The sequence below is a fragment of the Ochotona princeps genome, chromosome 4, assembly GCF_030435755.1.
Source record: "Ochotona princeps isolate mOchPri1 chromosome 4, mOchPri1.hap1, whole genome shotgun sequence".
Taxonomy (NCBI): Eukaryota; Metazoa; Chordata; class Mammalia; order Lagomorpha; family Ochotonidae; genus Ochotona; species Ochotona princeps.
The window spans coordinates 92,967,962-93,256,319 of record NC_080835.1 but is presented as its reverse complement, the minus strand read 5'-3'; the positions used below and the strand labels follow the sequence as shown (position 1 = coordinate 93,256,319).

Sequence of the window (288,358 nt, the reverse complement as noted above, 5' to 3'; positions counted from 1 at the left end):
AAAAACAAAAACCAGGCTCTATATTTGTTCATGCATTCACTCATTCAACTTTTGTCTCAAAGGAAAATTGAGGCCATATGGACATATCTCTGGGATAAAGAGATCTAAACTGCTGTGATAGAAATAAAGCCCGGTGTGTTCAGCTCTCCAAGTGGAAATCTGCGATGCCTGAGAATGCTTGGGCTACAGGTGTTAGCTCAGATCATCTTGTTAATCCTTCACCTGTCACTAAAGAGCATGTTATTCCATCTTTCCATCCAAGACACATAACTCACACAAGACACAGTTGCTTTCTAGAAACAACACTGACATAATTTCTCTCCTTAGTCTTCAAAAGTGAAGCTGAGCTCTGGCCCAGATTGTAAAGCAATTTTCAGATGAAGAAAGTCAGTACAAAGCTTCTAATACTAGCCACACCAATCCTAGCAACAGACACACCAACCCACTCCCAAACAATAGATAAACTCCACTGGAAGAAAAAGAAGATTTTTCATGCTCTTAACCTTAAGAACTTGAAGCTATTATATAAGAGGGAAAAGGAAGTATAATGTTTTTCCTGCCCAGAATAACAGGGGATGTCAAGCTCAAAGAATTGGCTAAGCCATATAAATGGATGTAGTACATGATCATTTGAGGTTTTAGAAGCAGAGATTAAAAATTCTTTGTTAAAAAGAATTAAAAATTTGTTAAAAGAATTAAAAATTCTATTTCTGTCTGCCCTGACCATTGGTCTTTGAGACAACTATTCACTTCTGTTATGAGGTGGAGGCCATGATGGAGAACCCACGCTTCCAGAAAGAATTTAGGCCATTACTACCAAATTGGGTTAAGTCAAACAGATACCTTCAGGTCAATCACCCAGTATCTCTTATGTCTTTTTTATTTTCAGTTTTCTTAAAACTCCTTCCTTTCACTAAAAAAAAAAACTTTCATGGTTTATAGTTTGTATATATTATAGAAAAATCATGAAGTAACAGGAAAACAAATGAAGAGAAATTAAACACCCATCACGCATTCCCTTAACAAATATTTATTCAGAACACTCGATATATAAGGCTAATATCAAAATTATTCACTGTTGTGTAATGACCAGCAGTGAATGAACTGTTGCTTGAAAGGACATAAGTAAATCATTTATTTGGTGTTATACGGGTGGGTGGCATTTCCAACATGGCATCATCATGTCTTCACTAACACATCCAGAACGCATCCCTTAGCCATTTTTCCTCTCCCTCTGTTCTCCCTCCATCTCTCCAGCTGCCCCTCCTTCCTCCACATGCAGTCTCATTGTCAAGGCTTTTCCGCTCCTCTTGGATTCCTCATAGCATGACTGTCTTGATGACTACCTCCCTTACATGATGACTACCTTCACCACGGCAAGTGTCCCAAGAAATCAGGTGGAAGTTTTCAAAGTCCTTGAGCATCAGTTCTGCAGTGATCTATTGATCAATGTGCATCAACTAAGGCCAACTCAGATTCAAAGTAATAGTAGGAGTGGATTCCATCTCTGCATAGGGTATGGTACACTAATTCTGGGGGTCAGGGGAAACTTGATGGTGTCCATCTTAGAAAGAAATGCATACACACATAGTACTGTAAGAATCTCAGTCTGTTCTCACAGAAAGAACAGATGATACAAACCAGAAGACAGGCACTTACAGCTGTGTAAGAGGTATGCTATTGACAGATGTGCACTGAGGATAGTCCAACTCAGATTTGGGAGAGAGAATTTCTAAAGTAGAAAATATTCTATGTGTTATTTATGCTTCTCAAAACATTCTCAATCAATGAGAAAAATTAATTTGCTTCTATTTTTACCAATTTGATAAGTTTGTTTTCATTTCTGTAATTACTGAGGAAACTCAAGTTTTTATATGCCATTAACTATTTTTCTCTATTTGCTTCTAAAGATAATGCATTTCTCAAAAATAGATTAGGATGGCTAGTTTTGAAACTACAGAATGCTATCAAATGTAATATAAGGTGAAACATAATCTATTAGCAGCTGTAAACTGCAGTTTGGTAATACCTCCAGCTACTTTGGTTTACTATTAAATACTTGAGTTTAAACTGTTCTAAAATTGTCACAGTGTCTTGGTATAGAAAGGGAAGGAAGCCAAAGGGTTGTGACACCATCAGAGATCAGGCTGAGTTCAATTCCAGTTAAATAGGTGAAGTGGGGTGAGTGGGAGCCCTTATTTCATTCATGATAGCTCGTAGGCTCCTTCCTCTAATGCATTTAATGATCCTAGAGGCTTAATGACTATAGCAATTAAAGTCACCCTCCTTAAGCATTGTGAATTACATTATGCTTGTTAGTGGCTGCCTTTGATAAAACATAATAGCAAGTCTTCTCTTTTACATCATAACTCATTTTAAATATTGCTTTTCCATATCTGTCCTTAACCCATTGACTTATTACCCAGTACTCCTAAGAAGGGTAATAAAAAATAAGTTAGGACTTGAGTAATACTTCCCCTGCCTGGATAAACACACAGCCCGAGGAGAGATGGCCTTAGATTTGGTCAGCCTAAAAACCGAGATGTCAAGGAGGGTGGCGCTTCTGCTTTGATCAGGAATGAAGTTAAGCCAGATCCAAAATAGGAAGATGATAGTGTTTTGTGGTCTCCCTACAGTTCCTCTGTTTGGCTGGATAAGGCACACAGGCCAGGCCTCCACCAACACAGCTTGAGAATTTTTTTCCTTATCCAGAAGAACAAGGACAATAGATCTGAGGGCCAGAAATGGCAACATGCCTACGTGTGTCTAATTATATGAAGAAAAATTTCAATGTACAGATTGTAAATCCCCCTAAACAATTAGGTTCCACTTCCCACTCCAATTTCCTGCTAATGCATACCCTATAAGGCATGCAAGTGATGAGTCCAATACTCAAGGTCCTTGACACCTGTAAAATAAATCTGGATTAAGCTCCTTCTGACTTTGGTCTAACTCAATTGTCAGCATTTACAGTGAGACCCAACGGATGGCAGATTCATTCTCTCTCTCTTTCTCTTTCTCTCTCAAATTTATTTTAAAAAATGCACAAACTAAACAATCTGGTGATATTGGCCAAAGGTGATTACTTGAATCTTAAAAAAAAAAAAAAATTTCATGTTCCTGTTTCAGTGAGTAACTTCCATCCCCAGGTCATCAAGAATCACTGCTTTCCTTCTCCACTTTGTCCAGCACAGGAAGTCCAGTCTTTGGATCATTCTGTCACTTTCCCAGAGGGAAGCCCACCTGTGCTGAAGTTACTTTAGTATAACTCCATACCTATTTCATCCAAACCCTTTGTGTTTGTTCAGCACATTCATAGAGGTGCTGTTGAGTTATGGATGTATTCACTGGAGTGGATGGAAAAGGCTCAATGATTCACAACAATTTCACTCTGAGAAGTTTCAAAGGACAACACAAGCAATTACGGGTGGGAAATGTCTAGCAGGGGTAGGGGGACTATTAAGTTCTTGGGGGCCAGTGAAGAACTCCACTCCATGCATTGCTCTGGTGCTTCTTTAGTCAACTGCAACGGGTTCTCCTAGGTTGTCACCAAACATAATACAGTATTCTCTATTTCACACACATCACAGCAAAAAGTCTTGAACTGACAGCTGTAAAGAACAATTCACAAGTCCTTGTGTGATACCACCTTCTAATGAAATTACTTTTCCAGAGGCAGAGTGACTTAGTAGCAAATGCACTGCACCTGAACAAGAACATTGCCTGTCTTTTGAGATTCCTTTCTGACACCACACTATCATACTTTAAATAAATTATTTTAGCTAAAAGGATCTGTTTTCTCGTGTATAAAAAGAAAGGGGAGGTTGAAACATCTCACAATCCCTTCAGTTTCTTAATGACAATGATTCTACGTTGCTGCTCTGAAGTTTGAGATAGAGATTCAGTATCTTCCCTTTCAAGGTCTCCACATGGCAAAGCAGGCGAGGCTTCCGCGCTTCTGGCTTCTGCCTGGCCCAGTCCTGACTGCTGTGGGCGTTTGGGGAGTGAATCAGTGGAGTATATTAAAGTATCACTCTGCCTTTGAAGTGGATGAAAACATAAAACAAATAACGATTTCTGCCAAACTAGGACTTTTTATTGTTGTTTCTTACTTATTAAACTTTTTATTTGGTGGAGCAGTAAGCCCTTGACTGTGATGTAAACTAAAAACGCATTATCTCAAAAAGTGAAAAAAGAAATAAATGGGAGAAGGAATGAAAGTCAAGAGAGAGAAAGGGAGGGAGGAAGGAAGGAATTATCTTTATATTTTTATAATTGTATCTATGGGCTATATTGAACATATGAAAAACTAAAACTAAAAACAAAAACTGAACATTAAAGAAGACAATAACATTTCACACTGATTACCATCTTACAGGCTACATTATTTAAAGTTATGCCATAGTCATTGAGGTTATAACATTGGCATTACATCAATGCAGAAGACAGCATCTAAGGCCTCTAAAGCTAAATTATGAACTTTACATGAAGATCATGTGTTAAAATGAAATGGATCAAAGAACACTCTCTTTAATAAACCAAGTGAGCAAAGCAGTTTGCCTTATGAAATACCTCACTGAGTACAATGACAAGGTATTCTAATGTCCAGTATTGAAAGTACATGGAATAAGGGCCATCTTCCTGGAAATAAATTTGGGAAAATGTAACAAGAGGCTCCCTAAGTGATTTCTCTTCTATTAGAATATCCTAAGGAAAAATATGAAACAGATTTTTAAATAAGATTTTGATGTATGAATCATTTATGAAAAGAAAAAAAAATGGATCCAGTTTAAAATTTTTTCTAAGTGACCAGTATAAAGTAACAATTTAGCAAATTATGAGCTTTTCTTACAAAAGAACAGTAAGCAGTCACTAAAAATATGTTTCATCAGAATTTTTAATGACATGGAAAATGCCTTTGATACTCCTCTAAGTGAAAAATGTCATTAAAACATGTGAAAATTTAATCTCAAAATTACATATTCAATGCAAACAGAACAAAGTACCTTCACACAATGTTATTATTTTCTTCTTTAAACCTTTCATAATCTCTGAATTTTCCAAATTAGACAACTGCTACTTTTTAGTTAGAGGAGGAAGAAGTACCCATTTGGGACTTGGTGTTGTGGCTTATTATGTTAAACCTCCTACTGTGGCACCAGCATCCAATATGATGGCCGATTCAAGTGCTGGCTGCTCCATTACCAATCTAGTTCCTTAATACACCCAGAACACAGTGAAAGATGGCCCTGATGCTTCAGCCCCTGCATCTAAATGGGCAACCTGGAAGAAGTTCTAGGCACCTGGCTTTGGACCAGTCTAGCTTTAGCCATCACAGCCTTTTGGGGAGTGAAACAACAGATGGAAAAATCTCTCTATCTGGTTCCTCCTTTCTCTCTCGCTTTCTTTCTCTGTGAGAGTTTAAGAGAGAGAGAATCTCATCTTTCAAATAAATAAACAAACTTTTAAAGTACTCATATAAATAAAAATTTGAAAGATTATTAGTGCTGTGAGAATTCCAATCATCAGCATAGTCGGAGAAAGGAAAATGTTCGTGGACTTAATGTTGTGACAAGCAGGATTAATTCAGAATCCCCTTTTTTCCCTTTTTAAAAATAATTCATTTACTTTTTGTTTGTTTTTTGATACAATTTAGTTGGACTGGGTTCTCCCCTCCACCTCCCGCAAGTTCCCTCCTCTCCCCTCCATACTTCCCTCCAGGTTCACAATGTGTGTCCTTAGTGAATTGTCCCACTTCCATCATGTTTCCACTGGAGTGTCTCCCAATCACGTAGCAGACTGTCACTTTGTTGTGGGTTCATTTTTGTATCCTGGGGCTCTAACGTAGGTACAATGAGGCAGAATCCCGTTTTGAATTTTTGTTGGAAACCAAGCAATCAGCACCAATTCCTTTTGGGGACCTATCACACATACTTCAGCCAGTGTTCTGCCAGGGTGTTATCACCCAGCCCAGAGCAACTGAAGATCAAACAAGACAAGACCCTGTCCCTAGTCCTGCCAAGACTTACAACTCTAACAGAACAGACCTTCACAATTCATTCTGAAACACAAATGTAAAGGGAAATAAAGTTCTACAGAAGAGGATATTTTATGCAGAGACCTCAACTGCCTTCACAGAAGACAAGAAAAAAAAGACTCAATAGTACACAAGGAATCACAACAGAATCCAAAAGAACCTTCTTTCCTCTCCCTTCACTGCAGCCAAGCTAAGCACAAGATAGGTGAGAGCCGAGAAGCAAGATGGAATGGTCAGTATGTTTGGGGTGAAGAAAACTCTTCCTAGCAACAGTGAGGGGTTGGTCTCTCAGGAGACGGGGAGAAAGTTTTCCCAGGGGAACTCGTTCTAACTGTAAATAGCATTCACAACTGAATCTTTGCTCAATTAAAGACACGCTGTACCTCCTTCATCCCCTGGTACAAGCAAAACCACACTACTCTTCCATGAATGATTGTGTCAGAGGCAGGAGGTGCCTCTCTAAATAATAATGTAATCCCTCACCTTTAAACAGCACTTTTCAATTTACAAAGCTTTCCCCTGTGGTTTATCTCATTTGCTCTTCACAGCCACCCCAGGACAAGAGCATTATTATCACCGTTTTACCGATAAGGACACTCACTCGAAGAGATCTAATAAGTTATCTGGCTACACCACCAGTCAGTGACAGTTGGACTTCAAGCCTTCTAACTTTGCTGCATTGTTTTTCCTTCACCACAGCTGCCTTTGACCCAGGGATACACCCTAGAAGTTCAATTCTATTTTCCTTCATCCCCAATTTCATTGTTATCACTGTCATCTTCTCTCTTCTTAGATTACAAAGTACAGAAGATTCTGTTTAGATTGGGGTTGGATTCATCAAAGCAATCCTGTACTTTCAAAGTGCTTCCACACCTCATTTATCCTTATAACTTTTCAGGTAATTCAGACAAATGGAAAACTTTTACTTTAGTCTAAATACACTGAGGTCAGAATAGAAGCCAAAAGGGTAGGAGAAGGCAGTGAGGGGAAGCAGAGGCGGGAAGCGGCAGCCGGCACTCTCAGCCTATATGTTCACAGACTTGAGCAGAAAAGCACTCCGTTTGTACTGAGGATCTGTGTTTTTGTCCAAACTCCTAGAAATGTAAAAAGTATAAAATCCATCTTTATGAATTCCACTTTTTGTTGCACCACTTTGACTCCCAAAGTCTTTTTCAACATTTGGTTCCATAAGGAAAATAGTTCTGTCATATGGTTTCAAGTAATCCTCACACTTGCAAAATCAAATATGGCTGCCAACTAATATTGCAAGAACTAAATAGGTGACATCTGGAAAGAAGAATGTTGAAACCCACAGTTTCATTGCCCCCACCTGTGTCTTTATAAACAGCAGGAAGGGAAAGGTGAACCAGCACAAGGGATCCTCTAAAACAGACTTTGGAGGAAAATAAGGGGGGAAGTGGCTGTGAAAAATCTGATTTATCATCTGGGTTGGCTTGGTTCAACAAATGTACTTCAAACAGGAGAGAGCAGAAGGTCCATGAGTTCAGGATGCCTTTAAAACAATCATCCCCCAAAACACACACCCTATTGCTCAAATCATCAAAGTGACTGTGGGCTTGAGCTGGGGTTTACTGAACTATCAGATATATCAGTGATTCTTATTATGCACCTCTGGTATCCTGAGGTCTATGGAAAGCATGGTAACCTGTAAACTTTAGGGGAATTGCTTCACATTTCTTACTCCAGACTTTACTATCTGAACCATAGGGATGCTAATAATACTAACTCTTTCAAACTGACAGAATTATTGTAAATCTCAAATGAGGCAATATACCTGGAAAGATTCATAAGCTCCAAATGCCAGAGACAGGCAGCACATCATTGTTGCACACAGAAGAAAAGGGCCTATTCCCAGTTCATAAGGAATTTGCCGTTGTTAAGCTGTTTAACATCTATTTGGAGGAACAAGGAATAAACATGCCAGATGCAGGTAACAGTAAAAAGCTGAATTATAGAAAATTTAGTAGTAAGTGACTTGCCAGCATAGTAGTTATTTGCAAGGGAAAGGAAGAAACAGGATTTGTGACTTTAAAATGTGAAGTAATCTCAACTAGCTGGAGTGATGAGACCACCAGATTCTGCTAATCTGGACTCAGCTGATGTCTTAGGCCACTATCTGCTGCTGTAACAGAATTCCACAAGCTGAGTAATCAACAAAGAATTGAGATCTATTTAACTCCTGGTTCTGCAAGCTGGCATGTCCCAGAGCTTGGCAAAGCATCTGGGGAGGGCATTCTGGCTGTGTGGCAACACAGCAGGAGGCATCACACAGCAAAGCAGAACAGCTGCTCTGCACAGGTCTCTTCCTCTTTTCACAAAGTTACCAATGCTATCATGAAAGTCTCACCTTCAGGATCTTATCCAATCCTAACTATCCTATTAACATACGACTATGGGAATTAGGCTTATGACACATAAACTTCTTGGGAACACATTCAATTCATAATAAATGGTGAGTATAATAAGCAGGACAACGTAGCAAATCACGTTCCTAGCCACATCCAAGGGAAGGCATGAAAAGATAGGATTTACAAACCATCCTCTGAGCTGGTCTACTGTTTGAGAGACCAATGAAGCAAGACTTGGTGATCATCAAGACACTTTAGAAACATCCCTAAACACTCTATCACAGTGATTCAAATTGGAATCATTTGGCCATACCATAATCTTTCTCATGCCATGCAGACTCTCTTTGCCACACACTTTTCATACACATGCTCCACCAGTTATATCAGGTGTGTCTCACAGTTGTCCAGCATGGTGTTCCCAACTACAGGCATTCATAGTGTGTTACAGTGTTGTTGGCAAACTCAGTTCCAAATGGAAAACGTGTTAAGCAGAGCCAAAGAGAGAGAAAATGTAGCACATTCCAAAAACATTGACTCAGCTGTGGCTCTCTAAGTCAAGTCTTCTTAGGTATGAAGATGTACAGACAAAACAGGAGAGACTGTGTGTCTATTTGAGTTGGTTTGAGCAAGGTGTTAATGCAACCAAGTTCAAAGCTTCAGTCTTCTGCCATTCATTCACAGACCTAAACAACAGTTATCTCCCACAGTTTACTGTAGAATCTCATCCAGTCATCCCTGTGGTTCGGAGAAGAGGTCAGGAAGTAGTTCTGAATGAGGTACAAATGGCATAGTCCAAACAGAGTTATTCCTAGATGCTTGAGAAATGAGCCAAGGCTTTTGGAACTAGCTAATCTCTTCCCCACCTCCCAGATGCTCTTCAGCAATGGCCCAGTCAAGGTCATCGCACTGCATCTGAGGAATTTCCTAGTCAAGCTCTCCTTCTTGCCCTTTTGACCTTCCCTTCCTCTCACGCAAGGCACTGTTTTAAACCTTTTCCTTTTTGGGGGGAGGTGGGGAACTTAAATGTTGATCACTGACTCCTTTGCGATGTCATTCCTAATGTCTCAATCCATGGGTGTTGCATTGTCTGACCTCCTGGCAAGCTCATGATGGTTTTCATTCTGGCCCTGAGATTACTCCCTTGAACGTGCACAGTAGTTTGTGCACAGTGAAGGAAGTATACTTAAGAAATTAAATCCAATTACATGGGATGTTGATAAGGGGGTAGCTAGAAAGAGGGAGCTAAAACTTTGCATTTGTTGTTTGGGATGTAAATGTCTTCTTTTTCCAAATGGTACATCTGTGACATCATCACAAATATTGATGGGACAAGCACAGCAGCTGGAGGGAAAGTAATAGTAGCCTCTGTTTCTTAATGGCATAAGATAGAAATAATAAGCCATATGCCTCCACCAGTACAGAGAAGAATTATCCATAGAACTGAAACCATTGTCTAAATAATCAAAGAAAACAAAATGGACAGGGAAACCTAGATTTGGGGAGCATTAAGACAGGAGAGGCTTCATCTGCTGAGCCCATGTCCTTTATTCTCCAGAATCTAGTTAGTCGCAGCTCTCATCACGTCTCTGAAATGTCTCCCACTCCATACCCATTGCTAGATCACCCTCCAGCCGGACTGTCCCCATGACTTCTGACCTTTTCCCTGGCTCATAGATCTTATCATGGCCTGTCCTATGGTATAGCATGCTAAGCCTCCTCTTGTGACACCAGCATCCCTATAGGTGCACCTTAGAGTCCTGGCTGCTCCTTCAGATCCAGCTTCCTGATAGTGGCCTAGAAAGGTGGAGAAGAATGGTGCAATTCCTTGGGTCCCTGCACCCACATGGCTGACCCAGAAGAGGCTCCTTACTCCTGGCTTTGGACCCACACATCTCTGGTCATTACAGTCTTTTGCAGAGTGAACTAATAGATGAGACGCCTGTTTCTCTCTGTGTTGCTCCTCTCTCTCTCTCTCTCCGAAAATCTACCTTTCAAATAAAAACAAACAAAACAAACCATTTTTTAAATACATCTTGTCAAGGCTGAACATGACTTCATCAAATTCTTATTACCCCTACACTTAACCCTACACCCTTCTCTTAATAAAGTCTGTCCTCTTTAGCAGGACTTTCTGATTTGGCCCCAAACCACTTTTGCACATTCATTTCTCCCCCATGATTTCATATTTCCTGCCCTAGATGTAGCAAACCCATCACCAAGTGTCTCTTCCGTTCACCTGGAGTGCTCTCTCTGCTTTTCCTGCTCCTTCTCTTACTCATTCCTTAAACAACAGAATTCAAATACCTCCTCTAGGAAATGTCTCCAACCATGACTGCCACCCTTTACCCTGCCTCTTCTCTCAGCTTTCAAGCAGAGGACAATCAGTCATTCACTTCTACTCTCCACCATCCCTTTACACCAAGTTCCTGCACACGTGGGGATTGTGTCTTACTTATCTCTACCTCCTTACTGCCTGGTACAGAAGGTGCTCACCAAGCGTTTGTTGTCTATTTAATGGGACACTCCTCGTGCATCACCCTCAGTACTAAGTTGTGCCTATGTCTGTGTTCTATTCCTTTCTTCTATATCATTCTGATGTCCACATAGAACACAGGAAGTCAATGAAAATGAAATAATGAGGATGAACAGAGATAACCAACTCACTGACAACGAAGCAATCTCTACAGCACTTCTAGTGCCCTGATCCACTGTCCTCTGTCCTCTTTCCCCAAGTCTACTCAATCATGCCACCTTGAAGATATCTCCCCCAATCTCATTTTTCCCATGATTCTTGAGTCCACTTAACTGAGGCACACTGGGAGAGTTCTCTTCCTGAAGCATCTGAAATATTTCTGATTCAGAGCCTCACTTTGTTCTAGAAACAGGAACCAGAGACATGCTTTTTCCTCCTATTTCTCTTGACCATCACCCTAGTCCTTCAAGGCAATATAATAGAGAGGGACATTTGATCATGAATTCACACAGGGTTCTTAGTACTACCTATGTAACCAATTAATGGAATGACTTGGGTCAGAAATTTACCTCTCTGATTCTTGCTTTCTTTTTCTATTATCAACTTGGCAGGGGGATACAAACCCTCCCAAAAGAAGCAAAGTTTCTCTGGTCTTCCACCAGAAGAAATCGTTCAAGGAGTTTCCTAGCTTTTAACCGTGGGTTCTGACACCTACATTTCTCACTTGCTTATCTGCCTGTTTTTCTTATCTCCTGTACCCCGATCCAACCCAAACATGAACAAAGCCCCGACATTTTATGAAAGTTTACCTCACTATTGCCATTGTGTAAAGACCTCCTACCAAAAATAGGAAGGATGAATACGTAAGATCTATTCCCTTTCCATTGTGTTTCTCCCTTCTCTTTCCACTGAAAATGGTCTATTTGGAGAAGCAAAAAATGCCTTTGTATTGAATTCACCAAACAGACACAAGGTTTTAATTTACGTCTCCAGGCCCCTTCATATGAGTTCTATAAATGAGACGTGTTGCTACAATCAGTCCCATTGGGAGAGGTTGGACTGAGACTGAGAACAGCTGTAGAACTGTAATCTAACAAAGTCAGCTTCTGAATCAGATGTGAATTATTGGTTCAGTCACAAAGCTACGGATATGCCTTCCCCCACAGCCACTCACATATGGCCTTCAGCAGAAGTGAAAATATCTTTACCCCCTTTGCTGGGCTGGATTAATAACCAACCTTCATTCTTCATTCTTTATTGTAGGTGAACTTCCTTTCTCTTTGTTCTCATTCCTATTTTTTCCTCAAGGCTGCAGAACAGCCACCTGTATAGGGTGAGCCTAATGTCTCTTGTGAACAATTTAAAACTAATAGAAGCCAATGCACCCAAGAGCATATTCTCTCTCTTGGATGAATCCTGGGAACACATGAGGATCTTGCAAAAATCCCAGAATCCACATTGTTCCCCAGTCCAATTAAATTAGAAACTCTGGGAATGAGACCAAAGCATCAGCATGTTTTAAGCACTGAGGTGATTCCAATATACAATCAACATTGAAAACACTGATTTCTAGTCAATTATGTCAAAAACCTGAACAGCCTTTTCTTCTATTGCCAAACAATTGTGCAGGAAATATGAGTACAAAATGTTTCCGTCTTGAAAATGAAACTTATGAAAACTTTGGGTCCAGAAACCAAACTTGTTCTCCAACCCAAAATCTCAAAAACTTTATCATGATTTTGTTCTGGTCCTTTAATGCTGGAGGCTAACAAGGAACAGTGGCGTATGCATAAGGACTGAATTCCAATAGGACAACCCTGGGACAATCTGTTTTTTCTATTCTTGCCAAGGAGAATGAATCCATTCTAATTGCAAGGATTCACTTCTTCATCTGCAAAACAGTGTGGAGGTCAGTGGTTTACAGCCTTTCAAATGAAGTCTAGCAGGCTATTTCAATGTATGTTCATAAAATGCCACCCCCAATTCAGCACTGCCCATTTAAGTGAAAAAAAAAAAAAGAAACAGCATAATAAAACTCATCAGTAAGTATACCCTGCCCTGTCCAGAAATGCCAAATGTTTGGAGAGAACACTGGAAGAGGTTTGGGGTGAATTACCCAGATACAGCATCTTCATCTGGAAACTGGGCAATCCAACGATAAAGCAACAATTCTGTCACTTGAGCCATTATAAGGCCTGGTAGGACTTCCCTCCTGTCGTTCTTCTGTTGGGAAGGACCAAGCTCATCGATATGTTTACTGAAGATCTCTGGTTTCTATATGACCATCTTGAACCCCTGTGGCTGTATTGGTAGTTCTGAATCTTTCTGATCAGCTTAATCAGGTAGCACTTAAACAGCTAGTTTTCATCTTTTCTGTATAACAAACATGTGGTGTTACTTTGGGAGTACCATACTCTTTTGCCTGATTCATTGGAACACTTCTTGTTAGATTTTTCTCTCTACTTCGAGCTCTGTTACTGTTTTCCATAATTCTAATCTTTAATAGTCTCTTAAACCACTTGGACTCACTCTCCATCTCCAGCTCCATTGCCACTTCCCTGGTTCAGGTCCTGCATTCTTCGGGAAAGTTCAGTTTCGGGAGAGATGTCTACAGACAGGCAGGACAGCTATTTGGTCAGGCAGTGGATCAATGCTGAAGCAGCAGACTTGTGGCACAGGTGAAACCACATCTCTTTATGTCAGAGTCCAAACCCTCATCATTTCTTCTCAGGACAATTGCAGCAGGCTCCCCATGGGTCTGTGGGTCACTGTCACCACCAGTCCTTCTAGAACAAGTCATGTGTATGGAGCCCATGTTCAGTAAATCACCCTGGTTCTGTCCTAAAGCATTTCCCAATCTGACAGATGAGATAGATGTGAGGAACTGTTGCAAGTTTTTGATCTCATTATTTAAAAAGGAGGGTGTGGTTTCCAGATAGAAAACTCAGAGAAGGTTTCAGAGCAGAAGTGGTATTGAAGCTGAGGGAGATTTCCAAAAGGACCTGGCTAATGTAAAGGTCTACAGGCAGGGAAGCTCTTGGTTCATAATGAATTACAGGTAACTCAATAGAGAGACATGTCAAAAAAGAAAAAGCCAAACAAACAAACAATAATACAACAACCCTTTCAGGACCCGGCAATTAGAAAGGGTTTTGCAGATCCACAATTATTGAGAATGTTGAGTTGTGCCTACTAGTTTATGGGATGCCAGGGGAGGGTTTTAGGCCAGAAGTTGTATGATCCTCTCTAGCTGGAGAACGCTGTCTTTGACAGTAGGCTGGAGCAGGCTCCATAGGGACAAAGTGTGGGGATAGGGGCCGCTCAAAGAGAATGTTGCGAAAGTGCAGATGAGAAAAGATGCGGTCTAAAGGAATGTGGGGACAATGGGACTGGAGAGAAAGCAAATTGTATGAATAATTGCTCTAAGCTTGTACTGAGTAAGCCTGCATGTCTACCTATATCATTTCAGCTTCAAATACCCCTAAAAAATAGACAATAGCATGTGCTTTACCAATCAGAAAACCAGCTCAGAGAGGTTAAGTCACTTGCCCAAAGCTACACAGCTAAATGCAGCAGCTGATCCAGTGCCAGATTTTCTGGCCCGAGCAAGCGTCCTATCCACATCATCTCCATGATGGCCTTAGAGTCATCCCCATTTTCTTTCTTTCCTGTGCCTCGTTGAAGCACATACCAGATGTACCCTTGGTCTGATCACCACACTGGTGGTCAGTAGAGCTATGATAAAAACCTAGAGCCAGGGTTCAAACACCCTGAATAGGAGTCTTGTCTCCTGACCTGGCACAAGATGGCATGCATACCAGTGAGCTTGCTGCAAGTGTTAGATGAGATCAAAGCATCCAGTCTAATGGCTAATAAGAGAGCTGCTCCCAAGGGCAGGCAGCTAAGCCGGCTGTGGTCCCCATCAAATTGCCTACCTTTGGGCCCGGCACAGTGGCCTAGCAAAGCCCCAGGATCTCATATGAGCACCAGTTCTGATCCCGGCAGCTGCACTTCCCATCCAGCTCCCTGCTTGTGGCCTGGGAAAGCAGTTGAGGACAGCCCAATGCATTGGGACACTGCACCCGCGTGGGAGACCTGGAAGAGGTTCCAGGTTCCCGGTGAATCATCGGACGGCAGATCTTCCTCTCTGTTTCTCCTCCTCTGTGTATATCTGGCTGTAATAAAATGAATAAATCTTTAAAAAAAAATTGCCTACCTTTGACTCCCATCTCCAGCTCAGTCCTCTTGCTTTTGCAAACCTTAGGAGGCAGCAGTGATAACTCAAGCAGTGGGGTTTCTGCCCCCCATGTGGGGAACCTGGAATGACTTCCAGCTTCTGGCTTTGTTCTCTTCCTTCCCTCTCCTCTTTTTTTCCCCTCTCTTTTCCCTCTTTAAATACAATTTAAAAAAACAGATCTCCTAGTTTAAATAAATATAAAAATAACAGTAAAAAATAATGTGTAAGAAAAAAGAAGAAGAAATGGTGACAATTTTTTTTTCTCAGCTTATTCAGCTGAAGAGTGAATCCCTACCCAGAAGAAGTGTGCTGTACTAAACTCAGGAATATTCCCACAGAAGCGCAAAATAGACACAGAGCCTGAACTGAGGACAAAATATTGCATGGCTTTCCTATCCTCCCTGGATTATTCTCCCCTGTTTCATTTGTGTCACTGAGGTCACTAGAGAAAACAGACAGACAGGAATGCACTCCCTAGGCAAGCATCTGACCAAGCTCAGTAGAATCTGGTGCTCAATTATTTTAAGGGAGAAGGGCTCTGTTTTTCTTTTTTCTCCCTCTCTCCTTTCACGCTAGAATTAAGAAACCTATAACTTGCTGCTTATCTCATTATCTCCTGCCTTGCATTTTAATGCCTTGCCTCTAAAAAGACCTCATTGATATTCCAGTTATGTGTGTGTTTGTTTGTGTCTCTCGGGAAATTTTGCTCCTGATCTTCCAACTTGAGCACCAGCAGCCTCCTGGCTTCAAGTTGGAGTTCTCTTTTGTGAAAGAAAGGAAAAATAGAGATGGTTGGAATGTTTTGCATCTACAAGATGCTGTAAATAGCACAGCTCAAGAACCCCAATCTGAATCTGTGCATAAAAAGGCAGGTAAAAGAAAAAAAAAATTGGGAATCTTCCCAGGATTCTGGGTTATGCCGATGAATAATTCAAGCCTAAATGCTTTGAAAAGGACACAGTTACCTGGTTTTCCAGATAATTAGAGATCCCGACACAAAGGTTTAACCTAATTTAACCAGATAATTAACTAGATCATCCAGAAAAGAGCAAGCTTTTTATCCTGCCTAAATTATATAGAGTTTCATCATGATTAGGTAACTGACAACCTTCTCCATTAGTGGGAAGTGGAGTCTACACTGAGGCGGGGACTGAATCAAGCCCCATTAACAGGTGACATGAAGAGAGAATAAGGAATTATCTCACACGATCTCGTTGCTCTTTTCAAGTATCACAGGCCATGGCTATCTCCAGGCAAAACACATGGGGAACCTGTGGGAATCATCTGTAGCAAAATAAACAAATCATACCATTTGAAAAGCTAGCTCTGAATTAATATCTGATTTTACCAAGATTTTGCACAGGTTGAAATAATGGTTCGTTCCAAATGACTTTGTGTATTGACTTTAGGAGCCAGAGGCAGTATCTGACATTCTGACTATTACTGCAGCAAAACTTCTCATTTTATTGATCAGCTTCCACTTCTCCAAAACAATGCTTTAAGATCTTTGAGGAGCTGGCCATTGCTGATAGCCACAAAACATGCCACTTACTTAGGCATAAAATATAGACCAGATCTTTAGCAGATAACTCCTTATTAAATATGAAAAAGGCCCATCAAGGTGGATTTGCACAGGACAGTTTTGTGGAATAGTTGGTAAAACTGCCAGCATCCCTGTTGGCCACCACTTCTGATCCAGGTCCTTGCTGGAAAAGCAGTGAAAGATGGCCCCAATGGTTGAGTTCCTGTATCCACACGGGAGACCCAGTGGAAAAGCCTGGATTCTGGCTTCAGTGTGACCCAGCCCTGGCCAGTGCAGACATTTTGGGAGTGAACCAGCAAACAGAAACACACACACTCTCCCTCAATTCTGCATTTCAAATAAACAAAATAAATCTTTAAAAAGCGGGTTTGTATTATTCCCATTTACTGAGGAGGACACAGATTCTGAGCATGAATGGAGCGAACAGGGACAATGGCGAACTCCAAACCAAGGCTGGATTGATTCCATAGAGGAGACTTCCTGCTGCCCTTGGTCATCACATAGGGAGTACTGATGCATGAATAAGAATCCTGGCTCATTTTCAGCATTGGCTGCTTCACACTTCCAAAGCACCCATTGGGACACTGAGAATCATCATAAAAGGGGGAAGAAAAATTCCCATAGCTAGAAACTCCTCAGAGGCAAATACAGGCAGGAGAGCAGACTAATTAAAACTGTTTCTTGAAGACAGCCTACATTGAATTTTGGATGTACTACTTATTGACTGGGGGATCTTGAGATAATCATTCTCTCTAATCCCAGTGTTCTCCTCGGGAAAGTTGAGGGCCATTGAGCTGTGGCACGTACAGTATCTGGCTTGCGGTAAATGCTTAATTATTGTCGTTATTAAGCATAGCTTATCACTATCATTCCTAAGAATGCAATAAATGACACACCCTGCTCGTCAATACCCAAAGGTCTGGATAATTTAGCAGGACAGTTCACATTTGTATAGGTGGACACTCTTTCTAGTGCTTTGCACATATTCATTTAAGATCAGATACTCCTTAACTTACAATGAAATTGTGTCGTAATGAACACCTTGTAAACCCAAAATACTGTAAGCTGAAAAAGCCTGAAATCTATGTAAGCCATCCACCATCCACCATCCTAACTCAGTGCACCCTAGAGTATGGGTTGTTCTAGTCGTGCCACAAAACTGACTTGGGCACTGCACTCACTGCCACTGCCTGGCATCACAGGTGTGGGACTGCAAAGTGTTAACTTGGTAAAAGTTCTGAATTAAAAATTCCCACTTAGTTTCTACTGAATGCGTACCACTTTCATGCCATCACACAAAGTCAAAATAAAATCCTAAATCAGGGACCCAAAGTCCTTGACAAAACCCTGTGGCGTGAATAATTATGACTGTGACATTTTACAGGTGAGAAAGTTCTGTAAACTGAAAAGTGGAAACATAAAGCATGGCTCCACTCTCATGGAGCTATGAAGTAGCAGAGCAGTGACTTGAACCAGGGGAGTCTGGCTCCAGGATCCCTAATCTTAGTAACCCTCCCCTAATTGCAGGAGAGCAGGACTCTTACTACAATCACAAGTCACTTCATTTCCCTTGCTATTGCCCTCTCTCTGAGTCCTTGGCCATAGCTTCCCTCGTCTTCCCACTACTTAAGTTCCTGCCCCTCTCAGGAAAATGATGTCAATGGAAATTCTGTCACTTCGTAGGTTTGACCCTGTTATTCTTGCTCCCTGTTACTAGCGGAATGGATCACAGGAGACAAAAAGCACCACTGTGTCGCCCAAGCTTCTAGCCATATGTGTGGTTGCTAGCAGATCTTAACAAGGGAACGTACTTTACCTTGACAAGAAGAAGTGGAAGGCAGCCAGAGGTCCCATTAAGTCTTTTCTAACCTAAATGAGTTTGGGACTGTGTGTGCTTATGTGAGTAAGGATAAAACATACTGTGCGCACTTCTCCCTGTGTATAAGATGTTCCCAGAGAACTGGGCTCTTCGGGAGGCTAATTGCACTGGAGGCAGCCTGCACCAGTACACGCGTGCACAAATACACACACACACACACACACACACACGGCAAAGGGGCAGGGGGAAAACCACTGCCTAGTTAACTAGGTAGGCCAGTTTCGTCCTGTAGATCAAAATAAAATAGTTTTTTCTTGCGCAAAAGCTACTTTATGTTTCCAGGAGCCAGACTTTGAAGTGCTCAGGCAAGTCTCAGTTTCCCTGTCCTGTAGAATCGTCCTTCCAGTTCTCTGAGCACCCTGCTCCCTGCCCATGGAGCCCAGGAGGTCATAACTGTGGTGCGCAGTTGGGCATGGTCTTTCGGGGCCTTCGTGAGCCGGCCTCTGTCGTTTTTCCATTTACTAGCACTTGAAAAAAAATAATAATAATAATAAGAGTGCCAAGAACTACGTGTAAGGTCAATCCCATATTTTGTATAAAGATGTTATTTTTTTCCAGTGGTCATTTATTACAGTTGGCCTTTTTCGGATTAATTATGGTGGTGTGTTTGTAAGTGGCAGAAGCAATCTGTCACCCAGAATTACCTATCAGGCCACCCAAGCTCCCTACTTCCTGTTATCCTGCCATAAATCAGCACAACTTGCTGGAAAGTGTGCCACAACAGGCCAGGACCGACCATCCCTCGTCCCCTTGAATGCAATGCTCTCCACTCCCCTCGCTCAGCCCCCAAAGGCTCCTGACAGGGGATTTGTCCAGGAGCACCAGAGCTCCACAGTGTGCTGACTTCATACAGAGCCGAGGTGCACTAACACTTTGCTTTTTAATACCCCGTGGTGTTGAGCTGCGACTACAGTCCGCTTCTATTTTCAGAGGCCTCCTTGGTAAGAGAATGTTTTTTATCTGGAGATACAATGACTGCACCCCGTACCCTGCAGTTCCCATGAAGCCCTTGCCAAAGTTCATGAATGCTTGCTTTATGAATCGCCCTTGCAGGTGTTCAGGGGGGTATGTAATCACTAATGAATAGTCGAAAAACACAGAGACGGCCACAGCCTCTGGCACCAAGAGCTGCTGGGCTTTATAATTCTGTGAGAAAACACACATGCAGCAAAAGCTTTCCCTGGGCTTCAGCAATGCCTGAGGCCAAATATTTGTCACAGTCCATCCCCATGCTGGTGGTATGTTCCAGAAAGGAAGAAGGCTGTAGTGGCTTGGGTGAACTGGCAACTTTGCAGCTGCGATGCAGTTTCCCAGTCCTGAATTGGTACAAATATATACTTTTTTTAAAAGATTTATTTCATTTTTTATCGCAAAGTCAGATATACAGAGAGGAGGAGAGACAGAGAGCAACATCTTGTGTCTGATGATTCATTCCCCAAGTGACCACAATGGCCGGAGCTGTGCTGATCCAAAGCCAGAAACCTAGAGCTTCATCTGGGTCTCCCATGCAGGTGCAGGGTCCCAAGGCTTTGGGTTGTCCTGCACTGCTTTCCCAGGCCACAACAGGGGGCTGGTTGGGAAGCGGGGCTGCCAGGATTAGAACCAGTGCCCATATGGGATCTTGAGTCATTCAAGGCGAGGGCTTTAACTGCTAGGCCACTGCGCTGGGCCCCAAATACTTAATTTTTAAAAACAAAAAATTTATTTGAAAGGCAGAGTTGCAAAGAGAGAAGGAAAAACAGAGGGTGTGAGAGAAAGAGATCTTTCATTCACTGGTTCACTCCCCAAATGGCCACAACAGTCAGAGCTGGGCCTATCCAAGCCAAGAGCCAGGAACTTCCTCTGGGTCTCTCACATGAGCGCAGGGGCCACAAGACTCAGGCTGTCCTTTGCTCCTTTCCTTTGTGCATTATCAGGGAGTTGAATCAGAAACAGAGCAACTGGGACATGATATCGGATGCGGGCACGGCCCCAGTTCATGGTATTTGACCAATGGAAACACATTTATGTCTGGTTGTGCAGGAAATCCTGCAGGCTAGAGTATTGCCTGCTTTCAGGAAGCACTTAGAGACCCAGTCCCAGAGATGCTAGCTGCCCTGGGAAAGAAGGCATTGAGAGACCAGGACAAACAAACTTCATCTGCACAAATCTCCAGCCAGAGAGCCGCAAAAGTTATGCAGTTCAGAGTAAAGTATTTTTCTCCAGGAGGCTGGATTGGGGGAAGGAAGCTAGAGGGAAAAGAAAGAATCCTGATATTGGGGGTACACAAAGGCTTTCAAGCTAAAGAAAATCTACTTCGGAATTGACATTGTGGCAAAGAAAGTAAAGCCACCTTCTGGTGAAACCAGAATTCCACATGGGTACTGGTTCATGTTCCAGATGCTCCACTTCCCATCCAGCTCCCTGTTAATGACCAGGGAAAGCAACAGAGAATGGCACACGTGTTTAGGCCCCTGCGGCTATGTGGGAGCCCTGGAAAAACTCCTGGCTCCTGGCTTTGAACTAGTTCGAGTTCTGACCACTGGAGGCACTTGGGGAGTGAACGAGCAGATGAAAGACTCTCTTTCTCTTTTTCTCTCTCTAAACCTTTCAAGTAAATAAACAAAACTCAAAAAAGAAAAATCTCTTCTGTTCTTTTCAAGAGCAGCAGCCTGGGAATTGGTGATGGTGGGAAGAGGGTCCTTATGAGCTCATCGGTTGGTTCCCTTCTAGCTCCTGCCACAGGGGTAATGTGAAAAGAAAGGCTTGGCACTTCTCTCACTCTCCCTTCATGCCCTTCCCCTGCACCCTCTAAGCAGATAACTGGAAAAATCACCATGGTGACCAGATCAGCTCCCAAACCCTCCCAAAGGCTTCAAAAGACATGCGAACCTTACTGAGTGATTCCCAACCTCCCTGGCACTGAAGATGGGTGGCAACATCTCTTAACCAGCACAGACTCCATTTCCTTGGTGAAAGAGAGGGACCCAGTGTGTGATACAATAAGAATACCCTGTGCAGTTGCTGATAGCATCCTCCCGCAGCCTCCACAGCTAGCAACAACCCCAATCTCAGACACCAAGAGCCTCCACGTCCTGATGAAAAACAATGGCGTCCTAGGATCTTGACCTTCACAAAGAAATTTCATACTAACACTCCCTGGGACACAGATGGCACTCTCTCCTGGCCAGAGTCAGCAGGACTGCTCGCAGAATCAGCATTGAAGTTCAGAAGCTGAATGGTCAGGGCTACTTGTGCACACTAAAACTGCCAGCTTCTGGGTTGCACCATGGCATCACAGGCTAAGCCTCCATCTGCAACACAGGCCTCCTGAATGGGCACTGCTTCCAGTCTCAGCTGCCCTCCTTCTAATCCAGCTCCCTGATAACACACCCAGGAGAGCAACAAAGGATGGCTCAAGTGCTTGGGCCTTTACACCTTCATAGGAGACCCAGAGAAGTTTCTGACTCTTGGCTCCCAACTCCTGGCTCCTAGCTCTTGGCTGCCGGCTCCTGGCTTTGTTTCAGTCCAACTCCAGCCATTGCGGCCATTGTGAACCAGAGAATGGAAGAGCCTTCTCTCTGTAACTCCATCTTTCGAATAAAAACAAAATAACTCCTTTTTTAAAACTTCCAACTTTTGCAGTTTAGTGGCAAAAAGATTTTTTGAAATGTGGGAACTTTTCTTTCCTCATTAGCTACTTGGATTTTTCACACCTCTTGTGATGCAGTTTACACTAACATTTCCTGTAACTTACACAGAGCCCTGAGATGTCAAAATCATCTCAGGGGCCAGCCTACCAGTAATAGGAGGTAGTTGCAGTTAGCGAAAGTTAAAGTCAATGTGGTAGGACAAGAGAGGACATTTCATTTCCAAAATGTGCTTCCCAAGTTGGATTTCTGATGCTAGAAATTCCACAGTTAGAGATGACTTGCTTTGGCTTAAGCCATCTCAATTAATTCAGCAAATAGCTTTTGAGTACTTTGTGGCCTGTGCTGTGCGGCAATCAGCAACATGGGGGAAATGACAGAGAAGGTCTCTGCTCTCACGACTCATTTTAAACTGTGTCCGTTATTTGAGAGTAATTGGACATGACACAATGTACCCATGTTTCAAGGCATCAGATAGCATACTTGAAACAGGTATAATTTCTATAAGTCTGTTAATTGTTTTCTAACAAAAAAGAATCAAATTATATCCAATAAGCACATTTCAGTAGAAGAAAAATGTAGTGAGAACATCCTTGAACAAAACAGCCAAGGACAAGAATGGCGAGTCAAAGGTCACTGGCTAAATTTCATCTATGTCATTCGTTCATTCATTTATCTATTCAGCAACTGCATTTTAAGTATTCAGAACCAGATACTGCAGGTACATCACTGACCAAATAGACAAAATTCTGTCCTCAGGAAACTTATGTCTAGTGTGGAAGATGAACTTGTAGCTAGGTAATCAGAGTTAAATATAAGTGGTGCTTAGTAGAGTGGACACAGGCCCCAGGGATATTCAGCAAGGACATGTAAGTCAGACTGCAGAAAGGCATGGATCGGAGAGAGCTTCAAGAAGAGAGTGAATTTGCAGGAAACAGGGATGGGGGTGCAGGATTCCAAAGAATGAGAAGAGTGCAGCAAGATTATGACAGGTCTGCCTTCTTCAGGATTTCTGTTATCTTAAAGATTAAAAAGGAAATGCCAGAAGCCAACAACTCATACATTTGAAACTGTACACCGTTCCAAGTAGCAAGATGAAGTCTCAGACTATCCTGCTCCATCCCACCTACAATACGAATCAGCTCTTCAACCAGTGTGTCTTTGCTGCAGACACTACCCAGCTGCGGGCCACAAAGTAGCCCTCGCTGTCAGAGCTACCATCCCAGTGCTGCTGTCATTGGGTTTGGGGGCTCAGGACAACAGTAGGACTACATTTCACGATTCCACCTGGCATCTGGAACTTTAGAGGAGTTTACTGCAGTATTGTTCCCCAGTTCCATGGTTGGAAGGTAGAACACCAAAGTACAGTGGAAATAACAAATGCCATCACTGCTGGGCTAAGCCAGGGGTTGGCTGGCTTCTCCTACAAGGACCAGGTAGTGAATGTCGCTTCTGGGATTTGCTGCATTACTCAGTTCTCCCATTGTGGCTGGAAAGCAGCCATAGGCAACTGGTGGCAAATGAGCATTACTGTGATTCAATAAAACTTCATTTACAAGAAAAGGAGGGAGGCTGGGTCATGCCCATGAAAGATAGCTTTTCCGCCCCTGGTTGGACCAAGATTTGGAGTCAGACAGACGAGGCTGAGAAACTTCACCTATCGAGGTGGGCACCCCTATCAAAGAGTAATTTTTATTATAAAAGACATGAAGTATGGAGCCATGAAATATGAATTGTGTTTTGATAAAGCCACAAACGCTAGAATGCTGTCCATGAAGATATTTTCTCCCTTATAAAAAGAAAGATGGAATGCAAAGGCGTCTAGGACCTCTTTTCTGCAGGACTGCCACAGGCACCCAATTCAGACTTACAGGGAAACATGGACACTCCAAGGGAACTGATGATACTGAGTAGCCTATGAACTTTGAACACTGTCACAATATTTGTATTACTATCCCACAGAAATACAGTACTTACTTCAATTACTGCCTGATACAATAAACCAAAATATAATTAGTGGCGCCTTAAGTTTGTCACCAACAGAAATCACAGATATCTTCCTGTTACACATGGTGCATATTGAAATGCCAGTTACACTCATCACCCTTTCAAATTTATGGTGGCTATTAGGCCTGAAATTACATGTTGTTATTTAATATCTTTTTTTTTAAAATATTCATTTATTCATTAATTACATTGCATTACATGACACAATTTCATAGGTACTGGGATTCCCCCCCCCTTCACCCCAAACCCTTCCCCCATCATGAATTCCTTCACCTTGATGCATAACCACAGCTCAAGTTCCGTTTAGATTCCCTAATTAAAAGTTTACACCATACAGAGTCCAGCATCCCACTTGTCCAGTTCAAGTTCAACCGCCTCTTAGGGAGGCCCTTTCAGGTTTGTAGGCAGAGCCAGCAGAGCGTCACCTCGATCAATTAGAAGCACCAACATATCATCAGCAACAGTCCAGGTATGATGAGGCTGGTGCAGAGTCCACTGATTGACATAGTCCGTCTTAGGGTTCCCCTTGTCCAGTTTTCCGCTGCAAGCATAAAGCTGAGGTGGTTGATTCATCTACTCCATTTTCCATCTTTTTTTGATTAATGCTTTGATTCTTCCATTTTGTTCAGGGGAATCCCCCTAAAAAAAACTTTGAGGCATTCCCAGTCCAGGCTCCTACATGTACTACTAGTAAGCACAGTGCCCGCCACCGTCCATCACTCCGATCAGCTGATGGTTTTAACCCCTGGGTTGGTTCTCTTCTGAGCCCCGACCTCTATTGGAACCAATGAGTATCGCATCTCTCCCCGGCTCTGCCCATCACACTCTTGTCCCTCACCTAAACCAGTGGGAGGAGTGCTGGTCGGGTGTTGCATTCCCTGCTAGCACAGGCCATTTCACCTTGGCATTTTGTGTTTTGTACTGTTTTTTTTTTTTTTTTTTTTTTTTTTTTTTTATCGCAACCAAACACGGCCAGGCCCCCACACAGTTTCAGCACTTGGGCTTGCCAGTGGATGACGTGAACCGACTCAGCCTGGTCTGCCCCAACCCGAGCCAAGTGTATTCCAGTGGGTCACATTCCAAAGCCTCTTCTGGGTTATTTGCCTCCATGCTTCTTGCGTTTATTTGTAGAGTCAGTGTCCTGTCAGAGGATCTGTTCAGGTTCCTCCCTCCGACTCCTTCATGGTGTCGGGCTTCACGCATTCCAGCAGGTCCTTCGGCCAGCACCGCTCTTCAATCCATTCTGGTTCCTGCTGTTGAGAGTTTCAGCCCAGCCACGGCTCGTCCATACCCACGCATATCTCATATATGGCTCAGATGGGGTTGAGGCCTAGCCGAGCCCGTCCAACGTCTATCCTGGTCCTCCAGAGCACCAAACTGTGCTGTGGTCTAATCCGGTATGGTGCGTCAAAGCCAAATTGATATTTGTGCCAAGGGATTACAACTGTGACCCGACCAGAACTCAGCCTCCCTCCAGTTCCTGTGCCCCTTAGTGGTTGGCTCCACGAACATATATTTCTAAATCACGAATTGAAGTTTTAAAAAAAATCGGTGAGTTATTTCAATATAATTCTTGGATAATGAAAGAGCAGTGAAAGGTGGTCCAAGTGTTTGGACCCCCGGCACCTTCATGGGTGACTTGGATGAACTCCTGACTCCTGGCTTTGGTCTGTCCCACGCCCCGCTGTTATGGCCATGTGGAGAATGAACTAGCAGATGGAAACTCTCTCTGTAACTCTGGAAATCAGATTAATTTTAAAAATTAAGTTCTGTGGCAATATGTGTTAAATATTTAAGGTGTATATATACTCTGTAACCTCACTCCTGAATGATTAGCTTATATAAATAAAAATGTGATACTTTATAAAAGAGTATATAGGCAAATAATGGTCATAATGTCACAAAACAAACAAGCAAAAAAAAAAAAAGCTCACCTGGAAATCAAGTGAATGCTTATTACTTTATTACTGTGGGGGAAATGCTACATCCTGGAGTGGAACAACATGGAATTTAAGAAGAATGAGAGAACAGTAGGCCTTTAGTCTAATAGCTAAGACATCAGTTAAAATGCCCCCTTCTTCACTGGACTGTGTTTGATATCCAACTCCAGTATCAGACTTAAGGTTCTTGCTAACACAGACCGTGAGAAGCAACAGCAATGACGGCTCAAGCAATTAGTTCTTTCCTCTTAACTGAGAGGCCAGAATTGAGGGCCCAGAAATAGATTTGGTACAGTCTAGCCTAGGCCGCTGCATGCGTCTGAGGCTCTCCACAGATACAAACCCCACCACCCCACCTCTCAGATAATTTTTAAAGATTGAGTCAGAGATACAGTAGTTGTTCTGATGGAATTTCACTGATACATCATTGAACAGTGAGCGTGTGAAACTAATACAGTTTTATTCCACTCAACTCAAATGTGCCCTGACCAGAAGTGTACTATTGGATTGTGCTCCAGAACAAACATTGGGATATTGGAATTTAAAAATGAATTGGCTTGGCTTAAAAATCTATGAAATCTATGCATTGTTTTTTTTTAACACCCATGTGCAATTGATTTTTGAAGACCACTTGTATGATGACGTGTGTTGTATGTGGTTATTTAAGTATGGAGGAAAGTGACACAAGAGGGCCCAGTACGATAGCCTAGTGGCTAAAGTCCATGCCTTGAATGCATCCAGGATCCCATTCATATCCCAGCTGCTCCTCCTCCCATCCAGCTCCCTACTCGTAGCCTGGGAAAGTAGTAGAGAATGGCCCAAAGCCTTGGGACCCTTCACTCATATGGGAGACCTGGAAGAAGTTCCTGGTTCCTGGATCCCGGATCCTGGCTTCAGATTGGCTCATCTCTGGCCATTGTGGCCACTTGGGGAGTGAAACAGCAGATGGAAGATCTTTGTCTCTGTTTCTCGTCTTTAAATCTGCCTTTCCAATAAAATAAATAATTTTTTTTAAAAAGAGGGTATGTAGAGTCGGGCAGTATTTTTGTTGATGTGAAATAGTTTGAGGGAGCAATAATCCCATCCAGACCTCAGGAAAATCTAGGCTACAGATGAGTGAATGGTGAGTCACATTCCTGGAGAGCTGACCTGGTGAGCTAAATGTTCACCCTTCAGGAACCTGCTGAATCCCTGTCTTCCTTGTGAACTGGTAAACCACAACACCGAAATGGTTCCACCTTTCAAAGGAATATGTCTGCTTGTCTGCTTTTGATACAAGCCATTCGTTTGTTCCCAGAGACCTATAGTGTCAGAGATTCTGAATTTTACCGAGAGAACAACCCAAAAACACAGGAAAGAATACTTTCCATTCTCCTCTGTTTATACTTTGCTTCATTCTTGTTGTTCCTCATGCACATCCAGCACTTTTTGTTCCGCTCATTTCCTCTGCCTAGTCCTTTGCTGATTCACTCAGTCTTCCCAGGAGATAGCAGGGCCAGCACCTCCTCCCTCTTCAACAAAGGCTCGCAGAGAGATGAATGCAGATGCTCTTGTCACACAGGTCAGAAGGAACAGTGGCTCCCGCCGGGCCCCATCCTGCCCGATGACCTAGAAGCTCAGGAATCTGACCAGGCCACTCTGCACGAGCCATCTACGCCACCAACTGCCCATCGGTTTCCATTCCGATGGCCAAGAATGAGAACAGAGGAACTGACATGCCAGCAGCTTACGTCATCCAATGCCGTGGCCTCCTTGTTTTCACTCATTCAGAGCTCCGCTGGGACCTGGGAACCAAAGGATTGGCTGGACTTCTGAAACTGCTGCTCTTACATCTTAGAGAGGGAAAGGTTTTCGTCATTTTCTTCTTGCTCCAAGTAGACACTGAAGAAGCACTCTGGACATATAGGATTCTCCATGAACAATGGCAGTGGCTACTGACTAATAATAATTACCATTCTCTATAGCCAATGTCACACATTTACCAACATTCCCTTCAAGCCAAAGAATTTTGTGGGAGACAGGTAACACAGGCAGCATTCTATTCACATAAGGTTAGGAATCTGAAGTCAAGCACAGTCCAGCAATGGCCGGAAAGGGCAAGCTAAGCAGTCATGTGGGAACTAGGAGTGGAGCCCAAGTCTTTCAAACAGTCATGCAAGTATGGGAGCAATCAGCATTCAAGGGGGGAAAAAAACAACAAGAACTGATGTGGCCCAGCACTGTCTAACAGAATTATAATGCAAGCCACACGTGTGAGTTAAAATTTTCCAGTAGTCATTTTAACAAAGTAAAATGAAACAGGTGAAATTCATTTCAGTGTTTTCTATGTAACCTCAGCCTCTTAAAGAATAATGCCGCTTCAACATGCAGACAATACAAAAAAGTTGGTTAGCTCTTTTCACCTCCTCTTTGTATCAGTCTGAAAAATCTAACTGCGCATTTTGTATTTAGAGGACAGCTGATCTTGGAAAAGCCCTGCTTCCCTGTGTAACAGCTGCATATGGCTGCCATCCACTGCATCGAGCAATGTGTAGGCATGGGCAAGGGAAGATGAAAACAATAGGCTGCATTTTCAATCCAAATAAAATGCCCTGCAAAAGAGGAAAGTGGGCTATAGAGTGTTTCACTAGAAAGGAGTCAGAGAAAAGCCAGCAATGACCCTTCTTTGGCCCCAAAACATGGTACTTAGGGTCCCAATGTCACACTGCATCATGGTTCATGAGAAAACAACATCTAAGCCTTGATAAAGGGCCCAGAAAGGTGATGGAGACGCCATTCTCTCCAAGATGGGAAGTGAAAGCAGACATACAGGGGATTTACAAAGCCTCTGTCAATAAGAAACCAGGCTCCACAATAATTTTAAACCACACTGAGCCTTGACAGGAAACTGACCTAGTAAACCAGACAAATTACTGCTGCAGCCAGGCCTGCCTGCCTCCCACTCCAGCCCGCAGTGAAACTTGAGCTATATGGAGGTCCTTTTCAGCTTTCTGGAGGGTGAAAAAAAAAGAAGGCTTGCAGAGAGACCGGGAGAGTCAGGTTCAGCCCGGACCTCAAGCCCTAGAGTTCTAGGTCACAGTCATGTCTGTACGGGGGAGTCAGTGGGGGCAGCATGTCCTGATTTGCTAGGTGTCTTGAGTTGTTTTGTTTCTCTCTCTGTCCTTGGAGTTGTACAATGAGATCATGGCTGTAATAGCCCTGCTCCTCTGGGACCACACGGGTTTAGGTGTGCATGTTTCAGGCTTTATCCAAGCTGCATCTGGATAAAGTGGCCTATGAACTCACTCGGGAGTCCTTGGATACTCACTCCTGGAGGGACACAGCAGAAACCACTGCAGGGACACAAAAGCTACACTGTAAAAGTCTGAAACTCAGGAAAGGGATCTCAGAAACTACATTTGAGAGGCACTGGCAAGGCCCAAGTGGGTCAGAAAGAGGCTTTTTGACTAAAGTTTACCTCCATTCTCTGTGGAGATGAGAAGCCTGGGCCTCTGCTTGGTGACTGCAAGCAGCAGGCTATAAACTTGGACAAAGGTGGTGTCAAATCAAAGTCTGTTGACATGGGCCACCTGGGATTCTTCACCAAGCATGCGGCTGGGTAGTTGAGACTTCAAGCAAATCACAGCGGCACTCTGAGCCCCGTTGTGCATCCGCAACACAACTAAGACGTCTTCCACTTCTGCTGGTGCTTCGTTCTGCTTCCAGCTGCATCTGGACCGCCAGCTTCCTCACTGGGATCCTTCCAGTCCATTTCCGTCCCCTCAATGTGTGATATTTCTCAAATGCTTCAGATTTTCTGACTGGTTTAACAACCTTACAGAGGGGTTAAAATCTCAAATTTAAACTGTCAAATCTGTTTAAGGTCTAACAAAGCCTCACTGATACAGCTAAACCAGGTTCTTTCCAAGGATGCAACTGAACACCATTTGGTTTTTTACAAATTCCTCCTTTTCTATTGATGTTAAAAAACTTTGACATAATCCTAGGAGGCAACTAAACATGCAGTGAGAGGAAAGGAAAAGCAATTTGTTAGTAATGCCTCGCACTCTAATTCATATCTTTCATGGAGGCTCAAAATTCATTCCTGGAGGGAGCTACACTAATTCAATCGGCAGGTGCCATCCTGGGAGGGGCTGCCACAGCATCTGCCTTCCTCTGGGGCCTTCACCTTGATTTCTGAAGCAAAATTGGTCAATATTCCTGAATCTCTGAGCCTCAGATTCACAACATGCAGAAAGGAACAATCAGCATATTTTCTACCTAGCGGGCTTAGCAATATAATACGTCAATAACATTGTAACATGAATAGAAGGAAAAGAGCATCAAAAGAGGGCAGACTTGTAGGTGATAGACTTGTTGGTGGATTTTTTTTCTTTTCTTTATTTCTTAAAGGCTTGAAATGTGATAACAGTCGTGTAAAGAAAAAGTTAATGTGTTTTAAACTTCAACATCAAACGACCTGAAATTGATGAACGTGATGGGAGAGTAAGTCTTGGTCAAGTCTCAATTATCTGCGCACCACCAGATTCACAAAGTGTTTAGTCTACAGTCAACTTTTGATCCAATCGGAATTCCCCTGGGCTCTAATAATGCCTCAGATGATCAATGAAAAAAATAGGAATGCATGTATTTATTTTGAATTGTGATTTCATCACTCTGCCATGATCCTCACCTGAAGTTGTCACAAGGCAAAAAATACAAAGGATAAAGCAGTGGCTATCACCAAGCTCAAACTACGGGGTTGAAATTGTGGAGATGGATACTCATGATAATGACAGAAGAAGTCATGGGAAATTGAGATTAAATGAAACCTCAGAAGAAACACACATCCACCTGTGAGAACCAATGAAGAAGGAAGGAAAGTATATCTTGCCTTCAGTGGAATCAACTACATCACCAAGCATTATGACAAGTGACTTCACACATAGAGTCTTATTGGCTCCTCACAACCACCCTCTGAGGCAGCCATTTTCAGAAGCCCCAGTATTCAGATGAGAGAACAGCCTCAACTACAGTGCTGTGTCCGTAAGGCAATGGGCTGATCCCAGGAGGCAGGTGTGCCTGCGGACACAATGGACCAGAATTAACAGGGGCAGAGAAGCCCAGTGGGATAGACACGAACCAAGGTGCCTACTAAGTAGAACATGCCCAGTGCCACGAAAGCACTGAAACATTGTGAAATATTTTTCTGTTAAACACAATTTTATTGTTTTGCTAGAGCTATGTTTTGCTTGACAATTTAGCTTCCAAGTTGAGATACAACTTTTAAAATACACACTAGGTTTTAAGAACTCGGCTTAAAAATCAGCTAAAATATCTGAAAATTTTCACTATTAATTAAATATTAAGCTTTCATTTTTGATCTTTTGCATGAAATCAAAATGTAGTAAGAAAATCATTTCACTTTTTTAAGCAGATTTTATGTATCTGCTAGAAAGTTTTTGTTTGCAGAGCTAGGCATTTGGCACTGTGGTTAAAACATTGCTGGAAGACTAGCCTCTCAATCCGTGTGTCTGGTTTGAATCCTGGCTCCTCTATTTGTGATCCCGCTTCCTGTTACTGTGCATTCTGGGGGAAATAATAGCTCAAGCTCTTGAGTCCCTGTCACCCACATGGGAGATGTGTGGACTAGGTTTCAAGTTCTTTGGTTCATCATGGTCCAACTGCAGACTAATGCAGACAATGAACAAGCAAATAGAAGGTCTTTCTCGTGCACTTGTATGCTCACTTTGCTTTGCCTTTCAACTGAAATGAACATGAATAGCTTTTACAAAAGAAAATCTCCACTTACAAATGCAGCTCTGTATTTCTATTGAACAGTACACACAGAGGACATAGCATGTCAAATGGTGGTAAGCACACAGGCAGAATGAAGCAGGGTAAGGCTAAGAATAAAATTTAAGGGAATTGAAGTTTATTTTTGCACCAAGGGTCTTGAAAGCCAGGAGTAGTTTTTCTAGAACATGAAATTTCCATTAACAGTCTTAAGACTTTCATATATGCTCCATGCTAGCAGGTACATGGCAGATACATATCCTCACACCTGTAGCAGTGTACAGAATGAAGTGGATGCTCAATAAATTTTGATTCTGAATTCCTGTGATTGGTACCAGCATTATTTTGATCACAAAGCTTAAAGGCTTGGTGTTCTTTTGCTGTCCCCCACCTGCTATCTCCTGTCAATGCCAGGACTTGCCATTTCTTACTCTGGGCTGCTTCAGAATCGACTCTTTGCTTTCCATGTTCTCCATCCTCTTAGGTCCTAGTTCCTGACTTGCTTTAATTGCTGCACAACCAACTTCTCTGCATTTGCCTCATCACTGCCACATTGCTTTTCCACAGTCCCCAATTTAAAACTTGTTGACATTTGTTAAGAGGAAATAATAGATCTTATTTATCTTGGAATAGCATGGATGTAGCATGGATGGCACTCAGTAGGTGCTTAATTATAAGAAATGTTCTGTAATGTGCCCTCTTACTGTAGTCCACAGTCAGAAGGCTAGTCTTGTCAGTTTTTTTTTTTCCTCATGGCCTTTAAGGATTTCTGTGTAAACGGCTGGACTGAATTCAGGCTCAGCCTGACGATGGTGGTTGCTTTGATGCTGTGATGTTACCCTTTGGTAGTTCCTTCTCTACTCCCCTGCCTCCTGCTGCTTGCTGCCACTTGTATTGTTCTTCACTCCACTGGAATACCTTGCCTTTTCAGTTACCCAACCTGCACCCACTTGCAAAGTCTGGGTCAAGTCCCACTTCCTCTTCAAAGACTCTGAAGTCATAGACTGCAAAAATTGACATCTCCAGCTCTGTTTTCCAGTAAGTCTTACTGTGATCAACCATCATTTGGCATTTGGCACACCCTGACATTCACTCATCTTTCATCCATTCAATGGATTCTTAACAAGTCTATCATGGACCACCAGTTATCTCTCCATACTGTACCTTAACCAGTTACATCATGAGCAGTTTGGAGGAGAAAATGAAGATGTCAAAATTACATAAATGTTCTGTGCACACACAATGTATATGTTAAATTGATGACCAAGGAGAATATGACCTGTCTTCTGTTTCTGTGTTATTATATATATATATATATTATCCCATTTACCTAGAGTGACCTATCTCTACCTTACATTATTCCCATCTGTCAGGAAAATTTCTGCTCATTTCTAAGTTGATAATCCTATCAGATGTCTCCCTCTTTTGGGTGTCCGCCACCCCCTAACACATTGTACTTGTCTAGCTCTTGTCTTCATTGTTTTCTTCACTGTCTTATTTAGTGAATGAATTTTCCTCCTGAAGTCACTAACAATAATTGTCTATGGTATGTTTGAGTACTTTGTATTCTTCACATAAAAATATAAATAAAATGTAAATATAAAAACGCATGTGCTGTATACTATAGTTTTAAACTATTGTATCAGCTATATCTATAAAATTTAAGTGTACGATTCTCATTGCTAGTGCCTCATATATATAAAAATGTATTTCCTCTTTTTCTGCGCCCACAACATCTATATGAATTTTTTTCTGAATAATCTCATATTGCATTTAAACTAATGAGACCCATAATTTCATGCTACTGTTGCTGTTTTTCATATTGCTCTATTTGCCTGAAATGCCCTAAGAAATAAGAATACCCTAAAAGAGACTTAGTGAATCAGTCAGTAAGACACTCGATACACACTGAAGGACCCATATTATTGCTCATATTTGCTGTTCCTTTGATATTTAGAGAAAAAAATGAGAAATTAGATGTTTATTATGGTGCCCATTCTAAGGAAGCATGAAGATCAATAAAGATGATGCGAAGGATAACACAATAGTGGAACTGGAATTTTCTGATCAAACTCCTTATTCAAATCCCACCCCTATCTCTGGTTTCATAACCTTGGGGAATGTTATTTGACATCACCATCTTTCAGTGTCTTGATCTGTACAGTGAGTAAAGTAGAACTACCTGTATTACTTCCAGACCTTAAAAATTCTTATTACTGTGATGACTCAAAAATGGAAGGCATACAAAATGCTTACCATACTTTCAGGTACATATTAAGCATTCCAATAAGTGTCATCAACAAATACTGTGGCAAAAGAACAGAAAAAGATGAATGTTGGGCCCTGCGCAATAACATAATGGTTGAGATCCTCGCCTTGAACACGCCCAGGATCCCATGTGGGAGCCAGTTCTAATCCCTGCAGCCCTGCTTCTCATCCAGCTCCCTGCTTGTGGCCTTGGAAAGCAATCCAGGATGGCCCAAAGCTTTGGGACCCTGCACCTATGTGGGAGACCCGGAAGAAGCTCCTGGCTCCTGACTTCAGATCAGTTCATCTACAGCCATTGCAGCTGCTTGGGGAGTGATTCATCAGGTGGAAGATCTTCCTCTCTGTCTCTCCTCCTCTCTGTATATCTGACTTTCCAATAAAATAAATAAATAAATAAATAAAATCTAAAAATACCTCTCACAGGATAAACTATAGTATAAAAAAAGATGGATGTTTTCATCTTTTTTTAAAAATAAAATTCTGAAAATTGCTTAAGGGTGAGCATTGCATTCTTCAGTAGAATCCTGCAAAACATTGTTAAGGGCTAGAATGAGTTCATTACCAGTATGTCAAATCTGACTTTCTGTTAGTAAAAATTATTAGATGAGCAAATTCATGTGGCCATATGAAAGTCGGGCACTGCATGTTCACCTTCTTGTTAAATTTTATACTCCCTCTGGTGATTTCTTTAAATGATTTTAGGAAAAGTAAGAGTTCAGTTATATATGCTAGTTAAAAATCTATCAGTGACCATGATGAAGTGATACCAGGTTTGACACTCCATAATCAGTAGAATCCTGTACAGCAGAAATTAAATTCCTCAGATATTATAAAAGAGCCATGTTAGGTTGTGAACCTTGAGAGAGAGAGATGTAAATTAGATGAGGTTTCTGATCGGCAGGGCGTTCTGTTTGGAAGCATTTTCAAGGACACAGCAGAAGCAGCCCAAGTGAAGCTCAGCAAAGTGAATAAATTAAGGAGGCAGAAGTCAGAGTCTGAAATCTGGGCTTTGTTTAGTAAGATATCACAGAGAGCGAATCTACAAATGGAAAATCCATAGAAATGTCGCAGTGTCCAATTGAGTCTTTCACAGTTTATGAGGCTGCACATGTTCAAGGAGAAACTCTTTGAGGCCAGGCAATGAAGACTGTGAGTTAACTCATTTCCAGAGCTCACATGGGACTGGGAGACACTCAAGTTCCAACCCGAAAGTTCTCTGAGCCTGAGAGCATTTAGCAGATACCTTTTTCCTGAGGGCAACGGCTACTCTAGACTTAATTTTTTAAACAAATATCAGAAAAATTAAGCCATTGTACAAGAAACTTAATGGCCTGCTAAAGCAAAATTTGTCAGTATTCAAAGGAGAAAATTACTAATCCACAGACTCAACAATGTAATATCCACAATGTCTACCGCCCAATGGATACCCAACAGCAGAAACTGTTAGATAAAGAAATCATAAGCAGGTGATTTATTTTTATTAAATCAGGCAATAAAATCAATGATAGCACATTTATAAATAATATAGGTATCAGTGAAAGTTGTAAAAACAACTACTATAAATATATTTGAGGGGATTCTTTTAGCAATACATAAGAATACTGAGATAAGCTGAAGATATGGAAAAGAATCAAATTAGAAGTTCCATAGAGGAAAGACAAAGAATCTAGGGAGAAAAATTTACAAAATGTACTTACTAAAGCAGATTAAAAATAAGCAGTAAAGAGCTGGTATTGTGGCACTTACAACACTCACATCCCATATGGGTGCTGATTCAAGTCACAGCTGCTCCACTTTCAATCCAGCTCCCTGCTAATGTGCCTGGGAAAGCAGTGGAAGATGGATTAAGTGCTTGAATTTCTGCATCCATGAGGAAAATGTAGAAGAAGCCCCTAGTTCTTGGCTTCATCATGGCCTGACACCTTCCATTGCTATCATTTGGTGAGTGAACCATCAGACAGAAGATCTCTGTCTCTTCTTCTCTTTCTCTGCAGCTCAGCCATTCAAAGAAATACATACATATCTAAAAGAAAATAACTAGTGAATTTTTAGATAAAGCAATAGAAATTTTCAAAATTGAAGCAAAAATAATGAGGTCTTTAAAAATGAGTTTGCTATCAATGACTTTCAAGACAATTGAAAACAACCAAATATATTTGTAACAGAAGTCCCAGAAGGGTAAGAATAAAAGAGTATTTAAATAAATGGACAAAAAATGTACAAATTGGATAAAAATTACAGACACAGAGATCCTAGACATTCAAAAAGGAACATGTAGAAAGGAAAAAGTATTGCATATTACAGCAAAATCACTCTAAATTAAAAAGGAAATAAGCTTATATACAAAGTAATGACCATATATTTCCATTAGAAGAGAAACAGCATAAAATTATACAGGTGTTGAGAACAAACTTCAAAATTGGAGGCAAATTAAATATGTTAGGAACAAACTCTGTAAGATATATATTTTTTTATCAGCACACCTACACATTATAAAACAGTTAAAGAATTTCAGACTGCAGACAAATTATGGCAAAAAGAAATATATCAACACAAATAAATTAAAGGTACCAGAGTGGTAAATGTTTGAATACATGAAATAAATGTAAGTAAGTTGAATTTATAATAAAGCTTATCCAAAAAGTAAACTGCAGCTTCATTTGATTTCATTGGTGGATTCTATCAAGCTATGATAAAGAAACAATACTTTGGTGCCTGTGTGATGGCTCAATAATCTAATCCTCTGCCTTCTAACCCCGTATCCCACATGGTTCTGGTTCGTGTCCCAGGTGCTCCTCTCTCTTTCTTTCTTTCTTTCTTTCTTTCTTTCTTTCTTTCTTTCTTTCTTTCTTTCTTTCTTTCCTTTATTTTATTTATTTGATGGTGATTACAGGGTTGACCAAGGCGGGCAAGATCGAGGATCAGGGAAAAGTGGGTGAAATCATTGTTTCCTAATTTTTCATTTCTTCTTGTCTCTGGGGAAAGGGGAGAGATAAAGGCAGAAGCCACACCCAGCCTCCCAAATGTCTCAGCACCCAGGGATGGGGAACCGCTACCCAATATCAACAGAGGGTCCTACTATGGTACATGTTCTGAGGAGTCCAACAAGTGGTTTGGATAGTTCTGAAATGCTGCTGGTTTCGTCGATCCCAGGGTGAGGCAACCCTCCCAATGTCCATTGGCTGCCATAGTCGTCCTCAAGTCTCCATTCATCCAGATTTTTGCTGTCATCGTTCGGTGGGGTAATTGTCCAATTTGTTCTGTTTTCCTCCCTCTTTTCATCCAGCTCTTACTAATATCCAGAGGATAACCCAAAACTTTGGACCCTCCACCCATGTGGGAGACCCAGAAGAAGCTCTTGCTCCTGCATTAAAATCAGCTCAGCTTCAGTTGCTGTAGCCATTTGAGGAGTGAATCAGCAGGTGGTTCATTTTTCTTCTCTCTGTAAATCTGCTTTTCCTATAACTTTTTTAAAGAAAGAAATAGTACTTGGAATGTATAATGGTGGAGTAATGGAGACTAACATATCCAGCAGTGAAGACACAATGAAGCATGCATCTCTGCCTCCAAACAAAATACGGACTCGCAGAGAAAGTGTTGGGTATACCTAGACAATGGATGATGGGCTGTCTGACAGTGTCTGTACCAGCAATGTCAAGGCACACTTAAACAGCAGACTGTTAGAACCGTAACTCCTTATTAAGACTTGTGACATTATGGGAAAAATCAATCGGGGGGTGGAAAATGAGGGGAGGGGAATCCTAGGCTATGCAGAACTGTATGATAAATTTCAAAAATAAAAATTAAAAAATAAGATAAAAGAGGAAGAAATAGTACCTTGATCAACAAAGCTTTCCAGAAAGCTAAAAGAGTGGATATTTGCCAACTCATCTTATAGAACTAAAATAATAAAGTTGGAATAAAATAAAACATTTCAAATCAATCTCTTTCATAAACATTAAAAGTGTTTCTTAAAAAACATTAGTAAGTTAAACAACACATTGATTAAAAATGACAATCATGATCAAATAAGGTTTATATCATGAATGAAATGTAAGTACATCATTTGGAAACAATCCACTGAAATTTTCTGTAATAGCAAAATAAAGGAAAAGACAGTGAGACTAAGTATTTGCAGAAGCAGTATTTGTTAAAATTTAAAACTCCTTCATAATTTTTAAAAAATACTCAGCAGGGCACACATTTTCAACTTCATAAAGGGCAAATATGAAACCTCAGCCAACACCATCCTCAATGTGGCATATTATAACATTTCCCCCAAGATTGGTAACAAGACAAATATACCCGTTCTCATCACCTTTAGTAAACTTTGTACTAAAGAACATACTTTAAAACTGTAGCTAGGGGGCCCGGCAGCGTGGCCTAGCGGCTAAAGTCCTCACCTTCAATGCCCGGGATCCCATATGGGCGCCAGTTCTAATCCCACTTCCCATCCAGCTCCCTGCTTGTGGCCGGCCAAAGCAGTCGAGGACAGCCCAAGGATTTGGGACCCTGCACCCGCGTGGGAGACCCGGAAGAGGTTCCAGGTTCCCGGCTTCGGATCGGCGCGCACCGGCCGTTGCGCTCACTTGGAGAGTGAATCATCAGACGGAAGATCTTCCTCTCTGTCTTTCCTCTCTGTATATCTGACTTTGTAATAAAAATAAATAAAATCTTTTAAAAAAACTGTAGCTATTAGTAATGAAATAAAATTATTTTTATGTACAGACATTATGAAGTTTCTTCAAAAAGTTCCTGGAAACTACATATTATGAACATGTATAGATTTAAAAATCTTCACACCCAAACAAACCTACGTTTCAACTAAACATCCCATGAACTTTTTGAAGCACCTTCATATTGCCATGTACATAGAAAATCTGAAGGAAATGTATGAAATCAATGGCCCAAAGTGAACATGACATGTCACAGGATGCTGGGTCAATATAGAAGCATTAAAAAATTCAGTGATATTTCCACACACAAGCAAGGAAACGAATGGAAAGCAAATTTGAAACAATTTCTGATAGCATCTAAAACCATAAAATTTAATTGAAGATAGTACAAAGAAATTGAAAGACCTTTACCCTGACAACTTTAGATCAAAAGCATTGCTAAGAAAATTTAGAGATGATTTGAATTCCAAGATATGCCATGTGCATGAATTAGAAGACTAAAAGTTGTCAAGAAATCAATTCTCTCCTAAATTTATCCCTATACTCAAAATAGTTCAAGCTTTTGAAAGTTATTTTTTCACAGAATTTTGACAAGCTAATTTTAATATTTATTTGGAAATGCAAAGAATCATAATATATATAATATAATTTTGCATAAAGAAGACCAAACTTGAAGAATTCTATCTGATACTGTTAAGTAAAAATCTACACAAAGCAGTATTGATACGAAGATATGTACACATATTAATGAAAAACGTGGATCCAGAAATACATCCCTACAGATTTGGTTCATTGATTTGTTCAAGATCATGGTCAGTTAACTCAAACAGTAGACTTGCCAAAGTAATTCAATGGAGAAAAAGACAGTCTTTAAAAAAGGCATTGGGGCCAGTGTCTAATAGGTCAGGCATCCATCTGAAGTACTGGCAACCTATATGAATGATGGCTCAAGTCCCTGCTACTGCATTTTTGATCCAGCTCCCTGCTAGTATCCTGGGGAAGCAGCAAAAGTGGTCCAAGTCCTGGGGTCTCTACCCACATGAGAAGAAACTCCAGGCTCCTGACTTCAGATAGGGCCACCTCTGGCTGTTGCAATCATTTGGGCAGTACATCAGTCTCTCTCTCCCCATCTGTAAATCTGCCTTCCAAATAAAAATAAAATCTTTTAAAAAGACAGTGTGATACTAACAGCATGTTTATGGGGAAAATCATAAATCTTCACTTTTGCTTCACTTCAGATGCAAATGGGCTCACTAAAGTCAACTAAAAATTTATAACCACAATATTATAGAAGGAAGTATAGGGAGAAATCCTTTCATTGTAATTTTCTTTTTGCTTGAAAGAGAAACAGTTCACACCCCAAATACCTGCACTTTCCAGGGCAAGGCTGAAACCAGGAGGCCAAAACATCCTTCCTGGGTGACAGTCATCCAAATACTTAACTAATTACATGCTGTTTACCAGGGTGCATATTAGCAGGAAGCCGGAATTGAAAGTGGAGCAGAAATTCAAACCCACACACTCTGATATGGGATCCCAAAGGAAGTTTTTTTGTTTGTTTCTTTTTTTTTTTCTCAGTTCTTCTGTTGGAAATGTGCAGACCAATGGAATGCTATATCTGACACTGTCTGTACCAGCAATGTCAGGCACACTTATATAAGAGACTGATGGAATTATGACTCCTTATGAAGGACTACACTATTGTAGCAATGTGGGGACAACTTGTCAGGGGGTGGAGTTTGGGGGGAATCCCAAATAAAATAAAATTTAAAAACAAAAATTTTGGGGCCCAGCGGCGTGGCCTAGCAGCTAAAGTCCTCGCCTTTAACCCACCGGGGATCCCATATGGGCGCCAGTTCTAATCCCAGCAGCTCCACTTCCCATCCAGCTCCCTGCTTGTGGCCTGGGAAAGCAGTAGAGGATGGCTCAAAGCCTTGGGACTCTGCACCCTCGTGGGAGACCTGGAAGAAGTTCCTGTCTCCTGGCTACGGATGGGTGCAGCACCAGCCGTTACACTCACTTGGGGAGTGAATCATCGGATGGAAGATCTTCCCTCCTGTCTCTTCTCCTCCCTATATATCTGCCTTTCCAATAAAAAGAAAAAAAAAATTTCTTTTTTATTTTAAAGATTTATTTATTTTATTACAAAGTCAGATATACACAGAGGAGGAGAGACAGAGAGGAAGATCTTCCATCTGATGATTCACTCCCCAAGAGGCCGCAACAGCCTGTGCTGAGCCGATCTGAAGCCAGGAGCCAGGAGCTTCCTCTGGGTCTCTTACACAGGTGCAGAAACCCAACGCTTTGGGCCATCCTCGACTGCTTTATCCAGGCCACAAGTAGAGAGCTAGAGGCAGCACCTCCGGGATTAGAACTGGCACCCATATGGGATCCTGGTGCATGCATGGTGAGGACTTTAGCCGCTAGGCTACTGCACCAGGCCCCCAAAGTCTTAACAGCAATATCAAATTCCTGCCCTTAGGCACAAAATCTTATTAATCTTAAAGTAGACAATGATTTCTTAGAGCAAATAAGCATTCATAACGAAGGAAAAAATGACAAACGTAATTCTGTCACAATCAAAATATTCTATTTTGCTCTTTGAAAGACATTGCTAAGAAAATTGAGAAACCTGAAAACCAGGATGGGGAGAAATATATTTATTCAATTACCTGTAAAGAACCTTTACAAATTGACAATATGTGCATAAGCAATGCAAGTAAAGCTCTAAGAACATCCATCAGGCATATGACAAGAAGTTCAACTTCAGTAGTAATCATGGAAATAAAAATTAATTGCACAAAAGATACTACCACATGCATAACAAGTGTTGGCAAGTCAGACAATGATGGAACCTTCCTTCCTTGCCAAAAGAAGGGAAAAATGTGACAATGACTTTGGAAAATTATTGGACAATTTCTTAAAACGCTAAGTATACACTCACCTGTGACCTAAACACTCCGCCCTTGGGACTTGCCCCAAAGAAATGAAACATGTCTGCACAAAGGCTTATGCAGACATGTTCAAGGTTGACTTAAATCTCACAGTCTGAACTGGAGACAATGTAAGTGCCCACTGCCAGGTGGGTAAAAAACACGTTGTGAAAAAGACATGCAGTGGAATACTCTTTAGCAATCATAATAATTTTTTTAAAAAAATCTAGTAGCAGATGCTACTTCATGAATCTAAACAACAATGCTATGTAAAATAAAAATAGGCCGATGCAAGGAATACATATGGAATGATTCCATTTGTTCGAAATTCTAGAACAGTCAATACTGTATTAATCAATAATGACAGGGAGGGTAGAAGATGGCCCAAAAGGAGGGGGGGTGGGTGACGGAAATGTGTCATGTGGTTCTTGCAGAAGTAAACACATTTGTCAGAAGTCATCAAAGTTTACACTTTACATGGGTCTATTTTAATATATGCAATTTATATGTAAATTATATCTCAGTAAGGTTGGCTTTAAATAATCAAAAAAGATTGGATAAATTGGATTAAAATACAGGGCTTTGTTCTCGACCTTGCCTTGGTTCACATTTTTATATAGCAAAAATCCTTTTTATCAAATTTATTGGCAGTGTGTAGCTTAGAGGGGCTTTTATTTGCTTAGTCAATAGATGTTCTTTTATTTGCTTAGCCAATGAATGTTCTTTCAGCACCTACCAAGGCTAGTCATTTAAAAGTACAGTGATGAAGAAAAAAATAAGGTCTTTAGTCTTGCAATATTGCAGACTTAGAAGGGAGGCAAAATCTCATCAAATAAGTTAACTGCATTGTGTCTTTGTGAGAAACTGACCATCCAGGTGAGAGCTTAACACTGAGCATGTATCTCATGATCATGTGCATGTATCTTACGTATCAGAATCAAGCTCTCTGACAGGGCGCACCTTGCATGGCGCAGTGCGCGCCTCTCCTGTGTGGAAGAGGGAAGTATGCTCAAGAAGCTGAAGGAGCGAAAGCAAAATGAGTATGGCTGGAGTTCTAAGAACCACAAAGAAAGAGGGACAAGAAGCCATGGTCAGGCTTGGTCTGAGATCAGTGAGTGAGCAGAAGTAGGGCTAAGAGCAGAGGTGACCTGGGCCCCAAACAGAGCTTGGCCAAGGAAGCGGTTTCCATAAACAACAGTGAGAAGGAGTATGCAGGGAACTGGTGAGAAACAGCTGTGTGTGCCACAAAGCCAAGGACGGGAACGAAGGTGCAGGTGAGGATGGCAGCCCTTCTGCTTCAAGGTTGCAGGCCCTTGCCTAAGGCCAGCTTTAGGGTAGTGATCATAGCCTCTGATGTGACCAAGTACTTACACGCTAGATGCTGCTGTAAGCATTGTAGGAGTCACCCATTTCTTTTCAACCACTGGAGCATTGGGTAAAAAAAAAGGAATCACATTCCTGCCAGAGTCACAATCGATATAAAATCCCTGACTCCTTTTCCAGTGCTCCTTCCTGCACCTTCTCACTGGCCTACCCACCTGGCTGTCTGTTTCCCTAAAAATTCCACTTAGACATGGCGACACAAATGTGCCACACCATAGGTCACGACAGTCACCAGATACCCTGAAGCCAGCTGACTCTGGCTGGGAAGAGATAGTATCTGTCCTCTTGCCAGCACCAGGGGAACAGCCCCCTAGCACCTGCAGCTCATGGTTGGTGGCTGCACAGGTGGACTTGACCACCTGTGCAGAACGGAGGACTAGGTACAGCCTCAGCTCCCACGCGAGTGGAAAGGGTACACCCTGCTCCTTCATCATCCCAGCCTTTAGGTTGGCATCTTTCTTTTTCCTTCGTGACCTTATATAGTCATGAGATTTCACAAGTACCCAGGCTGACTCTGTGCCAGCCCCTCTGAACACTCTGCTGCCAAGGCCATGACTACAAGGAGTAGCACTAGCGCCACAGAGATTTATTTTCTGTTTCTCCCGCAAAGCATCTGAGACAGCCTCAGAGATCCCCTTTCCAACTAATGCCCCCGGCCTACCATGCATGCTTGCAAGGACATGAGAATGCCAAAGCATGCGGGCTTGGCGCCTACAACCAGGCGGAAAGAGAGGGACCTGGCTCTGGGCAGCCACGGTGCTCGCGGCCACCCTGCAGGTGCTCACCGCCACCCCCGCCTTCCCTGTCGGTGCCTGCGCCGCCGGGCTGCAGTTCTTTGTGTCTGAGTCTCCGCTCTCTGTCTGCACCAGACTGGGTGGGGTGGGGGAAGCCGGAAGCAGCAAATCAGCGTCTGGATTTTGAAAAATGCCTACAAGGGCGGACATTTTCATTATAAATCCTTGGCCATTTGGAGAGAATAAGCCTGTACAAGCAGCGCCCACCCCTTCCTGGCCCGCTCCCTCCCCCAGCTCACTCCCTATCACCTAGCCTCCCCTTCCCGCCTCCTAGACCACCCCCTTCCCTCTCCGGTCATCTGGATCTTGTTGTCCCCGCATTTCGCCGGCTGGCCGCACGTGCAGGGACACACACGGGCTGCCGCACCCCCATCCTGTGGCCAGCAACCTGACAACCCCACAGCTTTGGCAAATTCACAAGGCAATACCTTTCCTGGCTGCAGGACCTCCTTAAGACAGAATGGGTCCTTTATTCCAAAAAAACGATGCAAAGGGCCTTGGGGACTGCTAGGGCAGAAACAGGAGCCACAGGAGGAGCTGATGCACTTTTGTAGGAGAGGAGGGTGGGGGGCTTTTGTGGTTTGGAATATTTTCACCCTTTCCCAAAGAACACCCTGCATGGATGAGCCATTTCTCCACCCTGGGGATTCCTCGAACAGACACTGCTGAAAACAATACACAGGGAGTACCATTAACAAAGCGTTAACCCTCCCCACCATCACCTACAGGCCTTTTGCCACCTTCAGTTACTGTTTAGTTTGTATTTTGTAAGTTATCTGAAGTGCCGGAAAAGATTAACAAAAATCTAGGACGTTGCCACTTTAAGAATCTAGACTAAAACACCTTAAATGAACTCTGCAGCAGACAGACGAAAAAGAGAGAGAGACAGAGAGAGAGCCCTTCTCTGGCCCTTGCTGCTTTTGCCATTATTCGTGACGTAATTTTTCAGGTGTTAGTTTGGCAGAGAAAGATTGGAACAAGGCTTGTTGCTAGGACATGAATGAAGAAAAGCAATCTCATTGGTTCTCCTGGACTTGGCAGGAGCCAATAGGCATGAAGGAGTTGCAGGGGAGAAAAAACCACCAAAAAAAAAAAAAAAAGGAAAGAAAAAGAAAAAGAAGAAAGACGTAAGGAAGGAAAAGGACTGGCTGTACTATTACTGCATGTGCCATGTTAAAATTAAGTGTGGGATTGTGAAGTTATGGGGGGGCAATAATTTTTATGTTGAGGAGGTAGGTAGGTAGTGATACCTTGTGTACTAAAATCGGAGAATAAACAATTAAAAGGCAGCTTCGTTCAAACTGTCCTGGCTTTCACGAATAACTCACCAGCAGTCTTCAGTAGTATGCAAATGAGGCTGGGCACCTTCCACACCCTTACCCTGCTACCACATGTGGTTTGTGTATGATAATTATGCTAGATCTGCCAGCAGGGCTGCCAGCGGAGGAGCACTGTTTTGTTTTGTTTTTCCTGTAGTCCTGAGAAAATGAAGAGAATCCAAAACAACCTTTTGCAATGTAAGTGAGAGTGCTCTGTGTGCATCACCAGGGGTTCACCATGTTCCCCGTCCATGCTTGGGCGCTACCTCCCACCACACAGTGCCCTGGGGCATCTCCAGGGGTCAGTAAGATCGGGCTCCAGTTCTGATACCAGCCACATGGTCACCCAGTGCAGCAGGGAGTATCACCGAGGCTGCCAGACCAGGTCTATAAAACATTCACCATTTTATGCCTTTGGAACCTCAGCTAACAGAGTAAGCAGTTGTACATGCCAGCCAGGCTTTACTGCTTGATTCTAGGCAGTTCCTTAAAAAAACAAACAAAAACAAACAAACAAAAAAAAACAGGGCAGGAAGAGGAATATTGGCCCCGGTAGGGCCCTTCTTTCCCTCCATTGACCTGCAGATCTGACCATCCTTGCAGAGCTTACCCTTGCTTTTTCCAATGTCTGGGCTCTGGCTGTAACCCACACCTTTTTTCTTTTTTAATAAACAGGCTGGGTTGGGGCTGAGTGACTTGAAACACTCACACAATAAATTGACTTCTATTGGGTTATAGACCTGGCTGGCTTATTTACACCCTGGAGGGGGCTCAACTTCTGCCAGATTCCTAACTTCAGAGATTTTGTGGCAGGAGTCCAGCAACATAAAAGGATTTCTCTCTGTAATCAGAGCACTTCCCAAGACCGCAGTCCATTTCAACCAATTAGCATCTCTGATTGCGACATAAAAATTTCTGGAGACTCAGAAGGACCAGGAAGATTTTTAAGCATAAACTTTTTTTTTTCTGGATCCATGGCAGGAATTGATATGATTATTGATTTCCTTTGTGTTTGATTTCAATGGCTTCCCAGGATGTTGAAGATTCGGGGCGGAGAAGGTGGGGTATGCACAAAAAATGGGAAGAGATTAAACAAAGTGGGGTTTTAAAACAGACCTTTCTTTCTGCCGGCTCTGCTCATGTCCACCTCACAGCATTGATAGAAAACACAGCTCCAAGTGCAAAGCCTAATTGCACCCTTCAGGTGACAGGTAGCATATGTGCCTCGGTTCAAAGCCAAAGTCCAGGTTGAATAGATCTGATTTCCGACAGTTGGTATTTCAAAATAAAAGCATTCAACTTGTGACCCAGAAGAGAGCTGTAGAAGCCACACTACAGTCGCAGTCTCCACACAAGCCTCACTTTATCCTCAGTGCTCCTAAAGCTTGGAGTGCTTGCAGGGCTGCCCCACCCCAGCCAAGGGCAGGCTCCAAGGACTGGTGCCAGGGAGTGTCAAATGCATAGGAGTGATGCTGCAGCCGGAACAAGTTGCTGAGCAGCCGCTTAGAGGGACAAAGGGTCCCAGTAAAGAAAGAGGCTGACGCAGTGTGTTTCTTGCTAAATCCCAATATATCATCTAACTGCAAGTCCCTTGGGAGCCCTTTTGTATTTACTGAGGGAGATGGGTGAAAAATTATAAGATCTGAGCTCTTCCTTTCATTCAAAAAAGGGAAGAAAGAATGTGTAAGATGTTGAACAATGAATATAGGAAACCCGTGAATTAAGCAACATAGGTTATATTCAAAGCCAGCTCCAACATCAAGCCTCCAACTAGCCAACTTTGTGTCATTCCTTGGTGCAAGAATTAACATAGGCTCCACAAGTTGAGGAATCTTCTCCATGATACCCAGTCAGCCTGGGTCAGGAGCCAGGAAGGGGCATGCCCTTCTCAGATCAGGGGAGGCACCTCCAGCAACAAGCAGGCTTTAGAAATAAGCACATTGCCATTGCCTCTGTGTGAACTATAAACTAATCATGTTTCCTTGAAAGGGAAGCAGATTATATTGATTGTACAATAAAAGCCATTGCCATCCCCAGTATACTCATCACGACTCAGAAAGATGTAAAAATATTGACTTGCTCTAAATATCATTTCACTTTCGTCTCCACACCTCAGATCTTAAGGTACAGCACGGTCAGAGATGATTTGGGAGTTCTATCACAGAGAGGGAATGTGACTAAAGAGACATGACTGGCCCACTATGCCAGAACCCTCTATGGCAAACGATACATATTTCAGACCCCACAAAAGAGTTAACCTGGGTTATTATGTATACTTTTTAAAATTCCTCAAGAGTCCCAACAATACCTACAGCCACAAGAATATAACGAAGCCCATTGACATCTCTGAAAAGAAGGTGATTAATTAAAGTAATTAGGCTGCACTGAATTATTAAAATACAAAATCTTCTGTAGGGACAGCCAAAAAAAAAAGGCAGAACATTTTTGCAGTTCAAAAATTAAAACCATATCGTGGTTCATTAGCCGAGATGGGGACTCACACGTTTTAGCCTACAATCGTATTCACAGATGCGTGAGTGTCTAATATTTCACACCTTTGTAATGGCTCTTGTAAAAAAAATATTTAAAAAAAATCCAACAACCTGATTTTAATTATTTTATTGCTGATGGAGAAAGGGAGATCTTTTGAAGAATGGCAGTGAGCCCTTTTGATTTGCTTTGAAAATGCCCGCAGGCTTTGAAATGCCAGGTGTGTTGGGCTCCGGCCCAGAGTCACATTGAGCACAGTGAAAGGCTACCAGGCACCACTTAGCACATTCCTCAGCTGTGTCTTCAGCGCATTCCTCTTACTACCAAAGCACCTGAACTCCTTGGCCTCACTGTAGAATCCCTCACCAATTGCTCGGCCCCATCCCTCTTCACCCCCAGAAATCTACACCCTCTCAAGGCAGACAAATCTCTTTGCCTTGCCCCAAACCATTGCTATTCCTACTTCTACATCCTCAGTTTGCCTTGACCCTGCCTGAAACACCCTTCTCTGGTTCCACCACATCACTTAGAACCCATCTCCCTATCCTTTCCTGCCCTCTTCTCCCAGGTCTTCATAACAAGGCCTGGACTGCTTTATGATTTAATTATGATGCTAATCACATCTCTTCCTACTGCCGCAAAACCTTAAATGGATCCCTCTGCTACACAAGCAAATGCACAGGTGCCTTAGTCTTGAATTCATTGCCCTCACTCACTCACGTCTCTAGTGGGTCATATGGGCATGCACTCCACAGCCAGCCAGCCTGCCTGAACAACCTCCGTACCTCTGTCTTATACAAGTGTGGCCTTGGACAAATTACTTCACTTCTCTGAGCCTCTGTTTCAACCAAGGACTGTGGAGACAATTAAATGAGCTAATAAACATGAAGTTCTTAGAACTAGGCTTGGCAAACACTTGGCACTCAGTGAGTGTTCCTCATTATCATTATCGTTTGTCTTCTCCTCATCACAAATCCTGCCCTCCAGCAAACTACTAGCTGCTCATCCTTGCTTTCCAACTAACATGTCTTTGTTCAAAGAGTCTATGGAAACCTCAGGCCTCACTGCCCTGCCATGCTCTCTCTATCTGGTCCAGATTAAGCCCTTACAATCTGTACAGCCCTTCAACTGGCTCAGCACTTCATCATATGTCCCTTAGTACCGTCTGCTGTATATTGTGGTTTTGAACAGGAATTGACAGCCAGTCTACTTGATCCATCTTTTCCTTTTCTTGTCCAAAACCTTGAAAGCCCTATGTCCCAGAAAGTGCAACTGCAAGCTTCCATCATCAGTGAGCTTTCACTAGGGGGTATCCCTGAGTGACTGCTTGGAGCTGACAACCCCTGAAAGTTATTGTTGAATGTGCTTTCTGAGCAAGAAATAAATCCTTATTGGGGCCAGTGCTGTGATGTAGTGGGTAAAGCTACCACCTGCAACCCTGGCATCCCATATGGGCACTGGTTCTAGTCCTGGAGACCCCACTTACAACCCAGCTCGCTGCTAATACACCTGGGAAAGCAGCAAAAGATGGCCCAAGGGCTTAGGACATTGTGCCCACATGAGAGACCTGGAAGAAGCTCCTGGCTGTTGAGGCCAGTTAGGGAATGAATCTGCAAATGGAAGACTTTCTCTCTCTCTCTCTCTCTCTCTCTCTCTCTCTCTCTCTCCCTCCCTCTCTCTCTCTCTCTGAAACTCCACAAATTAAAACTCTGAAAAAACAAACAAAAAAACAGCTCAGTAAAGCTCAGCAATTTGCTGACTGGAAATGCTTGGTTTGCCCAGCAGCTCAGATACTAGCTGCAGACACCTGCATCTCGCATCAGAGTGCTCGGGCTTGTTACTTAGCTCTGGCACGTGACTTAGTGTTTCTGCTAATGCAGAATATGTAGGGATTCCATGATGCACCCTGGTGGGAGACCTGGGTTGCACCCCTACCTCCTGGTCTCTTCCTTATGGAGCACAGTACTGGCCATTTGGGGAACTGAAGCAGCTACCCAGCAGATGGCAATCCTCTCTTTCTCTGAAATTGAAATAATAATAATAAATAATTAGGAAACTATTGTTATTATTAACAGTTAGCAGATAACACCTAACACCTCGTACTGATTTTTACATCATTCTCAATACATGATATAATTTATCTCATAAGAAGTACTTAATATTCAAATATTGAGTGGATCATTGCTCCATTCAGTGAAAAAAACACTTTGATGAGCATGCCTGATAGTTTACAATGCCCAGCTCAACTCACATGTTGACTGTACCTGGAGCTTACGCCCTTTGTTGGTTTTTCTTTGAATGCTTCATACTGGATGTGAATTGTCGATGGGAAGTCAGCCTCCGCTCACCACAAGTCCCCTCCACCTGAGGCTGCAGTCTGCTGGGTCGGGTTGCAGGGCCGGCTGATTTCTCAGGAGTTGATTCTGACTCGACACTGCTGTCTAGGACAACAGTGGCTGCCTAAGATCTGGATGCCACAGCTCTGTGGCAGAGACAGAGGGCAAAAGAGACAAAGGTATTTTTCAATGTTGTGTTCCCTATCCCACTATTTAATACTTTGTCACACTTCTACTAGGCAGTTTATATTACAAACATTCATCTTCCAAAGATGAAAATGCAGCTAATAATACATTTCTGAAATTTCTGAAAAAGAATTGGATTTTTTACCCCTTTGCACACTCTAAATATCCTTCACATACTCTTAGTTTCATTTTCTTGCATCTTTATCCCAAACGGAAAAACCAAGGTGAGGCAAGCTCCCCTCCATCACAGAACCATCTCCAGTCCCATGCAGTTGGGAACCTGAAGACACAGGTTCAAGTCCCAGACCTATCTCTTACCATTTATGAGAGGGACAAGGGAGAGCTGGAGTTAGTCCTCTCTCCCTTCTTCTCACATAGGATTATTATAGAAAAAATAAATGAGATACAATGAAAAAAATGCTTTGAAACAAAACAACATTGAACAAATATTTTCCTCTGGATTCTTAACACTTCAGGATTATTGTGAAAAAATAGATATGTCTGTTTTGGTGCAAAGCAATTTTCAAATCTATGCATGTGAGAGGCTTGAAACCTTTTGTGAAAATGCATATTTTGACAAAACTATGCATAGAGTTCAAAAGTTTTTGTAGCAAAACGAAGTTTTCTTTAAATTTCATTTTCCCATGAACTTAGTAAGTTCTTCCAGAAGCCTCTGAACTCTAGACCACTAATACAGATCTACTTTTGGGGCTCCCACATAGAATTGGAGCAAGTGGCCTAGCTCCTGATAAGAATATAATACTCAGAGAGCCAGACATTACATTGCCTTTTCCAATCAAGGTCACAGCTGGCACACAGAGAAAAACTAACATACCCATAGAATTAAGACAACTCAAGGGCTGGCGTGGTAGCATAGTGAACAAGCTAATCATCTGCCCTTGAGCTGGCATCCATATACGTGCCAGTTTGTGTTCACTACCAATCCAGCTTCCTGCCAATGGCCTGGGGAGGCAGCAAAAGATGGCTCATGTGCTCGGGATCCCTGTACCCACATGGGAGACATGGAAGATGCTCTTAGCTCCTGATTCCTGTATCCTGGCTCCCAGCTTATGATCAACTCAGTTCTGTCTGTTTGAGCCATTTGGGGAGTGAACAGTGGGTGGAAGACCTTCTCCTTCTATTTCTCCTCTTTTTATAAAATCTGCCTTTCAAACAAAAACAAATGAATATTTTTAAAAGGAATTGAGACAGTTCAGTTCAGAGGAAGAAAATAAACTTTGAAGTTTTTCTTAGTGAAAAGCTAAGAGGGGTTAAGAAGGGAAAAATTCAGGGCCAATGCTGTGGCAGAGTGGAAAAAAAAGCTACCACTGCAGAGCCACATCCCATATGGGTGCCAGGTCCAAGTCCCAGATGTTCAGCTTTTGAGCTAGCTCCCTGCTAATTGGCCAGGGAAAGCACCAGAGGATGGGTCAAGTTCTTGGGCTCCTGCACCCATGTGGGAGACCTGGAAAATCTTCTGACTCCTGGCTTCAAACTGGTCCACTCTGGCTGTTGCAGGCATTTGGGTGAGTGAACCAGTGGATGAAAGATCTATTTCTCTCTTTCTTTTCTCTTTCTTCTCCCCTACTCCCACTTCTCTTCCTTTCTCTCTGACTCTGCCTTTCAATAAATAAAGAAATCTTTTTTAATTAATTCATTCATTTTATTATTCCATGATACAGTTTCATAAGCTCTGGGATTTCCCCTCCCCAATTCCTCCCACCCACTAATTTCTCACATATCATTACAATAGCATAGTCCTTCACAATCAGTCATTAAGTCCACCATTCCGCAAAATACATAAGGGCACAGATAATTCAACTGGAGAAAGTATTTCATTCTAGGCTTATACTCTAAGCCAAGATCTCATCAACCCAAGGTGACCTACTCTCAAAAATTAAAAAAAAATAGTAATAAAATTAAATTAAAAAGCCAAATTTCCTTAAAGAGTTAATAGCTTAAGAACAGACATTTCTGGCGTGAGATGAACCAACTGTCCTGGACTCCTTTCCAGAAGGTCAGAACCTCGCACAGCATATCCGGGAATTCAGGAAATCACCCTCATCCTGACTTGGAACACCCCCCAAGGAAGACAAAGCTACAGGACTCAAGCATCTCTCGGCTGCTCTCTTGATTGGTTTTATCCTGTTCTGGCTACTCTCAGGGGCTTTAGCTGCCAGCTTTTCCTTGTGGGACATTGCTCATGAGAAGACAGAACAGTTGGGAGCTATCAGGACCACCAGGACATTGGGCTACATGGAGCCACTAAATGGGTAAGGTCAGCAACTCCAGGTGGGACTGAGGTCAACTAACAGAAATCTCAGCCAGGAGAGATGGGCATCACCCGGTCACTGCTTAAAATGCAACAGGGAAGCCAAGCTGGTCTCTTGAGCCAGGTGGGAGCCAAGGCCAGTAATTAAGAGGTAAGTGACACTGGAGCCAGTGGGCTGGGAATTCACTAAGCAGATGGTGGAGGTGGAAGTACAGTTGTTCCCCAGCCAAGGGCCCTTGTGCACAAATGACATTGTTGGGTACATGTCTTACCAAGGGCTCCAGCCTTAGACACAGCAATGCAGCAGTCCTGCCTCCTGCTGTGTGAAGACATGCCGCGCCACACCCACTCTGACATCTCCACAGAGCATGCTAGAAGCAGTGCCTATCTTAGCCCAGAGGCTGTGGCTTTGAGGATGTTTTATTCTTCCTACTAATCTTTGAGATTTTTTTTGAAGGAGCTTGAGTAGTGGTGCAAATTAGACAATGAGAACATTCTAATTGTGTGCCCAGCTTTGTGCTATGCCCTGGAGATGCTGAGATAAATAAGAAATGATGTTTGAACTCCAGGTCAGTCTCATTAACAAGACAGACTAGCAAATAAACACACTGAGGTAATCCAGTTCCTAGGAAGGAAACTTCACGTGGCTGATCACTGTTTCCTGTTTAGCACTGACTCCCTGGGCATGAGACAGGCACCACACTGCTAATTCCTCATTCAATAACTCTTCCATCTCAGCCTCCTTGGCTTGTTCCTCCTGCTCTATATCTCCACCTTTCAGAAAGTCCTGCGGCTCATTGCCTGGTCGGCTGCTTCCCTGGATGTTGTTCCACCCAATGGGTCCAAGTACTATCTATGCACTCCCCAAATGTATATCACCAACTTACTTATCCCTTGATCTGGATTTCACACATCCAGCTGCTCTCTGATCTGCACTTGGATGCCAGATAGATAGGTCCAGCTCACTGACTGTTTTCCTGTTGCTTTTCCTCTCCCCCAAGTCCATTTCCACTTCCACCAAATGGCTACCCCCTTAGCACATGCCAGGATATCCACTCAATTGCTCCAACAGAAAATTCAAGAATTAGATTTGCTTCTTTCCCTACTCTCATGGCCCCATCCAACTCATCAGCAAATCTAGCATAAAACTCAGCATCAGTGCTTCTCAGCATTCCCTCTGCTGTACCTCACAGTGAGTCTGTGTCCTAACTCCAGAAAGTCACATATGCAATGCTTTCCATATAATTTCAGAGGTTGTGTACATTTCAGTATTGAGGGAGGAGCTGTCAATAGATTCCAGGCTAAGAACCCAGGTCATTGGCAGTTATATAAATGAGTGTTTATATCTGTTTAACAGTTTTAGATGTTAAGCTACTTAGGGACAGGGATCCTTTGTGTAATTATCTCAGTAGGGCACCTGGCACAGTGCCTCCTATAGCTAATCCCCTAATTAAGTCTTTTTGAATATCATATGGAGAAGAAAATTAACCATTCACCCAATAAATATTTATTGAACACATAGCATGTACTGTGTCCTGCACTTCTTGTTACGGAGAAACGCAAAGACTTAGATAACATGCAAAGAAAGTTCATCAACAACAAAATGAATGATGGGACAAGAGGAGATGCAGGACTTTCACTTCAAGTTCCAGCATTAGCCAAGATGCAGACAGAGAGAGAGCAGCAGATGATGAGTTCATTAAAAAGGAAGGCAAGACAGCCTAGCCAGAAGCAACGGCTTTAAAGGGGCTCCGTGGAGCTAGAATCAAGAGGTGAAGCAGTGAAAATAGTAGGCTGTCCATTTTTATGACCGAATAACCAAAATGGGTGATTTGACACCATTCAAAACTTTTAAGGCATTGAAGGGCACTAAGCAATCTCCTGTTTTCCTGATGAAAGATGAAAAGCAGAAAATGGATTGGCTCAAGGCCTCAGAGGAGTACAGCATTGTGTCACAGAGGTTTAAACCACTGCTTGCAGCATGGCATCTCATATTAAAATGCTAATTGAAGCCCTGACTGCTCTGCTTAAGATCCAGCTTCCTGCTATTATGTCTGAAAAGGCAACGGAAGAAGGATCCAGTAGTTGGGTGTTTGAGAGACCCACATGGAGTTTCTAGTTCTGGTTTTGATCTGGTCCAGCCCTGACTACGACAGCCATTTGATAAGTAAAACAGAGAATGACATTTCTTTTAATCTCTCTCTCTCTGTAAATTTCACAGGCATGTGTTTCAGGAACATATGTCATTGCTTCTTAGCTTGACCTTAAGCTTTCCTGTCTGTTATTATAAATCATGAATGGCTACTATTAGTGCAGCAATTAAGAGCTTATAACACACTTAAACACATATTATATTACTTAATCTTTTAAACCCCCACAATGAAGAAGATATTATGAAAGAGCTACTTTTTGCAAAGAATGGATTTAGATTTGGAGATGAATGGGAGAGGTGACTCCAATATTGTGTACCAACTAAGGGCCCGAGTATGTAAAACATTTGTCTCTTGGTCTTTATCAAAACGTCACAAAAAAGTATGTATATTCCTGGCATTTAGGTACAGAGATTGAGGTTCAGATGCATTAAATAAGAAGAGCCTCCAAAAAAGCTCACAAAAATGTTTGTAATAAAGCAACTGGGTTCCACAATACATCTTTTTTAAAGATTTATTTCTTTGAAAGCAGAGTTACAGAGAGACAGGGAGAGATCTTCCATCAGCTGACTCACTCCCAAACACCGCAACAGCCAGGAAGAGTCAGGCAGAAGCCAAGAACCAGGATCTTCTTGTAGGTCTTTGGGTACATAACCCCAAGCCCTTGGACCATCTTTTACTGCCTTCCCAGGCACATTAGCGTGGAGCTGAATGGGAACAGCCAGGACTCGAACCAGCTATCATAAGAGATACCAGCTTGTAGGCACCAAATTAACTCACCACACCACAATGATGTCCCCTAAATATATCTCTTAATTCCATTTTCCATAAACATTTTGAAACCCTCTCATAATTTGCTGATTAACAAGGAAGTAGTAAGATTCACCTTGGGGACAGGGTGGTTTTCCAGATCACTAGCAACAGGCACAGTGCTAATAACCTAGAATACGTGTAGTGACTGCAACCTGAGTCAATGGCATGAGGAGTTGCAATACTGGTGTGGGGGCCCTTCTCCAACACAGCCCCCAGGACTATCCTGAGTCATACGGAGTCCAGAAAAGGCTCCTGCAAGAAAGAACTTTGGGGAACTCTAGCAAAAAAGAATTGCAAACTTCTTGCTTTGTTTTATTTAGGGATGCCCAACACCCCAGAGATGGAGCATACTAATATTTTTCTTTTAGTTCTTTTAAATAAACTGAAAATCTTGCTGGCCAATGTCTGTTACTGATTTAATGGGTCCACACTTCCAGCTCTCTGGATGACTGTGGACCCTTGACTACAAAACCAAGGGAAGACGAGGGTCTCAAAACAATGAAAGTGAACCATCAATAGCATTCTCAGCTCCAGGCTTGTGACAAGCAGACAGAACGGAGGGTGCTTCTCCCAGAAAAACTGGAAATTTTTGCTATAATCTATCTGAGGTAACAGGTCTGAGAAAACTGAGTCCAGAAACAGGCTTTTTTTTTTTTTTTTTTTGCATAAGCAATTTCCATTGAAGACTCTCAGCTGCATATAACCTCTCTTATTCTTTAGAGTTCCTGTTTTCTCAGGTTTCCCTCTTCTACACACGAGTTAAGGAATCTGAGGATGAAAAAAGCTTTATGGCTCTACAAGAAGTTGGGGGTGGAAATGTATAGTCTTAGGCAGCCTTGAGGCTACCTTGTAAGTCCACAGACCCAACGTACTAGCACAGAACCTTAGCCACAAGATGTGCTCAACAAAGAATCACTAAATTTCCTCGAGTTGAATTGAACCCAAATGATGCTTGGCGGGAAGTGTGGCTGTGATACGCTGGCCACAAGCGTCACCATTTGTAGGAAGAGGGTAAACCTATGACAAGTCTTCTCTATTGCAGGATTCTAGGCCATTCTAGGACATGAATCAGTCACCAAAACCATTTCCAGTTGTGCCGCATCTACCCAGTAAGAAATGTTTATTTTTGTACAGAAATCCTTCAAACACGACTAGCTTGGTCCTAAAAGAAACTAGAAACTTTTTTTTTTCCTACCCTTTAGAGATAGCAGGCTGGAGATCAGGGAGCAGGGACAGAGAGAATATTTTGAAAACAGTCATCAAGGAAACTCAGCCAGGTCTAAAGACACAAGCCAACCCAATTACCCACCATCTGTTCCATGGACGAGGGGTGGTTATTTAGTGATCAGAACAGACCCCATGGTTCTTGGCCTGGACTCTTCATGGAAAGTCCTTTGTGCTCTGTAGCTGATACCTTTGTCTCCCAACACACAATTTGCTTGGTGTGTCAAACAGGGGTGAAATGGCCATGCCCCTGCGGATGGGATGACACCGCACTTTCCATGCAGATCAGGCAGGAATGTGACTCTAATGTGACTCTAACAGTCTTTGGCTTTAATTAGCATTTGTTACATATTTGGTGAGTCTGCTGCTGCAAGGGGCCACAGTGAGGAGCAAAACCTTACTATTATGGGTAACGGCTCAACTTTTTTCCCAAGCTCTGGGTTGATAGGCTTTGAAAGCTCCTTGTAATTTCGAGGGCAAGGTTGTTCTCTATGAATTGAGAAAACAACTTCGCAGAGGAAACACTAGAGGCTCTTGCTGCCTGGGGGAGCCCTACATAGATGTTACTATCACAAATAAACATAGAGCGAGCTTCAAGAAAGTTCTCCATCTCTGGCTGCTGTTTTCCACAGTCGGTTCTCAGTTATGTGCCCAAATGAGAAAGGGATAAAGACTGATGTGGGTGTCGGTAAAAAGATGCTTGGATATTCTCTTTTGGATCACCCATCTGTTCACTTTTGAGTGGCTCCTAGGTCCCAGGCTAAGTGGTCTAAATCCTGAAGATTCAAAGCTGCTGAAGGGAGAGGACTTGCCCTTGGAGAGGTCAGAGTCGAGCAGAAGTAGGCAATGAAAATAACCATGGCTCTCCTCTTATCGCCCAGGATATTAAAGGCAAATGGTCAGGGAAAAAAGGTCACAGGGATTCCGCTGTCATAAAGAGTCAGAAGACCAAGGAGTGTGTTTTTGAGGAAAAGGCCTAAGAATTTTGGCATGGGACAGGACATTCAACCCAAAGGGGACGTCATAGTCCGTCTACATCCAATGCCTTCCCCCATTAGCCAGTTCTCACCTAGGCCCTGCATGTCCAGACAGCCCGTTGCTAAAGCTGCCTCACAGGTGCAAACCAGAGACGGAACAAGAAAAACAGCAGCAGCTGGTTGCCCAAGTGACAAGAAAGCTTCTCTGGCAAATGGGATGTCCCCAGTCAAAAGGCTGGCTGTCTTCTGGGAGAATAAGAAAGCTCAGCTGGTGGTGACTACACATGTTACCGATGCCCTTGAGTTGGCTGTCTTCTTCTTTTCCCTGTATAGTAAGATGGAGTTTCCCTACTGCATCATCAAGGAGAGACCTGAGCTATGGTCACCTTCACACAGGTGAATTTGGAAAATAAAGGAGCTCTCACTAAGCTGGTAAAAGCTATCAGGACCAACTACAATATGATCCCCCATCACTGGGCAGGCACCCATCAGGGTTCCAAATTTGTGATTTCCTTTGCCAAGCTGGGAAAGACCAGGGCAAAATAACGTGCTGCAAATTTGGGATAAATGTGTATTGTTTAAAGATTCTCCTCCAAAAAAGAAAATAGTTACAGTACATGATGTTAAGTACTGAAGGAATAAGCACATGACATTCCTCTGGGAATACAAAAAAAGGAAATGCTATTACTTCTGAAGCCTCTTCTGACAACATTCTCGTTGATATAGGTTCCTGGTATAACCTGGGTAGTAGCCAGGCCCATTTCCTGCAGCCCTGGACCCATGGCATTAGCAAATCAAGCTAACATGAAGAAACTAAAGAATTCAGCAGTCAGTAGGTGATGGTCCTGGCAAGCAGAGCCTGAGGCAGATGTGGAAAAGGAGCTGGGGAGACAAAGAACTGGAAATCCCAGAAGGGTAAGAATAAGGAGCAATGGGTTGTTTCTAGGGGAAGTAGTCCAAACCAGCTGTTGTCAAGTTTGGCCTCACATGCTCCCCGTGATATTGGCCACAAGTGTGAGTTCCAGGAAGAATAGCAGCAGAAAAATCCCAAGTGGCCAACACTGTCTGCAGAGGCCAGGAAAAATCATGCATCCTGGATTGTAAGAATGGGTAAGGGTACACCACAGAAGATGCATTAATTAGACGATGGAACGCTGACCCTCGCAAAGCAGCCAGCTGTTGGCGCAGGCTGAAGTCCATGTTTGTTTTATCTCTTCTGGAAAAGGTCAGAGTTTGAACTGCTTGTACGGCATGCAAGGCCACCCATCATCAGACACCGGCCAATATTTATACCCCAGCAATTTCTCCCCATGCTCTTCTTGCTTGTAGTTACATAGACGTATCTGTGTTCCTTAATCAACTTCAGCTTCTAGGACTTTGCTCCCATCATCCTTACAGCCTGAAATCCCCTGGTTAGCCTTTTCCTATTGAAATTGTTCACACCTTTCTGTATCTGCCTCTAATACTGCCGCATCCTAGAAACTTTCCATCAGCACTGACAATGACCCGGAAAAAGAAGACCTATTCTCTTTGGAGTCTCCCGACTCTGCTATGCTACTCACACCTCCTCTGGCCACCGACTCCAACAGCTGATTTACCTGTATGCTTACCCTAGACCCAAGTAAACAGCCAACAGTAATCTCTTTGTGGAGAGGAGGCTCCCTTCTTGTCTGGCTTTTGTTTTGCACATTTCATCTGCAGAAAAGTTGAGTAGGTAGTGAGCAAACATTTGACACACACCATCTGGTAAGTTCGTGTGTGTGTGTGTGCTTCCTTAATCACTCAAAGGTAATTTATATGCATCATGACACTCATCCCTAATCATGTCACTATCTCTCCTAGCAATAAAGGCTTTCTCCTATAAAATTGGCTTATTATCCAATACTTAAAAACTATCAACAATCCCTTTACGAGATGTACATTCAAATTTCCACAATTATCATTCCCTATTCCCATTTTCCCCTTCTGGCCTTAGCTGTAGGAGCTAAAGAGGGGTCAGGCATTGTGTTTGGTGACAGTTCCTTTCTGGTTTCCTTGAATCTGGAAGTCATTCCTAAGAAGCAGCTTTTCTTACTCCCAGCCCTTTCTTTACTGGCAGACATCAAACAACTGGAAAGTACGGGTGGACGGACCCATACATCCCAAGTGGTACAAGACCCTTGGAGAGTTCTTCCAAGGAGGGATAAACATCTAGAGGAGGGAGTTTTGTGTCCTTCATGAAATCATCCGAGTAAGATGGATAAGAGACCAAGTCATTCCTTTTCTATGGCTGCTCATCTCCAGACCTGAAGTTTATTCTAGTTTTTGTATTCTGAGAGGCAAAGAGGCAAGGAGGATGCCAAGTGGGCAGCACTCCTATACGGTGGTTCACTTCCCAAATGCCAAGTCACAACCAAAGCTTAGAACTACCTGGTGACCAGAACTCAACTGCTTGAACCATTACCCTGCCTCCCCAGAGGGGAATCAGAAGTCAACGGCCAATCCAGAATGACAGACAGGTGTCCTAACTGCCACACTAAATGCCAGCACTCAGAAAGCTGCACTTTGAAAACTCCATTGCTACTCATCTGGCCACAGGGGAACTGTCTGTCTCAAGAGTTACCTTTTCAAAGTCACAGAACACCCTTCCCCCAACTCGCTGTCCAGCTCCCCTTCTACTTTCCATTCACCATGACGACACCTAGTTTCTTTGTCTCTAGCTGACGATGGGTGATGGCAATTTCCAAGCACCAACAACTGCCAAGTTCTCAAGGCAAACCGATTGCCAGCCAACTACGCATGTGATGGCAGGGGATTCCTGGGTATGCAGGATGCTTATTTCTGAAAATACTTGTTGCCTTCCTAAGGGGAAAGACAAAAGAAGCAAACAGCACCCTACGCAGCCCTGGGGGCGGGGAAGGATGGTGAGACAAAAGCCAGCCATCTCACCACACTAGAAAGCAAGACCTCTCCTTCTTCACTCCGGCCGCCCACCTTAGCCGAGAGTGTCACTGAGCTTGTCTGGAGCCCACGGGCCTCACTGTACAAACAGGTCACTGCCAAGCATTCACTAGCAGGTCAGCCATTTGCAGGTGTGGTTACCTCTTGGAAACAGAGACAATGGGATGGGGAGGGCGGGGTGAGGGGCGATGCTCACATCTGAATGTAAGCATTTAATTAAAGCAGCCATGCTGAAAACTCCCAAGTTCTCCCCGAATTCTCCCTAGGTACCTGTAGCGCAAGTTTGTTCTGGTTGGAGCTTCACCAAACAGGGACTAGAAGTGACTGGTTCAGCCATTCCTAGGGCTGAAGCCTGAATAAAAATCTCCATCACCACCAAGAAGCCAGAGGTTGTATAGGAAAATACTAAGTTTGGATTTGAACTTGCGTGACCTTGTCTGGCCACTTTACTCTTGAGAAACTAGTCTGTCAAATAAGAGAAAATGGGTTAGAATTACAGAGGGGCTTTGTTTTTGTTTTTTGCCTTCTAACTGTATAAACTAATCATTCTTGGGTGACTGGCAAGTGCTAAAAAAAAAAATCGTGACACCTCCCGCTCCCTGTTCATTGTGATTCAAGTCAGAACAAGTGATTTTTATATAGCCAAGACTGAGAACCTCTGGATTCCAGAATGCCCAAACACTGATTATCAGAAGGGAATAACATGAGCGTGACGGTGGAAAGGAATACTGGTCATCCTCAACTGGCATTGAGCACGGCGTTCTCTTGCCTGTCTGATTCGATCACCCCGTCCCTCTCTGTGCCAAGCATCACTTGGGGGTCTCAGGGGTGGACGTCCATCAAGGCCATCACCACATTCCCAGCCGTATGTGTGTGGGCTCACAGGGACTTCACAGACTGAACAGCGGATAGCAGGAAGCCTGGGTCCCTAAGCTTTCTGCAGGAGTGTGCAGGTGCCAACATATTTGCTATGCAGAGAACACACAGTGGGACGGCCCCTGGAGCAGGGACTGACTGCATGGAGGAAGATGGCCGCTCTGTGTGTCTGCCTGCTCCGCTGACACCAGCGCCAGTCACTGGCTCTTGACAGGCAGGACTTGAAGCATCTGCCAGACGGGTGCCCGCTTTTGATCAGAACCATGTCAAGCCAGAGACCTACAGGGAAACATCCAGGCTCCCCTGGGGCTGGCAAGCAGGAAGCTTTCTTGCAGCCTTGGGGGAGGGGCTCGTAGAATTTGAGCAGAAACCGGAAAGTGGGGTGCAGGCGACTGGGGGTGGGGGAGGACAGGGAGGACTGAATGGCTGAAACCGTGTCTTGCTGCACGGCCGGGTCAGTTCAGCCCGGCCACGAGAAACAAGACACCATTTCTTGTCAGGTAGCTGGAGCAGGATTTCTGGGCCAGCTTTACACATTTATACTCGCTTGGCCTCGGGGCTTGGAGAACTTCTTAGCCTCACCTGATGCATCTAAAGGACCCTGAGCTGCCTTGAAAGAGCCTCCAGTGTGTTCCGAGCAGAGCGGGGGGGGGGGGGAGGCAGGGGGGTGTGGGCGGGACACAGCAGGGCTGTTTACAAGACACTTGAGGACTGCAGCCAGCCCTGTCACCGCCAGAAGGCCTGCCGGACTGCTCTGCCATCTCCACGGGTCCCCCGGGGCCTGGGCTGGTGTCCTCAGGAAACCCAGCGTGAGTCCTTAGCGCACAGAACTGCAGGGGCCACCGAAGCCCGTGCTACGCCGCTGCCTCCTCCCGGCTCCCGTCCCCGACAGAGCAGCCCAGGCCAAGTGCAAAGCCGAGGTCTGTCTTGACAATAGCAGCAGCCGCCGGGACCCTTAGCAAACCAAGTGCCCACCAGTTTTGCTTATTTGCTCTAACCTTCAAAGAGCTCAGAGGTCCCTTCCTAGTTCAACAAATAAATCCAGTCCCGCTCTGGCAGGCTTCAGTCCACACACTTCTATTGTTCGGCCTCTGTGCTCGCCCTCCTCTAGGACACCCCAGTCTCATGCCTGTTCACCCTTCTTTCGTTGGAGGGGGATAAATCAACCTCCGTTTGGGTTTTGTTTTAATTCTTTCAAAGGGTAAGGAATGTTGACTCCCTTCCCCCCACCCCACCCCCCAAGCCTCTGATGTCTGGGTAGACTTCAGATGGCTGTATTTGAACGTGCGCTGACGCAATCGGGCAGATTGGGTTAAACCAAATATTACAATTGCAAGAACTCATCTGGAACTAATAATTTTGAGGCCACCGAAAGTAAAAGGGCCCCGCTTTGGGGCTGGCCAGAGGCAGAGGCCAGCTTGGGCCAATGCTGCCACCTGCCGCGGGCGCTGGGTACAGGGCGAGCCGCTGGGGCCTTCCTGTTTTGTTCACGACCCCTCCGAGCTCCCACGCAGTCAGCCAGACCCCGGCTATTTTAAAAGGCTAGCGTCTCGCCCCAGCCACGAGTATATAAAGATAGCTTACTCTGGCCGCCCTGAGTCTTCTCTGAAACAAACGCCAACCTCCCAATTATAGATCCTGGGCTGGCGACCAGGAGCGTTGCAGTGGGAGCTGCGCGAAGCGCGCGCGCTCTTGGGTTCCACAGGGCCCACGGCCGTGGCACACCTGGGAGGAAAGGCTCTGTAAAGCGAGAATTTTTGTTTTTGCGGGGTTATGAAGAGAACGCACAACTCTGGCTTATGTCGGCCCACTGCTGAACTGCAAGTCACACGCCAGATCCAGAAATGATGAAAACATCTGTTTTTGCTTTAGGCCTGGCGAGGCTGTGGCGGTGGGGAGGGGTCGGGGAAGGAAGGGGACGGCTCTGCTCCGGCGCTCCCTCTGCTGAGCCTACTGTGGAAGCGCGGCCGTGGCCCGCACAATGCGGGTTTGCGGGGGAGGAGGGGAGAGCCACAGGTTATGGGGTAGGACTGGGGAGTGGACGGCTCTGCCCCGGCCCTCCCTCGCTCCTCTAGGAGGACATCCCTGATTGCGCCCTGGGGACTGTACAATTCCGTCTCCTCTCTCAGTGTTCACAACAAAGAGTTTTGTCCCTGGGGACTGCTCTGGGGCAGAGGAGGCGGGAGGAGAGAGAAGCAGCAAGTGGATTCCCAGGTTGGGCTGGAAGAGGTAGAGGGGGAGGGGAGTACAGCTCCTGGCTGGTTTGCAGACAGTACAATTCGCTGTTCCTTCTGGCTGAAATCTGGCAGAACAAAGGACCCACGTCTCCAGGAACGCTTCCGCTGCACTTCCCACCCCCTCGCCCCCCACCAACCGTCTCTCTTCCCCGCATTGTTGCAATGGTGGCTTTTACCCAGCCTAAGTGAGACCTTGAAGGATCGATGGAGGCCATTCAGGCCAGGCAGGACTCCACAGGCACTTGGACCTGACATCCAGCCGTCCTCCTGTACCCTAGCGAGGGCCGGGCGTGGGCTCTAAATAACAAAAGAACGGCTCTGAAGAAGAAAGAGCTGCAAATATTTACCCCCTGTCTGTCTGTGAGGTGCCCGGCACCCGCTCAACACAGCTATTTGTCATATGATTTTTAAAAAATAATACAAATATGTCAGAAGAAAAATGTATGTTTATTGTCAAGGGAGTGTTGGAAACAATGACAGCTCTGAGTTCAGCTGCAGAGAAAGCATTGTAGACACGCATTTACCTTTTCCCCCGGGTTGAAGGGCAGTGCCCGGAGGCCTGCTTCCTGCAGGCACTGGCAGGTACAAAGGACATGCCTGGGTGACCAGTTCCGACCAATCTGCTTCAGCCCCTGCCTCCAATCCCCTAGCCTTCAGGCTGAACGCGCATCCTGACGATTCCTACAGCCACAGGGGCCCCAGAGAGCCATGCAAACTTAAAGTCAGAATTAGATGGGGACCTGGGACCACGTTTCACAAGTCTCTAGGCCTGCAGCAAACCGGCACGGACACGGATCCAGTAACATGGGCGGTGAAGGGTTCATGAAAAGGAGAAGGCCCTTGAGGGCCAGAGAAAAGAGCCAGGCCCGTTGTCCCCTCTGTGCTCTGCTGCCAACTCCTCAGCTCTCTGCTGGCCACGGGCAAGGACCCCAAAGAGTTTGTCTTCTGCTCTTGGTTGCCCACATGACCTACACACTCCCAAGTTCACAAAGGATGCTGAGGCTGACTGCTGAAGCCCAATCCGTCCTCCACTTTCATTTCGCCTCCCTCAGTAAGTGCGGAGAGCGTTTCTCCTTTCCGTGGGTCTGGGAGCCCACCTCTGAAGGGCTGAGGATGAATAATAGGAAAACCAGCTGAGTCCTCACAGTGCTTGCCACTTCCTCTAGCGCCCGTGGCCGCATCTGCTTCCGAGGGCCACGTTCTTGTCCGCGAGAGCCCAAACTAATCCTCCAAGCCGCCTGTCACCTGCAGCTGCTCCGCTGTGGTGCTGTGAGCAGGCCAGGGGAACATGCAAATCACCCTGCTCAGCTCCCACTTTTTTCTTTCAGGCCTTAAAAGATTAGAAGGAAGGGAAGACTTCTTTGTAGCCTGGCCTGTCGTGTTGGCCTGCCGTGTTGGCCTGCCGTGTTGGCCAGCCGAGGCGAGTTCTGATGAGTTTTCTTTGTTTTATAAACTGAGCAAACCTGGGCACTGGTTCGTATTTCTAACAACTTTTTCTCATTCTACCTGGTTTTGCAACAGGTCTGTGTTCCAGTGAGGATTGGATACAAGAAATTTTAATGCTGTCCTGGCACTTCTAAGCTCAGAATTTAACATGTTTTAGCAACAGCCAAATAAAATCTCCAAAATGGGCTCCAATGATCAGCTAAGAAAAAGGCAGGCAGACAGATGAGATAGAGAGAGAGAGAGACATAGAGAGAGATAGAGATGTGTAGATATAGATTCTCACACACATATATTTTTGTGTGGCAGGAAAGCAAACATTCGCGATACTGTGCTTTACTAAGTGTAGGATGCCAGCTCTACCAAACTCCTCTACCCATCCTAGTTGAGACTGTCTTTTTTTCTCATTATAAAGATAATTTCTATGGCCCACTTCACTCTTGGTGTGATTCTCTTTTGCACAGAGAAATAACCTTTGTTCAAAGCTCTGCTCTCCTAAGCTGTGTTGAATTCTGCAAGATCACTCCCCACATACAAGATTAGCACCTCCCTTCTAGCTCCAAATAGACTATAATCCAAAAGCTGCTCTTTTAAATAGAGGTTTCTTTTATGCTTAAATTCCTAAATAAAAGAAACATCAATGCGACCGGTAGTCTGCCCAGTTAAATCCGATTTGCAAGAAATGCTGCATGCTCAAAAATCTGGGTGGGAGCCGAAGGCTGGGCTGAGGGAACACATCGGGGACTCTCCAGTCATTCTCTATCTGGAGGGCCCTCCAGTGGCGGAAATAATACCTGATATAAACAAAGACCACCAAAGCGAGCCTTACAACAAAGAGGATGGACGCTAGCCTGCCTTGCAAATGCTGTGTGTGAGCCCAAACGTTCTGCTTCGCAGAGGTGTGTCTCCCAGGAAGAAAGCCCAGACAGGATCTGGGCTTCCAGAATGGAGTCACGATTTGCATGACAAAAGGACCCTTCATTGGATGAAAGGAGCAGGTTTGAACTCCATTAAATGACAACTCCCCCTAATTTCTTTAAGATCTTATTGAATTGGGGGGGGGGAATTAAAAATCCGAAACACAACCGACTGACAAATTTCTAGACTGCACCTGTAGCATAAAACGTGCTGCATTTGTGCTCACTCTGCCCTGCTCCATCCACGCACACACAGTACTACTTCTGAAAACCTCACAACCACCGGACACAGGCCGTAGCGGAGACAGAGCCCAGGGAGGTTAAGATTGGAACACGTGCATAAGTTCAAATTCTTGTGCCCAGAGCTGCCTTTCTTAAGGACTGATAGGAAAGCAAATCATTAGTTCAAGGATGTTGCTTTTTTTTTTCCAGAAGGTTCTGGCTCTGTCACAGGTCATGCTAGACAGACAGGTTTCTGGCTTGTTCAGGTGTAAATCAAAGGGACAAATGACACAAGGCAGATGAAAAGTCCCAGCACTTGGGTTTTGTGAGCCATTGTGCTGATCTTTTCTCCCTGGAAGTACTGGGCAAGGATGGTGGAAGAAGTGAGAAGGAAGACTTTCTTCACAGAATCGCTGTGTAGCTTCTGACTCACTCTGGCAGCCCAGAGAGCCCCCCACACTCCTCCCCACCCGTGCCCTTCAGTAGCCACACCAACATTTGATGCTCTGTCTCAATATCTCTCACCCTACTCCACAGATGGTAAACTCCTGCTTACTCCTCCAGACCCAGGTCTAAGGCCAGTTCTGCCCTAAACATCAGGCTGCTTTCCTCCTTGCTTTTCATTTCTATAGCTTTGTGTACCTGCATCCATCCCAACCCCCGGCAATGCTGGCTCCTTCTAGCCTGAGACCAATGCAGCTTCTTTGTCCCAATCTAGCAGGGGTCACTGAGAACCTGAGAACAAATTGAATGTTCAATGAAGCTCCCTCCATTCTCCTGCAAAGAGAGATGCTCACTGGTCCGAGCCTAGCAGACTCTCCCCCAGACCTGTCCTGACTCAGGGTCACTGCATAGGATAGTGGGAGATATGGCACGGGGTCCCTCCACTCTGCACATCGTGGTGGCAATGCAGGGAACATTCTGTCTCCCCTTCTCTTAGTCATGCATCCATCCTTGATCAGTTCCTGTGTGTGCTGCAGTGATCTGTTAGAAATTGAACATGTGCCCATCCCAGAATTTGCAGCCCAATCCTGATGAATGCGGTGGCATTTAAGGATAGGCCCTTTCGGAGGTGGTTGGGCCATGAGAGTGGAACCTTTGTCAATGGAGTTATTGCGCTTCTTGGGGAAGCCCTTGAAAGCTGCCTACCCTCTTCATCATGGAAGGCTGCAGTGAGAGGACTATAAGCCAAGAAGAGGACCTCTGCATGAGACCCCGAATGGGCCAGGGCCTTACTCTCAGACCTCCGGCTTGCAGAGCTTGGAGGGAGAAATTTCTGTGTTTTCCAGCGTGCTCAGTCTAAGTGTTGTGTGACCTCAGCCTGAAAGGACTAAGACAATGCAAGTTCCCCATTGCACCTGCAGCCACAGTAGAGTACATCTAAAAAAGATTACGAAACAGTGGAGCCCAGGAGGGAGGAAGCAGGGGGCTATTAGGGAGGGGGGTGCAGATTTGGGTTGCAGGGCAGTAAATGTCCATGTGGCAATGATGACCAAGCCTCTGGGGTTAGTGGCAGGGCAGGCCTTCCGCTCCTGGACTTCTCTGCCCACTAAGCATGCTGAGAAATCCTGCCACCAGCCCATTTCCACATTGAAGCTACTGTCCTCCCGTATTTCTTTCAGACATTTGGAAAGACAAGCCTAAAACTACTGCCTCACCTTATCTTTCATCCTCAGTTCATTCTATACTAATCTAATGTTTGTACATACCATGTCCAGAAGAGACACTCAGCAGGACACCAATGAAGGCGGTCACTACCAGGTAACGTTCATAGTCCCAGCTTGTGATATGCATTAGCAACTTGATCAAATGACCTAATTTTATTCTCCTGAGGGCCTTATGAGTTAGGTGTTAAACTATTATTATTTATAGGTGAGAAAGCTGCACAAAAGGCTGACACTCTCAGTCACATGGCTCCTGGGTCAGTATTCAAACACCAAGGTTTGACCCCAGAGCCTAGACCCTTAGCCACACATCATTTTGCCTGAAAAATGTGCAGAAGGATCTGGCATGGAGGAAACGTATACAGTCATCATCCCTTAGGCTCCCTTATGGGAGGTAGTTGACAGGACAGGATGCTGCCTCCTCTGAGCTTTGTGCACCTGTGCTCACCTTAGCTTTTACCTGCCCAGGCTCCTTGAACTTGGAAGAGCCCTGAACTGTGGGTATGGTTCGAGATCTTTGCACCCCTCACATCACTCTCCGCTGTTTTCTCTTCAGCTGTTCCCTTGCCACCATCCTACACAGAAATTTCCAGCAAACACTTGATTCCAAGATCTGCCTCTGAGCTCCTATACCCATCTAAATCACCCTCCCTAGCCCTGCCACATGCCTCTTCCTCCTTCCCTATTCTTTTCCCCACATAGCCTTCCCATCTTCTATAGACTATGTCAGGTAGTCCTCTTTTCTGCTTATTGCTTTTAGTCTTCACCTGGAGGTCCTTGAAGACAGGGTCTTTTTTTCTATTGTATCTACACAACTAGAATGTACCTGATACATGGTCACCCGTGATGTTTTGCTAAATGGAGAAAGCCACCTGTCAACTGGCTGCCTATTAAAGGCTGTGCCACCAGCCGTTCAAATTCATGATCAAAAAAGAGTCTGCCACCTTTGCCTAGCCTCTGCCTTCCTTCTGTCTTTCCCATTCAGGTCAATTGCACTGGCGAAACCTTCGGTCTTACGGGTTAGAGCCATCAGACTCATCCTTTCCACGCTGTAGCCTGTGAGATCCTGTATGCACTTCTCATTTCTAAGGGAACTGCTAAGTTGCATTAAGTTCTCTGCAGATGGTATCTCCCCTGGGGTTTTGCCAAACAATGATCTCAGTGCTCAAGGAGACCCTTTTACAACCTGGAAATGAAGCATTTCTGAATAAACAATTCAGGACCGTTGGAAGATTGGAAAAAGAAATGTGTGGCATAAATAATGGTGGTTGCAGTGCAGTAAGGTCAGTCCCAAGAGAAATAAGCCTGAGCTAAAGTGGTTGCTGTGGTTGGAATGAATTCCCCAAAGCTCTCATGTTGGGATCTTCATCCCTGGTGCCGCAAGGTTGAGTGCTGCAGCCTTTAGGATGGGGGCCTCCTGAAGAAAGCAGCTAGCTTCCTTCTCTTGCCTTCTTGCCTGAGTGATTGCTTCTGCCATGTCAGGATGCAGCCAAGAGCCCCTTAGCAGAGAAAGCTTCTCACGCTTAGGTTTCCCAGACTCCAAACCATAAGCCAAACAAATGTGTATTCATTATGACACTAAGACAGTGGTCAGAGATCCATTTCCTCCATCAAAACACCTTCAACACAGCACTTCTCAGTTTAAAAACAGATAGTCCTACATCCCTTTGTGGTCACCTTTAGAATTATCCTATTCTACGGACAACAGTAGTAAAACACCACAGAGATTTGGCAACTTGTTATACAGTTGGCAAGCACAGCGGCAGACGGACGGATGTCTCTGCCATGCCCTCTCCCATGTGTCTCTCCGAGTTGGACCTGTCCAACTTGGCCATCCGTATAAGCTGACTTGTTTTCTACATTTCTTTTATTTGTTTTTTTTTTTTTTTATCTACTAAAAATTAGGTATGGCAAGAGGACTAGTTGGCTAGCTCATATCTATTCTTGCCTTCCTCTTTATGGCACTGGAAATTTTAAAAGAATCAGGCTAAATATGTTTCCCAGATTCTTGGCAGAAGGAGGTAAAACAGAATCACAAACTGCTGGGTGAAGATCCTGGGAAACTCTTCGCAAAAGCAGCTGACACAGCTGTGAAGGCCCTTTGGCCCTCATTTCATTGTCCTCCTGATGCTTGCACCTTGGATGTTACATCTGGAATGGCTACAGACCCTCGGGACGAAAAAGTAGAACACCACTCTGAAGACGTTGGGACTCAATCCGGGTATCCCGCTGCATGGCAGCGACTCCCATGGCTGTGCTACCACCTGCTGACGCCCAGGATGTGTGTTAGGGAAAGCTGGAATGAAGAGCAGAGTGAAGGGGATGTGGACATTCTTAGTGGAACCTTAACCACTGCACCAAACACCTGCCCGCAGCTGGAACCTTTAATCACTGAAGCTTCAATACCATTCCAGGACTCTTCTTATTTTACAAGAGAACAAGGAAACACAAAGTTTAAGTTATATGCTGCTAAATTCTCAAACTGATCAATTATTCAGGAACAGGCTAATTCAAGCCTTCATGTCTAGTATTATTATAAGATTTATGGCTATGCAACAAATGAGATATTCAATTGAAAAGACTATGTTGGGGCCAGCATTATGGAACAGTGGGTTAGATCACTGTCTACAATGCCAACATTCCATATGGGGCCATCAACTCAAGTTCCAGCTGCTGTGCTTGTTATCCTGCTTCCTGTTAATGCCCCTGAGAAAGCAGCAGATGACTACAGCATTTGAGCTCCTCCCACCCCTTGTGAGAGACTTGGATAGAATTCTGGGTTCCAGGCCTGATATAGCAGCTATTTGGGGGAGTGAACTAGTGGGTGGAAGGTCTCTCTCCCTCTCTCAAGCTGTATTTCAGATAAATAAAATCAATCTGCTATTCTCTTTAAAAATTTTTTTTTATTGGAAAGTCAGAATTACAGAGAGAAAGATCATCTGGTTGCTGGTTTACTCCCTAAGTAGCTGCAATGGCCGAAGTTGAACTGATCCGAAACCAGAAGCCTGGAGCTTTATCCAGGTCTCCCATATACTTATAGGCTTTGGGCCGTCCTCTACTTCTTTCCCAGGCCACAAGCAGGGAGCTGGATGGGAAGTGGAGCACCTGGGACACAAACTGGCACCCAGGTGGGCTCCCAGCACATGGAAGGTGAGGACTTTAACCACTAGGCTATTGCATCACGATGGGCCAAATATCCTTCTTTTTATCCTACCTAACTCCAAACTTGACTTGAGGCACAAGACTAGGCACCTTAATGGGTCCAGTGACCTGTACTCCTCACATCGCCAATACTGGTGAAGAAGCACCTCACACGAACTCAGACTTCCTCCACTGCCTCAGCCTGGCCCAAAACTCAGACAGAGCAAAAAGGCAGCTGTTTCCCTCTGTGTTTTCAAGGCTGCTAACAGACACAGCAGGGAGAAAGAATCTCTTCCATGGGGTTGAGAGGAAGAAAGAAAAAGGCAATTTGTTAATTACTATTTTACAGGCTTATTTTTGGTCTTAATTGCATTGTATAATTCAAGATGAAATGGCTGAGATGGGCATATCTTCTGTGCTCCATTAGCAAGCGGAGCCGATAGGGTAAGCATTTGGTCTAGTAATGAATACGCCAGTTAAGATACCTACATCACATGTAAGAATGCCTGGGTTCAAAGTTCAGCTCTGGTAGCATTTTATATCAGCTAACCCTAGCATAACCATGTCTGACATTCATCCATGTGCTGCAATTGAACACTTGAGGAAGCAGATTTGTTACTGAACACATTCTCTGCTCAGTTGAAATCCCAAGTTATCAAAACCAGAAGAAATTTCTGGGAGAACCAGAAGAAATTTCTGGCTTCAGACCGGCCCAGCTCTTGCCACTGAGGCCATTGAAGAGAGAACCAGCAAATGGAAAATGTCTCTTCCTTTTTTCTGTAACTCTTTCAAATAAATTATATATATATAATATCAAATAAATATATATATTTTAAGAGAGAACTTCTTCTCCATCTTCTGAGAAGCTCAACACTGACCAGGGAAAATTTGGCGAGCCAGAGAAAATGAGGTGACTTGAAGAATCCCCTGATGAGTGCCACTTGTGGGACCTGACTCAATGCCCCTGACTGTCAGGACAGGAGAATAAGAAGTGCAGCAGCAGACATGGGACAATCCATTGGTTTTCTAGGTCAGTCAGTGTGGATGTAACTTAGAGGGACTAACAGGAAGAGACCAATCCGTGTCTGATATCTGAACCAAGTCTTGCCGTTGTAGTGAGAAGCAGGATCTAAAAGAAATGGCAATGGCTTGGAACACACCCAGTGCAAACATACATCATCATCTCAACAACTGAACTACAAACGCAGTTGCTGCAATAGAATACAGTGAAGAAAGGACAGACTGCTGAGAACAGTGATTCTCTTTAGGATTATCAGGAAATCTTGTTGCTTTCTTGGTGCTTTTAGTTCTCCAAACTTTCCAGAATAGGGAAGAATCCATTCTATAATTCCCACCCCACACCCCCAAAGAATATTACTTTAAAAGATCGAAGGGATGGGAAAAGCAAGTTCCTAATGCATACAAGCAGATCTGTGCTATCCAAAGGGTCACCCACAGGGTTGTGCAGTGAGTCAAGTGCCTATGGAGCCAGGTTCCCTTGGCTCAAAGTTCAGTTCTTCCTCTTAACAGTTGATGTGACTTTGGAAAAATTTCTTAGATTTTCTGCAATTTGCTTCTTTTTCTATGACATGAGACTTGTGATACCATTGTTATAGGGCTATTGTAAGCATTACATGAACTCATATACGAAAAGTTCTTAAAAGTGATTGGAAGGCAGTAATTGCATATTAGCTCTCGATACTTATTCTAGCAGCATTGTCATTGCACAAAACACTAATGGACCACTTTTGGGAGCAGCATCGTCATCCAAGTCTGCTGTGATTTGGACACAGCTTGTCCCAGGGTTCATCTGCTGGAAACTGGACCGCTGGTGTGATGGTACTGAGGTACTGGACTTTTGGGGAGGTGGTGGTTAGTTTTTTTTTTTTAAGGTTTATTTATTTATTTTTACTGGAAAGTTAAATCCACAGAGAGACAGAGAGAAAGATCTTCTATCTACTGGTTCACTCCTCAAATGGTCTCAACAGCCAGAGTTGTCAATCCGAAGCCTGGAGCCAGGAGCTTCTTCTGGGTCTTCCACTTGGGTGCAGGGTCCCAAGGCTTTGGGGTGTCCTACTGCTTTCCCAGGTTATAAGCAGAGAGCTCGAAAGGAAGTGGAGCAGCTGGAACACGAACTAGTGTATGTAAGGCAAAGACGTTAGTTGTTAGGCTACTATGCCAGGCCCAGTGGCTAGGTCTTTAAGAGGGATTACAAGGGGTTGTCCCATCTCACTGAAGTGTATGCTTCATTTCCCAAGGACAGAAACAGTTATTGAATAGGTGGCTGCAATCGATTTTGGTTTCCTCTGTTTGCTCTCTCTGCTTCTTCTCTCCTTCCCTGTCCCACTCCCTCGGTCTCTGATTCTCAGTCCCCACTCCCATATGTACCAGGCTGTGCATGTTCCACTTACTGGTGCATGTTTCCATCTTGTGACACCCCTTGACATGAGGCCTTCATCAGAAGGTAATGCCAGGGGGAAAATAAGATATATAGTCTCGGGTCTCACAACAACATAAAATTAACCAGAATAGATTTTTAAACCAATTCCTCTGAATCATATCAATATAAATAAAATTTCCTCATTTGAAGATGTGCTAATTCTAAGGGGTACTCAAAGTGGTTTGGATCCAAAGTAAGTAAGGCATACTTAAAAAGCTGAGTCCTTCATATTCATGCCTCATTTATCTACTGCTCATGAAGGAATTTCATACAACACACAGGTACACACAGTTTAGCATCATCTAAGACTTAATCAATCCCTGGGTAACTAACTAGGCTCTGTGTCTGCTAGCAAGAGATTGAGAAAGAAGTCCCAATTATGAAGACTCTTCATTTGGTGAATCTTGAAGGCTTCCTGGATTGGCACACAACCAAAGGACAAACCTCATCAAAGGCTGATTTACATTTAAATCCAAGTCTCTCTTCTTCCGCAAAGTTTGCTGATGCCAAATGTTAGATATGAAATGTCATTGTTTTCATACAAATATTCTTTAATATTACAAGTTGTCATTTTGGCATTAAATAGGGTTGCGACATTACAATTATAACATTAGCATACTTAAAAGCATAACTTCATTGTGCTTCTGCAAATTGTTTCAACCTCAAATTACCCTACACATAATAATCTTTAAAAAAAATTAATGGGGCCCTGGCATCAGAGCCAATTGGGGTTGGTTGAAAAGAACAGCACCTTCTTTCCCTGGGCCCCTCCTGGTCTTGTGATTCCCCAATTGTTGCCTGAATAAAAAACACAAGAGTAAGCTGCACTGTGTACAAAAATAACAGTGGGTAAAACTTATCCTGAGCATTCTTTCCCCAAGATACAAAGTATTTTGATAAAAACCTAAGTAGGTTGTTGAAAAGCCAAAGAATTCGCCATGTTCCTAATTACTGAGCTCTTTGCAAAAAACAGTTTACAATTTAAAAAATGGGCATCAGTGTCCTATTATCAGTAAGGGATATTGTATACCACATAAATGACTCTGCACAGGAGTCTGAACCACTTCTTTATGTCTCTAAAACCTGTTTTAATCTTTCTGGTATGAATCCTGCAAAAACCCATTATATGTGCCCTCCCCTTAACCGAGAGCATCACTGTAACAGACCTGTATTGGACCAACAGGGCAAAATTGCATGGCAGTTAACTGCATGAACCCAAGAATGGAATAAATCTAAGTTCTCTTGACTGCCACTTTAATACATGTGGCATCTTAAGAGAAGCTACTCATGTAAAAACGAATTCCCTTCTATTAAAACAAAGATTAATACATAAACCACAGAATTTTTCTCAAAAGGTTTTCTATAAACAGGTTTAACATAGGGGCTGAATGTCATGATGCAGTGTTAAGCTTCTGCCTGGGATGCCACCAACTTACTGAAATGAGCACCGGTTCCAGTCCTTGTTGTGCCACTGTTGATCCAGCTTGTTAACACACCTAAGAAAGCAGTGGAAGATGGCTTAACTACTTGGGCCCCTGTCATTCACATGGGGACACCTGAATGGAATTTTGGATTTCCCACTTCTTTTTAAAAATAGTTATTTATTTGAAAAGTTACATAGACAAGGCGAGAAACAAATCTTCCCCCTGCTGGTTCACTCCCTGAATGTCTGCAATGGTTAGGTCTGGACCAGGCTGAAGACAAATGTCTGGAACTCCATATGGGTCTCCCATATGAGCACAGGGGCTCAAGGACTTGGGACACACTCCACAAAGTACATTAGCAGAGGATTGGGTCTGAAATGGGGACTACATTGAGGTCTCAAAAAGTGTCCTCCTAGAACTAAAGTTTAAACCAAACCACAACAGAATAACTGGGCAGAACTAACAGCTGTGCAGCCAGTTGGACTGACTGCAACCTAGTTGGAATGCATTTTCAACAGTGACAGAATGCCCTCCTGATGAGTCTGCTGGACAATAAAACACAGAGAGAGGATTCAGTACCCAACCCTTTCTAGTAACGAATGAACTTTCAAGCAGGGAACTCCATTGACTAAACCTTCTTCCAGTGAAATGGATACAGGGAGTTGTAAATCGAAGGCTTTCGGTTCTTATATTATATGGAGACAGCATGTCGTGTATTCATTCAATAATTGGACAAGAACTATTCCAGCTGGAATCCTCCCACTTCTTCTACTCTTCATCCACATTCACCAAACCACCTGCTGGTTGTGAATGGCTTCTAAAGTGACTCTCCCTCCTGGAGAGGATGCCCAGGTCATGTTGACATCCTAAGAACAGACCTATTTCTTACAAGGAACTAATAAATAGATATGATTTCAATGCATTTCAGTCTCATGAGCTTGGTTAAGGCATGATTGGCTTTGAGAGATGAATTCACACTTATGTGGTAACAAAACAGGTTTCCTAGAACTGAAAACCTGAAAGAAGGCAATGACCACGTAAATTCACCCAGGTGATGGCGCTCTACATGAGATTTCTCTTGATGCAATATTTGGAATGATTTCTTTCTGACACTGATTGGTGACATGGGGGAGTGTGATAGGGTGATGCGAAGCAGGATGTGGGGTGAGGAATAACTTGAATGGAGGCTCATTTCCCCCCAAAAATTAACCCCTCTGAGCCATTTTCTTCACCTACAACAACGAGTAATGCGTAAGAGTTCTGACTCAGTGTTTAAACACCAACATAAGAGCAAAAATGATGATGATGGTGGTCTGGTGACAAGCATGGTGGTGCAGCAAGTTAAGCTACTATTTACAATGCAGGCATCAAGTATGAGTTCCAGCTGCTCCAGTTGCCATCCAGTTCCCTGCTGATGCACCTGTGAAAAAAGCAGAACATGGCCTGGCCCAACTGTTTGGGTCTTTGCCACCCATGTAGGGGAGGGAGATAAAGTTCCAAACTCCTGATTTTGGTCTGGTCCAGCACACCGTGCCATCTGGGTAGTGGACCAGCAGACGGATGATCTCTTGTCTTTCCCTCTGTCACTCTTACCTTTCAAGTAAAATACAAACAAAACTTTCTAGTCCTCTATCCAATGTTTACATCCTCCAATACTGATTTACAGATCCATCCACTCTTAACAGTTCAGGGCAACATCCCTCACAAGGTTGGGTCTATCTGCTCAAAGTGATCAGGCACACAGCTCTCTCATGCTGCCGTGTTCCCATCTCTCCAATTTGAGAATTACCTTCTTAGCAAACTCTTATCAGGGCAGTTACGGCTTTAAGGGAACCACTTCAGTCATCACCCCTACGGAATAATTCGATTTACTTCAAAAGAGTCGCCACGGCAGCCCCCGCCCACTCCGCAGCCAACACAAAGACATTGTGTTCCTCAAGGACTTGCCACCAAAGACCAGTTTGTTAATAACAAAATTATACCAGGTCTTAGTGATCTCTCATCTATAAAATAAACAACCTTTTGAAGCAGATGAATTGAATGGTACTCGGAGACTGCATTAGCCATCTTTATTGCACTCAAAAGAACAACGCGAGACATGTATAGAGAGTAGATTTTCAAACAGGTATCTTCCTGACCTAAATTTTTATTCAGTGAAAAAAGTTGACATTGAGACAAAGATTATCTTAAAATTGTGCAACAATATAGTAAAACCTTCAGCAGAAGTCAGTGACTTGGAAACTTATCAAGGCAACTGAAATTATAAATACCTAATTTCACTTTGGAATATACAGTGGGTATACAGTGTTTTACTTGAAATGAGAGCAGAATCTGCCTTTATTTTGCTGCAAATACTTTAGATTTTGCCTACAAGTTTCTAATGGTTTTTAGCAAGAGTTTTTAAATAAGTGACATGGAATATCGGAGGATAATGTTCCACTTCCTCATTCATGCTCATTCCGTTTGAACGATTACACATGAAGCTAATACCATTCTTGGGTTATTACTTGGCTCTGATGATTAATTCATAATATGGCTGCTCAGAATCAGTGGGCAGAAACTTATATACAATTAACCCTCCCTCAATCTGTGTTCACCGTGGCATGCCTGAAAACATCTGTGCACCCAATCTTATGTATCTCTTGCTATCCCATATCTCAGGCTTGCATAGAAAGTAGTCTATATAAACGTAATGCACTGGCTTTTATTACACAAAAATTGTACCTGAAAAGCAGCACACACTCCAGTTAGGAAACACAACAGAACAGGAATGTCAAGATACAATGCCAACAGAAAGAAAGGTTCTGCAGAGTCTGAAGGTCAACTTCTAAAGTCAGTGTGGGGCTGCTACTCACTCTGGTCCCATCTAATCTCTGAGGCACACCCATGCCCTCGCCTTCTGAGAAAGGAAGAGAATTCTCAGGAATTCACCAGGAGCCCTCTAGTGGGAAAAGCTCAACCAACCTAATGGGATGTGGATTCTGCCTGAAGGAAGTTCTGGAAATGCAGTCGTGCCTCGTGAAGGGACCACAGAGCAGGTATTTGAGCAGTGGATGATTAACCATAAAAGGCTTAACATAGCACTGCTCTCCCATCCCCTTAATAGGGAAGGACTGCATTCCCCAAACTGTTGAGTATGGCTTGATCTCATGGGCCACCCGGGATGTGCAGGAGAGAACATGTGCTGTTCCCACCCAGACTTCCCATGTACCCCAATGCCATGACCAGCGATGGAAACCCAATTACAACCGCTTTCCCGGAAGTCTGAAGTCTCAGTTAGCTACTCAGTAGCAAGTCCTGCAGTTTGCCAGGGAAGCCAGGAAACACGGGAGGACCCTCTATGTCCAGGCATGCACAGACGGGGCCTCTGCCTGGAGTGCATGGAGTGTTCTGTAGAACTCAACTCTGGCATTTTACCCACATGCATTCATGACTCACAGAGCTTAAGGAACATTCAGTGCTGAACCCAGCAACAGCAACTTCATATCCAGACAACTCATCCCAAGCCCCGGCCAGCCATTTTCGTGTGGCTCACTGTGGTCCATGGGAAGGATGTTTTCTGGCAGACAAAATATACTTTCCCCTGTATGGTATGAACTGGCAAGGTGGCATGGCCAACCTGGTTAAAAAACTCCTGCGTCACAAGCCACCAGGGGCTCCCAGTGGTCCCAGGGAAAACAGTCGTCAGGTCACCTTCCCACGCTGCACACAGTACTAGTTCTCCTTTTCCACCGTCGCTCTGATTTCCGGGCTCTCGCAGACAGCAAATACACATCAAAACCCCACAAAGCTACAAAGAGGGAAATAGGAGTGTGTGCTTTAAGTGTTCATAAAAATATACAATTTACACATAGCTGCATCTATCTAGCTTAGTCTGCAGGAACTTAGCTCTTCTGTTTATATAAAATACTCTAGCCCTAAAAGGCTGCTTGTTTTCAAACAGCACAGTGACATTTTCCAGGGAGAGGGGCTGGGGCCAGTCCATACAGTACTGTGCAGGAAGCATCGGGAGGCACTGGTAACTGAGAAGATGCTCAAAACATCTTCAGTTGCCAAATGGAGACATATGTTTTGCAAAAAGAAAAAAAAAAAGGCTTGCCTATGGAACAATTGAAAATAACATCTTGGAGCCTTTCACAAATGCCACCCAAAAGTTGGCAGAAAACAGAAAAGAAGAAAATACATTTTTTAGTAGTTTCATTAAATGCTTTTTTGCCTCCCACCAGACTGCTAATCTTTCAGCTGCCTTAGAGCTTATTAAAGCGGAGGTGGTAGGGCTTGGTGCTTGGAACAAAACTCCAAGGCAAGACAAGAGAAAGCCAAAGAGATTCCAGTATTCCAAAAATTAAAGAGGAGCGTGCTGGGGGCGAAGGGAAAAATATGCAGGAGAGAGGCCCATGATTAACCATCACTTGCTAAAACAAATCCGAGAGCCTTACCTACCTGGCATACTGAATATCTACAGTTGAAAACACTCCTCATCTAATACATATACCTAAATAAAAGTTCTAAAAGCTAAAAAAATTTAACTGGCTCCTTCTGGGTTTCTTAAACAATCACTTAGGCAGAATGAAACTACATTATCACCCAAGAATGATAATTTTGGTTAAGAGAGACCAAACACTGGTGAGAACGGATGTGCTGCCCCTAAGTAGGAATGGGGTTGACAAAGCTTGCATATCAAGGACACACGCTCACGGGTATGACTCTGGAGGAAACCCAGAGCTCACTGCTGCACAGTGGGTGGGTGGGTAGGTGGGGGATTCCACAGTGAGGTTCATACAGTGTAAGTCACAGCAATGGCAGACCCTGATGCCTACGACACCAAGTCCGCAGGTAGGCATCAGTCCAGCGAGTTCTATATAACTCTCAAGTGGCCATGATTTGATGCAGGGGTGGCACAGTCACAGCAGAAGGTGGGGGGTGTGGGAAGCACAGCTTGGTTGACAAAGAAAGTAACTGAACACAATGCAGAGGTGCTGCGAGCGTTCACTGGTCGGAGCAGGTAGATGCCGAGGTCTTCCTGGTCTGTGAGGGTGTCGCAAACACTTGCTCTTCAGACAGGGTAGGCCACAGGAGACAGAGGTGGAAGGGGGAAGACAGACACAGAGCGAGAGAGACAGCTGATCCCATTCAAAATGGCTGAGCGCATTGGTACAGATCTGTAAGGACAATTAGATGGCTACCTAAACTCAAGCAAAATTTTGTATTGGCGATTCTTCAGAGTGGTAGGTTAAAAAAAAAAAGTCTGAAAATGGAAAAACTAGGTACCACATTTGCCAGTAGATCTAAAGCACAGCCCTGATCTAGAACTCTCTCCCGCATTCAGAGTTAAGTTTTCGCAATGACCATGAGACCAGTGTACAATAAAGCAGTGTTAGCATTTTGCAGCTTTCAAAGCTACATCTTGTACAGAGGCATATGCGGTCCGAGTCCATCAGTGGATAGAAGAGTCTTTCGGCTCGCAGGATTCCTGGGCTGCAGCTCTGTTTAACTGAAATCCAGCTATGACCCAGTGTGCTGGCCCACCAAAGACCCTCAGATGAAATGCAAGTGAATGACGGTGCAGCTGCTTCCACGAGGCCAGCCCAGACACTGCTCTTCCCTACCCCGGACCTCAGGACAAGGGGCTCCCACATGATGTGTTGACCCCACCTGAATACAGAGTCTCAATAAATTAACAAAGTAACACAAACAAATTCTCCCCATTTGTACACCCAACACCTTCACAGAAACTAAATCCAAACAAAATGTCAAAGTTGAGCATACTTCAAGGAGAAGGGATCCCACCCCTCACTCTTTTGCAGTTTTTATTAAATACATTTCTGTGTCTTAGAAAAATAAAAAGAATGGTCAATTTATTGAAACAAAACTATCTCACAGACTTAAAAGCATGCCCAGCAAGCACAGCCCTGTAAGACTACATTAATGTCAAAATCAAAGCAATTTGGCTACTAAAAATCAACCTGGCTTGAAGTTCACAGTTGATGACTACAAAATTTATTCATTCCTTTTGTTTTTTTTTTGTTTTTTGTTTTTGTTTTTGGCCCATATAAAAATAACATATTGCAACTCAAAGTGCATCTTTTAAAATAAACCATCAACTATCTTTATCAAATAAAATATTGACACCATTTGGTTTCTAGTGAGGAAAGCTCTTTCAGGCTATCACCATGGGGACGTCATCTGAAAATCCAGTGATCATAGGAGCATCTTCATCATCTTCCCCTGAAGACAAAAAGAGCCAGGCTTGGTGAGTGCCAACACACTTCTGCTCAGCCCACATCCCATTTCCCTGCTCGCGGCCTAATCCTATCACAACTCCCAGTTAGGGAAGTCAGCATCGCAGCCAGGTAGGCACAGCAGGCAGAGTTCTAAACCCAGGCCAGCCACCCTCTGTCCTCTTGGGTCATCAATGGGTGACCTACCTTAGTGTAAGGGTAACTTGCACTCAGTTAAACAAAGAAAGTAAAGCATTTAAGAAGAAAAATCCCAACACCTACCTACCCAAAGGCTAAATAGATGGTTTGGCTTATCCAACTAGAGTCATTTTCACCCTACCACCGCCCAGTGAATTGCACTGTTTGCATTCTCTTCTGAACCCAAACCACTCTACGGGAAAGATTCCACAGGAAGGAAAAAGTTCTCAGGGCCTAAAGGATTGTAAGAACCAGTTCCCAGACTGTAGTCTCCTCTTGGCAGTGCCCAATGCAACCCAGTACTGATCTGCACTGAGTGTTCACTGCATGACACTCTCTGTCCCTGATAGCAGAAGCATGGAAGCCATTTCATCCATGCAAAGCACTTGCTGATTAAGAAAGAAAAGGAAACTGAGAAGCTATGGGAACAGCTAGTAGCAATTTGGGAATAAACAGGGATGCATCAATACGATTTTTAATAAAAACTAATGACTACAGAAAACATAAATATGCAAACTCACATTTTTCAGCATTGAGTGTGGCAGCTATTTTATCATGCACACTTTTATTAAGTGGTCAGCAAAGCTGTATTAGTGTTAAGAAATTGCAGGGTGTAAAGATTTCTGAAGGGGATAAAAGGGTTTCTTTTTTTTTTCTGTGACATTACTATTTTATTTTATTTATTCTATTGTTTCTTTGCTACAGCTTAGTTGGCGCTGGGGATAAAAGGATTTCCTTCCTTTTCCCATGCTACATGTTTCTGACACAGCAGTTAAAAATGACTGGTGAGGAAGGCGGTGCTAGCAATCAAAAGGAGAAACACGTAGGATGGAAAGGGCATCTTTGGATAGAAGTCAACCTGGAAAACATTATTTATTTGTTTAATTTTTTAAAGCATAGCCCAATTTAAAGGGCAGAATTACAAACACAGAGAGAAGGAAGGACAGCTTGTTCTGCTGGCTGACTCCCTCTAGGCTCTAGCCAGGAGGCTGGAATGCCATCTGGATCTTGGGGAGGCAGGGACACAAATACTTGGGTCATCCTCTGCTGTGTTCCCAGGTGCATCAGAGAGGAGATCGGAACTAGGCTGGAAGCAGAGCAGCCAGAGCTCGGACTAGCCCTCCCACGGGATGCTGGCACTGCAGGCACTGTGCCACAACACCAGCACCAGGGAAGCATCTTGACTACGTTTACCCAGAGATGTCAGAGTTCAGGAGTGCCACAGGTGAAAGAGGGGTTGTCAGTGCTAGGGAACTTTGATACTATGGACCCTCCAAAGCCTAAGGGCCTCTCTAGCCTTCCTATGTCAGCCAAGCTCCTGACAATTCTTCTGAAACTTACTCCACTGTTGCAGGCCAGACTACTACTGACTATTACTGAATATCAACGAACAGTACATGGTATTTTCACCTAGGAACATCTCAAAAAGCTAAGGGCTCCAACCATGTTAGCTCAAAACTGTGAAATCAGTGTATCTGAGTGACCCCTCAGGCCTGCGAAGGAGGTCCTTCTGAATGAGGTTACTGGCTTCGTGAGGATCTGCCCAGGCAGAAGGAATTGACTTACCCAGGTCATCGCCAGAGGAGAAGATTGCTGAGCCCAGTCTGGAGCTGTAGTGGCTATTGGCGAAAGCGGTGAAGCTACTCTGCAGCCTCCGATGCTTTGTGTACAGGATGGCAAACCCGACCCCCAGGCTAAGCAGTATCAGGAACAGGATGGGCACCACCACGGCAGCCACATCGGTAGACTTGGCAGTCTGCATTGCCGATGCATCTCCACCTGTGGATACAAAATTCCCATCCATGAGCCTCCTACCTGAGGGCAGGAGAGTGCACCAAGTACTTTCTTAAGGCCCCACCCACTCACCCCAAAAGCTAATTCACATGAGCTACCCAAACCTCTCTGCTCTGGCAAGTTCCTGCACATGTGCGATGCCTCAATGTTTCCCAATTGCTTCCTATGTGCTGAAAGACCATGGGCCTTGTGCATGCAAATACGATAATTACGTTAGAGTCCTAATCACTGCCTTGTTGGTTATTTAGATCATCTCTTGGAAGGCAGACCTTTGTTGCCATATCAACATTGATTTCATTAGCATTATTACTTAAGACCACTTGCGTGCCTTACATAAGAGGATGTGAAATCAGACCACTAATTAACAAGATTGCAATTATTTCCCCCTACTTGGCACCAAAGTCATTCTGAACTGCAATTACCTGAAGCTCCATTAAGTGATACAAATGAGATTCCTTTACTACAATACTGACTTAACGCATGAAGTTTTATGAGGTTTTTCACTTAGTAAAAACAAGGAGAGAAAACTTTTGTATACATTTAACACTTTTAAAAGCTCTTCGCAAAGCCATTTAGATGTCTCTAACCCCCTAACCCATCTTTACAAACCAATGTTGGCTTTGCGTTGACACATTGGGACCATGAGCACTTTCAGGTAAAGTCAACCCCATTTCCCACCCTGGTGGGACCGTGTCTGCAGAGGGACAGACATTTATGTGAAAACTCCTAGGGAAAAGATGAAAGTGGAGCCAGTTTTTATCAAAGGAAGTGGTCAGGGTGGGAAAGCAGTGTAGGCACACAGCTTCTGCTCACGCAGGCTTGCGGCTAGCTTGGGCTTCACCCTGCCAGAAGAAGGACCAGAGAGTGGCCACTTCTTGCAAGCCTAATCTAGCAATTCCACATTTATGTCAGTATTAAAATTTCTTCTATTATTTCCTTGCCAGAAAAAAAACCCTCTAGCAGGATCTTACTTGTGTGTCCCAGCCTACCCCGGCTATGCAATGGTAAATGAACGTATTATTCACATCTGGAACATGAGATGATAACAAGGAATGAGTGAGCTCCCAACAACCATGGGTTCATCAGGGCAGCTGGTAAGGCTCCTCACAACACTGCTTCTCGTATTTCTTAGAAGTTGCTAACCAACTATGCTTACAAAATGCTCTATTTAGGAAACACAGGAATAACAGGAGTTTGGTTTTTTTGTAGAACCTTGTCAGAATGAACGTCTGCTCTATCCTGATGTTCCAAAGGGAGGTAGAAGGCAATGTTTTTCTCAGCAGGGGTGCCAAGCTTAAGTACTGCGCACTAGCACATCCTGCCAAGCAGTGTGCGATGGAACACTTCACAACACAAGATTCTGCCCCCGTTAGATTTGGCTGGGAGTAAATGGAAATAAAATGACCGGTATGAAAACAGTTGTTGGAATCCTGGTCAACCAACTGTGATAAAAGCAGACCTTCTGTGTAAATGGGTCACCTTCTCCTGCTTTTCTGTGGCCCACCACTGACCGCTGTGAGTGTCCACAAGACACAGCTCTCAAGGTCAAGGTCTGACCAGGAGGCTGACAGTTAAGAGGAAGGGGAGGATAGTAAGTGTAGTCACCCGGTAATTTGGAGAAGGTCTGCTAATGGGGAAAATCACAGGGTGTAGAGGCATGGGAGAGGCTCTGAGAAGTCTTACCCAAATCAACTGAAATCTCTCATTAGCCTCATGTTTCCCAAAGGGCCACAATCTTTCTTACACTTTATGTGTGGAATATGGCCATGACATAATGCCAGCTCCCCATACCATGTCCTGGGTTACAGAATATTCTTTCAGTTGTTTATGAGTGCCTGATTACATTGAATGCCTCTGATCACCTACTGAGCTGGAAAAATTTACAATATTCCTTAGTAAGACCCATGTGCACAGAAGCACATGGCACTTGTGCTCTTCCTTGGACCCGAAGACAAAGACCAGCAGCAAGGGCGACTCACCAGAGCCCAGCTCGTCGTAGAGCAGGATAGCAGGCTCCCCGCAGATCTGGCTGCCAAAAAGGCACCTCGCCTGCACAGTGAACGTGTAATTATGACCCAGCTTCAGATTGGAAATTTTAAAGAAATTGTCAGTAGTATTCCCGAGGTATGCGGTGACATTCATAGCACTGTCCAACATGTGTATCTCGTAGCCCTGCAAACAAACACACACAAGATTACTCAAAATGTTGAACGAGAGGAACAAGACAACTTCCATTACTGTTCCAACTTAAGTGAGCTCCTTATGGCAGGCTTCCACTGATGCTAAAGCATGCTGGACCTTCTTTTCACCACGGAGATTCTAGACTCAGGAAATAGGGATGTTCCCATTCTCACATCTCAAAGCCCAACCAGGCCCTGTGCAAGCTGCAGAGTGTAAGCATGAAGCACAGTCCTACAGGGAGCCACCTTAATACATGTCAAAGGGCTGTTCTGTGTCCGCTGACCTCACACAGTATGAAACGCCATGAAGCATCACAACTACTCAGGGACAGTTTGTGAGATGGGTTTGACTAATACCAAATCCTGGCTGCAGTGGACTCCAGCAATGGGTAAGAAAACAGGACTTAGAATTGTAAAGGAGGGGATATTTCTCCTAGGAACAGTATGTAGGAGCACACTGTCAGCTCACTTCCTATCTCCTGGCTTTCCAGCTCTTTCCAAAACTGATCTTAGCCCCCAACCAATCTAGCCTTGAAATAAAAACCATGCCATTAGGCTCAGGCTCAAGCATGCCAGAAGGCTCAGGCTCCTATTTACTGGAACAAAGGATGAGATAATCTTCCCAGACTATCTCAGACAGAGTCCTATTTCTTGGGCTGGCCAAGCCACACTTGGGCATGTCAACCTGCCCCAGGATGCTGGCTGGGATTATGATCAGCTTCTTTGCTCATCTCCAGGTTTTCCAGAGTCAGAGCTAGCAACCCCCACTCCTGTTCCTCCCATCTCCAGAAGACTTTACTCTTATCTTTCTCCACATCCTGGGCTTCACCGCAGAATCACAGTCTCTTGACCGCTCTTCCATTGGGCTGTCCATTCTCTGAACTCCAAGTTGTGCAGCAGGGAAGAGGGTCACACTCCACCCACACCAGAGCCTTCCACCACCACTGACTGGCAATCCCAACCTGAAAGCTGGGCTTCTGCACCCAGGAAGAGGATTTCCCAATGCCTGTCAGGAATCCCAGTCTAGCGCTCTTTTATAAGCTAGCAGTAGTAATTTTCTACCCAGGATATATTTGGTAAACGATGTTTATAAACTATACCAACATGTAAAGAAAACAATGTGAATGATAGAGGCATGTGTTAGCCGTTTAGGCTATTTGCTCTCTAGCATCCAGCATGTATTTTGCCGAGGGTAAAACCTGAGAACTGCTGGGTCGAAGAGTGGTCAATGCTTTTGTACATAGCACCACACAGCCTCACAGAAGGCTGAACCAACTTATTTTTCCGGAGTGCATTTTCCCCTAACCCTTGTGTCTATTCTTAAGACTCAAGTCTTGGCAGATTCCGTGTGCAAGGGGCCTTTCTTTATTATTGAGACTACTTAAGGTCAAACTTTCTTCCTTTTGCTTACTGCTTTGCTATTGGTTGCTTTGTCATCCATAGCTTTCCCAACAGCAGAGTCTTGCTCTTCTGGATTAATTTGAAAGCTTTTTTAAAAAGTGAGGATATTAACCACTTATATGTCATGGTGAGGAGAGTTACAAGAATTCTCACAGGGAGCAAGTATTTTCTGATTTTCATTGAAGGGGCTTCTCCACACCATGTCTGTCTGGAATCCTCGGGCCTTCCCTACAGGTCTTACTCCTCCAGGAAGTCACAGGGGGGCTCATGACATTCATGTTGAGCCAACTTTTGCTGCCAATAAAACCAAGATACTCCCTCTCAAAATTCTCTTCACCCTAGGGTGGCAAAATCTAATCTCGAGTCTTTTCCTCCCCCTATCTCCTGCGGTGACAGAGTATCACGGTGCCTCAAACAAACGCAAGGGAATCTAAGCCCACAGACTATTCCCCGACCCCCACACTTCTAATCTCCTACAAATAAAATGGTGAGTTTGGTGTTGGAGTGAGCTACTTGTAGCTCGGCTGCCCAATACAAAAACTACGGCCAGGCCCTTGAAGGGCTTGTGGGAGGTGTGGCTCTCGGGTACCAACACTGAGCCCTTCTCAGTTTTTGGACACACAGCTAGGGCAGCAGTCTACCTCAACTTGGCAGTGGAAGACACGTTCGGGATTGGAAAGTGTCTAGTGCAGCGACTCTCTTCTTTAATGGGCAGGATAAACATATCGCTAATTAGCAATCCCACAGAAAATGGTCCTTTAATTCTCAAGTTCACTTCCTTGCCCCTATTTGTTCTTTCTTCTTTTTTTTTACACTATCTATGCCACTATGCTGTTAACAAGCTCATCTCTTAAATAGCATTTCAATTAGATTTCCAAAGTCACGGAGCATGAGGGGGAGACTCACCCTGCTTTCATTAAAATGCTTTTCCTTTAAAGCTAGGCTTTTCCAAAACAGAAGAACGTGGTCATTTTCTGTTATGATTTTTAAGGCATCAGGTGCTGATAATGATACTGAAAATTAAAGATGAGATTGGATGCAGTTAGTGGATGTGCAACTGAATGTCCGTGTTATTGTCTATCAAAGAGCAGTACGTGACACTCGCCCCAGAGGACAGGAAGAACCCACACCTGCTCAGCCTGGCATCTGCACATGCAGCTACTCTAAGTTGTTCTTCGAATACCTTTAGCCAAGAAATCTTGTGGACAGTCTCAAATTTGAACCCCTGGTCCCAAGATTGGCCAGAAACAAATAGTGTGCAGAGGAGGTGGTGACAGAGGGACAAAATGGGATCAGGAATGCTGCTTGAAGGTGGCACTGAAATGACAACAGCGGACTGTCCACTTCCACTGCCCACACTACCAGTCTGCTGAGGCTGGGTCTCCTCTACTCATCTCCCAACACTGCCCACTGCTGTCCCAGTGAGCTTACTGCCTGTTTTCTGTGCGTGAGTCTGGCTGCCCTTCAGCCTGCTGCCCAGCTGCTGGGCTCCCTCCACGTCCACATGCCAGATGGCCACGCTGAAACTCTGTGACTTCTGTCCAGGTCTTCGCAATGCTTAGCCTTACTAAAAAATACTACTTATTTCCTAATTCCTGCTCTTCTTCCTTACTAATGTTAAATCCAGCTTGGGCAGGAGCAAGGCAGTGTTTGGCCTGGCAGGTATGACACTAGGTTAGCCTCCTGTGGAGGAGCTGGAGAGTAACCAAGACTGAGAGAATATGGGAAATGAGAGTCACGCATCAGCCCAGTGTCCCATAGCTACCATACTGCAGAGCAGAGACAGACAGCCCAGCACTGCTCTGCCCTGGCTTGGCCCTCAAGGAAGCATTCTCATATCCTACAGCTCCCAGTTGAAAGCTCTCGGGGAGAATTCTAGTAGCATCTTGGGGGAGCCCAGCCATGGGAGAAGGCCTCCAGGTCTCCCTCCTGCTTACCGGTGGTGATTTTGATACTGGTGTCTTTACTCATGTTCCCCAGCTGCACAATGATGTTATACTTTCCTCCAGGCTCCAACTTGCTCAGAGTATACTCCACAGTGCTATTGTGGGACTTGACTTTGTAGCTCCTGTCCACCTTCCGAATGAGATCTTTGATGGTGATGGCATAGAGCTAGGACAAGGAAGTGGACACTATCATCACAAATTTGGCACTTTGTACTCTTCTTAGTCCAACAGGAAATAAAGTAATCATAAGTCCTCCCTTAGGACCCATGGGGGATGGGCGCTAGGACCATCAACCCCAGAACACCCCACCCTGTGGATGTCCTTTATGTAAAAGGACACAGTATTCACCCATTATCTCTGCACAGCCTCAAGAACACTTTAAATGCCCCCTAGGTCACTTATAATTCCCGATATCATGTAAATCCTACTTAAGGAGTTGTTTATCTGTATTCCTCAGACAATAACGACAAAAGAAAAGTTCATACGTGTTTACTCTAGGTAGAATTTTGTTTCAAATATTTTCTATCAGGTTGGTTGATTCTGCAGGTGTCATCTGTGAGCACTTGTGACTGCTGGCCTGTCAGGTGCTATGAACCGCAACAGCAAAGCTCAGAGCCCTTCAGTATGACTCTGTTCTCGCAAAAGCTTTGGGGCTTTTATTAAACAAAAACAACCCTTGGCATGGTACAATTGATCAACTGGCTAATTCTTTTCTAACAGCCACCGGCATCCCGTACGGGCACTGGCTCGTGTCCCGGCTGCTCCACTTCCCATCCAGTTCCCTGCTTACGGTCTGAGAGCAGTGGAGGATGGCCTAAAGCCTTGGGACCCTGAACCTGTGTGGGAGACCCAAAAGAAGCTCCTGGCTCCTGGCTTTGGATCAGCTCAGCTGTAACCACTGCAGCCACTTGGGGAATGAACCAGCAGATGGAAGACTTTTCTGTCTTTCCTTCTCTGCCTTTCCAATAAAAATAAACTTTTTTTTTTTTTTTAAAATAAGCCTCTAGGGAAGCTATATTCACTGAGACATGGGGAAGTAGTGTGGAGCAAGCGCAGAGATCAAAACTCAGAATTGACCTCCTCCAACTTCACCTACCACCCTCTGTGGGCACAGGCAGTGGGGAGACAAGGAACTCGCTCTCTCGGGCTGATCCTCACAGGTAAACAATAAGAGACATGTGATAAGTCCAGTGTGCATCAACATTGGGAAGAAGTCAAGAGAGTTACCAGCAAGCCAGCCACCATGCCATGGAGGGGAATGGAGTGGGAACAGAGATGAGAGCTGCCCTGTACAAGGACAAGCACGAGATGTTTCCTCAGATCAGTGCCCCTTTTTTCAGGGTAGGGCTGAGAAAGGATCCAGATGTCACATGTTTGAGGTTCTGAGGGTCAGGGAGTTTCAACCACACCTGCTCAGCTCTACTGTTTGTAGCACAACAGTCATGCTTACATGTGCACTAACGGGTATGCCAATAATTTCTGGGGAGGCATTTGGTCTGGTGGTTAAGTAGGCCGTCTTGCACATTAAAGTCTCTGGGTTCAAGTCCTGCCTGCAGCTGACTGCCAATGCAGACCCTGGGAGGCAGCAGGGATGGCTTGAGCTCCTGCTATCTGTATGGGCTGAATTCCTTCCTCAGCTTTTGCTTTAGCCCAGTCCCATCCACTGCAGACTTTTTTTTTTAATATCTCATTGCTTGCTTTAATTAAAAATGCTTAATAATTTTTTATATCTGTTTCTAAAAGCAATAATTTCTTACTAGAACCACTGCAGACTTTTAAGGAGTGAACCAATAGATGGGAATACTCTCTGGCTTCCAAATAAATGAATAGTCTTAAAAAAAAAACAGGTAATGGGCTGGATCTGGGCTATAAGTCTTTGTCTTCTGACCTCAGTTTACAGAGTAAAAGAATATGAAGGAAAAACTCACAGCCCCTAACAGGTGGGAAAACAAAGTACCAGAGGATCCCATCTCTGCCCACATTAGGGGAGACACCTTCTACTGAGCTCCAGCAACTGGGTCCCTGCTTCCTGGCCCATGAGAAGACCCCTGCCATCCCAACCCACTCGAATCCCTTTCCCCTGCGTGTGATGAAATCCGCCAACCGTGCTGAAAACGATCAAGGTGGCCTGCGCACAGCTGCTTACCAGGTCCTGGTCAGGAGAGTCATAGGGCGACTCCCACTTGATGACAGCCGAGGTTTTGTCTGTGTGAACTGCGTGCAGGTGCCGAGGAGGAAGCCTGCTGTCTGGGATCATCTTCACAACAATGTAGTCTGAGGATGGCCCTTGGTAGGGCCTTACCACCCGGACCTAAGGCCCACACACAGGAAAACAGTGGCACATGGCTCAGGGAGCTAGTACTAACCAATGCCTTTGACAACACAGTGACACACATACACAATGAAAATCCAGTTTGTACAAATGATATGAAACATAAAAGAATTCCTCACTCACCCTAGATCATTTTCCAAGGTGTGTATGGGTGAGCGTGTGTGTGTAAATTCACACATACACACAAATGCATGTTTAGGGTGAATATGGACAACCTATTTTTTGGAAACATTTTTACATATGTGAGAAACAGTACAACTCTTACCATGCTCTTGGTTTCTTTCTCTCAACACAACTTCGTGTTGTGTATCAGTGCACTGTGAGCCTTTCTCCTCTCGGGGGTTGCCACTGCATGCATGCATTAATCATAGGGAGATTCCCTTGGGAAACATGCAGGGTGCTTCACATCTTTTGTATCGCAATAACATTCCCAGAATCTTTCCCTATACATACTAGTGCACATGTAAAAGGATGTGGCATAGCTCCGGGGAGAGGAATCACACCAAAGTTTTGGAGCTGTCTGGACTTGTAACCCATCTGACAAGTCATCAGATCTCCATACCAAGGCTATAAGTGGCTGTTCTTGAGTATTTCATCCAAGACCCTAATGCTAACATACAGAAAATTTTATCTTGCCACACATCCACTCTGAAGCCCTATGCTTGGCTCTGCAGGGTGGTGCTAGGAATTGAGAGAGGCCCTGTACAAACAGAAGCTCCTCTGGACTCATCGGTGTGAGAAACTTACCAGGAACAAATACTGCTCATCCTTACCGACGATCACGGTTGCGTTGTGCATTGGAGTGGTCAAGCTGGTTGGGTTGCGGTAGAGGTCCAGGAAGGACGTGGCATAGAAAATACCATACACCTGATGAAAGTAGATGAGGGGTGAAGACATCAGCTCATGAACTGCAGATCTCATTTTCTTGAAATCCCCAACAGAAGACCCTGGCCATGCTTCACTTCACAAGAACTCCAAGTCTGTCATCACTGTATCTTACACAGACATCATGCACAGAGAAGGCACCTAGGGCCAGATGCGGCATGTGCACCTGCAAGCATAAATGTGATGCAGCCAAAGTCCTCAAAGGGTTCATTCTTAAGGGCAGATGAGCACAGAAGAAACACACACACAATCATGAATTAACAAGTCGGAAACAAAGAGCTTTGCATGCTAACGTAAGGACTGCACGGTGAGTCAGAGAAAAGAAGAAGCTAAGCAGAGTAGGGGTGGTTTTCTCCCACTTTGGGCAGGGAGCTGAGTGGACGTTCTGAGCAATGCAGAGGGTGTGGACCGGGAAGATCTCTAAATCATGTCAGGGAAGCCTAGGAGGGCAGACACTGTGAGCTGACCATCAGATGCTCGTTTTCTTTCTCTCTTTCTGAACCCTGGCTATTAGTAGGAATTTCTACCTGGAAAATAAGAGGATTGGAGATGCCATGTGACAAGGTTCTAGCTAAGGATAGGAAAGCAGAAGTTACATGTTGGGACACCTCGAAAGGCAGTGGAGGACCGGACAAGTCCTTTTGCTCCTCCTCCTGCCTGTGGCTATGTAACTCCAGGAGGACTCTTCGATCACAAGATGACCTTGAAGATGGATGTCAGAGGCTGAAAATGGCAGAGCCAAGCTCCCAGATCCCATCATGCAGCTGTGGCACAAACCCTGGACTGATGGACTCCATACATTTTTAGCGGAGAGGGAAATAGACTGTTCCAAGGCACTTCAGAAAGCCGTTCTTCACCAAACAAGAGGGTACACATGGGGAAGCCAAGGAGCAGGGGATGAAGAGCAAAGGATGATGGGAGGGTAGGTGCAGAGGTGGCTTCTTTATAAGGCAGAATCACAGAGTTTGTCCTAAGAGAGCAGCTGAGCAAGTACCACAGGGTTTAAGAACTGCCTGAGTCCGGAAGTGCCCGGGGCACTGACAAGAGGTTGATCAAGAATATACAAAGGGGTGCCCAGGTCCCTTCCCAGTGCCAGTGTGACTTTCTAATATGCTGCTCAGCAGCTAGGAGGGGCACTGAGGGCAGAGCACTGAACAAAGAACAGAGCAGGGCTGCAGGGGCTGATGACCTGGGAGGTGTGGGGGAAGACAGCAGTTAAGGGACTCACCAGGGTCAGAAAGCAACTGTACCTTGAGCAGGAATTGGGCAGCAGGGGAGGCACAAGGCATGAGATAACAGCACATTATAATAGCTGCCTAATCCTCTGCCTGCATTGCTGGCATCCCATAAGGGCACCAGTTCATATCCTGGCTGGTAAAATGGGAATATTTATCTTACAGCACTGACTAAAGGATTCATGGGGAGAAAGAGCTCAAAAAAATTTTAACACTGTTCCTGACATACAGGGAATACTCAGTCAATCTTTCCTCTTCACTGCTGATCTTGCAAACCACTACTTGAAAACCTTGACTAGTACTCTATGAATCAGTCCACCCACATGCACACTGGAAATATGCACAGAAGACAAGACAGGTTAGTTCTTCCACTTAAGAATCACTTAAGATTTGCTAACTTCTGGTTTGGGGTTAGTTCTATACACTATTCTACTTGGGTAACCCAGAAAACAATCATTCCCTTCATTGAACCAGTTAGAGGGGTAAGATCAAGAACAGAAAATCTCAAATGGCATATAGCTGGTACATAAGGAAACATGATGCCCTATGTCACCAACTACAAACATTTGGGGAGTTCATGAGGGAAAGAGCAGGATGAAGGGACCAGGATTTGCTGGCATAGCAGACAGAGGGCAGGACTCCTGGGTGGACAAAGAGTATACACAGGAGCAGCGGCAGAGGGAGGGTGGACAAGCCAAGCTCTTGGTAAAACCAATCTAAAGGCAAGAAACCAAACTCCCAACTATATATGAAACCAAAACCCAAACTCAAACTCTCTCTCTCTCTCTCTCTGTCACACACACACACACACACACACACACACACACACACACGAGACAGACCTATGGACAAGTGCAGCAGAGATACTAGAATGAATTAAGGGGCACACTTGGAAAGAACAATCTGAGAAGGTATCCTGTGTTTGGGACAAACAACAGAAAGGGCCTGGAGTGACTGGGGATGAGACTCAGATAGGGAACTCACTGTTGGCGCTGTTAGCCCCTCAGCAAGGCCACAAGCCAAGGTGAGTCACTGCACAGAGGAATGAGCCACCATCGCATGCACAAACAATGACAAACAGCAGGAGGTTCTACTGCTGAGCGAGCAGGCCACGTGTGGAAGGGGACACTGAGGCTGACTGCGAACTGACCAGGCTGGCAGCTTCTATTTGTAATGAGAGGACAAAAGGCAGCCATAAAGAAAGCTTCTACACTGTTCAGCTGCCCCGTCTTGGGAGAGACTACACTGTTTACGATGGTCTTTCTGGCTGACTCACCACATTCCTGGGGCCAGTCCAGGTGCATTCCACCGCAGTCTGATTGACGGCCTTGGCCTTGAGGCTAGGAGCAGGTGGGCGAACCCCTCTGGTTGTGACATGCTCAAATGACAGAGGACTATCGCCCAAGTCAGTCTTAGCCCAGGCGGAAATCTCATAGGATGTCTGTGCTGTCAGATTGCCAACTGTGAAAACAGGATGAGGAGAGGCCGGGGTAAGCTAGGGGTGTCAGGCAAGAACACGTGTCTCAGTATGCTCATGGCATTTTTTTAAATGGTATAATCTCCCAGTTTAAATGGAGCCCACATGTTGCAAAAGTTTGATTAGTTGGCCATGTAGGGTGTAATACTGCCAGAGACGCTGGCATAACAAGAACCTTAAGAATCATGCTCTTCTATGCACTTATTTCCTGAAATCAGAGAACAGACCAAAAACATAGGTACTGAAGATACTCCTCACTGTGTGTGGTATAGTGGAAATGAAATGTCCCCCATGTGGGAATCTAGCATCAGGGCACTCAATCATGAACTTGTGTTCCATGAACTACTATGTGGTCACTAAAGAAGTTACCAAGAACATTTAATGATTCTGGAACACTCTCATGATTATATGTTAAGTGAAAAGGGGCATCTTATAAACCTACGTATATTAGTACTATTCTGATTTTGCAAAATTGAAAAAAAAATGTAAAGAGAGCAATGAACAGAAACCTACGGACATCTGAAATACAGTAGTGAAATGGCAGGAAATTTTAATTTTCATGTACACATTTTTGTTTCCTATACTTTTCTAAGTGAAGGAAATGTCACTAAAATTAAGAGATGCATAGTGGAGGGGGATGCTAAGAGTCAGGAGGACCGGGGGCTGAAGGTCTGACTGCTTGGTGGCTGGATAGCCTCTGCTAAAGCATCTAGCTTCTCGATTACGTTGTTTGCAAGATGGAGAAACATACAGCACTTACAGCAGCTGGCTGTTGCAGGGATTAAAAAAGAAATTGCTTCTCAAGTGCCTGGCATGCTTCCTAGCATTGCGCCAGCCCTGAACAGATTTCAGTCAACCTCTGTTCTTGACTCCACCACTTGCCCAGGTCTGACAATAAGGCAATGACATCCCAGGCTTTGGGATCCAGAAGATGTGGGTCCCAATCTGGGTCCCGCTGCACTGAGGAAATTATTTACTCCATGAATTTCAGTTTACAATCCTGCAAATGGTGTGCACATCACTGAACCCGGATGGGTGAATTATAGTCGTACAAACTGCCTGGCACGCACAGCTGCTTTAATCTCACGTGACCTCTTTGGGTAAATCATTTCACCTACCAGTCCTGTGATTTCAAAAACAAAACAAAGAGATAACAAAGGAATACTTGACGTTTCTATTTCGTGAGGCTCAACAGGATGGAATGAAACAGGACCAGAAGTACTTTGCAATCAGGCTGGAAATGGAGATAGAAGCAGCTCCTGCAGCATTCGCAGCATTCAGCACCCTTTGCCATTAAAACTGCATGTTTGAGCAACAAAATCTAACTTTGAGCTGATCTTCAGATCTCAGATTTATAATTAAGGCTCTTTGCCATGATGTCAAATGGATTGGACCACTTTCTGCCTTAGTTTGCCTTCAACATTTAGTGGGTGCCTATTATGCATGTGGTCATGGGTTACCTCTTATGAGCAAAGGAGTATACCAGGCTAGAAATGAGAACTGGGGAACTAAATCCAGGACCTCTGTAGGAATCTCAAGAACCATACGTTCAGCACTGCTCAGACCTCATTCCAGCTTTTCTTCTCTTAAGGCCTTTGAGACTTCCACTAAGGGGCACCACATGATGGGGAGGGCGGGGTGCAGCCTTGAGGAGCCACCCGGCAATTCCCTGTAACGCAGGTCAGGGGCACATGTCTAACATCCTCAGTGGACAAGAACCCGCGTGTGCACAATGGCCCCCAAAGAAGACTTCTTGTCTTCCCAGGAACTACTCACAACAGATCAACTGCCATTAAAGTGTCATTCTGGCCTTACACCTCCCCAACTCACACAAGCCAGCTCCAAGTTGTTACCTTTATGGGACAGTATGCTCCCTTGGAAATTCATGGTTTTCTTCTCTTGTTTGTGCGCATCAAAAGCCCAGAAAAGGTTCACCACATAGCCATTCACCTGCCAAGAGCCAAGAAACATGTCACGTGAAGAACTGACCATCTTGGAAATGCCAAATGCAACAGGTAGAATGGAGAATGCATCTGTTTCCTGTTGCTCCCTCAAGCATTTCATTTCTTAGGATGGCTGAGTTGCTTATTTTGGTTTGTGAACAAGTTCTGTTTGTGCTGTTGTTAATAACTATACTCCACGTATCTTATTTTTCTATTTATTTGAAAGACCGATATTTTCCATCTACTAGTTCATTCCCCAAATGCCAGCAACAGCCAGGTCTGGGTCATGCTGAAAACAGGAACCTGGGACAGTGTCTTGACTAGAGTACCAAATATCTCCCTCCTATATAATTTAAAACAAATGTGAGAGGCTGGTGTTGTGGCACTGTAGGTAAAGCTGCCACCTGACATGCTGGCATCCCATATGAGCACTGGTTCGTGTCCTGGCTGCTCCACTTTCAAACCAGCTACCTGCTAACAGCCTGGGAAAAGCAGTGGGAAATTCCTCTAGGGCTTGGGCCCTACACCCATGTGAGAGACCCAGATGAAGCTCCTGGCGTTGGCTATGGTAGCCATCTGAGGTATGAACCAGTGGATGCAAGATCTCTCTCTTTCTCCCTCTCTCTGTGTAACTCTGACTTCCAAAATAAACAAATAGATCTTTAAAAAAAAAACAAGGAAAAACAAATGTGAAGCCATTTTGGAATATACATACTCAGCAAAACAAAAATATCAATGTAAAGTAAAGGGTAGAAATTAATTAATAAAGGTAAGAGGAAAAATGAAGATGATTAAGGATTTATCTTTTTCAAATAGTCCCCACAGTCAAGTGCAAGAAGTCAACACAAAGTAGGGGCAGTGAGACTACATGGTCTAACATTGGTAAATGCATTCACACATCCAGAAGCACTACCTTTCCCAAGCCCTGAGCTCATAGAAGCTGGGGCCTAGAGATCATTAATTATTTAAAAAAAATCAAAATCAAAGTATTGTCAAGACCAAAGACAATGGACAAGAACCATGTCAAGGCCACTTGTCGGGGTATATACTCTCTCTGAAGTTGGGGGGGGGGTGACACTAAATTATAGTTAAGTAAATGACACAAGAACTTTGAGTGCAATTTGACCTAGTACAAATTCAGAGGAAGGATGGAATGGGTCAAAAAAGAACATGATGGGAAGTGGATCACCACTCATCCCATGGACAAAAATCTTCCATACAGAGGGGCCAAGCAAGGGACGGATGGGGCTGCAAGAGGATCCTGGGGTGGAAATAAGATGGATATGTTTCCAAGATGCCTGACTCTCCCACAAGAAGGTTACTCTTCCACTGTGAGAACCTCTGCATTAGCGCTCAGCACCAGGAAATCCAATAAAGCTGAAAATTACAGGGCAGACATACTCTGTTAACACCAACTCTTTATTTGCACTGTAGCTGTGAACCATTTAATTATATGGTTAAAGAAAAAAAAAAAAGGCACCAGGCTAGGCAGAATAATTACATGTGGAGACTCAAGTTGTTCTTCGTCGGGGAAGAAATCCAACGAGTTCTGGTATTTTAGCTTCGCTAGAATCAGCTTGCTGGTTCTGGACTATGCTGTATCAGTCCCCTCACAAAATCAAGTCCCTCCACAATGGTTAGCTCACACATTCCACATTACCTTGATGTTCCCATCCACAGTCAGGGTAAAACTCAGGGAATTTTCATCATAGCTGTCAATGTGGATATTTGGCGGTGGGATCACTGAAAACAAACAGGAATTCAAAAAGAGAAATGACGGGATGAAAAGTAAGGCAGGCAGGACTTCACAGCGCTCAACTCAATAGACAAAGTGATCATTCAGTTGGGGAAGAAAGGGCATTTCTTTGGCAGTTTTTCCCCTTTCTATCTCTTTTACCCTGTTTTCCTGAGGCTGAGGTTGGGCCCACAGCTGTTTGGTGCATACAAAACTATCTTGGCTCAGTCAGCTACACTGGCAATTAGGTCGAGCAGAAAAGTTCCATTTCGTAAATGTCCCCAAACACCCTGCCTTAGCTGGTTCTTAAAGGTGCAAAGATCATTTAAAGTGCCACTTTTACTGGCTCTAAGTCCCAGTACTCTCAAGCCTTTTTCTGGAGGTGGACTATACATCCTAAATGCTCATGGGGCAAAATGGAAAGCAGGTGACCCCTTAATGGAATTCAAATTCCTCTTCTCCAGGACCTAAGAGCTCTGTAGCCTGGTGCAGGTTATTTATGTTCCCTGAGCCAAGAGGCATCATCCGCACTTTACAGAGCTGGGACAGTTTGTGAAAATAAAGTTCCTGCCTTTCCCAGCATTCAATTCACATTCTCCTCATCTCCCTTTCCGTATTGGGCAGACTAAAGACTTAACTGGTGTCTCTTGAAAACTGGAGCTCAAGCTAAGAGTGGAGGGGCAAAGAGAGAATGATCTAGAACAAAGACTCCTCTCTGTAAAAGCAATGAAAAAGGCAGGGGTTAAGAGGTGAGGTTTCTGTTAGTCATCTTAAAGCTCTGCTCCCAAGAAAGTCCATGTAGCTTGGGAGAGCATAAACAGTCGGACTCAACAGGGTAAGTATTAACCGAAGAGAAGAATCCAACCACTTGTTTATCAGACCCTCAGTACATGTATCCCCTACACAGACAGGTGGCAGAGGCTCAATGGTCTGGTTAAAATTTGGTGATAGGGCCCAGCACGATAGCGTAACGGCTAAAGTCCCTGCTTTGAACGTGCTGGGATCCCATATGGGCTCCGGTTCTAACCCCAGTAGCTCCACTTCCCATCTAGCTCCCTGCTTGTAGCCTGGGAAAGACAGTGGAGGACGGCCCAAAGCTTTGGGACCCTGCACACGCGTGGGAGACCCAGAAAAGGCTCCTGGCTTCAGATTGGCTAAGCTCCCGCCATTGCAGCCACTTGGTGAGTGAACCATCGGATGGAAAATCTTCCTCTCTGTATATCTGCTTTTCCAATAAAAATAAATAAAATCTTTAAAAAAAATTGGTGATAAGATAACTGTGTCAAGATCTGGAGGGGCCCCTCTGGTAGGTGATCAACTTTGTAATAAAGCCAGGATTGAGGAAAGTTCGGCTGGAAGAAGAAAGCTACTCTAAGGCTCCAAACAGCCAACGAGCACAATGGAATGCAATGTTCTGTAGTCCAGGGAAGGCCTACCTGAGTTCTGCTCCTGGCAATCTGGGGCAGGTCACAGTGATCTCCAACTCCCAGGATTTGACACAAAGGATGATAATACTTACAGGAGTTATAGGACTAAACAGAGATCAACTTGTGTAGAACAAGTGCAGGGCTCAGGTGTGCGGAAAGTGCTCGGTGGATGATGGCTTCTCTCACTTCCCCTATGAATTTACTACATTCACTGCTTAGCCTTGTACCTCTGGCCGATGCCACTGCTATGCTTATCCTCTGCCGCTTTCTGTTATTACCAAGCCAGGTTAGGAACATTTCATACCAGGTATGTTCTGACACAGGACAGCTTTCTTTCGCTCTTTCCCCACTTACAGAGATGTGAGGAGCTGACGGTCATCAAAATCCCCAAAGAAGCAGCAACCGCCCAGAGTTTTTTCAAGCACAGATGTGTCCTGACTTGTGCTTATGGGATTTGAGGTACATATGGCTTAGTTGACTTTCCAAACTTACTTCTTTTTGGCATGGGTGGATGGTCTTTTTCCCCAGATTTTGAAGGAAGATGTGCCAAAACAATGAAAAACTCCAGGAGAATGGGAATCGAGTAGACCTTCTCTGACACCTGAAAGTATTCTAACCCCACGGACAGAGGAGCAGCACTGGGTTTGGCTGACTCTTGCCTTGATCTTAAAGATTCCAGGTTATAGAGGTCACTGGAGGTGACCATTCATGACCCACAGCTTATTCCTCACTTCAAGTGCAATCCATCAGCCAGGATCAATGCCACACAGTGCTCCCCTGTTTATAATATATCTGTAAGTCCAGAAACACAGAAACCAAAGTCCCCAGTGCCAAGGCTGAGATCAGGACACGCGCTCAGAAACATGAGTGGCCAGTAGTCCTTCACCCAAAGGGAGACAGAACTCTTGCATGTAATGGCCTCCGTGCACTTGTTCATCAGCTCTTCCTTTAGCTCCCACTAGAAACCAGTGATAGAGCAAAGAAAAACAGATCAGACTTCTGCCCTGGCAAAGCACACATGCAAGAGGATTAAGTCAGCTTCCCTGGCAAGCAGAGTGGCCCAGAGGACCACATGGTTCTCAGCCCAGTGGGAAGCATGTAGCACAATGGTTAAGAGCATAGGCTGTGGAGCTGAGCAGATTGGGTTCCAGTCCCAGATCTGTTGTTGAGTGATGGTATGCCTTAGGGCAAATGACATCACTTCTTTCCAGTTCCTTAATTGTCTCTGTGGTTGTTCTAAGGATTCAGCGAGAGCAGCTGCTGCAGGTAAAGCAGTGAGCACTGTGGAGGGCCTAGGTATTAGCTCTAGTGCTAGCAACTGCTACCTACATGTGGCGGGCTGGTACCCCTCAGAGAGGAAACCAGTGCCAGCAAGATGCTAATAAGGACACTACAAAGGAGCATCACCACAGCGCCTCCATCTTCTGTGAGAAGGAAGGACTCCTTGTATTTGAGAAAATGTACATGCACACAGAGGCAGGTGTGTGATAGCCTCCTGAATGAATTCCTTTGCATGTTTGCACTGGAAGACATAGACTCAGTGGTCACCCAGAAAGACTTCATATCTAAAGCCCTGCTGGTGGGCACTCGGAAATGTGCATGTGTGCGGCAGAAGGGAGTTCTGTGACTTTTCAAACCAGGGCTTCTCTATTTTGTAGTCACTCAAACTTGCCTCACAGGGTTTTTATCTCCTCTAAGTTTGCAAAGGTTGGAATCATTTACCTTTTCCTTTTATGGTGGTAATGGATTTGGAATCGCTCCAGTTTCCTATCCCACGACTAGTCACCGCAGCCACCTTTTCAAATCAGAATGTAAATTAGTGTGAAATAAAAGAAAACAGACCATACTGCAAGAATTCTGAGTGAGTTCAAGGAATGAGATCTTGGCAATAAAGATGGAAAAAAATTATAAGAAGTGACCCAGAATATGCAGAGGCCCCAGCAACTAACATAAAAAGGGAAAAAGACGCAGTGAAGGCGCTTGGTGCAGGGATGGTAGCAGTACTAACAGGACAAAATTGCTCTTGACGGACAGATGTCAACATTCTTCAAAAGGGACGGTATGTGTGAATGTGTCATATATACATACACATATAAAATGAGTATTGAGGAAATGATCAGTGTATGTGACTTTCTGGGTCAAGTGCACTTAATGGTCTCAATGACCATTTGCACAACACTTTGCACAAAACCTATTTTGTTTCTGTTAGCAAAATTAACAATTCATTTCACAGGAATGTCACTGAATCAGTTTACAAATGCCACTTATTATAGCTCTGCATCATCCTGTATTTCAAGATAAGCAGAAAAGAAATGGGTACAGAGGTGCAGGTGCTGGCAAGCAGACAGGCTACTGGGGTTACTAGCAGGCACAGCGGCATTATCAATTCTCAGGTATCCACATGCCACCTCCTCCCAGGATGAGAAGTTGGGCATTTGGCAGATGCTAATATGTGTCCTACACAGACAGGCACAGGGTTCTCAGAAAGTGGGAACCACCTTGCTAAGGTCTGAGACTGTGCAGGCAGTCAGAACAGCTGTGATACTCACTCTGATGGTGTACAGTGCATTGACCTCCAAGTTCTTTATTTCTGTTGAATTACTAGCAGCTCTTTGGGAAGTCCACATCTTGGAACCGCTCCTGCTACACTCTACCTAAAGTGAGAGGGGAAAAAAATACCAGTAACAGATCATCTCAAGTTGTGGCGGGGACACAGCTAATACCTTACAAAAAGACAGGAGAAGAAAGGGTAAAGTAGGGGCAGAAAGTTCTAATGGATGATGGGTCCTTCACCATAAAATCGTGCAAAACCAACTCCTAGCCATACAGAACAACCAGGAAGCACCCAGCACCACAGCTCACGCACTAGCTCTTGCCAGACACTCACAATGTATTCACGAATGAGGCCGTGAGTGTGGAGAGGAGGGGTCCAGTGAGCCATGATCACACCTTCTTCTTCACTGTGCAGTGACAGCTGGAGATTCTGAGGGGCATCTGGCACTAGAAGAGAGCCCATTCAAAGTCAGATCACCCTGTTGAAAGATGACGCCATCTCACACACAGAAAACCTTCTAAAGACATCACCAAAAAATTGTTAAGATCAATTAATTCAATAAGGTTTCAGAATGTGAGCTCGCACACAAAAATTGGGAGCATTTCTATATACCAATAATGAACTAGCTGAAAAAAAAAAATGAAGAAAGCCAACTCCACTAATAGTTGCACAAACAATGAAAAACTTCAACAGAGTTGAAAGAACCCTGTCATGAAAATTATAAAAGTACTGATGAAACAAATTAAAGAGGGCACACACAAAAAATGAAGACAGTCGATATTCATGAATTGTAAAGAATAATAGTTAAAATATTCACACTACCCAAAATGATCTATACAATCAATGTAATCTCTATGAAAACACAAGACATTGCTCACAAAAATGAAAAACACTAAAATTTGTATGGAATGCTAAAATAGCCCCTATAAGCCAAAGCAATTCTGCAACGGGGAAGAAAGGAACTGGAAGCATGCCTACAACGCCATGACAGAATTTAATAGCACGATGTTGGACTTGTGACTTGTTGCTGAGGACTATACTATTATAATAATAAAGGAGAAAACAATGTGTGTGGGGGGTGGTTGGCAAAGGAGGGTAGGGCGTGGACTCCCTATGCCTATGGAAGAGTATCATGAAAAATAAAAAATAAACTAAAATAAAAAGAATTGGAAGCATTATACTACCTGATTTCAAAATTTACTGAAAGGCTATAGCAAATGAGGCCAACATTTGGATTCAGTGGACTATTGCCTCTGCTTGCCAATCAGCACTCCCTACAAGAGCCCTGATTCAAGTCCCAGCTGCTCCGCTTCCGATTCAGCACCCTGCTAACACGCTTCAGATAGCAATGGGAGATGACTCAGGTACTTTGGTCTCTGTTTCCCACATGGAGGATGAAGATGGAGCTGCTGGTTCCTGGCTTTGGCCTGAACGTTATGGCCATAACCAAGCAGATGGAAGATCTTTCTCTCTATCCTGCACTCGCTCTCTCTCTCATTTTGCCTTTCAAATAATATAAGGACCAGTGTTGTGGTGTAGCTAGTTAAGCTTCCATCTGTGACATCAGAATCCCATATGCAAGCCAGTTTGAGTTCCAGTTGTTCTATCTGTCATCCAGTTTCCACTAATATAACTAGGAAAAGTAAAAGAGCGTATCTACATTTGAGACCTGGAAGGAAGGGTAAGCTCCTGGCTTTAGCATGGCCTTGCTATGGTCATTGTAGAACTGAGGATTGAACCTGTGGATGGCGAACTCTCTCTCCTCACCCTGCAGTGTGTGTGTGTGTGTGTGTGTGTGTGTGTGTGTGTATGTATTCTTCCCTTTATAACTCTGCCTTTCATAGAATTTTTAAAAATATTTGTTTACTTTTTATTGGAAACGCAGAATTACACAGAGAAGGAGAGACAGAAAGAAGGATCTTCTATCAGCTGGTTTACTCCCCAAGTGGCCATAATGGCTGGAGCAGAGCTGAGACAGAGCCATTTCTTCCAGGTCTTGCACGTAGGTGCAGGATCCCAAAGCTTTGGGCCATCCTCTACTGCCTTCCCAGGCAGCCGGGACATGAACATGCACCCACACTGAGATCCTAGCAGTTCCAAGTCTAGGATTTGGCCACTAGGCTACTGCACAAAGATAATCTCTCTCTCTCTCTCTCTCTCTTTCTCTCTCTCTCTCTCTCTTTCACACACACACACACACACACACGGGAGAAAGTGCAATCTTTCCAACAAATGTGCTGAGAAAACTGGGTTTCCACAGGCAGAAGAGTGACACTAGACCCTTTCTCACTGCATATGCAAATAACAACTCAAGATGGAACAAAAATGTGCTAAGACCCCAACAATAAAGCTTTTAGAAGAAGACAGGAGAAATGTTTCAGAAAATTAACCCGGGCAAAAATTTCTTGGCTATGATCCAAAAGCACAGGAGCAGAAGCAAAATTTGACACACATGACTTCATAAACTTCAAACCTCTGCCCAGCAAAGGAAACATCACCCTACAAATGGCAGAGAATATTTGTAACCTATCCATGTATAAGGGATTTATGCTCAGAACAACTATCAATCATACATACATAAATCTCATCCCAACTAGAATGGCTTTTACAGAAAAGCAAATAATAAGAAACTGCAGTGAAGATTCAGGGAAAAGCGGAGCTCCCCACACCACTGGTAGACAAGTCAATTATGGAAAACACAAAACTAGGATGAGATTGAGCATATGACCCAGTGATTTCACTACTGGGCAAACATTCAACGGAAATAAGCCAGTAACCTAAAAAGATCCGCACCTCCATGTTTACTTTAGCACCATTCACCGCAGCCAAGCTACGCAATCAACCTAGGTGTCTACCCAAGCCTGAACAGATTAATAAAATGTACTATAAATGCACAATAGATTGTTTAGCCATAAAAAGAATAAAATTCTGTCATTTATAGCAACATGGAGGATATTATCTGAGATGAAATAAGTCAGGCATGGAAAGGCAAATCTGGCATGCTCACACTTGTATGTGCAAGCTAACAAAGCTGGTCTCACAGTGCTAGAGAGTAGAATAATGGTTACTAGAGGCTGAGAAGAGTGGGAGGGGGAAGAAAAGCAGAAAGGATAGTCAGAGTGCACCATGGTGCAACTGGACAGGAACACTAACTACCAAAGGCATACAGCACGATCAATTGCATATGATTGACAATAATTAATGATTCCAAATAGATGGTAGAAAGCATTTTGAAAAAAAGAATGATAAATGCTTGAGATCATGAAGATGCCAGTTACTCTGATCTATCATCACAGACCAAACATAGATATGTATAGATTAAACTATCCCATGGTACCTATTATGTATAATCATTACATATTAAAATGTCATATCTAGTAACATGTCATTTAACTTCATGGCATTGTAAATTTCTATTTTTCTTTCTATTGTTGATCTTGTATCATGACTTTTCATTTAAGGGGATGTACAGTAGCTGTGAAATGGAGATTAACATCCAGATGTGAGGATGCAGTGTGGTATGCATTTCTGTTTCCAGACAAAGATGGACTTTTAATTAAACTGTTTACTATATCGTAACAATAGGATTCTGGACTCTCTGCCATTGTCCATGCCCGCAATGATGGACATATGACTGTGTATGAAGAACTATATGTTAGTAATGATATAGAGGAACTAGGTGGGGGGGGAGGAAATTGGGGAGGAGATAAGGGAATATACAGCTGTATCACAAAATGATAGCAATAACAATAAACTGTATATTAAAAAAAATGTCTTTCAGTATGTGTATTTCATTTATACGTTGGCCAAAGGGATAATATTCTTGAGTCAAGAATCTCGAGCCTGATTGGGATCTATCTATTAGCAAAGCTGGTGGTTGGGTCTTCACTGTCAAGGCACCCTTCCTCTTCTTCCAGGAGGCACGATGAGCTCTTCACCCCTCAGAGTCTCATGTAAATCTATGACTCACCAGGGTGCAGGAGGCACTCCCTTCGACAGGTTGAGTCACAGCTGCCCCTGGGACTTTGACACTGAGATGTTAATTATCAATGACAGCATCTGCTGCCTCAGTCTCTTTTAGAATAAAACAGAGGACCATGGAGATGCTTACTGAGGAGTAAGACTAATTTTCTCAATCACAAAAATCCTATATCCAAATGAATATGATCACTTTCAAGGCAGATTCCTTAATGAATTTAATGCTAGCATTTTCAAAATACTTTGAGAAATGGGGAAAAAATGTCTGGGATAAGTTTAAAGTCACCCATGTCAACAGCTTTGAAAAAAAAAGAAGGCAGGAAACTTTCTTAAACACATGAATTTAGTAAAGTTCATAAAAACCTAACCACAGAACTACACCTGATCTTAGCCAAAAAGCCGAAAAGCAATTAACCACAGAACTAAACTAGTGAAATACTTAGTTTACAGAAAACGCATATCATGGATTTTAAAAACTTCTGTGCTGCAATTAACTCATCTTTTAATTCCCTTTTCCATGAACTTTCTAAAGTATTCATATTTTAATGATAATGGGTTCAAAAGCACCGAGTGCTCCAAAATATTTAGAGAAGGAAGTTAGAGACAGAAACTACACAAGAAATGCAAAGGAAGGCAATGAAGGAGAGATTCTGAAATTAATTTGTTTTGATGGAGGGGTAGTTATGGAACCCAGATCTTTTCATATGGACCACCAGCATCGTCTTTTCTTTAATGCTTATTTATATTCATCTACCTGAAAGGCAGAGAGAGAAAGACAATGAAAGAAAGGCCACAGACAGACAGAAATCTCCCATACACTGATTCACTTCTTAAATGTCTGCAGAGTGAGGACTGGACCAGGCTGAAGCCAGGATCCCAGAACTCCACCCAGGTCTCCCACATGGACAGCACGGATATCACCCATGCTGTCCAGGATACATGAGCAGCAAGCTGAGCAGGGTGCAGAATATCCAGGACTCAGTCGGGCACTCTGATCATGAGGTGTGCCTCAATCTGCTGGATCACAATAATCATTCCTGAAATTAACTTCTTAAGATAAAAGAACATTCTCTTCCATCACAAGGAGAATTACATGCTCAGCAACTCTGGCAAGACCACAAAATACAGCCACAATACTTCTGTGTGTGTAAGTCACACATAATTATGCTTCTACGTTCCCAGGCAGCATCATGAAAGCTCTCTAGAAATTCTGCATAAGGTCTTGCATATGCCATAAGAATAAATCAGGGGGCTGGCACTGTGGCACAGGTTAAGCTGCCATCTGCAATGCCAGTATCCCATATAGGTGCTAGGTCAAGTTCCAGCTCTTCCACTTCCAATCCAGCTTCCTGCTCATGTACCTGGGAAAGCACTGGAAGACAGTCAAGTCCTTGGGTTCCTGCATCCATGTGGGAGATCTAGATGAAGTTCCAGGCTACTAGCATGGCCCAGTCCTATCCACTGCTGCCATTTGTGGAATAAACCAGTGGATGGAAGATCTCTCTTTATCCCCCTCTTTCTCCTTCTCTCTGCAACTCTGCCTTTCAAATACCCAAATAAATCTTTCACAACTTTAAAAAATCGTGATACTTACATCCCTCTGGAGTCCTCAACGTCACAAAGTCATTGGTGTTATGCACCTTGCTTAGACACTGAACCTGCACTTTAACCTGGTAGGTGGTATCTGGTTTCAACACTTTCAATACAGTGTTTGTCTTATTGCTGTGGGTCTCCAGAGTCTTCCACATGCTCTCTCCAACCACTCTGACCAAAAGAATAAGAATATTGTCACATTGAAACAGGAGTGGTTAGATGCGTGACTACAGTCAAGAGCCACACTGTGCACATCTCAAGAGAATTCATGGCACGTACAAGGGCAATAAAGACATCACTAGCCCCACCTATAGTAGACATTGTATACGCAAGCAGCAGAGGGCATTTTTTTGGGCCGCATCCAGGTCAAAGTTACATTCCCCGAGAAGTCAGCTGTCCACTGAAGGTTCTGCACTTTGTACACAGTTAACTCATCTAGAAAGACAAAGGGAAAAACAAAGCAAGCCATCTCTAGCAAATCCTTGACTTTCAACGGACCCAAGCAATGCCTTGCTTTTAAATCAAACCAAAGAGTGAGCAGTCCGCAATCACGGGAAAACATATCCCCTAAAGTGTGTCGTAGAAATGCTTGTGTCTGATCCTTCCTGGGGCATTCTGGGTATTTTTCCTTGTTCTTTATCCCCATCCTATCGAGTGTGATTTAAGGCTGATTCCCAATAGAGAATGACGATAAGTGCAAGGACAATGTCACTACAGGATCTGCTACTAAATGTCACCCAAGGAACTGTGGAGTCAACCCCACAAGCAACCTGGGGGCTGTGACTACACGAGAGTGTAGTATGAGGTGAGACACCGGTCAAAAATAACTCTGAGACTAGCATTCCACTGACAAGCAGGAGGGAGCAGCCAGTTATACAGGTTCGCCGATCGTCACTCACGGGACGGTCTAAATCGATTTCATTTCATTTCATTTCAGACTGTAGAGATGTGCACAGCGTCCTTGGCCAGACGTGACCTCCCTGTCCTGGGGGACTCAGCCGGACAGGCGGGGCCAGCACTCACCACTGCAGTTCTTCTCATCGCTCTCATCTGAGCAGTCCAGGAAGCTGTCGCAGCGCTCCGAGAGCACGATGCAGGCCTCGCCATCCTCACACTTGAACTCCCAGCTCATGCAGGTCAAGGTGCTGTGTGTGGCTGAAACACAAAGAACCTTCCTAAATCCTCAGGGAGACGGGCCGCGTTTTAGCAAAGACTGGATCTAGGTTTATTCATATTTAAGAAAAGCAGATTGGGGCATGCCATGGGCACAGCAGTTCAGATTATCACAAAGCATATCAGAGTGCCTGCGTTCAAGCCCCACCTCCATATCCAATTCTGGTTTCCTGCTAACACACACCCTGGGAGACAGCAAGTTCTTGGACCCCAACCACCCGTATGAGAAACCCAGATGGAGCACTCAGTGCTTGGCCACACCCTGGCCCATTCCTGGACACTTCAGGCATTTGGAGAGAGAACCAGAAGATGGGAGGTCACTGTCTGCCAATCATGTGTGTGGTACATGTGTGTATGTGCGTGTACTTGTATATGTCTGCCTTGAAAATAAGTAAAAAGTTTTTGAAAGGGAAAAAGAAAAGCAGTTTAAATGCTATGAAATAACTGCTTTCTGCTTAAAAACAAGTCCATGCCCCTGGCTTTGGGAACTCCCTTCTTCCTGATCCCCACATCCTAGGAACCATTGTCAGCATACCAAGATTTGTCATACTTCCTCTTTCTCTTTCGTTATTCCCAACACATTCATCTCTAACTGGCACCTGGCCTCCAACATCAGCCACCACTGCTTCTGGTTCACCCCCACTCCAACTATGATTTAGTCCAAATGATGGAAAACACAAACACTCCTCCCCTAAAATCTTCCCTGATTAGAGAGATCAAATCCAAGCATGGCCATCTTGCCCAAGTCCTCTGCACTCAGAAATCCAAGCATCTGGGACACACTGCCTGCTGTGTCCAGGATGCCAGGCACCTGCAACTTTACCCTCTAGGCATCATCAACTGTGACGTTTTTCCTAGCTTGAACCTGTCTTTCCGTAAAGATAGTCAAGCCCATCTTTGAACTCGTCAATCACCTAGATAACTGTTAATTACTGCTTCTGCTGCATTGCATTACAGTTGCTTACTTGATGTTCCTTCCGCTGGAATCTGCAACCGCAGACACCTACGAGATGCAGGCCATATCATGTGCAATCAGCAAGCATTTGGTCCTTCCATTCCAAAGGACATGAGAGCTAACTGCACGCCCTCCAGGTCGCCTGCTTTCACCTCCTAGCAGTTGCTCGGCAGGGCACTCCAGTGGGGGCCAGTGCCCCCCTACATCTCCTACTCCAAAGACAGTAGACCTGGGCACACGGGGAGAGTGGGCACTGGGACCTAGTACTTTTAAAAAATGGCCAATTCTAAATGTATACAGTGCACACACCATCTTGCACTGGGTTCAGGATGCCACCAACAAGAAGCACCCAGGCTGAGAGTGAATTTTCCTAATGGGGTGCTGGAGGTGACACCTCCAAAAAGATGGTCTCGAAGTCTTACAAATATTCACTAAATATTTCTAAAAGAACAAATGATACATACACAGAAGGTGATGATCTTATCCTTAGATATAAAGAGTCAATGAAACATGTTTTGCTCATTCACAAAGCAGCTTTACCGCACACGTTCCTGCTATGTCACAGCCAGCCAGCATACTAAACAGAAGGGGATCTTAACGACACAGATCCATGTGGCCACACGGTAGTGTAGACTACAGTAATAAACATGCAGGTCACACCATGGGTGTGTGCTCATGCAGAAATGTAGTACTGTGGTAGGGTACCATGCCCGCTGGCACTGTGCCCCGTGGTGAAGTGCCCTCCCACTACTCACGGCAATTGGCCTCATCCTGGCCGTCCTGGCAGTCCCGGTGGCCATCACAGCGCCTCCAGTTAGGGATACACTTCTTTGGCTGCTGGCACTCAAACTCAAATCGGTCACAACGTCCAAGTTGGGAGGGGGCAGAAGTAGCAGTGGCATTGGCTAGAAGAGAAGAGTTTGAAGATTCACTTAGCATGGAGGATAGTGAGCGGCTACAGTCACCAACTTACGTATCAGGAGAAGACGAGGCTGTGGGAACTGCATCAGGGACCCAAAGACAGAAATCTGCATAAAGAGAGCAGACTGAACACAGACAGCCCTGCTCCCTCTCAGGCAGGACCCCCTGACGCCAGAGTCAAGAGACTGCTTTGAAAATGCCAGAGCATGAATTACGGGAAAGAGCACAAGAGCTGGGGATCTGAAAGCAACAAGACAGAGCCCAACGATGGAAGAGTGCAGAGACGCAGCCAGACCAACACCATGCAGCCTGCAAGACACTCAGCAACTGCTCCCTCTTGTCCACGAGGGAAGGGCAGAAAGATGTTGAAGCAGCAGCTGTTTCCTACTAGCGACAGCAAACAAGCACCTTGCCTTCCTCCCAACGGCAGATGGAACATGGTTACCCACACAGGGTAAGAGCTGAGAGTGAGCTCATCATTGTTCAGGCATCTTCTCTGGAAAACCAAGCCTTCTCAGACACAGACTGCAAATGTCCGCCATTTGCTCAGAACGGCTGAGCCGTGTGAGCCCCCAGCCTTAAACACCATGGGGAGCACAAAATACAGCCCCTCTGCCTCAGAAAAAACAGTTGGTTGGAGGGAATAGACTTTGCAAAAGGAAAACTTCATAAACAAGCATTCTCAATATACTCAAAAAGAAAGAAGGCTCATGAATTTGTGAAGAGTGGAATACTACAAACCTGGAAAAGCTCCTCAACAGAGAGCTGTGATAACCCAGATGAAAGATCTCAAGGGACAGTTAGAAGATCACGTTAGGCAAATATCTCCCAAAGTGGGAAACAAAGATACACTAAAAAAAAATTAGAAAATATGTTCTTTTGAAAAAATGTAGCAGGAAGAACCAGATCAGAGAGTCATTACATGAATGCTGAGTTACAAAAAGAGAGGAAAAATGGGTTGGAAGAGGAGAGAATGAATATGCTCAGTGAAATACTTCAAGAAAAACTCCTCCAAGTAAAATACAGAAATTTCCAGGATTAAAAAAAAGGCCCTGGGTGACCATCACCCTGGACAGCAAACACTGCAAACTCTTTGGTCAAGAAGTCCCAGAGAGCCAAAAGCAGGTTATACAGCTTAAGACAGCTTCGGGTTTCCCAAAGCCTACTCAATGGCAAAGGCAGAGACTTCAAAATGGTAGAGAAAAATTACTCACAACCAGCACTCAAGCCCAGATACCAAGGGACTCCGAAGACACGAGTAAAGTCTCAGCTACACTTTTCCCATGAACTCCTTTCAGGAACTTTCTTGAAAATGGGCTATTCCAAATTATGAGATTGAATTTAAAAAAAAAAAAGGAGAGAAGGAGGGAAGGAGAGTGGGCAGGAAGGACAGATGGGGAGGGGAAAATGAAGTGGGATACAGCACGCACAGCTCCAACACAAGAGGCCCTCTCAGAAGACACCTGTGTCCCCCACAGGAGGAACTGGTACCCATCACAGCCACCAAGGTCAAGAGACAAAAGTGCTGAGGGAGGCTGTCACAGCGTCCTCTGACAGAGCTCTCAGAGGGTGTGCTCCACCCAAGCAAGGGCGGAACCCGAGAAGAGCAGAGAGCATTCATGGGACACCAACTCTTCGCCTATTATCACAGCAGCCTGAATTGAGGATTCAAAGTACTACCTAGCATGGTAACAGGAAATCCACACCACTACCGTGAAAAAAAAAAATCTATGAAATCATCAGGAAGTAATAACGGGCCAATCATTCTGAGGACAATAGAGAAGGTCAATGAAGACAGGAAAAGAGACAGGCATCATTCAGAGTCCACGACAGCTCCGCAGAGGCAAGACGAGAGAGGGAGAATCAAAACCTGCTGGTTCAAAGCAGAAGTCTCCACCTTCGGGAAACAAAGAATTAGAAGTTGTCATTTTTACAAACACCCTGGCTGTTCCCACTCTGTGCTGCCTTCACATCACAATTGGATCAGGGTGTCTTTTGCTCAGAAATCCACACGTGTCTGCGCCCTGACGGTGCGTGAGTTTCACACACAGCGAGAGGAGGCCAAGGCTTTCCTAAGAAGGACAAAATCCTCACCGCAGGCCTGCAGGTGGGACAAAAGCAAGTCCGGCGGCTGTGCTGGAGCAAAAGTCAGGGGAGCCCAGGAGAACTCAGCTCACACTGGGCTGGGGAACTAAGAATGCATCCACAGTGAGCTTCCAGGGAAGAGGACCTGTGATGGCCAACAGAGAGGCAAAAGGGACAAACAGAAACAAAAGAGGAAACTCAGATTGGGGGCCAAGAAGCTTCCTGGTATATCCTCCCACAACAAGTGGGTTTGAAACAGACTTCTGTTTCAGAGAACGCACAGCCTCCCCACCTCTGCTCCGTCTGCACCTGAGCCAGGGTGTAGGGTTCCTTTCTTCTCTTTTTTAATTGTTCAAGTATATTTATTAGCTACCCTGATATAATTTTGTAGGCTTGGGGGTCCTTTCTTCCCCCTTCCCTACCTCCTGCCTCATTCCCCCTCAACTTTGTGTCCTGAATTATCACAGTTGGATAGTTGCTTAGTAGCAGTAATAAGGTTAACTTTCTGCTATTTAAATGTATCATGACAGGATCTGGTGTGGTAGCCTAGTAGCCACAGTCACTGCCTTGCATGCAGCAAGATCCCATATGGGCGCCAGTTTGTATCCCGGCAGCCCCGCTTCCCATCCAGCTCCCTGCTTGTAGCCTGAGAAAGCAGTTAAGGATGGCCCAAAGTCTTGGGACCCTGCACCCGTGTGAGAGACCTAAAAGAAGCTCATGGCTCCTGGCTTCAGACTGGTTCAGCTCTGGCCATTGTAACCACTTGGGGAGTAAATCAGCAGATGGAAGATCTTCCTCTCTGTCTCTCCTCCTCTCTGTATATCTGACTTTCTAATAAAAATAAATAAATCTTAAAAAGCAAAATAAATGTATCATGACGTGGTAAGTATAGACAAAAGTAGAAAAAAAATCCAGTATCATACTATACAGGTACATTTACATGTTTCATTGAGAATCCTATTTTTATTTGGAAGTAGAGACAGGTACTACAATGTAACCACTTCCTAGTGCACTAGTTTCTTTTAGTTTATCTGTGAGAATAAATGAATATACTTGATTATATCTATTTATTTTGTGTTTTGCATAAATACCACCTTATATCAGAGAGAATGTATGATATTTGTCCTTTTAGCATTGGCATATTTCACTAATAATAACGATCTCCAGTTGGGACCATTTTATTGCAAGTGGTGGAATTTCAAGGCCTACCTCAGCATCCCACAGTGTGCTTATTACGCTGCCCTTCAAGCTACCTCTTGGATCAGCCACTAGATGGCAGTGCCCACCCTCCTTTCACCAGGACAGGCCCGACACCTAGCAAGCAGGAAAAGCTGCCCCACCTCCCCATCATTCCAACTGTAATTTCCCACCAAGAGGGAGAGAAAGGTGGCCGGATTGCGGCAGGGTGTGGGGCTGGGAATCTCCCCACCCTGGAGGTGCACAGTTGGTAAACGAGGAGGTTGGCCACAGAGTATCATGCCAGCTAGACCAGTGCAGCTGCTTGTAGGGGTCACACTGCCCCTCATCCCCAAGAGGTCCTTCCTGCAACAGCAGATGCTAAGGGACAGGATGGAGTTGGGACTCACCGAATGAGGGGCAGGCTTCCTCGTCAGATCCATCTGCACAATCTCGGTACCCGTCACAAACCCAGGTGTCTATCACGCAGGCCCCACCACTGCAGCGGTAATAATTGGGCAGACACGTGGAAGGGGCAGGTGTCGGAGATGGGAGGACATGAGAATCTGAGAAAAAATACCAAGCAAGGAAACCCCAAGCATTAGAAGACACTGATCTCAGACCAAAACGCAGCCCACATGGTGTGGGTATGTCAGTGCCCCAGCAGGAGGCCAGTGCCAGGTCCCGCTCTGCAAATGTGCAGTAGAACACATTGCATTCTTCCTTTTGGGGGGAGCTGATCTACCACACGTGCTGCAGTGAACACCGGCTAATATTTTATTTTCTTAATTTCCATTTTAATTTCCAGAGTCAGCGATTGACAGTAAGCTCGCATCAGCCAGCTTACTGCCCTCACTGCCTGCAAGAGGGCTGGGTGAGGACGGGTCGGGGTGAACACAGCCTCTCCCAAGGCAGTGGCAGAAATACCAATGACTTGAGCCAACACTGCTGCTCTCCATGGTCTGCCTTCGCAGCGGGCTAAAACCAGGAGCTGGAGGTAGGCATCCAACCCAGACACGTTCACACGGGACATCCATGCTGTGAGCACCTGGCCAAATGCCAACTCCAGCCTAGCAGGAAAACTGCTTGACTTTTGTAAGAATCTGCTGGAAGGCACACGGTGGCTAAAAGAAGTCCTACTGAGGTCAAACACCATTCTGGTGAAATGAATCACAAACTCGGTTTGGAGACGAGAATGCTAAAAAGGAAAAGGGCAAAGTAGCTCAATGCCTCTGACATGTATCAGGGCATACCAGACCCTGGGCACCTTGCTACAGTGGGTGCAGGTGGGGTCTGAAACTCCGCATTTGCAATAGGAGATGCAGACACTACCACACTGCAAGTTTCTACACTTTTCATTGTGCCTGCAACGGTACGAGCAAACTTAGAAATGGCAGAACCCACACCTTAAAACAGCAGAGATAGACAGAAAACGAAACAAAAAACCCTGGAATCACACCCCACCAATTCCAAGACTGTATGAAATGAGTCAGGCACTGCAGAGACAAGGTAAGACCTCGGAAGGAGAACAGGAAGGACTGCCCTGGCCTCCGCTCTCAGCAGCTTCTCACCTGGCTGGCCCAGCACACGGGACCCTCTTACCTCCACAGTCCCTCTCATCAGACCAGTCTCCACAGTCATTCTCCCTGTCACATTTCCACCTGTTGGGGATGCAGTGGCCATTGTCACAGTGGAACTGGAAGTAGCGGGAGCAGTTGGGGGCTTCCGTGGGGTTTTCTAGGAAGATAATCACACAATCAGTCACTTCCCTGGCACATTGCTCTGTGCATTCTGCTCAAAACCTTAGTCCCAGGACAACCTGCACTGCCTTCATGGCCCACATGTGCACAAAAATACAGCCACAAACTTGGCTCATTTGTTCTGGTTTCCACTTCCAAATCCTGAGACTGATCATCTAACTCTGAATTGTGACATTTTACAAAGGGATGGCCTCAACGCTGATGACGACTTGACGGTGACAACATTTTTGCTATAATGTGGTCTGTGACTTTGAGGGATCGGGGAGCACTCTCTATCACATTTTCCATAATTCTATTCCCAGTAATTTCTATGCATAATGTGGCCTTGCCCATTGAGAAAAGAAGGGGACATGAAAACAAAACAAAACAAAAAAACCCAGTTCCTGAGCATCAGCATCTCCTAGGCAGCAGTTCCAGGACTCAGGTCTTCCTGGGGGAATTCAGGAATTGGTAGCAACTGAGACTAAGGAAGGAGAGGCAAGCCTTCCCAGGGTAGTGCTGACTGGTGGCTCCACTGTGGGAGCCGCGGTCGTCGAAGGCGGTCTGAGCTCCGCTTACCACAGCTGGCTTCGTCCGAGTAATCGCCACAGTCGTCCATGCCGTCACACTTCCAGATCAAGCTGATGCACACACCATTCTGACACTGGAACCCAAACTCATCACAGACCTTGTGGAACTCGGGATCATGGGCTGCATGGGGAACAGCCGCCCGTCAGGCCAGACCACCTACAGCCCCCTGGCAGACAGGGCTGGAGGCAGCGAGGGGAAAAGGCCAACGCCCCCCTACTCAAGGGTAGTCTGGCTGGAAGACTCCTTGTAGCAAAACCCAAGCCTTCTCTTCTCTGTACACATCCACCAACAACCAAAAAGCGAGGTCCTTCTCAGAGGAGGAAAGCTTAGCTGCTCAACCACGATCTGGAACCTGATGGGAGTTCAGCCAGGGGTGGCCAAACCTACGTGCCCATGGGTGACCTCCCTCTTCAACCCATCCCACTCACAGCATCCCGCGAAGGCTGGGTCCTCATCAGAGCCGTCGCGGCACTGGATGATCCCGTCACACACCATGGAGTGGAAGAGGCACTGCTGACGGTTCTTGCACACAAAGTCCATGAAGCGCGTGCAGAGGGGCTCTGAAAGGGAGCAGGGCACCGTGGAGGGCCATGAAGACTCGGGCAGTAGCTAGAGCCGCCACTCGCTGGGCACACGCCCTGTACCAAGCCCACAGCCGAAAGATCCTGGATGCAAAGTGTACTGTCAGACTCTCACAACATTGTGAGAGCTCTCAGAGCCCTGGATTTCACAACGAGAAAATGGGAAATGACAGCCCTCGGCCGTCTTCCAAGAGCTCGCAGCCGAGGGAGCGAGCTGCCCCATCTCAAAGCCATGACCTCGACCACTAGTGATCTGACACCGATTCTGACAGCACCTCTCTGTAAGGCACCAGTGTTGTAGACAGAACTGTGTCTCTCCACAATGCAAAGCTGAAGCCCTAGCTCCAAATGTGATTGGGGGCAGGAACTTCCAAGGAGGTATGAGGGTTGCATGAGGTCATGGGACAGGGCCCTAATCCAACTGGAAGACTTGAGAGGCAAATGCAGACAAAAGGCCTGCTGAAGAAGCAGCAGGAAGATGGCTTTGGGGCTTCACCTGCAAGCCATGCTTGAATTTTAGTTTTACCCCTGGGTCTCTGGCATGCTGACTCACTGTGCCATTTGGACTTGCCAATTCCCTAATCACATACGCCATGCCAACCAGTCTGTGAATGTCTGTCTGCCTTTCTCTCTCTCTCACGTGCACACACACAATCGATTTTTTTTCTCTGCAGAACCTCGACTAGTGTAATGAGAGCAAAGCCATTAGGCTCTGTGGGCCAGCCAGCCTCTGAACTACTTTGCCACAAGAGTGTGAGAGCCACCGGGTATGGCCTACAGACAGCCAGCCATTTCTGCTATCAGAAACCAGGTCACCGAATCTCAAAACTGACTCTGGGCCACATTTCACTCACAGGCCAACTTGCCACCCCTGCACCAATAAACTCACTACCATCCTGAAATGCTGCAGAAACTCCCAACACCCAAGGGCACTCCAGTTAATGCACTCAGGATCCTTAGCACCAGCTCTCTCAGTTCGCCTAGGTCTATTTGAATGTAGGACAGCCTGTGATCCAAGAAACTCTTTCTGGGTCCAAAGGAAACCAGGGATCTAGAGGTTCACCTGACCCCAACAATGTTTTCCTGAGCAGCACTGGGTGGCATCAGCTAAACACAGCAAATGCCTCCAAATTAAAGCAGCTGATCCACTCATAGGACATAACACACACTGGCACAGGAATATTCACTGGCACAACAAGTGGTCCATGATTCCCACCCCACCCAGCCCTGCAACTCTCCTTGTCATCATCAGCCCTAGGCACTCTGATCAGGACATGGAATCCAAAAGACTGAGTCTAACAGACACAGCCAGCACGGGCCTCCATGCACTCTGGAGCAGAGAGCAGACTCACCACAGTGCTGCTCGTCTGAGCCATCGGAGCAGTCGTGCAGACCGTCACAGTGCTTGGTGGTTGGGATGCAGGTGCCGTTCGGGCAGCGAAACCCATTGCACTTCTTCTCTGAAAAGTGAGTCAGCAAAAGAGAAGAATGACGAATAGGAATCAGGCACGCGCACATTGAGGGTGAGGTAAATATTCGAGGACAACCCCAGGGCCACTTGACCATAGCTAGGAACATTACAAATGTACGGTTACTGTATGATTCCGCTTGCAGAAGGACTGTCTGCGTACAGGACTGAAAATTAAATAATGTCGATACAAGGCTACAACCTGTACTCAATACAAGCACACATGTTACCTAAAACCGTGACAGAGGGAAAACCACCGCCACGCCCATCTATCAGGGACTGCTTAATCAGTATCGCCTGTAAGCTGGGACACCAGACAGGTGGGAGAGCTGTTCTATATGAAAACTTACATCCTAGAGATCAAGTCAGGGGGAACATGACAAACACAAGATACAAAGCAACATTCATGCTATATGATGTGAGTATAATATGACAAGAATACAGGTACAAATTTTGAACGTAGATAAACAAAAATATTCAGGAAACATTTTCAATCACAGTTTATGAGGAGGACAGAGAGGAAACTGGGCAGGGGAAAGAAAAAAATTCTACTGAACATGTTTTTACATTTTTGTTTTCCATTTTCAACCACACTAACTACCTGTTCAAAGCAGAAGGATTTAATAATTCTTACAAAGCAAAGCTTTAAGGGCCAGCCCTGCTGTATAGTTGATAAAACCACCATCTACGGCACTGTGTCCCACGTAGGTGCCGATTCAAATTCCAGCTGATTCACTTTGAATCCAGTTTCATGTGAATGACCTAGGAAAGCAGCAGAGGATGGCCCAAGTACTTGGGACCCTGCATATAGGTGGAAGACAAAGAAAAATCCTCTGGCTCCTGGCTTCCGAGCAGCCCAGCTCCAGCCACTGCAGCATTTGGGGAGTGAGTCAGTAGATGGCAGATCTCTCTCTCAATCTCTTTCCCTCTCTCCTTGAAGATCTCTACCTATCTTTCTGTAACCCTTTTAAGTAAATAAAATGTAAAATAAAAGTAAATAAATGAATCTTAGAAGGAAAGGAAAAAGCTCTAGTGCACAGAAAAAAGCAGGACATGAATCGTGATTATGAAGTCCAGCTTGTTAAAGCTTCTTAAATGACTCGCCACTTTTAAGTTCTCAAGAAGTGCAAAGCAGAACTCCCTAGGAGAAAGCTTGCCTACACGTGCTAAGAGCCTGAGACCTCAGAGCCAGCTCTGTGTGCACAGGGTGAGGACGGACATGTCCTGATGCTCCACTGCAACGCCCCAGCGTGCTCACCCTTCTCCAGGGCAGAGGCTCTGCCAGACGCCAGACACTTGGTACTTTTCTACTTACTAGTTGTTGAATTCTTTATCAGGTGGAAGGGGAAGCCTGTAACTATGAATAAACTAGAAGCATTTCATTGTACAAAGTACATTAAAAAATAAGAAAGGAAGGTGGGCGCTCAAGCTGGAGGAAGGCTAGGATGGGAAGTGTGACTGTGCTCCTAAATCTGCATATATGAAACACAAAATCTGTTCCCTTTATTTAAACAAAATAAGTTTTAAAAACTCAGTGCCAAGCCCGGTGAGATAGCCTAGTGGCTACATCCTCACCTTGCATCCCCCAGGAGCCCATATGGGTGCTGGTTCTAAGCCCGGCAGCTCCACTTCCCATCCAGCTCCCTGCTTGTGGCCTGGGAAAGCAGTTGAGGACGGCCCAAAGCCTTGGGACCCTGCACCTGTGCGGGAGACCCTGAAGAAGCTCCTGGCTCCTGGCTTCAGATCCGTTCAGCTCCAGCTATTGCAGCCACTTGGGGAGTATATCATCAAACAGAAGATCTTTCTCTCTGTATCTCCTTCTCTCTGTGTATCTGCCTTTCCAATAAAATGAATAAATAAATCACAGATCTTTAAAAAAAAAAGTCAGTGCCAACAGGACAGTCTTAGCCCTCACAAGCCCCACTCCTGGTAGACTGGGTACAAAGACAAAGAAAAACGGATTTTAATGCTGTGGAAAGTCATTATTCATCAGAAATGTGTGGAGGACATCAAACAGAAATAGCAAATTAGTACCATGACTCAACAGATATGATTAATGTGATCCAGTAAAAGTAAGTTGCTTTTAAAAAGATATAAATCAAAGGGCTGGTGTTATGGTGGGTTAAGCTGCTGCCTGTGGTGCTGGCAGCCCCTATCTGAGCGCTGGCTGGAGTCCCAGTTGCTCTACTTCTGGTCCAGTTCTCTGCTCCTGTGCCTGGGAAGGCCGTGGAAGATGGTCCAAGGACTTAGGCCGTTGCCACCAGTGTTGTGGGAAACCTGGAGGGCTTCCCAGCTTCTGACTTCCGCCTGGCCCAGCCCTGGCTGTTGTGGTCATTTGCACAGTGAACCAGTGGATGCAAGATCTCCCTCCATCCCACTCGCTCTTTCAAATAAAAAAAAATTATAAAAAGGTATCGGCTAAAATGGCATGAGACAAACACACTCATTTAATTAAAAAATAACCCCCCCCAAAAAAGCCTGTATCTAGGGAGAGGTGGGGAGCAGGTAGCATGTCTCTGGTGGAGACATACTAGGGATTTTCAAGCCGATCTGGAAACATTCAGAGAGCATCATGAAAAGCAATCAGAACTTCTCTCCCCACAACATCTCATCTGGAAGAGTGGATCCTACAAAATGTCTGCCAGGAAACACAAGGCTGCATGTCCAAGGACATGAACAGTTGGCAATGCTGTGACTGTGTAACACGAAAAGCATCATATGGACGACCAGGCAGCATGAATATGCATTTCCATGAATATGCTAACTACAGAAAAAACAAATACATGGAAACACTGCTTTATTTTATTACAAATAAAATAAAATTTTATTTGCAAAGCACATTTACACACAGTGAAAATTCTATCCTCTGGTTCATCACACCAATGGCCACAACAGCCAGAGCTGCCTCAGTCCAAAGCCAGGGGGGCGGGAGCTTCCTCTGAGTCACCCACATGGGTGCAGGGGTCCAAGGACTGGAGCAATGTTCTGCTGTCTTCCCAGGCCACAAGACGGGTGCTGGATTGGAAGTGGAGCAGCTGGAACATAAACCAGTGCCCTCTGAGACGCAGGCACTGCAGGTGGAGGCTTAGCCTACTACACCATGGTGCCAGCCCTTGAAAATCGTTTTAGTACTACATCAGGAAAGAAGCAGAATGTATGAAACAACAGAATCCCACGAAAATCTAGACTGCTCGGCCAAAGGATATGAACAGACAGAACACCTCAAAAATCATTTGGTTCTGAAAGGGTATTTTCTGTGTTCCAGCTACAAGGCACACCATTTGCTTGCCTGAGAAATGAGAGCACAAGGCCGGCCCCAGCACATCATATGGCAACACAGCATGGAGAGTGGGTAGGCTTGCTGAGTTGTCAGGGAGGAAACACGGGCAGAGCGGAACAGGTTTTCACATCCTGGCCCATCTGCTGCCTCTTTTCCTGAACAGAAAACCCCGGGGGAAGCTCCAAGCAGCAGCTATAGCAAGTCTCTTTACCGCAGTTGGCTGGATCCTCATCGGAGCCATCCTGGCAGTCGGCGTCACCGTCGCACGCCCACCGCTGCGGGATGCAATGCCCATTGCGGCACTGGAAGTTGGAGGCCTCGCAGGTGTGAGAGATGGCTGCCAGGGAGAGAGAAGGCAGACGAGTCACACCTCTGTCATCTGCAACCCCAGAGGCATGCTGCGAAGCAGCCTGGCGTTGCAGGGTGGTGCTGGGGGAAACGGGGGAGGTACCCGCTGCTGGCACCTCCCTGCTTCTCCTCAGCCATGGCAGCTCCTCCAGTGGGCAGCGACTCGGGTCTGTGGGTAACACAGCATGACACAAGCCACGTACAGGTACAGTGCACCTGTTGAGAAACCACTCATTCTTCACAGTCAATGAGGTAATATTACTTACCGCTCACCATTGAGAAACAGGCTTACAGAGATTAAGAAAGTTACAATGAACAGCACCAGGCTGCCTGAGTCCAGAGCCTGAATTTCCCCCCTACAATACCACACTAATTCCTCTTCTTAAATAAAAATTTTTACCCATGGTATGAATTAAGAAGAACTTGATGTTTGCTTAGCCTACTGAGTTCTAAACCCATTCCAGACAATGTTATACAAGGAGCCTTCAACACTCTGCAATGCCATGGCTCTACCAAGGGTTAAAAATATTACAAAAAACTCAGACACGCAAACCTACAAGATACATTCCAACCTACCACGAAATCAGGTTCCGTGAAATAGAACTGTCTTTCTATGCAGAGAGGAGCAACACTCCCTGCTAACAGTGTCCCTCACGGTCACCACAGGGGACGCACACGCTAATGAACAGTCACTGAGCAGCCTCACTGGCATCATTTCTGACACTGATGCCACGTGGACATCATTGAGAAACATCTCAAAATGGCAAGTCAAGGACAAATCGGGATGCAGCGTACCTGCCTCAGGCCCAACCAGCGCTCCTAGCTGCCTCAGCAACTGGAAAGCAGCTGGCCTCAGCACACAGCTGAGAGGCAGCAGGCTCGACCCTGTTGATTGATGGTGAAGGGCTCCTCCCTTAACTGCAGGGGAAGCTTGCAACTGTGAAACAGCAATGGGCCCTGTGTATGAGCACATTTTCTTTCTTAATAAACATTCAACTATACGTACCTATAATGAATGTAAACCACAGGCACAATGAGAGATTAATAATAAAACAGAAATGCTAGAGCAATAGAGTGTAGTAGGAGCATTTTTAAGTCTATCAGTTTTTTATTTCTGGAATTTTTTTTTTTTAGTTTTACTTCTTTTTATTATTATCATAGGCCCTGGGATTTTCCTTATCCCCTTCCCAATACCCTCCCCCCTCACTGAGGTCTCCTATATCATTACTATAATAGAGTTCTTCATACACAGTCATCATGTCCATCATTGCAGACATGGGCAATAAAAGATAGTCCAGCATCCCATTGTCCACATATAGTAAACAGTTTCAGTGGGAGTCCATCTTTGTCTGGAAGTAGAGATGCATACTGCATTGTATCCTCACATCTGAATAAATAGTCTCCATTACACTGCTACTGTACATCCCCTTAAATGAAAAGCCACACTATAAAGTCAACAACAGAAAGAAAAATAGAAATTTACAATGCCATGAAGTTAAACAGCATGTTACTAGATTATGATAGTCGTCCATTACAGAGTTACTAGACATTCCCTCAAATGAAAAGTCACAAAACATAATCAACAACAGGGAGAAAAAAAATTAACAACACCATGAAGTTAAATAACATGCTACTGAATGACTGATGTGCCGCTGAAGAAATGAAAAAGAAAAAAATCAAGAACCTTCTTGAAGAAAATGATGCTACTGTATGATGTATGAATCACTGAAGAATTTAATCAGAAGAAAGTGTTTTGAAGAGATGAAACTAACAAAAAACATCAAAAACCATGAGATACAGTTTCTGCTGATCTTTGTTGGTGAAATGTGTCTCCTGAGGGCAACAAATAGATGGGTTTTGTTTTTTAATACAATCTGCTAATCTATGATGTTTGATTGATGAGTTTAAGCCATTTACATTCAGGGTGAATACAAACAGGTGGTAATTTGGTCCTGTCATTTTAGGAATGGGTTGTTCATTGATTTAGTCTTCTGTTATTTTACTGGGATGTTCTTCACCTTGGCCTTTGGTTTTGGTGGGTGCTATTCCTTTTCTCTGTCAAGAGAACATCTTGAAGTATCATTTGTAGGGCAGGTTTGGAAGGGACATATTCTTTTAACTTTACTGTGGAAAAACTTCATTTCATTTTCATATTTCATTTTTCATTTGATTTCATTTTCAAAGGAAAGCTTTGCTAGGTAAGTTATCCTGGACTGACAACTTTTTGCTTTTAGAATCTGGAATATGTCGCTCCATTCTCTTCTGGCCTGTAGTTTCCTGTGAGCGAGCTCCTGTGAGTTTAATTGGCATTCCTTTATATGTCAGTTGTTTTTTCTTCATGTGCACACATGATCTTTTCCTTATGGAAAGGATCTTTTCCTTATGTTTGATTGAAGAGAGCTTGATTATCATGTGTCATGGTGAAGATTGCTTTTGGTCAACCCTGTTGGGAGTTCTGTGCCCCTCCTGGATGTTGTTTCCCAATTCTTTCTCTAGATTAGGGAAATTTTCTTTTAATATTTCATTAAATACATTTGTAAACCTAGCAGCTCTTTCTGCACCTTCTGGGACTCCCATAACTCTTAGATTTGGACTTCTAATAGTGTCTTTCAATGCTTGAATACTTTTTTTGGCCTGATTCAGCTCTGCTTCCAGCTTTTTGTCTGTTTCCCCCTGGTGACAGGAAACATCTTCTAATTCTGAGATTCTTTCTTCTGCCTCCTTCATGCTCTTTTGGAGACTCTCCACTGTACTTTCAATTTGCTCTACTGTGTTCTTCATTTCTGATAGATCATCTTTCATTTGATTCATCTCCTATGTGATATATTCCTTAAATTCCTTGAGTGCCTGCTTTACGTGCTTCTCATTGCTGATAAGAAGTTTTATAACAAGTGTTTTAAATTCTGTAGCCCACATTGTCTCGATGTCTTCCTCAGTGAACTCTGAGACTGGCAAAGGGTTTTGCTCCTTTGCAGGGGAGTCTTCAGTAATATTCATTGTGCCTTTGTCTCTTCTTTTGCTCTTGGGTCATTGTACTTTTGGTTATCAGATTCTTCTCCTTGGAGCAGGTTTCTAAGCTCTGTCATCCATAGGTCTACAGTTCAATTTTACTTATTATAGTTGGTACATGGCTCTTTGTTTACTGTCACTTTTGCCACTCCCTCCAGCAAGTTCCAGGTCTGAGTTCTAATGTTAGATTTCCACCATGGTCTCCGTAGCCCCAGCTCTTGGCTCACCACTCTCCACCTCCTGTAATACCGTACTGAGGCTGCATTATTGTCTGTGCAACCTTTCTCCCACTTCTGGTTGGAGTAGGTCCCAGGATTAGGAAGACACTTCTGGTTGGAGTAGGTCCCAGGATTATAGCTAGGTTGTTGTTGGTGGTGATCTTGCTGCAGCCTGTTGGCTATTAGGTCTTAGGGCCACATGGACCTATTTTGACCTGTACAATGCCATAGTCAGTATTATTTTCCTGTGGGACCAGCGCAATGCACGGAACTCAGCAAGTTCTCACCGAGGTCAGCGCATACACAGCTCAGTGCTGTCCTCAGTCTGAAAGCCCTTGCCACACTATACAAAATGGCACCTGTAGCAACACTACTAGTTCTTAATCTCCTGGCTGTCAGGTCTGATGGCTACCACCTGTCTTGAGTGGAACCTGTAGGATGCCACATTGTTGCAGTTCACTGAGCCAGAAATGAGTTCACTTCCAGCTCAATGCATGCATAGTCCTGCCACATAGCCCTTGCCTCCTTAAACAAAATGGTGACTGATATGGCTCTAGGAGCCAGACTGGGCTGTGAAATCCACCTGGTTCCGGCATTGCCCATCTGGGATCTGCTGCTCTGTCTCTGCTCCTGGTCAAATCAAACAAACCAGCAGGACGAGCAGTTCTTTGTCTGGATTTACCTCCTGAGCTCCTGATAAGTGTCCCTTCCCACCTTGTTGCTGGTGTAGTTCTGGCTGCAGGTGGAGTTCTGATAGCCACTTGCTGAATGCTGCTGGGGTATCAGTTACTGCAATGCCACACAGTTGTGTCCACTGCTTCCTGCATCTGTGAGTCTCCGGGTACCCCTCTGCTGTTGTTTTGGCCTCTCCTCTTCCCTGGAATGTGCCCTCTCCACCTCACATTGGCTAATATTTCTCCATCTGTTTAAACCTGTCCTTACCCTATTCCACCATCTTGATTCCCCCTACCCTGTTTCTGGAATTGCCCACTCCCTATGTTTGATCTCTGGTAGACCAGGTAAAGAGTAACTATGTATAAGTGGGAGGGGCCACTGTGACAGAGAGAGGCTCTCTGTTAGTTTAACTCCAAGGACAAGATGTCCTCATTGTAGAAGACGATAAAGCAAATGAATCAGGCTGTTGAGAGCAAATTATATATTTTCTTATTCAAATGTGACAGTTACCAGTGAATTGCTGAAGGATTGAGAAAATTGGCTTCCAATGCCTTCTAGAATTTCTACTGCATTGGAGGCTATTGTTACATAGTCAGAAATATGAAGTACCTGACTCTTCAGCCTACTTTAAAATGAGCATTTGTCCATCCTTGGTGTCTTCTCATCTCTCTCAAGACCAAGGCTATATTTAATAGGATGTAAGTCTACAGAAAGTTCCCACAGGTCCAGCCTTTGGTACTCAGAATTCATTAAAAATCTTTTTACAATATGCTGGCCTCTGGCAAAGAGGAGTGAATGGATTGTGCATGTTCCATGAGCTTCTGCTCCAGTAACAGCCATCACCTGGAATACTTTTGATCTATTGGTGTCACAAGTCAGACAGCCTTTTTTTTTTTTTTTTTTTGGAAAGTTCTCATCAAAGTCTTGTTTATACAAAATAGAAAGTTACCTAAAATGATAATCATGGCTATCTACTCATTCAGCTTACACTGAATTTAATGGAATACAATGCTTAATTAAAAACCATTTCCAAGTGCTAGTGGAGCCTCCAAAGGGCAATGCCTGGAGGAGGTAATGTCTGAAACCTCCAGACTCCATCACAGATGGGCTCATTTCAAAGACTTTCAATCCAGAGGTCACAAAGGAATGAAATGCAAACAAGTGTAATTTTCCTGGATTTCCCATCTCAATACTTTATTAGCTCTCTGGTTCTGACTTGCTGGCATATAATGCTCAATAAATGTGTGTTTAATTGCAAAGATGAAACAGTTTGACTTTAAGGCAGACTAAAAATTTAAGGGAAGGGAAAATAGCAACCGCTGTACAACAGGATTCATTGAAACTGTTAAGAATGTTGGGGTCCTGTGATAAACAATTATGCAGAATATCAGTTTCCAACACGTGTTATCCTCCTATGATTTGTTCTCTGGCTTAGACAGATTTTCCCCATTCATCAAGACCTTCTGGAAATCCTGATCAAAAGCATTACTCAAACATGAATGGGGCAAAAAATGAGAAAAGTGTTGCTTCCTGTTTGCTCACAAAACAAGGACTACTATGAGATGCCTGAGGGAAAAGAAATGTAACCAAACACACAATTTGAATGATTAATAATGTAAAATAAAAAGAATCCAAAGTATAAAGAAACAGCACTAAAAAATAAAAGGCAGGTCTGAGAAAGTACCAAAGAAAAAATTTAGTTATCAAAATATAATAATGGAAATAAAAATACATGAATGCATACATGAGAAACAGTAGATTAGATTCAGTTGAACAGAAAATTATTGAAGTGGAAGGTAAGTCTGAAGAAGTAACTCCATTTCTAACAGAGTCATAAAGATGCATCAAATATAAAAACAGGAGGCATAACCAAGAGCAGAATGAATGGTTAATTGCTGATGACAAGACCACAGAAAGCAGCAAAGATACGAAGTGAAATTATGATAGCTGTAATTCCCCAGACCTGATGAAAAAATACAAACAGGTTTTTAGAAGAAAACTGAGGACAACATTATAGCACAGGGGGTTAAGCCACCAATTCCTATGCTAAATTCTCTTACAAAAGTATTCATTTAACTCCCAGTTGCTCTGCTTCCGATCCAGCCTCCTGTGGATGCTTCTACAATGTGGCAGATTACAGCTGAGTACCTGGGCCCCTGTCACCCCTGTGGGAGATCAGGATGGTATTTCTGGCTCCTGACTCCTGGCTCATCTGGCTATTGTAGCCATCTGGGGAGTGAAGTAGTGGTTGGGAGATCTCTCTCTCTCTCTCTCTTTCTCTCTCTCTCTCTCTCTCTCTCCTCTCTGTTGTATATTTCTCAAAAAGAAGCGTTTCAAGCACAGGTGAAATCACAGAACAACAAAACTGAAGACAACTAGGGTGAAAGAACACCTGTTGCTATTTGAACAGATATTTTGAGAGAATTCCACTCAGCACAAAAGAAACCAGAAGCAAATGTAATAATTCCATCAAAATTCTAATGGAAAATCAGTATAAGTCCAGAAACTCAGACCCATCAGAACTCCAGACTGAGGGTTAAGTTATACTAACAAAACCTGGAAAGATGCTGAAACATCCAGACATCCCTGGAAAGATACACATGCGCTGGAGGCATCAAATGCAAGAAGCAAAAGTGGTGGCTAAGAGATGAGCATTTGTCCAATCAATCGAAACTCTGCTTGTGATGCCTGATTTGGAGTGCCTGGGCAGGAGTTCCAGCTTCTGATCCAGCTTCCTGCTAACGCATGTCCTGAAGGCAGCAGGAGTAACTCCAGTGGTGGATCTCTGTTATTCACAAGGGAGACTTGAACCAAGATCTGGGATCCCCATCTTAGCCTGGCCCAGCCCCAGGTGTTGTAGGCATTCAAGAAGTAAAACAGGGGCTGGTGCAATGGTTAAACTGGCTAATCCTCTGTCTGCAAATGCCAGCATTACATATGGGCACTGGTTCATGTCCCGGCTGTTCCACTGTCATCCAGCTCCCTGTTTATGGCCTGGGAAAGCAGCAAAGGAAAATCAAATTCCTTGGGACCCTGCACCCGCATGAGAGACCCAGAAGTGGCTCCCAGCATCGGATCACATCAGTTCCGATGTGGTCATTTGGGGAGTGAACCAGTGGATGGACAATCTTTCTCTCTGTTTCTCCTTCTCTCTCTGTAAATATGCTTTTCTAATAAAAATTAATAAATTATTTTTAAAGAAATAAAACAGTAGACAGAAGAGCTTGCTGTGCCTGTCTCTCCTTTTCCAATAAACAAAAATTTTAAAAAGCATAAAGTAGCCATAAAGAGTTACATACCTTTGAATAAGTTTAGCAACTAGAAAATGACTCGTTTTAGAATTTTTCGAAGCGTAAAACTAAAATAATTAAGATTTAGTGTTTTAAAATACTAAGTATTTATCTAGGTATTTTATATTGGAACTGTGGGGCAGACTGGAAGCAAAAGAAGGTACCTATATATCAAAGAGGGGAGAAAGACATTAGGACTGCACATAAAAGACCTATAGATAATAGCTGAACCAACTCCGAAGCACAGGCTCAAAACCAATGGAGTGTGGGATAGGTTGGAGGGAATCAAAGAAAAAGCTCCTCAAAACGTAAAGCCAGAGGAGATCAAGGCTTACACAGAGTGTGCATGGCGGGACAACGGGAGGTCAGCTGTCTCCAACCTATTTTCTTTGGCTATATAGCGAGTTTAATAGACCAGGAAACAGAGTGTCAGGCCCACATCAAAATGAGCTCACATCCGATCTCTGACTATTGTGAGAGGACACAGAGGAAGAATCATCCTAGCAAGGTCTGCACGTGTAGCCATCAGAGCAAGAACCTGCAGTTCTCCCCAGTTCGCCCTGCCAGAAGAAAACCAGAAGCAAAACCCAGAGTTCCTGGTATGCCTGTTCACAGAAATGAAGTTAAGAACTCAGGCCAGGAGACCAGTACATGCTGCTGCTACACAGCCAGAGTTTCAGTCATTCTGTAATGGACAAGCAGCAATGCCCATTGCATCCTTCAAACTCATTACCCATTTAGCCACCCAAACCACAAGTTCTCAAACAGCATTCTCACGTCCCCTGGGATGAGGGTGATTTCTCTGCCAACCTTGGCTCTTTCTGGTTCTGAAGGCCCTTCCTTTGCAACACCAACATTTTCTTCTGGCCTTTCCAGAGGCACAGGTATAAACAGTGGAAAAGGTACAGGAATGATATGGGCAAACTGTACAGGGAACAAAACATGGGAACACCGCAGAATACCCTGTGCAATACATGGACTTCTAGGAGATCCCTCTAATGGAGAACAGACAGAACGAAGTAGCTGTGACACTTCCTGAGCCACCATTCAACTCTTCATGAAACTATACCATGGTCCTGAGTAACTTCAACAGATAGACTTGGTGCTTCTAAACTTATTATTTTTTTAAAGAAATCTCACCCAAAATGGGCACAAATTTACAGTTTCATTGACCTGGGAACCCCCAGATGTTCCATTTGAGAGACATGAACCATTTCAGTGCTGCTCAAAGTAGCTCCCATACTAGGGAGCTGAACTCTGAACTTCTGGCTACTGGTCCTGCAGACAGGGGAAACTTGGGCCCCAATCTGAATGTGCCACATCGCTCAGAACAACACTGTTCAGCTCAGTGGATTTTTTTTCTTAGAAAGACTGTCTCCAGGAAGCTGAAACACATCCTGCCACAAGTTTCGCATCTCATCCTAGACCATCTTTCCAGGCAGTACTCATCTGGTTGACTTCTCCGGCCCAGGCTAGTCTTCAGGGTCTGCCCTCTGGGGGTATGGAGGCTCCCCAGTGCGTGGACAGGTGTGTGCTGCTGATCGCAGCCAGGGTGCACTGACCTGTGCAGTTGGTTTCATCAGACCAGTCCCTGCAGTCGTTGTCTCCGTCGCACACCCAGGAGGAGCGGATGCACATGCCGGAGCTGCAGTTGTATTCATCACTCCGACACTGGTGCATTTCTGCAGGGGCAGGAACAACAGAGATGTGAAGATGAATGCCTGCTCAGGATCCTGGTCCTGGTGCCAAAGCTAGTAAGTTAGCAATAGACCCACAACACTGATTAGCTGCTAACAGTGTGGACAAGGAGACGTTAAGCAGAGCAGTGAGGTCATTCAGGACAGTTGCCACTGTGGGTACTCATGTGCCAGCACCCCCAGACTCTGAGCAGCTGCCTGCCTCATGGCAAGAACAGTCCTGTCCATGTACCCCAACAGCCCTGTAAGACGAGAGGAATGTAAAGAAGCATTCATTCATGGCAGTAGCCCTTTCTAAACACAGAAGACTCCTGGATACACAGCTGGATACGAGTACAGATCATCATGCGATGATCTCAAGCCAGGGAAAGCAGGCTGGGTGCAGCTGCTACAATGCAGGAAACAGCTGGGGACTTTCTGTGGGCACAGCTCCCACGCTGCTGAGGAACGCAGGTCTCTGGAAGGTCAATAGTTCCAAGGCAAAGGAAAGCAGCTTCACCAAGATATGAAAGCAGGCTGCCCTGGCAGCACCTCTCCTGGGCGAGGGCCTAAGCGGTACCCCAAATATCTGATGCTCAAATCGAGCCCCCATGGTGAGAGTACCAAGATGTGGGGACTGAGGAGGGCATTCGGCATGGGACAAGTGACCTTAGGGGGGTGTGAAAAAGCCACTCTCTCCTGACATGGAGGGTGCATGGAAGGCCGTGTCTGCAAGGAAAGGGCCCTCATCAGACCCGAATCCATTGGCATCCTTGGACTTCCCACCTCCAGGATCACAAGCAACACGTTCCTACCATGTTGAATTCTCCAGTCTGAAGCATTCTGTTGCAACAGCCTGAACAGACCCAGAGGCACAATTTTCAAGTGGAAATTTCTAGAGCTGCACAAGACAGACTTAGCCATACCTGGGCCTGGGATGTCTGTGCTGACTGCTACACTGAGGACACACGCTGGTAGTAAAGTTGGGGACTCAGACACTCAAGAGGAGAAAGCTTGGAGAATCAGGAAGAGGACCTACTCAGAGAAGGGACCAGCTAAGGCTTTGGAACGGGCTCTGGATAAGTTAGCACAAGTTGGTCATGAATGCACGATTGAGGGAGACTGAAACTGTCAAATGCGAATCCAGTAAGTTAGAAATACGAATTCATGTGGGGCTTCCTCACTACTAAGATGAAGCCAGCTGCACACGCCAGCCTTCAGAGAGGTGGAAGCCAAGCGGGAAAAAGTCATGAATTCCAAAGACAAATTATGGAATTAAAAAAAACTGCTCCATGTGTGCCAGGGCAGGTGTACGTTCCATGTGCAGGTGGCCATGTACTTGTTCCTTGAGTTTATTTGTGTGAAAATGATTTGTGAACAGTCTCTGCTCCCCTCATTTCAATGCCTGTGAATCAAGCCACCTGCTCATAAAGAAGCTAGCCCTGTCCATGTGCACATGCACACACAGCCTGGCTGGTGCTGAACCTGCCCTTGTGGACAAGGAGGGAGGGCTCAGCAGGGCCACCCCACTCATCACCATGTCTGGGTCAGTGTCTGGCCGCCGTTCTCATTTCCCTTTCACAACTGTGGTTTCTGTAACACAGTGCATGATGTGTATTGAAGGATGTCTTCTTGGTTGATCTATAATCTTAAGTTTGGGGTCAGAGCTCCGATTGGGAACAGGTTAAGGCCAATTTACAATCCTGTTTACAAAAAGACCCAGATAATTTCCCCATTGTTAACTTTTCTTTGTGGCGCTTAGTCCGTGATTCATTATTTACTGATAAAGTGAAAGTTGAGAGACAGTTAAGAGAAGTACAGACTACTTTTGAAGAAATCCAGGGGTGGGAAGTTCTACGGTCCTTGGAAGCCTGGAATGAGGCAGCCTCGAGTGAGACCACCCCGAGTGAGACCTCTTGTTTAGAGGAGAGTGAGGTCTCTTCTTTAGAGGAGACCGAAGCCTCTTCTTCAGATGAGAACGAGGCCTCTTCCTCAGAAGAGAGTAAGGACAAACGAGATGAGGAGGTTTTCTTAAAGCAGAAAATTAAGGATAAAGAGAAGGTTTTCTTAAAGCGGGAAATTAGGGACATTAAAAGAAAGTTAAAAAAAGCAGGAATAGGTGCACGTTCCTCTGGCAAATTGTCCAGTTCCAGACCACCACCATACGCCCCTAATTTTGTGACCCCTACCGCTCCTCCTGAGGAGGAAGCCGTGGGCCATTCACCCAATAATTACCCCACGCGGCCATGTAGTGACGGCCTCACTGATCAGCCGGTGGGTGGGGTTCGATGCTTCCCTGTAATAGAGGTCCCAGTTCGAGGAGGTCCCCCTCGCCGGGAGCATCAGCCCCTTCAATTTAAAGACCTCAAAAATGTAAAGCAGGCTGTTAAAGATTATGGTGCCCAGGCACCCTTTACTCTTGCACTCATAGAATCCTTTTCGAGTTTGAATCTTACTCCTAGTGATTGGATGCGATTGTGCCACTCTGCTCTCGATGGTGGCGACTTTCTCTTATGGAGAGGGGATTTTCAAGATAGGTGCAGATTTTTTGCTGAGCAGAACGCGGCTGGGGGACATGCAGATCGAAGCCTTGAAATGCTTACTGGCACTGGACCTTTTGAGGGCATCCAACAACAAGTTAATTATGACCTAGGAGTTTATGCTCAGATAGCAAATGCAGCCCTTGGAGCCTGGAAGGCCTTACCTAACGCTAATACAGGAGAACAGCTTTCCAAGGTCTTGCAAGGCCCTACAGAACCTTTTCAAGAATTTGTGGACCGTATTATGCAGGTTGCTACTAAGATCTTTGGTAAAGTGGAACCAGCAATGCCAGTAATTAAGCATATAGCCTTTGAGAATGCTAATAAATATTGCCAGGATGCTCTCAGGTCCCACAGAGATAAGTCCCTGCATGATTATCTTAAAATTTGCAGACATATTGACTCCACCCATGCCCTTGGGCAAGTGATAGCAGCCACTGTTCAACACCCTCAGCCCCACCCTAGGGCGCCTCCCAAAACCTGTTTCAGATGTAGACAGCCTGGACATTTTAAAAAACAGTGCCCCAAAATTCCGCGACAAGGAAGATCATCCCCGCAATCCTTGCAGGCCCCAGATCTTTGTCCAAGATGCCGTACAGGCTATCATTGGAGCAGTGATTGTAGGTCCAGATATGATGCCCAAGGCAATCCCCTATCGGGAAACGGGGCCAGGGGCCCGCTCCGGGCCCCCCAACCTCAGGTGTACGGAGCCCAGCAGACACCTGTAACTTCTGGAACAGCGCAGACTCCTTCCAGAGTCCCTCTCCCACGGCGAGGAACACCGACATTTCAGCCCTCCTCAGAGCAACACCAGGTAGCGCAGGACTGGACCTCTGTGCCACCTCTGGAGAGGTATTGACCCCACTCCTGGGGCCCCGACGGATAAAAACAGGAGTCAGGGGCCCCTTGCCTAAGAATACCTTGGGCCTGATCCTAGGAAGAAGTAGTGCTACTATGCATGGAATCAGAGTACTCCCAGGAGTGATAGATGAGGATACCCCCGCAGAAACAGAAGTCATGGCAGAATCAGCCAAAGGCACTATAATCATTCCACCAGGAGCTAGATTTGCCCAGCTGATCTTGATCCCCAAGGTTCCAACTGACAACCCCATTCTTAAGAGAGATAGACAAGGAGGATTTGGAGATTCTGGCCCCTTGGCATGTTGGGTCTCCGACATGCAAACCCGACCCACTTTACAGTTAGAGATAGAAGGGAGAAAATTCACAGGTTTACTTGACACCGGGGCTGATAGTACAGTTATATCCCAGGCACAGTGGCCAAGTTCCTGGCCATTAGAGGCCACCCCAACCGTTCTCCAAGGGATAGGAACTTCTCAGCCACAGAAAAGCGCCAGGTTGTTAAGGTGGAAGGATCAAGAAGGGCATTCAGGAGTTTTCCAGCCGTATGTCTTACCACATATTCCTATCAACCTGTGGGGACGAGATTTGTTGAGTGCCATGAATGTTGTATTGACCTCTCAGCCTGTGCCAAATATGCTTAATAGACAGGGATACTTTCCTGGAAAAGGTTTGGGCAGACATCTTCAAGGTGACCCCCAACCAGTCTGTGACAGGGTTAAAAATTAGAGGCTGCAATTGAATTGGTAAAGGAACAGCTTGAGAGAAATTAAAAGAAGCCCATTGTTTACAGGCCTTTGCCTATATTTTAATATAACTCACAAAACAGGCATCCCTTATAATCCTCAGGGACAAGCCATTGTTGAACGTGCCAACCGCACCCTTAAAGTTTATCTAGAAAAAATAAAGAAGGGGGATGTGGCTGAGCATTGCAGCTCACCCCATTCCTTACTGGCATCTGCCATCTATGTGTTAAATTTTTTAACTGTCACTAATGATGTAGCTCCTGCAGAGCGCCATTGGCTTCGCCCTGCTAATGAGAATAAAGGCCAAGTAAAATGGAAAGATCTGGCCACAAATAAATGGCGGGGACCAGATCCAGTACTAACGTGGGGGCGAGGCTCCGTTTGTGTTTTTACCCAGGATGAAGAAACACCTAGATGGGTTCCCGAGAGACTCACACGGCAAATCTCCCTGGCTCCAACTCAGCATGATCCCACTCCTAATGATGTTCTTGCAGGATAGGAGATCCTGACAGCAGTGGCGCAACTTCCTGGTATCCTGCCCATGGGAAACGCAGATCTCCATCTGCTCCCCGATTTACCATCATATATGTTACCCCTGTGAAATGGCATTTAACTGGCAGCATGGATGTTTTAGGAACAAAGCGGAATCTTGGCCATGGGGCTGATGGTCATAGCCATGATTGCAGTACTGTTTACTCTTCTTTGCCGCTTATGCAGGCAACAAGCCTGGGAGCAGGTCATTATTTGACAAACCATGATGGCTTTAGCTGTGGAAAACCCTAGTGCTGAACATGGTGTGATGGGCAGCCAGAGACGGGCAAGATCTAGCAGCGCTGATGACCAACCTAAGACAGGGATTCCCCAGGTGGGGATCCCCATGACGGGTAAGGCGTCAACTGACTGCTGGACAACCTAAGACAGGCGTCCATTAAAAAAAACAAAAAAAGGGGGACATGCAGGCCCCGGTCTCCCAAGGATTAACTCCACAGCTTAGCTTGTTTCTCAGAGCATAACAGGATTGGTAATTTTGGCCTGATACATCTAGCCACTGGCTTAACCGCAAGTTCCTGCTTCCTATTTGTCAAGTTATCTGCCAAGGGATTGGATAAAACTCAAGGGATTTAGGGTGGCCACTAGAGGATTGGATAAACACTAGGAGGAACTCAAGGGATTTAGGGCGGCCACTACTGGGAGGAACTCGAGGGATTTAGGGTGGCCACTACTGGGAGGAACTAGAGGATTTAGGGTGGTCACTTGAGGACTGGATAAACACTGGGAGGAGCTAAGCAGAGTATAAAAGAAAGCCTGGAGTTGCAATAAAGATCAATCTATCAATCTATCATCGATCGGCATTCTGTGTACTGCGTGTTGTGTTGCCTTGTGTTGTCTCTCTGCGTTGTCTTTGTTGTAACCCTAGTCCCTCCGCTCGGCTCGGGGTACGTGGCGACGTGGGCGTTGCCAACAAGAGCTGATGGACTAAGGGAAGTCTTCGTGAAGCTGACAGGATGGTACTACACACGGGAAACGGAGAGGAATTAGAAGACAGGTGGCATGGGTTTCAGTTTCCCATTCTGACACAAACTAATCATGCCACCTTAAATAAGTTCCCTGACCTGTAGGGAACTAAGCCACTAAATACAGACACTAAAAGGCCTGGCCTGAGAAGCCCTACCAGCCTTGCAATCATAACATGCTACTTTTCTTGATGCAAAGTGTCATTCAAAAAATAAATGCTAATCAGCGCCTGTACCACCTGCTAAGTTATAACAGCTTATCAAATTAGAATGGTTAAAATAAAAACAGCTTGTAACGGCATAGGTCTATTTCTTCAGGCTGTTAAACTTGCACCTGCTCTAAGATGTGGGCCGAGTCTGAACAGTTAGGAATTTGTTCAGAAATCTAACTTTCTTAGTCGTTTTTCATGCTGACAAGCAGTAGCTTTGCAAGGTAAAGCAGGATGCATCTTCCCATTCTGCAGATTAGAAAACAAAAGCAAACACAAGGAGGTCAAACCAGTAATACGGCAGGGGAGCAGAGGGTAGACTGACTCCATGTTTTCCAACCATGAATTCAGTGTCCCATTAGCTCTAGATCAAAGGTTTCCAATGGAACTGAATCCTTATGAAAAACAGCAAACAAGGTCTCTTAGAACAAAATGGACAACATAAGTAACTCAACCCTCCTTCGTGGGCAGAGGTGGCTATTCAACTGGAATAACTGAGGTCCCCAAACAGCCGGCAAAAGTCCCCATTTCCAGAAGCCCTTTCCACTCACACAGCCCAGTGAGGTATGGTGATCTCTACCTCCGCAATGGAGCTCCCAGAAATGGTATGCCCTTACCACAGTGACTTTCATCACTGTTGTCCCCGCAGTCATCCTCAAGGTCACATTTGTAGGAGAGTGGGATGCAGGTCCCTGACTCCTGGCAACGGAACTGGGTGTCCAGATCACAGATGGTGGTAGCTAAAATGGAGAAGAAAAACGACAATTAATATCCCCACTCCAAGACACACATATCCCACTGGAAAGTCAAGTGGCAGACAGAAGGGAGCCGAGGGTAGTGTATAAATGAAATTTAGACTTAAGGAAGAGATGAACTGCATGAGTAGCTGAAATGGACAACCAAGAAGGATGGGCCATCTCTTGCTGGCAGTGGATGTGGGTGACCTCCAGATCAGCACAAGCCTGGGAAACGAAAAGCATTGTCCGTGAGGAAGAGAGGGAACAGAGGGCCAGACCTACTCCTAGAACTCTTCAAATGTGAAGGCTTGCAGGTAAGTGGTAGAAATACCTTTATCTACAAAACTGTCATTAGGGAGACCCATGCCCATGCAAGATGCTGGCACTCCACTGAGTGAGAAAGACAGTGTCCATAGCAGGAACGCAGCCTGGGTTTCAGAGACCGGTTCTACTTCTTCCTCAGGCAATTCATTTTAGCCTCTCTGAGCCTCAGTTTCCTCAACAACAACTTCAGGGTAAGGGGATGCAAGTTTGCAACTACAGTCAAAAACACTAGCTTGGGGTTGCGGGAGACTGGCTTGTGGCACAGTGGGCTAAGCTGCCACCTTGGACACGAGCATTCCATATCAGAGTGCTGGGTCAAGTCCCCACTGCCCTGCTAACAGTCTAGTCCACTGCAGAGCAGCAGAAGAAGATCCAGGTACTTGGGCCCTTGCTGTCCATCTGAATGACCCAGAAGGAGTGTGTGACTCCTGGTTTCAGTCTGGACTAACCCTGGCTATTGTGGCCATTTGAGAATTGACTCAACCAATAGAAGATCTCTTAGCTCTACTTTCCAAGTAAATAAACACGTTGTTTTTACAAGACTGTATTTAGATCTTGCTTCTATTAACTTCAATCTATCTACCCCTACACATTCTGTGCTCCCATTCCGTCTACTGTAAAATAGAGGGAAGTCATACTCAGCAGCATGTTTATGAAATGATAATAAAAAAAATAAGCTCAGGGCCAGAACCCATAAAATATGACAAAAATAGAATGGGCTCCAAACAAATGTCACTTCCCCTCCTCATCCTTGCTCGTGCTGCTGTGGAGTCAGAATGAGCACAGAATTAGATTTTCTCCATCCTCTATAGACAGAAATTTCCTGGGCTTACCCACAGTCCCTCAAGAAAGAGCATCAGGGGAGCTGTGCAGAAGGTACGCAGCTTCCCAGAGTGGCTGGGGGGAGGGCGGGTGCTGGCAGGAGGTGGGGTGTGGCAGCCCCCAATCCTGGCAAGGAATGAATGCCAATGGGCAGCATGGCTGGCAGGCAGCATGGCTGGCAGGCAGCTGGCATCCCTTATTGGGAGGCTCCATCTCTTCTCTGGAGTTGAGCTAGTGGTATAGGCTAGGGATGAATGCACAATGACAAAACCACAGGGGATTCGTAGAGAAACCCCAGGGCCCGACAGCCACCCAGCTATGGGAGTGGGTCTCAGAAACGCACTGACAACAGCCCTGTCCTGGCGCCTTCGTCAGCTCCTCCTTTCTCCCTGGTGACAGTGCATCTGGCTGAATTCCCACAGCAGCAATAACCACAGCCTGGCCCTGTCCCACAGCCCTGCCTGTTGGCACCTTTATAAGCATCTCCCCTTACATCCCCTCCTTGATCAGGGATTCACATGTGAGGGCACAGGAAGGCAGTCTCTTCTCGGTTCAGGGTCTGTGCTGCTCTCCTCACTTCTGCCACATCCCGGGAAGGTCAAACTGAAAGCAGAAAGTGAGCCTCAGGGTCTTCAGAGAGCCCACTTAGCTACATTCACACCAACCTAGGAGGAGGGCCAAGCTGGTGCCATACTTCCCCCAGAGCAGGATCTTAGACTCTGCATGGAAGACCAGCCTTCCTCTAGAGGGGAAGCTGGCCACTGAGACAGCAGGCTCCTCCAGAAAGATGAAATTTTGCTCACAACACAGAGCCAACATGAGGTCTAGCTCGCTCATGTATTAGAAGCAAAGCCCAGGGGTGAAGGGAGGTGGGGCACTGCTGCTGGTATCCTTAGCTATTGGGCATGAGGTCATTTCATTTGTATTTCTCTGTTATCATCAAGCCTAATTACCTCTGGGCAATCTCCTCTCCTTACCTCCCCAGGATGTAATACACTCCTTTCCACTGTCTGAGTCAATGCTGCTACCAACATTGGCTAGTGTTTTTTTTATAGAACTTTGACTATCATTTCTTACCGAGACTCTGGTAGAAAGAAAAGGTTTTATCAGCTTCCTCTCTTGAGAAAACACAAGGAAAGTCAGAAGAGTTCCAAACCTGCCATTCATGAGACATAAAAAAGGCACCCCCACGGAAGCCAGGGAACAAATGATCATGCAAGGGCTCCCTAACTACATACTCCCGGTCCCTAAAGGCAGCGCAGAATATTGCCAGACCTAGACAAATATAATGGGCAGGCATTTTTAAAGTTGGAGTGTCATGGGAACCTGGCACAGGATAAGAGACTGGCTAAATACCTCTGCCAGGAATGAGGTGAGTATCCAGAACTCCCCATTTACCCGTCCTTACATCACAATCTAGAAACAAGGTTCCCAGTTGCCAAAGGTAACAGCTGAACGAGGGGCCTCCCGATGTGGTGCCTGGCTTCCCTCCTTCTGCTCTTTATCCCTTCCAATTTGTTCTGTCCTTAATTCTGCAGTGTTTTTCCAATAACTTCAGTGTTTTCCGACGGCTCTCTCTCTCTCTTTTAAAAAAAGAAGCTTATTGATATGAAAAGCAGAGTTACAAAGAGAGATGGAGAAGCTGAGATCTTCCATTGGCTGCACTTGCTGGTTCACTCCTTAAACAGCCAAAAACACAGGGCTGCACCAGGACACAGTCAGGAACTAGGAACAGCATCCATGTCTCTCACATGTGAGTACAAGAGCCTGAATACTTGGGTCATCTTCCACTACTTTCCCACACACATCAGCAGAAAGCTGGACTGGAAGTGGAGCAGGCAGGACTCAAGCCAGTGCTCGTATGGGATGCTGGCACTGCAGGCAGTGCATTAACGTGCTGCACCCAGTCATCTTCTGATCAAGCTACCACAGTCCCCGCTGACTAGGGCCCTACTCGCCCATCTAACCTTCCCATGCCCCACTGTGTCTGCATTCTCTAGGAGTCACACAAGTCCTAACTCTACCATATACACTCTGTCTTCCCTGTCTGCTTAGCGCACCCCCTACACAGCCCCTTCAGTGATCTCGAGATTGAGGTGGGCGTACTACCTAGTCACACAGCACCCCCACCCCCAGCACTCATCCCTGTACTGAAACTACTCTGTCACCTTCTTCCCCTACAGACTGTAAACCATCAATATAGACCCAGGCCCAGCACAGAGCCTCAAAAGAAGCTACCCAATCCACACCTGTTGAGTGGATGTGTGACTGGTAGAAATATAGAGTGTCTCCTTACAGGGTGAGGTCAGAGTTGCAGACATTAAATGAAGACAGGGGTGAGCATTTGGCTTAGTACTTAAGAAGCAGCTTGGGGTGTCCATATCCCAAATCAGAGTGCTGTGTTGGAGTCCCAGCTCCATTACTCACTCTAGGTTCCTGTTAACGTGCACTCTAGGAGACAAAAGTGATGGTTTGATTACTAGAGTGCCTCTCACAAATGAGAAAGACTCAGATGGAGTTCTAACTCCTGGCTCTGGCCTGGTCCAGCCGCAGCTATTGTGGGCACTTCAGACGCAAACCAGCAGATGAAAGATATCTCTTCTTCCCTCCCTGCCTCCACTTCTGCCTTTCAAGGAAAGGGAAATAAATAAGTAATTCTTAAAACAAAAAACATGAAGATAGCTAAAATCTGCAGCTAATAAATTATCCATTATGAATATAAATATTTTAAATCTTGCGCAAGTCATATACTTTTAAATTCAGATGTTCTAGGTGGTCCTTGGAACCTATACAGTCCATAGCTACAATCAGCCCCACATTCCAGGGCAAATAACACATTATTCACCAAATAAATTCCTCTTTTGAGTCTTCCTGGCAGATGACAACAACTAACTAGTATAGCATACAAAGTAACACCTGTTTCCTAGCTCTGAATTTACAAACCAGAGAATGTCACCCGGCCATTCTTCTGAAGTCATCCACTCTACCACAGTGAGAAAGCCATGATTAGAGCCTTACTGGCAAATTAGCTTAGCTTCAGATTTAGAAACCTCTTGAAATGAGTAACCAGCTAGTCGATGTGGTTTGTATAGAATCAATAACAAAGAGATGTGTTTTCTCTGTCCTCCAGGCCCCAACAACTCAGACAGCAGGTGGTTAAACCCAGGCTGGAGGACTACTGCCGGCAGCAGCTGCACAGCCTCCTGGGTCAGCAGGAAGAGCAAGGTACGGCACGGGGCCAAGCCAGTGGACTCACGGCAGTTTCTCTCGTCACTCATGTCTCCACAGTCGTTGTCAAAATCACACCACCAGATGCTGTTGATACAGTTCCCGTTGCTGCAGCGGTACTGGTTGCGCAGACAGGTGTCTTCTGCCCATAGGGATGGTAGGGGAAGAAATAAAACCAGTATTACTCTTATGGCTGGACCACAGTAACTTTCTCTTCCTTTCCTCAAACAAGCCGTCTCAGCCAGTAAAGAGGTGGGGCTGCCAAGCATATGTGCTTACAAGAAAAGAGTGGGTCAGTGTGGCTGCCCCCTTCCTCTATAAACAAGACCAGTCGGACAGAGGCTTAAGAGGTGGTTACGATGATGAGAGTAATGTGGCATATGCAGGGTAGCAAAAGGAGCATACCCACATTGTAAAAGGCTACTAACACTAACACAGAGGACTCCTGAGCCAACAGCATCCACACAGTACTGAGCATAGATGCGCAGTGTATCTACAGCTATATCATACACACAGTTCTCTGAATCTGTGGGTTTCATATCCTTAGACTCAAATAACCACAAATCAAACTGCACTTCTGCTACACATGCATAGTCTTTTTTGTTCTGGTCATTATTCCTTAAACAGTGTGACAGCTAGCTGCACTGGAACAGCTTTGATAAGTAACCTAGGGCTGATTGAAAACACACAGGAGGATGGGGATGGGTTACACACCAATACTATGCTGTGTAATGTAAGGGTCTTCAGCAGCCATGGAGTTTTATCTCCATTGGTGGGGAAGGGTGTTTGAGACAACTCTCCCATATTCCAGAGACACTAACAGAAAACTATATACGGTTTTACACAGCCATGTATATTCAGTCAAATGAGTTACTAAAATTTATTAAGGGAGAGGGGAAGCACTGTGGTATAGCATGATGTTACTGCCTGCAATGCAAGCTTCCCATATGAGCAGTGATTGGAGTCCAAACTGCTCCACTTTTGATCCAAATCTGTGCGAATGTAAACTGACAAAGCAGCAAACAATGGTCCAAGTACCTGGGACCCTGCCACCCACATGGGAGACCCAGATGGAATATTAGGTTCCTGGCATCAGCCTGGCCCAGCCTAGCCATTGTGACCATCTGGGGAGTGAACCAGCAGATAGAAGAATATTCTCTCTGTCTTTCCCTCTGTCTCTTTAACTCTGCCTTTTAAATATATAAAATTAACCTTTGATTTTATTAAGAGATTTTTCTGCTCTTGACTTCTTCAAAGCAGTGTTTACCCAGAAACAAAAATGTACTGTTTAGTAAACTGGGTCAAAAACCTATGACTGATGGGTTTCTGCTTTGGATATCAAAGGATTTTGACAGAAAACACGAAGCCTTCTCTTTACTGTTGGAATTTAGTGTTGACTCCATTGCTTTCCAAACAACTTTAAGATGATACCCAGGACCTGAAGCAAAGCATTCTGTTTGTCAGAAAGGAAGTTTCATCACTTTTCCACTTGTGTTTCTTAAGAAAGCTGGACTATAAGGCTCCTATTGTGTGTTTCCCTGCCCTGGACTCAGAGGCTGCTGAGAGAAACAAGCTTAGGATTACAAGGCAAATATGACCTTGGGGGAGAAAAAAAAAGCAGGGATTCTGGCACTGGGTGCAGGCACTTCCTGGCAAGGCCTCCTTTCACAGGGTTATCTCACTGGCAAAAATAGGAGGCCGGGACTGGGAAGGGGCAAGGGGAAAAGCTGGAGGGGAAGGACAGACTAAACAGGCTCTCAGAGAAAAATATCTAAGATCTACATACTCCAATTTCAATAGGGGGAGGGAAGAAGATGAGATTGCCATAGTCACTTGCTCACAGCTTGGAAGTCATGGCTTGAAACCTCCTGCAAACATTGGTCTGAAAGTTAGAAACATTTGGGGCTACAGAGCAGTGAACGGATTCTAAGTCAAGTCTGAAGGAGTCAGGCAAGTTTCTGACATCAGGTAGGTCCAATGAGGACATAGTGAATCTGGTTGGGAGGGGCTGACTAGGAGGAGAAGAGACAGGTAAAGCCAACGAAAGCCTGAACATTAAACCAAAAGCCACAGCTATCGCTTTAAATGCATAACTCAGGCCTGTTCTAATGGACAACCATAGCCCTAAGCGCCCATACCACAGGATATCTGTAAGCATCCAGTGGATTTGATTTTTATCTTGGACTCTGCCCAACTAACTCAAACAGGTTAGGAAACATGGAGCAGAGCCAAGGGCAGAAAAGAAAAAGGGACGCACCTTCTTTGACACAAGTGTTGTTCTTCAGCTCATAGCCCCGAGGGCAGTCACACATCAGGACCCCAGAAGGAAGGACAGTGCTGGCCACACCATCTGGACACCTGCAGCTTTTGCTGTTGTTGGCCTTGGGCAGGCAGAGCAGGCTGCATGGCCTGGGAACACAGGCATTACTTCCTACAGAGAAGACATGTGGGTTAATTTCACAGCATCTGGGTTAGTATGATGCATAGGAGGAGACCTCAGGAACCTTGTGTCTTTCCGAGAAGCTCAGAATGATGATGTGCCAGTAGCTGACCCCCACCCAGTCTGACCTGCCTCACAGGCTTACCTCCTTGGCATTGCCCTGGGGAAAAGCCAGGCAACAGAGGTGCTTGCTGGAATGTGAAACTTGGCTACTGGAAATGAAGAAAGTGTGTATTACGGAGTGTGTGTCAAAGGTGGCACGCGGCGAGCCAAAACTTCGTGCAAGTCAAAGCCACAGGGAAACCAATTTGAGACTAGAGACAAGGTCAGCTCACTGAGAGAAGACAGCACCAAGACAACCATGGGATGAGAAGGAAGGCTTTGCCATCCGAGCTCCAGCGCCGCAAGCCTCACCCAGATGCCCATCCCGACTTTGGACTCCTTACTACTTTCCTTGTTGTTCTAATTATCTCTCTTCACTTGAGCCAGCTAGAGACAGCTCTTGTTCCTTAGGACTCAAAAGCCCTTAATTAGCATATGCGCTTGGGCTGGGACAAAAATCCAGGTGCCCCCTTCTGTATGCCTTTGTGCCAGAGCACAGCTAAAGAGCTAAATGAGGAACCAACCAGATTGTTCATCAGTTATAAACATGTAGTTAAACCCACATAAGGGCTGGAACATGTTCATCAGTGCCGTTCATACTTCCTTTTTCTCCGCTAATGGCCAACAGCCAAAAAACTCACCTCCGTACTTGGAGGAGCCTGACAGGGATAGATGACAAAGATGGCCTTCCAGCTCCTATACCCTCGAGAACGGGACAGTGAGGATGCCTGCACTATTTCTTAACAGCCAAAAAGAAAGAGCACTACTCTAGAGCAACACACGATCCAGAAAAAAAAATGGTGAAATGCATGTTACCTTCTTTTGCTTGTGGCTACTCACCACGAAGATGGAAAAGAAACCAAAAACTTTGACAATACTCAGCTGCTGACTCCGTAGTTGTGCCACCTCCTAGGCAAGATCCGCCCACCCCCACTTAGTTATGGAAGTTAAGTGACTTCCACGAAGCAAAGCTCACCTAAGCCGTGTCTACCCTAGGTTGCTGGTTGGAATATAGGGTCCATGAATGACCCTAGAATTGAGCCAGGGATAGAGGGCTGTAAGGTAAAACATGTACACTGTAATTGTGTGTCAGCGCCTCCTCTGTTTTTAAGTGTTATTACAACTAAACGTAAAAAGGACAATGCTACAGCAACATTAGCTTTGAAACTAAAGTTAATCAGAACTACTGCCAAACAGATGAAATATGCATGCTCAAAGAGACGCACTCACAAGACGAACATGGAAAAAGCTCCAGCAAACAACACAATTAGCCACCACAGCTTCATTACAACAGCAGAACAACCTCATCCTGAGCAGAAATTCCAGGCACCCTCACCAATCTGCTGCGCATAAACTGTTCTTTCAGCTTGGTTACACGAGGGACCGGCTACAAAGAGGGGAGGCAGAGCCAACAAGGAGGCACCATGAATGACAGCACTTCCACAAGGGTGTGGAACATGCTCTTTGTTTTTCAATGACAACATGTCACTGGGTGTTCCAAGAGACTGAGCAACAGAAACAGGGGTTATTTAAATATGCTTAATCACAGGATGAAATCTTTCACAGAGATTATGTCTAAAACACCATGAACGGCATTATCACACGAAGAACAAGTGTTCCTATCCAAACAAGCAAGTTCCAAGCATACAGGATCTAAAAGAGGGTGTCCTGTTTCAGGAGGGTGACCCAAGTAAAGAGGTACGAAAAGTGAGAGATAAGGTATCCAGGAGCAAAGTCTAGACTGGGCCAGCTTAGTCACTGAGAGCAAAGGGAAGAGAAAGGGCAAGAGAGAGCAGGAGTATGTTGGCTAATATGAAGTCAGAAAACAGAAAATGGGAGGGTTGCATCCAGAAGAACCTGGCGCAGGATGCAAGGAAACTTCAGCAGAGTTAGACATGCCACTGTCTTGCCAGGAAATGTGTGCCATACAAAACCTGCCATCCCCGCTGTGAAGAACAAATGGGAGACGTCCCTTGGAAGACCGAATACCCTGCCCCAGGATGTATTCCTTCTCTGGAAAGAGTCTGAATATTTTCAGATATCCCCTCTGGAAAATTCCTCCAGAATCACATTGGGAGCCCAAAATGTTATATCACTGAAGGATCTATACATCCCAAGTGAGGTGCACCCACCCTGCACTGTTCATAAGGCACACACTCACTGCAAGCTCCCTAGGAGAACCACAGGGGCTCACAACACCACTAACTGAAAACGTCCGTCACTGAACAAAGCAACCTCTGGAAAGAAAGAACACATTTCCTGAAAAATAAACCCCAGCAACACTACTTGAAAGTCAGCCACATACAACGTGTATTCATGGGGTGGGCACTGTGGCACCTCTTCACATGACTGTACTCCGTCCTAGAGTGTTGATTCAAGTCGACAGCCCAAGCACTCAGGCGCCTGCCACCCATCTTTCGACCTTCTGGCTTCAACTTGATCCAGCCCTGACTGGGAGTGAAACAATGGCTGGAAGATTTTTCCCTTTCTTACTACTGCTCTTGTTCTACCTTTCAAGTTAATTGAATTAAAAAGAAGCTTTCACTTACAAATAAATATCCCAAACCAGTAAATGCTCCATAAAAAGAAAAAAAAAACTTTTCATTACAAAGCAGCATCAATCAAAATCTGGTATTCTAAATTGCTGCCATACGATCAAGGCATAAGAGATGACTGAAAGCCTAATGGTTTTACTGAGTGAGGTTCAAGCTTTGAAGTCAACTCACCTATGGTTCAAATTCCTACCACTCAGTATTGAACCTTTCATGTTCTCACCCATAGAAATAAGAATATTAATAGTATACATGGACCTGGGCAGATTAAGGGAGGTCGCAAAACCCCACAAAATACAACTGTAAGATGCTAATCAACGGAACAACCCTTTCATACATGTAGCTATTAGCTTCATCATTCTTTTATATTTGGAAACTATAAAGTCCTATATGCAACATTAGGAGCAGAGATTAACTGGCACCAGGGGTAACCAACATGCATTGTGAATTTGCAACACCCTCTCAGTGTCCTAAAAAGGAATTCAGTTTAAGAAAAGCAAAGTCAAGGCCAAGAGGCTTACAGTGCACAGAGACATGAGGTTAAACTGATCTGTCTCACACACTTCTCTCCAGCTCCTATCTGGCAGGAGCTCCCCTGTAGGTATTCTGCTCACAACCAAGACAGGATAAAAAGCTCCCAAAGGCAGATGGACAAAGGAACAAAGGAGGGCAACCACCGAATCAAAGCAGTGGCCCAACTGATCCTGCACAGCCCACATCTGGGAGCACTGGCCCTCCCCCCTGGACGCAGCAATTCATTTGGAAGCTCACGCTTCCTTACAGGTATCACAGTCAACTAGACCCATTCTTCTAGATGGGGAAATAACTGAGCAAACTGCTGGAAATCCATTCTGCATGCTAACAAGGTAGCTCAGTAGGGATGGGTAACATCCTGCCCACAGACCAAGAGATTCCAGGTTTGAAGCTATAACTTAAATAAAGATTCTCTCATCTCCCCGGTTGTAAAAAAGGCACCTCCTCTAACAGACAACTTTTCCCACTTGGTAGCAATACTGGAACAACAACCCAGCTCTTATACCAGGGACAGCACTTTGGAAAAGCTATTTAATCCCCTAGATTTCCTTCCCTAATCTGTAAACCACGGATCATCACATTAGCTGATCTATCTCACAGTAGGCTGGTGAAATCAACAAGAGCAGCCTTAACATTTGAAGGGTATATTTGAGTCTTCTGAGAGTGTTTTCATGATCCCATCACGGCTCCCAAAGGGACAACAATGCTATCCGTTACCATGTTATTTCCCCCTGTCAATTGTCTCTTAGCACAGGTTTGGCCAAGAACCAAGAGACAGAATCACCATTCTAGTTCAGCTCAGAAGCCTAGTGACTTGTCCATCAAGGCAAGGATGCCTAGTGATCCTGCTGAGATAAAGAGGACAATTCTTCAAGAGAAGAGTCTTGGAAACACCCTCATCTTTGCAAAAAAAAAAAAAAAAAATCATTTGCATGGTTGGGAAAGAAGCAGAAGGCAGTCCAGGAGCGTGGCTTTCCACTGAACAGTTCCAGCCACCTGCGCCAGCAGCTCAAAGTCCTGACCTGCAGATCTTGAAGCCCCACTCCACAGAACTTACAACAGCAACTGTCCACACCCACAGCAAGTCACCCTCTTCCTTGCCATCTCCTCTTTCTACAAGCAGGAACTGAATAGTTACAAAGTGCTAGACACTGTTAAAATGGAGGAGACATTAAAGACAACCTTCTCCTTCATGGGGGTTAATTAAAACAACACATAAAGACACCCAGCATTGCAACAGAGGAGGTAAAATAAAAGTGATGGGTCATCTGGGTAACCAGGGAACGAGGCAGAAGCCCTGCAAGGCAGCAACCACAGAGCACCCCGCATGACGCCGTGCCTTGTCAGGGTGCCAAATGGGCATTAGGCACATGCTGGGACTCTCCCAGCTGCAAGAGTGGCCCCAACACCAATCAGTAAAGGGCCAAGGGCAGGAGGAGGGTGTAATTACCCACCAAGCACTAGCACTTGAGGCAGGCAAAACATGCTGTCTTCCAGCTGTTTGTGTATCATTAGAAAAGAAATTAAGATGTCATTAGGAAGAAATTAAATAATGTGCATGTTGTCGTGACAACAAAGGCGCAGGCTGCCAGAGGCTGCTGGAAGCAGAGATTGCCCACACGCAGCCCATTCCTTGAGATCAACTCGGCAGACACCGAGCAAGAGGCTCCGCCTTACCGGTATTCTTCCCCTTGTAGAAAATCTTCATGTCCATCAGCCCTGTGAGCTGGCTGGCCAGAATCTCCATCTGGGAGCCGGTGTACTTAGAAGCTCGGAATATGCTGAGCTGTGACCAGTCATCCCAGTAAATCTCATTCTGAAAAGAAAACCGTTGTTAGTGTAGTTCTTTCGTCCTTTACTGACACTGTCCATTAGAACAAGAGTTCCTCCATGCAGGAGAGCTGAATGGCTGGCCTGGTCAGGACTCCACTTCGATGCAAGAGTTGGTGACTTAATCCAAATCTTGCCAGTTAGCCACCGGGAAGGAGCTGTCTGGAACCAACCAGTTCAGAAGCACTGGAGTCATCCTGACCACAAGCCTCGCCCCCTGGTTTGCAAACTGCTTGCCAATACAGGAACGGTGATTTTCATCATGTGGGTCTGTGTTGTCCAGACAGAGCAGAAGGTGGTGCTGAGTTCAGCCTCAATCACCATGATACAATGAAGTGGTGAATCTCATCCGCACAGGAGATGAAGACAGTGCCTTGAAACGAGGCCGCCAACACTGAACGGAGAACCTTTGTAATCACAAACAGAGGTGGAAGCCTGTGCCCCTAGTGCCTCTGTGTGGCACTCCTCTGCACGGGCAGAGGGAAGGATCTCAAATCTAGAATTTAGCTAATTTTCTACTAGCTGAACAGCACCTCTATGAAACACAAGAGTAACAGGCTCTGGACCCCAGCGTGCTCTTCACCTGCTTGGCAGGCTGCCAGGTAAGGTTGCAGATAGACTCTCACCTTAAACACAGCAATGGCGTAGGGATGTGGGAGCTTGTCCAGGATGACGGAGCGCTGCTGGCCGCTGAAGGTGATGCGCTCAATGCAGTCCAGATAGGCATCCGTCCAGTAGATCCACTGATCGTCCACCGAAATGCCATTGGGCCACTTCACATCCTCTGATACGAGGCGATAGGCAGCAGAACCATCCATGTTGCTCCGATAAATCCCAGGTTTCAGGTCTCCCCAGTCAGTCCAGAACATAATCCTGGTCAAGACAGGGATTGCCACTCGTACCATCAAAGCTAGAGACACTGGACTCAAAGACCACCCCACGGGGAAGAGAGACCTCTAGAACAATGAGACCATCACAACCTTTAACTGCAATGCTTGAAACAACCTAATCCCCTGACCTAGGGATTCCTCAACTGGCATGTATCTACAGATGGACAAAATCAAATTATGCAATGAGAATGTGCAAGAAAATGTACATGTGTATATTAACCCTCACATTCCTGAATAGAGGAAGTGATCATTTCTTGCAAATGCCTTGTGCTAAAATGAGATAAACATTGATACGTCTTTCTCTTTTTGAAAAAGTACAGATTAGAAAACACACTCTGATTCTAACAATCACATACATTTGTGTTTTATGGATAATGCTTATACTGGGGTCTTCAAAAAGTTCATGGAGAAATTTTACAAAATTTTATGAAAGTTATGAAAATCCTATGCATGGATTTCAGAATTATTTGCACAAACACAAACACCTTTCCTTCCATTGTCCACGAACTTTTTGATGTCCTCTCAAAATGGGCCAAAACAATTCTGAATGAGACACAAGAAACTATTGACCATGATTTCCACTAGGAAGCATTTGGCATGAAAGCTGAAGAATGTAAACACACACAAAAAAACATTTTTATTAACTTCTGTTCTTTTTTCAATAGTTCCACCAGGTATATGTAGTACTTCTAGAATTTTCTTTTCAAAAACAGTGCTAATTCTCAGCCTTAAATGCTACGAGGGGCAAGGCTAGAAAGGCTAATGCAGCTTCCCTCTTCATTATGTTTCTCTCAGTTAATGAACTAATAGAAATCACCACGTGCATGCCTGAGCACCGTCTCGGGGATGCCCTTGTAGCAGTGACACTCTTTTAAGCAGTGCCTTTTCTTAGCAAACACCCCACAGGTGCAAGACACATGGATGCCTCAAGAGCTTCTGAAGCTTTCTGATGAAGAGTGAAGGGAGTTACCTGACCGTGGTGGCTGCACTAGGACTTCCAAAGTCTCAGTTACTAGATGATCTCTACTACATACCAGATTGCATCTTGTGAGAATTCTTTGTAGTATTGGACTGGGGTTTCCTTATGTGAGAGACGCACACTTACCCCTCTTGGGGCACAAGGACCAAGGCCCGAGGCCGGTCAAGCATGGTAGAATTGACAACTGTGAGTCGGAAGTCACCATCTGGATTAGCTACCTGGTAAAGAGACAGGCAAAAGGACAGGATGGAGGGAGAAACTCCCTGAAGGTTGTCATGGCCAAGGTCTCCTGCACAACCCTAGCCACAGACAAGCTCCCTCTTACACCTGCTTAATCCCTTGCCAAACCCGGCCAGGAAACTGTTCCCTCCTCTGGCTTAAGTGACAACTGTCCTAATGCATGGCAGAGCACACAAAAACATGAGTCCCAAGTCCTAAGTGCAATCAGACCTGCAAAAAGGCCAGTTAAATATTCAATAATCCACATTAGCTTATTTAACTAGCCTTGCCACTCCATGATCATAGCCACCAAAGACTCCACATTATTCACAAATCAAAGTCTCCATATACCAGCCTTGAACTGCTAAGTCTACACAATGACCCCACCCCTCCCCTGCTTCAAGTGGGCAAGCCATCTCCTAGTTCTCCCTGATGCTCCTGCCATATCCCGTGACAGCCCTGCCTTCCCAACTGTGCTTTTGGTCCTGGAGACCATGATTTTGCTGAGGTAGACCCATTTATCTCCATTTCGTTATCTTTGGTATACACAGTAATAGTCAGTTACTGAGAAGCAAAGTTGCAGACAGGTGAAGTGAGGGATAATGCTAATGGTAATCATGTCATCACCACCATCACTCTGATGACAGAACTCCTAGACTAACGGTGTTACAGCATTATTCCAATGCTGTGGCATTATCAATATTATTATTCTATGCTTCAGCCATGTATCCTGATGAAATCTCCGACAGACCCAGGAACCCTATTCTCACATATGCTCCTCCGTAGCAGCTCATCATATTGACACCATCCCCCTTTTCATCCCTCTTCCAAAGGCTCACTGATCCCAATCTCTGGAAATGTCCTAAATCATCTGACCCTCTGGCTCCTACCTCTGTGTCTACCTAGCTCAAAACCCAGGTGCTCCACCTGCTCACTTAATCAAGAGCAACAGGAAAATTCACATACCTCAATCTTCTTCAAGCCTGCATCTACCCAGTAAAGTAACTGGCTGAGGGGTTCAAAAGCCAAAGCTTCTACGGTCTCCAGGTCAGAACTGATGATCACCTCTTGTCCTGTACTCCCGTTCAAACAAAGGCGCTAAGGAGAGGACAAGAGCAATACATGGTGTGAAATATTCAAACAACCTTCTTCCCAGTCAGTGCAGGGGCAGGAACCAACTTTATCCAACTGGTTGGACTGGAAGTGGGACAGGGCATTGTTTAACAGTTAGGCCTCCCAACACACAAAGCTTCATTTTAATGAAAGCATTTCCCAAATCTATTATGGCTTCCTGATTTAAATAGAACTGATACGCCTTCACAGTATCATTAGAAATACCACTAAACTACGTCCTGCATCACAGTGAGGTTACAGACACTCATGAGTCTGCCTTTAAAATTAACTCAACTGACTGCTGCTGCTGTTAAGCACTTGTGTCTGCTTTCACTGTCCTCCTCCTGTTGAGAGACTCTCAGTTGTCAGGTGCTACTGTTCAGACAACTACTCCACGCCTGGCCTAAATGCCTAGGCATTGTAAAATGTCTACTGGGCTGAGAATCTAGACAAAGCAGGTGGGTTTGCTTATCTGAAGGATGAGATTAGACAAGGAATGAAGATTGTGGTCCTTCTTTAAAATGCATGGGTTTCAGCACACATCTATCCACTTGGCCTGCTCAAGGAGCTAAAATGCTGACTTTGTCATTCTGGTCTGTGTTCAGAACAGCTCAAGTAGATAATGGTGTGAGCTATGGTTCAAGCAAGCACTACTGGACCACGATTTGACAAGAGAGATGCTAAATAGGCAGTCGGCACGATAGGAAATGACTTAAACTCCTACATGAATAATCTCTAAATCCTAAATGAGGAAAAGGAGACCTCATTTACAAGCTAAGCAACAGCACACAGCTTCCTTTATCCTTCCTGTATAGATAAAGTTAACAGGAAAAGAAAGTGCGCTTCATCTGCCAGCCCCGAGATGAGTTACCACTCACAAACTCTAATCCATTTCCTTAAACCTTTCTGCTTAAAGTTCATTAGCACAGGGCACTGGTAAGGCACAGCCCCAAGGACAGACCAAAAGCTGACTCACCTGGATGATGTCCAAAGCCAGGTCAGACCAGTACAGGCAGTTGTGCTCATAGTCAAAGTCCAAGGCCACTGCTGCCCGCAACCCAGTGAGTGGCAACTGCTCCATGGTTCCTGAGGCCAGGTCGTAGCGGTGGATGGACTTCCTCATGGCATACAAGATGAATTCGTTCTCTTCTGTCAGACACACAACACACCCAACAGATCAGACCCAGGAGATGCAGTTGAGGTCACAACACATCTGGCCTACTCTTTTCTCATGGGAAAACTCTTTAGACCCATGGGGGGAAGGGTGCCTGAGAGGTGGAGTAAATCATGTCAAAAAGCAAGGAATCAAGACTCAGAAGGTGTGCAGTGGGGTCACATTGCAGCCTTCAGCACATGTCTTAACTCCAGCGCATTTATCTTTTCACCTGTAAGTACTCTACCTGCTGTGTTTTTTAAATCTCCAGAATGCACGCTTCAGGAGCCACACTGCTGAGCTCAGCTGAAAGGTGTCAAGTCACACTTCCCCAGCACAATGACACCAGTCACCTGATTCTCCCTCATTATGATGGCATCATCCAACACAGACCATCAGTGGCTGGAAGACTTGTAACTAAGTTTTCTCCTTGATTGGCTCACTCACTCATGTTCTTCACAATGGCAGATGGCAATCATTCCAACCTACTAAGATTCTCTAACTGGTAATACTACATTTCATCCAAATCATTTACAAAATGTTTCACAACATCATTATCCCAATGACTCCCTGCACCTAGCAGATTCTTGTACAATGACTTAGTGTGAGGAAAGGCCTTGCTCAACCCTCTTAACAGCTGTGCGATGGAAGAATTATATTAACTATAATAACTTCCACTTGACAAATGCAAACACTAACACCAAGGAGGTTAAGTAACTCACTCCAGGTCATGTGGCCAGGGAGTGGTAGAACTGCGCTCTGAACCTCAAGGCTATGCTGCAGTTACTGCGCCATTCTGCCTCTCAGGATTAGACACCAATGTTATCATCTTTCAAGATTTAGAAACCCTGGCCCAGAGCACCTAACATCAGACAATCAGTACACTGCAGGAAGCCCAGTGCTCTCCCTTGTTGAATGAGGACACAGCTCCATCCACAGACAGATCCGTTCACAGTGGAGGAGATGAGCAATGCTTTGGCACCTTTATCTTGTGCATCCACTCTAGCGTGGAGAGCTGCCTGGGGGTGGCTGCCTATCAGGGCATGGCCATTCCACACTGCCCCATGTCCTGTGCATGTCATCATCAGAAGCCACATCTATCCCTACCTGCATAACATCTTGTACAACAAGTGGGTGAACAAGCACCAACCCAGAGAAGCTTGGAGAGAACAGACAACATAGGTAAAACTCAGAGAAACTGCTGCCACATCAAGGAGGAGAAGGCTTTAGAGAAAGAAGCATTAGAAGAAGCTGGACCCAAGCATGTCACAGGGCACAACTCTGACTTTACCCAACCGCTACTTGTTGAGTCTGTGATCTTAACCAAATATTTGTTATTGCATCATCTCCTTTGAGGGGTTCACAGAAAAGTTGTTTTTTTAAAAAAATGCTTACAGAAGAGCATCTATTTTTGACAGGATGTGGCATATGAGACCAAGATGCAAATATGTATGCCTGGTTAGATGCCCGGGCTGCCTTATCACTCATTCCTTGAGAACATGCACTTAGGTACCTTCTGTATGAAAGTTTCTATATAAATAATGCATCAAATGGTAAATGGAAGGGTAGGCATTTAGACATCATGTCTTGTATCAGAGTAAGCAGACTGCACAGCTAGCTTTGCCCATAACTGGAGACAGTGGTAATAACTGAAGCACTTAGATTCCCAGACCATTCACACAGCAGATCTGGCCTGACTCCTGGTTCCCAGAGTTAGCATGGCTCAACCCCAGCCATTGTAGGCATCTGGCAGATGAGCCAGCAGGTGGGAGCTCTCTGTCTATCTCACTCTGTTTCTCTGACTCTCTCCCTAATCCATATCTCTATAGAAGTAAATACCTAAACGTTTTAAAACAGCAAAAAAAAAAAATGTTAATGTGGCAAACAATTTAATACAGTAAAAGTTTGCCTTCTTTTTCCTCTAGTCTCATTGAACTTCAAAAATATCCACATGATAACCAATTTTTTCTTTCCGTTTTCTAGAAAATGTTCCCATCGCGATTCTCAGGGAGGGAGGAGGGAGTCAAGTGACAAAGGCTACGTTGCCAGAAGCAAGCCCTAGGCCCACATCTTTTTCCAGCACCTCGCAGGCTCACCCCAGCACTCACTTGTTTCTTCAAAGAAATGAGTGCCCTGCCACAGAGCCTACGCCAAGAAATACTTGGTTTAGGGGTAGGCACAGAGGAGCAAGTGTCTCAGGACTTACCTGAAAAAAGGACAGAACTCTTGGCTAACCCTGGCCAGACTCCTCACAGTCTGGACATGTGTGTTTTTACAGTAATTGTAAAGGAAGAAAAATGACTGCATTTGTAAAGTCCTTCCAGATGCCGAGATGACCTCATCGCTACACAGATGTTATGGTTCCCATTAGCCCTGGGGAACCATCTCTTCCTTTCTCTGTAAATCCCACCTGCTATACCATGCCCTTTTTCCTTCTTTCACTTGCAGGAGGTGGCCTATACTGAAATGAGATTTCTCCACTTCATTGTCTGCTCAGTCTTCTCCTGTCAGTTTCCCATTCCTGCCAGTATAGAAGGCTTTCAAACACAACCTGTTTTGTCCCTTGCTCATTACTTTACAAATATTAACTGCCAAAGTAGGCACTCCAGCCCTTTCAGGGCTATCACTCCAACCCCCAAACCAAACCCTTGTCAGTAAAAGCTCTTGTGAGAAGGAAATTTGGATATTATCTGCTCATTTGATGGAATCTGCGGGATTGGTGTTTTCTCTGCGAGACTCCACAGTGAGGTATGTTAATTACTGTGGTAATGATGGAAGATTAAATTAAGGGACTAACAAGCTTAGCGTGAGAAATGCCAAGGCAAGCAGGCAAGCCGCGAGCCCTGTCTGCAGAAGACAGCACACTTCCCTCAAGCCTCGCAGAGTGCTGGGGCCGGTCCAGGCCATGGCAGCAGCAGCAGCACTGCTGTGGCAGGCAGCATCAAGTTCTTGCCTCCACGGAGAGGCATGGGATCTGTGAGCAGGAGGAAGAGCTCAGAGCAAATAAAGAAGGGCCCCCAGTGAATAAACAGAACAGTCAGAGCGGAGGCTAATACAAGCCCTACGGTAGGTAGTGGAACCTCATGGCAACATTATAAATACCAGAACGCTTCATAGCATGACTAAATCAACTTAAAACATGCCTGGAACATGCTACATCTTTACAGCATGTGTCATCACTCCAAAGACATTTTTCTTCATGAATAGGCATCCTGCTAACCTAAAATAATGAGAATGACTCTTTCATGTGAAGTCCAGTGACAAGCATGGGGCTCAGAGCCTAAATGTTAACTTTGTCACTTACTGGATGGGTGACTCCTTAAGTAAATCCTTTAATTCTGCCCTGGAAAGCAATAGAAGACCCAGCTGAAGCCCTTGGCTCCTGACTTCAGCTTGATGCAGCCCCAGCTACTGCAGCCATTTGGGGAGTGAGCAGCAGATAGATCTCTGTCTCTCCTCTCTTTGTAACTCTGCCTTTCAAATAAGCAAATAAATCATTAGAAAGTTGGAACCAATACTATCTGATTTATTGGGCTGATGAAAGGACTGCACTGGCAACCTGCAAAAAAGTACATTAAAATCTGTACAATTCCATTAAAGCTTAATTGTGACAAAACTGAAACAGACCACTTAGCTCCTTGCTGCCTCATACGTGTTTTGATACTCAACTTTGATGAACAGATCAAGGAACACACACAGGCCTGCAAACATCCCGCAGTGCCCCAGAGCTAACAGCAACATATTTTCTGGGGAAATAATTCTCAATGAACAAAGGGAATGCCCTTAAAATAAAAAAAAAAAAAAAAAAAAAAAAACCCTGAACCAACGCAAAATATTTTCCATTCCTATAAACAGAAAAGGCTATGCAAAAATCCAGTGTGGATACTGAGGCTAGGGAAAAGGGACCTCTGCAATGTCTCTGTGAGTTTTCTCTGCTGGGTTGGAAGAGCCAGGAGCCTGCAGCTGGGCTTCAACGTGAGCCAGAAGTCAAAGGGGAGAACCGCCTCGCTTACCTGCCAGGGGACAGGGCACCAGTTCTCCTTCCAGTCGCGCCTCAACATCTCCTCCACTACAGGTGTCCCCAGAAATCTTTCGGTAGCTGTCACCCACCAAAGCAAGAGAGCAGAAACATCAGAGAATAATCATGAAGGCACCCCAACTTGGGATCTATTTCCTGTACCCAGAAAACAGATTCAGTCTATTTATCTCCCAAGAGATCTAGAAGTGGGCCTGTTAGTCTTCCTGAGCCATTGTCGCTATCATTCAGATCAAAGCAAGCCATCCAGTGCACAATCCTAGGCAAGATTTTTAAATACATTTCTTCCATAAATGCCTCTGCAGATGTTTCCTTCTGGAATTTATGACTGCAGAGAAGGTCACAGACTTAACACTTTCTTGATCACTGAATGTAGAAAAGTTTAAACGTTGCCCAGACTATGTGCAACCTGCTAACATGTAATTATAGAACATGGTTTAGCAAGGCTTCCCAATAGTTCTCTGCTCTATCTAGAAGCATATTCCTGTGAGCCTGACATAGCAGCACTCCTGACACTCACCCTCTGGTTCGCCTGTAAGTAGAACCCACAGGACACGGCACGGGAGGGGAGAACGACTGCCCAGAAAATCCTGGATCTGGAACACACACCTCTAACGACAAGTCTTCACTCATTCGGAAGCCAAAGTCACTGAAAAGATAATTGGGCATTGTTAAGGTCATTTGGTTCACACATTCCAGGCAGTTCCACAGTAACTCTTGACTTTTACCATTCTTTCTATCTCCTGTATTGTGTTTGCTTAACGCAGCACTATAAAAGAACACTCACTTTTTTGCACTAAAATACGTCTTCAGTAGCAGCTTTCCATCAGCATTGCAACTGGAAAACTCCTGATATTCCATACATATGCAAAATGCTACAAATTATCATGTAAAAACCAAATAGTATTTTTAAAGATTTATTTCTTTACTGAGTAGGCAGAATTACAGAGAAAGAGGATCAAACAGAGAGATCTCCTATCTGCTGATTCACTCCTCCAGTGGTAAGGACTGGTCAGGCCAAAGCCAGGAGCCGGGCCTTTCATCTGAATCCCCACACAGTGCAGAGCTCAAGCACTTGGGCCATCTTCCTCTGGTTTTCCCAGGCCATTACCAGGGAGTTGGATTGGAAGTGGAGTAGACAGGAGTCAGACTGGCGGTCATGGAAGATGCTGATAACACAGGCAATGGCTTTCCCTGCTATGCCACAACACTGTCCCCTCCTTCAAAAAATACTATTAAATATTAGTTATGTCCAATTCTCCATTCTAAGGCATTGAGCCTGCCTTCTCTTTGCTAAAAGAGATTCATAAATAGTAAAAGATTACAAGCACCCAGTGACACTCCTTGCTATTTCACAACAATTAAAGGAGAAATTTAAAAATGTATTATTGTTTAAAACAAAGTATTTTGAATAAGGATTCAAGATTTTGAAGACTGTTGATATATCATCTAAGTCAGCTTGAGTGTCCCATCCTACAGTAATGTTCACTCGAGACTGCCTGTGACCTGGGAGTCACATCTGCCAAATCTCCCCGCTCAATGGGCAGCTCAGAGTGGGCAGAAGGAGGCCTCTGTGGAATCTTCTCAGCTCTGCTCTCAACTACGTGATTTCTCTGAGCTCACCTGGCAGCTAGGACCGACACTTGGTGCAGTGGTACAACACCACAGGGGATGCCTGCACTCCATGTCCGAGTGCCTGGGTTGCAGTTCCAGCTCCATTGCCCATCCCAGCTTCATGCTCAGGCACACCCGGAAAAGCCACAGATGATGACAATGCCACCCACAAGGGAACACCAAATCAATGCTCTGCCTGGCTTCATCCTGGGAAATCCCTGACTACATTACACGTATCTGGGGAGTACACCAGTGGATGGGAGGACACACTCTCTCCCCTTCAAATGAAAGAAATAAACACTTTCAAAACAATAAAATGCAGCTGTGTTATACTTCTCCAGACCCTATTCAAGCTTCAAATTCTATAATCCAAGGGGATTTTCCTATGCTCAAGTGCTTTACCAGAGAAGCTTAATTTACTCTAGTTAATTCGACAAAACACATATTAAATATTTCCTAAATAAAGTAATGCAGACACAGGACACAGTAGTCTGTGTGTTTCACATCATAATCTACATTTTGCAATTTATAGAGCACTGTTCAAAATACACTAATTTTATTGCTGCATCAAACTGGTCCCATTCACAAAATCAGATCATATTTGCCAAATGGCTGCTTTCATCTTTTTAGGGACTGGGCTAATTCCTCCTACACCTGAAACTACAAGGTACCCTTCTCAGACAGCTTTCTGCAGAGAGAGGTCATGGCCTGGAAGACTGAGAAACACCAAGACCAGCTTCCTTCCCTCCCCAAAAGACATGGAGATTGCACAATGTATCCCACATGTCAAAGGAAATGCTGGCCCATAAAACCTTCAATTATACATCTCAGCACACACATTGTGTGTATACTCCCATGGGGTAGAATATAAAATACCCTGCTTATTAGGAGGCACAGTCAAGATTTTGAAAGTCCCATGCCTTAGCAACACTGGGAAGCACAAAGATATAAAAATAAAAATGTTCCTGTGACCTGGGACTGCATGGGCCAGCAACTAGTCTGAAAGGCTATTGAAATCACCTAGTCTTAAAGTCAGCCATCGATTAGTAGAAGTTGAACCGACAGGCAGACACTACAAATTCAGTCTCATCTTCGTTTGAACTCCTGTCATCCATGCTGGAGCCATTTCCCTGCTCACTGTCATTGTCCAAGACCAGAGGACATTTTCAAGAGCCACAGCCTGACTTTATTCAGTAGCCACAGCTTGTGTAGAGATAGCCTGAAGTCCACATTCCTGGAACAATCATCCTACCATCTTATATAGCCTGCAGTATAACTTTTTTTTTCCTAATCTGCTCTATCCCTGGTTGGTTGCATTTAAGAAGGCAAAACCTGCGGGTGGAGGTCACCTATACAGATTGCATCAGACAATGGGAGAGAAAGGGAACAAAGCCTTTTTAGTGACTGATACTCTAATCAGTCCAGGGAGGACCACACAAGGCCAAGACTCCCCAGATGACCATGACAGCTTAGGAGAGCACAGCAAGGCAAAGAGCACTGGGCTAACCCCACCACTCAGACACTTGTGCTGTGATCTTGGAACAGGAGACTGTCCTCTCTTGTCTAAGCTTTGGTATTCACAGCGCAGGCTGCAGAGCAATAGCACCCACATGAAGCTTAGAAGAACACCAGAACCCCCAAGGCAGAAGTCCCAGGGACTGGTGCTGTGATGCACCTGCAATGCTGCCACCTGCTTCCTCTACTTCCAGGGAAGCCGGCCTGGGCACAGCAGAGTAGTTACAAGAGAGCACACAAGCCATATAGGCTATGAGGCCTAAGACGCTGTGAATACCTGTAGCACCTTCTCATCTAGAACACATGAGAAGTTTCTGATTTAACCCAGGTAAGCATGGCTGCTGGAAGCAAACTGTAGATCTTTTGTGTCTCAGCACCGGCTCAAGTTGAGCTCTGCCCCAGACCAACCTATAACTACTGTCTGCTGGGTGAACAACTGTAAGAACTGTCAGAAGCCCTGGTATGCAGTAACCGCCTTCCCCCAGTAGAGCTCTCTCCTGACCATCAGCCCTTCTCAAAAGCTCTCCAAGGCCGCTCTTCTATACAGAATAGGTTGCACACCTTCTTGGGTTCCAACTCCCAGTGTGCCCTCTCCTTTCAGCCTCCTTTCCACTCGGTACCCTATCTCACATACCCAGCAAAGCATCTAAGCTAACCCAGCAACACTTTTCGGCCTCCATGTTGGCACACTGTTGGCACAGGGTCACAGGGCACTCCCTCCGCACACTCACAGGCTGCCTTAAAGCAAATCTCAAACACTGCTTCTTCCAGAAACTTCCTGATTCCCAAACAGTAAACCACAACCCCCCTCTTCCTTTCATTAATCAGAGTGCCCCTTCCAGGCACCTGCTGCTTTTCATCTCCTGTCACAATTATTTCCTCCCACGTCACTTTCTCCACCTTCAGCATTCTCAGCAGGACCCTGGCTGCTTTGCTCAGGGAATAATGAATGATGCCAAAAATACACATACTATCAAGCCCTTGTTACAGACAAAGGTATAAATCCCCTTAGAAAAGGGGTCCAAAAGAAAAGGAGTTACCCAGAACAGAAAATTCTGAAACTTCCATTCCTGGGTTGCTCTCCTAGACAGAAATGCTAGGGCTATTTATTGCTGAACAAACGACTGGTCACACCTCTACCACATTGCACGGCTGTACCAAGCAGGATAACCAGGGGGAAAAGTGCCTAGCATTTCTGGCACATAAAAGATACTTAGTCAGTCATTGTTCCTTTCTGTTCTTCTCCTTAGCAGAAGGGTCCACGCCTTTGTCTTTTCCCCCTAAACTGCTAAATGAATAAAACACTTGGTGATGGCTCAACTACCGTAGAGGAACTTACCATTCATAGTCCTCCCGGGTGCAGGAGCAGTTGGACACGACTACTGGTCTGTCGAAGTCCTCTCCATTGAAGCACATGGCATGCGGGGTCCTCCTTTTGAAAACGGTCTTGTGTCCAAGCAAACATTCATTCCCCCGCTCATCAGATGGAGACCACAGCTTGTAGTCATTCTCTGTGCAGGGAACGCCTGGGGACAAGAAACCCAGTGCAGAGCATGAGAGGTGGGCCCAGACAGTATTTCCTGTCTCACCATTTCCAGTCTATCTTGCTGACCTCACAAGCTGTTCCAAGCCCTCAGCTGGCCAGTTCTGAAGCTGGGCCGCATGCATGCAAATAATTACCACCTGAAACCCAGATATCCATCCGAGAAAGCTGGGAAAGGGCGAGTCATCATTCAGCACCACGCAAGTTTCTGAATTTAGTTTAGGACAGTCGATAGTTCCCTTTAGAAACAGGCACCTAGAGGTGTTTCTTTCTGCAGGCATTAGGAAAAGGTCGAGTCCTCTGACAGAGGTATCAGTCCCTGCCTGTTTCCTCAGGTGGTGTGGACAATGGGCAGTATGGCTCCCAAAGCAGTAGACAATCCACCTGCCCCACTTGAAGTTACAGGATTTTCATGAAAAGAAGGTGAGAGATGGCAAGACAACATGCATCGTCAGTCAACTTAGAAATATAAGCAGTGTGCTAGCTACATTCAGTGCAAAGTATGTCTGTTTATGTAGATCTTCTCTATTGGAAGGCTACCAGGCTATCTAGTGGGTAGCATAAAAATATGCATAGGTTCATGTTTTTAAGGGGATGCACAGAGAGTACAGATATTATCATTCAAATTTATCATTAAAGGTGTGACAGGCATGCTTATTTCTGGGTACACAGAGGAGGGGGGGTATTAGTGCAAACATGCTGCATCCCGAAACCTGAGCGGGATTTCAACCAGTGGAGAATCACAGGGGGAGAACAGCAAGCACAGGAGTGTTCCAGACAGATGGGATGATGCAGCCAAGGCAGAGTTGGGAATGGGCAGGTTAATGTGGGGAGGTAGGGAGAAGATGCCAGAAGTTTTCAGTCTCCCTGCCTCCTTGCATGTCCTGTGTCTAGCAGGTCGTGGAGAGATTGTAGATGGGACTGAGAGAATCCAGTGTCATGATGTACCCTGTCTTACAAACAGCAAGGCACATTCATTGACCCCTGGAACTTCTGATTTAGGAAAGTGTTGTTCATTCATTCAAACACCCACATTCTCAGCGGAGATATAAATTAAAACTACTACGTGCAGAGACTGCACAAGAAAATGAAGACCTATGGAATAAATACTGTCCTATTCCGAGAAGGCAGTCCATCTTATTTCACTACCGTGGGTTTCTCACCAACTTGTAGGTGACCATCTCCTTTAATGGATCATGAACTCATCCAAGTACCCAATATCTAAGCTGGGGCTCTGCCCACAAGAAATCAATAAGTATCCATGTGAAAGGGGCCAGGAGACAGCAGCTCACCCAAGGCGTCGGTGGCATTGACCTGGAGGATCAGCCAGCTGTGGACATTCTCTTTGTTGGAGCCGAAGATGGTGAAGACGGTGCTCTTCTCCCCAGGTTCCGTGAGGAGCCCGTACACAAACACTGGCTTCTCGGAGAAGGTGAATGCTTTCCAGGTCTCTCCTTCGTTGGTGCTGTACCTGCCCCAAGGCAAGCAAGGCATCCTTGTAATGAGAGGCTCCCAGACAAGGCTTTGAGAGCACAGTCACAGTAACAGCAACCAGGACCGCCTAGAAACACGGCTGATATGAGATTGCCAGAAAGGAAGGACATTCCAAAGACAAATACAGTCATTTCAGAATGACACCGGAACCAGCCTGGTGGGACTCCAGCTGTCCATACTTAGAAAAATTTTATCACAAAAGAGAAAAACAATGGTAACAAACGTACCACTGATGGAAACAGGGCATGGGTTTCTGATAAGAGAACTGAAAAAGGGAAGTTTTTTTTCCCTTACATTAATACAGAATACCACCTAACAAAGATTGAAAACAATAAAGAAATGATAAAATTTGCCATTCTGTAATCCTCCAAAGTAATGACCATATCAGGTGAGGAGTCACCAGATACAGATACAAAAGCTACTTGAGAGACCAAAAAGTCCACAGAGTCTAAAGGCACTGTCCCATTCTCTACACAGGGGGTAAATGTAATTTTTTAGTGGAAAACCTGACAGTTTTGTAACCTTAACCAAACTTGGCAACACCAGTCTCAGAGCAACCAGACATTATGTGTCTCCTTAATAAAGCAGAGAACAGTGTACCATTTAGGGACTACTCCACAAGGCAAGGTATTTCCTATGATCACTGTCCTTGATTCTTCAAAGGCACCAAGGGCATGAAAATCAAAGAAACACTACCGACAGGAGGTTTTTAATCGAGGAAGGTAAAGTACAAACACATTTGCAATATGTGAATTCTACCCAGGACTCTTCAGGATTGACAGAATCCTGAAATAAGAAAAGAAAGGGGCCAGATGCTAATATAGCAAAAGTGATAAAACAATCCATCAATAATCCTGAGTTCATGTGGATTTTCTGACATTATAATTATGACTTACTTATTAGAGATAGATGTTTAAATAGTAAGTTGTGAAGGGGCATGACATACGCAACTTTACTTTCCAAATACTAAAACAGTAGATGGAGGGACAGAAACATAAGACATATGATACAATCAAGGCAAGATAGAAAAATCCTAACAATTGATGACTCTAGATGAAGATTACACATATATGCTTCTACCTTTAGTGATCTTAAAATTTAAAAAGCAAAAAGCTAGAACAAAAGTGTTCTGAGAAACTTGTGAAAGCAAGGAAGCAAGTGCTTGCAAAAATAATCAGCACTTAAGCAACTGAACTAATTTTAAATTGCCTCTTGTATGGCAGACAAGCAAGAGGAAGAAGAAGAATAAATGGGGAAGGGCGCAAAGCAAAAAAAGAAAATCTGTGTGATACCTGGCTTCCTCACCCAGCTGGCAAGAGGCTCAACATGGCCAATTACTTAGAACTTTCTTTAGAATCACAGAACCCTTGGGCCTCTCGCTCATTGTGTACAAAACCATTTTCCCCATCTTTCTTAAGTTTACACAATTTTGTTTCTATTCTCTCTGGATTCTAATATTCAAAGGAAGCTTTTTGTAACATCATTCAATTTGAATACTTGTTCGCTTATGGAGACTACTAAAACGGACACCTCTGCAAGAAAGCTAGGAATTACAGCAAGCTGTGGAACTGTGCAGCAGCGAAGCAAATACCGCTGGGAGACTCTTCCACTCCTTCTGCTAGAAGTTCCCATCTGGCTAATAAGCTGTTGACTTACACCAAGTTTGAAGCAGATATTTGGATAAGTGAAGTCATTCATTCTCCTCCTTGTACCAATGTGATGAGGCAAAAACTTAGGAACATTTTTAATGCAAACTGAATTTGTAGCGTTGGCTTACTAACCAGACATGATGGCAGGAATCTGCCTGCTCTGTGATAAAGCCAGAAGTCCATTTATTTGTACATTGCCAAGTTAATTCCATTTAAGAGTTCCGCAAACCCAAGATAACCTCAGGAAATGAATCACCTAAATTCTCAAGAGGTTCCTGGAGGATTCTGAAAATAACTTATTAATGAGGCTAACCAGCAGCTGCACTTCTACACACAGCCTTGTGTCTGAATTAGAAAACAGAATTTTCAGAATTTTTAGGCAAAGGATGGGCACATTACTAACTGCAGCAGCTAAGAGAACATCTTTTTTCAATTGAATTCTGAAACCTAAAGAAGAAACTGTGATGGTGAAGTGAAAGTGACAAAAACATTTCAAGAAAACAAATCATTTCTTCCTTTTGTTCATAAACCTTGGAAGAGAATGAAGGACTTCAGCTTTGAAGAACAGAGAATTCAAGTCATTTACATAAAATTATAGACATAATCTCATGGCCAAAAATTCTCCAGAGAATGCAAGGCCACATAATAATACTCATAGCATCATAACATAACCAGAGATGCTGTAAGATGGGGCAACAGTGGGGATACCCAACTCATGGCACTAAGAGGAGGCTGCACAGAAAGATTCTTGCACACTCAGAATTTTAAAGAATACATTCAAGATGAAAGTCATATGACCAAGAGCTAAAGGCATTACAAAGCAGCAGTCATCTGTCATTCTTAACTCTAGTTGTAATTCATCTAGGTGGGCACAGTAGCCAGATGACACAGTTCAAAATGAATCAAAAACTGTGTTTCAAGTTATCCAAACAACTGGTAAATTTATGGGAGAATGGGTTGGATTCCTAGCAAGAATTTAGAAAAAAAAGATGGGATCACTATTCTGAGAGCCAACAAAACCAATAACAACATATATTATCAATGGAAAAACAAACACACAAGAAAGTTAAAGGGAAACCATCACAAAATAAATTGAAGGGAAGCAGAAGACTTAAAGACAAAATGATTGCAAAGTCCTTTGAATGAGCTCTAGAAAAATTACAGAAAAGTTATCTTAAAGAACAGATGAAAAGCCAACATTGTGCAACAGTATGCTAAGCCACCACTTGAGACACCTGCACCCAGATCAGAGTGCTGGCTACTCTGCACTTCTGTTTCAGCTTCCTGCTAATGTGCCAGATGATGGTCCAAAGACTTGGGCTCCTACCACTCTTCTAAGAGATCTAGCCAGAGATGTGGGTTCCTGGTTCCAGCCTGGCCTAGGACAGGCTACTGTGGGAATTTGGGAAACAGATGGAAGAGTCTCTCTCTCTCTCTCTCTTTCTCTCTGTCACTCGGTCTTTCAAACGCATAACTCTGTTCTACAAAAAAAAAAAAAAAAAAAAAAAAAAATAGAAAAGGAAAAATATTTCTTTCTCCCTAAAGAAGAAAAGGTGATTCTCCAGCACAGATGACAAAACAAGGAGCATCTTGGCTAAAAAAAAAAAAAAAGAGGCAACCAGGGATAGGGTGCCTGTTGGAAGGGTCCAATAGACCGATTCTATTCCCTTTACTCCTAGAAATTCTTAAAGAACAGAATGATGACATAGAACATTATTTCTTCATGAAGATCTCAGATCACACGGCCAGATAAAATTCACTGCTCACACAACAAACCCCTAGCCTACTGATGGATGGTCTGACTTCAGCCCACAGCAAGCCTCTGTCCCACAGTGCTCAGCGTGTCTGTCAGTGATCTGGGTAACAATCTGGAAGGTGAGTACACCAAGTCTGTATAGGGCATCAGGCAAGTCAGACAGATAACGGGGGTCAAAAACAGGATTCAGAACACTTTCCTACAACAAAAGAACCTGCAAACAGAAAACTGAAAACCAAGATCCACAGGAAGTTAATAAAAATCCTACCTGCTCAGGTTTTAAGATGGACCACAGAGGATCTTAATTAAGATCCATCAGAGAAATGGATCTCTTAATTTTTTTTAAGTTGAACTCAGCCTACTAATACACAATGCAAGATGGATAAATTTCAAAATATTTTATGTTGAGCAAAAGGAGTCAATTACAAAACAAACATAAACACACAGAATGCTGGCAGAGGCAGAATTAGACGATAGTGATAAAAACGAAAGCACACCAGCAGCTGCCTCTGACTGTGCATAGGAGTAGGGAGCATTGCCAGCGGAGGCACAGGTAGGTAGTTTCTGGTATAAAGCAAAGCATCTACCCATCTTACACACATTCTTTAGAGCTGCCTATATAATGTGTATAAGATGTAAGCCTGATATCAATGATCCCTCACTTAGAATAAACCTTCATAGCAGGGAACCAGCACTGTGGCATAATAGATTTGAGTCCTGACTGCTCCGCTTCTGATACAGCTCCCTGCTGATGAACCTAGAAAAGCAGCAGAAAATGGCTTAGATACTCAGACCCCCTGCACCCACGTGGGAAGCCCAGAGGAAGTTCCTGGCTCCTGGCTTCAGACAATTCTAGTTCCATGCAGCTGTTTCATGAGTGAACCAGTGAATGGATGTGTGCTTTCTCACACACACTCTCTCTCTCTCCCTTCCTCCCTCGCCCCTCTCTTTTCTTTCTCTGTAACTCTGCCTTTCAAATAAACAAATGGATAAATATTTTTTGTTTATTTTTATTTTTATTAGAAAGGCAGGTATACAGAGAGGAGAAGAGACAGAGAGGAAGATCTTCTGTCCAACTATTCACTCCCGAAGCAGCTGCAATGGCAGGAGCTAAGCCAATATGAAGCCGGGAACCTCTTCCGGGTCTCCCCCATGGGTGCAGGATCCCAAGGCTTTGGGCCATCCTCGACTGCTTTCCCAGGCCACAAGCAGGGAGCTGGATGGGAAGTGGAGCTGCCGGGATTAGAACTGGCTCCCATATGGGATCCTGGGCGTTCAAGGCGAGGACTTTAGCCACTAGGCCACGGCGCCAGGTCCTAAATATTTTTTAAAGAAGAAAAAAACTTCATGGGAACGTTCCCTGTGCAATGGTAGGCAAAAATGATCAGGGCAGACTTGGGCTTTTAATTGCATGTCCAGATCCTGCAGGTGCTCATTCCCATGCCCTCTGCCTGTCTCAAGCTATCAGGAGCAGATCCAGACCCACACATTAAGGTAGCCATGGTGGTGCAGGGATGTAACTGCAACCCAGAAGATAGGGTTCATGGATGTTATGGAGCATGAGAAAAGGAACTGGGGAAGTTTTTGCAGAACAGCAGAGGTTAAGAGAACAAGGACAGGCACCTCAAACACTTGAAAACCTTTCTGTGGTGCGTATGTGAACAGGGACCAGAACCATCTCCACCACACAGAAGTCAGAGTACAGAGAATTTGGCCCCATTTTACCAAAGAATGGGCATTCATAAATGAGTGAACCAATGAACAACATCTCGCTTCAAAGTGAAACACAAGCACCTCTTCGGCCTGGCAAATCTCCCATGAAACAGAGCAGAGACTAGATGATTCTCTACAACAAAGGGCATATAGACGTTTCTTGCACAGACCCATGGAAGGTTGAACTGGAGGACACAACGCATCTAGATGACTGTCGGATGTGCAGCAGTTCAACTTGCTCAAGTCTGCGCTCATGACAGGGGTCTGCAAGCCTAATCCTCTCCCTCTGCTTTCCTAGCACTGCCAGGCTCACACCACCAAGCTAGTCAGAGGGCATGACCTGTAGAACATTCCATTAATGGTAGAGATTCCACACAGACTCATGCTGCCACATTCTAACCCTGGAGTGGCATTCCGACCTTGATTTAAGTCTCAGGCCCAGTTTCACTGCATCCCGGAAGCCTTCCCATGGCCCAGGCTGGCCTTTACTCTGACTCCCACTACACCCCAGGCTCACCTCTGCCTCACATCCTACTATATTGCTATGACCCAATTTTGTGTTTTCTATTAGCCAGCCGTTCGTAATGGACAAAACCTCTTAACCACTTGTGTGTCCCTGGCATCTTTCCTGGCTTGCAAAAGCTGCATTAATTAGTGCTTGTACGAGGCCATGAAATAAGCAGTATGGGATTTTCCACTTTTTTGTGTGTGTTAACTCTGCCTCTCAGTTTCTCAACAGTGAAAGGGTGGTAAGAACACCTGTTCCTCTACATCTTTAGGGACAGACGACACCACACAGAGGCCGCACTGTCTGTGCAGATGCACCACGGAGTGTTAGCCACCAGCACGGACACCAGGAGCTAGCTACCACAAACCTTAGTACTGCCATCAGGTGAAGAGGTTAACTGCCATCTGCAACTGTGTGGCTTCTTCCAGAATGCATGTCCAGAGGAGACAGCTGCTCCAATGCAGGCACTCTTTGTAAGACGCAGAGAAAACCTTAGTGAAATTGAAAATGAAAAAAATCTCCTAACAAGTTAGATGCCTTGGGACAAGCCCAAAATGTCATCAGGAGCCACCGGAAGTACCACCCTGCTGACAAACCAAGTGGTGAGAAGAACAAGCATGGATCAAGCCAGTGAACAAAACACAACAGCCCTTTCTCGGAAGAACCCTGATGACAGCCTCACCCCGGGAGCAGGCAGGCTTCGCAGCAGGGGCTGGACGCGTGTTTCTGTGAAACCCCAATAAGGCCCTGATTTACTCATTTCAGACGTGTTGCCACAACAGCCAAACAAAGCGTTCCAGCCCTTGCTCTCAGTTTCAATTAACAGTAACAAAGGTACCAGTCTCAGAAGAGAATCAAGGCAGAAGCTGAAACAAATAACAGTCAGTTCTTAGTTATCTGTGCTAATCAGTGACAGAAGAGACATGAATAATTAAAAAAAAAAAAACACCACCATGGAAAACAAAAGGCTTAGCTCCCTAACGAATGTAGCAACTTTTGTCTCCAACACTTCTCACTGTAGAGTGGGAAGACTCCCCTCAGTTGGGCTCTCCTTTATAGAGACCAGGAAGAATCAAATCCAAACAAACTCCTCCTCTCAGACTCCCCTGGCTCATTAATATCACAGAACTCGCATGAGGGCCCAGCAGCTGTGAAAGGCCTCTCACTGCCCTCTGCCTCCTTGGTAACTAGCACATCTGGTTCACTGAAAACATATAACACATGTTTGTGTAATTGACCTGAAATGATTCCCAACAAATCACATCATTTCCTGTGTGAAAGCTAAGATGGATTGGGTCACCTCAAGTGCTAGCCACCAGACTTCACGCCTCCAGGGAGTGCCCACTCCCATTTGTGTCCCATTTACATCAAGTACAACATTTGTGCCCACTCCTGTTTGTGTCATTTACATCAAGTACAACAGCAGTGGTCCCTCAGGAGGCTGTGCAACTGTCCTACAACCCAGACCCTCCCAATTTCATAAATCAGTCCAAAAACAAAAAACTACAAGCAACCTCAGAAGTGTGAATGATCTAATTATTGATCAATCGAATATTTGCTAAATGCCTGCTAACCTGTAGAGAAAGAAATGCTTGCCTACAAAGACTTCACTAATAAGTGGATGAATTCAAGCATGTAATAATAAAAAAAGGCAACCAAGAAAGAAATGTGATCAATGCTAGTTCATCAGAAAGCCACCAAGTGTGGTAAGACTCAATGGCGAGAGATGTGATTGTGCCTAGGGAGACCAACAGTGCCTAGAGAAGAAACATAAATCTCGCGCTGTCAAAGGAGCCTCCACCTGCCCAGGGGCATCACCACAAATTGCCACTGTGGCCTGAGGATGGGAGTATTACCTCCTGTTTCTCAGAGGCAAACAGCTCCGTGGGCAATACAGGCAGGAAATGCCAGGTGGCTACTCAGATCTAGGCCAGGCTCAGGCTGGCTGATATTTGGGACACAGGCACCTATCAGCAGGAAGCCTGTATCTATCCTCATATTTGCAGGTGCTTCATCCAGACATCCCTCAAGGACCTATACAAACAGAAGAATGCTAGAATGGCCAGCATCCCCAAAGTCTACTCTCCTCCCCCAAATCTTTTTCTTTTAAATGCCTGGGGAGGATTATTAGGTATTTCTGGCAGCAGGTTTATTTTCATGACTGTGTTTTGCTCCAGCTAGTGCAGAGTGACGCTGTGTTCCCTGAGCACACGAGCACCGACAGATGGTGTAAGAGGACTAGAATCACACTAACTCCTTCAGAGGAGCCAGCCTGGAATGCTAATATAATCTGCAGAGAAGTTAAACAAGGAAAATTAAGAACCCACTTGAATACCTGAAAGTCACACAAAGAAGAAAATGCATTCTTACAAAGGCAAACTATGCCCCCTGCCTGTTTTTCACACACAGCTGAGTGCCACAGACTACAACTATTTGCTCACCTATCTTACACCTAGAGGATGGAGTCCTTAAGAACAGAGCACAGCATGCAATTCCCTTGAACACACAGTACCTGGCAGTTAGTTCCTGCTAACTGTGTGAGAGGGAACTTGAATGCAGGCTGTACATATTCTGATACAAGCACAGGAAGCGCCGTGCCTTGTGACTATCCTTGGCTGAGTGAATGTCAGTTCAAGTATGGACTGGACACTGTGTCCTAACTCTCCTAACCATTGCTGACAGAGCAGGGAACAGCCACACACCAGTAATGGGCTTCTCTCTGCTTCTTAGAGGCCAGACAGCTCTCCACATTGCAAATTAACCCACTAGAAGAAAGCCAGCTGCTAAGATCTGTTTCTTCCAAATGCCCATCTCTCTCTTTGCTGCGGGTCCTCATTCCAAAGGAAGCCCAGGAAACAAAGGTTTCCTCTTTTCTAAGAAAGATTACAGAAGTTCTCGCCACTTGTTCCAGCATCCATTAAATGGATTCAGCTCGACGATGGCCGGTTGCTCTAACCTTTCATTAACCATTAGGTAATGCTGTCAAAACTAATCAGAAATTTGAAGTTGAAAGCGTAGACGTCTACTTACCCTTGGCACTTTTGCTTTGCAGAACAATATTTTTGCAAAGAGGACAGGACATACTCTGAAGACCCAAGAGCCACCACCAAAACAAGGAGACGTTGAGCATGCTACCTTACCTCATTGTGCTTCAGTCCTCTCTTCTGTAAAATGAAGCACTTAATCCTAAATGCTAAACACTTCCAGCCCAGGGAGCCCCAAAACGAAACAGCAGAAGTCACTTGATCACGTTTTAAGTATACTGTAATTGATATCACTCATACATCATCAATTTTTTATCATGACTTATTATTACTCATACCAAAAGTAGAACTGCGGGGGTATGCCAACTTATATAATAAGCAAACAAAAGCAAGCTGAAGAGTCTCTAACTTCTTAGTCGTGAGGAATTCTTTCTATAGAAGACACCTTCCCAAATCAATAACATGATGTCACTTGTTCCTTATGATGCTTCCTGGAGACAGACAGGCAGGTTGTTGTTCCCATCTTACAGATCAGCTTAGCTCATCTCCAGAAGCTGCTTACTGTGCTGCCAACAACTCAGTGCTCTGAGAGATAATCCACTTATAACAATGCACAGAAATGTCTGGGAAAACTGTGTACTGCTCAAACAAAAAGCTGAATCAGAAAAATTAGAGAAACACTTACTTCAGTTCGTTGGTTTCCATGCCCTGGGCAATGGCCATGATGATGCCACCATGGTCTCCCCATGTGTAGTAGTGAGGTCCAGGGAGTGCCTGGAGAGAAAGAGCTGATGGTGACGCCACTGCCTTGGAGGGCACTATCAACACAGACAGACAGACAGACAGACAGACACACACACACACACACACACACACACACCCTTGCTACCTGGGTATGATTTTTTTTCAGTTTAGCACACATTCACTTTCATTATCTCATCTGTCCATACAATCCGCTTCTTAGATTCCAATTTCTTTTTTCCAAATGAAGAAACAAAGGGTTCATATTAACATGGTACAATTATAAAAGCAGAGGTAAGAATCACACCCAAAACTCTGGAGTCACAACCAACCAAATTTGGGGGAAGACATCGAGCTTGGTGATTAAGATACATCCCACACGGAGGCACTCGGCCCTAGCTCCTAACTCCAGCTTCCTGTTGATGTGGACTCTGGGAAGCAGTGGTGATGACTCCAGCAATTGGGCTCCTGTCATTCATGTGGGAGACCTATATTTTAACTGCAACTCCAAGCTATCAGCTCAGGGCAAGCATTAGGAGGATCTGGGGAATGATGCAACAAAAGACAACAGACATATTCTCTCTCTCATAAACAAATAAGCAAACAATGAATAGAAATTAACCTAGGAGTTCTCATTCTACTGTAGCAGTGAAAAGTCCCTAATTACAACTAAAAACTGGACAGAATACAGGAAACCAATTCTGGAGGATGCTGAAAAGTAAACAGCAGCAGGCAACAGGTGGAGGAGACAGAAAACCTAGAACAGCTCCCCACACAGCTCTATGTCCTGGACCCGCCTGGCCCCAAAGCAAAGTCCCACGGCATGGAGTCTCCGTGCCAGCCAGAGAGCTCTAACTTCAACAGAAACCACTCCTCCCAAAGTAAGCAGAAGGAGGCACTGCATGCTCGGAGAGTGTGGATGCAATCCCAGGAGAGAGAGTGTCAGATAAATAAATCCCCTAATTCTGTGCAGGAACTGCATAGAGCTCAGCTTAATTCCTCAGCTGGCCGTAGATGAATCAGGCCCAAATGGCACAGAGGAGCATCAGCAGACAAACTTGACATTTGTGTTACCACCCAAGAGGAATAAGACAGGGCATTCTGGTCAGATCTAAAACCAGCTGATTATCCTAAGGCACCAATACCAACATCCTCCAGGAGAGTTAATCCCATTGATGTCCCTGGTGTGTCCAGGATACAAACCAAGTACTCAACATCCAAACTGCAAATGTACCTATAAACCAAGGTCACTGCAAGACAAGGACAACTGACTGGAAAGACCCTTAGACAACACAGCTATCAGAACTCTAAAACATCTGGCCTAACCGTGGTCCATGAAATATGGGGAAACACATTTGGAATGAACCAAAGAAAAAAGCTATCCCCTGAAGAGGTAGAAACATTACAAAAGAAAGAAAGAAAAGAAACAAAGAAACTCAATAGAAATATTTCTGTAAAAAACCATAATATCTGAAATAAGAAACTTAGTGACAGGTTCAACATTAGAATGGAAGTAACAAAGAAATGAGTGAGCTAGAAAATAAATATGAATCAGTAAAAATGACCTACTCTAGGGTATGACATTGTAGCATAGCATATAAATCTGCTGTCTGTGGTGCCGGCATCCCATATGGGCATCAATTTGAGACCAGGCTACTCCACTTCCAACCCATCTCCCTGCTAATGCACATGGAAAAGTAGCGCAAGATGGAACAAGTACTTGGTACCTCCATCCTTGTGGGATATCTAGAAGAAGCTCCTGGCTCATGGCTTTAAACAGGCCCAGCTCAATCCAGCCACTGAAGCCAGTAGGGAGTGAACCACTAGATGGAAGACCCTTCTGTCTCTCCTCTCTCTCTTTCAAACAATAAAAAAGAGAAACTGTCTACTCTAAAGAAAAAAAAGATATTTTTGAAAGTGACCAAAGAATTACAGAGAAGAAAAAAATGTGACAAAATAATGTTGCAACTTTTGCAGATTTGGAAAACCTAAATTTTACATTCAAGATCAACATCCCTTCTCTCTTTGAATTTGGGATAGTTTGAGAAGACTTGGTGCTTGTCCTTCTTCTTAAATAAAAGTGAAAGAAACTGAAGAAGACACAAAAACATTCATGGATTGGAAGAATCAACATTAAAATGGCCTACAACCCAAAGCAATTTACAGATTTAATGCAACATCCAGCAAAACACCAAGAACGGGGGTGGGGGGGTGGGGGAAAGGTGGGCAATCAGGGTAGGAGGGTGTAGCCCTGAGTAGAGAGACAGCAGTGGGAGAAACGCAGGTGCTATGCAGAGCTGGAGAAGCAAAATTGCTGTCATTAGATGAGCAGAGCCACTGGGAGGCCTGTGGAGGGAAGGTGATGCTGCGTGGATAAGGCAAACCTGCTAACAACACCCAAGGTTGCAACCCCCAGCCGTACTGGAGGGTGAGCAAAAGCAGGCTACAAGAAAACACCCTAACCCGCAGACACCAGTCTAATGGATCTGCAGCTGACACAAAAGCAGCCAGAGCAGGTGGACTCCGGCGGGAGTCGCCCAAAGGAGCAGCACATGACAAAAAGCCACAGGACAAAGCACTGACCCCCAAACCTGTGAAGGGAGGCAAAACTGAGGGGGATTCCACAGGCTGCTGATTGCCCCAGGTCAGTGCAGCCTCCTCTTTGGGGAGCTTAGGGAACAAGCCACTGGGGACAGAACCAGCTAAGGGAGGGACCCAGGAAATTAAAGTGTAGTCCACTCCACACCCAGAGGGTCTACACCCTAAACTCCCTGAGAGATATCTGGACCACCCAAGAGCGGGATGTTGGAACCTTAGGGGGCGCAGAGACTGGATTGTGATCAGCTACACGGATACTGGAGCGTAAGAGAGAATTAAAGGCAAAATGCATTCATGCAGGCAGTCATCAGGACCCTGCTGTGCAGATTCCAACACTCAAAGTACTAGCAAGCAGATGAGGGGAGTGAAGGTTGCCTTAGTAAAGACAAGCAAGGCAAGCAAGTAGCAGCCCTCACACAAGCAGCGGGAACAGGTCAGCATGCACCTGAGCAGTCCCAGCTTGCAGGAGAGTCAGAGCAGTGAACACAACAAGCAGGTCAATAAGAGCTTAGGTGCAGCCCTGGGAGAGGTGGGAAAGAGCAAAGCTGCTGACCTACAAGAAGCTTTGCAGCACCACAGGCCACAAGTGGATGAGACACAGTGCAGCACACATGATCAGAACAACTCTGGCACGTGCCTCAATGCCTATTCAAACATCCTCAGCACCAAGAGAACAGCAACCTACAGTGTGCTCAGAGGCACCTTCCTGGAAGTCCCAGACACACAGCAGGGGACTCTGCCACTAGGTAGCAACAAACAAAAAGTCTGCTTTAAAGTCCAGGGAATCTCTCCACCCCACCTCCCCAAAAAAGATGGAGGATGGACACTCCCTTGCCTCTATTTTCGAGAAGTCTCTCTACTTATCAGAAGAAGACTTGAGGTAAATCAGGCAAGACGCATTTGTCTCCAAGAGCAACAGTTACCCAAACAACTAGGGCAGAGAAAAAAAAAGATTGAAGAGCAACAACGCAATTTAAAGTCATGGTAGTAACCTCTCTGGTCCCAGGCACCACCAAAATCACTAGTAAGAGAAACGAGGCAGACAAAAGCCTGGGAGCGCCCAGGGCTGAGAGAGGCAGCTGGGGCAGCACTGACTGTAAAGGCAGAAGCGGAACCAAAGCATGGGTGCCCAAGGCTGAAGGCAGAGAGACCAGCACAAGTGCCCAGGCATCATCCCAGATCAAGAACAAACAGAAAACCAGGTAAAGACCCACAAATCTGTGAGCAACACAACATAGATTCTACCTGAAGAGAAAACCTTCAGGGCTGAGAGACAATGCACAAAGGTGGCAGAAGAAACACAAATGAGCAAACCCAGGATTCCCTAAAAAATGAGCAGAAAACCATCTCAATGACACAGTTATAGGATGAAGACGCTGAGGATTTCCCAGACAAGGAATAAAAAAAAATCATGATAAAACTCTTCAGAGACAGCAAGAAACAAAGGGACAAATGTAATGAATATATCCCAAAGGAGACACAAGCTTTAAAACAGAACCAAAATGAAACACTTGAACTGAAGAACATAATAGAGCAAATAAAAAATAGGAAGCCTCACTAATAGAAAAAAAGAAGAAGAAAGAATTTCAGAGCCAGAAAACACCTCATTCAAGAACACACAATCAGAGCAAGCATAAGGGTGACAGAGTTCCTAAAGGTGTGGCAAGAGAAGCAGGATATATATATTCAACGAAATTCTAGAGACCTTCACACACATTGAGAACACAGGGGAAACCCAAATACAGAAAGGTCAGAGAACCCCAAGCAGATTCAAACAGAAATGAAACGTGACCTCAACACATCGTACTCAAGCCCCCTTCAGCTGAACACACACACACACACACACACAGAGAGAGAGAGAGAGAGAGAGAGAGAGAGAGAGAGAGAGACTGAGAATGAATCTGGCACTGAAGAAGAATCAGATAACATACAGGAGAACACGAATCAGACTCACTGCTGCCTCCTCAGAGAAGACACTTCAGGCCAGGAGAGAATGGAGTGATATATTGCAGATCATAAAACAAAAACTGTCAATCCAGAATAACATGCTCAGCAAAGCTTTCATTTGTATTTGAAAAGGAAATATAATAAATGTGAAGCAAACATAAGCTCAAAGACGTCACCCTACCAGACCAGCCACACAAACATTATTGAAAAACATGCTGAAGACTGAAAAAAAAAAGCTAACCATACCCAATGATGGGAAAATAGTATAACTATCCCCCTCAAAAAAAAAAAAAAAATCACAAGAGAAACCTAAATCAAATAACAGGAAGCACAATGCAAAAATGGCAGGACCAAACACTTGCTGACAGTATAAACCCTGAGCACAAATGGCTTAAATTCACCAATCAAAATACATAGATTAGCGGTCTCAACAACAACAACAACAACAAAAAACAATAAAAACGGAGGCCATCCTTCCAAACTCCTTTGTGGTGCCAACATCACCTTACACCAAGAGAGACACAACAGAAATAAAACTATAGATGATATGCTTGATGAACACAGATGCAAAAATCCTCAACAAAGTACTAGGCAACAGAATTCAACAATATTTCAGATGTATCTTTCAACTGGACCAGGTGGGCTTTACCCCAAACATGCAGGGATGGTATAACATACACAAATCAATAAACACGACAGATAAATAAATCAATCACATCAACAAAATGAAGAATAAAAACTGTATGATCATCTCAATAAATAAAGCGAAGCACTTGATAAAATGCAATGCCATTTCATGCTAAAAATCCTGAGCAAGATAGGCATCGAAGGAACATTCTACAACACAATCAAAGCAATATATGAAACCTAATGCTAGCATCATGCTGAACAGGGAAAGACTGGAAGCCTTTCCATGAAGATCTGAATGGGACAAGGATGTTTATTTTCACCACTGCTATTCCTCATAGTGCTGTAAATTCTCACTAGAGCTATTAGGCAAGAAAATACTTAAAGGAATTGAAATTGGAAAAGAGGAAGTCAAATTACCTCTTTGTAGATTGCATGATTCTATACATAAGAGAGCCATAAGACTCAATAAACAGGCTATTAGAACCTATAAGAGAATTTGGCAAAGTGGCAGGGTACAAAATCAATGAACATAAATCAATGATCCTAAGTATACAAAAACAACTCCAAGGCTGAACAGAATTAATCAGAACAGTCCCTTTTAAAATAACAAAGAACCCTAAATGTCTTGGAATAAAAGTAAACAAGACCAATGAAAGACTATGAGGATAGCTACAACACAGTAAAATAAATAAATAAATAACAGAAGATTTTCTTTAAAAAAGGAGAAATTTACCATTTCCTATCACCGAATCAATATCATAAAAAGTTCATATTACCAAAAATTATATACAGATGCAACACGATCTCAATCAAAATCCTAACAACATTTTCCACAGAGCTGTAAAAAACAATACAAAAATTCATCTGGAAACACAAGAGACAAGAGTAGCCAAAACTATCTTGAAGAATAAAAATCAAGTTGAAGAAATTACAGTTCCAGATCTTTTTTTTTTTAAAGATTTATTTATTTCCCTTACAAAGTCATATATACAGAGAGGAGGAGAGACAGAGAGGAAGATCTTCCATCCGATGATTCACTCCCCAAGTGACTGCATCGGCCGGTGCTGCACCGATCCAAAGCCGGGAACCAGGAACATCTTCTGGGTCTCCCACGCGGGTGCAGGGTCCCAATGCTTTGGGCCGTCCAGGCCACAAGCAGGGAGCTGGATGGGAAGTGGAGCTGCCGGGATTAGAGCCGACACCCATATGGGATCTCGGGGCGTTCAAGGTGAGGACTTTAGCCACTAGGCCACGCTGCCAGGCCCGCAGTTCCAGATCTTAAGACAGGGGTAATCAAAACAGCCTGATACTGCTACAGAAACAGAGAGGAAGATCAATGGGACAGAATAGAAATGCTAAAAGAAAGCTTACACGCATATAGCCAATCAATCTAAGAAAACAGAAAATAACCTAGAGAAAAAGCGTGGGCTGTTCAACAAATGTTCTTGGAACAATTGCACAACCGGATATAAAAGTAAGAAACAAGACCCCTGTGTTTCACTGTACAAAGATCAAATGCTTTAATACCCATTGACGGGTACCAGAGCCAAATGGGATGGGGGACAGACGGGTCTTCTGCTACGCATACTGGCAAACCAGGGTGGGGGGCGGGCTTGGTGGGGGTTATTGTGGGTCGCCCCAACTAGGCTGCAGCTCCCACTGGTTGATGTAAGGGCCGAACCAGACTGGACTGCAACACCCATTGGTTCCAGTGCAACTCGGGACTGAAAACAGAACCAACCCAGCAGTTGCAACCACCAGCTGATCGGGGTGATGGACTGTGCCGGGCCCTGTGCTTGCTAGAACATACGAAAAACTAATCTGGGAATACCTCAAAGTATCTTTGGAGATCTCCCCAATCGAACTGCTGGACTCAGAACTCTAATCAAGAAAAGACAGAAGACAGAACGGGACAGTCATTCATCTCAGCTATATGTTGGCAGCAAATTATGGGGCAAACGGAGACTTTATGATGGACCATATCAATCAGTGGACGACCTCATCGAGCGAAACGGGCAGCAATTCATAACTAGAGAACTATTAACACCACTTGGGCACATATCTCGGAGCATGCCCCACATCCGGGACTTGGGGTGGGCGGGAAACCGGGTGGGGCTTCTCCCTCAATGTCCCCCTTTACCTCAGATGCAGGATGGAAACAATATGGACATAATGGCATTGCCCACTTTCCTATTCCCCTGAACCTTTTTTTTCCTTTTTTCTTTTTTTCTTTTTCTTTTTCCTTTAACTGTAATTAACTATGTAAAGATTGTCAACAACAATACAATAAAAATATATATATATAAAAAAAATAAATAAAAATAAAAATAAAAATAAAAAAAAAAAACAAAGATCAAATGTAAAAGACAAAGGACCTAAATCTACACCCAATAACCATCAAACTATTACAAGAAAATACAGGAAACACTCTACCAAATATAGATGTAGACAGACTTCCTAGAAAACTCACCCAAAGTAGAGGCAGTCAAAGCAAAAATAAACAAGCGGGATCACATCAAAATAAGAAGCTATGGTACAGCAAAGGAAACTGTCAACAGAGCAAAGAGGCAACCAACAGAACAAGGTAAAATCTCTGCACACTACAAAACTGATAGGGGACGAATATCCAGGAATTACAAAGAGATCAAGAAACAGAACAGCAAAACAAACAAACCAGTTAAAAAATGGGTGAAGGACATGAACAAACATTTTTCAAAAGAACAAATTGAAATGGCTTACCGACATATGGAAAAAGTGCTCAGGCTCCCTAGCAGTAAAGGAAATGCAAAGAAAGACCACACCGAGGTTCTATTTAACTCCAGTGAAAATGGTCCATATACAGAAATATTCTAGGAACACCTGCTGGACGGATGTGGGGAAAATGGTACCCTATTCCATTGCTGGTTTAACTATATACTTGTGTTGGCACATAGAAGTCAGTATGGAGAGTGCTCAGACAACTGAAAATTCATCTACCATATGACTCAGCAATCCCACTCTTGGCAGCATATCCAAAAGAAGTGAAATCTATATATGAGAAAGCAACCTGTATCCTTATAATCATAGCAGTACGGTCTATAATAACAAAGACACAGAAACAACCTAGATGCCCATCAAAAGAGGATTGGATACACTGTGGTATATTTACTCTATGGAATACCACTTAGCCATGAAAAACATTGAAATTCTGCCATTTGTAAGTGGTCCCAACTGGAGACTATTATACTCAGTAAAATAAACCAACCTTAAAAGGACAAATGTCATGTTCTTTCTGATGTAAGACAACCTTCATGTGAAGTAGAAAACAAAAGATATTTAGGCAAACAAGTATACATTTATATTCTCATAAATAAGTGGCGAAATGGAGACTAGAGTACTGGGAAACAAAGAAGAAATGCAGTGGCATTCCTACTTTCTAATAAAAAAAAGATGCCCCAGTAACAAAACTGTTATATACACTTTGATAACAAGAGACTAGATTCTCTACCATCGCCTAAACCTATAACGTCATGACACACATAAAGAACAGAATGTTTGAATTGTGAAAGCAGCTGAAGGACTGCATTATTGTAAAATACAGGGGACAATGGGAAGGGGAGGAGGGGAAGAGAGAAAAAGGGAAGGAAAGGGGAGAAGTCCTATTCCTACAAAACTGTACAATGAAAAATAAAAAACCAAACCAACAACACAAAAACTATCAACAGCATTCTTCATGGAACTTAAAACAAACAAACAGACAAAAATTCACAAAAAGATCCCAAATAGCCAAAGTAATCCTGAATAGCCAAAATAAAGCTGGAACCATTATAGGGCAAAATTTCAAGACAGGTTACAAGACTATTACAACCAAAACAGCAAGGCACTGGCATGAAAACAAACACATAGACCACTGGAACAGCACAGAAACCCCAGACATAAATCCATGTATCTAAAACCTGTGTGTCCTGGAAAAGGTGCTAAAAACATTTCCTTGAGAAAGGGAAATCTCCTTAACAAATGGTGTTGGAAAACTGGATTTCATAGAAGTTTAAGATTCCTATCTTAGACTGCATAGGAAAATCCACTCACATATCAATCAAAGATCTAAATGTAACACATGAAACCACTAGAAGAAAACAAAGGAGGAAAATCCCCAAGACACTGGCATAGCAAATGAATTTTTAGGATAAGATCTCAAAAGCACAGGTAATAAAAGTTAAAATATGCAAATGGGAACATAACAAACTAGGAAACAGCAAAGAAAATAAACAGCAGAATGAAGAGACAACTGACAAAATGGAAGGAAATATTTTCAATCAAGGCATCCGATAAAGGATTAATAACTAGAAAATACATTTGGAACCCAACAAACTCAACAATAAAGCAAACAATTTGCTTACGAAATGAATATAGGGTATGAATAGACATTTTTCAAAAGAAGAAAAGAAATGACCAATAAACACATTTTAAAAAGTTCGGTATCACTAGTCATCATAGAAATGCAAATAAAAATCACAATAAGGTATCTCACTCCAGTTACAATGGCTATTATCAGAAAGACAAACAATAAATCCTGGCACGAACACCAAGGAAAGGGTGCCCTGACACGCTGCTGGCAAGAATGCAAATTAATACACTCCTTACAAAAAACAGCATGAAGCTTACTCAGAAATTCAAAAAACGAACTATCATATGATCCAGAAATTTCATTTCTGAGAATATCAGTACAGAAGGTACTCAAGTTTACCACAGTCCTCTTCACAAAAGCAAAGAGAATCACCAATAGATGGCTAATAAACATGACATAAAAAGTAGAATAAAATCCTGACATTGATAACAAAAATGGATGAAACTGGGGATCATTTTGTTAAGTAAAATAAGCCAGACACAAAAAGACAAACACCATATTTTCTCTCCTGTGATGAAATACACACACACAGAGTTAAAAGTGGATGTCATTTCCTTCACTATGTATTTTCTGCTGCCATCTTTGAATTATAGTTATGGAATTTTTAATATGCTCTTCTCTATTCATTTGATCATCTTGGCTATGAACCCCATTTTATATGATATTAACATATTCACCGCAACTTTCAAGAAAATATTGTCTACATTTTACATATTTACATATGAAGTCAATATGTCAGATGTTAAAAATTGTAAAATCTATTTATGCACTCAGGGAACTCTCCCTATACTTTTCCAATTATTTGAAATATGTTAAAATAAAAATTAAGAAGGCAAAAGATATCAACACCTCCAAACAGGATAAATTCAAAGAAAACCCATGATAAACATAAAATTGCAGGCTCCATCTACTGATAACATAGAGACAGAGGCAGCCGGGGACCAGGATGAAGAGACAGAGGCATGCCTACTTGGGAGAGCAAGTGATGAAACTGCTAGGTTAACTCTGATGATGAGAATCAGTTCTGATCAAACTGAACACATCAGATATGTCCAGTTTGCTTTATTCCTACACTTGTTAGAGATGGAAAACAGAAGATGGGAATTCTGAGATCGGAGGACTTGCACTGCTCACTGGGAGAAACAGAATGCCACTCACCAGCACTCGAGGCAGCATCTTTCCCCACGCATCATACCACGGTCCTGCACAACACCTTTAACACACTCCAGACTGTGCCTCTTAAGGCAGGCTTTCCAGAGACACAGACACACACTCGCTCACACGGGACAGTCTCTGCCTGTTTACTGGCTGGTTAGCCCTCTGCTGTCTCCCCAGATCAGGTCCCCTGCGCACTGACTGGATCTTGGCAGGCATTAACATGCACAGAGGGAGGCAAAACAGCTGCTCCAGCAATAGACAGATCACACCACATCACTGGAGGAAGACGAGACACAGAAGCAAATCACTGCAGATGTTCAAATCACACATTACACCAAGGCAAACGGTACAAACATGGCATGGCCTGGACACAGAGCACCCAGTTCGCAAAGGCATGGCCAGCTCCACAGAAAGCGCAGCTGCAGAATCTTTCCTAAGGAAGCAGCATGAGGATGACTCGAAAATTACAAACTATGGCCTCTTTTTGATGATTCTGGCCTAACTGATCTCCTGCATCTGGGTCTCTGCTGCACTCCGTGCTACAGTTCCAATCAGCCCTTAATCTCTCTCTCACACACAGCGTCTAAGTCCCATATTCAGTTGCAGGAATGAGAAGTCCAGCTACAAAAGAGCTACGGTCACATGACAGGTCCCTGTCCACTGCCAAGAGCCACACAACCGCTGATGTTTGATTGTTTCACACATGACAAATGGACATACGAATCTGTCCACACTGCAGGCCCTCGGGAGGCACAACGGGGAGAGGAGGTGCCTTGTCCCTGACATGGGTCCAGTCTGTGATGTTCTCCATACACTCTTCATCAGTGATCTCTTGGGTTTACCCCAGAGGCATACACAGAGTCACCGCTGATCACAGGCCCTGCAAATGAGACCATGGGCACTGTGCTGGGCCTTTGTGTGCCTGGTGAAAAAATCCTGCTTTACAAGTTAGGGGATTCTATCACATCCAAGGCTGAAGGTTCAGTTAGTACTTCAGGACTGTAAAAGCAGCCCCACCAATGGAATTGGTACAAGCACGGCCCAAGGATCACATCCTTTGGCGCAAAAGCAGTTCATACATCCCACAGCACGGAAGGACAGGAACGGACAGCGCAGCCCCATGAGAGGAGGCTGGACTTGAACTTCTATAAAATGCAAGACAAAGTCAGAAACACAGGGGCAGATGTGGCTCAGCAAGCTAAGCCACTGCTCGAGATGCCCTCATCGCTTATCAGAGTGCTCTGGACCGAGTACTGCCTCTGCTTCTGAACCAACTTCCTGTTCATGTGTATACCAAGAGGAAGATGTACTTGGATCACTGCTGCACGTGGGGGAGACGCAGACAGAGTCCCTGGTCTTGGCTTCAGTCCGGCTTATATGGGTATTTGGGAAGCAAATCAGCAGATGGGTGATTTTCTCTCTCCCTCTCTGATTCAGTTACATAAAAAAATACATTTCAAAACTGTTTTTAGAAAAAAGTTAAAATAACTAATTTTACACCTGATTCACACCCCAAGCACAATGGAACTTGCTAAAACTTTCAACAAATATTTACTGAGCAGCTGATTCCAGGTTAGACACTGCTAGGTCCTGAGCAAAGTAGATACTATCTTTGCCCACAAAGGATTTACAATCTAGGCAAATTAAAATTAAAGCTTTTCAAAGTTTTTTTTTTTTTTAATTTAAAATATTTGTTTTTGGGTAAACTGCTGAGTCCACATCACAAGGTCTAACTAATCAGGAACTTCAAAAACTTCATGGAAAAGAGAATCAAAAGACCACACAAAGTTTCCATGAAAGCTTTGAAGCTCCTGTGCCCAAATCAGTGACGTTTTTTGGTGTTACTTTGGATACCTCTCTTTAGAGTCAAACCTAGCAGACAGCCTCCAGATGTGACCAGTGACCAGATGTGTTGATGAATTGGCACACAGCCTACACTCTCACACTCACAAAAGCCAATGGCCAGGGGGAGCAGGAGGACTCACTTCTCGCCACCTGGCTCCAGCGCTGCTTGAGACATACACGTTTGTCTTGCTAGCCAAGTTCTTCCCCACTGAGCCTAAAATACAAAAGGAATGATTATTTCTCCCAAGAACAGGTCATAGTAGACGTTTAACCTAACAGCTAGCTACCTTCCCTCCTTCTAGTGTCCAGGTCTGAATGCCAGTTCTGGCTCCTAATCCCAGCTTCCTGCAAATGCAGACCTTGGGAGGCAGAAGCTATAACTCAAGTAACAAGGTTCTTCATTCCCTTATGGTAAACTTAGAATGAGTTACTGGTTCCTGTCTTCAATCCAGTCCAGTCCAAGCCACTGCAGTCTTTTAGGGTTTGAACTAGTAAATGGTAGCTCGCTCTCTCCCTCTCTCTTTCTCTTTCTGATTTGATCATCTCTCTGCCTAGTTTATTAATTAAAACAAAAAAGAATATATTCAACAACCACCACACCCAACACCGTATCAAAAGTCGAGCGGTTACAGCTGGAGACATGGAGTCAGGGGTAGCCTCTGCGGCTGCACACTCACCAGTGGCAATGATGAGGCCGGGCGCTGACTCCTTAGACAAGATGGGCATCCTCCGGAGCTGGAGGTTCAGCAGCTGGCTGAGGCGCTGGGCCAGGTGGAGCGAACAGCCCTCAGAAAGCTACAGAACAAGAGTTGCACAAGGTGTCAGCAGGTGCTACCATGCCTAGATCTCCTTCAACCTAGAGGGTGGTATGGGGATCCAGCAGTCGGTCCCAAAGACAGCAGTCTCACAGCTGGCCATCAGCACAATGCCCAGGTAGGAAATGTTGCATAGAACTACCCAAATGTGTCTCATTGAAGAAAAGGGAAAATAATTTAAAAATTTCTTCTGTGACTTTAAGCGAATAACTACTAGAAAGCAGCATTAACATGTAGAGACAAAAAGGCACCGTCTGGTTGTGTCAACCAGAGATCTTGCCAAGTGATTCAATGATAAAAAGAATCAGAATGAGGCTGTGATCACTGTTTTCTGTATCAGCAGAGATGTGTGTCAAACAGGAGTCCAGCAATTCTGTTGGCAGAAAAACCATGAAGGAGGCATCACAAGGCCTCACTGAGAAGTGCCCAGATGTGCAATATACAAGAAATGAACACCCCAGGATTCACCTGAGTTGTTTTAAACGGGTTCTCCATTTGTACAAAGATGTACAGATTTGTACGTATACAAGGCAAAGCCACAAGTCACTCCAACTGACCTTGGTGGCACATGTTCAGGCTTAACAGCTCTGCAAATAACCAGAGCTAGGTCTTTGCTGTACAGCCACACCTGACACTGCTGGGGTATTTGTGACTGCTCAAGGACATTCAGATGATCCAATGTTCTGCACAGAGGGACTCAGTGTGCTTATGAGACCGTGTCTGCCGAACCCACCCCAGCAGTTCTAACAACTATCCATCTTGGTAGTTGCCCCAGAAACCAGAGCAAATTAGGCTGAAACTCAAGTACATATTTATTTAGCTACTCCCCTTCACACGCACATAAGTCTATTCATGGATGCATGCCCTCAGACAGTAAGACGTGAACTATTCCTATATGATCTTTTTGACCTCTAAACTCAGACGCTGAAATTAAAAGCTGATTAATTGTCCTACGGTATATAGGTAAATTGTTTGAACAGGGATGTAAAAAGCTGACTTTTAATATTATTAATTCTGTTTACCCAAGGATCTGATCCATATTGCATACTCAAAAATCATGACCTAACCCCTGCTAGGTCAAGCAGAGGCTGAGGGGTCTCAAACACAACTAGCAAGGAAGAGCATGAAGACATTTGTATGTATCTACTAAGAGCATACAAATAAGTAAACAGAATATATTGCTGGAGGGGGGTGTGAAGAAGCATAATGAATAACCCAGGGCAAGAATCTCCAAATGAATGTACCCACAGGTTGCAGACACAGCATATGAAAAAGTCAACATCATTTACCATTATGCAAACAAAATTCAAAAACCCAGGAGACAAGACTGTCTAATTAAAATATTACAGGTTTTCCAAAGCTGAGTATTACTTGCTTTTTTTTTTCCTGAGTTTTCTAACTACCTACTGAAACATCTCTGAATTCCTTAGGTTAAGCAGGATCAGAAATGCGGGTGTCATGCAAAGGCAGGGACCACAATCTAGATCATTCCTCTGAAGGACTAGGAAGGAGCTACTAGGTTCAGAAGCATCCTTAATGAGTCCAAATAATGCATTAATACACTTAGCTTTTCCAATGGACCTATAGATAAGAGTAACTTTATAATCCTGAGAGGTAATTCAGAGAGGTAATAACTTTTGCCAGAGGTTCTCAAACAGTCTTGATTGAAATGTAACTGGTGTTTCAGCAAATTTCTTTTATAGAAGCCTTAGGCCAAAAGAAATACCAATTGTGTTTTCTACCTAGTTAAGCACAACTTAATGAATACATATGTGCTAATAATTTAGTAGCAGTCTGAAATGGTAGTACACAAATTGAAAAAAAAACACATTTTAATTTTACTTGCAAAAGAATTACAATTACTGACAGGTGGAATGTGTGCACCTGTTACAGAATGGCACATAGTCTCAAAATTTGGAATACCACCAGTACCACCACTCTGAAGCTCTAATTGAAATGATTGTCTTCACTGGTCTTGTCAGCATATCTAGTCCCAGTTTCTCAAAGATGTAATATCTTCAAAACAAGTACACCATGACCTCATGGTGAAACTGTGAACTCAAGCTAGAGATGCTCAGGCAACTGACAGAGTCTAACAGAGGTTGAGTATCATGATCTCTCCCTCAAAAACTTAAAATAGCCCAAGACATTCCCAGCGAATTCACAATCTTGACTCAGGGTATCTTTCTTGGCACAAATCGGGGGGGGGGGGGGGCTGAAAGGATAGAAACACAAATAAAAGTTTATCCATATGATGTCAGTGGAGCATTTTATGATTGTGCCTTCTTCCAGTAAATGTTAGATATAAGACATGTCTACCGGTCAGGGATCTTTTCCTAACACTGAAGAGCCAAACAATATGGAAGCCTCTGTACCTCACAATCGATTTTCTCTCCATACCCCGTGAAGGCTGGAGCCTGCAGAAATTCCCAGGTGCCCCCTTTGTCAAAGGTGATAACAGATCTCATATTCTCCTCGTTCATAGAGCCATTAATCAGAGTGGCAATGTAGACTCCTTGTAACCCTTCCACACGATGAAAGTCAGCAAATGGCTCGTTTGCAAAGTACCTACGAGAAAACAAATGAATTGAACCCCAACTGGAATATTTTTATTATAAAGAATGTAAAACTTTACCACTTTAAAATATACTCTTCTAGAGCACCGAGTACATCCACAGCACTCTACAACCATCATTGCTATCTAATTCTGGGATCTGTGCATCTCCTAAAAAGGATACCCTGTACCCCCACAGACAGTCCCTTTCCAGTTCTCTCCTGGCTACAGAACAAGCAATCTATTCTCTGAGATCAACTACCAATTTACTGATTCTGGACATTTCAAGTGGGACTGAGTGCTATATAGTACTTTGTATCCAGTTACTTTCACTTAAAACACTGCTCCTAAGATTTATAGTACAATCATACTTTATTTCTGTTTATGGCCAAACAATCTGCTTTTTTTTTTTTTTTTTAAGAAAACTGATCATGTTATCTTGACTTTGAAAGCTAGGATGTTTATGTGATTAACAACTCTTAATAGGGTTTGGGATGATGAGTAGAATAACTGCAAGTCACATCTATTTCTTTACTCTTGATGTTCAGCCCAATTGCTCCAGAAAGCATTGAGGGACTAGTGCTCAACTTGTAACAATGGTGAGGCTTACAGCATAACTCCATTTGCAAGAATACAGCTAATGGTTCCATGGCCCCTTGCCCAGGCCATCACAACCTAATTGTCCAACAGCCCATTCCCAGAGAAGCCCACAGGCTTTTCTAACAAGAAGCCAAGCAGCATCTGTCAATCCCATCCCCAGAGAAGCAGCCCAGAGGGGAAGCACAGCTCTAGAAAGCTTCTGGTTATACACATGAGCAGGGAAGCCCCGAAGGCTCCCCAAGGTTCAAATGCTGTGAGAGGATGTTGTGGTTTACCAGGAAACAACCGCACTAAGGCAGCACATGCATTGCAAACGCACCAGATCAATGAGAAACAGGAACTGCAGTTCACACAGCTAAGACTGGAAGCATGCCCCTTATTTGAGGGTTTCTGAGACACTAGGCTCTATCACACAGACCTGCATGAACCACTTCAGAAATACCTAGAGCTTCCTAAACCAGGGATGCACTTGGCCCTGGAGGCACACAAAGGGACGTAAGCAGCTCCAACAAAGCCACTGTGGATGTAGAGATTGAGGAAATCCTAAACGGACTAGGGACCAAATCTCTGGCGTGTAGCATCCTTGAAGCTACAGCGCTTCCTTGGTTCCTCAGGGACGGGTTGAACGTCGATCGCCCTCCTGTCGCTCTTCACCTCACCTCTGGTTCTACCACCATGAAAGCTGTCAGACCCAGGATGACTAGTTTCTTCCACACGTTCAAGAGGCCTGAGTTTCTCCCTGCTAGATGATCCTTATCTTCCTAACATGAAGCATCTTCAAAAAGTTCATGGAAAACTAGAGATGTGCCTCGGTTTCCTCACTGCTGTTTCACCGCTGCCCCCTCCCCAGCACACCACCCTCTGAGAGTAGTAACATACTTGAGTCAACTGTGATGGAGTGCCTTGTCGACACAAAGAGGGACAGCAGGGGTATGTCCTGTGGCCTGGAGGGTCACAGCCCCAAAGCAGACCTCACCCCAGGACAGGCTGTCAGTTTCACACAGTACTCTATCCAAGAGCACGGTGTTCCTAATCAAGTCTGGTCTGTTAGTCAACAGATGAGAAGAGAAGGGTTTATGGCACTGACAGGATCTTAAGAACCTACCCATGCATCCCAAACCCCGATTCCTCCTTGTAGTGCCTTCAGAGAAACCCCTGTCCTAGTCCTGCCAAACAGCTCCAAGCTCAGTATTTATAGATAAAGGATCAATGATGCCCTTGGGCCACTCTGGCTTGCTCTACCTAACCAGATGATATTTTCCAAGAACTGAAGACCACAAAATCAGATAACTCAAGGAAGCGAGGGCACAACACGGTAGCTGTGATTCTCCATGCTAATCCGAGCAGGAAGAATCACTCAGGGAGCTTTTCAACTTCCTCGCAGGGGCATGTACCTGGTCAATTACAATGTCTGCATCTCACACAGGAGAATGTGAGTCCAATTCCAGCTTCCTGCTAATGCACAACCTGGGCGTCAGCATGATGAGTCCAGCAGGTGGATTCATCTTACCCACATAGAGGACCTAGACTGAATTCCAAGCTTCTAGCTTTAGTCCCTGCTTAGCTTCTGTGGGCACACCAGGGCCACATCCCAAACCAATTCAACTGTCACCTGTGGAACTGTGGGTTGAAGGATGCAAGGATGACCAGGAAGGTAGGGGTGGGCCTCTGAGATGACCCAGGAAGGCTAGGGCGGGCCTCACTTTCTCCTTACCTCACCAAGGTGTCACTGCCAGCCCCTCCTGGGCTGTAATAGAGCACATTTTCCAAGGACAGGGAGAACTTCAGGCCCTCTGCCTCCGAGATGTACAGATTGGTGCGGTTGTTGCTGTGACTGACACACACGAACACCTGGTCTTCTGAGGCATCTGCGATGTAATATTCCTTTGGAATCACAAGAAATACAGAAGTCAACAACAGGACATGCCCTGGAGGTGTTTTCAACACTCACAAAAACAATGACTACCAAATGTCCCAATCCAGTCAATGAAGCCTAAAGTCCTTGGTCTTGGCAAGGAAGCCCTGTTAACCCTCCCTTTGGAGAGCCATGCCCCTTGTTGGCATTTGAGGCACAAGGTAAGACTGGGCCACTGAAGGCCAATAATGACCCAGAAATCTCTCTCTAGTTAATAATGTCTCCCTCAGTTTTTCCCAGGAAACATTAGTAAAGTACAATGTAGACTGTTTTCTGTGAGATGACTAAGGAACCCCTAGAAATAGCCAAGAATTGACAAGACTATTCTCCCTTGCCTACCCTCTGAACTACTCACTTCCACCAAAGCAACAGCTTAACGCCATGGCCTTCCAATACCACTTCCTTCTTGTAATGATCCCCACCCCCCCGCCCCGCCCATAGTACCTGGTTTCCTCCTCTCAGTTGTTGGTCTCATTAACCTGTCTCCTCTTACAAAAGAAGGCTCAAATCTCATAGCCTTACAGATGCAAATTGCTGGTGAGCAATACAGTAAGTACCTCATGAATAACCGCTGAAGTGGACAAAGTGCCCATTGCTTTGGTAGTGGCACACGAGGTCACTGACTGGCTCCAACCTTTCTGCCAATTCTGCTCCACTTAAGGCAAATTCAGTACCCTGTTCAGCTCCATTTCAAACAGTGAAATGGGAAATAACAGCACAAGATAATGGTTGGAGAGAGACTCATCTCTCTGGAAAGGGACTTCCAGAGGCATACAACAACTATTTATCCCAGTAGCACGTGCCCACCAACACCCTCCACCTGACTTTTACATGGAGATAACTTGTCTTCACACCCTTAAGCAGACATCACTTACGTTAATAGGATGTCTTGTAATGAATTGGGCGGCTCGCATGGGCTTCCGGCCAAAGGAGACCCAGAGCTGGACAGAAGATTGCTGTGGACTGTCCAAGAGATGCTGCCAAGGAAGAGGGGGAAAGAAGGTTAACTATGCCAGGTAATAGCTCCTCAGAACATGTCAGAAAACGAAACGAAAGCCATACCCATCCAATGCTACTCAAAAAACAAAATGAAGAGCATGACCATAAATTCTTATTTTTGCAGCATCTGCCCTTATTGGATAGCTTGGACCTGACTACTTTATCCTGGATACAACAGATACTAAATACTGGAATACATCCATTCTGGAGGGTCCACGGATATTAGATAAGGCATGATAAAGGCAGAAAGGGAGACTGCAGCCTTGGGCAGTGAGGCTGCCCACACCCAAGCACACAGGAAGAGCAAGGAAAGGACTGTGTGGTAAGGCTGCAAGGAGGTAAGTGAGAGCTCACAACTCCAAACCACCACAGGTGAGAACAGCCATACGCTGTGCACACAAAACAGGCTCTCTTCTATTTTCTGCTCCTATTTTTAGACTGAATACTAAAGTCTCAGGCTTTAATCTGCATCAAGATTTGAAGGAATTCTCATTGATCTCTGATGTCCACTCTTTGAACATTTCTCACCAGATAATGTTTTGGCTTTTTTTTTTCTGGAATAAACACTCTTTGGTAGCATATTCAACATGACACTGGCCACATCACACACATTTTAGAGACTTTTAAAATCATTTTAATATGAAGAGAATAAATTTTTATGCATTCCACATGTACAGTCCCAATAAGACAACCAAACTTTCCTCCACAGCCAGAAACTTGAAAACACACAGAAAAGCTCCAGATGAAAAGACAGCTACACCATATGAGAAAAATCATGAAATACTTCTAGTGCTCAGCTGGTTTACCTATAAAACAGAAGTTTATTAGAACTAAGACACCCCTGCGGTTAGGCTTAAAACAGCCTAGGAACCCCGTAAGTATGTAGCTAAAGTCCCAAACACAAGCACTCATTCATTTTGCGACGGAGGGTCTAATCTTAAGATTCTTAAAGGGGTTTATGACTCAAAAAGAGTACACACCACGACAAAGGCGTCATGTGACCTCCTGCAGCTCTAAATGGGAATGACTGAGGATTGAAGGTAAACGTTGCCCTTGTCTCGGGCAGACAATAGGCAGCACACCCTCAGGAAAGCACAATCACACTAGTGCCTACTGAGCCCATCGGGTGCTGTAGATCCCCGGCCATCCAAGGTGAGCTTAGCTTATGTTATGCTTCACTAGGTGCTACCTTTTACAGATGTGAACATAAATCAAGTAAGAAGCGTACCACTTGATTTCTCTGTAATATGAGGATATGAAAGGTCATGGTATGAAAAAATAGACAAGGTATGAAAATTGGTAGAAAGGGAATGAAAAATTCATTTTAGTGCAAAAGTTTTCTAAGCCATGCAGTTTCTTCATGATACGCATTTTTATGAACTTTCAAGAGACCCTTCATGTAACAAATATTCTTTGCCCTTGAATGTCCCATAAATGCTATATAAGGGATGTGAGCCCTAAACGTCATTCCTGATTTCTGACTTGTGTCTGCCTAGAACAGAACACTGTAGGGATTTGGGAAAAGGGGGATGGTGATGGATAGACAGACATGCAGACAGACACAGACTTAGAAAGACAAACAGGGCCCGGCACGATAGTGTAGTGGTTAAAGTTCTCGCCTTGAATGCACCAGGATCCCATATGGGCGCCGGTTCTAACCCCAGTGGCCCCACTTCCCATCCAGCTCCCTGCCTGTGGCCTGGGAAAGCAGTCAAGGACGGCCCAAAGCTTTGAGACCCTGCAGCCGCATGGGAAACCCAGAAAAAGACTCCTGGCTCCTGGCTTCGGATTGGCTCAGCTCCAGCCATTGCGGTCATTTGGGGAGTGAATCATCAGATGGAAGGTCTTCCTCTTTGTCTCTCCTCCTCTCTGTATATCTGCCTTTCCAATAAAAATAAATTAATATTAAAAAAAAGACAGACATACAATTCTATGTGAGGAACAAGCTAGTAAAAAGTAAATACAAAGCGACTTTCAGTTCACTGCACAGTATACATAATCAAGCCACCACCGATGAAAAGGTAAGAAGTTTACTTTAATGAACTCAGAGAAGAATGATTTTACAAAATGATTTCCAACCAACCATGTTAATAGCTCATATTCGGGAAGGGATCATAGGAAATTATGGACTTATTAAAAATGTAAAAGCATATTACCTGAATGAGGAAAGAGTTCCCAGCAAAAGTACATTGTTACATTATGAATCCCAAAAGCCCTCATTAAGTCAATAAAATGCTACACTGGATAATTACTGTAAGTTATCTATATACTACTGTTTATGAATATATGTGAATATATAAGTATCAATGAACTATATATTTTTGTGATTTTTGTTTAATTACTTCCAATTACAGCTTCAAACAAAAGCAGATTTCTTCTTATTACATTAGGCCCATAATCAATTAAAGTTTCTAATAACTGTTACTGGAAGGCCTTAGAATTAAGAATCCATATCAAATTTTGTCCTACTCCATAAATGCAAAAATCAGAATACCATGGTCATCAAAAAAAATCTCAAAATGCATCCATCCCACGTCTTTCTCAGACCATTACTCAAAGCCTGGGTGAGTCAGGTTTATTCCTAAACTCAATGCTTCTTTAAAAGTTTTTAGACTGTTTTACTACCACCAAAAGGAACAGTAGCATTCACTACGGATTCTGAAATGTATGGTAAGCCTCTGACATTTATCCTCATAAATCATGAAATTTTGGTTACTTTGCTTTGAGAGTTTGTGTTTGCTTATTATCTTGAAAGCAAACCATGCTCATGGAAAACATCCAAGAGTAACCGAGGTACTCCAAAAAACAGAACTGAAAAGTAAGTGTAAAAAAAAAAGGAAAGAAAAGTTCGTGGGACCATCATTGTAGCGTTAACAGGTAAAACTTCAGCCCCCAGGTTCCTACATCCCACATGGGCACTGGTTTGTGGCCCAGCTGCTCCAGTTTCAATCCAAATCTATCCTAAGAACCTGCAAAAGCAGCAGAAGTGCTTTTGGGCTCCAGTACTTGGGCAAGTGCTTGGGCCCCAGTATCCACAAGGGAGTCCTAGCAGAAGTTTCTCACTCCTGGCTCTGGACCAGCCATTGCAGCCATTTGGGGAGTGAACCAGCAGATGGAACATCTCTCAATCTCTCAATCTCTCTCTCTCTCTCCGCCCCACCCTCCCTCTTCCCTCTCTTCTCTGTCTCTCCATAATTATGTCTTTCAAACAAAAATAATAAATCTTTTCTCAAAAAAAGTGTTTCTGTGTAGAATGTTTGAGCGCAGGTCTTGGGCTTGGCAAGTGGAGCACTTGTCCGCATCACACATTTGAAGGCCTGGGTTCTAGCCTGGGTTCTAGCCTGGGTTCTAGCCCGTGCTCTGCTCCTGATTCCAGCTTCCTGGCAACGTGCACCCTGGGAGGGAGCAAGCCTCAGTCAGGTCCTGACCACACACATGGGAGACCTGAATTGAGTTCCTTCAGCCTAGATCAGCCCCAGTTACTGTGAACCTGTGTAATACACCAGAAATAATAAAACATTTTGAACTTTATGCATAGTTTGTTCACAATATACACTTTGCAGGAACTTTTGAAAGACACTGGTCTAGACAAGTATAAGGCAAAATATGCTCCATTGACGTCACCTAGAATGTCTACTGGACAGCAGTTCATGCATAATTTTTCAGAGCTTTTCTGAAGCACCAGCCATAAGCCTATCTATATAATGACATGATAATGCTGCATTATCCAATCCCTGTCCCCCTGAGCCAACAGAAGCACCACAGCCATCCAGCATAAGAAAGGGTGCCACAGGCACAGTATGGTAGCCTAGTGGATAAAGTTCTTGCCTTGCACATGACAGGATCCCATACAGGTGCTGGTTCTGGTCCCGGCGGCCCTGCTTCCCATCCAGCTCCCTGACTGTGGCCTGGGAGGGCAGGAAAGGACAGTCCAAAGCCTTGGGACCCTGCACCTGCGTGTGGGAGACCTGGAGGACATTCCAGGTTCCTGGCTTCAGATTGGCTCAGCTCCAGCCGTTACAGCTGCTCAGGGAGTGAGTGAATCATCGCATGGAAGATCATACTCTCTGTCTCTCCTCCTCTCTGTGTATCTGCCTTTCCAATAAAAATAAAATAAATCTTTAAAAAAAAAGAGAGAAAAAAGGGTGCCTGTCACTGATGTGGCAGCTGTGTGTGATCTTGCAACTAAGTCTCAGTGAGAGACAAATGAACTGTTGTGTTGAGCTTTGGAGAAAGCCGCACAATGGCACCTGTCAAACAAGGTTGATGTTGGACCTTTCTATCTTTCCTTACTCTTACTCACTGATGTCAGGGCCCAACTTTTAATGTGGACATCCTGGACCACAAAGCAACCCAGAAAAACGAAAACGGAAACTGTTAGCCAGGATTATAAAACAGTAATCTGTTATCCACAGCCTAACATCATTCCATGCAGATATGGGCAATTTAATTTTTCAGGGCATACTGAGTTATGAATGAAATATTTTAACAGGGTATCTTTCTGCTCTGCAATATAACTTTCATTTTTAACTAGTGATGGACCTGCATCACTTTTCCTTTTCAAAGCTACCGTGAGAGACATTGAAGTTCTTCGCAGAACCCTTCTATAAGAGAACACACTGCTTTGTGGTATATTTCCAAGATCCATATAACACTATTTGTAAAGATGAGTTCTTAGATCAAAACTTCTATTTCTGATAGAAAACGTTCTGTTACAACCTTCCTGAAAGGTTGTAACAGTTAATACATCCACCAACACACATACCATCTTCAACAACTAGGAATTATTTAATTTTTTTAAAGGTTTGTTTTGTTTGAAAGAAAGAGTTGCAGAGACAGCGAGAGAGATTATCCATCTGCTGGTTCACTCCCCAAATGGACACAACGGCCAGGGCTGGGTCAGACAGAAGCAAGGAGCTTCTTCCTGGGTCTTCCACATGGCTGCAGGGGCCCAAGCACTTGGGACATCTTCCACACTTTTCCCCCAGACACATGAGTGGGGAGCTGGGTCAGAAATGGAGCAGCCAGGACTCCAACCAATGCCCCTATGGGATACCAGCATCACAGGCTGTGGTCGCTGCACCATAGCATCAGTTGCTAAACATTTTAATCTATGTCACTCTTACAGAGCATCACAACTGATCTCTTTTTAAATTCTGTGTTTTCCTTGTGATACTTCACACAAAAAATATCCATATCTAAATGACCTGAATGTCAATGTATAATTGAGATTGCTTCAACAGCAAAATGAAAGGAAGCATCATGGAGCAAGGAACTAAACACATGATACCATTTCTTTCAGTGAAGGCCAAGGAAAAGTTCTGAGAGATACTCAAGTGTACGCCACACAGAAGCTCAGGTGAGCAAACAGGTGCGAGTTGAGGCAGCCAAGGCGTGTGGTGGCGCAGAAGCACCTGAGTCACGGCACCCCTGCCACCTCCTCCTCCGCAGCAATGACAAAGCTTCAGCAAAGAGTCACCCACTGCAGTGTTATCCACAGCGAGCATCTTAAATAACACACAGGCAAAACACGCCACTGGGGGCTGGCTTCACGATGTGCCAAGAGAAAAGGAAGCAGTGGGTAGACAAGCTGAAAAGAGGTTAGCAGAGGGATTAGCAACTGTTAACACTAACGCTGCATAAGGGAACACAAAGTCCTCACCCAGGCAGACTGCAAGTACCATGTGTTCTTTTATGTTCCTTAAAAAATGCCTCCAATAAAGTTTACAAAGTTAACATTCATTGAAAGCACTTTGGGAATGGCAAAGCAAAGGAGCTATAAAACTCTGCCCATCAATAAAAATAAAACACTGACACTATTTCTCAAAATCCAGAATTCTGAAAACAAAGAAAAGTTTGGAAAATCCCCAAAAGTGCTGATTTAAGAATAGTGGATGAACCTACCAAGAACAGCCAGTGTTGTGATGTCTTCTGGTCCCTACACCCCTACACCCCCTCAAGGCTGTAAGCAACCATGCAAACTCGCAGCTTCACAACTGTTGTAGTCTCACAGCACCAGCAGCCGGGCAGACACTGTAGGCAACCAGAGGCCCAAAGCTCCAGAAAAGCACCATAGAACAGCATAATCAGCAGAATAAAAGTCACCACTGCCACTTGCTTCATGCTTCACGAGTATGCTGCACTCTCAGATCCCATCCTTAAATAACCCGACTCAGCTAACAAGCCTAAGAGCCCCCCCGCCATACAGGGCACTGAAGGGACACAGCAAGTGACAACAGCCCAACAGCTAATTCTGCAGGTCCTCAATGGAATATTACCAGTTGGGTCTCGTTTGGGGCTAACTGAAATGCTTAACAGGAAATTCAAGGGACAGAAGATGTCCACAGGGCGTTTTGACCTGCTCTTAGATATTGCTGGGATTCTACAGGGTCAAGTGCATAGGAGCTAAGAGTGTATTCAATAACAATGGATCTCCCACATTCAGCTAACTTAGACGCTGCTCAAGCAAGAAGCGAATGCTAGGGTAGAGTTTCAAGAGGTCTATGAAAGCACTCACAGTCTGTCCCCAAAGCCCGCACAGACTATCAGCCAGGGCTGCAGCTTACTCGCTCACAGAACGTAAGGAAATCCTGTCGAAGCACTGGCTGGTCACTGAGATAGTTAATAACCACATTATGCCAAGGAATATAAACCTCATAGAAACAGTTCAAGAAACTCACTGAACAAAAGGCACAATAACACCCTAGGGAGTATCTGGAATGAGGAGCTGTCCCTCTATTTGAAACGTCCAACTTGTAACCAAAAAATTACAGGATAAGCAAAACATAGCCCATACCAAAGGATGGGAGCAGGAAGCAATCAACAGTAAGTGTTCCTGATAAAGCTCAGATAGTGGATTTAATAAACAAGAAATGTAAATCAGCGTACATGGATATGTTCCAAGAATTAAAGGAATCATGGCTAAAGAAGCAAAGCATAAGCACAAAGTCTCATGAAGCAGAGAACACTATTAAAGAAACAGTAGTTCCAAAAAGGAAACAGAACTGCTGAGGTTGAAAACAAACAAACAAAAAAATCAATACGAGAGTAAACACACAGATGAACACAGAAAGATATATCAACTGTGATGATTCACTCCAAAGAGAAGAAAAGACTTTAAGAGAATTTTAAGAGCCTGAGACCCAGGGCGCACCATCAAGTATCCCAAGGCATGTATTACAGACATATGAATTATAGCCTATCAATTATAGAATTACACTTGCTGAGAGGAAAAGAAGACAGAGAGGGGGCCAGCACTGTGGCATGCGGGGCCGGGAGGGCAGTAAGCTGTTGCCTGTGATGCCAGCTTGCCATATGGGCACTGGTTTGAGAATCAGCTACTCCACTTCCAATCCATCTCCCTGCTAATGCATTGGCAAAGGTAGCAGAGATTGACCTAAGTAATGAGCAAAACTCGTCAGATTAAAATATACATATAGATCTACACATCCACTAGGCATAATGAATCCCTAGGACAAGAAACTCAGAGACCGACACCTGGATATATCATAGCAAAACTGCTAAAAGCCAAAGTTAAAGAATCTTGAAGCAGGGCCCAGTCCGGCAGCCCAGTGGCTGAAGTCCTCGCCTTGCATGTGCCAGGATCCCATTTGGGCACCAGTTCACAACCTGGCTGCTCCACTTCCCTTCCAGCTCCCTGCTTGTGGCCTGGGAAAGCAGTGGAAGACGGCCCAAAGCCTTGGGACCCTGTACCCACATGGCAGACAAGCAAGAAGCCACTGGTTCCTAGGTGGTTACTGCGGCCACTTGGGGAGTGCAACAATGAATGGAAGATCCTTCTCTCTGTCTCTCTTCCTTCTGTAATTGTGACTTTCCAATAAAAAATAATAAATTAATTTTTAAAAATCTTGAAGCAGCAAAGGAAATATGACTCAGCACATACAGGAGGTGTTCAATTTTAAAAAACTGATAATGAACTTAAAATGCACAAACATATGACAAGAGAAGCACAAAAGACCAGGGCAGTGGATGTATGTGGGAATAAGGATTCTGTATACCACTAAAATTACTCTGTTATTAATCCATACTGGATTTCACAAAATCACTGTGTATTACAACCTGCAAAGCAAGCATTAAGAAAGTTCCAGGGGGAAAAACCATAAAAGATAGCATGAAGAAATTAAAATTGTAACCTAGAAAGTATGTATTTAATAAAGAGGAAGGCAGTAATGGGGAGATGAAGAACAACAGCAATCACGGGGCAAGTAGAAAGCAAATAATAAGATAACAGGTATATCGCCCATCTTTCAATAATCAAATCAACTGTGAGTAGAATAAGCACTCTAGTTAAAAGGCAGGAATTAGGAGAATGGATAAATCACATCACATAACTCTACACACTCTCTCTCCAAGAGCTTAAACACACATATAAACTGAAACTAAAAAGATGCAAGATTAAATATAAAGTAAAAAGGTCCCAATAGGAAAAGCTATAGTAACAAAGCAGACTTTAATTACTATAGAGACAAAGAAGGACTTTCACAATGCTGTAAGTGCCAATGTGGAATTGTTAACACTAGAAGCATATCTGTACCTGAGAAGAGAACTCCAAAACACATGAGGGCGAACTATCAGAACACAGGAGAGGCATGGATTTTTTCATCAACATTAGAGACAGAATAAGGCAGAAACGAAAAAGAAAATCTTAACATCATTTTCAGCCAAGTAGATTCAATATACATCTACATAGCATAACTTCCCAAAAAAGCAAAATGTAAGTATACATTTCTCTCTACATGAACCATTCTTCAAAGCAGACCTGCGAGGCAGGCATGGTGGTGTCGTGAGCCAAAATGCACATCCACAACCCACATCCTAGTGATCGCTTCAAATCCGCACTGCTCCACTTCTGATTCAGGTTCCTGCTACTGCACTGGGAAAGGTGGCAGATCATCACCCACTGGGTCCCTATCAATCATGTGGGAGAACCAGCAGATCCCGGCTTGCAGCTTTGGACTAGCCCACAACTGGCCATTATGAGAACCTGGGGAATGAATAAGCTTAGATAAAAAAGACCTCTCTCTCTCTCTCTCTCTCTCTCGCTCTCGCTCTCGCTCTTGTCCCACTTTCTAGCTCCCTTTTCCCCCATCACCACTCTGTCACTCTATCTTTCTAGAAAATGAAATGAACAAGTAAATATATTTTCAAAAATCAACTTTAAATTAACCATATTAAGTCTCAAAGTAAGCCTCAATATTAATTTAAAAGAACCAAAACCATACGAGTATGCTTTGTGACCATAATGGAATTAGAAATCAATTAGAAATGTCAGAAACCCACACATAATACAGAAACAAAACGAATAATACAAAATGACCAATGCACCAAAAAGAAATCCATGACTCACTAGAAAATACTTAAAGAAAATGAAAAATAAAAACAAACCAAGCATATCGAATTCAGGAAGAGCACTGCGAAGAGGGAAATTTGTACCTATAATCTCTAATGAACTTCAAAAAGATCATGGGGGAAAAAAATCACCTAACCTTTTTTTTATTTTTAAGATTTACTTCTTTTACTTGAAAGTCAGAGTTGCAGGGCCTGGCAGCGTGGCCTAGTGGCTAAAGTCCTTGCCTTGAAACGCGCTGCTGGGATCCCATATGAGCGCTGGTTCTAATCCCGGCAGCTCCACTTCCCATCCAGCTCCCTGCTTGTGGCCTGGGAAAGCAGTCAAGAACAACCCAAAGCCTTGGGACCCTGCACCCACATGGGAGATCTGGAGGAAGTTCCTGGCTCCTGGCTTTGGATCGGCACAGCATCGGCCATTGCGGCTCACTTGGGGAGTGAATCATCGGACGGAAGATCGTCCTCTCTATCTCTCCTCCTCTCTGTATATCTAACTTTGTAATAAAAAAAATAAATAAATCTTTAAAAAAAAAAAAAAGAAAGAAAGTCGGAGTTACAGAGACAGAGAGAGGGATGGAGGGATGGACTGAAAGAGAGCTCTCCCATCTGTGGTTCACTCCCCCAAATGGCTGCAGCGGCCAGAATGGAGCTTATCCAAACCCAGAAATCAGGATTTCCATTGGGGTCTCCAAAACAGGTGCAGGGTTCAAGATTTTGGACCATCCTCCACTGCTTTCCCAGGACACAAGCAGGGAGTTGGATCAGAACTGCAGCAGCCACAGGACTCAAACAAGGATCCATGTGGGACATTAGGGCCGCAGGCTGAGGGTTAGCTTGCTATGCCACCACACCTTTTAATTACATTTTTGTTGAACTTTTCAAAACCCTCTCAATTAAAAAAAAAAAAAAAAAAAAAAAAAGAAGCAATTCAAACTGGCAACCTGACTTTCCACCTTAGGAATCTAGATAAACGAGAGTAACCCAAACCCAAGGCAAACAGCATGAAAGAAAGAATAAGCAGGAATAAATGAAATAGAGAACAGAAAACAATAAAGAAAATTGCCCAAGAAAAAAGCTGCTTCTCTGAAACTATGAACAAAATTTACAAACCTCTGACTAAACTGTAAAGCAAAGCAAAAACATTCAATTTATTAAAACCTGAATGAAAGCATTACTATCACTAGGGACCTCACACAAATCAAGAAGAATCACAGTTGAATCCCATGAGCAATTAAACATTCCGAACTAAATTAATGGAACAAATTCCTAAAGAAAAACAAATTACTGAAACTGATTCCCCCCACCTATATATATATATATAAACATCTGAAGAGACTAAGTCATCAAAAACCTTCCCACAAAGATAAACCCAGGCCCAAAAGTCTAGTCAGTGGTAAATTCTGTCCAAGAGATTAGAGGATAAAAGTTTTTGTAGCTATTTTTGCTTTTCTCCCAAGGTCAAGAACAAGAGAGGGATGGCCACTCTCTTCACATTTATTCAAGACTCAAGCCAAGAAATGTAGATAATAACCTCTAGTCTGGGAAGAAAGAACCCAAACTGTTACCACAAAACATGATCCTGTATAAGAAAATCCTATGGAATTCATCAAAAAAGCAAAATAAATGAATTAAGAAGCTCGGCAAAGCCATAGAAGACAGGATCGACACACAGACGCCAATCATTTCTATAACCTAGCCAGGAAAATTAAAGAATAGTCATTTACAATGGACTGAAAAAGAAAAAGAATTCTAGAGTACAAGATTCCTCCAATGAAAACCAAGAGTCACAGGGGGAAGAAACTAAAAAAAGTCTGAAGAAATAGGATGACGCCCCCTTGCCCTTGCAACAGAAGACGTAAGACTACTATGACAGCAACACTCTGCAAACTGACCTGCGGAACCAATACTGCCCCTCTCAGAACCCCCTCTGACCATGTTTAGGAAAATAAACAAGCTGAGCTGAAAATCAGAGCACCTAAGAAAGTTTGAAGGAAAGTGACTTTAAAAGCACAGATAACAGTCAGTTGTGTTTCTTATCAACCACTTGGCCAACCCTCAAAAAATAATCAGGGCAGAATCTCCCTCCCTCCAGAGCATTTTAGGCAGCCAGGTATGCTCAGAGCATAAGCACATACTGGTCCTGCTCCCTGCATTTGTACCAGCTGTCACGGCGCAGTGCTCTTGTGAGTGCCATGAAGCCCACAGTTTGGGAAACACCTGTCCTAGCTCATCTTCCCTAGAACTCTAGCTAGCACCACTGACCCTTGGAATCAGGTAGCTTGTTCCTGTGCAGCAGAGAATCAGTTAAGACATAACTGTAGTTCAGCCTCAGCAGGTAAGTAAATAAGCAATGTAGAGAGCTGAGAGTTGACCATAAAACCATCAATAATTTCATACACCCATTAAAAAACAAATTTCATTTATGTTTCTAAAATCATGTGGGCAAAGATGGCATTCATTCAACTTCAGGGCATGTCTATACATACCAAGCCTCATGCAAGATGCTGTTAACCAGATCTACTATGAAGGGCGGAGGTCTGCTCCACCAGTTAAGACTGCTTGGGATATCCTTAGGCCACACCAGAGTGCCTGAGTTTGAGTCCTGGCTCTGCTTTCAGTTCCAGCTTCCTGCTAATGCACACCCTAGGAAGCAGGTGATGGCCCAGCAACGTGGGTTCCTGACACCCATGTCAGAGGCCCAGTTTTAACCTCCGAGTTTCTGGAAGAGAACCAGCAGATGGAAGATTCTCTCCCCATCACCTCTTGTGCTCGTGAGTGTGTGTGTGTGTGAGGTGTGTGAGTGTAAAAACGGTGGCCAGAAATCATCATAGTAACTGTAGCTACGGGATTAGAACTGTGGGCACAGAAAGCTCCATACAGAATGTATCTCAAATCCTTGCGACTGGAATATAGATTTAATAGGGTTAAAAAAAATGCACAACAGCTGCATCCTCTCAGCCCCCACTCAGGCAAAAAGTAGGACAAACCCAGGGACCAGGCTTTGATTCTTAGAACTGAGAAATTTGCATCTTACAACACCAGGCCCAAGAAACAGAAAAGACCTATGACCACAAAAAAAAAAAAAAAAAAAAAAAAAAACCCAAAGGTAAGGCTTTAGACTACAGAGGAACTTGAGGTCATTAGGTAACAGTGCCTGGGCCTGATTTCTCAACCACCACATCCTTGGCCAACGCAATTCAAATACACGTATGTACATATGTTCTTGGGACGCTGAGTGGTTGGGTAGGTAGGTATGGATGTAAGAGAAAGGCAGAAAGACAAGCAAGGCAGGAAGGCAGTGAGCCAACATTTGTGGATCCATGCAGGCAGCCTGGGAATAAAACCTGCCAGATGAGGAATACCCTCTGGCTTTTAGTCCCTACATCTTCTTCCATTGCAAACACACACATACACACACACACACACACACGTGAGAAATACATCTTGCCTTTAACCATTCATCCTCTTTTTCCATTACACACACACACACACACACACACACGTCTTTCCTGCAGGGAATTCCTCTCTTCTCTAGACTCCTACTAAACTGACCTGATCCTGCCTGGTCTGCTACAAATTATATAAATCCACAAAGACCTGGAAGAAAACCTTACAACTGCTGTCAGTCCCTGATGCGATGTCAACAGTGACAGAAAGCAGACCAAACTCCCAGCACCCCCAGGGAGTCCTGCATCAGCAAGGAAGTGGCTGCCATCAACCGAGCAAGTCGGGCCCTCCTGATCACAACCAGGCCTGGCTTTTCCCTTTACACCACGGCGATGAAGACAAATCCACACAGATGCAAGTCAGGTTCCATAAAATAATCAACTCTGGTTTAAAATGAACAAACCCTCCATTTCAGCATCTGGCTCCAACACTTCAAATCAAGGGGAAGATTTTCCCAAAGGCTGAGAGTTAAGCCACTTACTGACAGCTGGAAGCTTAATTACTGCTTTTCATAAAGCATTAACTCCCACTAGCCAATGACTACACATCCTATTAGCCATGTAAATTAACATGTGTTGAAAAATCACAGAGAAATCAGCCTAAGTTTAAAAGAAATTGGGCAGTGGGATGGAAAAAAAAAAACGCCACTGAGTTCCACCTCTCCTTTCTGTGTTCATTCCACTGGAATTTCAAACAAACAAGTCTTTGTCAAGGATGCTCGGCCACCATGAAACCATCCGATTCCCAGAGCCTAGGGATACTCTGAGTGCTTGTTCAAAGCACTGCAACCTGCCAGCACCTTCCAAGCCTTCTGGGAAGGGTCACCAACATCCAGAAATCTTCAGGAGTTGATCCCATTCACTCAATCCAATCCTTGCCAAGCGAACACTGATTTGAGCACAGAATGCTAACTTCACAAAGGAGGCCTCATAGCAGCTTACTTGTCCAGTATAGTCTACTTACCACCACCTTTGTTGCAAACATGTACTTGTCCCGAAGTTGAAAATCTCTCACTTCTTCCAGGATCACTTCCTGGTTTTCCAGAGACTGGAAGAAGTCTGTACTTCGGAAAACTGTGGAGTAGCCAGAAGGTTCATGCCGTTCAACGTAGATGGTATTTGGCTTGTCATATGGATCAATTCCCCTAAGAGAAGAAATAAGTGGGTGCCATCACTTCCATATTTAATCAGCGGAGGCATGGGAGATTCACCTCGCATTTAACTAGAGTTTAGGGCCCTTATCGTGTGATCCGTAAGCGATGCTCTTGATACCTACAACAGCTCTTCCTGTCCCTTGGCTGAGTACAGAGGGAGAGGAATAGCCATTTGTAAGGTATATTTGTGTTGCTGCTGTTGTTATCAAAGAATTCAGCTCAAGGCAAGCTGTGGCTCTGCTTGCAAAGGAGGAAACTATAAAATTTACAAAATGGAGAGTTTCCAAATAAATAAGAAATGGAGAATTTGAGCCTGTCAGGTCTCTCAAGGCTTTCAGCAATGCCTCTTGGAGAAATGAGAAAACCAGCACTGGAGGAGACCACATTCTGGACCACTAAGCCTCAGCTGTCTTGCAGATCCTACCCTGTTTGTCCCTCACACTGAACACACAGCCTGCACAAAGATGCACTAGCCAGTGAAGCACTCTGTCTGATCTCCCATCTACAACCTGCTCTACAGTCCAGCTCACAGCCTCCTCTCCCAAAAAGTCCTCCTTTAATGCTTTCCTCTCTTCTCCAGATCCTAACAATAAGTCTCTGCAGTACTCCATGTCAATAAATTTTAACTCTGAATAGAGGCACAAAACCACTTCAGTGAATTACATGGCTTTGCACAGGAATGCTTCTTGTATACTGCATCATCTTGCCCATCCTTATGGGCATTTGTCTGAGCTTCCCTATCACAGTACAGGGTGGGGAATGGGGAGAGGTGAGAGGATAGGAGGAAGGTATCACTATGCTCCTAAATCTGTATGATGAAATACATGAACTATGCTTGCCTTATATAAGTAATTTTTTAAAAAATCAACTCACATTGCTTTTTATCCTACAGGGTTCCTAGTTACAGGGATACTTGTTGCACTTGATCCAAGAACTCTAACTGCAGAAGTTGTACCCAACTAGAAAACACTAGAATGGCTAGGCCAAACTCTTGGAGAAAGAGCTCACAGCTAGTGTTGCCCACAGTGGGCCCCACACAGCAGCCACAGGAATGACTCATCCAGCCCAGATTTCCCAACAGGCACAAGAACTCACAGGAACAGTCTCGCTGCCCAAGGCCAGGAAGATCATTCAACAAATGGGAACATTAATTGGAGGTCAAGAAGAAACACTTCTAGTGGGATGCAAAGGATGACTCAGGGGAAGACAAAAGGTGTCATGCAATTGCCTTTACACAGTCCCATTGGCAGGGCGGCTTTCTGAATATACATCACCAGCTCTTTCAAAGATGAGAGTGTCCAGAATTTACTCAGGCAAAAGATTTTAAAGAGAGAGAGAGAGAAGGAAGGAAGGAGAAAGATAAAGAAAGAGTCTCTTGACAATGAGGAGGACTTGACTTTTGCCCAACAGTCTGATGGCTTAGTGGGAAGCAGGCAAAGCAATGACCATGGCCCCAGTGTGGGAGTAAACTGGTCTTCAGTGTCAGAAGCACAGTGTGCCCATGTGGGAGGTTGGTGGCATGTTCTCTTGTTCTCCACAATTAGAAGTACTGATTAAAGTACTTCCTCCAGCTTAGAGGATATGCAAATTAAAATGAAGCTGTTTGGTATCTTTGCAAAAGCAATGAGGAAGAAATCTTTATTGAGATATTTTGAGACCAAGCTCACCTCTCTTCTTTCTTCCTCACCCCAGGGAGCAGCAACACCAACATCTACAGATAGCAACAACTGTGACTTTGATCCCAGATCTCTTCCGTCATCCACATTTGGGTCTCCCATTTCTGCAAGCTGTTCCACCTACAGACACTTATACTTGGTAATCACTTAGCCTTCTGAGATCTTACCTACTCTTTGCCTCTCTTAGGAGTTCCAACCCTTGCGCTGTCTCTAAGCCCAGGCATCAGCTCTTGCCAGTCCTCTCTGGTCCACATTCAGCTCCAAGGAGAAGCGCCACAGGGTTTTCTGTGTCCCTTGCCCCATAGGTTTTATCTTCTGTGTCCTGTCTTATCAGTCTCCATCTCTGGACAACATAAAATGACTGACTTTCCTCATTCTTGCTTCTCAGACTGCCAAGAATTGTTAGAAAAATGCATGCTATTTTTCTCTGAGTAACTAGATTCTATCCTCATTTATTATGGACAATCCCACAGGAAAATCCCCCAAATAGCCTGAAACCCTAGCACCAGAAACATAACCATCTAAAATAAGACATGTTAGTCACTTCCCTAAGATTTCTGCAAAGAGGCAGAAGGTATAATATACAAATTCCTAAACTTGAAGTTTCTTTATTTAGTAGTCCCTGCTGGTTTATCCTGTTAATATACAGTTGCTCAAATACATGAACAATTTTTCCCTCTACAATTCAAATAAAGTAAAAGAAAGCTACAGAAGCATTCCTTGGGTAAAAGTTATCCTTAGATAACTTTTAGAGGAGCTGACATTGTGGCATAACGGAAAAGCCACTACTTTAGATGCCAGCATCCCATATGGGTGTTGTTTTCTGTCCTGGATGTTTAACTTCCTATCCAACTCCCTGTTAATGGCTTGTTAAGACTAGCACAAGATGGTCTAAGTCCTGGTGCTCCTGACAACCACACTGAAAATGTAGAAGAAGCTCCTGGCTTGGGCCTGGCCTAGCCCTAGATGTTGAAGCCATCGGGTAGTGAACCAGTGGAGGAGATCTCTCTCTCTCTCTCTCTCTCGCTCTCTCTCTCTCTCTATCTCTCTGTAACTCTTTCAAATAAACAAATGTTTTTAAAAAGTTATCCTCATATGGCACTGTGGTTTTGATTTTGCAAAGATCCCATAACCACTGCCCAATGATAAGAATAATAAAGATCAGATGGCAGGCATTGTGGTACAGTGTCCACACTTAGGACACCTGCACCTCATAGTAGTGCCTCATTCAAGCCCCAGTTTCTCATTCTACTTCTAATCCAGCTCCCTGCTTAGGCTCCTGAGAGGCAGCACATGATGGCCCAAGTGCCAAGATTCCTCCGACCCATGTGGGTAACCCAGACCAAGCTCCTGGCTCCTGGTTTTATCCTGGCTTAGTCCCAGCTGTTAAAGGCATTGAAAGGGTGAACTAAAAGATGGAAGATGAATATTCTTCTCTCTCTCCCTTCTTCTCATTTCTCTACTTCCAACTCGTTCATTCTTTCAAGTAACAAAATAAATAAAACTTCCAAGAAGAGATGTTCAAGACATAGGTATTGTACTGCTTGGGATGCCCAAGAGCCTCAACTATTTCACTTCCAATCCTTCTTTCTGCTAATGCATCCTGGGAGACAGCAGATGATAGCTCAAGTGCTTAAGCCCCTGCCACCCACATGGGTGATCCAGATGGAGTTCTGGGCCCTTGGCTTTAGCCCAACTCAGCTCTGGCTATTGCAGCATTTAGGGTGTAAACCTGCCAGTCTATCTATCTTTCTCCCCTCTCTCTACCTTCTGCCTTTGAAGAAGATGAAAATAATTCAGATTAAAGCTACACTGAGACACTATTACTGAAAACACTGACTGCAGAGTGAGAGAGACTACTCTATTGTTCAGTAAAAACTTAGTGATCTCTTCTGAAGTTACAGCTTCACTGGGAGAAACATCAGCATACAGAAATAACTGAAGTTCTTGGGGAAAAGAGGGATTATGAATGAACAGATAACACTTTCCTACTATTGAAAGGAGAGGGATAATTAATAAGCACAACAGTATTAGAATGTGATAAAGTCCTATGCAGAAAAAAGCAGAATAGAATAGATTTGGAATAACAGCGGAACAGTTTGGATTTTAAATAGGATCCTTTGAAATTAAAATCAAAACTATCCTATAGGAGATACCACCTCATACCCATTAAGAAAGTTATTCTTAAAAAGACCACAGGTAACCCAGTCAGAGACAAAGGCTCCCCTGAATGCTGGTGTAATCATTATTGAAAACTATATGGATGTTCCCCAAAAAAGCAGTGAAAAAAGTCCCTGGAATTCAGAAGTGCCCCTTCTGGGCACATATTTAAAGAGAACAAAATCAGCACCCCATAAAGATATCTATACTTAGTGGATGGAAGCTCACATGCATATTGGGGACAAGGTGGCCATCTCCTTCGGGACTGCAGAGTGCCATGTCGGAAGATGGAGCATAGAACAGGTTGGACAACTCTCCTGGCTGAGCTTTGGCAGCAAGTGTCTAGATGAGTGGATAGATACACTGGGTGAACTCTGTCAGCCAACAGACCATGGAAGAATTTTTTCAACCTTGGAGCAATAAAACCAACAGCATCTCAAAACTATCAAAACTACTCAAACAATACCATCGGGGCATTCTCTCTATCAAGGCTTCTAAGATGACAGCAAGTGCACATCCCCCATCACCAGGTACTGAGGCAGTTTGGCAGATGCGAGTGACCCCCTGCCAGCCTCCCAGATTCAGGAGAAAAGGGAAGAAAGATTGAAAGCATTTGTTCCATTCACCTTCCCCTATGCCTCAACCCTCCCTATCCTAATCAATGGTCCTCACGGGTATGCATCCTTGTCAACTATGTAAACAACATCAATTTTTTAAAATTTTTTATTTTTAGAAAGATATGTGCACTCCCACGTATACTGCAGCATTACTCATGATACTAAGAGATGGCTCAGCCTCTGCTGACAAACAAATGGATAAATTACAGTGACTGTATGTCTTCACGTGTTATGTATGTAGATGAAAAAGGAGGAGACCCTGCCACTTGTAACAATGTGGACAAAGCAAAGCACAACACACTGAATGAAATGAGCCAGACTGAGAAACAGGAATAGAAGACATTCTCACTTATACAGGGAATTTGAAAGAAACTCAAGCACACACAGTAAAATACTGGTTAGGGGGATGTGAAAGGTCACAACACAGAGAATAAATAGGTTGAATAAATCCAGAGACGTGATGTACAACACAAGGATTATAACTAGTAGCATTTTTTTTCCATTTTATTTAAAACAGAGAGAGCTGGATCTCCCATCTGTTGGTTCACTCCCCAGTTGCCCATAATAGGCAGAGCTTGGCCAGGCCAAAGCTAAGAGCAAGGAATTCGTGCAACTCTCCCACAGCAGTAACAGGGATTCTTACTACTTGAACCATCACCTGCTGCTTTTGAGGGTGCTCATTAGCAGAAAGCAGGAATTGGAAGCACAGTAGCCAAGAAGCAAATAAGTCACTTTGATACGGGATGAGAACATCTTAAAAAAAAAAAAGACTTATTTTTGAAAGAGTTACAGAGAAAGAGAGAGAGAAAGAGAAAGAGAACTCTTCCACATATGTGGCAGGTACCACATATGTGGCAGGACCATCTTCTGCTGCTTTTCCGAGGTCATCAGCCATGAGCTCGATCAGAAGAACAGCCAGGACATAAACCAGCACCTGTATATTCCACATACATCACAGGTGGTGATCTTATCCATTATACCACAGGGCCAGTCCCAGATATAAGCATCTTACTCATTGTGCCAAGTGCCCAGCTGAGGGGGGAGCATATGTATTCATGATTTTAACAGTAGACTGAAGGGGCCCAGTGCAGAGGCCTAGTGGCTAAATCCACTCCTTGCAACCACCAGGATCTCCTAGGGGCGCTGGTCTGCGTCCTGGCTGCATCACTTCCCATGAAGCTCCTTGCTTGTGACCTGGGAAAGCAGTAAAGGGTGGCTCAAAGCCTGTGCCTATATGGGAGACCCAGAAGTAGCTTCTGGCTCCTAGCTTCAGATCAGGTTGGCTCCAACTGTTGCGGCCACTTGGGGAGTGAATCAGTGAATAGAAAATATATATATATCCTTCTCTCTGTAAAATCTGTCTTTCCAATAAAAATAAATAAATAAATAATCTTTTTAAAAAAATGAGTAGACTGAAGCTATTCTTTACACACACACACACACACACACACACACACAATATTATGCTGTGTACCTTAAACATAAACAACAAAATTCATCTTAAATTTTACTTTTAAAAGGTGTTGTTTGAGTAAACACTGGAATAAGGAGAGGCGGTGACCAACAGGCACACTCATTTACTCAGCAGGTTAAGCCTCCGCTACAGCATTGGCCTCCCATACGGATGTCATTGCTAGGTCCAACTTCAAACCAGCTCCCTGCTAATCAATACTCCTTGGAAGCCAGCAGAAGATGGCCTAAGACTGCAGGTCCCTGCGCCCACATGGGAAACCTGGATGAAGATCCTGGCTCCTGGTTCCTGGCTTCCGCCTGGCTTTTGTGGCCATTTGAGAAGTGAAACAGCACATGGAAGATCTCTTCCTCTTTTTCTCTCTGCCTCACCCTCTCCCTGTCTGAAACTCTACCGTGCAAATGAATAAAGCATAAAACAAATAAACAAAATGAAGCACACCCTGGGTATGAAGCTTCAGGGCAGAGAAAATATCAAGCACAAGGACCTTGGGCCCTGGCACTCAATCTGCGAGGAACAGTAATGCACTAAAGAGTTCCAAGCACAAGAACAACATGATCTATCCTGGTTTCAATAAAATCAACCCAGCCGTGAACTCAGGATTAATTTCAGGAAGAATGAGAGTGAAGGCAGAAACACCAGTCAGAAGACCCGGGAGCAACAATGGTGACTCAGAAATGGCATAAACTGAGAGGCAGAACTGAGTGGGGTTCCTGACAGATTTGGATGTGATAGGAAAACAAACATGGAATCAATGAAGACTGCAAAGTTTTTGGCTCAGGTAACCAGGAACTGAAGTGGTAGAAGAGGATTGGGGCAGTGAGGAATAAGAGTCAATTTGAGAGGCATCGAGTCAGCAACATCCATGTGAAAAGGGCAGATGAACAGGTAGAGAAACCCACTGCCTCGCCATCCCGGTCCTGTCAACCTGCCCCAGGTGCACCTGCACACACACAAAGTCACTCACACAGCTCATTTGCTTCAATCCTGTCACCAGACAAGGTCAAAAGCAATTGTCCTTCTTCAATCGCAGCCTGGTTATTTCACAACCATTCTGAAAAAAAAAAATCTACAATAGCACCCCAACCACCAACACTACCATCAAGACTTTCAGAATTGCTTTCAAAATTCATCTAAATTCTGCAAATTCTGATACCAACTTCCCTCTCCAAACTTCACCCAAACTGCTGTCCAAAAGCAGGGCTCCAGCTCTCCATTCAAGTCCCACAGCAGCCACCCCTCTGCCTCCAGGAGTCCCTCTGCAGGGTTCCTCTCTGCACACTTCCACACAGCTGCTTCCTACCAGTTGCGCTCATCAAGGGCAGCCTCCTCCATGCAGCCCTCTAAGATGTTCCCATTACAAGAAACAGGTCCCTCCTCTGGCTTTTCAAACTGTTATTTCTGTGCCTCTTTCATATTGTTTGTTACATACAAGGAATAACGGTTTCCTCCTTAATCGTAAGCACCTTCATATGTACATCGTAAGTCATTCTTCTTCTTACATCCAAAACAATTCAGGCAGTTTCACATTTAACAAAAATACCAGAAAAAAAAAAACTGTTACAAATGAATAAATGCTTGGATTTTACCTAGAGAAAAATTCCCACTTCTGATGCAATACTCTGAAGATGAAGGTCATTATTAGGAACTCATCCAAGAACTTCAAGATTCCCAGAGCTTCCGTAATGGATGGAAAACTGAAACCCCCGCCACCCAAGATTGGCGTTGTGGCACAGCAAGTTAAGCGGTTGTCTGTGACACCAGCATCCCATATTTGAGCACTGGTTTGAGTCCTGCCTCCTCTTCTGGCTTACACCCCTAGGAAAGCAGAGGAAAGTGGCCCAAGCACCTAGGCTGCTGTCATTCACAGCGGAGACTCAGACGGAGTTCCAAGCTTGCAGCTTCCATCTGGATCAGCCCTGATAACTTTAGCCACTTGGGGAATGAACCAGAAGATGAAAGATCTTTATCTGCCTTTCCCTCTCTGTCACTCTGTCTCTCAAATAAATTTTTTTGGAAGATTTGTTTATTTGAAATGTACAGTGACAATGAGAAAGGAAGAGTTAGACTGAGAAAGTTCTTCCATCTGCTGGTTCATTTCTCAAATGGCTGCAAAAGCCAGGGCTGGGCCCAGGGCAAAACCAGGATCCAGAAGCTTCATCTAGGCCTTCCATGTGGACACAGCATCCCAAATACTTGCACCATCTTCCACTTCTTTTCCGGGCACATTAGCAAGGAACCAGATCGGATGTGGAGCAGCTAAGACAAGAACAGGTGCCCAGAGAGAATGTTCGCGCTACAAGTGATGGCTGAATCAGCAGTACCACAACCCCAGCTCCCAATCAACCTTTTTAAAACCCAAAAAGCAGAGGGCTCATCATTTCTTTCATATACGACCTTCCTTTTTCATTCCCCTGCCACTGATGGCTAACTCTCAGTCTGGAAAATTTTCTATCCTCAGCTAAATGCCTCACATTTCAGGTGAGAATAGATCTGTCCACTATGAAAAGGCTGGAACTGAAGACAGACCCTTAGGTCAGTGGCCATTTCTTAAGGGACACAACTTACCAAGAAACGGACTTCACATGCTCCTGAATCATGACCCAGGTCTGGCCAAAATCATCTGATTTCCACAGCTGCAAAGATGAAAACAAGAAGTGAGTGTGATGCAACCTGAATGGCATCACCAACCCAACAGTGTAATCTGGCCTTATGCTGCCCAGGATCTGTGCACACAGGCACCCAGGTCACCAAAACCAGCTCAGTGCTTCCAAAACCAAGCTCCGCAGGAGGGAAGCACACGCCTGCACTTGAGCCTCTGTGTTCTTCCACACAGGCGCAAAAGTTCTCAACATCACCTGGAAGGAGAAACACTGTGATCTGCCTTCCATGTCCTGATTGCCAGAAACCATTTCACTCAGTCAGGAAGGGCACCCAAGCAGTGCCACTTTTGATGAAAGGAGGAGAAATGTTCTTACAAATCAACAGTGGGGTAGGCAGCACTGGCTTAGCAAGTAAGACATTCACATCTCTTATCCCAGGGTGTGGGTCTGACATTTGTCTTGGGTTCCTGACTGCAGCTTCCAGCTCATGCAGATTCTAAGAGGCAGTGGTAATAGCTTAGGTCCCTGACACCCCCACAGAGACCCGGATTGTATTCCTAGCCCTACCCATCGAGGGCATCTGGAAATTGAGCCAGCAGGTGTGGGCTCACTCTCATTCTCTCTCTCTCCTAAATGAATAATTGTTTTATTTAAAAAGAAAACAATCTGTATAATATTTGCAGTAGACAGCAGCGTTCTTCAAAACAGCCAAAAAGTGGAAATCAAATATTCATTGATGAATGAATGGATAAGCAAAATGTGGTAGATGCACAGAATGGAATATTGTTGGCCTTAAAAACGAACAAAATTCTGACACAGGCTACAGGCTACAGGCTACAGCATGGGTGAACCTTGAGAGCACTGTCTGAAGTGGAATCAGCCAGTCACAAGAGGATAAACGCTGGACGATTCAGGTACGAAACCTGGGCACAGCCACAGAGGCAGAAAGTGGAATGAAGGGCGGCTGCCAGGAGTCTGAGGTCACAAGTGGGGAGGAAGGGGCAGTCAGTGTTCAAGGTGGACAGAGAATGTTTCACAGGATAAAAGGTCGTGGTGATGGCCACACAGCTCCATAAATGAACCTTGTACCACTGAACTGTACACTAAGACAATGGGTAAGAGGGGGCTAGCATTATGGCATAATAAGTGAAGCTGCCACCTGCGATGCTGGCATTACATATCTGCACTGTACCACGTCCCAGCCGCCACTCTGCTTCCCATCCAGCTCCCTGTTAATGACCTGGGAAAAGCAGCCAAAGATTGCTCGGGTCCTTGGGTCCCTGCCAACCACATGGGAGACCCAGATGGAGCTCCCAGCTCCTGGTATGGACCTGGCTCAGCCCAGGCCATTACAGCCACTTCAGCAGTAGACCAGTGGATGAAGATGTATATCTCTTGGTGTGTGAATGTATGCGTGTGCACGTGTGAGTGATTTTCAAATAAGCAAAAATCTTTTCCTAAAAACTGCTAAGACAATAAACTATTTATTATGCATCTCTTACTATAATCTAAAACAAACAAACAAATAAATAAATGGGAGTAGGACTGCAATAGGATTTGATAGCTGAAACTAAACGCAGAGGACACGGGCAATGTAAAGAGAGCTCACAGGCAGTGGCTCATCTGGACACGACCATTAGTAACTGACTGGCTGCTGACCTTTGTAAAAGCATGTCAGCTTCCACAGAGGTGACCTGAAGGCTCCCTGGACCAGGCAAACAGGTATTAAGAAGCACGAGACCAAGAATAACAAAAATCCACCTCCACTAGTACACTGACCCAGCTCATTCTTGGGTTACTCCATAAGGCAAGCAAAAGTAAACAGATCTGTGTTTTGGTTAAACCAGTCTCAAAAAAAAGAAGAAGAAGAAGAAACAGGCCAAGATTCCTCTAAGTCAAAACACTGAAGACTCTGCTAATCTAATCACATGGGATCTACAGGATTCGTAGGCTTACACTCAACTAATATTTTCGACTTGCCATGTCTTAACCCACAGTGTAAATTATATTCAGGCACTCTTCTCATCTGTTAGGTTTCCTTCAAACCTGAACTTAAAAAGGAAAACACACGGGCCCGGTGGCGTGGCCTAGCGGCTAAAGTCCTCGCCTTGAAAGCACCGGGATCCCATATGGGCGCCGGTTCTAATCCCGGCAGCTCCACTTCCCATCCAGCTCCCTGCTTGTGGCCTGGGAAAGCAGTCGAGGATGGCCCAATGTATTGGGACACTGCACCCCCGTGGGAGACCCGGAAGAGATTCCAGGTTCCCAGCTTCGGATCGGCGCGCATCGGCCCGTTGCGGCTCACTTGGGGAGTGAATCATCGGACGGAAGATCTTCCTCTCTGTCTCTCCTCTGTGTATATCTGGCTGTAATAAAATGAATAAATCTTAAAAAAAAAAAAAAAAAAAAAGGAAAACACACACTTTCATGTCGTACCCACACCCAGGCAGACCTACACACCCACAAAGCAAGAGTACTAAATCAATGGTAACTTCAAGGTAAACATAGGCAAAATGGTCTGCTGAAGATGGAGGATGGGCAAGTGAAGGGGAAAGTTGACAAGGGGCTCCCAAAGAGCTGAGATTGCAAACACTGTTACGTGGCTCTCGTTGGTGAAATCCCAAAGCCTTCATTTACCCTGAAGACTGAGAGAGGTGTCTGTGTGTGTACTGGGAAAGGTGAGCTGTTACACAACCAGGGACTGCCAAGTGCTGGCTGCTGATGGCTGGCAGCAGGAGACGGGGAGTGTCAGCGATTTATTTTCCTTTACCTGTGACAGGTGAAACTCTAGCCACAAAGGCTGAGCCCCAGAGGAGAGGCGAGGGGTTGAAGGCAAGGTCATTCAAAGGACACACAATCCACCAAGGCAGAGTGGTGCCTCAGAGCAACCCTCCCCCAACCTGCCACGGCTGCAGTCTAGCAGCTCCTTACCTGCTTGTTGGGGTGAGACCTGTCGAAGCCCAGGAGAAGGTTAGAAGCCTTACTGTGGAGCAGGAGGTCAGCTGCCCGGAATGGGATGGAAAAGCCATGGATGGTATTGCAGAAGTCGAACGTGATCCAGAGGTACTGAATGTAAGCATCTGCAAAGATGTACTGCGGAGAGAACAAACAAGCTCACAACAGGTGCCGGCAGGGCCACCTGACACTTCCTGAACCACATACAGGTACACACACTGGCAGAGGGCCAAGCAGCACCAACAGGGTGCTGCGTCCCTACAGGGCTTCCACAAGGCTTTCTCCCCATGTCCTAGTGATCAAAAGACACTGTGCATGCCAAGCAAATTCAATAAAGAACAGGCTGCCAAGAAGACACAAAGGGAGACCATGAAGCGGACTTGTTTCACCAGGCAACAAAGCTTTTGCATTTTCTGCTCTTAACTTGGTTATTCTCACTGCATGGGAGTCACTGAGCGACAATCACAAGGTGGCAAGTGTCAGTTGGAACAGAGAGACACCTGGTCCTCGAGCTGGCTGAATATAGGCAGGATAACTGTCTCTCCTCATAGAGTTACAGGGGAGAGGCTTCCAGGAAAATCAAGTCATTAGCATCTAGCAAAAAAAGCTTCTCCTACTGGCTACCCTGCCAGGCAACCATGCAGCTCCGTGGGTCAAGCTGCCACTGTGGCTGCCACACATAATGAGGGTAGGAAACGGCTTTGTTGAGCAGGAGCCTCATCTTACTTTGCTTGGGCATAGGTGAGTGGCTTTGTACAAGTTCAGCTGGATCGTGGCTGTGGTTAAAAGACTTCTTTGCAGCAGGGATCAAGGTGATCCAGTTTCCCAAATATGCACTACAAGACCTATCCTGGGTCCGATTGCTGGTGGTGCCACCCGGAAAGCCAGAACCCTTTCTATCTACGGATTGCAGCTCATGAGACACGCAGGCATGCCCAAGGCTAGTCACAATGCAAAGTTAACTGAGAAAAGTCAGACCCAGTCCTATGAAGAACTATCCAGCTTGAGCCACCAGACAGGACTGCACAGAAGAGACAGGCCTTGAAGGACAAGCAAGATCTTCCTCAGGAAGCAACATCCCAAGTCTATGACACGAAGAAAGGAGGGAAACACAGCATGGGTTTGACAACAAACTTGAATGCCTGGAAAAATGATTAAAAAACAGGGCCAGGCTGGTGTTCGTGGGGCTCCAGGAGGAGGGTAATTCCAGGGACACTATGCAGGAAGCAGCAACTGGAGCAAGGGGGAATCCAGCTCAACCCACAACAGCCGTTCACATCCCAGAAGTCATCCGAGCTGATGGAATCCGTCCAAGAACTCCTGCCCTCATCGACTCCGTCCGATCCAGCTGAACCGCAGTTGGGAATCCTTTCAGCACTAACGGCCTTGACATGAAACAACGCTGCACTTGTTCCCAGGCTGCTTTCACAGGTCTTTACTACTTTTCATGCACACACTCTCTTGCCAAACCCAGACTGCGAACTTCCCAGGGACATATTCTCATGTGGTCTTTCTCTTGTATTTCTTCCCTAGCCTCTAATGTAAATCTCCACACTCTACAGAAGCCTAATTAAGTCTAACTGGAAAAGGTAGTCAATGTTCTGAAGGCAAACGCTACTCTAAGTAAATGCAAAGTTATAAAAACAATGATGATCCTCTGAGGATTTCCATCATGATAATACTCCCTAGAAATAATACAGCCCATTTTCCTGCTCCCAAACCATCTTGGTTATTGGGAAATGGAGCACTCCGTTCATGAAAATGCATTCCAGGGTTTCCTGCAGTTTCACATAGAAGAATCTAAAAAATCACATACCCAGTCACAGCAGTTAGTGTTATTTATGATAATAGCTCAATTTTTGCAAGAACATTTAGTCTGTGCCAAGCACTGAGCTCAATGTTTTGCATGCCTTACCTCATTTAGTTCATTCAGTACTCACAGCAACTTGATGCTTTGGGTATTATTGTTAGAACCTCTCTTCTAATAATAAGGGCACTGAAGCCTAGAGTGGCTAAATGCCTAGGGTGTTGCTAGATGGGCAGCACTTATACCCACGGCTGGCTGGGCCAGGCGCTTTTCTGAACCATGCATCAATGTCACCTCTTCTCTTGTAACTAAAAGGCAGCATGTCTTGAATTCACAGGTCTCCTACAGGATTATCTAACTCGTTTATGCGACTCCTCTCCTAACCCATTCTGTTTCTACTGAAAATTCTCCCTGCCTTCCCTACTGCAACTCCCCACTCTCAACCCTCCACTGTTCACCTAAACCTCTGTCTCCATCCTGTATCTCCTTTGCTACTACTGCCTTTGTCACCTACTCCACTCCCTGCCACTAACCCAGCTTGTCCCTCCATTTGGCTTCAACCACTGCCTCTATGAAGAACTAGCGTTGCAGAAACTCATAGTTTGGATGTGATCTGTTCCCAAAAGCACCTTATATTGAGAAGTGGAGGAACCTTTATGAGGCAGGATGTAATGCAAGGCACTGGGTCTGGCCTACTGGGGACTCGGCACTGGGAAGGGATTCATGTCACTCTTTGGGGCCCTGATTGGCTCTCTCAAGGTTGCTCTTAAAAAAAAAAAAAAAACAACAAAAACACATCAGCCTCCTCTGTTTCCTCTGGCTCTAGTCTCATCATATGCCTTCTCCAATACACATATGTTCAGTGCCATCCACCATAATATAATGCAGGCAAAAGGGACCTCAGCAGACAATAAATCAAGGAACTACCTGACTTTGGACTTCCAACTTTCGTAACCATGAGCTCAGTAAGCCTCTTTTCTTTATAAAGCACACAACCTTGGGTAATCTGTTAGAATAACACAAAACAGACTACTGAATTGGCTTTCAAATCTACAGGCTACCCCTATCTTATGAGATCTACTTGTTTTACCTTCTTGACCTTAGCCTCTCCCCTTTGATGGATCAAGATACTCTACTATGTCTAAAACTGCATTTTTCAACACCTCCCACCAATACAGAATTTGCCAAGTTCCACCCACACTACACCTTCTCCCAATCCCACAACTGGCAATTAGGAATCAGGTTGGAAACTTATTTCCTCCCTTCAACCATCCATTTAAATCATCTGCCTACCCTGCTATGCTTCCCTTTAAAATAATTTTTGGGAATTGGTATTGTGGTATACAAGGGTAAAGTGTTGCTTGCAGCACCAGCATTCCATATGGGCACTAGTAAGTCCCAGCTGCTCACTAATGCTTGGGCCCCAACTTCCCGGTAGGAGACACAGATGAAGCTCCTAGCTCTTGGCCTGGGTCTGGTCCAGCCCCAGCCATTGCAGTCATTTCGGAAGTTAATCAGCACATGAAAGATCTCCTTTCCTCTTCTATCCTCTCCTCTCATCTTTTTCCTTTTCTCTTCTTGCTCTCACTCTCTGTGTAATCTGTGTAACCTTTCAACTAAATATATCTTTAAAAGATCATTTTCAAAAATCTGCCCTTTCCTTTTCATTCCAGGACTACCAGCATGCTGTGTGTATATTTCAAGCTATGAAATACTTGGAGAGTGGTATAAGTTTGGTTGAGTGAGCAACTTCACCACTAAATGGTTATCTTTCTAGAACCTTCCCTAGGTTTCCTCTCCAGCCCATCATGACCTCTCATGGCCCAACAAGATGCCATTCAACTACTCCCTACTCATTCTTCCATGGCTCCCAATGTTCCTCAAGACAAAAGAATCTCTCTTCCCTGTTGAAATGGACCTAGTTGACCTACCAAAGCATCTCAGTGCAAATCTTTAAACCATGGGAAAACTCTTCACTCACTGTCCTGCTTGGGAAGCATCTGTTACCCCTGGAAATTTCTGCCAAGTCCCTTAGCAGCTCTACCAACTCTGCTATCTCCACAGCACCCACATGCCCATCCTGGAAGCACCATTCCTAATCCCAAGTACCCACAGACACTTCACTTTTCTGACCCAAACTTACCTGGTTTTCTCAGCTCTAATTATTTCCTTTATTTCTTCATTTCAGTAGACAGACAACATTTTGATGAGTTCCCATGCCCTGGGTTACTTCCCAAAAGCCCACATCCACCAAGGCTTGGTTGAGCCAAGGTTGGGAGCTGAGACCTCGGTCCAGGCTGCCCACAGAGGCCCTCAATCTCTTGAGCCATTGCCACAGCATCAGCACAAAGCAGCGATCAAACCCAGGCACCCTAATGTGGGATGTGGACATCTTAAGCAGCATCCTAACCACAATGCTAAATGTCCATCCCCCAGCTATAACTAGCTGCAAACACCATATATAGCATACAAAGCTTCACGCTGTGACATACATGCCCCTTACGCACATGAGGAACATATGCAATGTTCTAGTCTGCTTGGAGGCCCTATACTGCCTGGGTGCCAAGTTTACTAGGTGCTAAGACCACAGATTTGCCAACAGAGCTGACCTACTGAATGTTTCCTAACTGCAACTGCCAGGGCATCTTCACATTCCCTAAGCCATCCAATATTCCAAAGGAGTTTCCTCCTTCGGTTGGAAGCTGTGTTTCCTCTGGACATACAAAAACCTGTAGGAAGACAGCCATCAAAGCTTCAGGAGGTTCTCGTAGGTTGTCAATGAGACTTCTCGCAAGAGGAGAAACCATGAGGACTTTGAGGGGAGAGGGTAGCACCAAAGAACAGCCTGTTAGCAACTGGGAACCAGGGGAAAAAGAAATGTTCCACCACTTCCTCTAGAACCAAGTTCTGCCTGGAAAAAGGTGGGAGCCACTCTCCCATTTGCTGCCGTCAGGGCTACAAAGCCCAACTGCACGTTCAGGGGCCTCATCTGAACAGCTGCAGACGTCTCTAGCCACTGCCTCACTGAGCACGGCACTCAGGCTGGTGGAACTGCCAGGTGGCCGGAGCTGTACAGAGTGGACCAAGAAGAAGGAAGTAGGCCGGCAGGCTAATACGAAAATAGACCCAACCACTTCCAACACTATCACAAGGCAGAGCCGGGAGACAGGAGCTGGACGCCTGTGTCCACCCTTCTCGCCCAGCCCACCTGCACCTGCTCCCCTCAGGATGTCCATGCTGCCCTCTCCTAACATCAGATCCTCCCGCAGCAGCTGCCAACTTTCATTTCAACCATTTCCAAAGCTCCTTGACGGCCCCTAAAACCTCTGCCCAGATGCCTTGCATGCAGCCGGCACCCAGCTGCAGACAGCAAGGCGCCCAGCCCGGTGTGTGCTGTCTCAGGAAGTGGTAAGTCTGGTAGCGCAATTTGCTCTCCACAGGACAAAGGTAAAAGTCACAAAAGCAATCAACACAATAAGAGTCATCATTTCCTTCCGGAGCCATTGGGGAGGGGCACAGCCATCTCTGGGGATTCAGAACTCTCCAGGGAAGGCTGCCTCCCTCTTCACTCCGCCTGCTCCTGGCCCCTGTTCCAACGCTCAGCAAGCTCTCCAGCACAGCTGCCTTTCTTTGTTCTGTTGCTCCACTCATACCAACTCTGAAGCCTCTCCCACTCCATTCAGCAGACAGGCAGACAGCACTGGGAAGCATCTAGAGATGTCTGACTACAAGGCAGACAGCACTTGCCCTATCAAGCCACGCAGACCCAAAACTAATCCCTGGGCTTCTCCTTCCCTCCTGTTCCAACACCACAGCCCTGCCCTAGGCCTTCTCACACCCAGTGCTGCAAAGCTCCGACCCTCTGCGTGCACCAAGCCTTCTCCTGCAGATCCAACACCATCTTTCACACCTTCTGACTCCTCAGCCGTCACTCACCACAAACCCACAACCTGCAGACAGGAAGGAGGGGGGCACCTGCCTGCAGTACCGCTGTGCACCAGAGTGTGTGGGAAAGCCAGGACCAGGGGAGCTTGAACAGGAACTTGGTGGAGGGACGACAGGGGCACACACAAGCTACAGCTTCAATAAGGGGTCTGCTGTGAGATGATGTGTTAAAATAATGACAAGCTAAGGGCAACCTGATAAAGTAACACAAGTGTGATTCAACTCTTGAGAGGCAAGGGGCAAGGAAAGGCAACCACAGAAGAGTCAGCCCTGCCAGCCAACAGGACCCAGAGCACAGCTCTAACCTCTCCTAAGCCCAGAGTACTATGGGTAACACAGCCGCCCTCCCCACCACCACCTCTGGGAGCCCTCCAGGACCAGGCCAGGCTGGCCCAAGCACCGTGGATTGGAATGAAACAGAGGTTGGCCCTCTGGGCTGCAGAGCCAGTTCGCACCAACAAACACAGTCACCTGGCTTTTCAGCTCAGAAGGTAGACTGGTAAGCAGGACTGGCTCCACTGAGATGGTCAGGCAGGGCTGATGTTTAACCAGTCTGTGTCAGTAATGATTATTCCCCTTGTTACAAAACTATCGCTCTGGACCAATCGGTAAAGAGCGCTGCCCTGAAACCTGGGAGTGGCCCCCGCTGAAGCTCCAGAAGCCTGGCCCCTTTTCACACACACAAAAAAAAAGCTCCAGCACCACCACCAGCTACCCCAGTAGGGGGCTTCTGGGACCCAGTTCCCACCGGATACAGTTGGTTGTGATGGATCACACCACTCACTGAACATTTTGAAGGCATGGCCAGCTAGGAGACCCCCTACAACCTCAGAGTCCAGCAGGAGGGCCTGCAAAGAGGACGCTGTGGGTTTTGCTGGCAGGTTCCTTTCTGGGGGAAACCCAAAGCAACAGGGGCACTCACCGCAGAAAGCTTTTACTTCTCATGTGGTTTTCTGTTTTTGTACAGAGTCTTTCCCTAACAAGGGTGAGGAACATCTTACCCAAGGGCCATAAAAGGCCTGTGAAATCATCCGGCCTGGCCCTGCCAGGTGGGACTCAAATTTACTAAATCTCTAACAGGTTAATTTTTCAGGTGATGATTTTGTATGCCTCACAAATTAGGTTACAAAACACTCAGACCCTGGAAGCTAGTAGTTAAACATCAATAAACTTTTAGAAGTTCACAAAGAATGTGTGAGGGGTGATTCGAAGACTGATGGGAACTCCACCATTTTAGACCTACCACAGGTTTAAACAGTTGCTTCCCTTAGGGTTCCGTTGCCTTAAGTTTCGGTTTCATTTGCGCTAAGTTTTGGTTTCATTTTTGTAAAGCCTCATGCTGTTTAATTACGTGCCCAATTTTGTACCTGACAGCCCTATCCACCAATCCCTTGTGCCCTAAATCCCCAGCCCTGCCTACCAGTGTATCTACCAATCCCTGCAGCCCTGTACTCTCAATGCCCACCCCTATGTTCTCTCATTTTCTCTCTCCTTCTCTCTACTCCCCCACCTTTTGCGGGCTTGTGGCCCTCTTTCTCCCCCACTGGGACCCTTCTGTCTCTCTCTCTGTCTCTCTCTCTTTGCCTCCTCTGTACCTTCATATCCCCCACCCCCACCCCCCGCCTAATAAAAATCCCTTGTGGCTCGCTGACATCTGGTGTCTTGGGTAAATGGCGAAAATTTCTAACAGAATGGAACTGCAAGATGTATTTACTTGGGTGCAAAATGAATTTTAAAATAACTCTCTTCATAGCATGTATTACACATAAGCTTTTCAAAGCACCCCAAACAGTCAACAAAGCTAAAGACAACTGGACCAAGACAGCCCCGTTCCTGCCTCCTGTCACCTCCTTGGAGCTCCAACGCAAACCGCCCCGACAGAAGGTGCTAACCCTGGAGAAAGTCTCCCAGGGCGGTGGACTAGAAGAACCAAGCAGCTCTGCTACCTTGCCTTTCTTTTCTACATTGATAAAGGTTCAGAGAGCAGTGAGGGAGTAGCAACCACCCCCCCACACACACACACACACACAAAACCAGCAGTGGGGCAGCTGCCCTTGGAAAACACTAGTTAAATTGTACCTGGGAATCATTTTTGCCACCTGCGAGTCAGACAATTTAATCACTGGCAGATTTTCTGGGGTTCAGCCTACCATCCTTTGTCTAGAAATCCAGCCTGACCAGTGCTTAGTCAATCTGATTATGCACAGACCCACCCTGCTATCACAAAATCTCAAATTAGGGGAACAAAAGGGAGGGGGGCCCAGCATGTTAGCCTTAGTGGCTGAAGTCCTCGCCTTACATGCGCCAGGATCTCATATGGGTGCTGGTTCTAATTCCAGCAGCCCCACTTCCCATCCAGCTCCCTGCTTATGGCCTGGGAAAGCAGTCAAGGACAGCACAAGGCCTTGGGACCCTGCACCCACGTGGAAGACCCAGAAGATGTTCCTGGTTCCTGGCTTAGGATCTGCTTAGCATTGGCCATTGCAACCACTTGGGGAATGAATCAGCGCATGGAAGATCTTCCTATCTGTCTCTCCTCTTTGTAAATCTGACTTTCCAATAAAAATAAATAAATAAATAAATCTTAAAAAAAAAAAAACAGGAAGCAGCGAGGCCAGGAAAACCAAGAGACTGCATCTCACAGAGCCCGCTCCAGGACAGCAAGCTTGCCAGGACCTTGGGGACAGCCAGGTTCTTACCCGTTTGTTATCTGCAGGGCTGTGGTAGAACTGGGCCACCACGGGCTCTGTGTTATTTCCAACACCGAAGTTCAATTTCTCTGATATCTTATTGAATGACTTTCCATAGTCATAAGACACGTACACCTAGAAGAGACAGAAGGGAAGAAGGAAAAAAACAGATGACCAAAAAAATCAGGCAGAATAAACACTCTTGTTACCTCCACTTCCAAATGTCCCACATCCCAGGATCGTAAACATGGCTCCCATTATATTAGTTCCTGCTGTCAGGAAATTACAAAAATTACCACATAATCCACAAAGGTGCTTCTAGAACGATCACCAAGGATGCGAGGAGCAGCATGGGAGCAAGGTAGCCACCTGCCCCTTTCCCAGGGGACCAGCATAAACTGTGGAGTCCTGACCCTGGCTGTCTGCCCTCAAAGACAGTAGTTCAAGGTCACTCATCCACTTTGGGTTGGGATGGTACAATGGAAACCACCAGAGATTTCTGGATCCAGACTTTATCTACTGCATGTGAGATATTAACATAATCAAGATACTCAGCAGATTAAAATCAAGTCTAGTCAACAACCATAATCACATACTGTTAAGTTATCAAATAATTTATAGGAAAGATAGTTAAGACAAACAGAAAAGAAAAAAAATGGCAGGATCCCAAGAAGCATGGAAATTATCAGCCTAATCCCGGAAGGCGTATCCCCAGCCATTCCCATTTGATTCAACAGCACATGTGGTTTGAGGGTTTGCGGCAATCCAGTACTATACGAGCACTAGATATTCTCAAACGTCATGATAACTCAGTGAGCATGTCAACCTGTGTCTGCCAACAAGGCCCCATGGAAGCAGCAGAAGACAACAGGTCCATACGAAGCCGACCAAAGCCACATGGCAGCCATTAATACTTAATAGTTGTCAAGTCAGAAGCAGCTAAACAGACTCTGACTTTCTGTGGGTCCCAGCTGGAGGAACGGTGAGGTACACAAAGCGGGGGCTCTTAACCACCAAACAGAATGGGGCAGCCCACACTCCAGTAGGGTAGGAGTTCACAGAGAACCCATGTTGGGGAAAGACAAAACAGAACTGTCTCGCTTCCATTCTCCTGGCCAGGCAGGGGCATGAAGAGTCCTGCTTTGGTTTCATTGTTGCATGGAGCAAGCACATGGCCTCTCAGGAAGGGAACTAAGGCCCTTTCCAGTCCCCACACCTCATGACTTGACAACCCTCCATGATGTGTTTCTGCAGAGGACACAAGCTACGACCACACGCAAGTGCTACCCTATTATACTATTACACTGTGTACTCTCTCTCTCTCTTCATCTTTAAAACCCTGCAGGTGCAGTAGGCATTTTGCCAAGCAGTTAAAATGCGAGTTAGGACACCCAGTTTCACAGCAGAGCACCTGAGTGGACGCCTGGCTCTGATTCCCAATTCCAGCTTCCAGGAACCTGGAGCCTGGGAGGCAAGGGATGATGGCTCAAGTGACTGGGTTCCTGCCATCTCCATAGGAGACTCGGATTGAGTTCCCAGCTCTCAGCTTTAAGCTCGCTCACTCCAAAACCCCTACAGATACTGCAGGCACTCAGAGAGCGAGTGCCTGAGAGGACTGTCTGGAACCCGTTCGTACTCTCTCCCTCCACCCTGTCCAACTCTTTGTCTCTCAAATAAATACATAAAAGCCCTGCAAAGTGGTCTTACTCTCAGTGCACCTGTATCAACAAATGCACTCAACCAAGTTTTCTGGAAAGAATTAAGTCTTATCAGCCAAAGAATAAATGAATGTGTTACACAAATAAAACAAGAATAAGTTGAACGAACTATGAGTGATTGAGAACACAATCATCCGTCAGTCTGTAGGAAGAGGGTCCATGATGCCCCATCCCCAAATACCACAATCCATGCAGATCCCAAATCCCTTCTATAAAAGGGGCAAGTATTTGTACAGCATCTGGGTACATCTTCCCGTACACCTCAGATCACCTCCAAACACACACAAAAATCTAACACAATGCACAGTTAACCGAAATACTAAAATGACACAGCACAAAAGTCTCTATAGGTTCAGTGCAGAAGCAATTTTTTTCAAAGGCTTTCAATTCATGGTTCATTGAACCCTTGGATACACAGGACCCCCTGCAATAATCCAGGGGAATGGAGGATGACAGGAGAGGAACAAAAGGTACAGAAGGCATCACACTGGCAGTGTTCCAACCGTTTTACAGCGCTGCCTCTCACTGGTTTAATATGCTACAAATGACTCAGCAAGACACTGGGCAACAGATTCAAGTCCAGACATGTGGGCAGGGACCCAGGATAGGCACTCCTCCACTGGCTCCCAGAAAAGACCACAATGTAGAGAACAAGGCTTTATAACTATTACCCCAATGACAAGTGAGAGGATCAGGAGAAGGCAGACCCCAAGGCCCAAGGCCAGACCAAGGCAGGAGTGCTACCTGACTTTCTGACTGCATGGCCTGAACAGAGAATGCCACCAACCTCCCAAGAGCCAGCGAGGTGTGCTCTGTTAGTGAGCAGACCCTGCTCCCACTCACTCCCACTGGATGCCACGGCACACATCACAGCACCCAGGGCTCATGAGCACCAAGTCCTATCATTCATGGCATCCTCCCTGCTTACTTCTGACCTGATGGTGGATTCTAAGCTGGGGTAGCTCCTTGGGTCAGTTAGGTTGCATCTGACTAGTTTATAAAATATGCTAGGGGAAAGGGAGGGTGGGCATCAAAAAGTTCACGGAAAATCTACATCATCTTTGACTCTTAATTTTTCCCAATTTTCCAACATTTTTTAGAAGCCCCTGCATATATATATATAACCAGAGCAGAAGCACAGCTAGGAAGGAGCAAGATAAGCGATATCTAGTGTTCCCATTCATAGATTTCTCAAGGAGAACAATCAAGCAATTCATCACATACAGATTCTTTTTTTCTCTCTCTCTGTTTAAGCATAAACTCTCCACATCCACCCCTTCCCTACGCTGCATATGCATGGCCTGGGCTCTTCTCCAGGACTGGCAGAGGCCTGCCGTGCCTAGGTTCTTTCCCTGCTGGGCTGTGGACCAGGTTCTCGGCCTTCTTTAAGGCAGGACTGGATGGTGACAGCTCCGGCACCACCCCCTCCCACTTCTGAGTCATCATTTATTTTTGCATTAACTTTTCAAATCAGAACTACTCGGCTGCCTCTGCCAATTCTCTAGGGCCATTGGTATACACATGCAGGAAATGTCTGCCATGCCGATGTATTAACTCTGGCCGTGACTGGGTTTTCCATTTTACTCCCGAACAGTTTATCACTTCAAGTGTCCGGCGGGCTCTTACTAAGACACATCTATACCTCCAGGCTGAAGAAGAAGAGTTGGGTTTGAACAGATGGGCAATGCTGCTGAGCCCAACCACCCTGTCTGATCCAGGACACAGCGGATGCCAGGACGTGGAGCTTTCAGTACAAGACCCTTCAGACAACACCATATTCTCACACACCAGATGCAAGACAGGGTCTCAACTCCCATCAGTCCTGACTTCTCCACGTCCTGGGGTCTTGGGTAAGCCCCTCTATGCTGCAAAGCTCCTGTTTAAAACAATTGTAAGATCTTTCAGGCATTTCACACATACACACAAAATATATATATATATATATATGTGTGTATATATATATATATATATACATACACATACATATATAGATATATATTATCTATGTATATATGTGTATATATTATCTATATTATATATCTACATTACATATTATATCCATATTGTATGTTATATATTATATCTATATTATAACATATAATATAGATAGTATCTATATTATATATATTATCTATGTATATATGTATATTATCTAGGGAAAGAATTGTTTTTTAATTTTCATTTATTTGACAGGAAAAGAGACCAAAAGAAAGAGCTCCCATCTACTGGTTTACTCACAAAAAGCCCATAATAGCTAGGACTGGGCCAGGCAGAAGCCAGGAGCCAGAAACTCAAGCTAGGTGTCCCATGCGGGTAGCAGGGACCCCAGCACTCGAGCCCTCACCTGCTGTGGCAGGGTATACATCAGCAGGAAGCTGTATCAGAAGCAGAACTGAAACTCCAACCTAGGTAATGATGTGGGATGTGGCTATCTCAACAGCTACACCAAATGCCCACCACCTGGCAAAGAGTTCTTAAAATCTTGAAGACTTATCAACCCAGGCAGTTGTTTCCCATGCTCCAAAAGGATACCTCCAGGCAGCAACGAGTGGCTACAGACAGCCTCCCTGGGCCCCCAGGCATTCGCAGGGGCCATCTGTGGCTGCAGCTGCCACTCGCAAACTCTGTTCACATTGATCAATGGGCTCCAAGCAAGTCTTGCACTGCTCTGGAGCAACAGCCCCAGGCTGTCGATAACTGCTGTGATTTCCTACCTGCCCCGCCTAAACACCCACATCGACAAGGCTGTACATTCCTACATCCAGCCCTTCTCCCAGTTCTCCCCTTCTGTGGCTGCCCTCATCCAATCCCCTAGAAACAACCCCTGGAGTTCACTCCAGTGTTTACCTCCGAATGCATCCACTCCAAACAGTGGGTAGACAGAGACCTTAGGGATCTCAGAGAGAGCAAAGCTAGAAGTGTAAACTCCAGGCTGATGTGAAAGGTTTCCTCTGCTAGAACACAGGTGAGTGAAGGGCTACAGCACGTTGTGCTGTCCACAGTCCTGCCCTGCTCCCAGGACCCGGGCAAGGCAGGGGCTGTGTGCCTCTTCCCCACAGGAGTTCTGGAGCAGGTGCCACAGACCTGGGATCCACAGGCCAGCTCTGGCCTACAGACATGTCTTCCCTGGCTCCCATGGTATTTGCAGAAACTATATATTAGATGCCAACTTATTAAGACTCAATAGTTTTCATATGTAAATCCAGACCTCAAGGCTTCTCAAACAACAACAACAACAACAACAATAACAACAATAACAACAAAATCCAAAGAGCTGGAAAAACACTGGGCCTGTATCCCACATGGCAATCAGAGCCTAGAAAAGCCTAGAACAGCCACGGACCCACTGAAGTGTTTTTTTTTCTCTATGTGCCACAGTTCCCTCCCCTTCCTAGTGACTCTCAACCAATAAATACACACACACATGTATGAATATGAGATGGTACCAACAGCTCACTCCACTGTAACAGGTTAAAGGGAATCAGAAGATGGGGAAGACCAATTTGATTCCATGTAGCTCAGCCACAGGTAAGGCAGCTCTGCCCAAGGAACACCGTGGCACTGGGCTGAGCATCTGTGACAACCCACAACAGACTCCCTTATTCCACAGAGAAACCACACACAACGTGCACCTGCCTGTAGAACTGACTGCATCTCCCCATGTCCCACAATCGAGATCTATGTATCGATGTATTTCCAGATCCTCTTCCCTGCCATATAACCCAGCCCACCATTTTTCGTAGCATTCAATCCCAGCAGATCAGGAAAGGGCATGCTGACAGTCCTCAGGGCAACACGCAATACTCACATCACTGCTCCTGGGCCTGGCCAATGCCAGGCTGTCTCGGGCTAAGGCCACGATCACGTTGCTCTTCTCTCCAGCCCAGTGCACCACCATCTGATTGTGGGAATCATTGAGGCTGACCTGCGAGAGACCAAGAGAAGAATGAGAGCCCGAAGGAGTACTGGCCACAAACACTGTAAATGAGAGACTCTCCTTCCCCACCACTCACACCTGAAGCACTGAGCCAAGGTACTTTAGGGTGCTTCTCCCCCACTACACACATTTCCACCTCCCCCAAGGAGGAACAGGAGCTCCACTGCAGGAAAACCTCCTTCACACATCCTCATCGGCACAACTACAACCCATTTTCTTTTTCTTTTTTTAAATATTTATTTATTTTTATTTGCAAAGTCAGATACACAGATCAGAGGAGAGACAGAGAGGAAGATCTTCCGTCCGATGATTCACTCCCCAAGTGACCACAACAGCTGGAGCTGAGCCAATCCAATGCCAGGAGCCAGTGGCTTCTTCAGGGTTTCCTATGTGGGTGCAGGGTCCCAAGGCTTTGGGCTGTCCTCGACTGCTTTTCCCAGGCCACAAACAGAGAGCTGAATGGGAAGCGGAGCTTCTGGAACACGAATCGGTGCCCATATGGGATCCTGGCACGTGCAAGGTGAGGACTTTAGCCACTGGACTACTGCACCAGGCCCCCACAACCCATTTTCATTCTTGTTGACATAGTCGATCTCTGGGAACTCTCACCCTTACTCCACACACAGATGCAAAAAGCACATTGGAGGCTTTAAATCTCAGCACTGAACCACCTCCTTCCCTCAACCACAGGACACACAGGCCAAAAAGACTCCAAGTATCTCAGACTTCTGCTCAAACTAGTGGCAGCACCTTGATACCCCTAACACATTACAAGAAAGGAAAGGAAGGCTGTGTTTTTGTTTCCTTAGAGGGGAGGGGATTAATTTTGAAGGCATCTGGAGTACAGAAGTATTTTCAGAACTCACAGAAATGACCTATAAATTACTGCTAACAGCACTTCCCATGTAAATCAGTGAGCAGGACAACTGCCGGCTTACTACTTGCCTATGTGTCAGGTAAGGAAATGAACAAAACCACCCACCACAGTGCCACCCAGCAGCTCCCCATCTGTCTCCTCTTCCTCCTGAGGACCTGAGAGATTCCTGCCCAGGCCAGAGGCAGCTAGCTGTGGCCCTGGGACTCATGAGAAACGGTCCTTTCCCCATCCACAGGCTGCATTCAGAGGACCCCGAATTCCAGCGGAGAGCAGAGTGCCAAGATGGAGGGAGTCCAGCGCCTGAGCAGGCCGTACATTTGCTTTGAACTTCTGACAACTGGAAGGCACTTGCACACTTAAACCCTGAGCTTTGCTATCCGTCTCTCATGTAGTTCCACTTAGCAAGCAACAAGACTATTATCTAGAGTGACCACCAATTTGTTTCTTACTTTCATTTACTACATTTATCCATTCACCTAAGGACAGGCCAAGATAGAGATCCTACCTGCTGGTTCACTTCCCCAAATGCCCACAATGACCAGACCTAGGGCAAGGGCAGGGCCAAAGCTGGAAGCCAGGGACTCAATCCATTCCTCCTCACACAGATGGCAAGAATGGCCTATCACTGCTGCCTACCCATGTCTGCCTAATAGGAAGCTGGACTCCAGGTGCACCAATATGGGCACTATGTTTAACCCCTAGGGATCACAGCCATCTCTTAAAGAGAACATATTGGAACACTCAAGACTGAGAAAGGATATAATCTCAAGAAAAAAACATTTCTCTAGCTTTATGAAAAACAGCCTCCATTACTTAGAATTTTCTTATGTCATCACTCATGGATGGGTCCCAGTTCAAGATAACCTGAGTCATACCTGTCACCCACCCAGTACACAGACACCAAATGGATGACAACTTCATTTGAGCATCTCTCATGTGATTATCCAAAAACTCAAAATGCTCCAGAATGAGAAGCTCTGTGAGGGCTGACATGACCCTACAAGTGGAAAATTCCACACTGTGAGATGAGACCTTGCTTCATGCACAAAATTATTTCTATAAAATTACCTTGGGGCGATATGTGATTGTGACACATAAATGAATTTCGTGTTTAGACTTGGCTTCCATCCCCAAGATAGCTCCTTGGGTTAATACAAATCTTCCAAAATCCAAAATCCAAAACCCTTCTCTTCTCAAGCATTTCGGATAAGGAACATTGGATTGGCCCTAGAAAAATTTCTGAGAGGTGGTACAACCTTCAGAAGGAGAACAAAGTCCCCCAAGTGAGAAGCAAGTGCCGAGCGATGCCCAAGTCGTCAGCTTCCTCAACCACCACTGTCTTAGACACAACCAGAAGGAAATCCAGCAGTTGCGGGCCTCTGAGGAAGCTCCACCTCTCTGACCGTCAGCAATCACTGATCCAAGTTCAAGTGCACGTGACCACTGCCCAAGTTCTGCAGCACAAAACCCTCTCTCCCCAGAGCTCCTTTCTCTTTCTTTCCCTTCCTTCCCCACCCCTGGCCCTGACTCTCCCTCCCTGCTCCTGGAGGTGCTTTCAGATGTCACCAGGGAGAAGAGAAACACCTGCGCCACAACCTTGGCCGACAGACCCACAAAGGAGCTAACCCGTAGCAACTCTACTCTGGTTTTGTAAACGATTGCTTCTAATTTGATAATTTGATCCAGGATCCAAACTCTTTTTTTGAAAAACAGTGGGAAGGAGACCTCTTTAATGGAAATATATATATATATATATACATACATACATGTGTATATACATACACGTGCATGTATATGTTTGTATGTGTGTATATATGTACATATACATGCATATATATATATATATATATCCTTGATATTTTTTATAGGAAAACCTGTCATTCTACAGTGCTCCTTCTCATTCCCAGATGGGTAAGTCCAGGCAAGTATCAACACAGAAGTGCAAATCACAAACAGAAATAAATACATTAATTAACCCAGCCTGCCAGAGAGAGCAGCCAAGGGCCTCTACAGGACACTGCGGTCTGCCTTCCCTTTTCTGTTCTCTCCTTCCAACCAAGGCCTCTGGAAAGAAACCTAGGGGCAACCGCAGACCCCAAGAACTCCAGGAAAGATACCGTGGGGAATCCAGGCTCAAAATCTTCTCCCTTCCAAAAACATCCTTATCCCAGGAACCAAAAAGGAGTAGAGAACTATGCAAATATCACTACTGGTACAAAAATTAGGGACAATCAGCATGACCTAAGTTCACCCCATCTAGAATGAAAGAAGCTCTCTGTAGGCCTCAAAGATGCCCGGTGAAAATGCTCCCTGGGGCAGGTAACAAGCAGGTAAAGCTTTGAACAGGACACTAAGCTTTTAGCCATCAGAAGGCAAAGGGATCTGCAAACAACCAGTTGGAGTGCACCTGCTCTGAGGACTCATGAGACCCCTCAGCCAACCCCAAGGGCTGAGAGGTGCACAAAGGACAGACATCAAAATACCCCCAGGTCCGGAAGGCAAGCTTGGTGAGATGCCGTGACAAAAAGCAGCCTTTCCTATCAGACGTCCCTTTGATTCCCAAGAGCAGAATGCAAAAGGGCAGCCCAGTGGAGGGGGAAAAAAAAATTCTACTGGCAAGAAATGGCTTGTTATGAGGGCCACCAGGCAGGCATTCACACACAAATAGTTCCTCTCCGTGGCTTGGCAAGATGTCAGGCACATCCTGGTCATGGGAATAACTCCCTGGTGAGTCACGGCTGATCCCAGAGGCAGCCCAGGTGCCCATCCCCCCAAAGCACAGGCGCTGTGTCGGTGGCATCCACAGGATGGGGGTGGGAGCGGAACCAGGCAGGTGGTGGGCTGTAAATTTCACCAAGGCCAAGACATGCTCTCTGCACTCCGGCCTCCCCTTCCTCCCCTCTCCACCCCTGCCCCCTCCGCAGGGATCTCAGCAAAGCAGGCTTTTCCTGCTGGCTCCCCAAGGAATGTGCCAGAAAAAAAAATCAACAGCGAGCACAGCTCCCAGCAATCACCATTCACGCTCTCAGGTCCTCGGGCTAGGCCCCTGGACTTCATTAGTGGTCTCCAGTGGGTTTAGATCCCATGCTCAGGGCTCCCCCAGCTCCACCAGCTATCCCCTCCACCAGCATTTCCCATCACTGGCCCCTCAGACAGCTGCAGGTTTCTCAGTCACTCTAGCAGCTCCTCTCACTCTGGCCCCACAAACGGAATCACGTGACCATGGCTTGGGGAGGGTCTCAAGGGGGTGGTGGGAAGGTGTTTTTTCCAAGAATATAATTTTGATGCACAGCCAGTTAAACTCATAACCTGGGGTGTGAACAACCTTCCCTCTCCCATCTCCAGCTCACTGGGCCTAGCTGCAGCTTGATAAACGAGACACAATTAATCAACGCTGTTAACGGCAGCTAGGAAGAGGTAGCGCACTTCACCACAGATGCAAATTGAGACCCCCCTGAATACAGAAACCGAAGCATAAATCACCTGCAGGACCTGGGAGGGGCTCCAGACCTCTGCTGCATTCACAGGCAGGTCGTTGGGAGAGAAGCTGAGAAGTCACCGGCTTGGGGACACCAGCCAGCATCACCTGTGAGGACCCCAGTTCAAAGTCCCCTGAGGGAACCCAACTATCTCTCAATGGATCTCATATGAGGAAAAGACTCTAGTCCATCCCTCTGGCCCCTAGTGAGCCCTGGAATGAAAACATCATGGACACGCTTTGCAGGAGGAGAGGTGGTCTTCAGGAAAACGGCATGGTTATTAAGACTTAAGGATGAGGGGCAGGCACTTGGCACAAGGATGAGGGCACCACTTGGGCTATCCGCATTCATCCCATACCAGAGTGTCTGAGTTCCAGACCCAGCTTCACTTCCCATTCCCGCTTTCTGTTCATGCACAACTGGGGCTACATCAAGTACCTGGGTTCCTAAATGTGGGAGACCCACACTGAGTTCTAGGTTGCTGGCTTCAGCTTTGCTCAGCCCCAGTTACCGCTACCGGTAGGCATTTGGGGAGTGAACTATGAAACAGTTCATGAGAGTTCATTCTCTCTCTCGCTCGCTCGCTCTCTTGCTGTTTCTTTCTCTCCCCCTCTCTCTCTCTCGTGCAATCTCTGTCATACAAATAATTAACAAAAGAAAATAACTCAGGGCCCAGCGTGATGGCCTAGTGGCTCAAGTCCTCATCTTGCATGAGCCAGGATCCAATATGGGGACCAGTTCTAATCCCAACTGCCCCACCAGATCCCTGCTTGCGGCCTGGGAAAGCAGTCAAGAACGACCCAAAGCCTTGGTATCCTGCACCCACGTGGGAGACCCGGAAGAAGCTCCTGGCTGCGAATCAGCTCAGCTCCAGCCGTTGCAGCCACTGGGGGGATGAATCAGCGGATGGAAGATCTTCCTCTGTATCTCTCCTCCTCTCTGTATATCTGACTTTGTAATAAAAATACATAAATCTTTAAAAAAAATAAAATAACTCAGGAATGAACTAAGAAACGCTACAATGGTGGATGGGTTCCCCCACAACACACAGCTGACAACTACCAAGAAAGGTTTCACATTCCGTGAAACCCTGTATAGGAAAGATTCAGGAGAGGTCAAGACCTAGAGACATAAAGGAGCTGGGGGAGGGCTGAAGGTGTTTGGAACCAGACTGAGTACATGGTTGCACAATATGACTGTGCCCAATGTCACTGAACTCTTCTCTTGAAAATGGCTAATATTACGTAAATTTCACCTTCGAAAAGCAGCTTCTTCCACCTGTGGGAACACAGGTAACACAGTTACCGGCAGAATCCAGTAACTCGGAGCTCCCACATGCAAGCAGTGCTTCTCATTGTGGGCCGTCTGCCCTCCAAACACACAGCTGGAATGAGTCCCAGAACAGGCAGACTGGGGACTGGGTCCCCGGCTAAGACAATCCTTCCATGCACTGTCAGCGGCTCCTGCAGAGCTGCAGCATCCCCCACAAGCCTCAGCCACCCTGGCTGGAGAACAAGTGGCAGGCAGGCTTGGGGGTCAGGGGCACTGGCAGCTCATCACCATCCTCACCCCGCACACCTGGACACGGCCCCGGGGCAGCCCCCTCACCCAGTGTGATCTGCCTCACTTAACTCAGGGTGTGAAGAAGAACCTGCACCCCGCCCCCCTCACCCCCACAACCCTCCCTCTCTGCAGCCTTCTAGAGAGAAGCAGGGAGAGAAAGTGTTTGTTGCATGAAGGCACTGAACATGCTTGTGTGCCCCAGGGGAGGAGTGTGCAGCACGGAGGCCTGCAGGTGCTCCCAGCCTCCCTCACTTGTGCAGGTGCACAGAGCACATGTGGAGGGCTGGGAAGGGAGATGAGGGTCACAAGTCTGAATGGACAAGAAGACCTTTCCAAGAAAACGTCCAGTCTGTACAGCCCCTAATGCCTGGGAGGGCCCCTGTGTACAGTGGGGCTCATGGGCTTGTCCCCATTCACCCCTTTCTGCCAGCTGGCCCATCCCTGGTTCAGGATGTCCCAGGCACTCACACACAGCCGGGAGCACAGAAGGCAGTCAGTCAGCTTCAGAAAAAAAGACAAAAAAGCATTTTTTTATGACTCAACTCCAAGGACAGACAGAGGCGGCAGCAAAATCCCCTGAACCCTGTGACAGGCCTGCGAAAGTCCAAGCCGGACTCCGGAGGTCCCAAATCACAAGGTTTTCTGCAAACGCCCGACCTAAATGCTAGGCATGCAAATCACCTCCCAGTCCTCACTATATTTAGTCAGCTCATTACCCTCCTCGGACGCTCACCCTGGGAGGAGATGAGATCTAGTTCACGAGTCCCTGAAGCAAGAGCCCCGTTCAGATTGGCTCAGGTCGCTCCCTTCACCCGCACAACTCCAGGGAGCAACTTCACGCTGAACTCAGCTGCCCATTTTACAGAGTAGAAAACAAAGGGAGCACAGTTTGGATGACACTTAGCTTTACACTGCAGTTTCCATTTCTACAGACATAGGGATTTTTTTTAAAGATTTATTTATTTTTCATTACAAAGTCAGATATACAGAGAGGAGGAGAGACAGAGAGGAAGATCTTCCGTCCGATGTTTCACTCCCCAAGTGACTGCAACGGCCGGTGCTGTGCCGATCCAAAGCCGGGAACCAGGAACCTCCTCCGGGTCTCCCACGTGGGTGCAGGGTCCCAAAGCTTTAGGCCGTCCTTGACTGCTTTCCCAGGCCACAAGCAGGGAGCTGGATGCGAAGTGGGGTTGCCGGGATTAGAACCGGTGCCCATATGGGATCCCGGGGCGTTCAAGGCGAGGACTTTAGCCGCTAGGCCACGCCGCCGGGCCCCAGACATATGGATTTAAAAAATATATATATAAGCCTTTTCCTCTCGACCAAAACAATGCTAACTATACCAGTACTGTGACTTCTCACTCCAGTTGGATTCACAGCAGATTCCCTGTCTGGGCCGGTTCCCTTGTAGCAAATTTGCTTTGCCATTCAGCAGGGACTTATGCTCCCAGTGAAAAGGAACATGACCACCCCTTAACTCACCAGCCAGTTAGAAAAAAAAGAAGGAACTACCAGAGCCAGAATATGGAAACCAAGTGCTGGCAGGTGGTAGGAAACCAGGCTCAGAGAAGCAGCCAGACCCAGTGATCCACAGGAGCCTTGCAGGACAGAGCGGGAAGCAGAGGCACTCCTGCAGAGCGCACTGAGTGCTGAGCCCCAAGGACAAGGCTTGCCCTCCGCGAGGCTTCCTCTGAAAGCCACTGCCACAAGCTCTTTCAGGTGGTTTCCGGCGCACACACACATATACCTTTTCCCAGGCTCTGCAGTTTTTCCTGCACTCTTTCCCTCGGTAAGCATTTACAGAGCCCTCCTGTGTAACAGATGCTACACTGGGTGTTAGTGACACAAACAGCAGACGTCTAGGACCTGCCTCCTGGCTCTTAAATGAGCAGGGGAAACCAGCATGAAGCAATTTATGCCATATACAGCGATGCTGCTGCCGTCATTCAGCAGGGGCCCTAACCTCGTGTAGGGAGTTGGGGAGTGATGCCTAGCTATGCCCATGCTAGAAAAGATGAAGAAGCTTTAGCCACTGGGGGAGGGGCTGGAAGATAATGGGGGTGGGAGTACAGAGAGCCAAACCTTCAGGAGAGAAGGGAAAAGGCAGGAGTTGGGAGATGCTGGGGTTCCCACTGCATGTGTGCAGGTAAAATACAACCTGGAGAGGCCAGCACAGGGTGGGATTACACAAGGTCTCCAAGTTTTAATGGGGGAATAACGGAGTTCACAGCCACAAAGCTGTGCAGCCCTACCAGAGAGCTAGAGTCTCACAGACTGAAATGGAAGGAGCCATGGTAAATCAGAAACCAGAGGCTGGCTGGGATGGAGTCCCAATCTCCACGATTCAATGGCAACAACAACTGCATCGCCAGGGGGATCCCCCCAGCCGCATGGACTCAGATCGAGCAAGGAGAAATCCAATCAACAAACCTCCCGCAATGCTCGAGTCCAGCTTGGAAGTCACGGCCAAGCACAGCTCTCTGTGAGTCTCCTCTTGGTTCTACAGCCCAGCTCAGAAACCTGGAAGACTCCCAGCCTCAGCGCTCCAAGACCCCAGCAGAGGCCTCACTGCTTCCCAGTACTCCCTTCCCCGCCCATACTTTAAGGCCTTAGTAGCCCAGGCTTTCCTCCCACACAGAAGGGGAAGCCATAAACAAGGTCAAGGGAGAACGGACATCAAGGCCAACAGCACAGCAACTTCTGGATAATAAGAAATGTCCTTGGGGCTACCAGGAGGGAAACAGGTGCATTTCCAGGGGCACCGTCTGCCCACTGACTTCCCCACTTCTCCTCAACCACCCACAGGCATGCCTTAATTTGTTCTCCTCCAGAGACCTGAGGTCTATTTTCTGAAGTAACCCTCCATCATCTCCAGCCAGAGGGCACCTTACAAAAGCAGCAAATCATGTGAATGCACAGCTGATTTAAACGTACCTCCTAACTACTCAGGGACAGAATGTCAGGGATGCTAACACCCACAGAGGAGTTAGTCACAGGGACAGGTCTTGATTAAGTGGGCACAACTGGACATTGAAGTCCTCCCAAGCACTCCCAGTCCACAGGCTGCGCACCCAGGTCCACTCAGCCCATACCCTCCACCATCGGGGTCTTCCACAGCTGAGATCTCTGGGAAGACCAGCACTGGTCTCTTCTCCTAGGTCCTGAGGTGTGGGGCTGCACAGCTGGGTCCTGCATGAATCCCTTAGGTTAATTGACAAATCAGATCCTCCACTACTTGAGCCCTCATTCTATAGCCTGACACTTCGCAGGCAGCTTCCAGGCCACCTCCTGAAGGACAGTCCCTGAGCCATCCTTCCTCCTCAAGTGGCTTTTAACTCCAACCTTCTAGACACAACCAGATCATCCCAGTTTTTACCAATTCTTCTGGACACACAGGTTTCCTAAGAGTTACCGATTTCAGCATCTCGGTAGCAGGTAAAGCATCCCACAGGAACACTGGTTCATGTTTCAATTGATCCACTTCCAATCCAGTTAATTGCTAATGGCCTGGGAAAGCAGCAGAAGATAGTCCAAGTCTTTGGGTCGCTGCTCCCACATGGAAGACTCAGAAGAAGCTCCTGGCTCCCGGATTCAGCCTAGTCCAGCTACTGCAGACATATGGGGAATGCAGCCAAATAATGGATGGAAGGTTTCTCTCTCTCTCATTCTGAAATACATTTTAAATGTTAGAGTCCATCACAATGGCTCAATGGGTTAGTCTTCCCCTTGTAAGTACCAGCATCTCACGTGGGCACTGCTTCATATCCTGGCTCCTCCACTTCCCATCCAGCTCCCTGCTTCTGGCCTGGGAAAGCAGTCTGAGACCCTGTATCCATGTGGGAGACAAGACAGCAGTTCCTGGCTCCTGGCTTTGGATCAGCTCAGTTCCAGCCATTGGCAGCCATTTAGGGAGTGAACCAGCAAATGGAACACCTTTCTCTGTCACTCCTTCTCTCTGTCAATCTGACTTTTTAGTAAAAATAAATAAATTTTAAAAACTGTTTTAATAACAGTAATTGTCCTTTCCTAGGATCCCCTTCAACTCAGCTTTTGGAGGAAGAAGGTTTGTACTCATCAGTCTAGTCTCTTTTCTAAATAATAGAAGTCTGTCAGTTGCTTTCTTCATTAACAATAGAAGAAAGGGAGGGGATTTAAACAGTACATTGGCCCCTACACAGCACAAAACACAATTGATATACGAACATCTTTTTATTGCCCTTGTCTGCCACTCAGATTTGGGATATAATCACATCAGCCTGCCTTTCTGAGAATGCAGAGCTGTGTTTTTAATCTAATTCAGGGGACTGGAGATAAATCATTGTGAAGGGTCCTGATTTTCCAAGCCAAGAGCCTGCGGCTGCAGCAACAGCAACGGCATGCTAAATTAAAGGGCCGGCAGGGAGGGGTATGGGGGCAGGGGTGAGGTGCTTTACGCACAATGACGAAAACCACAGGCCTGTACTGTTTGTCTTCATGCCAGCCTGGAGGGGTGAAGGGACGAAAGACAGACCCAGCTCCGTCAAGGTAAGTCAACAAGAGCACAGGAAGTGAAAGGGCAGGTGGGGAGATGGTCCCCGCTGGTAAGGCACTGTTTACATCTCTCGGTGCGGCAGTGCGCGTGCAGGATCCACACACCAGCTCAGCACAGCCGGATGCAAGGGGGCTGTCAGTGCACGACCACATGGGAAGTAAAGGCAGTGAGGCCGGATTAGCTCCCCTGAGTGGCTCACAGGAGGTACCGCAGATCAGCTACAGAGAAATTCCTGAAAATGACAGGGGTGCTCGCCCTGATGCATCCCTACCCAGGGAAGAGGGGCCACCATCTTCCAATACCTAGTGTTAGCTGTCGGTAGCCACCAACAATTTAGGTTTAGCTCACAGTCCTCGACTCTTCTTTCCACTCCAGTTGATGCCAGACATACTAATACAAGCCTCCTGTCTAGGGGGGAAACAGAGGATGCTTACAGCTGAGAAAAGGGGCCTCTTACAAGTTGGCTAAGCCACTTTGTCCATCCGTCAGCCTACAGCCACATGTGGCTATGGAAACATCAAATGCAATAGAACCAAATGAAAGAGTCAAATGCAGTTCTTCAGGCTGTATTGCAAGGGGTCAGCGGCCACAGACAGCAAGTGGACTGAACGGATGGCACAGACACAGCCCAGCACTCCTGCAGACAGAGCCACCAAACAATGCTCACTGGTGGTTCCAGCAGAAGGTCAGGAAGAGATCTGGAGCAGTGAGAGGGGCACGGATGTTACCATTATAATAGCCACTCGCTGGCAGATAACAGAACTCTGTGATTATTTTGTAACTCACTACTGTGAATATAATTGTAAAGAAGTCCTCTTTTCATGAAATCCACCCAGAAAGGCACAAAGTGTTCCTCGTGTTGCCATTTAAAAATTGTGCTTCCCACAATAAGACAGAAGGAAACCTCAATCACGGCTGTGATCAGCCACCCAGCCTAGCTTGTCTGGGTTTTAGCATCATCAGCCACTTCTACACTAAAAAAGGCCACACACGCTGCTTCTTCGAAGGCCCAAGGTTCACAGGTCGATAAACCAATAAATTAGGTCGAAATTAACTGCGACTCATTCTAAACGGAGGGAAATTGATTTTGTATATACAAAGCCAAACCGAATATACCACCTGCCAATGGATTCTGAGCAACCTAGAGAATACAGGAGAAGCTCCCTTTCTTCTCAACAAAGAGACTGCCTCACCAAACCACTTCAGGAGAAATACTAACCCTCAACTAATTCAAACTAGAGGTAGCCCACTTCTCTTGCACTTCCTAAAGCAATGAAGAAAAGATCATCACTAATGCTCCAGCTTTAAGACACTTCTAAGCAGTTCACTCTCCTCCCAAACTATTGTCAAAAAGTCCAAACTGCAACCAGCTTGCCCTGAACACATCTGTGCCAGCCATTTTCCTATCAGTTGGCTCAAAGAATGCTAACTCATTTTAATATCCACTTAAATTAGATTTAATTAAGGTAAAACGATGCTATAAAAGACAAAGACGAGGGGCTGGTGCAGTGGTGCAGCATGCAACACTGGAATCTCATATTGCACACTTGATTTGAGGTCCATCTGCTCCACTTCCAATTCACTTCCCTGCTTACGCCCCTGGGAAGGCAGTGGATGAGGGCTCAGGTCCTTGGATCCCAGCCACCTTTGAGAGTCCTGCATGGAGTTCCTGACTTTCAGCTTCAGTCTTGCCATCTGGGTTATTTGGGAAGTGAACCAGAGCATGGAAGATCTCTCTCTCACTCTCCCTGTGTGTGCCTCTCTCTTCTTCTCTGTGTGTGTGACACTCTTTCAAATAAATAAATAGATCTTTTTTTTAAATAAATGTATGTTGAAGTCAGAGAGGTTATTTTTTGCATTACCTGCTCTGCAGGTTGCCAGCTTGCCCCTGTCTCCCTCACTAAGTACAGACAGCTCAGAGTTGGCCCCCCTCTAGCGCCACCCTGAGACTAAGCAATGACACTACAAGAATGAATGTCACTTCCAAAGAGGAATAGACCAACACCTGTCAGTGAGAAACTCCTACAGCATGCACCTTTTGCTGTAAGATGTACATATTACCAAGTTCTATCTCCTGGACCCCTGGTCTTACAGCAATTTCTTAGGCATAGTGCTAACTTCATTTTGCAGATACACAGCAGGGAGTCCAGGACCTGTGGGCTCTGATGCTGATTCTCTCCCAAGTCTAGACTCCACTTCTCCACAGAACTACTAGCAAATCCCTGACTTTGGAGAAAGCTACAAAATGCTGCTCTCCTGACATCAGAGACCTTCGGTGTGAAATGCAAGTCGGTTTTCTTTCCCTTGGCCTGGAGGAAATATACCCATTCATTCTGTTCTATGACATTTGCCGGAATGCCCCAACTATTCCGTCAAAATGCCACAAAAGCACCGCATCGTATGGCTGAAGTTTTAGCTCATTATTCATGATAACAAGGGCTGTAGATAACAGCAAATCACTGATAACTGAAGTTACCATTTTTATGTACATACGTGTAAGGATGACAGTTGGTGCCAACTGGCAAGGGCCTAAAGGGGAACGGAAGGCATGAGACAGAGATAAATTTACTTGTCACTATCTACAAGGGGCTTCAAAAAGTTCATGGAAAATGGAACGAAAAAGTAGGCTTATTCAGGTGCAAAAAATATTCAAAATCCACACAGGGTTTTGTCATCACACTCTTCCTATTTGCACTTGGTGTACAAATTTTGTTTAGGTGCCTACGCATTTCTTACAAAAGGTTCAGCGGACAACGTGGACAGTTTGCCATTTCCTCCCTCTAATTCCCAACCTCTTCTCTCTCTCTCTCTTCCTCTCTCTCTCTCTCTCTGTCTTCCTCTCTCCCTCTCTCCCTCTCCCTCTCCCCTCCTGTTCCCTTGCTTCCTCTCTTTCCACCTCTCAAAGCCTCTTGGCTCTGCCTCTCCACATCCCACGCAAGCTCCTGAGGACTTAATCAGTGGCAGAGACTCAGCAAGGCTCTGTAAGAGGACATGCCAGATGGAGCCAAGAAGGGCTTTTTCCCCTCAAGGTCACATTCCTTATCAAGTCAACCCAAGACCCCAGACAACTCTTCACCCACGCACAAGCCAACCTGACACTACAACAGACCTGCCTTCTCATATTCTTTTGGAAGCATGCGGGTCAAGCATCCTAACTTCAGAATCAAGCAGCCAGTTCTTTCCCAAGCAGGTGTATCACGCAAGAATCTACTCCCAGGAGATCTGAAGCCACGCAGCGGCCTAGCCCCCAAGGAGGCCCTTTGTCCCGGGACCTTGCACTGTAACAGACACTGTACCTTCAGCCTCAGGTCAGGACACTGAATACTCCCTGGCCACCAACACACAGGAATGATGTAGGGAGAGCTTGTTGGAAGCAAAACAGATCCGTATGTGCCACCAGGTACAGTGCATCACTCCAAAGGATTTTTTTTTCCCTGAAACAACACCATTAGCACAAACCAGTATGAGAGCCCCAAAACCATGCAGTCTACCAAACAGAATCCTTGCTCTCCATTCCAGGTGACTCCCAGAGAGCACCAGGACTTCAGGGCTCCACCCCCGTAGCCACCACAGCTGCATCCTCACCACCAAGAGACCCTACCCACGACTCCCCAGGTGTGGGCTCAGAGACACCCTCCTTGTACAGATGTGCCCCAGAACTGGGAAGAGCTCCCCAGCCTCCAGGCCACTCTTTTTCCAGGTGTGCAGCTGGTTCACAATTACTCCCTAGTAAGGGCCTCCCCAGTGCCAGGAAAGCAGGGCGGACCATGCTTTCATCCCTACCCTCAACGAGCAGCCAGGGCAATCAGACAGCGCAATTACAGCAACAGCGGTTACACCCAAGTTCCAAAGGACTCCTCCTGCCAGAACCCGCGAGGGATGATTTGGATGTGGCAGAATGAAAAGGGTTTTCTAGGCAAGGATGAGAGTTGGGAAAGCAGCAACAAAACAAGCATGCCAGCAGAGAGGCACGGAGCAGGCATGAAATCAGGATGAAGCTCATGGGATGGGGGCAAGACGGATGCAAAGCCCTTCTTAGACCTTCCTCTGGGTCTTCCACACAGGTACAGGGACCCAAGGGCTTCAGCCATTCTCCTTCTAAGGTCATAAGCAGGGAGCTGGATCAGAAGTGAAACAACCAAGACACGAACCAGCACCCCTATGGGATGCTGGAGCCACAGGCGGAGGTTTAGCCTACAACAAAAACGTGCTGACCCCTCAGACTGGCCTCTCCTCAGAAGGGGCCCAGCTGCTCAACTTTGACCTTGGGCAGTGAAGTCCTAATATCTGTTTTTCACCACTAATACTATATGTCATTGTTACAAACCTGATCTTCAGTAATCATTGCAGCATGATTACTGCCTCCCACCCCTGCCTTAGGGGATCTGAACAGGAATATGGTCAAAATAGAAAATTCGGTTACTCCATAGGTTAGTGGAATAGATAGCTAAGGAAGATCTAACATAGGGCTCTTTCTCGGATGCAAGGATTTCTAGCAATAAAAAGTTTCTTCCTCATGCCATCTGCACCTCCATGAAACCAGATCCCATCCAAGCAGTACTGCTGGGAAAAGAGACAATTCCTTGGGTTACAAAAGGAAGGGAGAGAGGGAAGAGCTTAAAGTGGAACAGGGTTTGGGGCTGGAAGCAAAGCACTCAGGTAATTGAATGTCACCTTAGCATTCTCCAGAGAAGCCAGCTCCGTTCCAAGGAAAAACAAGCTAAGGGGAAGCCACTCTGGAGGCGGGGTAGGGGCTGAATCCCACGCACCAGGCTGCTGAGGCTGGCACCACAGAAAGCTTAGCACCAGGAAGTCCATCCTGCGATCTGACTCAAATCCTTAATGATTTAAATTAATCCTATTTTGTATTAGCATCGGCGCAGGAGACAACAAGGGCCACAGGGAAGAAAATGTGCAATTCCAAGGCCAGCTCTCCCTCCTCCAAACTGAACTCAACTGTCTGGTTGGTCCAGAAACAAAAGCAGAGGGTTTTTGGAGTCTCTCCCATCGAGAACAAAGTTCATCTCTCGCTCGCCCCCAAATCCCCAGGAGACTTTCATCAACCAAAGCCGAAGAAGAATGGGCACCTGTGTACCTATTTCTCGACACTTAGAAAGTCCTCTGTTCTAACCCAAAAGATGGCTTCAGGGAACCCAAGCTCTAAGATGACCTGTGTCGCATCTTCATGATTCCCAGGCCCCGGTAATGGCAGTGCCAGGCTGGACTAAACCAGGAGAGCCAGGGAACAAGGGAGCTCCTCTTCCCTCCCCCAGCCTGCAGCCATCCCCGGGTGTGGAAAGCGAGGGCCCGGCTCTCCTTCTTTTCAACAACACACAGAAACAAAAGTTTCACACAGAGGGGCAGGGAAGAGACAAGGATCCAGGCGTCAGAGGCAGCCTGTGCCCACCACAGCAACAAGTCCAACAGCCCCAGCTCCCTCCTCCCCTTCCCAGCACTTCACTCCAGCAGGGAGGACTCTAAGGAGCACTGTGTAAAGACAGGGTGACTAGGGTCACCCAAAGGTTGCAGACACAATGCCAGCAGTGCTTTCCCGTGTGACCTTGGAGCAGTCACTGCACCTCGGTCACCTCAGGGAGGCTGGCAGCTCCCCTTCCTGCAAAGCGAGTCACACGGTGACAAGGTCTGCTAGGCTCTGCCTGCTCCAAAGGCTGAACATTGAACTCCATCTACTTCCTCATGAATTGGCCAGAGCAAAAATTCATGAAGCAAGGCAGGACTCGGGCGAATCTTTTTCATTTTTGCTTCCAAGAGATCTAGGAAATGCGCCCACAGAGGGCCACCACCACCTGACCCCTGGGGTCCCATCACACACACATAAACACACCACACACACACTCCACCTTCCAGTCTGCCTATTGTCAATATCAACCCGAGGACCAGGGGTCTCTTGAGGCAGCAAACGGTCAAATCAATTTTTTTTTCACCAGTGTTGATACCAGTCAAGGAACTGGGCTTGCAATTCCTGGCAGTGAGTCCAACCTTGAAAGTGAACATTCGTTTGACTTATGACCCAATGAATGCACTGCCTTGCCCAGACAGAACAGATCCCTGATTGGACAATAATAATGTCCACAAATTTCTTGCAGGTTTTTTTTCCCCCCACATCTCCAAGTACCGGGAGGGATATTTTCCTGTCCAACATAAAGTCTAGATCGTGACTGGGGGAAATGAATGGTGAGGTTGAGGACCCTGCCAAGTAGAAAATTAAAAATTCATGCCTTACACTTCACCAGTCCGGTTCAGTCCGCCCGGGAACGGGCGGCAGGGTCTGCCCACCTTTCCTGCGGTTGGTCGGGGTAGACACGGAGAGAGCCCCAGCTCCCGCCGCTCTACGTGAGCTACAACTGCAGGGCGCTCGCCTCCACCGCCAACTGAGGAGACACCAGAGAGAACGCCCGTTTTGCCATCCAGCGACAGAATGGAGCTGCTGCCTTTCCATACCTGCCGTAAACTACACCGGTGTGCACACACCCGAGGAGAGAAGGGCACAGCACGCCGAGAGTTACAAGGAATACGTTAGAACAGGCCGAAGAAGGAAAGCTCGATGCGATTCCTGTGCGGGCGGTTGTACTCATCTGAGGGGAACCGGGGAAATGCAAGCCGGGAAGTCCCCAGCGGTGCCTGCACCTGGGAGGCTAACCGCCAAAGGATGGATGCGGGGGTGAGGAAGTGCGGGGGAGAGGAGAGAGCTAGGAGGGGGCGGGTTGCAAAAACGGCTCACCTGTCCGTACACCTTGATGGGCTCGGGCTGCAGGGCAGCGCTCCGTCTCCTCCGGAGCGGCTTCTCGTCCGCCCGGCTCGCCCCCCTGGCATCCCCGCGCTCCCACAGTCGCAGCTCGCGCGGGTCGCCCTGCACCACGCGGAAGCCCTGGTCCTGGGGCAAGGGCGCGCGACCGCCGTGCAGTGTCTGCGTCCAGACCTCGCAGAGAGCCCCGGGCGGCAGCAACAAGACCAGGGTGAATAGGAAGGGGAGTCGGGACTCCCTCCTGCTGCTCCGTGTCGCCATGTTCGGGCGAACACTACTGCAGGTGGCGCCGCCGCCAGGAGAGAATGTGCAGCGCGCCGCCGGCAGAGCGGCGGGGCCGGGGCCGCGCGCGCCGCTCCCGGGGCTCCAGGCCGCCCGCGCCGCTCCGGGCCGCCGCCGCCAGGTCCCGCTCTGCGCGGCGCGGCGCCGTCACGTGTGCGGCTGGCCGCGCGTTCCCTTCGCGCACTTTCTGCTCTCGTGGTCCCTCCCCCGGCCAGGATGGGTAAGTCAAGGCAGCCGGCCGCCTGCTGGCCCGCCCGCAGTCGCGCGTCCCCTTCCCAGGCGAAGGGTACATATACTTCTTGCTTTCCCCCTCCCCGCAGACAAGACTGGTGTGGGGTCCACTCGCTTTCTCTGGAGCTAGTTGCCTTGTTTGCGGGGTCGCGTCGAGGTCGCCCTGAACCTGGGCTTCCGTGGCCCCACTGCTCTTTCCAGGCTGCACAGCCCGCTGCCTGTGTGCCCCACGACCACCTCCCCAGGCTCTGGCCTTGTCTCTACCTCCCTCCCCCTCCACATCCCTAACCCCGCGGGAAAACAGAGAGCCACCGAATTAGCTCCCTAAAACGCCACACTACAATCAGGAAGAGTTCAGATAGGAACCTGTCCCGTTGTGAAACTCAAAGAGTTTTGACTACACTGGGCACCAAAACGTATTTGAAATGACCACGGCCAAAAACTTCTCTAGAGCAACTTAACCGCCCTGCCCCCACGCATAATAAAGATCCACCTGCACCGGAGGCAATAAAAACGAGGGTACATCTGACGAGGAACTGGCCACACCGGGACAATTACACAGTCCTCCAAGGCGTCCTGGCTTCGCGTGAAGACCTCGGCGCCACACAGGGCAGCACCGAAGCCTGCCAGTGCCCCCTTCAAGGGGATCAAGCGCTGAGCCACCCTGCCTCGGCAGTCACTCTGGCATGTTTACCAGTCCCTTCAGACAGCGGACCGAGGCTGCTCACAGGCGCCTGCTGGCTGCAGTAGGAGGCAGACACCCCAAGAGAAGGCAGGACGATTTCAGCGAGCCCTACATACACACCCTCTCTGTTCACGAAGCCTCAGCTGGAACAGCTGAAACCCACCCAGTGGAAAACCGCGTCTTTTCAAGTTGGAGCGAGTAGCTACGGTTATGGAGTGCAACCTCCCTTAGTGCCTTTTAGGTTCCCCTGCTCTGTAGACTCACATCCTGCTTGTTGATAAAACTACAAAGCAGAGCTGGGCTAGAAGAGAGAGTTGTGCAAAAGCCGTTGCTTTAGAGGAAGGAAGGGGCGGTTAGCGCAATCCCCCATCTTCCCCCTCCCCGCAAGAGACTCATCATCCTCAACAAACCGCAGTAGCGCGGTTCCTACCTCTGCTGTTTTAACTACGTCTCCCTTCCTGACACCACCTCTTGACAGCCTGCCAAAGCAGGGTGCTAGTGTCTGAATGTGCCTGTCCCTCTGTATCCGTGCTGGGAAGTGGGGTGCTCCAAAAGTTGATCATTGTTAAGAGGGTTCAATGCCTCTTGTTAAGAGTGGTTTGCCCTGCAGAGCCGCCTACAAGTGGGATCACGCCTTGTTTTTGGTCTCCTCAGCAGGCTCCTGCTCACCTTCCTCCTGCCCACGGTGAGCTGAGGCAGTGTAAGACTCTCCTTACAAAGCTGACCCAATTTGTTCTGGGCTATATTCTTGAATCTGCCAGCCTCCAGAGCCGTGAGCCATACGCTCTGTTCTTTATACAGCACCCAGCTTGAGGAACTCTGTTACAGTGATAACAAAATGAATCAAAGTGCCAAGCCTGCCTCGCTGGCTAAACCTGGGATTGGACCATCCCATGGCAAATGGACTAGGGATGTCAGCTTCAAATGCTGCACATCTCCTGCCTCCTGCTGCCCCTACTGCTCTCCCCCAGTCAGATAATGTTTGGCATTATCACCCCCATCCTCACCACCAAGCAAGTCACAGATCCTCTAGGAGAGACACTCGACCACTGTCACCTCCCGATGCCCAACTAGACCAGCCCATTCAGGTCAGGACCATCTTCCCAGGAGACCAGCAGCAAAAACATCACTAATTCCCAATAGTCTCCAAGGCAAAATGGCTAGATCAGAACATCCCGTGATGATTTGGTTACTGGTTTTTAAAGATGCGTGCATTTAACGAAAACTTGAACAAGAACAATTGCCAAAGTCCCCACAGAAGACAGAGACACATTCTCCTAAGTGTGAATCGAAGCTAAGGACCAGGTTTACTCAGGCAAATGGCTGGCTTGAGATTCAAATGGCAATTTGCACAGAAGGCTTAACAGGGTAGAGCCAGCTACTTGCTCCTGTTCATTTTCGTTCGCAACTCAAATGCTGGCGAACTGGCAAGAATGCTGAAACATAGTTAATGTCCTCTTTGCAAGCCCTCCATGATAAGCACTTCTCTGTATTACAGGCCTTCCTCAGGTGGATAATCAGCACACCTTGAGATGAATGTCCTGGGTGTAAAGCCCATAGGGTGAAGCACACACAGTTCTCCATCAGAATATCTGCTTTGTAGCTACGGGGACTTGGCCAAACCATCTCTCTGAAGTTTTCATTTTCTCATGTGCAAAATAAGGGTCTTTGTCCATCTCTATCTCACAGAACAACTGAGTGTACCAGGTGTGTAAATTGTGAAGGCCCACAGATAAGAAGATCATGTGCAGGTAGCAAGAGAGACAAGTCACTGGGACTTTACCTAGTCAATTTCACCTCTCTGGAAATTGATTGCTTGCCACATGAAATGAAAATAAGAGATCTTGCAGCCCTGGCCATTCCTTCTCCCAACAGGGGCATAAAATAAGAACAGCCGCAGGTCAGGAGTTGGAGCGGAATTGTGCAACATGAATGAGGTGTTCCTCCCAGTTCCACAATCCAGCACTGGGTTGTAAACAAATTATTGCTTCTTCCGTCGTTCCAGAATCATGCCAGAGCTGGGGTGAGGGATGTAGACCGGGGAGAGGCAGTACCCCCATTCTCCTCTACCCTACCATTATGACAGAAATCGCCATGCATGGTAATTTAATGAGAAACATAGCCTGAGTGAAAAAACAGTCTTGAACCCATAGCCAGATTTTACAGGGCACTCCACTGTCCTGTCTGTCCTGGGCTGTTTCAGGTGGGGCTAGTGGTTGTAGTCGCCTACATTTCTGTCTAGGTGGAATCACATTTAAAACAATGACACCCGGAGAAATCAAGGCAACACACAAAGACACCCCCAAAAAGGAGGGGAGAAAGAAACATCTAGAATGCCTACTTTGACTTCTTGCTTTCCTCTTCCTGGTGGATTTCCTACAAGCTCACTCTCATCTCCACCCCTGACTGCCCAACTTCTATTCAGCTCTGGTGTTTCAGCACCCAGGCTGGGTTATCTCTCTTGCTGTTGGATTCTCATCCCTTGTGGGTAGCCTTTGATACTCTTCTCTGGTTTTATTAATGCCAACTTCCTCTTAAAATACAAGCAGCAAGAGAAAAAGAATCATGTCTGTTAATCATTCATCATGTCTGTTTCCAGTACCCAGCATACTGCCTGTATACAACAGGTGCTCAATGATATTGGCAGAGTGTGTAGGAGCCAGGGAAAGTCTCCTTCTATTTCCTGAAGATTGGATACTGGGGTCTATGAAATGAGCTGACAATAGACAGATTAACAAGAGAGATGGGATACAAATGCATGCCATGAACATGTATCTGAGAGCCACACACAATGAGACTCAAAGAAGGAACAAATGATTAAAGCTTAAGCAGCTTCCTAAGCTACAGAAAGGAATCAGGGAGTAGGTCGTTGGCAGTACATGGGTGACATTATCGAAGTGGGAGAGGACCTAAATGGCAAGCTTCTCATACAGTAGTCCCTGGCAGGGTAGGTGCTATCAACCGTTGTTTCTCTTTCCTGGGGTTAGTCTTCTCCGTTTGATGGCATTGTGGGGAGGGGACTCATGACATCCCTCCTCAAAGGAGGTCACTCTGCTCTTCAGAGAAGGTGAGGAGGGCAGGAAAATGTGAGGGAACTGTTTCTGAGGCTTAACAGTCTTTTAGCTCAAAATACTTAGCATGTTAAAGACCATATTCTGGAGTATTCTAAGCCTCCATGAACGTATGCTTGAGCATGAAGGAGTAAGGTGACCCTTCCGGCTGTTTCCCTTGGGTATAGGGCTGGTTAAGGCGCTACTACAATTGACTCTCAGATCTTGTTTTAGCTCCTTTTGCTCCCCACCACTTCTTTCTCCCACATTTGCCCTCTATGAGTGATGGCTAGACCATGAAAACAGAAGAGGGACCCTCCTGTACTTGGGCCAGTAACTTTTATTCGCTCTTCTAACTTCAGCCAAATAAATGCCATTTACCTCATTAATTAAGGTCAAACAGAAATACCCCCAGCCCCCACAGAACTCTTTCCTCCCTGTCTGCCAAAAACTGCTTGGGTGAAGGCTAAGTCCATGGTAATTGACGAAGTCTAAAATACAAATGCACTGAGAACATGGAGCGAGTAACTTATAGTCTCATTCTTGAATAAATTAAGTTTAAAGAGAGGTTCTGGAAATAGCAGTAACTTGTTTTTGCATATCTGTGATTTACATTTGCATAGCATTACAGAAGCATTATCCGTCCCTTCATTTCATCTCACAGCAACCCTTTGAAATGGGCCAAAACTCATCAGTGGGCACTATTGCCACTCCCATTTTACAATTGTTTGAGAAATGAGACTCAGAAAAGAAAATTACTTCATTTTCTAGTACCGTCTTACTAATTTATAGTTAGGAAGGAATAGATTCAAACCCAGCTCTTCTGACATCTTCTGCTCCATCATCTCCTTAGGAAGAAAAGAACTGGTATTTCAGATGCTGACATTTCAGAACTGGTATTTCAGAACTAGGGCAGGAAGGGGAATAGGAAGTTCTCGTTTGTCTTTCCTACTCAGCCCTGCTTTAACACTCTGGAAACCAATACCACTGTCCCTTCCCGGTGCCTAGCCTAGGTTTCATGTGACAACAATCACTCTCTTACCTCAAGTCCTAATTGGGCCAAGTGGGCAAGAATGTTTTCTATATGCTTTTAGAAGATAAATTTAATGAGTGATCTGGTTTCCCGTGTGGTTCAAAACTTATTCAGGAGCACAGGTATTAGAAAATGTCCTCACTGATAAATAATAATAATAAATTAAAAATGTTTAAGCTTGTAACAAAAAGCAAATGCCCTCACATTCTAGTTCTGTTGCTCACTGTTTTTAGATTTATTTGTTTGGTTGGTTGTTTATTCATTTATTTAAAATAGCAGTAGCAGAGAGAGGAAAACGCAGAGAGATAGAGATTTTCTTTCTGCTGATTTACCCATCAGTGTTCACAGCAGCAAGAACTATATCAGGTCAAAGCCAGCAGTCAGAAACCCCTTTCGGGTCACCTGCATGGGCAACAGGGTGCATTAGAAACAAACTGGATCCAAAGCCTAGTAGTCAGGATTCAAACTTGTGCTCCAATATGTGGTGCTGGCATTAAAAAAATCAACTTAATCTACTGAACCACGATACCAGCCACAACTGCTTACTCTTGGCTGGTCTTGATCTCTTAGAAGTTCAACTTCCCAAACTTCTCTAACAAGAAAGCATGTAGATCTTTCCCATAAAGTGTGTGGAGTAAAAAGCCTAGAAAAGTCTATTGATGTTACTACATAGACATAGGACAGATTCTCAGCACTTAAGCCAGTGTTTTGCTGTAAGTGGTGTGGAACTGATCTGCTCCCCTGTGAACACAGAAAGAGGACTTCCCCTCCTGGTTCTAAGTAAAAGGGAATCCCTGAATCAGAACATATCAGAGCCAGGACTAATGTGAGGCCTTTGCAATATAGTATGTGGAAGGGCATGGTTTTGTGCAACCAAGAACCAGAGGAAACCACCCATCAGCTCAAATAGAGCTTGGTTTCAATGTGTGTAACTTTACTTCCACAGTCTCAGTGCCATCTTCCATGGCGAGGCAGAAAATCGTGGTTGCTCAGGAAGTTTTTCTGGCCCACCTCCCCCAGATACAACAGAGATCTAGGGACCCCCAGGCCTCTCTTTTAATTCTGAACTAGTCAGAACAAATCAAAATCCCATCCTTTGACCAATGACCAAAAGGCCATCTTTTCTAACTTAATAGGAAGAGTTCAACAAATAAAAGGTACAAAGGCCAGAGGCCAGCAGAAAAATAGGCAAGGGTCATTAACAATCAAATGGCAAGAGGTTCAATTTCAAGTACATTTTAAAATCGTCACAAAATCATTAATTCTGTAATAGTATACAATTCCTGCCAATTTGTTAGAAGGCCACTTCTTGATCTCTTCCCAGATTTCTCCCAGCCCAACGAGAAAACCCTGGAGCCTTACTTCACACCTCTCTGTAGACACTGAGCAAGCTCTGCCTCCCATTATTGCAGCTACTCTAGCATCTACGCTTTTTCTTCTTATTTATTTGAAAGACACAGAGATAGGGACAGATAGACAGAAATCTGCCATGTACTAGTTCACTCCCCCAGGGCCTGCAATAGCCTGAGCCATGCTGAAGCCAGGAGCCCAAATACTTGAGCCGTCACCTTGCTGCCTCCCGGGCTATTAGAACAGACAGTGAAGCCAGGACTCAAACTCAGCTATCTGAAGCAGGTGTCCCAAGTAGCATCTTAGCCACTGTGCCAACTGCCAATCCTAACCTCTTCCTTAATTGTAATTGTAGCTTTGGCCCTATTCCTTTACCTGGCACTCAATAGAGACAGGTGGATGACTTTTACTTCTATAATTATCCCTTGTGACAGGAAGGGCAAGAGTGAATGAATGAGCCCGAGAGTCAGAAGTTCCCATTCCAGCCTCCACTCCAAAAGATGCTTGGGGAAGAGTTGAAAGGGACTGTAGCATCAGGGAATCCTCCTGCCCAGAAAATAAGTTCTTCTGTTGCAACATATTTTCCTGTCTGTCCTAGTCATTATCAGCTGCCTGATAATAGCACAGAAGTGACTATAAAGGATGCAGTCATTGCCCACAGGGAACTTGAAGAAAGAGCAGAGAAATAGAAAACTGACAGAGATGTGTATATGCAGAAAGAGTTTGAAAAAAGAAAAATGATCTGTGGCAGTGGAAAAGGTAAGCTTCAGGAAAACGAGACTTCCGAGCCAAGGTCCCAGGTGTGTGTGTGATGCAGGGGAGGCCAACCTAGTGGGGAAGGCGGAAATACTGTGTGCTAGAGGGAAAAGGAAAGTATTTTAGACAACCCAAGAGAGCAAAGAAAGGATTCAAGGTTTAAAGGTGATGGCCACAAAGCAGGGTGGGGAGCTAACAGATGAGAAAAAGAGGACATGGGGAGGGAAAACAGAGGAGAGTTAAGGGGACAGCAGATGCTGGAGCGCAGCGCCCATCTAAGGCACCTCAGTACCATGGTGCAGGGGCATTTACAGCTTCTGTACAGCCAAGGTCTCCTGGAAAATGCTGCTTTGAAGGGTCAACATTATGGTGCAATGGGTTAAGCAACCACTTGTGATGTAATTACCTCATGTCAGAGCACCAGTGAATCCTGGCTGCTGGCCTCTGATCCAGTTCCCTGCTAGTGCATCTGGGAAGACAAAAGATGACCCAAATATGTGGGCCTCTGACACCCATGTGGGAGATCAGAATGGAGTGGAACTGACTTCAGCATGGACAGGTCCTGACCATGGCAGCCATCTGGGGGACTAAGCCAGCAGCAAATGAATGATCTCCCTGTCTCTCTGTGTGTGTCTCTCTCTATTACTCTACCTTTCAATACAAATAAATACATCTTTAGAAAGAGAAACACCGCTTTGAGCAGCCATGTCATCAGAACCACAGCCTGTGCCCCTTTGCCCCTGGGTGTAACACCTTGCCTTTCCCCTCCTGCCACAGCACCAAGCAGCCCCTGCAGAGCACACGTAATATCTTCCACAGGGCACTGGAGATATGCCTCCTGCTGTCTGCTGTCTCTAAATCTGCCACTCTGGAAATTTTACACGGTGTCATCAGCTGAATTAACCTGTTAAAATCCGTATTCCCACCAGGCTGGAAACGGCAAGCCCTTTTAATGAGACTCGGCATAAAGGAATACATTATCTCAGAGCCTTTAAACAAATTATATTAAATCCTCCACACCAGATAAATTATTGAAGCAGCGATTAGGGTTGGGATCAGGACAGACCTGCTCGGAGGCATACATAATCTCGTTTAGGGCCTTGCACTCGCCAGAGTCAGAGCACTGCCCAATCACCTGTGCTGGGAAAAATCCTTCCGCTCTGAGTGGCAATCTGAGCCAGAACGTTGGGGCTAATTAGCAGCGGGTTTTGTGTATGAATTTTCTTTCCATTCTAACATTATGTAAATGAAAAACCCAACGAAGTGCAAATTAAGACTATTCTTAATTCGAAAACGGCTGCTATTCTTTGATAATGACGCCATGGAATACTTCACAGTCTGCCAAGCACGGTGTGTGGTTACAGCTACCCTCTCCCCCTCTGCCTAGTATATCTCCCGGCAGGGGGACCCCCACTGTGTCCTCGGTTTTGTTTTATTTTTTTCCTTTCCTGCCCACTAGAGTCAGATGTGATCATGCCTCTCCCTATTCAAAATTAAACTTGCCAAGATGGTTGAATCACCTAAAACAGAGTGAGAGGTTGAGATGGGCTTGCCTTGTGTCGGGGAGCAGTAGCATCAAGAGTGCCTAGAGGCAGGACATTTAAGGCACAGCACTCCTGGGTTTATATTCCAGCTGTGTCACAAGCCAGTTCAGTATCTCAGGGACCTTGTCAAAGCCTAATAATCTTCACCTTTAAAATGAGCTAAAGCTGTAACTTCAAATGATCCAGACACGTAGAATATGTTCAACAAATGATCTCTACGGTTATTGATGAACGTTCAGGCTAGATGTTGTTGCTATGTCAGTTTGATCATTTCACAGTTGTCAGGGTTTCATTCAGGTTTGCGTGTGTAAATTCACCTCACTACCAGGTAAAACATTGCCATCAAAACCATTGGTAGGGCCAGCGTTGTGGTGCAGTGGGTTAAACTGCTGCCTGTGACACCCACATCCCATATCAGATCAGCTGCTCGAGTCCCAGCTGCTTTGCTTCTGCCCCAGCTTTCTGCTTACCTACCTGGGAAGGCAGTAGGTTCCTGACAAGGATCCTTCGAATTTTAGCTATTCAGTGCCAGGAGGGATTAAAGTTGATTTATGCATACATTCATGGCACTAATAAGGTACTTAAAAGTGAAGCTATTTAAAAATCAGGTATTGAAAAGTTAATGACAAGGGACAACGTTGTGGGATAGCAAACAGGAAAAGCCTCTGCCTGCAATACTAGCAACCCATAAAGAATCCCAATGGCTTCTCTTCCAAAGCTCTTCCCTGTTAATGGCCTGGGAAAAGCAGAAGAAAATGCTGCAAGTGTTTGGGTTCCTCCTGTCTAGTATGAGAAGGCTGGAAGAACCTCCTGGCACCTGACTCCTGGCTTTGGCCTGGCCCAGTCCTGGCCATCGCAACCAGGTGGTAGATGGAAGATCTCTTCTCATTTTCTCTCTCTCTGAAACTCGTCTAAATAAATTGTTTTTAAACTTTAATAATATGAATATATTTATTGCGTATTACTTAATATGTTTAGTATATTTAAAGGTAAGAGGGTCATAGACTCATGGGGTAGGGGTGGTGGGGAGAAGGTTGATGAGATAAATGTTTCCCTTCCGTATCCGTGGTTGCAGTGGCAATGGCAATGGCTTGACTGGGGTGGTTATGTTGCACTGCTTTTTGCTGTCAGATCACATCAGCCACAGGATATGGAGATCGTCATTTGATGTCAACTTAGAGACCCTGATGTGGGGGAAGAATGTTCCAAAGGTGTTGCTTGAATAGTGTTGTTTTGAGAGGTTGTCTACTTCACTGCACCAGAGATGAGAAATTCCATCCAAGGCCTGTTGGCTGTCCATATCTACCTCAGTGTGTCCACAGACAGGTGCTTACTGTTAAATCTGGCCTGGAGTTGTTCAACCTGCTCTTTGTATCCTTGGAAGAGGTCCTGGAAGTTTTCTGTTGACTTGGATGAGCCACTCTCTTGCCTCTCATGTGCAGCTCGGTATGTTCTCTAGTCTTATACAGGAATCAGCAACTGAGGTGGCCCAGCCTTGCAACATGTCTGCGTGATTTTTCCTGAGGTCGGCTCCCTTATTTGGGGAGCCCCCTAAGAAACCCCACCTGGGAGGTCCTCAGACCTGACTCGTGTACACTGGCTGGTACAGGGCAAGGCCCATGTACGTATAGGGGATGGGGGATACATCTGCTTGGCCAGACCCACCCCCAATCACAGCTCTCTTGGCCTGGCCTACGGATGCTTTCCATATTGCCTAACCCAATCCAACCCATGTCCCAGCTACCTTGATTACCTGCGAGTGCAGTGATCCGATTTATGGAAACCCTCAAGAAATCACTTCAAACAAGCCCTCAGTGGCCGCCATTCTGATCCATCCCCAGTCTGCCAGTCACTAGTAATACACCCCATGCCCCCACCCAGGTCACGGTTGGGGGAACAGGAATGCTGTATAACCTGTGGGTTCTCCCTCAGTGGGAATATTTGTGCCTTAGGTTCATGTCTGTTGTGGTATTATGATGCCTAGAATTTACTTCAGATGCTTCCAGCATAGAGAGCCATGGCTCTGTGGAAAACAGCCTAGGTTAGTCATTTGCTCTCAGAAGGAATTCCTGACTTAAGGATGGCTAGCTGGCACCAGAGAGTCTTAAGTTGGAACCAGCATTGTGGCGTAGTGGGTTGGACAACCATCTGAGGTGGCAGCATCCCATATGAGTGTCAGTTTTATTATCTATTATCTATTAATGTGCCTGGGAAAACTGAGGCAGATGGCCCAAGTGCTTGGGGCTCTAAAATCACACAAAGATCCAGAAGAAACTTGGGGCTGCTGGCTTTGACATGCCACAGGTCCAGCCATTGTGACCATTTGGGGAATAAAGCAAAAAGTGGAAAATCTCTTTCTCTGTGTTTCTCCCTCTTTCTCTGTAACTTTTGCTTTCAAATAAATCAAGAAGAAAGTCCACACTCAAAGGTATCTGTTACAAGTGTTTTGTTTATTTTAATTGCAATCAGTATGAAGTGATTTTTTTTTACAGATTAGCATAACAAATGTAAGGACTAGATTTTTATTAATGGCTCATTAATTAACTTGAGGAGTATTAGAACTGGGGCATTGTTAGTAAATTCAGAAGTTTTCGAGACATATGGCTTGTCAAAAATATTTTTAGATGTACCTTCTTGTTGCATGAACAGTTTCAGTAGAACAAGTCCTGTGGTCTCACAGGTGACAACTAAGTCTTGATGCCTAACTCAGCCTGTTCCCTTTCTTGAGTCTATAGCTGCTAGGGGCTCAACCGCAGTTTAACTAACGCCGCCTCTGGAATGTAATAACTGCTTCTAGAAAAATGCATTAAGTAATACATGATGCATGCATGAGAAAGACAGCAGGGACTTCCTACACACTGTTGCTAATAGTGTTTATTTGATGAATGTTCAGAGATTTAATAGAATCTGGTGTGGGATTTGCTATCATGAAAATCTGTTAGTGAGGCTATGGAAGAGGCATTTACCCTCACCTGCTGTAGCTTGGCAGCTGCCCTCATCCAGCAAAAAATAATGACTGAACATGAACAGACTGATTATAGGTAAATTTTCTAAATACATATATTTAGATAGATAGATAGATAGATAGATTTGAAAGTTAGAAGAGGCAGTTAGAAATCTCCCATCTGCTGGTTCATTCCCCAGATGCCAGGCAGATACCAGGAGCTTGGAACTACATCTGAGTCTCCTACATGAATGATAGGATCCTAGTTACATGACCATCATCTGCTGCCCCTGAGGCTGGGTATTAACAAGAAGCTGGTATCTGGAGAAGAGCTAATGCTTAAAGGGATTCAGACATCCTAACCACCCCCTAATTTTTCAGTTGCCCCCGCCTGTCTCCTTGTCTCCATGGTTCACAAAGGCCCACCAGCACGCCCTCCATTCAACCAGTAGGAAAGAGAAAGGGCACAAATTAATGTGTACGCATCACTCCTGTTCATGTCCCATTGGCCAGAACAATATTACATGGCCACACCTACTTGCAAGGGATACTGGGAAGTTAAAGCTTACTTCTGGGTACACAGATGTCACCTACAAGGCAAGTGCTCTCGTCCCTTTAGGAATGGAAAATACTAAGGAATTACCAATGGATCCTCCTGAAACCTAAGGCAATTCCAGTAATGATGCTGAAGAATCAACAGGCAAGTTGCAATAACATGCCCAATTTTGAAAACATTGGAAGACTTGAATATTCATAGACACTTCTGCATGCCCACTGTCCCAGCCTCCTTGCTCCTCCCCTTGGATGCACTGGAAAGCCCCCAGAAACTGGTGACTGAAGATCAGTTAGTTCCTGGCCTGCCACGGCCCTTCCAGATCCTAACCCATCCCACAAACCTATGTCCATTCTAATGAGGCAGCACACCGTCTTAATGATTTTTCAAAAAATATTTCAATTATAGGTTGTGGCATCAATATCTAGAAATCATATTATGAAGTTGAAGAAGTATGGATATTCAACCCAGCATAGGGAAGATTTGACAAGAGGAGAGTCCTGTCATCATCTTAAAACATTTATAGTAAAAATCATTAGTTTAACATTTCATTTAAAATGTCTAAAATGTACCAAGACATGAACTGGACTCAGTGCTTTTTATATGCTCTAATTCTCAAAGCAATCCTATGTGGTAAGAATTGCTTTCATTTTATTGGCAAAGGCACTGTAGACCACAGACACGGAGTTACTCATAGCAGACACAGAGTCAGTATTGAAACACCTGGTGTCTGCCTCAAAATGGAAATATTTTCCAGTATGCCAAAGATTCGTAAACAGAATATACAAAGAATTACACAAATTAGTAACAAAAGGACAGTATTTTTTAAATAGGCAAAAGAATTAGGTAAATTCAAGAGAGAAACCATTTCCAATCAGCACATAAAAAAGACTCAGTCTTTTCCCTAATGGGAAATGCAAATTAAAATGACAAGAGAATACACGTATGTACTCAGTAGAACAACTTTCTTTGTTCACATCTGCCCCTGATAGTATTCCTTTCAAATAATAAGTCTTCAAAAAAGCAAAAGTAAAAATTCTTTTGTTTTTAGATTTATTTTTGTTGGAAAGACAGCTTTATAGAGAGAAGAGACAGAGAGAAAGATCTTCTGTCCTCTGGTTCACTCCCCAGGTGACCACCAACAGCCAGAGCCAAGCCAATCTCAAGCCAGAAGCTTCTTCTGGGTCTGCCACGTGGGTACAGGATCCCAAGCCTTTGCAGGTAGCTGCATGGAAAGTGGAGCAGCCGGGACATGAGCCAGCATGCATGTGGGATCCCTATGATTACAAGGCAAGAATTTAACCACATCTCCAAATGTTGGAGATGTTGAGAAGCAATAATTTTTACATATGTTGGTTAAAGTAAAAATTGTTCAACCATTTAGAAAATTGTCATTTCTCTTATATTCACCAAGCTTATAATTTAAGAATTCCAAGATAAATCATGTGTCTACCAAAACAAAACAGAAACAAGAAAGTTCTGTAAGAATGCTTTCTGAGGCTTCAATTCTGAAAGCCAGACTTTGAAACAAGGAACAAGGCCAATGTCTGTCAATAAGAGAATGGATAAGCAAGTCCAGTTGTATTCATACGGTGAGTGTTGCCCAGCCACAAAAAGGAAGAAACAACTAATGCAGACAGTAACACAGATGAAACTCAAACCATTACAGTAAGTGAAAAACTCCAGGCACCAAGTAGCACAAGCTGAATGACTCCATTTACGTCAAGTCCAGGAACCAGCCAATCTAATCTGTCAGAGTACTAACTACTGTTAATAGTAGGGATTGGGTGGGGCAGTGAGCAGTTAACTGGAAAGAAGCATGGGGGAATGTTCTAGGTAATGCAGTTTTCCACATTTTGATTAAGCCATTGGATACACAGATAGATTTTTCAAAACCCATTGAACTATGCCCCTAAGGTCTATGAGTTGTACTGTAGGTAATTATACCTCAATTAAAAATGAATTTAAAATAAAAGGATTAACTATGTTGCCTTTCCGAGTAACATGCTTCTTGGCATTGGGAGTTCAAGTTAGCCTAATGCTCATTACAGATGCTGTGAAAGATCCAGATTAGCTCATTTAAAAGGTTCAGATAAAAAAAATTCTGCATGTGAGGCTTTCAGAAATAACTATACATATTTTGGAAGAATTAACAACTGCCTTCATCTATTTTAGAGAACTCAAGGTAGATAGGAAAATTCATATGCATGTTTAACAACTTTTTTCCATTTTTTATTTTCCTCTTCTGAAATTCCTTCCCATTTAGCATTATCTCTGTTTCCCTCCTGACACTCAAACCCTTAACCATTTTGCGTTCCCATATCTCAGAACCCATAATGTTTGTACATTTCCTGTGTTCAACATCCTCCCAAACCTGCCTTCCCATCAACTTCTGCTTCTCCTTAAAGACTCTACCCAGAAGTAGAACATGCCAGTAAGGCTTCTTCAGTATCACTGCCCTCAGTTGGAGTCCCATCCTCCAACTAATTTTACAGGCAGTATTGCATTTTACTTTTTTTAAAGGCACATTTTGTTTTTATTTGAAAGGCACAGTTACATAGAGAAGGAGAAAGAGTGAGATCTTCTGTCCATTGGCTCATTCCCTCTATGGCCTCAATGAACAGAGTTGTGCCAGTCTGGAGCCAGCGGCTTCATGTAGTCTCCCAGGTGAGTGAAGGGGCCCAAAGATTTGAGCCATCTTCCACTGTTTTCCCAAGGCTTAAGCAGAGAGCTGGAACAGAAATGGAGTAGCTGGACATGACCTTTCACCCATGGTGCCATAGGTGGAATCTACTATGCTGTGGTGCTTGCCCCACGACAGCACAGAAATTTTCCCAGGTTAAATGTTGCAACAGTCCCATCTAGTTCCGGGGTTCTAGCTCTTTGCATGTGTAATTTCTTGCCTAAAGAGTGAGCCAAGTCAGCAAGGGCACCTTCACACAGGTTTCCATTAGTTGAACAGAGTAGTTGATTTTTCCCTATTACTTTACAGCATTAATAGTAATTTTTTTTTCTAAAGGAACTGTATTACATCCAGTTAGAAAGTGCAGCACCAGCTGACTACTCAGGGCACCGTTTGAGATTGTCAGGCTTGTGTACAGTTGAAGACTTGCAGCTTTGGAGCTGAATGAGAAAGGTCTTAGCTCAGTGCTTATGTGAGTCTGTGCAGACACCATGGTTGTGGGGAATTGAAAGAGGAGGATAAATGGAACTCAAAGCTGAACACCAAAGTTAATATTGACTGGAAACTTTCCATGGTGCCCTATCTCATGCTAAATACTTTGTGTCTATTTATCTTATGTAATCTGCATTATAACTCACAGTAGGGAGGTTAAGTAGTGTGCCCCAAATTTCACCGCTAGTAAGTGATAGAATTGGGTCTCATTTCCAAGTCTATTCAACTCTGAAGCCCAAGCTCTTAATCACCAGACTCTCCTGTGTCACAGATTGAAATGTCACATTTAACCCTGACTCTTGGTTCCACGTATGTCAATCAGCCCCAACCGACAAGCTTCTTTCCCACTCTTTGTAGGTTCTCTGATAGGTCTGTTCCTGTGTTTGTAGTATCTGTCACAAGAATAATTGTCTGTGTTTAGTCTGTAAGATTTCTGCTCGTCTGATTGGAAAGCAGCAGAATGTAGGATTTCTGCTTTCTCTAATCATCTCCTATTTGCCTGAAGTCTGTCAGCTTACTATGGCCTTACAGTCTGGAGTCACAGGAAGGGTGAGTGGTGAGGGGACATGGTGTAACAAGAGGCAAATATTTGGGGCAGTGTTGTGTAGCAGGCTAAGCTGCGACCTGCAAGGCTGACATCCATGTGAGTGCTGGTTCAAATCCTGGCCACTCTACACCCCATCCAGCTCCCTTCTAATGGCCTGGGCAAGCAGTGGAGAATGGCACTTGTGTATAGGCCGCTGCTGCCATATGGGAGACCTAGAAGAAGCTCCCAGCTCTTAACGTAAACCTGGCCCAACCCTGGCTTTTGTGGCCATTTGAGGAATGAATTAGCAGATAGAAAATCTCTCTCTCTCTCACTCTCTCTCTTTCTCTCTCCCTTTCTTACTATACCCTTTTAAATAAATAAATAAATAAATAAATCCATTTGAAACAGAAAAATAAAATAGAAGCAAATATTCATTAAAGAAACTGGAAAAAAGATTAACCTTCTTTGAGCTCATAGAGTTTATGTAATAAGAAACTTTGGTCTAGCTCAGGAAAATGTAACAAATAAATCTGATAGGAAGAACAGGCACTGGAACCCATAGCAGAATTATGCTGAAGTTGTGACAGTGTCTTTCCCATGGCCACCTTGTCTAAGTGAACTAAAACCATTTTTAAACTATTTAGCACCCTCTGGGAATTCATTCTCCTCTTCATCCTACTCCTCCGGGTTTTGTGCACGTGACCATCTTGCTGGACACTTGATCTCAAAATTAGTGTATTGATAACCTAGAATGTGGGCCCTCCTTACTTAAGAGCCTGACCTCAACTGTTGGAGTTGCAACGAAAAGTTTTTAAAAGCTCTAGTCCAAATGCTGAACCTGCAGTCAAGAACCTGAATCTATCATCTTAAGCAGTAAGCTTTGCTGTTCCTCACTGTATCTGTGATAAAGACATTCCTAATCAACTATCAAAATAGAAACACCCTGAGCATTCTAATCCCTAGAGGCAATGGTTTGCAATCAGTGATTTTTTTTTTCTCTTAATCAGCGGAACTAGAGTTTTGGCAATAAAATATTACAGGTAACATCAGTATGTCAAATAGATGAATACCAATGTGTGCTATTGGTAAGATGAACTAGGAGCCCAAATCTCTGTTAATTTGTCCTTCTTTTTGGCCTGTCTCTCTCACCAAGGCAAAGAGGTCTGTTTACCTGCATATGGGAGGCTAAGGGGCATGGTACTTGCATCACATCATTCAGATGTAACCAGGGAGTGTTAGAGGAGGAAGCAATTACAAACCAGGAAGCCAGAAAGAGACAGGGAGGGGCCAGGGTCAGGCTTTTATTACAGTTTTCTCATGAGAATTGACAAGGCACCTGTGAGAACATGTCTTAATCCTTTCTGAAGGCATGAACCAATGACCTGAGGATCTCCCTGTAGGTTCCATTTCTTGAAGATTTCACAATATCTCCCACTATCACATTGGCACCGAGGTTTCCATCCAACACATGAAATTTGGGGGACATTCAAATCATATCTAAATTGCTTCTCAGAATTCTATCTACTGCACAAGTCAAGGGCTGTATGATTTTCCAAAAGATTTTGTATGCTGGTAAGATTGTCCATTTCACAATTCTCACTCCAGATCTCAGACATTGAAAGAGCTATGGAGTTCTGTGATCAGGGTCACTGATGAGAGCTTTAGACCCGTCAGCACCTCTTAAGCCCCTGTGTTTGAGTTGTGTGGGGAGCTGTAGATACTTGTTTCTTGGTTCAGCCTGAGGTCCTCCTGCAGCTCCTGTGGCAGCTAGTTTAGGAGGGTGAGGCATCTGGCCCTAGGAGGCAATGGCAGGGAGGGGAAACAGTTCCCTTTATACTCAGTCACAACCATGTGTCCCGATCCTGCTCACTCCGATTTGGGATTTGTGGCATTCTTGTGTAGCCCCCATTTTGATCTTATACTGAGGGGCCAATACTTGAAACAACTTTTTGTTCAAGTCTTCTTCGTGAGCCAGAAGTCAGCTATGCACAAGGCTCATTCATTGGTGTCTCCCAGTTTTCCATAGTGGGTGAGTGTTTCAGTTAGCTGTTCATCTCGATAACACATGCCCATGTGCCTCAGTGCATTCGTGTTGCTCCAGTCTTGTGAGCAAGTTTAGCCACAGGTGGATTCAGGAGTTTGGTCCAAGGCTCAGGCAGTGGGATTTGCTGCCATGGGAGATGACATGATTACAGCTCCCCATCCCCGCCCTCCAGCACTCACCACTCCCGCCCCTCGGAGGCCAGAACTCTTTTCTCATTTTCTTAAACAGATGGGAGAAGTGGGAATCAGGACAAATCCTTTTCAATAGCAACCAGAACAGAAATAAAGAACTGGTGCACAGAATTTCATCTAAGACAACAGAGCTGTGCAAAGGATCAGAATGGAGCACCCTGGTGAAGGTGAGCCACGTGAGATTACATACAGAACACAGGATGGGTGTGTGCCCAACACCACCCTCAGGCAGTTTCAAAGGAAGATAGAAGAAAGGCAACTGTGAACTAGGCCAATAGGTTGATGTTTTCCTGCCACTCCTCAGTGCCATAAACACACCGATCCCAACACCCCTTGTTGTTGCCTATGTAACACCATGTGGGCTTTGCACAAGCCTGGAAACAGGAACCCAGTTTTCTGGTCCTTGTTTGTATTTGTGCCTTTTGCAATTCTGGCTCAGAATGAAGGGCTGTGGAGCAGATCGGATTGTGAAATTTCTGAGAAGGGGAAGCCACTGGCAACAACGCACAGGACCGTTGCAGCGGTCAGGGCCTGGTGTGAGTGCTGAGCTGGACTTTGAGCTCAGAGGGGACCCAACGACTTCAGCTAGCCCCTAAAGCTTGTCAGGGTGCATGTTAGCAGGACACTGGAGCTAGAAATGGAGCCAGATGTGGATCCAGGTGCTTCAAACTGGGTTGCAGGATACCCAAATGGCTGTCTAACTCCTGTAACAAATGCACCAGAGACCTCTTTTTTTGGAAGTGATTGACTGGGATTATAGATTGGGACAGGACTACAATAGGCTGGCCCCATACTTGGGCTTGAGGGATTTCCCCAGATCCAGGAGCTGGCTGTTACTTTGGTAGGCTGCAGATGCACTGGTGTGGGCCAGTATCAAATTCCTGGGGAGCATCCATTGGCCTGCAAGACAGAATCCATCCTTTCTCTGTTCCATTCTGCTTTGTATTGCCTGCAGTTTCAGGGTCCCCGGCACTCTGGCTTCCCATTGATTTTGGCCCATGGAGACACTCACAGAAATCATAACATGACAAAGACAGGGGTCTGGACAGTTGTTCCTGAGTTTTCTGCCTTCCAGCTAGCTTCAGACTAGCCGTGTTACACTCCGGAAGGCCCCAGCTCCTGCGGACAGTCCTCATCCATACAATTACCCTTTCTAGCTTCAAGTTGGTTCTTCTTCCCCTATCTCTTCAGGCTTGAGATGCCAAGAGTCTCCCCCAATATTATCAGCTTAAAATACAGCCTCTTCCTATGTAAATGTACTACTTTATAAATCCTAGCTTTATGAAACTACTCTTAAAATACCTAATTACATTGCCATTTTAGAACACTTCCGATATTCAACCAACATCTGATTAACAGTGTGTAAATTCAGATCAGAATCACTGTCCCCAAAGGGAATTTGTAAACTAACTATATTTTATAATTCTATCTGTTTGGATTGTTGCTCCTATTTTTTTGCCTCCAATCTGAATAATAAGTGAATGGTAGTGCCTAGATGATATCTTTATTCAATAAAGTCATGTACTGTGTGATGTGTCAGAGCACACATGTAATGGTGGTCCTGTGATATAAAAAATTCCAGTGGTAAAATGGAACTGAGCAATTCCTATTGCCCAGTGATGTCACAGTCATCATGATTTCATAGTGTAACACATTACTCACATGCTTGCTACATGCTGTTGTTATCAACAGTCCTACTGTACTGTCAGACACAACTATGTGCAGACTTAACAAATGACTATATTGTTGGTTTATGTGTTTATTACAATTCATTTATTTATTTGAGAGGCAGAGAGAGAGAGCACATGTGGATTCTCTAGTTCACCTCCCAAATGCCAACAACAGAACTGGGCTGAGTCATAGCATGGAGCAGGTACTCAATCCAGGTCTCCCATGGGCTTGGTGAAAACCCAACTACTTGTGCCATCACCACTACTTTCCAAGGTTCCCATTGGCAGGAAATTGGAAGGAGCCCATCAAAAACTGACCTCAAACACTCTGATGTAGAATGCGAATGTCCTTAGCTGGCACTTTAACCACTAGTCCTGACACCTGCCAAATATGATATTTAGTGTTATTTTAGAGCGCACTACTTATTTTTTGCAAAGGTTGACTGTAAAATGGCCTCAGGCAGGTTCTTGTGGCTGTACTCCAGGAGAAGACATTGCATTAGAGCAGCTGACAGCTCCGTGTATTAGATTGACCTTGTGAACTTTCCAGCAAGACAAAACACGGAAGAGGAAGACAGATGCTGATGGTTCTGAGCCAGTGAAGGCCTAGGCTAATGTGTGTGCTGCTGTCCAAGTTTTCCACAAGGAAGCTTAAAAAGAAATAATTAAGATAAAAAGAAGCTTATAAAATGAGGATATAAAGAAATAAGTATGTTGAACAATTGTACAGTGTGTTTGTGTTTTATTCAAAGGGCTAGTACAAGAGTCAAAAAAGTTTAAAAAACTGGGCATGCCACGATAGCCTAGGCACTAAAGTCTTCACCTTGCATGTGCTGGGATCCCATATGCACTCGTTCATATCCCACATGCTCCACTTCCCATCCAGCTCCCTGCTTGTGGCCTGGGAAAGCAGTCAAGGATGGCCCAAAGCCTTGGGACCCTGCACCCGCTTGGGAGACCTGAAAGAAGCTCCTGGCTTTGAATCAGCTCTCTGGTTCTAGCTTCTGGCTGTTGTGGCTTACTTGTAGAGTGAACCACTGGATAGATCTTTCTGTATCTCCTTCTCTCTATAGATTTGACTTTCCAATGAAAGTAAATAAATATTTCTAAAAAGTTTAAGAAACCAAAAATCATTAAGACAAGAATGTTGTAGTAAGCTAAGTTTAATTTATTGTTGGAAAAATATTTTTTGTGAGTTTAGCCTACATGTACAGTATTTATAAAGTCAACAGTATAAAAAACTTCGTATTTACTCACTACTCACTCACTTACATAGAACAACTTTCAGTTCTGCAGGTTCCGTTTGTGGCAAGTGTGCTGTCCAGGTGTACTCTCTTTTAACTTTCTGGTTTAGAAAAAAAAAACAAAGCTTCACTTTATATATTTGAAAGACAGAGTTAGACAGAAAGAAATCTTCTATCTGCTGGCTCACTCATCAAATGGCCAAAATGACCAGGGTTGAGTCAGACCAAAGTCAGGAGCCTGGAACCCCATCTGTGTCACCCATTGGAGTGGTGGGGACTGAAGTACTTGGGTCATAGTCTTCTGTCTTCCCAGGTATATTAGCAGCAACCTGAACAGGAAGCATGGCAGCTGGGACTTAACCCAGCATGTTGATACTGGGTGCCATTGTTACAAATGGTGGCTAAATATGCAGCACCACAAAAAACATCCACTTCTCTCTCTCTCTCTCACTATATATGTATATTTGAAAAGCAGAGAGAGCAAGAATTAACCTTTCTGAATGAGAGAGACAGATAATCTTCTACATGGTAGCAGTAGTCTTGCATGGGCCAGGTCAAAGCCAGGAGCCAGTAACTCCATTTTGGTTTTCCACATGCGTGGCAAGCACTTGGGCCATTTTCTACTGCTTTCCCAAGCTCATTAGCAGGAAACTGGATTGGAAGCAGAATAATGGGGACTCAAATTGCTGCGCCTTATGCAATGTGGGTGTCACTTCACTTGCTGTACTACAACATCGTTCCCACGTTTCTTTTTAATTATATTTTTTTAAATATTTATTTTACCTTTATTTGAAAGGCAGAATTACAGAGAGAGAAGGAGAGATAGAGTAATCTTCCATCCATTGGTTCACTCCTCAGATGACATAATGGCTGGATCTGGGCTAATCTATAGCCATGCACCAGGAGCCTCCTTTGGGTTTTGCATGTGAGTGTGAGGTCCCAAAGACTTGAACCATCCCCCACTTCCATCCCACTCCATAAGCAATTTACTGAATCAGAAATGGGCAGCTGGGACGGAAACTCGTGGCCATATGGGATACTGGTGTTTCAAGTAGAGGCTTAGCTTACTACGCCATGGCATTAGCCCCCTGTACTGTATATTTGACTAGACCTTCTGTATGTTTAGACAGACAAATACTTACCATTGTGCTACAATGGTCTGAGTATCCAGTGCTGTAACCTGTTATACAGATTGGTAGCCTAGGAGCAGCAGGTTCTATCTGCCATAAAGCCTAGATGTATAGCAGGCTGTTTGCGTACCTGTATCCACTAACACTCACCTAACAAAATCACCTAGCCAAGCATTTCTTGAAACACACCCTGCTCACTTAACCACACGTGACTTTGTACAGATACTACTTTTTCGCTTAGAATGTAAAAGTGAAACTGTATTGAAGCATTAAACCATGAAGAGTAAATACTAAGAGAATATGATACAGTAATTCAGAACACAAGCTTTCCGATATTTGCTTCTTTTTATTCATTTGTTTATTTTCATGATAAGACTCCATATGCACAGGGATTTCCCCTTCCATCCTCCCTGCCTTCCCCATTGTTTTCCCCCGTATTATTACAATAGCATAGTCCTTCAGCAACAGTCACAAATCCATCATTCTGCTACTTAACTATATTATGGCATTGTAAGTATAGCATCTTTTAACTGCAGTTTGGGAAAGTTGCTTAAACTTTCTAGTTCTTGGTTTTCTCATCCTCAAGGTACTCATAATAGTTGTACTGACTTCTCATGTTCGTTGTGAAGGTTAAATGAGTTTGGGTATAGTGAAAACTTGAAAATATCCTATCTCTGGGGGAAGGCATTTGGCGTAGGAATTAAATCACCTTTTGTGGCACCCATATTCCATTTGTGAGCACTTAGATTTAAGGCCTGTCCCACCCTCTATTCCAGCTTCCTTCCATTGAACACTTTACAAGGAATCAGGTGATGGCTCAAGGAGTTGGGTCCCTACCACCCACAGGGGAGATCTGGTTTGAATTTCCAGCTCCTGACTTCAATCTTCTCCAGCCCTTACTGTTGCCGACATCTGGAGAGTAAACCTGTGAATGAATGATCTCTCCTGGTTCTGTCCCTCTGCCTTTAAAATAAGTGAAATGAGTAAAAAAACACAGAAGCAAACTGCTGGCTATTATTGCATTCGTTTTTGTTTGCAATCCCCTACTGATGTGATGACACACATCTCAGTTGATGCCTGCCATCTGCATGCCGTCTTTGATGAGGTTATCTGTTCTGATCATCTGCCCGTTTTTCAATGGACCTGTTCATTTTTTTTATTGTAAAAATTCTTTGTTGTGATTTTTAGGTAGCAGTTCTTTATCAGATGTGTGAATTGCAAATACTTGCTCCCAGTCTCAAGTTTATATTCTCACTATTTTGATAGCATTGCTTTAAGAAGATGTTACTAAAATAATGACAGACTCTATCTAGTGTCAAGTATATCACAGAGCTCTAATGGGAGTTAAATGAGTTGTGGAGGCCTGCATGATATGATGGCATACAGGCTAATCCTTTATTGTGGCATTGCATCCCATCAGAGCACCAGTTTGAGTCCTGACTGCTCTACTTATGACCTGAGAAAGCATCACAGGATGGCTCAAACTCAGATCGTTGTACCAATGTGAGAGACCTAAAACAAGGTACTGGCTTCAAATTGGTTCAGCTCCAGCCATTGCAGCTGTTTGGGGAATCAGCAGAAGAAAGGTCTCTTTCTCTCTGTGTCTCTCCTTCTTTCTGTAAATCTGCCTTTCAAATTAAAAAAAAAAAAAACTTAAAAAAAAGAGCTGTTATTTTTAAAATGCTTCAGACAGTACCTGACACATGGTTAAGAACTATAGGATGTTGATTGGTAAATACACAAGTAATGTTTCAATATTATAACCAGGTGTAGCGCGCCCCTGGCCAGCAGGGAATAAAACGCAGACACCGAAGTCCTTCTCTGATCACACTTTATTGGAGCGCCGCTTCAGTGAGGGTAAGATGGCAGTGAGGGGCGCAGGGAGAGCAAAGCGGATGGCTTATATACATCTCTATGAGAGGCGTGTCTGTGGCTCAGTGACCGGCCGTGATAGGACAGTGAGTGCTTACTTGTCAGATTGGGATAGGTCGCTGCTGTTGCCGGGCAAACTAGGGCAGGAAGCTACGTCAGGGCAGAGTTGTTTACTCTGTGCCTGTCGCCATCTTGTAATGGCGGCTGACTGCGCTCTGCAATCAGGAATCACTTTATTCCTTTCTTCTTACCTTTCTATTGGGTTCAGTCACTTCCCAAACAACTTAGAATTTTTTCAGTCAAAAAGAACCTTTCAATTTCATTCTAAGTTTTTCACTGGAGTTCAAAACTTCCTGATCATATGCCTAATTGTCAAGTTCTGGTTTTTAGTATGGGATCATCTTAGGGTCAAAAGCTATTGTAAGTGTGTTTCCTTGAATATTTTACCCCTTACTCTTCTGAATGAGATCACAGTAGGGAGAGGAACGACTAAGACTTTGCTTCCCAGTCCAACCTCTCACCTTCACCCAGACCCAGCGACAGAAAGCAGGGAGACAAATGGGTGGAAGGAGGGTCTGTACCTGGGCCTGTTTGCTGTCTGTTCCTGTGGGAACTTAACGTCCCTCACACTGGGAAGCAACTCAGGCTAGCGATGGTATAAACACTTTCTGAACAAAAGAAGCCAGGATTATAGCTCTCCCATGTGTCAAATGTATGATAATAAGGGAATATGAAGTGCTTGTTTAGATGAGACTAATGTTTTTATGACTGAGCTAATCCTGGATGTCATGGCCTGCACTTGGTGACAGAGAACACTCACGGTCCAGAGTGGAATCTTGCTCGCCTACACTCCATTCCTGAATCCTCACAATGTCGTCTGAAACCATTGCCTTTCTTGAGGCAAACTGACAGACCCTAACCTGAGAACCTTCCCTCTGACCCCCTACCCTCACAGCTAGAAGCAGAGCAGCAAGGCCAAGTTTATGAGAGAAGCTGACATCGGGGAAGGCCCAATACACACACACACACACACACGCATATATATGTATATATCACACTTGCCATGAAATCATCCACACATCACAATATGATCCAGGCAGCAGTACCCTTCCCAGGGGCCAACTTGAACTCTTGACCTTTCAGTATCAAAAGTATGAGTAAAGCATGCCTCTGCTTAAAACAGACCTCCCAGGCTCAGGTATTTGGTTGCAGCGATGGAATACAGATCAATGCAGCGGGAGCATCCATGAGGGACTCCTCGGACAGCTTAAGCAATGAAATTCAGCTCTGTGTACACAGCACAAATGAACAAGTTATGGAGACCATGCACAGTGCTGCCGGGCCCCTGGCCCTCCCCCAGTGTTAGTGGGGAGTCTTTTGTATATAAACAGTAGAGGGTAAAACTGGGTTAAATGCTGAAGAGTGTTTATAGAACTAAGTAACTGAGAAGTCTAAAAGCGAAATCTCACTTCAGGCATGGTTGGATTCACAGGCTCAGATGGTAACATATGAACTATGACTTTCTGGTTCCCCTTAGTTCTATGGGCAGCTAACTCCTGTTCCCCGGAGTGGATTTGCTCCATGTGAAAGCAGAGGTGGTTGCTGGTTGTCCCCAACCTCTGTCATCCTTAGAGGACAAGGGAACCATGAGCACTGTCCCTCCCTCAGTGCGTCTCCATCCCTGAAGACTACCCATCTTCCAGTACCCGGGGGGGACGGAGTGTTCTAATTGGTCAACTGGAGAACCTGCTCACAATAATCATGTTGTGTGGGAAAAGGGCATTTCCCAGATGGGAGGAAAGCTTCAGGAACAGCTTATGCCAAACAGCCTTGATTCTGTGTGGGTGGAAAACTGCCCTGAACTCTTCCATATCAAGCTGTTTTTACCATCCATGGATTTTGCTTTACATTCCAGTTGGGAAAACGTGCCCCTGTGAGTACTGAGAAGAGTTCAGGGTCAGCCCCTCACCACTCCCTGTACTTCAGAGTGAACCCTGCGGGGTGATATGTCGATCTGTCGGGCACCACAGACAAGAAGGAAAAGGCTGACCGGCCACTAGGCTGCATCACGTTCCCTAGCTTGGCCTCCTGCTTCTCCACCTGGTAACAGGAGACACACCTGTCAAACAGGAAAACACAGGATCTCAGCACAGACTACCACATGACACCAGCCAGGTTGGTTTTCTTTCTTTCTTCCTTTTTTTTTTTTCACACTCTCATTTCCTCATTTGGCCTTTTGTCTTCACTGGGGGAAAAAAAAGACTACCCTAGAGTGTTCATAATTCCTTTATGGTAACTACGTGGTGACCACTCGTTTTTCTAGGAGGTGGTTTTCTGACAGCTGGCTTTTTGAATTTATCTATTAGGTAGTTTTGATGTAATGACCAATTTTACTTTAATAACCTCTGCAGAGCCCCTGGAGTGTCAGCCTTTACCCAGAACATAATAGAATTTTCCAAAGCAATAAGCGGTGATTTCTTTGTACAGTGTCTCACATGTGAGCACATTTGCATACATGGCCTGTCTAAAGAGCCAGAACTAATGAACTTGGCAGTGAGATTCTCATTTTATTCTCAGAGTTCTTTTCCCCCTACCTTGCTTGTTTCAAAACCCTCATCTGAAATTGTTCCATCTTTGATCAATCACTCCTGACTCTAATTACATATTTTTCCCATCTCCAAAACATAAGCTGAGGATACAGTTTCAATGAGGTTTTCCTTCTCTTGCTCACTGATGGATTTGAAGTTTCCTCAATCTTTTTTAAAAAACGTTTATTTTTACTGGAAAGGCAGATTTACAGAGAGAATGAGAGTGAGAGAGAAAGATCCTCCATTTGCTGGGTCACTCCACAAATGCTTGCAACAGCCAGGATTGAGCTGATCCAAAGCCAGGAGCTTCTTCTAGGTCTCCCATGTGGGTGCAGAGTCCCAAGGTTTTGGGCCATCGTCTGCTGCATTCCCAGGTCACATTAGGGAGCTGGATGGCAAGTGGAGCAGCCAAGACACGAACTGGTGCCCATATGGGATTCTGGTCCGTGCAAGCCAAGGATTTAGCCACTGAGACATTGCACTGGGTCCAGTTTCCTAAATCTTGCTAGGTGACTGTGATACCTGCCTCCCCAGCTTCTCAAGGATCTTTCCTTCTGTTTCCACGTGGCCACTGCTTCTCTTCCTTGCCTTCCCATACATCCTTAAACAAAAGCAAAACAGGAACTCAATTTATTCATGTATTGGTTCTTATGAGAAATCCTGGCCTTTGTAAATTGCTAGCACTGGAGGTAAGATATTCTGCTCTGTTTAGGAGTTATTTGGGGGAAAAGGATCAAATTTTTAAAACTTACTTTTTTTCATAAAACCATGATACCTTCTTGCAAGTTCATGTGATCATTAAACGTGAGATATGTTTGAAAGCACTTAAAAAAAGAAACATGATATATGTTTGAAAGCACTTTAAGAATTCTTGTAGATCCTTTAAGAGGAATGTTTCCTTCGTGTTGACGGTAGAGACTATTGGATGCTTGAAATATCTTTCCCTTGTGTTTTTGATACCTGTGATACTTTTCCAGAAGAAAGACTCACATTAATTTCTTTTTTTTTTAAGATTTATTCATTTTATTACAAAGTCAGATATACAGAGGAGGAGAGACAGAGAGGAAGATCTTCCATCCGATGATTCACTCCCCAAGTGAGCCGCAACGGGTCGATGCGCGCCGATCCAATGCCGGGAACCAGGAACCTCTTCCGGGTCTCCCACATGGGTGCAGGGTCCCAATGCATTGGGCCGTCCTCGACTGCTTTCCCAGGCCACAAGCAGGGAGCTGGATGGGAAGTGGAGCTGCCGGGATTAGAACCGGCGCCCATATGGGATCCCGGCACATTCAAGGCGAGGACTTTAGCCGCTAGGCCACGCCGCCGGGCCCTACATTAATTTCTAAAACAAAGATTAATTAGTTTATTTAAAAGCAGAGTTACAGAGACAGAGAGAGGGTGAGATCATGCATCTATTAATTCACTCCCCAAATGGCTGCAGTGGGCCTGGGCTGGGCCAGGACAAACCTCTACCTGGGTCTCCCATGTGAGTACAGGAACCCAAGGACTTGAACCATCTTCTACTGTTTTTCCCAGGTACATTAGCAGGCAACTGGATTGGAATGGAGCATCTGGGACTTTTACTGGCAACCGTGTGGGATGCATGCATTGCAGGCAACTACGTAAGCCCCACCACCCCTCCTCTAGTGGTGTCATAATGCTGACCCTCACAAAGACTTTTATGTCAGTGAGGCTGAAATGGAAAGTAATCCAGGGTCAAGAGATGATGAACCTGAATACTCGAGGAAAGATCCTTGAGAATGAACTTCAATACCCCATGCCCTTTCCTGGCTGCTTCCCTAACGTGGGATGGACATTTCTGACTGATGGAGTAAAGGGTCCCATTCAGGCTATGGTCTGCCCCAGAACTTTTAGCACAGGACCCTGGATAGACAGACTCCATCAATCAACTACAGTTTGTAAGACAACACAGGATCTTTCTGTTCCATCCATGGTGCAACATGCAATTAAGGGATGAGAAGCTTAGAGGAAGAGAATAAAAGGGCATTCTGCTAGCTGTGTGGATGAGCTGGCGAAGCAGCAGAGAAAAAAGTGCAAATGTCTCATATGTTTCATGCTGACACATTCATGTTGTAGCTTAAAAACAAAACAAACTTATTTGAAAGGCAGAGAGACAGACATTCAGAGATCTTCCATCCACTGATTCAATTCCTTATTACCCACAATAGCCAGGACTGGGTCACACGAAACCCAGGAGCCTAGGACTCAATCCAGGACCCAAGGACAGAAACAATGGCCTGCTGCTTCCCAGCGTGTGCATGAGCATAAGCATGGAGCTGACGCTTGGTCCCAGGCATTCTGCTTTGTAATGCTGGCTTCCAAACCGCTGAGGCCAGTGGCCACCTTTGACCTGGTGTGTGTTCTAAGATGCCACTGTTACCCAGAGAGGTATCCCTCAGGGCTCTTTCAGGGGGTGGTCCCAGGGACATGCTATTTCTTGACTTCATTCCCACAATCACATTTTTACTAGCCTCCTCTCTTGTCCAAGTTGATGCATTTCCCTGTTTCAAACTCCATTTGTCTTATTCTCCTAGTTCTGAGAAGAAAAAGAGATGAGGTTACTTCCGAAGTCTATTTCAATTCTAGACCCATGACTCCATGCTGCTGACTTTACATCCTGTTCTCTATTCAGTTTTCCTTCTCTGGATGAACACTTCACTTCAAAGATGTCCCAGTAACCATCCAGTTATTGGCAAGTCCTAGGAACTTCCTCCTTACTCATTGGTACCATAGCATGGACAGATGCAGATGTAGCATAAAATTAAAAGCCTCCTGATTTTGCTTCTACCCTCACAAGCTTGGACCAGGCCAATAATAGCCTGGTAGTCAAATATACTGAAGTTAATTCACAGTGACTTACAGTCACTCAAAATTAATGAAGAATTTTTAATTAAAAAAAAGCTTGAATTTTTTAATCTGCTCAGTTTTTTTTCAAATGTAAGAGTTTTTAAATTTTATTTACTTGAAAGGTGAACAGAGAGTCAGAGATCTGCTCTTCCGTCTGCTTGATTTACACCCCAACTGCAGCAACAGAAGTCAAGAACCTGGAACTCCATCACCCAAATACTTGAGCCGTCATCTGCAGCCTCTCAGGATGTCCCTTAAGCCGAATGCTAGGATTGGGAGCAGAGCCAGAACGAGGCAGCAGGCCCTCAGACATGGGATATAGGCATCTCAAGCCATCTTTTTAACTGTGCCAAATGCCCGCCCCAAGATTCCTGAATTATAACTCTGCTGTAAATTACCTTTGGGTTTCCAAGCCTATCAATTCTCTTGGAGCTTGGGTTTTCTACTCTGATCACGGAGGAGAATTTAATTACTGTAGCTAAATTCCAAGCCTCCTTTCTAGTTCTGGCAGCCCGTGCTTCTCTGCAGAGAATAGATGGCTGTCAGTGGGCTATGCAGAAAGGTATTCCCAGGGTTTGGAGCCAACCATGGCCTAGCACCAGGGCCCGTGCAGCTCAAATCCCACTTATCTTTCATGGAGATGAGCTTCACAGTAGTAGTTGCCCAGTGAGTGGTTCCCCTAGTGAGGTGGCTGGGCAGTAGGCAGGGACCCAGCCTTCAGCCTCTGCACAGTCAGCTTGCCTTTCTGCAGCAGGTGTGGGTGCTACTGCTCACTCCTCTAATCAGGGCCCCTTTGGCACTGTTACCAGGACTGTCTTCTGCTCAAATGAACTACCTTCTAAGAATCTTCCCCCAGATACAGAAGAATCCATATTCATCTCTGTAGCATTTGTGGATGCTGAGGCCCAGAGCATGCGCCCAGTGTCAAAGACATAGCACTTCAGGGAGGGGTATCACACTCCAGACTTGAGTTTGGGAATATAAAAGGCTTGCACACCATCAGGTAATTTGGCAGATGCAATCCTACTTCCCCCTGGAATTCCAAGTTGTAACAGAAACAGAAGACAAGCTTATATGGGAAGTTATGGGAAAGGAAGACAACACAGGAAGCACAAGCAAGGCACATGAGGAGGAACTGGATTCCATGGCAAAACATGAATCCAAGGTAAAATAAAATTCTCCAGAAGTTTAAAACTCAAACAGGAGCTGGCATAGTGACAGCGAGGCTAAACTACACTCTGTAATGCCAGCATCCCATGTGAGTGCTGCTTTGAGCCCCGGTTGCTCCACTTTGAATCCATCTCTGCACTGGGAAAGCAGCACCAGATGACCTGAGTGCTTGGGCCCCTGTATCCTCATATCCTCATGGTAGGCCTTGATGGAGTTGCAGGCTACTGACTTTGGTCTGGCTCAGCTTTGGCCATGGAGGCCATAATAGGGAATGAAGCAGCAGGTGGAAGGCTTTCTCTCTCTCTCTCTCTCCTAGAAGTTGGCCTCTGTGTGGATTTCCAATAAAAAATTTTCCTCAAGGAAACGCTATTCCAAATCGTTCCTGTAATGCTAAGGGAATATTTGGATTCCAGGTGGTGGCTCAGCTGCTGAACTTGCAGAAAGTGGACAGACTGGGCAGGTGCACTGACAGGAGCACCCTGGCTGTCCTCACTTGTGCCAAGCACCAAGGCTTCGGCACTGCTGACACACAAGAGTTCTTTTGGAAGGAAGACCTAACAGTTACAGGTTAGTGACAGCACCATACAGCCTGAAGAATCCTAATGGTCTCCTATCTTGCAATTTCAATCCTGGCACTCTAGCCTAAGGAAATAACTCAATCAGAGATGGAGTATAAAGAAACTTTGGCACAGGATTTAAGCCACAGCTTCCTGTTAACTCTCATCCTGGGTGGCAGCAAATGGTGGTTAAAGTAGTTGAGTCCATTGTCACCTCTGCGGGAAATCTGGATGGAGCTTCTGGCTCCTGGCTTTGGCCTGGCCCAGCCCTAGGTGTTGTGCAGAGTGAACCAACAGATGAGAAATTTCTGCGTGTTTTTGTTACCACCTTTCAAATAAATTAAGTAAATGGATAAACATATTTAAAGCTGCAACTTGAGGTCTTGTTGACAGTGTGTGAATATTAGTATAACAGCAATATCCACTGCAGTGGAATTTAATTTGAGTACATCAGTGAAAGAAGGAAAGAGAGGCAGAGAGGCAGTGAGGAAGGAAACAGAACAGAAGGGAGGAAGGGGAAAGACAACAGCTAACTTAATTTGGACAGTCTGGTCTGGGCAGTGCCTCTGCAGGGAGACAGCATTGGAGCTGTCACTTGAATGGTTTTCAGAAGGCAGACACACAAAGAGGTAAGGAGGAAGTTTCAGGCCAAAAACGGATTCAAGTTCCTAAAATACTATGAAAACCAGTAGAGTTGGAGCACACACAGATAAAGAGAGCAAAGGAAGTTGAGTAAGAAGTAGGAGGCAGGACTAGATCATGCAGAATCCGGGGACCTGGGGGCAGAATTCTGAAGGCTTGTGCATTGGGTAGTACATGGTCTTAGGTAGGTGTAAAAAGTCTCTCTGAGAAAAAAAATAATGTCTTTCTCTGGATGCTGTGCACAGCCTGCGTGGGAATGGATTAAAGACAGAATAGAGGAGCATAGCTAAGAGACTGAGCGAAAGAAAAGAGTGGCCTAAAGAAAGCCTGAGGAACAGACGGAGGTTTAATTCTGGGATCGACCCTGTAGGACTCACTGATAAACAGAGTGGGGGTTGGGGAGAAAATCCATACGACTCCAGACCTGCATGCTGCTGCCTGTTACCAGGTGAGGGCTCAGAGAGGACAAATGATAGGTTAAAATGTGGGCTGTTCCTTGCAGAGCAGGTCTGTGAGTCTTTCCCTTGCCAGTTGAATTTCTCTAGTTAGGATTCTGGCCGTGAACACAGAATAAAACAAAAAGGAATATGTGCCTTTATGGGACTCATTCATTCATTCAACAGGCAAATGACAGTCATTCATCATGGGCCAGATCCTTTTGTAGGTCCTGGAGTTGCGAAGGCCCTTGTTCTCATAAACCTAAATTTAATGCAATGGGAGTAGGAGTGTGTCTGTGTTCATTTGTGCACACAAGAAATAGCATACATAATATCCCAAGAAGTGCTAAAACTGTGAGTCAAATGAATAGACACAGAATGAGAAAGCCAACGTATGCATAGAGGGAACCACTTGCTATTTCCTATTTTAAAAACAGATGTGTTTTATTTTTTCATTGGAAAGGCAGATCTACAAGAGGAGAGTCAGAGAGAAAGATCTTCCATCTGCTGGTTCACTCCCCAAGTGGCCACAACACCTAGAACTGAGCCGATCCCAAAACCAGGAGCCAGGAGCTTCTTCCAGTGTCTTCCAAGTGGGTGCAGAGTCCCAAGGCTTTGGGTTGTCCTCTGCTGCTTTCCCAGACCACCAGCAGGGAGCTGAATGGGAAGTGGGGCAGCTGGTACATGAACCAGCTTCCACATGGGATACCGGTACATGCAAGGTAAGGATGTAGCCAGTAGGCTATCTACCGTGCCAGGCCCCCTTTGCTGTTTTCTATGTAGTGATAGTCAAAGCCCCTTGCACGAGCTGACATTTGAGTGGAGAGCTGGAAGAGGTTAGAAAGCCAGCACCACGGATACTTCATGGAGGAACAGCAAATGCAAAGGCTCTGCTGTTTGTGTTCCTGGAGCTGCAGAAGACCTATGTGACTGGAGAAGTGTGTTGCGGGGGCACACTTGGCTAGTGAGGTGAGAGAGGTGATGGGAGCCAGCTCTGACAGGGCTGCTATGGCCAATGTGGGGAATTTGTGAGCAAACTGTAGTGGGCGAGGGGAGGACACTGGAATATTCTTAACGGAAGACCCATAAAAGAATCTCAGTCATATTCCCTGATCTTATTCAATGATGAGAAATTTCATCCGTGACCCATTTGTAGTGGATAATAAGAAACAGATCAACATGTCACGCCTCTCAGGATGGCTACTATCAAAAACCAGAAAACAGGAAATACATGTTGGTGATCACAGGGAAAAAAACGAACCCTCTATTGGTGGGAATGTGAAATGGCGTAGCCATTAAGGAAGACAGTATGGCAGTTCCTCAAAAGATTAAAAATAAAATTATTATATAAGCCATTGGTCCTACTTCTTGGTACATATTCCAAAAGGACTGAAGCAAGATCTCAGACGTATTCGCACATTCATAGCATTATTCACAATGCCCAAAAGGTGCAAGCAATCCAAGTGTCTGTTGAGGATGAATGGAATTAATAACAATAATAGTAGAAAGACTTATATAAGCAATAGGGTATTCTTCAGCCTTAAAAAGAAGAAAATCTTATCAGATGTCATGGCATAGATGAATCTTGGGGACATTGTACTGAGATATAAGCTAGCCACAAAACCCAAGTACTCTATGATTCCACATGTATGATTTATTTAAAGTAGTCAGATTCCTAGACTATGAAGTAGAATGTGCTTGTCAGAGGCTAGCTGCAAGGGAGAACAGAAAGCTGTTTAGTGGATACAGGATTTCAGTTTTGTACGAGGTGAACGTTCTGGAAACTGGCTGCACAATGGTGTCAATGTATTGAACACTGCTCACCTGTGCACTTGAATGTGTTTAGGGCCCAGCGAGATGATGCAGTGGCTAAATTAACACATTGCAAACAGCAGAATCCCATATGGGCACCAGCTCATCCTAGCTGCTCCACTTCCATCCAGCTCCATGCTTGTGGCCTGGGAAAGCAGGAGAGAATAGTCCAAAGTCCTGGGACCCTCCCAACCATGTGAGAGACCCAGAAGAAGCTCCTGGCTCCTGGCTTTGGATCAACTCAGCTCCAGCTGTCGCAGTCACTTGCCGGACTGAACCAGTGGATAGAAGATCTTTCTGTCTGTCTCACTTCTCTGTAAATCTCATCTGCTTTTCCAATAAACATAAATAGATCTTTTAAAAGTATTTAAATGATAAGTATATGCTCTGTGTATTTCTTTTTGTATTTTTTTCTTTATTTTTTGGAGAGGTGACAATTTTTAGATACCACATTTATGTTAGTATAAATACATCTATAGCAAGAAAGAGCAATAAAGATAAAAATCAAGTTCCTACAGATGGAGAAGCCTGAATGTGTGGACATTTCAAGGAAGTAACAAAACACCTCCAAGGCAAAGCAGACTAGCACAACTCCATTCTCAAGTTAAGGCTTTGCCTCCTTTGTTTCTTAGGCTCTAGTATCAGAATAGTTAAATCAGTGGAAGCCATACAAACCGAGAGAGATGCCATAAGGTGACCTATGTCCTATTAGATGACCCATGTCATTCTGAAGGGTATACAGGAAGCAATTGGCAATTATACAAAGAATCATCAAAACATGTTGGAGTTGATAAAAAACCTTGAATATCAGCAATTTCATATGAAGAAATGCAATGAACTATAATAAAACTTACTACTATACCATGTCAAGACAAGGAAATTTGTCCTGAAAATTAAAAGGCCTTTAATTATTACAATCAGCAACTTTGGCATCAGAAAACAGGAAAATAAATCTCACTTAAATCTACAGGCTCTTAAACTGAGGTTCTTGGAACCCTTGACATGGAAGGTGGAAACTGAAAGTAATGGTGGTGACTGTAGTGTAGCTAAGCCCATGTGGGCAGACTTAACGCAATCCATCAGGCAATGCTTATAAAACTTTGCATTACTTCTGCTAGTGAAATGATCCCTTGCTTTCGTTGGTTTCTTTTAAGATTTATTTATTTTATTGAAAGACAGATTTACAGAGAGAAAGAGATACAGAGAGAAAGAACTCCCCAGGTGGCTAGAATGGCCAGAGCTGAGCTGATCCAAAGCCAGGAGCCAGGAGCTTCTTCCAGATCTCCTGTGTGCATGCAGGGTCCCAAGGCTTTCCCAGGCCACAAGCATGATGCTGGGGGGTGGGAAGTGGAACAGCTGGGACATGTTCCTGGCAGATGGAAGGTGAGGATTTAGTCACTAGGGCAATGTGCTGGGCCCTTTTGTTGGTTTCTTAAATGAGTGTGTGACTTATAAAGGGTTAGCTTTCCCTGTGTGGAAAATCAAATTATCTTATTAATTAATTAGCTTAATTCAAGCCATATCTTTGTGTTTCCTAACCACTTTGGCCATGTGCCATCCCCTCAATACAGTATGCATTTTTTTCTTAATTCTAAATTTTCTTTCTAATATTATTTACATAGTTGAGAGGGATTCATGCTCGGGTGGACCTCTGATTAGGGAAGGGAGAGTCAGGTATGGAGGAAGGTGGGTGGAACAAATGATTCAATTTTTTTGCCTTCTGTGTCCTCGGGAGAAACACTCCATGTTGTCAGCACCTGGAGATGGGGATAGTCATTTGATTATGCCTTACAGAAACTGATGCGGGAGATTTTCCAAGGGAGTTACTTGAGTGATTTTGGCAGTTCTGAGAAGTTGTTGGTTTCTTTGCTCCAGGGATGAAAAAAAAATCTTTCCAAAATCTATTGATTGACAGTCTACCTTAGCACATTCACAGACCCAGGATCATGTAGCAAAGCTTGGCCAGGAGAATTGTTCAACCTGTTTTACTTTCTATTCTCTGACAAGACAGTCGATGTCCCCTGTTGGGCCAGATGTGCTGGTGTGGGCATGTGTCCTGCACGTATCTGGGCATGCTGTCCACTGCACAAGCATCAGCAATTGAGGAGGCCCAGGCCTGCTACATATACTCCAAAGTTAGAGCACATATCCTGTGATTTTCTCTGTGGCCATATCTAGGTCCAGCAGTGTAGTTGGGGAATTACCCAAGAAACCTTGCCTGGGGTGATCTCAGACTTGATTCCCATATATGCCAGACAGTGCAGAGTCCGGTCCAATCTGTCACCTATACCAGCAAACATACATAGTACTTACTGCCTGGTAAGTTCTGCCTCTGTCCCATATCTCATGTAAACTCACAGATGCTGCAACCCAGCCCAGCAAGCCTGTCACAGACCCAGGCCTCACACACACCAGCAGGTGCTGTGGCCCAGTAGGAGTAATCTCCAATAACCCTCACTAGATCCACCCCAAACCCTGTTTTTTTTTCATGTACCAGCCTCTGCTGCAGCCTAGCTTGGTCTAGCTTACAAACGATCTGGCTCTCATGGGTGCTGTGGCTTAGCTCAACCCAACCCAACACCAGACCTGGCCCTCACATATGCGAACAGGTGTCTCACCTTGCCCAGCCTGGATTCCCAGTCGTGATTCTTGTGTTCACCAGTGATAGGTACAACTTAGTAGAAGAAGACCAGCAATTCCTAGCCCCAGATCTTGCACCTATCTGGGAGTACTGTGGAGTACATGACTTGCTTCCAGTCCAGGCACTTGACAGCTGGTGCCACGGCCTAGCCCAGTGGCTCAAACCTATTTCGGTTGTCATGCACTTCAGATGGTATAACAGTCTAGCCTAGGCTGGTCCAGTCCCAGTCCCAGTCCCAGGTCATGGAAGCAGCAGCTCATGCCCACTCATGGAAGCAGCAGCCCTGCAAGGGAGTTTTTAAAATTCCCATACAGTGTCTGCTCCCAGTCTTGGTTCTTGTCTGTGCCAGCATGTGCTGTGGCCCAGTCAGATGGACTACCTCAAATCTTGGCAATTGCCAGCAGGTGCTAAAGCCTAGTTCAGTCTGGCCCACCCTCGGCCCTCATATGAACTAGAGGGTGTTGCAGTCTAACCTATCCTGTCCTGCACCCTATCCCGGCTCTCACTCATGCCAGTATGTACTGTGAACTGACCTTGCCCAGCCTGCCTCCACACCTGGTTCACACTTTTTTTTTTTATTAATTTCATTGCATTATGTGACACATTTTTTTATGCACTGGGATTCCCCTCCCCACCCCCCACGGTGGATTGCTCCACCTTGTTGCATTTCCATAGTTCAAATTCAGTTGAGATTCTTTCATTGGAGGTTTTGACCAATCATAAAGTCCAGCATCTTATTGTCCTGGTAAGTTCAATGGCTTCTTGGTGAGACCATCTCTGGTCTGAAGGTAGAACCAGCAGAGTATCATCCCAATCAAGTAAAAAACCCAACATAATATTTACAAACATTTACAACATTATGGCATTAATTGACATGGTATTGATTAACCAATATGTTACTAGGGAAATGCAGGTTCTCAACCACAACCTGGTTCACACATGTTTCAACAGATGCTATAGCCTAGGCTAGTCTAGCCTGCTCTAATTTCTGACTCTTATGCTTACCAGCTGTAGCTGTCAACTAACAGAATTCCCCAAGTTTCCCTACCAGGCCCACTCCCAACAACAGACTTCTTGTGTACTGGCAAGCACTGATACCAAGACTGACATGGCTGCCCCCCAGTCCTGCATTCAGACAGGCTGGCCTGACTGGCCTACATCCATTCTAGCTCTCGCCAATGGGTGATACAGTCTAGCCCAGCCTGGCCCACTTACAGACCTGATTTTCATATGAACTGGTGGGTGCCATGGCCTAGCCCTGGCTGTCCCACACCCATTCTGTCTATCTTGAATACTAGCAGGTACTGGAGCTTAGTCCAATCTAGCCCATCCCCAAAGCAGCCCATACAAATGCTGATGAGTGTTGTCGACTTTCCTAGGTTGGCCTGCCCCCAGTGCCAGCTCTTGTGCTCCCCAGTGAGAGCTGTGTTCTAGTAGGAGAGCTCCCCAAGTTCCCCTACCAGTCTTGCTCCTAGCCCTGGATCTCACATATGTTTGGGCGGCTGGGCGGGGTGGTGGTGGTGGTGAGGGGGCAGCAGCCTTGCTTAGTATGATCTACCCTCAGTCCCAGCCCTTGTATGCACTGGTGGATTCTGCAGCCTGGCCCAGCCCGACTTCCTCCCAGCCCCAGTTCCTGAGAATGTCAAGTGGGTTCTGTGGTCCAGCCTGGCTTGGCCTGTCCCCACCCCCCAGCTTTTCCCATAAACCTGT

At 45.0% G+C, this 288,358-nt stretch overlaps 1 protein-coding gene and 1 pseudogene across 2 annotated transcripts; both read right to left on the bottom strand.

Moving 5' to 3' along the window:
* Positions 1 to 80,846: 80,846 nt before the first annotated feature.
* On the bottom strand, positions 80,847 to 250,034 carry SORL1 (sortilin related receptor 1). 2 transcript variants are annotated; one of them, XM_004584985.4, is made up of 48 exons: positions 249,627 to 250,034; positions 232,306 to 232,422; positions 226,789 to 226,914; positions 218,314 to 218,475; positions 215,348 to 215,415; positions 206,666 to 206,846; positions 192,766 to 192,867; positions 191,690 to 191,859; positions 189,197 to 189,389; positions 186,684 to 186,801; positions 186,147 to 186,220; positions 173,386 to 173,474; positions 163,889 to 164,067; positions 162,393 to 162,579; positions 158,445 to 158,573; positions 157,902 to 157,987; positions 153,712 to 153,884; positions 152,589 to 152,720; positions 151,530 to 151,621; positions 150,161 to 150,407; positions 149,382 to 149,520; positions 144,334 to 144,507; positions 142,105 to 142,218; positions 137,583 to 137,705; positions 130,985 to 131,104; positions 122,094 to 122,219; positions 118,487 to 118,594; positions 116,982 to 117,113; positions 116,542 to 116,673; positions 115,826 to 115,960; positions 114,634 to 114,789; positions 110,797 to 110,946; positions 108,937 to 109,068; positions 108,222 to 108,348; positions 107,915 to 108,084; positions 102,676 to 102,788; positions 102,338 to 102,442; positions 101,511 to 101,583; positions 98,287 to 98,369; positions 96,537 to 96,633; positions 94,483 to 94,667; positions 91,834 to 91,953; positions 90,901 to 91,065; positions 88,746 to 88,920; positions 87,715 to 87,821; positions 85,207 to 85,399; positions 83,000 to 83,212; positions 80,847 to 81,242 (listed from the first exon to the last, which is right to left on the bottom strand). In XM_004584985.4, exons 1-48 carry the CDS (start codon positions 249,909 to 249,911, stop codon positions 81,175 to 81,177), a joined length of 6,645 nt encoding a protein of 2,214 aa, XP_004585042.2. In that variant the 5' UTR covers positions 249,912 to 250,034; the 3' UTR covers positions 80,847 to 81,174. The 2 variants fall into 2 exon arrangements, with proteins under 2 accessions (XP_004585042.2, XP_058520000.1); XM_058664017.1 differs by lacking the exons at positions 206,666 to 206,846; positions 215,348 to 215,415; positions 218,314 to 218,475; ... (1 more) ...; positions 232,306 to 232,422; positions 249,627 to 250,034 and adding an exon at positions 204,742 to 205,011.
* A 17,243-nt stretch (positions 250,035 to 267,277) lies between these two features.
* On the bottom strand, positions 267,278 to 267,985 carry LOC131480011 (large ribosomal subunit protein bL17m-like; annotated as a pseudogene).
* Positions 267,986 to 288,358: the final 20,373 nt, after the last annotated feature.

What these genes read in the sequence shown, in the direction of transcription:
- SORL1 (XM_004584985.4), bottom strand. Translation starts at nt 249,911, where the DNA reads ATGGCGACACGGAGCAGCAGGAGGGAGTCCCGACTCCCCTTCCTATTC. An exon ending in CAATGCCACCGACGCCTTGG is followed by an intron (nt 162,580 to 163,888) that starts GTGAGCTGCTGT and finishes TCTTGTCCCCAG; the next exon opens with GCGTTCCCTGCACAGAGAAT. An exon ending in GGAAGCCTGCCCCTCATTCG is followed by an intron (nt 110,947 to 114,633) that starts GTGAGTCCCAAC and finishes CTTCTCTTCTAG; the next exon opens with CCAATGCCACTGCTACTTCT.